This window comes from Orcinus orca, chromosome 1, assembly GCF_937001465.1.
Source record: "Orcinus orca chromosome 1, mOrcOrc1.1, whole genome shotgun sequence".
Taxonomy (NCBI): Eukaryota; Metazoa; Chordata; class Mammalia; order Artiodactyla; family Delphinidae; genus Orcinus; species Orcinus orca.
In genome coordinates, this window is record NC_064559.1 from 106,992,430 (window position 1) to 107,280,787 (window position 288,358).

The 288,358-nt window shown below is 40.9% G+C and overlaps 4 protein-coding genes and 1 pseudogene across 5 annotated transcripts in view; all 5 read left to right on the forward strand.

The window, feature by feature from the left end:
- Positions 1-19,909: 19,909 nt before the first annotated feature.
- On the forward strand, positions 19,910-197,967 carry NOTCH2 (notch receptor 2). Of its 2 annotated transcripts, XM_004263258.4 has the most exons (34): positions 19,910-20,233; positions 74,513-74,594; positions 103,623-103,882; positions 107,360-107,695; positions 118,046-118,168; positions 136,777-137,010; positions 138,345-138,500; positions 139,040-139,228; positions 140,170-140,283; positions 141,091-141,204; positions 142,891-143,124; positions 147,049-147,159; positions 153,704-153,896; positions 155,253-155,398; positions 156,969-157,082; positions 166,580-166,699; positions 167,098-167,250; positions 169,932-170,160; positions 171,180-171,381; positions 173,121-173,274; positions 173,656-173,840; positions 175,460-175,592; positions 179,824-180,060; positions 182,659-182,771; positions 183,726-184,231; positions 185,559-185,906; positions 186,752-186,894; positions 187,097-187,307; positions 187,754-187,850; positions 189,321-189,489; positions 190,087-190,388; positions 191,197-191,344; positions 192,346-192,443; positions 193,375-197,967. In XM_004263258.4, the coding sequence occupies exons 1-34, from the start codon at positions 20,161-20,163 to the stop codon at positions 194,761-194,763; spliced, it is 7,416 nt and encodes a 2,471-aa protein (XP_004263306.2). In that variant the 5' UTR covers positions 19,910-20,160; the 3' UTR covers positions 194,764-197,967. The 2 variants fall into 2 exon arrangements, with proteins under 2 accessions (XP_004263306.2, XP_033292589.1); XM_033436698.2 differs by lacking the exons at positions 190,087-190,388; positions 191,197-191,344; positions 192,346-192,443; positions 193,375-197,967 and adding an exon at positions 189,597-190,065 and having other exon boundaries at positions 20,019-20,233.
- Positions 197,968-226,342: 28,375 nt separating this feature from the next.
- ADAM30 (ADAM metallopeptidase domain 30) lies at positions 226,343-228,974 on the forward strand. The gene is given in 5 exon segments (XM_049711528.1): positions 226,343-227,438; positions 227,607-228,016; positions 228,018-228,558; positions 228,560-228,846; positions 228,848-228,974. Coding segments are annotated over 5 exon segments (2,334 nt in total). The 5' UTR covers positions 226,343-226,469.
- A 214-nt stretch (positions 228,975-229,188) lies between these two features.
- On the forward strand, positions 229,189-232,592 carry LOC125964865 (tigger transposable element-derived protein 1-like; annotated as a pseudogene).
- Positions 232,593-243,599: 11,007 nt separating this feature from the next.
- REG4 (regenerating family member 4) lies at positions 243,600-252,893 on the forward strand. Its single transcript, XM_049711597.1, is given in 5 exon segments — positions 243,600-243,657; positions 244,853-244,950; positions 248,643-248,780; positions 250,919-251,024; positions 252,838-252,893. Coding segments are annotated over 5 exon segments (456 nt in total).
- Positions 252,894-281,369: 28,476 nt separating this feature from the next.
- HMGCS2 (3-hydroxy-3-methylglutaryl-CoA synthase 2) overlaps positions 281,370-288,358 on the forward strand; it is a 19,497-nt gene continuing 12,508 nt past the window's right edge. The window contains 1 exon segment of the mRNA XM_049711658.1: positions 281,370-281,381. Coding sequence (XP_049567615.1) covers positions 281,370-281,381 — 12 coding nt within the window.

Sequence of the window (288,358 nt, forward strand, 5' to 3'; positions counted from 1 at the left end):
TGCTCTCCTCTGCCCGGAATGCCCTCTTTTCATCATCTGCTAGGAGGGTTATCTTTTTTTATAATATATTTCATTAGGTTTCTCTCCTCCAATCTCCAGTCTCACAGGTAGAAGTGAACACTCCCTCCTTCGTTTATTGTCCACCGCGTCCTGCCTATACTTCTCCTACAGCACCTGTAGTACTTTGTAATGTTGATTTCTTAAAAATAAATAAACATATTTGCTATTTACACTCATGTCTTTCTCTGTTAATTGAAGGTACGCTCCTTGATGGCAGTACCATCTTCTTTGTACCTTTAGAGTATAACTCAGCAACTTGCTCATAAAACTCCATTGAATGAACTGCCCACAGAGGCCCTTACAAAGTGCTATGGTAACACAACGGAAGGAGTAGTGATCAGTGCTTGGAGGAGTGCCCCAGAAGATAAAGCATATGCACTAAGTTTTAGACGATTAGTAACCCATCTAGATAGACGGCAGGCATTGGCTCATACTTGGTGGCAAGAATAGAATGCAGAGGTCTGAGAAATGGTAGCAAGTTTGATAAATGCTGGGGTTTTGTTGTCATTAAACTAGAAGAGTCTATAAAAGTCAGTCAAGGCCTATGTGTGAAAGTCCTGGTAATCCATTAAAAGAAAAAAAAATTTGATTGTATTATAAGAAGTTAAAGAAAGAAGAGTTGTGAAAGTCAGTATTCAAGAGTATGAATGATTGGATTTTCCTGTCAAAAGAAAGGGCAATGCAGCAACTGAGCAGAGGCTGCTCTAGAGATGGACGGGACTGGGAGCTCTGAGTCCTGGGAAGACCCACCCTCCAGCACTGAGGGTTGTGGAGAACTGAGGGTTCAGAGAACTGAGAATGGTCTTAGTTAGAAGTGATGAGAGCATGACGTCAGGCAGTGGAGGTGGAGAAAAAGAGAATGATTGAAGAAACACAGCAGTGGTGGCATGATGAGTGGTGACTGACTGAAGATGAGGAATGAGAAGAAGGGAAGAGTCGTGAGTGATTCCAACATTGATCTTGAATGTTTAAGTGGATAGCAGTGTCCTGATATGAAATGCAGGAAGGAGAGATTTTTGAGAAGTAACATTAAGTTGAGTTCGTGATGCTTATGAGATACTTAGATGAAGATGTTGAGAATGGTTGGAATTATGTGTATCATGCTCAGGAAAGAGTTTAGGTCATGAGAATATCTAGATGATAACTGAGTCCATAGGAGAGGATGAGAGCATCTGGAGAGTGAGAGCATCATGTGAGAGTGAGGGAAGAAGGTCTAGGATAAGGCCCCTGGCAAAGGAGGAGAGAAAGGAAGATGAGATCACAGAGACTAAATTGGATGAAACAAAAAAGTAGGAACAAATCCAATGTGGAGTCATGGAAGCCATCGAATAAGAGAGTTTATTCACCGAAAAGAAAGAGTTAATGGTGTCAAAAGCAAAGAAAGGACAAGGATGATGAGGATTGAAAAAAAGTTCTAGAAGAACTGTAATATAAGGCTGCAAACATACTCATTGGGGGCTGGAGGAAGTCCCGGATAAGCCAGCCCCAGCGTTGAGCCAATGAATCAGAGACAGAAGGCTCCTTTTATTTCCTAGACCCATCCAGTCCATAAGCCTGAGGTTGACTTAAACTATGGTTTATGCTAAATAGCTTCATCTATTTAGGGCTAGTGAAACTGAGGTTGTTGGATTATCGCTGGCAAGAACTTGATAAAGAATTGAGGGACTCTCACATTAATTTTCTTCTTCATTTGTGTGAATTGGGATTGGGTTAAGGAGGTAGCTGACTAAAGAAGTTTAAAAAACATGAAATAGAGGGGGAAATAGAAGTGTTTACACTTTAAAAAGGTGATCTGAGGGCTTCCCTGGTGGCGCAGTGGTTGAGAGTCTGCCTTTATTCTTCTGCCTCCACATAGTGTAGGGTCTATTTATAGAAAAACTCCACATAGTGTAGGGTCTATTTATAGAAAAACTATAAGCTAGCATGGCCGATATAGGCTTCAGTGGGCCAGAAAAAATGAAATCACCATATAATTTGTTTCAAATTCCTCAAAACTGTTTTACTAAGGGACTTGGTAAATGTGGGGATTCAACGTGTTCTGTGGACAGTGTTGAACTTGAGGGTACAGAAATTGAGAGGAAGCACTTAGAAAGTTTCAGAGCAAATCAAGAATTCTGTGACATACAAACAGGTCATCAGTGGACTTGTGTCACAGAGCAGGGCATGGATGAGTTTTGCTGTTGTGGAATTCACACAGTGAGTCACATGGGGCACGACCTGTGCACTAGTCTTGTGTAGGAGGACCAGGTAGCAGACAACAGTAGTTCGGAAATTTTTGAGAAACTAAAAACAACAACAACAAACCACCCATACAACTACCCCACCACCCCGCTCCCAGATAGTTTGAGAAGCACAGATTCAGATCACAACCCATTTGTAAGTTAAGATTTCTAATAGTTTGAGACAAGTTAGTTGACAGAGAGCTTCAGCACATCCCAAAAATGTAGCTATAAAATGAGAGGAAATTGGAATTCAGTGTAGAAGGTGTGAACTGGTGATGGATATGTCCAAAATTACCTTCTAAGAAGACCTTCTAGATTAAATGTAAACTAGCTTATTTTTTAAGTTATTTTGTTCATTACAATATGCCCAGGGTCTATAACAGTATCTGGCACATGGTAGGCACTAAGTAAGAATCTGTTAAATATGGAGTTAATTGTTCTAATTACAACATAGAGAATAGATTGAGGAGAGGAAAGGCTAGCAGGAGAATTTAAAGACGGTTTAAATGTAGGTTGCTGGGACTAATCAGCCTAGTGGACACAGGAATAAAGAAAATATGAATCTAAGAATTATTGGGAGTAACCTCCAGCTTTTCCCTTCTCATGGCAGCATGGCCATCCCCTAAGGTCCAGTTCAGAACTCTGGAGTCATCCTTGACTCTTCCCTTTGTTTTTGCCCCCAGTAGTCTGTCACTCTCTGAGTCCTAAATATCTCTTTATTCTGACTTGTCTTACACTCCTGTAGTTCAAGCTGCAGCGTCTCTCCCCAGGACATCTGCAATAGTTTCTTAAGTAGTCTCCCTGCTCCAGGCTCTTTCCCATTCAGCCTTCCTTGCAAATTGAAAATATGGTACTTAGACTTTTTTGTTTAAAACCGTTAAACCCCCTTGATTGACTTTCTAAGCTTAAACTACACCTAAGCTCCTTGGTAGGAGCTTACAAGGCCTTCTGTCATCTGGCACTTGCCTCACACTCCAGCCTTTTCTTCTGCTCCTTACCTGGTGATCCTTGAGCCTCAGCAACACTAAACTACTTGTAAGCCCTGCCCCAGGGTGTGCCATGTGGTTTGTGCCTCTGTGCCTTTGCTGATGCTACTCCTTTTGTCTGGAAGTCTCTCCATCCCACAGCCTGCCTACTGCTCCCTATGTATCAGTGTTCTTTCGCTGCTGTAACAATTACCACAAACTTAGTGGCTTAAAAATGACACAAATTTATTATCTTGCTTCTTTGCAAATCATAAGTCTGAAGTGAGTCTTGTGGGGTTAAAATCAAAGTGTCAGCAGAGTGGCATACCTTCTGGAGGTTCTAGGAGAGAATCTATTCTTTGTCTTTTCCAGCCTCTAGAGACTGCCCATGCTTTTTTGGCTGATGGCCACATCATTCCAACCGCTGCTTCCATTGCCACATCTCCTCCTCTGGCTTTGACACTCCCGTCCCCTTTTATATAAGGGCCCTCATGATTACAATGGGCCCATCTGGATAATCTATAATCTTTCTATCATCCCTGGATTTAGTCACATCTTCAAAGTCCCCATTGCTATGATACTTAACATATTCACGGGTTTAGGACATGGACGTCTTTGGGGAGCCATTATTCTGCCTACCACACCATCCAATTCCAGTTGATCTCTTAAAGCTCAGCTCACATATCACTTTTTCTCTGAAGCATCCTCTGCTAATCCTTCCACTCAAAGCCCCTCTGTATTTTGTGTCATGTACAAGCTACCATCACTGCATGGATTAGCTTGTATTGCATATATTAATATCTTAGACGTGTCTATCTCTCTACTAGGAGCTCCCAAGGGGACAGCTTATTTATCTTTGTACCACCAGCACCTAGCACAGTACACAGCATATAGTAAACATGAGCTAAATTTATTTATTTTTTTAAATATGCTGGGCAATGTGATGATCCATTTCATGTTACCTAGAAACGTACATTTAAATGGTGATTGAAGTGTGTCCCGGACCCTCCAGCCTCATCTCCTATCACTCCTCCCCCAACCCTGCCCACTTTCTCACCTACTTCCCCTCAAGTCACAAGGGCTTTCTAACCCTTCTTGATCATGCCAGTGCCTTTCCCATCCTCATCTCTATCTGTAATGCCCTTCCTCCACCTTTTCTATTTTATGAATCTCTATTCATTCTTCAAGGCACAAGTCAAAAATTTTCCCTCTGGGAAAATTCATGCCTGTTACAGTCTCTTCAATACATAATTCATCACTTCCTCATTGGGGTGCTAAGATATTTTGTACATATCTGTATTACATACCTCACATTGTGTTTTGCTTGGTTATGTACATATCTGTTACCCCCATAAGAGTGTGCAAGGACCATATCTTGTTTACACCCATGCTAGGCATATAGCAAGTGCTCAACCATGTTTATTAAATTAAATTGAACATATGAACAGATCAGCATGGTGGAGATGAGCATGGAGGGCAACGGGAAGGAACCAAAGGTAAAGGATGCCCTTGAGGAAGGTAAGGAGGAATAAGGAGACTGAGAAGGTGAGTGTTCAGGGGACCAAGGAAGTAGAGTGTGATGAAGACCCTAGGTAGAGTGCCTGACCATTAACTAAGGAGAGTGTGAGCTGCAGTACCAAACGTCACTGAGACCCTGACCTGGGAAATCAGCAAGAATGGCTGATGGAGTTGACCTTTAAGAGATTCTAATGGCTTTAGGAAGCACAGCTTTGGGTGTGCTCAGTCAGGGCCCTGGGTCCACTCCTGTTTTTAGGTCAGGAGAGGAAGGTTCTCCAGAAGGTAGATGACTTGAGGAAGAGGAAAGCCAGACTTCTTATCCGACCAACCTGTTTGAATGCCTGAGGACATGAACGCCACAGCAAAGCTCCAAGTCAGGTTAGAAGGCTTGGTTCTTTCATCTGATACAGAAGGTTCAAAGTACTGGGAGATGTTGGTTCTCAGGGAATGCGGGGACCAACTTGACGTGTTCCCCTATAATAACCAGAGATTTTCATCAATGGGGCACAGTCAGCCTGGTAGTCAAGGGGCTCTTTAGGATCAAAGGCAAATGTCTAATCTGGCTTCAGAGTTGGGAGCAATTTCTCTTCCATGGAGTTTTTCTGGATATTGGAATTTCTCTATATGAGGCATTATCTGACCCAACGGACCCGTATTCTCCACGCCTCTGCCTGCCTTAAACCTTGCTCTCCTGTCTTCCACCAAAGCTGCTTTCTCCAACCTACATCCTGCTTGGCTAACCATTATGGTCAGCTGTCTGTCTTGACCCATTTCAAGCCTGATTTAGACAAACTCTTATGCCTGCCACCTGCCTGGATTTTCTCCTAAATCGATTTCATCCAGCGTTTAGTTCTGTGATCTGTTTCTCTTATGTCCTAGATCAGTCTGCTCTGGCTTGGTAGGTCATGCATGCTCAACAGGAGTGCGAGAATAGTTCTTGGGGGATGAAAAATAATTTTTTACTGTATAGTACAGATATAAATACAGAACTTAAACTGATATAACAATATATCTGTGGTATGAAAATATTGTGGGGAGGGCTTCCGTGGTGGCGCAGCGGTTGAGAGTCTGCCTGCTGATGCAGGGGACACGGGTTCGTGCCCCGGTCTGGGAGGATCCCACATGCCGCAGAGCGGCTGGGCCCGTGAGCCATGGCCGCTGAGCCTGCGCGTCCGGAGCCTGTGCTCCGCAATGGGAGAGGCCACAACAGTGAGGCCCGCGTACCGCAAAAAAAAAAAAAAATTGTGGGGGGAGCAATTAAAAATGTCTAAAATGGCTCCTTAGGAGGGCAATCATGGAGAAATGTTGAGGAACAAATTCAAGCGCCAAGAGGAGTACAAGAAGAGTGGATGGTGAGGAAATGGAGGTGACCCTGGTTGGTTACTTGACTGAGAAGTAGATCATGGAGAAGATTCCAATCTAGCAAACACATTTTGAGCATTTAATATTATGAGCCATGAGCTGTGTGAAACACTTTCATTTGTTAGCAAAAAGCTTCTCTTTATTTTAGTCTCAATGGACATGTCCCTTGTGGGAACAATAGCAGTGTTTTCCACTGCGACAGTAGCCCACCTCTCTCTTCTCTGCTTGGGTAGCTTTTATGCTAATTACACACTTGGAGGTAACTCCTCGTTCACATTTTGCAACATAATAAAATGAAAAACACAGCCCAGCTTGTGTTTGTAGAAGCTCCTTTCATGGCAGCCTTTCAATGGGTTGGGCAATTTAAAAGATGCAATTGTAATCAAGACTAACTGATTAAGATGCTTGAGGGAAACCTGAACATCCTTAACCTACTTTTGAAAAGAGAGGCAAAGAAAATACAGGAGTGGGAATAATCCAAGGCAAACAATTTCAAGTCTTGGAACAACGGACAGACTCTGGAACCTCCTTGGCTGGGCTAGAGGAGGCTAGGACAAGAAAGCGGAAGGGTGCTTAAAGGAAGCCTAGTAATCACTGGTGTCTGCTTTGCTCTTCTAGAGCGTGACCTTTATTTGTTTGCTTTGACTTTTAACGTGCCCTTCTTTGTTCTCTTATGGCGTGCGTTAAGAATCTACCACTGAGTCTTCGCCTTTTATCCTAGTCAGATCATCTCTGCGATGTATTCATCTCATGTACTTGACTCCTGAGCTTTCCTCCTCTCCTGCTTGTCCTGAGTGCTGAAGCAGGGATGATGGTGGTGGTGGAAGGCTGAAGGGGGAAGATGAATGAGTCACAGTGTCCGCTGAGAACCCACGGCCAACTCCTGGCAGCTTATCGGGGGTAAATCTTGCCTTCGGCTTCTTGTTGACTTTATCACCCACTCTGTGTGCTTAACTCTGATGGATGTTATCATCAGTTCTGTTTATTCACAATGCCAAGAGCACCAGTTGAACAGGGAAATCTTCAGGAAAACCTACTCGTTAAGTGTCAAGTTGACCAGAAAAGAAGAAACATCATTGTTTTATTGAATTTGGCATTGTTGTAGAAATAAACAACCGTTTATATTTTGTCAAGCTACTTGTGCGTGCAGTCACAGTTTTATTCCTTCTTCCTGGTCAGACTTCGTACTTCAGAGGATGGAAAACAGGAGAAGGGAGATTTTTAAAACACTGCTTTGAGGGGGGGTGGGCGTTGAGCCACAGAAAAGGGTATCACTTTAGGGGATAGGGAAGCATCTCTGCACGGGTACACCCAACTGAGAGGGGCCATTGACCGCAGGAGAATAGAGACAAGGGACGCTGGTAAGTAATTAGACAGCTTTTCCCATTCTGGGTCATTTTCACATTGCAGCCTCAATACATTTTTTAAGTTTTGTAAATTCTTGGAACATCATATTTACCCATTCAAACAGTTCTTTCAATAGAGTGGGTATTTGTAGGCTGACCTAGAAATCAGGACACCTTGAATTTACGTTGGCTGACTAACTTTCAGCCTTTTTGGTTCTCCAAGATATATGACTAAAGGAAAACACACAGGTGTTGGAATTATTACAACATGTGTTCAAATCTTACCCTTACCACTTATTAGCTTGTTGGGTTTGGACAAGTTATAACTCTTTGAGCCTCAGTGTCTTTATCTGTTAAATGCAGATAAAGATATCTGCCTTGCAGGAATGTTGCAAGGATCTGATGAGATCATGTATATAAAACACCTAGTATATAGGAGTCACTAAATACATGGCTGCTCTCACAGGAATATCTGTGCAGAGATGAGAAGAGGCTAGGTGACAAAAAGCATGGGTGTTCTGAGCTCATTAGCTGCTCAGTGGTTTCCTAACCTTATGGTATCATTAGAGAATGAGGAGAATGCAGCCTGGCCCCATGGAAATCCAGGCCTGTTTTATTTCTGCAGGATCTGGTCACCCCACAATCAGAATGCGCAGGAGTAAGGGAGGGGGTGAGGAAGAGAGAGAGAGACAGAGAGAGAAAGTGGGGAATCTGTGCTTTGCAAAGGTAAAGAATCTCTAGCATTCCGTCAGCAGTGGGACAAGAAAGAAAAGAAACGGCTGCTTGCTGGTGCTGTGCTCACCAAGCCAAACAACCAAAGTGTTTCCTGCCCAGTCTCCACAGATGTTGTTCCTTAGTCTGGATAAGTCCCCTGGAGAGCATTTGGCTGAAAGCAAGAAAGGCAGCTGCATAACCGCCTGGCCCATGGAGCTGACAAACCAGTGTGTCATCAAAGAAAGAGAGAGTCATGGGAAACAAAAGCCTGTGGTTCAACCTCCCGGTCAGGGAGTCAGGTGGCTGTGAAGTGGCACATCTGACTCTTGCTCATTCACAGAGTTTCTCTGTATGTCCTCGTACTCCTCCTATTTGTCTGCCTGCCTACTGCTGGGTTCCACCAGGCAGGCAGTGGGTGTCTACCCCAGTCACTATTTATTCAGTGAGTACTACGTAACCAGCATTCACTCACACAACACAACACATCTACATCGAACACCTTCTATGGGAATGACAAAATAGTAAGATAGCCTCAGACTGTGCACTCAAGTAGGTCCCGATGTAGTAGTCATATAGTCAACTAACTGGTAAGTGGTATGTATAATATACGGAAAGCAACTGCAGAGGGGCTTGGGGAAAGGTGCAACAAAGCTGAAGAACACTTCACAGAGGAGATGACATTTGAGCTAGTCCTTGAGCTAGGATTCCACAGGTCAAGGGGAAGATGGGGTGGACGAGGGGAGGGAGGAAGGGCATGTCAGGCAAACGAAAGTGCAGGAGCAGATGTGAGGAGTACATGGGCCCACAGCATGTCTGGGAACTGGCTGGTAGGTTGATGTACCTGGAATATGGGCTGTACCATATGGGGTAACAGCAAGAGAGGAGGTAAGTATAGCCAGACCGCCAGGGTTTTCTGTTCCAGCCTGTGGAGTTTGGGCTCTAACCACAATGAATGGGGAGCCACTGGTGGGTTTTAAGTACAGAGTGATAAGATTTTTTTTTCGGTACGCGGGCCTCTCACTGTTGTGGCCTCTCCCGTTGCGGAGCACAGGCTCCGGACGCGCAGGCTCAGCGGCCATGGCTCACGGGCCCAGGCGCTCCACGGCATGTGGGATCTTCCCGGACCTGGGCACGAACCTGTGTCCCCTGCATTGGCAGGCGGACTCTCAACCACTGCGCCACCAGGGAAGCCCCAGAGTGATAAGATTTTACTTGTAGTTTGGATAGTCCTGTGGGCATCAGTGTAGTGAGTGGACGGAAAGAAGGTGAGACTGGAAGCTGGGAGACCAATTAATAAATCAATTGCGTCAAGTGCTGCAGAATGGTCAAGGAGAATGAGACTGAGGAGTTCACTGGATTTGGCAGCTGAAGGTCTCTGGTGACCTCTAAAAGTAATTGCACTGGAACAATTCAAGCAGAAGCCAGGTTACTAAGCCAGGGGTTTTCAAAGTGTGGTCTCCAGACCCACACGTCAACATCACCTTGGAACTTGCTGGACATGCAAATTGCCCAGCCCCACCCAGCCCCCACCCTAAAACTCTGGAGCTGGAGTTCAGAAATTTGTTTTCAAAGGCCCTCTGGGTGATTCTGAACACGCGAAAGCTTGAGAACTAGTGGCCTAAACAAATCTTTCTCCGTCTCTTCTCTAAGCATTCCTTACTAGGAACCCTATCCTTCCAATAACTGAGCTGTCTGCTATTCCCTAAAGAATTGTTAATCTTATGGTTTCTCCGCCCTCTGCATAAGCTGTTTCTTCTGTCAGTTGTGTGCTCTCCCCAATGCAATATATGTACATATATAGTGTCTACCTGGTGATATGGAATTCATTCTGCAAGGTTTAACTCAAGGGTCACCTCCCTCAGAAGTCTTTCCAATATTCCCCAGGCAGCCTTTCTACAGATACCTTTTTGCACATATTACTATTATGCGACTTGTTTTATTGTATTGTGTTGTTTGCTTTACTATCTGTCTTCCCCACTAGCTGGAAGCCCCTTAGGAGTAGGGACTGCCTTGTTCATCTCTATTTCCCCATTGTTTTCACATAGTAGATGCTCAACAAATGTAGGGAGAGGAAGTTGTCGTGGGTTGAAGAAGTAAGAACAAAAGGGACAAACTACTCTTTGAAGAGGTTGGAAAGTGCAAGGAAAGAGACATGTGCCTGAGCCTACCACAGAAAGTACTTGTGCAAGTGTGAGCTAAGGCTGAAGAAAATTGTTGGTTGAGAGGATTAAGCCAGCAGAGAGGGAGAGATGAATGAGAATGACAGTGGAGGCAGATGGATAACGAATGGCAACATGGTTTTGGAAAAAGCAGAAGGGGATGAAATCAATGGCTAGTGCAGAAGGATATTAGCATTGGAATGGAGGAAAGGCCTTTCTCTGAGATACAAGAAAAGGAAGTAAAGGTGGGTGCACAAGAGATAAGCTGTGAGGTTGAAGGGAGAGAGGTTGGGGAGTTTTTAGATGGCCTGCCAGTATAGAAATGGGGAGGACTAGGGAAGGTTACAGGGGAGGTGATGTTTGAGCTAGGAGATGTCTTTAAGTGAAGTGGGAAGTAAGGCCTTTTGCTGGGAAGGAAACAGGGAACAGAAAGAGGCTAGAGGACAGTGGGAAAGGTTTGTAAAAGCTATGGAGGTGTGGTAAGGGGCTAGGGGGGAAGGACTGAGGTTAGAGAGCAGCAGCAGGGGATTCTTTGGGGCTGATTCATTTCAGCTGCTGAAGGGCCCACCCATTCACCCTACTGGCTTTGGCAATGGAAGCAGTATAGGTGGGTTGTCTGCAGAGGCTGTTTCTGCAATAGGATGGACAACTCTGGCTACAGATCCCGACACCTACGTAGAAAGCATTCTAGCTCTCTATGTCATCAATGCTGTAATATACTGCAGACAATAACCATGTTACTTTACATATGATAACTATGTAGCAACACAGGACAAGATTTATGCTATGTGAATTAACTGAGAAAGCAGGATTGATTATAACTATTTGAAATGTGCATATGAAGGAACAACTGAATAAAATATACCAAAATGCTATCAGTGGTGGTATTATAGGTGATTTTCTTTAATTTTTAAATATATATATATTAAAAAATATATATATAAAATATATATACATATATATTGTTTATAATTTAAACAACGATATGGCAATAAATAGAATTGGTTCTTTCTCTACTGGCGTTTTCTTTCATTAGGTACACATAGAAGGCAGTATTTCAGAATAAAAAATTGTAGTGTAGAACCAACCGGCAGAATTGTCTGACCTTCTCTTATCTCAGGGGCAGAAGCAGGGAAATGAAGTCCTCAAGATGTCCCAGGGTTGGAGGCTGACAAGCCTGGTTTTGGGCGTCATGCTGTAGGAGAGCACGAAGGAAGTATGTGATCAAACCCTGTCTCACAAAAAGTTTGGGAGACCAGGCTTAAAACAAATGACAAGAGAACAGCTTATACGGTGCTCAAGTGGATGGTCTGAACAATGGATGGGATTGGATCTCTCAGGCAGAGGCCTGTGGGCAGGCATATATACCACGCAGAGGTCAACTGTGTGCCACTGGAGGTGATCACCTACCTGGGCTGTGCCACTGCTTAGCAGGTGTGTGATCCTGGGCAACTTCTCAGGCTTCACTTTCTCTGCAACGGTGGGAATACTAATAGCTACTCATAAACTGGCTGGAGCATTATAAACAATGAAGTGGGTAAAATGCTTAATACAGTGCCTGACACACAGTAAGCTGTCCATAAAAGTTCTGTCATTATCATTATTAATGATTGTGGTTATTATTACCCATAAATATTTATGATGGAGGGAACTGATTTAGAGTAGGGGCACTCTGAGTTATTTGGAGGGAATTCAGGGAGGTGTCCTGAGTGAGGTTCTCTTTTACCTCTACAATAGTGCTGTGGGTTCACCCCAAGCCTTCAGGAGGGAAGAAGGAGCTGTGCAAGGAGGAACTCCACATTGGTTCTTCTTTTGCTAGTGTTCATGCTACTTCCCCACTTCTAAACAGGTGCATATTACTCCAGAGCACCCTTTCACCTTCCTCTCCCACTCTTCTGTTTTTCTTGTCTTCAACTCTTCTTACTTCCCTTTTCTTCTCAAAACCCCAAGTGGTGGATGAGCAAGGAACTATACTATATTTTGCATGTTCCAAGTTGGCCTTTTCAAAACTTGAAGTTTGTCTACTGATCTCAGCACTTGGAGTTTACAGAAATCAGTCTGTGTTCACCCTACCCACTCCTTCACTTACCTACAAATATATCTATACCCCTAACCATTGTCTTGAGTAAATACTCTTAAATGACAGTCATCAGTAGACAGGCAGGTATTCCAGACCATAAGAGTTCAATTAAGGAAGGCTCTTTTGAGGTAACTGTTATCTTGCAAAAGAAACCAATGGAGATGTGAACTGTCCACAGGGCTCTTCTCAGCGATGAGGTGTACTTTTCTGGACTCAGATGTAGATCGTAACGGGGGGAACATTCTCTGTCTTGCTAGCATCTGTTCTTCTTTTCTCGCTTAGACTTTCAGGAAGTGTGATACGAGGGAGGGAGTCAACGGTTTGAAAGAAAAACGACCAGGTCTTTGGTCTGAGCAAGAGAACAAGTATTCATCTTATACTGTTCTCAACAGAAATCAGAATAATTAAAAACAAAAACAAGTTGGTATCCAGCAGATTCACCTGCTAAACTCCAAGTTCACATTCCTGTCCACATTGGCAAATAATAATGATATACTCTCAGCTTTGTTGGAAACTCTATTGGTATATTTACAAGGTCATTATCTTCAGCAACAGATACCTGCTCTGAGCCCAGCAATTACCACCTCTGTCTCTGTACACATTAGCATGCATACACACCACTGATTTGTACTTTCCTACAAAATTACTCTTTCCCTTTTTAATTAGAATGTCTTCAGAGCAAACCCCATTGTTAAGGCCATGTACACTTCCATTGTAAATACCTGTTGCCACCCATTAATTATCTCCTGATGAATTACTTTAGAAGTTTTATTTTTATTCTTACTTTTAAAAGTGGGATTTCTTTTGCTTACTCTCGATGCCCCCGTCCTCACACTTAGCTAACTATTTTGAATTCCACATAAGTGGACTTAGATGTGATCTGCACTCAGTTTAAACATTTTGCCAAACTTTAAGGTGGAAACTTTCTGTATGCCTGGACCTCACTGCTCAAGAATTTCTTGGCTAATTGTGAGGGAAGAAAATAAGAATGTTGGGTGGAAACAACTGAATACTTTCTGAGAACAAAAACCTTAACACTTGACAAATATCTGGAGTTACATAACCATTTTAGTGACTGAAATGCTGCAACTCATCCAATAATATCGTGGTTCGATAATTACACAGTTGTGGATTTATGCTGCTCTTGAGTTGGGGTGACATCCTGGTACATACAGGTCAATTCTCTTTTACATCATTATGTATAAAAAGTATACACCCACTTAGGAATTGAAGCATAAAATACTTAAAAGAAAATTTTAAGTCAGGTAGTACTAAAGTGAGCATTCCTATACTAACCTTCCTGCTTATCTCATGGATAGCAGAGAATTTTGGATTCCTAGTTAAGTTTCATAGGTGACATTGCCATATAGTACACAGAGCGCATGCATATGACGAAGATTTAATTATAAAAGGACAATCTTAAATTTCCCTCTCCTTGACATCAATTAAATTGAGATAATCACATTCCTAAAGGGGCAAACATATGCCAAGAAGCTCACATGAAGATTTCTTATATTACTCATCTGGGTCTATGTTCGGTTGAAGGGTCTGACTGGCTCCTAATTCTCAGAGCTAGTTTGAATCTTGAGATCAACTCCTGCCTTCTGGAACTTGTCCTCTGTTTGGCTGAACTTGCAGACCTCTCAGAATGTGTCTTTATTGGACACTTATTCCATGCAAGACATAGAACTAACTACTGTGGGATTATAAATATGAATAAGAAATAGTTCTTGTGTTTATACTGCTTACACTCCAGTTGTATAGGCCACCTCAGGTCATTTATATATTGCTGGCTGGAAACAGGGCGAAATGAAAGTGGCCTTAAAATTAATCACAGTGCTCTCTACTTTCCCATAGTCCTGTGCTTTATCACTGTTGTAGTTATGCTGTTTGTATGTTGGCCTCCCACACTGCACTGTGATCTCTGGAGAACAGAGGCTGGGTCTGATTCCTGTCTGTACTGCCACAGAGTCAAGGACATGCTTTGCAAAATGTAGGCTCTCAAAAAATGCTTTTAAATAAAAGAATCCATTCGCTTGCTTAGGTTTCCTAGTTACAAGTGGGTCAGCTTGTCCTGTACCGAAATGGAAGTGATGAGAATCTGTGCCCAGACCTCTGCCCAGAGGTCCCTGCACTAAATATCATCTTGGATATGCTTCACAGTTGTGCAGGAAGGGACAGTGGAATGTGACTGAATAAGAAATCAGAAATATTGGGGTTTTGTCTCAGCTCTGTCACCAATTACTTATTTAACCTTAGGCAAGACACATGCTCTATCTCAGTTTCTTCATCTGTGAAATGGGGATAATAATGACTGGCTTGGCTATTCCCCACAACTGCTTTGAGGATCAAATGAGATAATACACTTTAAAGTGTTTTGGAAAGCCTAAAGTACTGCGCAAATGCAAGGCATTATTTTGCAAAGAAATCTTTTTTTTTTTTTTTTTTGCTGTACGCGGGCCTCTCACTGTTGTGGCCTTGCAGAGCACAGGCTCCGGACGCACAGGCTCAGCGGCCATGGCTTACGGGCCCAGCCGCTCCGCGGCATGTGGGATCCTCCCGGACCGGGGCACGAACCTGTGTCCCCTTGCATCGGCAGGTGGACTCTCAACCACTGCGCCAAGAAATCTTCCTTTTAATTCCTGTTCCACAAACATTTCATTACACATCCCTGGGTTATATGGTGAGATGTATGGAGTAGCTTTATATGTCAAGCTATGAAGTGCCTTGATACATCAACCTATGCTTGATAAGAACTCCAGAATCTCTTCTTCAACATATATAGTGTTTAGCTGATTTAGCACTGGATTTTCCAAAACACCGAAACTTTCTGTTAATATTGCACCTCTCGCCAATTCATATAGATATATATGCTCCTCATTCCACATTTATTTAAAACATGTATTGTTGAGTACGTATGTGCACTAACTACTGTGCTACAACTGGGGCAAAATAGACAACACAGGATCTCTGCTGCTGAGGGTTTTTTCAGCTTATTGGGTTTGAGAGAATAGACATGAGAACAAGTAGATGCCTAATTCTGCATTTGTCTTGGGAGGCAATTTTATGTGTGAGTTATAATTAGTAAAGACATATATGTATATTTTTAGTTTTGACAAAACCAAAACTAGTGGTGGCTTTTTTTTTTTTTTAGATGTTTGGGGTAGGAGTTTATTAATTAATTAATTAATTTTTGCTGTGTTTGGTCTTCGTTTCTGTGTGAGGGCTTTCTCTAGTTGTGGCAAGCAGGGGCCGCTCTTCATCGCGGTGCGCGGGCCTCTCACTATCGCGGATTCTCTTGTTGCGGAGCACAGGCTCCAGACGCGCAGGCTCAGTAGTTGTGGCTCACGGGCCTAGTTGCTCCGCGGTATGTGGGATCCTCCCAGACCAGGGCTGGAACCCGTGTCCCCTGCATTAGCAGGCAGATTCTCAACCACTGCGCCACCAGGGAAGTCCTAGCGGTGGCTTTTATTCATGTTTTTCTACTACTAATGGTCTATAGATTTTAATTTGGTCTTGCAGACTGATTTTTTTCCCCCGGATGAAAGTTTGTGGGATCTCATTTTCCTTTGTATCAGTCAAGCTATAGAACTTTAAGGAATAGCAATAGCTCTGCTTAGTTATAGGATCACCTGAATGTTTTCCTGCCAATTTCTCCTATACCCTAGAATTTGCTTTGACTAGAAGTACTGTTCTTGGGGAAGGCCATCCCCCAATCTAGTTGAGTAATTAAACTGCTGAGTACATTTTGGGTTGACATCGCCAGGTACATCCTGGCATCTTATGTCCTCAGATGCTACTCATGTTTTGAGACACCACCACTAGACCCCCGGCTTCTGATAGGAATCAGGGAAACAGTCATCTAAATGCACGCAGTGGAATTTGGGTTTAGCTAAATTTCTACCTTCTACTATGGGAGAGACCCATAGTAGAAAGCATATTTCAGTGCAATTCCATCCTGCTAATCAGTTAGGCTCCGCCCAGCTCTCCTTAAAGCAGTCAACAGCCCAAGTTGCTACTGCTAAACACAGTTTTTCCACTTCAGCTACACTGCTCCTTTGCCTGCTTATCTATTCCACCAAACCTCCTTTTCCTTCTGTATTTCCTGTATACAGGAATAGCTCATAATACCTCAAGATACTGAGGTCATTGCTGACTCCTTGGTCTACCTTTCCTCTCTCACCTAAGCAATTACGAGTCTTAGGAGCCAATGCCTATCTTTTCTGCATGCCCACAGCCCCTGCCTAACTTCTTATCTTCCCACTGTAGGGAACAATCTCTCATCTCTATTGTCCACCTGCCTCTACACTCATTCCCTGTGCTTGAGACAGCTTAGACCTCTAACCATGCGAAATCACCTCTTCTTTACCTCATTAATCTTCTGGTCCTCCAATTCTTAGTCCAGCTGTTGAGGTCTTCCAGGAAGCCTTCCCTGACCACCCCTGGGCTGGGACATGACACACAGTCCCTCAGCTGTGAATGTTCAGCTGTGAACATTCTACTTGTCGCACTGGATATTAATTGTCTGTTACTTCTCTCTCTCTTTCTTTATCCCTCAACTCCTCACACAGGATCTGGACCATGGTAAATATTCACCAGAATGCCAGTTGATGGGTTGGACTTACTTGCTCTCATCTCTCAGTCTTTGCTGATTCCAATTTCTTCCCTTGATTTTCAGCTCCCTTTTTGTTTCATTTTTACCAATTTATATGCATAACTTCCTTCAAAACATGTCCCTTCAAATACCTCTTCCGTCATAGCCTTCCCTGACTTCCATTCATGACATTTATTCTTTATTACTTTTGTCCTTATGGGGATGTACGCCATAAATTTAACTTAATAACAAATCCAACAAAACTTACATGTGAACAAAGTAATTGCTTTCCTTGAGACAGTCACCTTGAGAAATCACATACATATTTTAATAATGTTGTCGTAGCTACAGTCATTTCTGGAGCTGCTCTTTGGGGGTGATTACTTTTACATTCTTCTGGATCTATTAATAATGACAAATCAAATCTTTGCAGGTGATTTCAAAAATTTGTATACAGCCAAGTCATTATGAACTCTATTTAGTGAGTAAGGTGAATGATCAAGCTGGTAACCCCACGGGTCAACACCTAAAAAGTAATTTAATCATCTTTTTACTGAACATATTTGTACAAGGGAAATTCCAAAACTATTTTGACTAATTATGTTATTTTTGAAAAGAGTTTTTAGCATCCCAAGCTGACTACTTTCAATAATAGTACTTGCTTCTCTATTATAAAGTGCTTATTAAAATCCAGTTTGGAAAATCATAGGCCTATGATCATACTGACTTGCACTTGTTTGGTGTTGTTTTACATTCTAGTTCTTATGTGATAGATACTGGGAATGAATAAGGCCATGGTCCTTGCCCATACGGCCCTCTTAATCTGGTTGAGAAGATAGAAATACAAACGGTCCTGTGTGAAAAAATAGATAACAGTGTAAGATAAAGAAGCAGTACAGTGGAGGGACTGTCCGTGAGGGATGGAAATTTGTTACAGTCTCCGTAGAGCCTTCTCAGGACTGAAGGATGAGTGATTAGAAGTTCACCAAGAGGAAGAGGGAAGGGGACTACAAGAGTCATTCCAAATCAGGGGACAGAAGGTGCAGAGACTGAAGCAAGACGATATGTTCAGGGGAGTCTCAAGTCATTCAATACTGTTATTGTGTAAAGTTCACAGTGCGGGCAGAGAGGACAAGATCTGGAGCCCAGTGAAGTAAAGGCCTTATGTTTACCATTTGTAGAAGTTTGGATTTTATCCTGCAGGAGCCAGGGAGAGGCTCTGTGGGTAGGATTCCTCTTCCCAATAGGATCATAAACTCCCACATCCAACTAGTCACATAGGTTTGCCTCCCCTCCCACCTCCCACCTCCCACCCCCCTTTCTTTTTCTTCAAGATTGTCTCAGATCCATTCCCTCCTTTCCATTCTGGAATTTACCTCATTACTGCAGGCCTTCATCGCCCCATGCCTGGACTGTCTCACAAGCTCCTGACTGGTCCTTGGACTCCGGTTCACCTTTTGCTCCTGACAATCAATTTTGCAGAGGATTATCAGAGCAACTTTCCTTTCCATCAAGTCTCACTCCTGTTCAAAAACCTTCAATGGTTTTCTATGACCTGAGAGATAACTGTACCCCCCATCCCCTGCTTGTCATTCAAGGTCCTGCATAATCTTCTGCCAACCTCCTTTCCCGCCTTGACTCTGGTGGGTCGTTGCTAATAGTGCCAGAACTCATCTACTGACTTCCTTATCTTATTTGCTTTTAATGATGCCTTTCCCCTGGAATGTTATGCTCACACAAACTTTTTGATTATTTCAGCTCTTTTCTTACAAATAGCAAGCCCACTTGTACCCATACCTGATCACATTCCCCACTCTCCTGCCGAGGAAGTAACCATTATTCTGGTTATAGTCTTCTACCATATACTGTGTATTATGTATTCATAAATAATATATAGTATTGTTTGGAAAACATTTAAATATACAGAAATGGTATACTTTATAGTTCCTTCTGAAATTAGTTTTTTACTATCTTTTTATTTTTAAGACTCATCTCTATTGACATATATGAATACAGTCTTTTCAATTGCTGTATTGTGTTTCATTTTACAAATATACCATACATTATTCATCCATTCCTCTATGGGTGGGCATTTAGGTTGTTTCTGATTTTTAGCTATTATCAACATCTTACAATGGGATATCCTTAGCTGATCTCCTTGTCCTATGCCAATTTTACTAACCTTTCAAGATCCTGCTCTCATCCCAGCTCCTTCACGAAAGCCTTCCCTGAATCCTGCAGCCCGCAGCAGCAATGTCTCAGCCCTCAAAGCTAGCTTGTGCATCATGCGTCTTTAGTAACAGTCCATTGTGCCGGGCACACCGCTACGCAAAATAAGGCGCCTAAGAAATATTTGCTAAACGACTGACTGACTGACTGACTGCATGAATGAATGAATGAAGGGTGCAACCCCAGTTTATGGCTCTGTTCATTTTAAATGGACTTTGGCGTCTTGGCCCGTTACCTTCTTTGACAGCACTGGTCCCTCTCTACCGCATTCCTCTTGCTGGCCCGGGAGTGTGTGGATGGATGTGTGGGGTGTGTGGGCGAAACCTATCTCACTGGATGATGTCTGTCTCTCCGGCAAGTTCAGGATCTCGACAACCCTAGTGATTCAAGTTCAGGGTCCTAACACCCACGCCGTCGGCTGAGGTCGGGCCCCGAGAGACGCTCCAGCGCCGATCGAGTTAAGGCGCGTCGGGAGCCGACGCGGGTTGGCGAGGCTGGAAGGGGTGTCTAAGACTCATAGTAGATCCCTCCGCGCGCAGCCCGGGCCGGCGCTTCTTCCTGCGGGAAACCCCTGGGTGCTGAAGGCGGCGGGGCCTGGCCGCGGCGACAGCGGGGCGGGGTTTGCGGTGGGAGGAGGAGGCCGAGGCGGAAGGACACACGAGGTTGCTTCGCTGCACACCCAAGAAAGTTTCAGCCAAACTTCGGGCGGCGGCTGAGGCGGCGGCCCAGGAGCGGCGGACTTGGGGTGCAGGGAGTGGAGGCACGGAAGCCCGAGCTTCGGGGCGCAGCGCTAGGCCGTGAGCGGCAGAAGCAGGAGGAGAGGAGGAAAAAGTGGGGGCTCCTCTGTCGGGACCCCCTCCCCATGTGGATCTGCCCAGGCGGCGGCGGCGGAGGAGGAGGCGACCGAGAAGATGCCCGCCCTGCGCCCCGCTCCGCTGTGGGCGCTGCTGGCACTGTGGCTGTGCCGCGCGACCCCCGCGCTTGGTGAGTATCGGGGCGTGGGGTGCTGTCCCCTGCGCCCCGTTCCATGCCCCTCCGGCCCGGCCCGGCCGGCCACCTGGGGCGACCCTTCCCACCCTTCAGTCCTCCACTCTGCGAGAAGGCCGGGCTCGCCGTCGGCGTGGAGTGAGGCCACTTAGTTCCTAAAGTTTGGACATCATCGCCCCCCCTCCCTGGGCGCGCCCCCTCCCCCGCGCTCCTCGCCGCCTCCTGCTCCCCTCTGCCGGTGGCCGCACGCACGCCTCCTCGGCCGGAGGCGGGCAGCAAGTCTCAGAAACTCCCTTTCTGGAGCACTTGAGTTCGGGGAGTTGGGCAGTTTTGCCCACTTTGCTCCGCGTTTCCTGGGGTCGAGGGAGAGCCAAGGGCGGGCTGCCCGGGACAGCCATCGCCGGCCGCGGAGCGCAGATGGGCTGAGCGGAGGAATGCCAGATCCTGGCGTGGAGGGAGCGGGGGCAGGGCCTCCAAGGCCAACGGCTTACACCTTCACAGCCAGACTTAGCTTTGCTAAGAGGAGGCCCACAGTCTGAGTGGGTGGGTTTGGTTTGGATGGGGACAGGGTTCTGCGGCGCGCCTGAGTTCTGACACTGAATCCACGGTCCCCATGAATCCGGTGTAAAGTTTTGCTCGAGTCTTTGAAAGGTGGAGGCAGGAGCAGTAGGAAAACTGGTGTGGCTGCTTGCTGAGCCACATGATTTAAAAATCTCCACTGCTGTTATTCTTACCGAGGCGCAGAGCTCGGGCGCTGTTTCAGAGTCTGTGTCCAGCCCCAGGAATGTGGTGTGACGATCACCAACTCCTCCAACCTGGCAGCAGCTTTTGCTGTTCTTTTGGCATGGTTGGAGGTGGGGCGGGGGCGGGTGAGGACCAGTGGATACGTTAATTCAAAGTGGTGCCTTCGAAAGCTTCTTTATGGTTGGATATTTGCAACAGTCTTTCTGAACACGGTTGGATCAAGGAAAGGAAATCGAATCATATCTTACCCATCCCACCCACACTCTTAGATTGCAGATTTCTTCAGACTGTTTAGTGGAAAGAGCTTGGGCTTTGGAGCTCTGCTCTTTAATCCTGGGTTCAAATCCAGCTCTGTTGTATGAACTCACCAATAAAATGGGAATGAAATTACCCAGCTAATAGGATTAATTAAGAGAATGTATATTAAACCCATGACAGTCAAAAGGTATTCAGAAAGTCCTTTCAGGGCAGGGCTGTGTTTTTTTTTTTTTTGAACTCTCTGATTCCAGTGGGATGGTGGCTTGTGCATGTTTGTTGAACCGAAAGGGGCCCCTTCTTTTCCTAGCCTAATCTGAAGGAAGATTTTTTACCCTTACCAAGAAGACTAGTACATGATCTATGTCTCTTTGCAAAGAGAAAGTTATGAAGATGAGCTTCAGAAAACTTTGCTTTTTGTTCATTGTTAACAGACAGTCGACATGCCAATCACAGATGTTTAAAAGACATCAAGGTTATTTATCACAGTGCTGGGTTGTTCAACACCAACCAGATCCTTCTTGGAAAGTTCAAATTCCATACACTTCTGGGTCCCTCAGAATTTCAGAAGTGGGCTAGGATGCTGTGTGATGATGAACCAAAGCTTTTGTTTCAGAAGCGTTTAACAAAACACATACGATAGTATTTTTGCCTTTCCTTTTTCTTTGAGTGAAAGTTCTAGTATAAGTGTAAATTTAGGATAGAGAGGAGTATAAACAATGGGCTAGTCCGGGGTTATAATCCTTGGTCTACCATTAGCTTGTTTTAGTAAATAATTTAATCTTCATGGTCTGTTGTCTCATCTATGGAAGAGAACCAAAGAGATCACTTACTTTAGAGAGTTGGAGGGAATAATATGTTTGCAAAGCGATTTGCTAAATTAAGTGTTTAATGATGAGACTGATGTCAGAAATAGGATTACTCTGACACACAAGGTTTCTCTCATTCTAGGACCTATACTTCTGCACTGATGAGGTATTGCTCTTACTAGCCAGCTTTTAGGTGGACAAGTCGAGTGTTAGTGTTAGCTCAAAGGATAGGATTTAGGTATTTTGATTTTTAGGTGTTCTTCAGATGCTAAACTACACAAAAATAGAAGAGATTAAAAAACCTGTTTATTGGTACAAATCTTGAATCTTTTCAGAGTCTAGCAGTGAAAGCTGCTTGAATCTTCTCAATTTATTATCATTGTGTTTTGCCAAGGTACCAATTATAACACACCCTTCCAAACTTTTGAGTGTTCCTGTATTTGGCTAGTGGCCAATTGTTAATTTAAACATCGCTGAGTTCCTAAGGCAAGGAGCTGTCAACCCATCTGTCTGATTGTCTAAACAGCTATCAAGACCACCCCTTGCTCCTTGTTTTCTTTTGCTTTGCAATGGGAAGTGACTCCCTGGTTTTGCTGCCTGCTAGATGATTTCTCAGTTGAATTCTTCGCTTGCTTTTAAAAAAATCACCAATTGTTTTTTCCTTCAGATGGAGATAAAACTTACCCTAAAACTGTTTTCCTTTTTCTTCTTGTTCTCTCTGTATTGTTATTATTTCTTGTTGGGGAGGAGGGATGAAGGAGAATGATTTTTCTTTTTTTTAGTCTCTCTTTTCCTTTTCCTGATTTTTTGATTCTAAAAAATATTTGCCACATCTTTTTGGCATCTCCCTGTGCCATTCCCACTCTACTGCCTCTTCTGTGGGCTTCTTATAGCATAGAGGAGTAACTTTCGGTTCACCTGAACTATAGTTGCTGACTTCAGGAGCCTTAGAAAATGTTTAAGTTTGGTGGGATATGCTTGGATGCTTCAGACCAGCCTTACAATACATTTTAAAAATATCACGCCCGCAGAAATTCTATTTTGCCCACAAAATTTGCATTGATCTAGTTCCCACTCTCCGATGCCATTCCTAGTGGTCTTCCTCCTTACCCTGTCCACGGCAGTAGAGCAAAGGTCCACATCCTGGCTGCTTCAAAATCAGCTGGGGTGCTTTTGGTGCAGTAGATCTGAGATTCTGTATTTTTCAAGGTTTACAGGTGATTCTGATACAGTAACTTGGTTGGAACTCAATGATATTTCATTATTCTGCCTTCAGGTGAGTATATGGGGTCTTTCCTTTTTAATTTTAATAATTTCCAGAATGGGCTGAACCTTAATCAGCCGTTCCAGTATTTAACCCTTCTGACTCCCAAAGGTTTTGAAAATTGCCAGCATAAAAGCTATAGAGTATAATACTATTTCTTCTTGTTCATCTGGGCACAATGGGTCCACATTGTCTCTTTAGAAGGGCTTCATATATTTGCGGGATATTATTATAAATGGCCTCCTCCCTTTCTTCTCTCTTTTTCTTCAAGCTTCATTCATATGTATCATTTTTGGACAGTTTGTCTGTTGGTCCTTAACGGTTTTAGAGCGAAAAATTCTAAGCAATGGTTTGCATGAGAATATACTCCGAGGTTTTACATTATACTGTGTGTACGGTGCTTATTTAAGTGCTTCTTTTCTTGACATCTCTGGATGCCGCAACTTGAACCTTTTATTTTACTTCCACCCTTTCCTTATTCTCCTTCTCTCTTCTTTCCTTTCTCTGCAAATGACTTGAAACCAAAGGGTTTTCTTTTCCTCTACTTTTCTTTCTTATCGGGCTACCATATGCATTGTATTTTGGGCAGATCACTGGACTAGAAGCCAGAAGATCAGAATTCTCCTCCAGGTCAGTTATTAATTAGTCTTGTGCTGTTGCTGGAGGGGCACTGCTTTGGTCCTCCGTTTGCTCGGGCACTTTGTTCATAATCACTGAGCCAAGACTAGAGTCGAGACTAGAATTTCTCTCTTCTGGTCCTCAGTCCAGTGCCTCGTCCATTCTCCACACCACTTCCATCTCTTGTACAAATGAGCTCATGTACACAAAAGTACTTAGCACTTCCTCAAGTGCTTATTGTTAATGTGTGCCTCTTGAGGAAAAGAACTGTGTCTTTTCAGTTGTGTTTATTCTAATGCCCCCCCCTTGTACCTAGTATGGTGCCTTGGCATCTAATTGGCACTCAATAAATATTTGTTTAATTGAACAATTACTTTTAGTCATTTTCTTATTCTGGACTACTGTGGTACTTCAAGTCAGTTTTTTAAAAGACAGTATTTGCAAGAGTTATTGTTTACCTTTCATTTGGGGGAAAAACCAAGTTTTTCCCTTCCCCAGATGTTTTATTTAAACTTGCCATTTTGAATTTCCCTCTGTGTGTGTGTGTGTGTGTGTGTGTGTGTGTGTGTGTGTAGTTTCTTCTCTCTTTCTTTTTTTCTTTCCTGATCACTTCTGACCTTCATAAAGGTCACTTTTACTTTGGAATTTAACCTCAGAGGTGCTGGCACCCACCCCCAGCCTCTCACTTGAGTTGCTCCTACTGCTTCCTGTATTTACCATATTACTATGGCAGCAATTTCTATTATTTTGTCCGGCGTTGCCACACCTGACTGTAATTTGGACATTTTGGGGACTCTCGGAATATAGTGTTTTTAAAATTAGAATTAAGAAAATTTTTTTTATTTTACATTGGAGTGTAGTTGATTAACAATGATGTGTTAGTTGCAGGTGTACAGCGAAGTGATTCAGTTATACCCATCCAAGTATCCTTTCTTTTTCAGATTCTTTTCCCATTTAGGTTATTACAGAATATTGAGCTGAGTTCCCTGTGCTGTACAGTAGGCCCTTGTGGGTTATCTGTTTTAAATATAGCAGTGTGTACGTGTCAATCCCAAACTTAGAATTAACTAAGTTTGTTTAGATGATTATTTTGAGTTTTTTTTCATCCTGAGCTGGATATTGCAAACTTGTACTAGACTGAGAGGATATTTACATTAAGTGTATTTGTTTTTTCCCACCAAGAGGGTTCCCTTGAAAACCACCACCACTGACAAGCAACTCTAACAGTGAGACATGATAAATAAATTTTTGAGAGAATCATAGAGTGTGAGCTATCTCCAAAATGAAATTTGTTCCTTGAGGGCAGGGACCATGTCACACACATCCCTTCTCTGACCTGTGCCCAGCATGCAGAGTCAGCTGGGCAGCAGGTCCTGGTTAGAGCACCTGTGACTCCTGCTCTGTCCTCCCCAGCTTTGGGACATTCTGAAAGAGAGCAATGGTGAGTCAGGGGTGTGTCCTTATACTCCTTTCTCCTTTGAAGAGAAAAAATCAGTTGAAGGCTGACCCCACCTACAGACTTGTATGCTGTCTCTTTTTATTAATTAACAGGTAGCTGAAATTTTCCTCTTTATTGACTTATGTATTGGGAGGAACTTTAAAAAGTTCACCTAGTCCTGTCTTTCCCGTGCTGATTCTGATCCTCTTACAACATCCTGGTTAAGATGTAGCCTGCCTTTTTTCTCCTTGAACACCTTTTGTGATAGACAGCTCCCTGCCTTCGGAGGCAGGTGAGTCTAGATTTGGACAGCTGTAATTCTTAGAAAGATCTTTTTATATTCAGCGGTAATCTGCCTCCTTATGACTTGCCCCCATTGACATTCTTCTCAGGCATTTGTCTCAAAGAGTCCTGAGCCCTTTGTGGGTGACAGGGATCCAAAGGTACCCTTTACTGAACTGACACCCACCCCTCCGTAGAAGGAGTTAAACTCAGTGAGGAGCATGAAGATGATCCCGTCTGGGGTGATTGTTTGGGTTAATCACCTCAGCCCTATGTGTTTTATACTTCCCTGCCCAGAGGGGCACTTGTGGGAGGGAAGCATTTGTTGAGCAGTGTTTCCCTAACCTCTCTTATGATAGGAATACCTGGGGTCTTCTCCTGGAGATTCTGATCCAGTGAGTATGGAATAGTGTCTGGGAATTTGTATATTTAAGAAATAGCCAGGTAATTCTTACACTAGGGAAGTTTTGGAATCACTGCAGAGTGAATCTAGGGAAGCCAAGGGCTTTTTGTTTTGTTTTTGTTTGTTTGTTTATTCTTTGATAGTGCTAGAGGTGGGTTGCTTTGACTGCGTTCTGTGGTCATTTTCTTCCCCTGCTTCTTACGGAATGCCTAGCTCACCAGGGAGAAGGAAGCTGCTCTGGTGTCCCCATAAGGCTAGTAAAGTTGTTTTGTTGTTAAAAAAAAAAAAAAAAAAAAGTTTTTTTTGTGATCTATCCAAAGTCTTAGGACTGCCATGTGTGTGTCATGTATGACTTTGGTGGAAGCCTCCTTATCCCTCCATCAGAATGTTACCTGAGATACCAGAATACTTAAAAGTTCCACAGACTTTTTGGTGTCCATTAAGGAATTCTGTCCTCAGCCCTTGTGAATGATGCTGTCTTTGAGGATGTCTGCTTTGTTAACCTGTGAACACATGTCTGGTGCAGGGATTTCCCTCAGATATGTTAGTGCAAAAAAATATAAAGGTCACTCATTTCAGGCAGTCCTGCTTTGGTGGGGTGTCTGGGCTGCTGCAGTGAATGGAAGAAGGAAGGGAGAATAAAGGAGCAATGGAGGACCTCGGACGCGCAGGCTCAGCGGACATGGCTCACGGGCCCAGCCGCTCTGCGGCACATGGGATCTTCCCGGACCGGGGCACGAACCCGTGTCCCCTGCATCGGCAGGCGGACTCTCAACCACTGCGCCACCAGGGAAGCCCTGGTCTTGCTGTTCTTGATAAGAAGAAGGAAGTGGCTTCAGATCTGAAAGGATATGCTCATGGCCTCTGGATGGGACAAACAGCAGTGTTCGTTGGCAGTGGTAGGAAGTTGGCTGTAGGTCTGTTCTTTCTTTTCTCCTCTCCTTTTTGAAGGGAGGACCAGCTTTGTGGCAGAAAATACATTGTGACTTTAAAAAGAATAGTAAAGCCAAGAAGGTGGGATGAAAAGCCATAGCTAGGAATGAGCAAAGCAAAACAATTATTGTATTAATTTACTTATATATGTAAAGATATGTTTCTATATAATACTCTAGTAGGAGCCCTAGCTATATTGGCTCTAAGATTTATTGCCTGTGTAGCTCTTCTCTCTTAGTGGTGTGTTAGGGAGGACTGTGGTGTGTTGTCATCCTTAATTTGTGTGTTTTCCTTAGTATCATGTGGTAGGGAGTACAGGGTATTTTACTTTTCTAGCTGTGTGGGAATCACTGACCAAATGGAAGATAGAGTCCTGCCCCCAAGGAGCTGACATCATCAGGGAGACAAGACAGATGAGCACACAAAATTAGGAACATGAAGTACAGTTATTTAGTAACTTATCTACGCTCTCTGAGAGCAGTTTCCTGTAGTCAGGGTGACTAAGAGCTGTAGGGTCTGAGGGAGGAAACTCTAGGACCACCAGGGAACGGCGACCCCCAGCCCACCCCTGCTGGGCTTGTCTGCTGTTCTCCTCTTTCTCTGTTGGAATTCAGAAGTATCAAAACTTGACTTGACTGGGAAAAGACAAAGACCCCTTGTTTGGTGGGGGTGTAAATATAAATTTGGCACCTGCTGTGGTGTCTTAGTGGGTTTGTGGCAAGAGAGAGGGCTGTGTTCTCAGTCCTGGATGCTGACTGAGCCTGATCTAGGACAAGTTAAGGTGGAAGGGGCTCCTTTGGAAGATCGAGTTCTCAGTGGCAGTAGCTGAAGGAACTTCTCATCACAGTCAGGCAATGACTGAGGTGTAGCGTGGACACACCCCGAGTTGCTGCCTCAGGTGGCATTGATTAATCATGCTGACACCTCCCTCACCCTCTTGTGCTTGTCTTGGCAAACCCCTGTCCTACTAGCCCCTCAAAGTTTGGGGTTTACTAGATGATTGGACAAACTCTTGGGAGGTCATTTTACTGTCCCTTGCCACTCTTGAACTGCAGGCGGGTTACCATGTTCCAGTTCCGGTGCCCTCGCTCTCCTAGTCAGGCGGTGAGGGGCCTGTGTCTCTCTTCCCAGTGGACTGGAGCACCTTCCCCAGAGGCCTCTAGGGCAGTTTCTGGTCTTCAAGTCATTTCCTTCTGCAGGATATTGGCAGTGACTCTGGTTCTTTGAATGCCTCAGCCAAATATCGTGCCAAGGTGGACTCATCATCTCGCAAAGACAGGTTGGATCTGTGGGTGTTGCAGAACCTGTTTCTGGGTTAAGGGTAGCGCTCCCACCCTCATATATTTATTCATATGAAGAAAGCGTGTGTGTATTTTGTGAGGTAAGGAAAACATGATGATAATATTTTGACTGGAGTCAGATATTGTCTCCCTAATAGTCTGTTGTCTTTTAACAAATAGTATCCCTTTAAAATACAGTTTTGCTTGCTGACTGAAGTGTTGTACAAGAAGCTGTGGTTACATTCTAAAGTATACTACCTTGTTCAGAGGCAGGTGCCTTTTTAAATTGTTGTTTGCTTCTTTTTCATCTCTTTTTACTCTCTCTCTTTTGTGAGGAGATTCTGGGAGCCTTTTAAACCTCAAAGATTAAATAGCCTATTTTAACTCGTACCTAACAGGGAGAGGTTGCTGTGTTGGCATACTTATCCAACATTCAAATAAGAAAAATTGAGAACTATTTATACACTAATATGTTCTGTTGAGTTTATGAATATGAATAATAAGAAAACTAGATAGTGCTAATTTGTTAACTTCTCTGAATGGTTAATGTGGTATGCTGCAAAGAAACTTGTTTAATTCTCTGCTTTCACATGCTTTTGTTTGTCTCTAAAGTGTGGAGAGTTATTGAAGTTTGAGGACATCTGTGTTTTGATTATTACTTTTTACTATGTTTTCTTTGCAGAGAATATGCCTTTACTTATTTGCTATATCTTTTTAAATTGGAAACATGAAGGGTATTTACGTTATTACAACATCTAAAGCACTTTCTAATCTTTATGAGGATTATTAGAGAAAAAAACATATTTGTAAATCATGCAAGTTTTGGATGTTACTATATAAAGTAAGTAACAATATGTCATGGCTCCTGTGACATAAACTTTCTAAGACATTTAAGGAAAATGGTTGTAACTGAAAACAAACATTGTTACATTTTAAGGTAGGGTTGCATCGCAACAGAATTATTCCTTATGTTTACATGTAATTAACTCATATTTATACTTTGTTGATTTTCTATGGCACCTTTATAAGATTTTTTTGGGGGAGGGGGTTTTAAAGTAATTACATTTAAAGATAGTTAAGGACCTTTGAAAAGTCTAGAAAAGTGTAAGAAAAATCCACAGTCTTAACCACTGTTAATATTTTGGTGTACATCATTTGGTCTTTTTATCTACTCTTAGTTTTAAAAATTGTATATAATGTATATACAATTTTCTGTTCTGCCTTTCTTTGGTGATTTCTCCTTTGCTTTGGTTGCATATTTGGCTCCATCTTTTTTTTTTTCTCTATATAAATGACACTGATCTTCTTTATACAAAAATTTCCCTCTTTAGGATTCTTCCATTAAGCTAGATTTCCAGAAGAGAAATTACTATCTCAAAGAGAGTGATTTTTAAAAATTGGGAAATAGAATTTTTTAAACAGAAAAACATAAGAGAAAATTAAAATCTCCAATAATCCTATCACCTCCAATCAAAACCCACACTTGCTATTTTGTTACATTTCATACAGTTTTGTTTCTGTGTCTCTTACTATAATTAGGACTTTAACATATTACAGTTTTACCATATACTTCTGCACCACTTAAAATATTGTGAACATTTTCCCATATATAAATATTTCTTTTATTTTATTTTTTTCTTTCTTCCTTTTCATTGAGTATAGTTGATTTACAATATTGTGTTAGTTTCTGGTGTATAGCAAAGTGATTCAAAAAGAATATATATATATATATATAAAATCTTTTTTCAGATTCTTTTCCATTATAGTTTATTACAAGATATTGAATATACTTCTTGTGTATAAATATTTTTTTAAGAACATGGTTTTAAAGGCTGCATATTGTTCTGTCTGAAGATTCTATTATATTTTATTTAAACTGAAATCTATTCTTAGTTCCCAATTTTCATAATTTGTAAATAATGCTGTGATGAACATTCTTACATATAAATCTTGATAGGAATATTTATTTTCTTAACATAAATTCCAAGAAGTCAAACTATTGTATTAAAGAGTGTGGATCTTTGTGTGGCTTTTGATATACACTGCCAAATTTCCTTCCATATAGTTTGACCAAGTTATACTTCTATCAGCAGAATATGAGACTCTCAGTGTTTCCAGCCATTGTCAACACTAGTTTTTATTTTTACAACTCTTTACCAGTTGCGTAAGTGGTAAATGCTACCTCATCTTAATTGGTCTCTCTGCTTACAGTGATGTTGAATGTTTTTCATACGGTCAGTAGCCATTTGTATTGCCTTTTCTTTTTATTTCTTTATTTTGGTATATTGTGTCTTTTATTCATCAAGGTATTTAGTTTTTGGTTACTGATTTAAAATATTTCTTTAAATATTAAAGGTATTATCTCTTTGTCTATCTTAAATGTGTCAAAACATGTATGGACACGTTAAACTACATAATATCAAATTGCTACCAATATTGATATCAAAAATTTATTTGATAGTTTTTTAAAAAATCCTTTGATTTCTAATGTGCTTGGTCAATTTTCTATGTATTTGTTAACTGGTATTTTCTGTAATTACTTTAAAATTCTAATCTGACTGTATCATAAATCAACAAGCTGTCAGTTTTATGTGCCCAGAAAATGCACATTTACTTTAATACCTTATAAAAAGATGCTGGAAAAAAAACAGTGTATTCTGGAGCCTGATAAGTGATTTTGGTGGGTAGAGGTTAATCTGCTTCTGTGTTGTCTTCTGAGATATCCAAGATCTTGGAAGTGTGTAACATCCCATTAGGCAGGGCTAATATGCACTATTAAATCTGATATTTTGGCCTAATTGATAATTGTGCAATGGTCTAGCCAGTCAGTTTGGTCGGCCAACAGGATGACTAAGATTCCTTCCCCTCTCCCTTCACCAAATTGATTAGTTGTGGGACAGAACTGACTGAATCAACCTGTTGTTTTGGCACCCCACGAACACCACCTGTTTCTTAGCTTTCTCCCTCCAGCCTCCCACTGCCCTAGTGCAGTGCTGTGTGCACAGTGGGTAGGAGATCAGTGTTGTTGCTGAAGAATGTTGCAATAAAGAAGAGTAGATTTGCTTTTTTTTTCAAGCTTGTATGTTCTTAAGGCATCCTGCTGCTTTTGGCATAAGAGTTCCAGCTGAACTGCTCTATGTGGCAGCCCTGTAGGTCTTAAGTATTTGATTCAGAGTAATTTCAGGCAATATTAATGCTTTCTTAAGTATCATTGGAATTTACTGGGCTGTTTGTTTGCCAGCTATTACCGTATTTAGCATGAGGAGACCTGGGGAACAACGTCATTTCTGACCAACCAAAGAAGGAGACCTCTCTGTAAGATTGCAACTTTTTTTTTTTTTTAAGGTGTGGTTAAGAGAAAGCCAGTTAGATTCCAGTTTGTGTCCCCTGGTCTTTGCCCCAGCCACAAAATTAACTTACGGATGGGAAAAGAGGCTTGATAGTGAAGCTCTTTCTCATCCTGAAGTCTAATGCTGTTTCTGGGAGGAAATTAGAGAATTCTTACGCCTGGACTGTGCACGGAGAGGCTTAATCAGCAGGTGAAGTTGCTGATTAAAAACATACGTTAATGGACGTTTATTCTCATCTTTCCTCTTGAAGGCTTATTACTTTTCTGCTTTGTCATGATCTGAATTTATTTTGGCCCAATCCTTTTCTCCATCCTACTTTTGGGATTAGCAGCCTTCCCTCTATGGCTTAAAATTTCTCTGCCTCAGTTTTTCCATTTTAAAGATGAAGATAGTATTTGAAAGGACCACTCGATACAATTAACATAAAACGTGAAACAACCCTAACATTTACATAGCAATGCAGAGTTTACAGAACACTCTTACACAATTGCCTCCTTTAATCTTTACAAAATCTCGGTTGAAACTGAGCCTCTGAGGGGTTAGTTGGCTTGTATACCATTGTTTAGCCCTAGATAATAAGTAACAGAGCTGGGACTTAAATTTGTGGTTTGACTTTTAAAACCTCAGCTTTTTAAAAAAAATTGCTTACTTCTTACTATGTGTCCGTCCTTCTCCTAGGGGCTTTACATATATCTCCTCATTTAATTCGCGTGGCTATCCTTTGGGGTAGACAGTAATTAGCTGTATTACAGGTAAGGAAATCGGAGCTTAGATTCGTAGCTTTGGGTGTTGGGGCCAATCATGTTGTTAGTGAGGGATGGAGCGAGGATTCAGACCTCTGGCTCTAGGGCCTCTGCAGTCAGCCATGGCACTTTCTGTACATTCACACGATTACCCTGCACAACAACCCTTTGAGATGGGGAGTAGGGGAAACTGAGACCTGTAACATGCTCAGGATAATGCAGTTAGTAAGTGGCAGGTTTGGAATTGACTGATTGATTGACTGATTGTTTTGGTCTATTTGTCTCCCTAACCTTTACTCATTCTAGTACACTGAAAATGCATGTTTTTCATCATAGGTTCTCTGAATGTAAGAGCCAGCTGTTAGGAATCATTTGTACCTTCTGAATAAATGGGTTGATTTTAGTTGACTAATGGCCCTGGGCTTCTCTCAGTTGATTTCTATCATCAGGACAAGCAGACTGAATTTGGGTTGAGAAGAGGGGAGTTTCCATTAAGGATGTCTTTAAGCCAGAATGGGCCACAGCTATGAGCTCCTCAGAAACCTGCTCTCAAGAGCAATGGCCCAACTCCTAAGGGCTCTGCTTGGGGACATTTCTCTTTGTGTTTTGAGAGACTTCTCTTTGAGAAGGAGTTGTCAGCTTAGAGGGAGAAAGGGCGGGGATACACAGGGCTCTTAACTGACTAGCCCTGTGTCCCTGATTCTTAAGCACTCTATGCTTAAATTTCATTATTTATAAAATGAAGGTAATAGCAGCATGTAATTGCTAGGGTTGTTATGAGGATTAAATAAGTTAATCAGTGTTATATTTGTAGTATGGTGCCTGGCACATAGTAAGAGTGCAGTGAATAGTAGTTATTGTTGGTGGTGTATTTTATGTTGCAGTTTAGACTGGCTTTTTGTTGCTTTCACTTTTCTTTAATCAAAAGTGGATGAGTGATTCAGATCCTTGGTGAGAAATAGGAGCTTCATGTTTGCAGCATGTAGACTGTTCACTGGTTTCCCATGAACCTGTAAATATTTAAGGGTATTATATTTGAGTCTGTTCCCTTAATGGGGTGTATCTTCAATTTGGAGAATTTGTCTACTATACAAATTGTATTGATACGTATTCAATCATTTCCCCCTTATTTATTCACCAGACATTTGTGGTTGGATTATGTTTAGTACAGAAACTATGATTTTTCTGAGGTGTAGCTTTGAGGACAATATCAGGTCCAACACTCTTGTTCCCCCCTTCCCTATGATATGATAAACATCGTCATGTGCCATCTGGTGTCACCATGCATTTGATGTTTTAATTAGCCTTATAGCACTTAATGGAATCTCTTTGGAATAATAGAAATACCTCATGATCTGTTATTACACCTTTAGGGGCTCCTGGAGATTTTGGGATCTCGGGCTGGGAACCACCCATCTAGTCCATTGTTGTTTTACAGATGAGGAAAGCAAAGCCCAAGTGACTGGCCAGAGGGCCCAGAGCTAGGTCAAGGTTGGGGCCAGAATCCAGGCTCTCGTTTTCTAGTCAAGTGATCTCTCCTCTATACTCCTTAGTCGAATGATGTATCAGTATGTTGACCCTCTGATTTTTGAAACCTGAAAAGGGAACAGTGAAGGAGTGAGAAGGGTGGGGGAGGAGAGAAGTGTGACTATATTGTAAATGTCAGTGACAGCAGAGAAAATATTTGCCTGTGAGACCCTGCCTGTCCCTTTGGACTTCTTTGTAGTTAAGACAACCCAGCAGGACTGGAGTCGTTAGTGATTCAGAATTGGATTAGCCAGGACTGGTGGAGTAACTTTCTCAGAAAAGGGTTTCATATTTTAACATTTGTTTCCCATGACAGTTTACTTATTCTCAAGTTTTGGCAGCCTTGAACAAATGGTTGTCAGGTTTTTTGTTTTGTTTTGTTTTAAGACAAAACTCCAAATTTTATTTTGCCAATTTAGTAAACTGTATTCTACCTACCACTCCCTTCTGCTCCCTCTGTAATTATTTCTAAGACTTTGTTTTTCAGTTGTGGGAGTATTATGAAAGGTTTTCTTTTATGGTCTGAGATATTTATAATTATGTGTAAGCACACTGAAAATGTAAGTGGTGCATATGTTAACTCAGATACCCTTAAAACACTTAAAATATTTCCCAGTAATTTAAATCATCCTGCAAAGGCAGCTGCAGCCACTTACAGTAAAAGAGAGGAGGTATATACTAAGGGTAGCAGCATTTGAATGTAATTAATGTAGATAAATGTGAATGTCACTTTGGAGGAAATGTATTTGCATGAAAGCTGACCGGGGCATGCTTCTTTATTAATAGAGTGAATGAAACAGACAAAAAACTCTATCCTCGTGGAGCTTATAAGAAGTAACAGGGAGGGTGGGAGGGAGGGAGACGCAAGAGGGAAGAGATATGGGAACATATGTATATGTATAACTGATTCACTTTGTTATAAAGCAGAAACTAACACACCATGGTAAAGTAATTATACCCCAATAAAGATGTTAAAAAAAAAAAAATAAAAAAAAAAAAAAAAAAAAAGAAGTAACAATAGCTTCCATATACTGAGGGTTTATTACGTGACAGATGCCTGGGGAAAAAGTGCTTTATGTGTTTGCTTTAGTCCTCACAGTCGGTGTTATAATTCTTACTTACTGAAAGATTAAGGCATGGTCATCCAGGTCACCCAGTTAGTGATAAAGACCAGGAGCTGGTATAGACCAGGAGCTGGAACCCCCCTTGCCCGACTCCAGAGCTCACACATTTACCCACTATTAAGTGATGCCTTTGTCATTTGGTAGAGTCCTGTAGCCCTACAGATAGTGTAACTTTGGATTTAGTAATATTTTCTGTATTAAATTGACTTAAGTTTTACTCTTCTTAACATCTTACTTCTGAATGAACATTTACATAATGTGAAAATTATTTAAATGTCAAAATTCCATTTTGACGAGTTGCAGTTCTTTCTAAATCGCTTTGAAAATGGGAGGGATGGATTTATATTTGTTGTAATCCAAGGAAAGTTGTCTAGCATTTCTCTATTACTTCTTGATCTTAAAAGAAATTCTTTAGTAGATTAAGACTAGGAATGAATGTGTAGCTTTTTTAAAAGAATAAAAAACATTTTGAAAGTCTGAAAATGGCAATCCAGAGTCCTATTTGTGCCAGCGTTTTAAATTGCAGATAGCTTTTCTTGACTGTGTGCTTGTATTCTTATTGTATCTTTCTGAAAGGGATATAAAAGACCATGTAAAATGATTGGAATGCATATGAAAGTGGACATGGCCAATACTAAAACTGCCCAGTACTAACCTATCTAGGCCTGGGAACTTTGAAATTAACTGTGTGTAGCATTTCTACACATAGTGTTACAGAAAAAGCATGAGGATAACCTTGTCTTTTCTTCTTTTCTGTGAACATTTTCCTTATTATCTCCTTTGTCACTGAAAATTGATGGTCATCAATACTAATAGATGAGAGAAGTATGTTTGACATCAACAGAATCCCAGATAATCCCTTCTGTTTTAAAATACAGTCTAAACATGCATGATCAGACATGTGGGTCCTTTCAGACATACTGGACTTTCTCCTTCAGGTTTAGTTGTATTCAGCTGCCAGTTGAATGGTGAAGGAGAGAATGCCCAGGGATATGAAGCATAGTGAGAGGTAAATGACGGTAAAGGCTGATTATTTATGACTTTTAGATACCCTTCCAAATACATTTTGATGTTTACTTTAGCGTAGCTGGTGAGTTTTGGAACCAGCTAGGCCTGGCTCCGATTCTTGGCTAAGGGTATTGGGCAAGCCACTTAGCTTCTCTAAGTCTCAATTCCCTGATTTATATAATTGTAATAATAGTAATACCTAACTTGCAGGATTGTTTGTAAATATTGGAAACTGCATACTTAACTGCATGGTTCTGGGCACAGAATAGGTGCTCAAGTGCAGGGGGCCCCAAAGTTTAAACTTCATTAGTCTCATGGCAATTCCTCCTTTGGAAGATGTAGTCTGGGAATACTTGTCTCTGGACTTCTTGTTTTAATATCTTTTAATGATTCCCTTTAGGCTCTGCTCCATTGCCAAGACAGGATTATGGATCACCTAAAGAACAGACTAAAGCACTGTCATTTTAGTAATTTAAAGTTTGCAGGATTAATTGTGTGTAAGTCAAAAGCCTTTCTGACACTTTTGTCTGCTCAGTTTGCAGCAACTTGCACCTATCACCTCAGAAGCAATTAGGTGCATAGAAAAAAATTATTTAGTATTTCAACTCAAAGCTGGAGAACTCTTTCAATAAGGAGGATCTACTTGGTTGGCTTATTTGTTTCCATCTTTCACCCCTGAGTCTTCATGGAAATCAGGTTTGAAATGTTAGAAGCAGTTGGCTTTCAGCATTGGGAAAGCTTATCTAATCAGGCATGTGAAGTGGCCTATGTCAGATTTCTGTGCCAGAGAAGGCGAGGGGAGGGTGAGGAGATTATCGCTCTTGCTTGTAATTCCTGAGCATTTTTGAGACACTAGGAGAGCAGTGGGGAAATATTTTAAAAAATGGTTGAAGTTGGTTACACCAGCCTAACACACATAATACCTCCCATCCCCATTTAGGCTGGTCTCATCATATAGATGTATGTGATCTAATTTGAGTCATGTAATAGTTTATCATTTGGGGGCTAGATGGTGAAGTTTTTCTGTTTCACAGAATTTTGGATTGGGAATTTTACATACAATAATATTTTACATTAAATAGTGCGTCCTGGTTTATAATCACTTTTATCAACATGATCTTACTTGAGCCACAAATGAAATCTGCTAAGGAAGGAGGGCTGGTGATATTTTAGTTTTACAGGTGAGAACAGTAAGTCTCAAATAGCTTAAGGGAATTCCTCTAGATTGCATGGTGAGTATATGGCAAAGCCATGATTAGAATCCAGGTCTAATTTCTGGGGCAGTTCTTGTTTCATTATATCACATTGCTTGCTCCATAATGTCCCTAAATCTGAGTTCTGTTCCTCATGATTTGAAAGGATTCTCTTTCCTTTTGTTTGATTAGTTGTGTCAGTTAGAGCATGACAGTAATGAAGCAGAGGTTGAGGAGTCTTTCTCTAGATGGGTAAGTTAGCTTTTCTTAAAGCTGTTCTGTGCCTGCAGTAACCAGTTGTCCCTGCTGCTGTTGATCCAAAGTGAAATAGGCTGGAGAGTGTGGCTGACTCACCTTAACCCATCACAGCTTCCACATGTTCTGCCAGTGGGTCCATAATGTTGTGTTCATTTACAAGCATTTTATGTGTTCTGGTGTCTGTTTCTTAGTATTTTTCCCCAGCTGTTTTTTACTGTCTCAAGCCTTAGTTCTTCCGGAGTGGCCTGAAGTGACTTTGCTATTCCTTAAAGTTTCTCTTAAGTCTCTCAAGAGCATGCAGCATGGGCTACCCCTTAATGTAATTTTATTTCATAGCTCTTGGCATGTCTCTCCTTAATCATCATAACCTCAAATTTAAACAGAATATAAATTGTTTATACAGATAGGCATGTCAGTTTTGCACTGTCACTTATGTAAGTGCACTTTAGCATTTCTTCTTTCCTTTTGATCAAAATGAGGAAATAGAAAATGTTTTGTTATGGTAGTTTACGCATACACCCACAAGGAAATGCATAGCTAGCTTCTGTGGGAACTGTAACTGATACATTTTAGGGAAGAAAATGCATGATAGCTAAAATTTTAACTCTGCCAAATGGTCATGGGGAAAGAAAGAAAAATGATGAAATTCACATATTGCACTTCAGTTTAGCTTACTAATTCTGAGGCTAAAAACATATGAGCTTGTGGCTTGTTACATCTATTTGTACGTGGAAGTATGCTGGCCTTTCCACAGAGTGCATTTCAAAAGTTGTGCTTCTCATTCAACGGAGCCATCTCAACAAGTGTTCTTTCAGGTGTACAGTGTAGGAAAGCTTACTGCAAAGAGTGGCCAATTAGTTAGTTGAAGGTTTGACACCTCAGTATCAACAGACTGCCAAATGGACCATTTTGTCTCCTCTAGCAGTCCAGTTGGACATTTGGCCATGCCCTGTGGTCAGCTGAGAGCTTCCTCGATAAAGGTCACTGTCATCTAGCCGCATCGGGGGTGGGGCTGCACCTCTCTCACTAGGAAGAATTCGGTGATTCTATGTCATGAGAGCTGGGATTCCCCGTGTTCCATCAACCTGAGGGGAGCTTTGATAGCAGGATTGTTATTGTTCCTGAGGCACATAGATTATCCAAAATGCATATCATTTGTCGATAGAAGATTGGGAATTGATTATATATTTTTTATTCATGCCAGGTGGAAATTAATAGACTTGTTATAGTCACTCTAGTAAAGAAGTATTTATGGTATTTAAATTTCAAATTTGATAATTTGGATTTTTGAATTAAACAGACATCCCAACTTTAAGAGTGTGCGTGTGTGCATGCGCGTGTTTGTGTCTTGGGAGGAGGACGGATAAACCTTGAAACTGTTTTAAAAAAAAATTTTATGATAGTGCCTATTCTCAGTTGGCACCAGAGAATAACTATCCAGAGTGTTGTTCACTTCTAGTGAAAAGATTTAGGGAAGTTGTAACTGGTTTAATAACCATCTGTGGAGTGACATAGATCGACACACCCAATTACACAAGACCTGAGTCTGAGAACAGTTGATGTGCAATCATCCCATCAGCATCTGCTCATCATTATCAACAACAATAATGGCTCAGCTATTTCTTTGGGGCCACATGAAAAGACAGTGCACCCATAGCTAAGGGCAAGTCAGACCTAACAAAAACATAGCCCTCCCTGACCCCTTGCTCTCAAACTACGGTTTTCTGAGGTTTTGAAATAGTTCACTTTATTTCTTGTTTGTCATTAGTTTTCCTTTTTAGATACCGTGTCTTTCCAGCTCAAATTTTTGCCGGAACCAGGAAGGGCAATGTACTATGGGTCATTTTTCTAACCCATTTCTTTGTCATAACTGTTCATGTCCATGGCTTCATGCTGCTTTATGTGTATGAAAGTGTTCAGTATCTTTTTTAGCTTACACCTTTGTTACACCTGCTGTCAAACCACTTATGAGCACTTTCTAAAATAAATCATTTTGGTCACTGTGAGTTGGAGGGAAGGAATCAGTTCACAGGAATAAATTGACATGTTGAGAAGATAATATCTAATAGATGGCAAAGCACTTTCATGTGCATTATATCTTTTACAAGATCATGTGTTCATTTGTGGAGACTGAGGCAGACACCCTGTGAGACCAAATCCAAAGTCACACTGTAGGTACCAGGATAGTTGGAGAACCGAAGCCAGGTCTTCTGTCTGTTCCTTGGTGTATAACTGGATCATCATTTTATTGACAGAAATTTGGGATCTTTCTGTTTTTAAAAGGTACCCTTTTGCCTTTGGAAGCTACGTTAGCAGTTCTTTCCAGAGTGGAAAGACAGCAGTTATATTTTTCTGCTTTTGATAAAAATCATTGTTTTTTCTCTAAATTTTTTTGTTTCTAACTAGAATCTTGTAGCACTGCAGGGCTTCTGACTAAGGTGCCTTTTGGAAAAGTAAGGTTTTACAGAAATTTTTAAAATTTTTATGTATTTATTTATTTATTTTCTTATTAGTCATCAATTTTATACACATCAGTGTATACATGTCAATCCCAATCTCCCAATTCATCACACCACCACCCCCAGCCCCCGCCGCTTTCCCCCACTTGGTGTCCATATGTTTGTTCTCTACTTCTGTGTCTCAATTTCTGCCCTGCAAACCGGTTCATCTGTACCATTTTCTAGGTTCCACATATATGCGTTAATATACGATATTTGTTTTTCTCTTTCTGACTTACTTCACTCTGTATGACAGTCTCTAGATGCATCCACGTCTCTACAAATGACCCAATTTCGTTCCTTTTTATGGCTGAGTAGTATTCCATTGTATATATGTACCACATCTTCTTTATCCATTCGTCTGTCAATGGGCATTTAGGTTGCTTCCATGACTTGGCTATTGTAAATAGTGTTGCAGTGAACACTGGGGTGCATGTATCTTTTTGAATTATGGTTTTCTCTGGGTATATGCCCAGTAGTGGGATTGCTGGGTCATATGGTAATTCTATTTTTAGTTCTTTAATGAACCTCCATACCGTTCTCCATAGTGGCTGTATCAATTTACATTCCCACCAATAGTGCAAGAGGGTTCCCTCTTGTCCACACCCTCTCCAATATTTGTTGTTTGTAGATTTTCTCACAATGCCCATTCTAACTGGTGTGAGGTGATACCTCATTGTAGTTTTGATTTGCATTTCTCTAATAATTAGTAATGTTGAGCAGCTTTTCATGTGCTTCTTGGCCATCTGTATGTCTTCTTTGGAGAAATGTCTATTTAGGTCTTCTGCCCATTTTTGGATTGGGTTGTTTGTTTTTTTAATATTGAGCTGCATGAGCTGCTTGTAAATTTTGGAGATTAATCCTTTGTCAGTTGCTTCATTTGCAAATATTTTCTCCCATTCTGAGGGTTGTCTTTTGGTCTTGTTTATGGCTTCCTTTGCTGTGCAAAAGCTTTTAAGTTTCATTAGGTCCCATTTGTTCATTTTTGTTTTTATTTCCATTACTCTAGGAGGTGGATCAAAAAAGATCTTGCTGTGATTTATGTCAAAGAGTGTTCTTCCTATGTTTTCCTCTAAGACTTTTATAGTGCCCGGTCTTACATTTAAGTCTCTAATCCGTTTTGAGTTTATTTTTGTGTATGGTGTTAGGGAGTGTTCTAATTTCTTTTGCATGTAGCTGTCCAGTTTTCCCAGCACCTCTTATTGAAAAGACTGTCTTTTCTCCATTATATATCCTTGCCTCCTTTGTCATAGATTTGTTGACCATAGTTGTGTGGGTTTATCTCTGGGCTTTCTATTCTGTTCCATTGATCTATATTTCTGTTTTTGTGCCAGTACCATATTGTCTTGATTACTGTAGCTTTGTAGTATAGTCTGAAGTCAGGGAATCGGATTCCTCCAGCTCCGTTTTTTTCCCTCAAGACTGCTTTGGCTATTTGGGGTCTTTTGTATCTCCATACAAATTTTAAGATTTTTTGTTCTAGTTCTGTAAAAAATGCCATTGGTAATTTGATAGGGATTGCATTGAATCTGTAGATTGCCTTGGGTAGTATAGTCATTTTCACAATATTGACTCTTCCAGTCCAAGGACATGGTATATCTCTCCATCTGTTTGTATCATCTTTAATTTCTTTCATCAGTGTCTTATAGTTTTCTGCATGCAGGTCTTTCTTTTGTCTCCCTAGGTAGGTTTATTCCTAGGTTTTTTATTCTTTTTGTTACAATCGTAAATGGGAGTGTTTCCTTACTTTCTCTTTTTCATCATTAGTGTATAGGAATGCAAGAGATTTCTGTTCATTAAATTTGTATCCTGCAACTTTACCAGACTCATTGATGAGCTCTAGTAGTTTTCTGGTGGCATCTTTAGGATTCTCTATGTATAGTATCACGTCATCTGCAAAGAGTGAAAGTTTTACTTCTTCTTTACCAATTTGTATTCCTTTTATTTCTTTTTCTTCTCTGATTGCTGTGGCTAGGACTTCCAAAACTATGATGAATAATAGTGGTGAGAGTGGACATCCTTGTCTTGTTCCTGATCTTAGAGGAAATGCTTTCAGTTTTTCACCATTGAGAATGGTGTTTGCTGTGGGTTTGTGGTATATGGTCTTTATTTTGTTGAAGTAGGTTCCCTCTATGCCCACTTTCTGGAGAGTTTTTATCATAAATGGGTGTTGAATTTTCTCAAAATATTTTTCTGCATCTATTGAGATGATCATATGGTTTTACTTTTTTTTTTAATTTATTTAATTTATTTATTTTTGGCTATGTTGGATCTTTGTTGCTGTGAGTGGGCTTTCTCTAGTTGCGGCAAGCGGGGGCTACTCTTCGTTGTGGTGTGCGGGTTTCTCATTGCAGTGGCTTCTCTTTTTGTGGAGCATGGGCTCTAGGTGCGTGGGCTTCAGTAGTTGTGGCTCGTGGGCATCAGTAGTTGTGGCTCATGGGCTCTAGAGTGCAGGCTCAGTAGTTGTGGTGCACAGGCTTAGTTGCTCTGCGGCATGTGGGATCTTCCTGGACCACGGCTCGAACCCGTGTCCCCTGCATTGGCAGGCGGATTCTTAACCACTGTGCCACCAGGGAAGTCCGATCATATGGTTTTTCTTATTCAGTTTGTTAATATGGTGTATCACATTGATTGATTTGCGTATATTGAAGAATCCTTGCATCTCTGGGATAAATCCCACTTGATAATGGTGTATGATCCGTTTAATGTGTTGTTGGATTCTGTTTGCTAGTATTTTGTTGAGGACTTTTTCATCTATATTCATCAGTTATGTTGGTCTGTAATTTTCTTTTTTTGTGATATCTTTGTCTGGTTTTGGTATCAGGGTGATGATGGCCTCATAGAATGAGTGTGGGTGTTTTCCTTTCTCTGCAACGTTTTGGAAGAGTTTGAGAAGGATGGGTGTTAGCTCTTCTCTAAATGTGTGATAGAATTTACCTGTGAAGCCATCTGGTCCTGGACTTTTGTTTGTTGGAAGATTTTTAATCACGGTTTCAATTTCATTACTTGTGATTGGTCTGTTCATATTTTCTATTTCTTCCTGGTCCAGTCTTGGGAGGTCATACCTTTCTAAGAATTTGTCCATTTCTTCCACGTTGTCCATTTTATTGGCATAGAGTTGCTTGTAGTAGTCTCTTAGGATGCTTTGTATTTCTGCGGTGTCTGTTGTAATTTCTCCTTTTTCATTTCTAATTTTATTGATTTGAGTCCTCTCCCTCTTCTTCTTGATGAGTCTGGCTAATGGTTTATCAATTTTGTTTATCTTCTCAAAGAACCAGCCTTTAGTTTCATTGATCTTTGCTATTATTTTCTTTGTTTCTATTTCATTTTTTTCTGCTCTGATCTTTATGATTTTTTCTTCTGCTAACTTTGGGTTTTGCTTGTTCTTCTTTCTCTAGTTCCTTTAGGTTTAACAGTAGATTGTTTATTTGAGATTTTTCTTGTTTCTTGAGGTAAGCTTGTATAGCTATAAACTTCTCTTTTAGAACTGCTTTTGCTGCATTCCATAGGTTTCGGATCATCGTGTTTTCATTTTCATTTGTCTCTAGGTAATTTTTGATATCCTCTTTGATTTCTTTAGTGATCTCTTGGTTATTTAGTAACGTATTGTTTAGCCTCCATGTGTTTGTGTTTTTTACATTTTTTTTCCCTGTAATTGATTTCTAATCTCATAGCGTTGTGGTCAGAAAAGATGCTTGATATGATTTCAGTTTTTTAAAATTTACTGAGGCTTGATATGTGACCCAAGATGTGATCTATCCTGGAGAATGTTCCATGCACACTTGAAAAGAAAGTGTAATCTGCTGTTTTGGGATGGAATGTCCTATAAATATCAATTAAATCTATCTGGTCTATTGTGTCATTTAAAACTTGTGTTTCCTTATTACTTTTCTGTTTGGATGATCTGTCCATTGGTGTAAGTGAGGTGTTAAAGTCCCCCACTATTATTGTGTTACTGTTGATTTCCTCTTTTATAGCTGTTAGCAGTTGCCTTATGTATTGAGGTGCTCCTATGTTGGGTGCATATATATTTATAATTGTTTTATCTTCTTCTTGGATTGATCCCTTTATCATTACATAGTGTCCTTCCTTGTCTCTTGTAACATTCTTTATTTTAACATCTATTTTATCTGTGTATTGCTACTCCGGCTTTCTTTTGATTTCCATTTGCATGGAATATCTTTTTCCATCCCCTCACTTTCAGTCTTTATGTGTCCCTAGGTCTGAAGTGGGTCTCTTGTACACAGCATATATATGGGTCTTGTTTTTGTATCCATTCAGCAAGCCTGTGCTTTTTGGTTGGTGCATTTAATCCATTCACATTTAAGGTAATTATTGATATGTATGTTCCCTTACGATTTTCTTAATTTTTGGGGGTTTGTGTTTCTAGGTCTTTTTCTTCTCTTGTGTTTCCCACTTAGAGAAGTTGCTTTAGCATTTGTTATAGAGCTGGTTTGGTGGTGCTGAATTCTCTTAGTTTTTGCTTGTCTGTAAAGCTTTTGATTTCTCCATCAAATCTGAATGAGATCCTTGCTGGGTAGAGTAATCTTGGTTGTAGATTCTTCCCTTTCATCACTTTAAGTATATCATGCCACTCCCTTCTGGCTTGTAGAGTTTCTGCTGAGAAATCAGCTGTTAACCTTATGGGAGTTCCCTTGTATGTTATTTGTCGTTTTTCCCTTGCTGCTTTCAATAACTTTTCTTTGTCTTTAATTTTTGCCAATTTGATTACTATCTCTCAGTGTATTTCTCCTTGGGTTTATCCTGTATGGGACTCTCTGCACTTCCTGGACTTGGGTGGCTATTTCCTTTCCCATGTTAGGGAAGTTTTCAACTATAATCTCTTCAAATATTTTCTTGGGTCCTTTCTCCATCTCTCCTCCTTCTGGGACCCCTATAATGCAAATGTTGTTGAGTTTAATGTTGTCCCAGAGGTCTCTCAGGCTGTCTTCATTTCTTTTCATTCTTTTTTCTGTATTTTTTCCACAGCAGTGAATTCCACCATTCTTTCTTCCAGGTCACTTATCCGTTCTTTTGCCTCAGTTATTCTTCTATTTATTCCTTCTAGTGTATTTTTCATTTCAGTTATTGTATTGTTCATCTCTATTTGTTTGTCCTTTAATTCTTCTAGATCTTTGTTAAATATTTTTGCATCTTATTGATCTTTGCCTCCATTCTTTTTCCAAGGTCCTGGATCATCTTCACTATCATTATTCTGAATTCTTTTTCTGGAAGGTTGCCTATCTCCATTTCATTTAGCTGTTTTTCTGGGGTTTTATCTTGTTTCTTCATCTGGTACATAGCCCTCTGCCTTTTCATCTTGTCTGTCTTTCTGTGAATGTGGTTTTTGTTCCGCAGGATGCAGGATTGTAGTTCTTCTTGCTTCTGCTGTCTGCCCTCTCTAGGTTTTATAGAAATTAACGAACTTTTCCATGACTTTCTAAAGGAGTAGACTAAATCTAGTGATACAAATGTATTCTTTGATTTAGGAACAGATTACAGACTTTGATTTTGGAGTTTTAATATTTGATTACCTTCTTTTTGGAGCATTTATATACCTGTACACACAATGGATGCTTAATAAGTTCTCATTAATTTGGCAAGCAGTAAAATGCAAGGTGAGTATGGGTAGAGCAGTGCTGTGTAACTTCAGTGCCAGGGTTGCTGTGTGCTTACTGGTTGTGAGACCCAGCTCGTTATTTGAGAGCTGATGCAGAGTTTCAGGAAGCACTCTGAGCTGTGGTACCGAAGTCCTGGTGTGGGACAGTTTGAGCCCAGGGAATGTGCTTAGATAAGAGACCATTAAGAAATAGGCTTTGCATTGCTTCTAAGAATGAGGCCTTGTGCTTCTTTGTCTAGTTTAGGCTTCTATTGGTGAGCTAAGGAGAAGAAGAAGAGGAGAAGCAATTCTTGAGAACTTCCTTAGAGGTTATACCTGGATCTAAAGAGTCTTGGTTGAGCTAGCCGAGTAACTAGTCCTAGGACAAGCAAACTTTGCAGGAGTCCCTTTGCTTGTATGTATAGCTCCCTGGGATTGCTATAGGGTTCCAAGTCATCACTGTTTGGAATAGTAGTATTCCAGCTTGAATGTGCATCAAGTTTTGGAGGGTTTGTTAGAACACAGATTGCTGAGCCCACCCCCAGAGTTTCTGATTCTGTAGGCCTGGCATGGGACCGTATCATTCACATTTCTGACAAGTTCTCAGGTGATGCTGCTAATGTTTGGGGAACAACACTTTAAGAACCATTGGCTTAGAGCATCCTCAGGTGTTTAAGTTTGGGGAGCTACGTAAGCTTAGTTGGTATCTTCTTATAGTTCCTGCAGTGTGTAGAGGTGAGTTTCCAGGTGTATTAATTCATTCAGCAAACACATGAGTGTTTCAGTTGTTAGGGGATACTGTGAAGAAAGCATGCAAAAATGCCTCTATTTGTGAAACTTCCATGAGCATAGGCCAGGATTAACCTGATTATCAGTCCTTCTTTTTTTTAAAAAATTTATGTATTTGTTTTTATATTTGGCTGCGTTGGGTCTTCGTTGCTGCACGTGAGCTTTCTCTAGTTGCGGTGATCGGGGCTATTCCTCACTGTGGTGTGCAGGCCTCTCACTGCGGTGGCTTCTCCTGTTGCGGAGCACAGGCTCTAGGCACGCAGGCTTCAGTAGTTGTGGCTCGCGGGCTCCAGAGCGCAGGCTCAGCAGTTGTGGCACATGGGCCTACTTGCTCCATGGCATGTGGGATCCTCCCGGACCAGGGCTCGAACCCGTGTTCCCCGCATTGGCAGGCGGACTCTTAACCACTGCGCCACCAGGGAGGCCCCCAGTCCTTCTGGTTATCAGTGCTTGCAAAGGTGAGCCTGTTTGTTTTCCTAGCTTCCTTCTACTTATTTTTACTTTCTTTTGGAATCTTTGGATTTAGTAATAATGACATTGATATTATTAATCATCACCATAACTTTTTATTGAGTGTTTGTTCTGTGTCACATACTGTGCAGTTAAGTGCTTTACAATCATTATCGCATTTAATCTTTAGAACAACCCTGGTGTTTTCATCTCCGTTTAAAAGATGAACTTTAAAAAGGTTGGTAACTTACCCAGGATGATGCAGCTAGTTGACAGTGGTGCTAGGTCTGTTTGACTGCAAGACCATACTCTTTACTACCATGCTTTTTAAACTGTGGATTGTGACCACTAGTGGGTCATGAAACCAATTTGGTAGGTCTCAAACTGCACTTTTTGGGGAAAAAAATCGAATCGAATAGAAAAGTCACAAGGTAGGGGTAAGCATTGTTTCTTGAAATGTTTGTTTTGGCTGTGTACATATATATGTGACTATTTGTTACCGTAGATCACAGTAAAAATGTTTGTAAGCTACTGCCTTCTTGATTATGGGACTTTAGGTCACCTAATCATTTTAAAAGACAGATTAGAAAATTTAGGCCTTAGGAAAGTAAGTAATTTTTCAAGAGCACAAAAATTAGTGGCAGTACAAAGACAAGACGTCTGACTTTTCAGCCCCTGGCCCACTGCTTTATCCCTCACACCATGCTGCTTCCTTAAAAGTGCACTGTATTGCCTGGGAATTGAGTCTTATCTTTTCATGTGATAGGAAATATGCCATGGAACCTTTACAGATGTTGACAAAACCTGAAAAGGGAAGTTGAATCAGCCTGCTCTGGGTAGGTGAAAATTCTGCCATGGAGCCCCCAAAGTCTACAGATAAAGCTGTAACATTTCTTCTGCTAATGCTGGTGTACTCGATGGAATGAGGATAATATTAACTAACAGTGCCAGGCTGTAAGCATGTTTCATATACGAACTCATTTAAGTACCAATTATTTTGACAGGGTGGCCATGGCTGGGTCGTGAACGGCTGTTTTGAGTGAGAGGGGGCGTCCTACCAGCATGCGCTAACACTCCTCTGTGCTGTCTCCAGTTCCTCATTTTGTTCCTGCTGAGTTCAGAGCTATTTTTTCTCATAGCCTGGCTTACCTGAACATGGTCTCAGCTTTATTTTCTTGTTTCAGAACATCCACCTTTGTTAGGTGGGTAATTTAGGTTCCTGTTACCTTTCCCCTTAAATTAGTACATTGCTGATCTGCGTCAGGGCCAGGGCTGTAGATCGTCAGCATGAATAGGTGATGGTGTACGTTGGTTCCCTCATGCAGAATGCTGCCCCAACCCTATACACGAAGGAGCTTACTACAGCCTGTCCAAGAGTACTGGGGGGACACTTGGAAATAACTTGAGAATACTTACAAACCCTTCCAGCAAGTGTCCTTTAGCATTATGCGAATAATGCACGGAAGCTGAGGGAATGAAAAGTCGAGGCCTCCCCTTGTGGGGAGGGGAGGCTTGCACGTTCCAGTTAGAAGAATACGTAGAAGCAAGTAAGGATGGGGTGAAAGCTTTCAATTGTGAATCATAAAATTTGAATTAGAAGGAGCCTAAAAGGCCTGAAAGAGTGAAGTGATTGGCCTTGGGTCAGGTGGCGGCTAGGTGCTAGAGAGCCAGGCATGGAACCTAGGTCATCATTCTGTGGCCCCTTTCATCCTAAGACATGTTTACTGGAGTTGTCTTCCAAAGCACCTGATTACAGAAAAGAGTGACTCTCCCTTACCCTAGCATGAATGAAACAGAGGCACCAGGAACATGTACCAGGTTTATTCAATTTCTTTGCATTTTCCCCCAAATGCTGTGACCCGCCCCCCGCCCCCCGGCTCCCCAGGGCTATGTGTGTCCTAGTTTGTGAAATGCCGGGGTAAAGGAACCTCCAAACTTTAAACAAATGTATGCCCCAAGAAAAACTTTTTTTTGAGCATGGACCCTCTTCTCCAAGTAAGTAAATAAATATTTATAAATTATGTACCTGTACAACTATTATACCATATGTGCATATGTTAACTCTTAGTAAAGTTCAATTATATGTTTTTTAGACTGTAAATATGTAGACATTCTAAAAGTTCTTCTGGCTCCCCAGTGGATGGCATTGCACCCCTCCACCTCTGGAATACACACATCTGATTTTGCAGACCACTGGTCCAGACTGAAAATTGAACAGTTTAATGTCAAAGCTATTGCTTCTTTCATTAGATAGATTACTTTTTAATCCCAGTAATTTGAATGTCCCTCTGCAAAGTAGTTTTTGAGGTTTTGAATTAAAAAGCTGTCTTTCCAGAGTGGAAGAGATAAGGATGGAGGATGTATATGAATTAGGTTGAATTTCTCCTAAAGAAAGAATGCTGTTTTTTTTTTTTTTTTGAGGTACGCGGGCCTCTCACTGTTGTGGCCTCTCCCGTTGCAGAGCACAGGCTCCAGACGCGCAGGCTCAGCGGCCATGGCTCACGGGCCCAGCCGCTCCGCCGCGTGTGGGATCTTCCCAGACCGGGGCACGAATCCCCGTCCCCTGCATTGGTAGGAGGACTCTCAACCACTGCGCCACCAGGGAAGCCCTGTTTTTGGTGTAAGGAGAATGAACAACTTTCCCTTTTATGGTCTGTGTTGGTGCAAAGCCCTTGTTTGATATCATTAAGTTTTCCCTAGCCCCTGCTATAGTGATTAACCTGCTTCATAATCCATATTAGGGCTTGGTAAATGTTTGCTGATTTTTAAAAAAAATACTTTCAGCCTTAACTAGAGAGCAAATTAGAGATGACAGAGAAGCAGGATGGAGAATATACCACGCTTTCCTATGGAATGCTGTTGAATGCTACTGGTAGTTTGAAAGGGTTGTTAATTTGTTTTAGGCCTTCTGCAATATTACCCAAAGTTGGGCAAGACTTGTAATCAGAAGTAATGAAAATAAATTCGTTCGTTTCATTTCAGGGTTTGGAAGCCCAGGACTTTGAGGATTAGCTAAGACAAAGATACACTGAGTAAATGCAATGAAAATTAATTTTGGTAATAATAAATTCCATTTTTGTAGTAAAATAAAAAGGAATAACACGGCCATCATTTGTGGAGAGACTCTGGAGGGCAAATTAAAGAGAGGGATAAAAGTCACTGGCTACGCAGCAGAGCCAGAGAAACTCAGGGACATGTATTATGTATATACATGTTTATTATATATGTGTGAAAAAGAGTATATAAATATACTCTATTTTAGTATATTTATAGAGTATATTATATATGTTATATATGTAGTGTATATCATAGAGTATATAAATATACTCTATGATATATATACATAATACATATATATTATGTATTATGAAATATATGAAATATACATAATAGAAATGTATATTATATATATACATGTATTATGTATATGTATTTCCCAATACTTTTGTCATTTGTGAGGATGCAAATCATTTCAATATTAGAGCAGCTCAGTTCACTACCGTTACTGGAAAAACGAGTTAAACCAAGCACATATCCTACTGAGGGTGAGTCAACAGTGTCATTTTAACGTAAGGAGGGACAGTATATTAAGTGATTTATTCCAAGTCCTGTGGTTTTCCTCCAGCTGAGCAAAGAGCTGTTGTTTCAGAAGTGGGGCTTAGATGCAAAAAAAAAAACAACGTTGCCCATTTCTTTTCTCAATTATAGCCATTTAGTTTTCTTTTTGCCTGAGCCTTTTCAAAAACCCATTTTCTCCCTACATTTCTGTCATCAGATTTCCTGAATTTTGATGGAATACTTATCTATAGAGAATATATTATTTGTTATAAACCAATTATAATTTGAAACTTTATTTTGAATTTCTCCACCAATTTGTGGACCCGGGTTGGTATATGGTGTCAGAGGTCCTTTAAAAAATGTTGTAAGGGAAACAGAACAGTAATCTATTTTAACAAGTCATTATTTTCTACAGTTCTTTAGTGGTGTGGACATGAAGTAAGGTAGTATTTTATGGAACAGTGTACCAAAATGTAGTAATGAAATTTATCCTTTTGACTTTGGAAGAAACGAGTCTTGTATTCTCAGCCTGTGGAAAAACAGTGTTCTGAGCTGTCTGAGGTTTTCTTGAGTGGCATCCAGTATCATTATGGGTATGTGTCTGGATAGTTTATTTCTAGGTTTGAGAAGGTGAGTTTTTGTCTTTTTTCGCTCTCGGTGGATTCCTTCAATTGGAGAGAAGCAGACCAGATGAGGAAAATATTCTTTTATGGATTCTCGGTTTACCACATTAGTTATTACCCACCTTCTCTGAGTAGCAGACCACACTTTTCCTGTTTTCCTGTTTAGTGGTTCAGTTTTCATTAACTTAACTGCAGATGTGTTCTTTGAAGGGATTTATTTCTAATCAGTTGAATTGTGGGTCGCTTAATCAAATGATGATAGATTGCCTGCTTTTAATAGGGTCATCATTTGTAAGAGTAAAATCTTGTCAAGATAAGGTGTAATCATTCTTATGATCTGGTTCCATAATTTCCTTTTGCTTCTGTGATGCTACTCTATTGTTGAGAAGAAATGGTATCTAGTTACAATTTCACAAAGGAAAAACTCTATACAATTTCACCTGGTCTTTTATCTCATAGAGCAGTTTGTTTTTGTCTTTTCCCTAAGAAATATTGATAATACATAGTAGTGTATTGAATCCTAGGGTTGGCAAGTTTTCAAAAGTGGGGTTCTTTTGTTGTAGAGGTAGGAGTGATATTAATGAATGGATGTCAGTCCTTGTTAGGGCATGTGCATGAAGAGTGGTTCTTATCCTGGGAACTCAGTATTACCTTTGTTTTTGAGAAGAGTGTGGTCATTAGCTGATCTTTGGCATAGGTGTTTTTTTTGTGTACACAGCTGGTATGTGGGTGCTTAGCTACATGAAAATGTTAAGAGTCACAAATGTATATTAAAGAGGTTTGCAGGTTTTGGTGGATATCAGATTGTTCTGACTGCATCGCAGCAGGTGTAGTGAGTGAAAGGACGCTGGACTAGTAGGTCAAAGAATTGTGTTTTAGGGCTTCCCTGGTGGCGCAGTGGTTGGGAGTCTGCCTGCTGATGCAGGGGACGCGGGTTCGTGCCCCGATCCGGTAGGATCCCACATGCCGCGGAGCGGCTGGGCCCGTGAGCCATGGCCGCTGAGCCTGCGCGTCCGGAGCCTGTGCTCCGCAACGGGAGAGGCCACAGCAGTGAGAGGCCCGCGTACCACAAAAAAAAAAAAAAAAGGAATTGTGTTTTAGTCCTAGTTTGGCCATCTTGACTTGAATAACTTTGGACAAGTCCTTATTTCTTTGAATTGCAGTTTCCTCTTCTGTAAAATGGTGCTAATACCAATTTGCACGCTTACAAGATTGTTGTGGGGATCAAATGAGATCGTTTGTATGAAAATGTTTTGTAAAGTACGGAGGTACTTTTATCATAGTGTTATGTTTGGCCAGTTGATCTGGGTATTTCAGCCTTCTCAGGGCTGAGAAATTGAAGGTGTGAACTGACTTTTCTGATTTGCTTGGCCACAGTGTTCACATTGGCCTTAGAATGCTTATAGGTTTGGGTGGGGGAACATAGGTAGAAATAAGCTGAAAATTCCTGCCCTTTAGAAGCTGGGATGTTAATCCTGGGTACATGTTGCCGAGTCAGTACCAACTCCATCTGTAGGTGCTTATTACTCTCATTTTACTGGGACGACACTGACCAGACAACTAACTTAGGATATGACTGGCCAATTTCTGAAATTCACATCTTTAGAGTTACCCCTTGAGGGGTAAGGTACTGTGTCTTTGGAAGGTTGATGCTTTGGGGTTATTTTCTGTGGAGATGGAAGCTCACTGTGCTTAAATTTATAAACATGTTCTACTTAGCTATTCTAAAACCAGATTACATTGAGGGAGAGAATACTTGATTCACTTGATGTTTTTAATATAAAACTTAGAGTATTTGAGACTTTCTATGGTAACTTATATTCAGGCTTAGTGCCAAAGTGATTACAATGCCTTGGTTTTAATGTTTTTGATGAGGTGATGTGTGCTTTGGTGGGGAGGAGGAGAGATGTTATTTAATCACCAGCAAACACTAATACACTAATAACCACATTCACTGAATCCTTTGTCCCTTTGCTTGAACTGCGGGTTACTTGCTTTAATACCAGTTTTCCAGAGGGCTTAATCCTGTTAATGTGATGAAGTGATGGTGAGAAGGACATTCCCACTGGGCCTGGAGTGGTATAACTGGTAAAACCCCCTTTGTAAATCCCTCTTGTTCAACATGAGTGTCACTCCCATTTCCCCAAAGTGGAATGAATTTTTATTGAGGAGAGTATTTTAAGAGTGATAAACAAAAGAGATTAAAATATCTCCTCTGTCAGGTCACTGTGACCTTAGAAAGCTAGAATAAACTATCATTTTGCAGATTTTATTTTTGTCTTCTTTTGTGGGAAATTAAGGACTTGTTTATGTTCTCTTCAAAAGAGATAGAAAACGACTGGCCTGCTCCTTCAACAGTTTGGCTTGGCAAACATTTTCCAAGCATTTCCCCTGTGCCTGGCCTCTTAGCTGGGTTGAAGCTAGGTAGAGCAGACATGGTGTAGGTGTTGCCCAGTCCAGAGTCTCTCTTTTGCTGGAACTCCCTTGGGCTGTCAGGCAGGAGGAGTGGCAGCAAAGCAGATGAAATGAGTGGTAGGCCAGGGCATCTGCTTAAAAAGTTTTTTCTAGGAATTTATGACTCATTTATGAGAGTAGGGGAAGCACTGAGCTCCAGAAAGTCAACACCCCTTACTGGATTTACCCCCCAAATTTTAGTCTAATATATTGGAGTTTAGATCATTGCTTTTGCTCTTTCTGAGAACTCTGGACTGAAACTGGGACAAGGGAAGTCTTTTGGCCTCTCTAGAACCAAAAAAACCTTTGTGAAAGGCAATGTAACTTTTGCCAGATCAGGTGTTGCTGCAAATAGAGAAACCTAGATTTCCTTCCCTTGTTTGAAGACACAAACATGGAAGACAAATTTCAATATGGTCACTTATTATTATTATTTTTAACATCTTTATTGGAGTATAATTGCTTTACAATGGTGTGCTAGTTTCTGCTTTACAACAAAGTGAATCAGTTATACATATACATATGTTCCCGATATGGTCACTTATTGATGTATAGGTGTACCTTGGAGATATTGTGGGTTCAGTACCAGACCACTGCAATAAAGTGAATGTCACAATAAAGCAAGTTACATGAATTTTTTGGTTTCCCAGTGCATATAAAAGTTATGTTTACACTGTATTGTAGTCTATTACATGTATAATAGCATTATATGTAAAAAAACAATGTACATATCTTAATTAAAAATACTTTGTTGCTAAAAATGCTGACGATCATTTGAGCCTTCATCAAATGGTAATGTTTTTGCTGGTGGAGGGTCTTGCCTCGTTATTGGTGGCTGCTGACTAATCAGGTGGTGGTTGCTGAAGATTGGGGGGGCTGTGGCACTTTCTTAAAATAAGACAACAGTGAAGTTTTCTGCATCGATTGACTCTTACTTTTCTGAATGATTTCTCTGTAGTGTGCAATGCTGTTTGATAGCATTTTACCCACAGTAGAACTTTTTTCAAAATTGGAGTCAGTCTTCTCAACCTCTGCTGCTGCTTTGTCAACTAAGTTTAATAAAATATTCTAAATCCTATGTTGTCATTTCAGCAGTCTTCACTAGGAGTAGATTCCATCTCAAGAAACCACTTTCTTTGCTCATCCATAAGAAGTGTATCCTTATCCGTTAAAGTTTTATCATGAGATTGAGCAATTCAGTGCCATCTTCAGGGTCTGCTTCTAATTAAAGTTCTCTTGCTATTTCCACCACATCTGCAGTTATTTTGTCCACTATGAGGTCTTTTTTTAAAAATTGAAATATAGTAGATGTACAATATTATGTTAGATTCAGGTGTACCACATAGAGATTTGACATTTGCATACATTATGAAATGTTCACCATGATAAGTCTAGTAACCATCTGCCCCATACAAAGTTATTACAGTATTATTGACCGTATTCCTTATATTACATTCCTGTGCCTTATTTATTCTATAACTGGATGTTCGTATGTCTTAATCCCCTTCACCTATTTTGCCTCACCCCACTCTCTCCCCTCTGGCAACCACCCATTAGTTCTCTGTATCTGTGAGTCTGTTTTCATTTTGGCTTTTTTTGTTTTGTGTTTTAGATTCCACATATAAAGTGAGATCATACGGTATTTGTCTCTCTCTGTCTGACTTATTTCACTTAGCATAATGCTCTCTGGATTCATCCATGTTGTTGCAAATGGAAAGATTTTTCTTTTTATGGCTGAGTAATATTCTGTTATATGTTTATATATACCACATCTTCTTTATCCATTCTTCTATTGATGGACACTTAGGTTGCTTCCATATCTTGGCTATTGTTAATAATGCTGCTATGAACATTGGGGTGCATGTATCTTTTCAAATTAGTGCTTTTGTTTTCTTTGGGTAAATACCCAGAAATTACTGAATCATGTGGCAATTCTATTTTTAGTCTTTTTGAGGAGCCACCATATTATTTTCCATAGTGGCTGCACCAATTTATATTCCCATCAACATTTTAAGAGGGTTCCCTTTTCTAAACATGCTCACCAGCACTTGTTATTTGTTGTCTTTTTGATGATAGCCATTCTGACAGGTGTGAGGAGACATCTCGTGGTTTAGATTTGCATTTCCCTAATGATTAGTGATGTTGGGCATTTTTTCATGTGTCTATTGGCCATATGTATGTCTTCTTCAGAAAAATGTCTATTCAGATTCTCGGCCCAATTTTTTTTTTTTTTTTTGCGGTACGCGGGCCTCTCACCGTTGTGGCCTCTCCCGTTGCGGAGCACAGGTTCCAGGCACGCAGGCTCAGCGGCCATGGCTCACGGGCCTAGCTGCTCCGCGGCATGTGGGATCTTCCCGGACCGGGGCACGAACCTGTGTCCCCTGCATCGGCAGGCGGACTCTTAACCACTGCGCCACCAGGGAAGCCCTCGAACCAGTTTTTGATAGGGTTGTTTGTTTTTTTGATGTTGATTTATATGAGTTCTTTGTACATTTTGGATATTTACTCCTTATCAGCTATATCATTTGCAAATATCTTCTCCCATTCAGTAGGCTGCCTTTTTGTTTTGTTGATAGTTTCCTTTGCTGTGCAAAAGCTTTTTAGTTTGATGTAGTCCCATTTGTTTATTTTTGCTTTTGTTTCCCTTGCCTGAAGAGATAGATCCAAAAAAAATATTGCTAAGATCAGTATCAAAGATCGTACTGCCTATGTTTTCTTCCAGGAGTTTCATGGTTTCAGGTCTTGCATTTAAGTCTTTAATCCGTTTTGAATTTATTTTTGTATATGGTGTGAGAAAGTGGCCCAGTTTGATTCTTTTGCCTGCAGCTGTCTAGTTTTTCCCAGCACCATTTATTGAAGAGGCTGTCTTTCCCCCCTTGTATATTCTTGCCTCCTTTGTTGTAGATTAATTGGCCATATAAACCTGGGTTTACTTCTGGGCTCTCTATTCTGTTCCGTTGATCAATGTCTCTGTTTTTGTGCCATGTCATACTGTTTTGATTACTATAGCTTTGTAGTATAGTTTCAGTTTGGGAGCATGATACCTCCCGCTTTGTTCTTTCTCAAGATTGCTTTGGCTGTTGAGGGTCTTTTGAGGTTTCATACAAATTTTAGGATTATTTGTTCTGGTTCTGTGAAAAATACCACTGATATTTTGATAGGGATTGTCTTGAATCTTAGACTGCTTTGTGTAGTTAGGACATTTAAACAGTATTGCTGCTTCTAATCCATGAGCATTGTATATCTGTTCATTTGTTTGTGTCATCTTTAGTTCCTTTCATTAATGTCATATAGTTTTCCCAGAAGAGGTCTTTTACCTTTTAGATTTATTCCTTGGTATTTTATTCTTTTTGATACAATTGTAAATGAGATAGTTTTCTTAATTTCTCTTTCTGATTATTATTAGTGTATAGAAATGCAACAGTTTTCTGTATTTTGCATCCTGCAACTTTACTGAATTTATTTATTCTAATAGTTTTTTTTAATAGCATCTTTAGATTTTCTACAGATAGTATCATGTCATCTGCAAACAGAGACAGTTTTACTTCTTCCTTTCCAATTTGAATTCCTTTTATTTCTTTTTCTTGTCCGATTGCTGTGGCTAGAACTGCTGCTACTATGTTGAATAAAAGTGGCAAGAGTGGGCATCCTTGTCTTGTCCTAGTCTTGGAGTAAATACTTTCAGCTTTTCACCATTAAGCTGAGGGTTTGTCATATATGGCCTTTATTATGTTGAGGTGTGTTCCTTCTGTACTCACTTATTGAGAGTTGTTATCATAAATGGATGTTGAATTTTGTCTAAAGCTTTTTCTGCATCTATTGAGATGATCATATGATTTCTATTCTTCAATTTTGTTTGTTGGGAGTTTTAAAATTACTGATTCAGTTTCAATTCTGATAATGAGTCTGTTCATATTTTCTACTTCTTTCTGATTCAATCTTGGGAAATTGTCCATTTCTAAGGATTTATCCATTTTTTTTCTAGGTTGTCCATTTTACTGACATAACTGTTTGTAGTACTCTCTTATGATTCTTTGTATTTCTGTGGTGTTTGTTGTAAGTTCTCTTTCTTTTCTGATTTTATTGATTTCAGTACTCTCTCTTTTTTTCTTGATAACTCTGGCTAAAGATTTATCCATTTTGTTTATCTTTTCAAAGAACCAGCTTTTAGTTTCATTGATCTTTTCTATTGTTTTAGTCTCTGTTTCATTTATTTCCACTCTGATCTTTTTTATTTCTTTCCTTCAGCTAACTTTGTGTTTTGTTTATTCTTCTTCTTCTAGTTCCTTTCAGTGTAAGGTTAGATTGTTTATTTGAGATTTTTCTTGTTTTCTGAGGTAGACTTGTATTGCTATAAACTTCCCTTTTAGAACTGCTTTTGCTGTATCCCATAGATTTTGGTCGTTGTGTTTCCATTTTCATTTGTCTCTAGGTTTTTTTTTTTTTTTTTTTTTTTGCGGTACGTGGGCCTCTCACTGCTGTGGCCTCTCCCATTGTGGAGCACAGGCTCCGGATGCGCAGGCTCAGCGGCCATGGCTCACGGGCCTAGCCGCTCCGCGGCATGTGGGATCTTCCCGGACCGGGACACGAACCTGTGTCCCCTGCATCGGCAGGCGGAGTCTCAACCACTGTGCCACCAGGGAAGCCCTCTAGGTATTTTTTGTTTTTTTCAATTGATTATTTAGTAGCTCGTTGTTTAGACTCCATGTGTGTATGGGGGTTTTTTTTGCAGTTTTTTTCTTGTAATTGATTTCTAGTCTCATACTGTTGTGGTCGGAAAAGATGCTTGATATGATTTCAGTCTTCTTAAATTTACTGAGACTTGTTTTGTGGCCTAGCATGTGATCTATCTTGGAGAATGTTCCATGGGCACTTGAAAAGAATGAGTAGTCTCCTGTTTTCTGGATGAAGTGTTCTGTATATATCTATTAAATCCATTTGATCTAATGTGTCATTTAAGGCCAGTGTTTCCTAATTGATTTTCTCTCTCAGTGATCTGTGCATTGATGTAAGTGGGATGTTCAAAGTCCCCTATTATTGTGTTACTGTCAATTTCTCCCTTTACATTTGTTACTATTTGCTTTATGTATTTAGGTGCTCCTATGCTGGGTGCATATAAATTTACAATTGTTATACCTTTTTCTTAGATCAATCCTTTTGTCATCATGTAATGTCCTTCTTTGTCTCATTACAGTCTTTGTTTTAAAGTCTATTTTGTCTGATATAAGTATTGCTACCCTAGCTTTCTTTTCATTTATATTTGTATGGAATACCTTTTTCCATTCTCTCACCTTCAGTTTCTGTATGTCTTTAGATCTGAAGTGAATCTCTTGTAGGCAGCATATATATGGGTCTTGTTTTTGGTCCATTCAGCCACTCTCTGTCTTTTGATTAGAATATTTAGTCTATTTACATTTAAAGTAATTATTGGTAGATATGTACTTATTGCCATTTTGTTAATTGTTTTCTGTTTTTTTTAATTTCTTTGTTGTTTTTTTTTCTTCTTTTGCTCTCTTCGCTTGTGATTTGATGGCTATCTCTTGTGTTGTATTTGGATTCCTTTCTCTTTTGTTTGTGTATCACAGATTTTTGGTTTGTGATTACCCTGAGTCTCATATATAACAGCATAAACATCTATATATTTCACTACTTTTGTCTTTTAAACTTTCCATTAGCTTTATAAGTGGTTGATCTACTACCTTTACTGTATTTTTACCTTTACCAGTGAGATTTTTTCTTACATAATTTTCATATTTCTAGTTGTGGCCTTTTTTTCTGCTTAAAGAAGTCCCTTTAACATTTCTTTTAAAGCCTGTTTAGTGGTGCTGAACTCTTTCAGCTTTTGCTTGTCTGTAAAACTCTTTTTATCTCTCCTTCAACTCTGAGTGATAAACTTTTTGGATAGACTGTTCTTTGTTGTAGGTTTTCCCCTTTTATCACTTTGAATATATTGTGCCACTCTCTTCTGGCCTGTAACGTTTCTGATGAAAAGTCAGCTGATAGTATTATGGGAGTTTCCTTGTACTTGTTGCTTTTTTCTTCCTGCTTTTAAGATTCTGTCTTTATTTTTAATTTTTGCCATTTTAATTATAGTGTCCCTTGGTGTGGACCTCTTTGGGTTCATTTTGTTTGGGACTCTCTTTGCTTCCTGGACTTGGATGTCTGTTTCCACCCCCAGTTTAGGGAAGTTTTCAGCTATTAATCTTCAAATAAGTTCTCTGCTCCTTTCTCTCCCTCTGTTTCTTCCGGGACCCCTGTCATGCAAAATCAGTATTCTTGATATTGTCCCAGAGGTCTCTTAAATGGTCCTCATTTTTAAAAGTTGTTTTCCTTTTTTTCTGTTTAGCTTCAGTGATTTCCACTACTCTGTCTTTCAGATTGTTGATCTGTTCTTCTGTATCATCTAATCCACTGTTGATTCCTTCTATTGTATTTTTTTATTTCAGTTATTGTATTCTTCAGCTCTGTTTGGTTCTTCTTTATATTTTGTAACTCTTTGGTAAAATTCTCGCTGTGTTCATCCATTCTTCTCCTGAGCTTGTTGAGCATCTTTATGATCATTACCTTGAACTCTTTATTGGGCAGGTTGCTTATCTCCACTTTGTTTAGTTCTTTTACTGAGATTTTGTCTTGTTCCATCCTTTGGAACATATCCTCCATCTCCTCATTTTGCCCAATTCTCCATGTTTATTTCTATGTGTTAAGTAAGTCAGTTATGTTTCCCGTTATTGGAGAAGTGGCCTTATGTAGGGGATGTGTGATAAGGCCCAGCAACATGCTCCACTCTGATTACCAGAGCTATATGTTCTGGGGGTGTCTCCTATGTGGGCTCTGTGCACCCTACTGTTGTGGCAGGGATAACTCCTGTGTGCATGCTGATAAGTGGGGCTGGTCCCTGGCCTGGTTGACTGCAAGGCCATGTCTCATGCAGTAGCTGTGGGCCAGCTGGAGGGAAGGGTAGGCTTCCCATGCAATTGACTGTTTGGCTTGAGGGGGCTTTGGGGCTGGTGCTAGCCTCCTGGAGTGCAGGACTTCCACTGAAGTCTTGAACCCCTCAAAGTCATCCAAGAGGGTTTGAATCAACTTCTTCCAAGCTCCTTTTAATGCTGATACTTTGACCTCTTACCACGAATCACAAATGAGCTCAATAATATTTAGAATGGTGAATCCTTTCTAGGAGGTTTTCAATTTCCGTGCCCAGATCCATCAGAGAAATCTCTATCTATGGCAGCTATAGCCTTACAAAATGTATTTTTTAAATAATAAGACTTGAAAGTCAAAATTACTTATTGATCCATGGGCTGCAGAAAGGATGTTGTGTTAGTAGCAATGAAAACAACATTAATCTCATAGCACATGTCCATCAGAGCTCTTGGGTAACTAGGTGCACTGTTATTGAGCAGTAATATTTTGAAAGGACTCTATTTTTCTGAGTAGTAGGTCTCAACAGCGGGCTTAGAACATTCCGTAAGCCATGTTGTAAATGGGTGTACTCTTACCTAGGCTGTGTCGGTCCATTTATGGAGCACAGGCAGAGTAGATTTAGCATAATTCTTAAGGGCTCTAGGATTTTTGGAGTAGTATTCAGTAAATAAGCATTGGTTTCAACTTAAAGTTACCAGCTATATTAACCCCTAACAAAAGAGCCTGTTTTTTGAAGCTCTGAAGCCAGGCATTGACTTCTCTCTAGCTGTGAAAGTCCTAGATGGCATCTTCTTCCAATACAGGGATGTTTCATCTATACTGAAAACCTGTTGTTTAGTGTAGCACCTTCATTAATTATCTTAGCTAAGTCTTCTGGATAAGTTGCTGCAACTTCTGCTCAGCACTTGCTGTTTCACCTTCTCCTTTTACGTTAAGGAGATGACTTCTTTCCTTAAACCTTTCCTTAAACCAGCCTCTGCTAGCTTCAAACTTTTCTTCTGCAGCTTCATCACTTCTCTCAGCCTTCATAGAAATGAAGAGAGTTGGAGCCTTGCTCTGGATTAGGTTTGACTTAAGGGAATATTGTGGCTGGTTTGTTCTTCTTTCCAGACCACTAAAACTTTCTCCATATCAGCAATAAGGCTGTTACACTTTCTTATTATTTGTGTGTTCACTGGAGAAGCACTTTTAATTTCCTTCAAGAACTTTTCTTTTGTATTCCCAACTTGGCTAAGTGTTTGGTGCAGGAGGCCCAGCTTTCAGCCTATCTTGGCTTTCAACATGCCTTCCTCACTAAGCTTAATCATTTTTAGCTTTTGATATAAAGTGAGAGACGTGTGACTCTTCCTTTCACTTGAACACTTAGAGGTCATTGCAGAGTTATTAACTGACCTAATTTCACTTTTGTTGTGTCTCAGGGACTATAGAAGCCTGAGGAGAGGGAGGAAGATAGGAGAATAGCTGGTTGGGGAAGTGGTCAGAACACACACATTTATTAAGTTCACTGTCTTACATGGACACAGTTCATGGCACCCCAAAACAATTAAAGTAGAAACATCAACAATCACTGATCACAGCTTATCATAACAATTACAATGATAATGAAAAAATTTGAAATTTTGTGGAAATTACCAAAATGTGACACAGAGACATGAAGTGAGGAATAGCCATTAGAAAAATGGCATGACAGATTGGTTCCATGCATGGTTACCACAAACCTTTAATTTGTAAAAATGCAATAAAGCAAAATGCAGTAAAATGAGATAAGCCTGTATACAAGATTTTCTGTTTGCTGTCTTTCTTGGCTCATCCAGCAACAGTTAGATGAGCAAGAATGGACATGAGCATTTGCAGGCCAAATTGTGACTATTAGTATGCTGGGCTGTTGTTATTCAAATGACTGGTGTTAACTCCACAGAAGTCTAAGTAGTCTTAGAGATAAATTCTTGCTTACATACACAGTAAAGAAAGAATGTGAGTAGTTGAAAGTTTTATGGAGTTAGAGGACTAGGGTTTTTCAGAGGGATTGATTGAACATTGAAATTATCAGCTCTTCATCAAATATTTTTAAACATGCATTATTATTATTCTTTTCTGTTGACCATGGGGCCAAAGTTTTGTTTGCATGAGTTGGCATAGATTTGTGTTTGAAGAAACAAAGGAAGGGAGGGATTGAAAACAAAACTACATAAAAATGGAAGTTTGGGGCTGTATTTCATGTTTTCTTTTACCCTTGATATTTAATAAAGATTATTTTCCTTCTGTTACCTTCTCCTGTTCCAAGGTTGTTGCCCCAGGCATGTTCTCTGGAAATGGGAACGATATGCATTTACCATCTCCAGATTTAGGTATTTTCCTCACAGTGCTGGTTTCTCTGCTTATCTGGGATATTCTGGGTATGAGCCTACAGTTTAGAACCTTTTGAGCTCTTGGGTTTAGACGGTTCTCGGTGATGTGTGAAGGAAGTTTGAATTGAATATTGTCCACAGGTGAATAGGGTTTACTTTTGGCTGAAGATATAGAACCTCAGTGACCCAGATAATAATATAGAAATGACCCAAATGTTAGGAACTGAGCCTGTGCAAACCCTGACTTCAGAACATTTAGTGCGACTTTGTATAAATATTCAGACTGGGCTTCCCTGGTGGCGCAGTGGTTGCGGGTCTGCCTGCTGATGCAGGGGACGCGGTTTCGTGACCCGGTCTGGGAGGATCCCGCATGCCTCAGAGCGGCTGGGCCCGTGAGCCATGGCCGCTGAGCCTGCGCGTCCAGAGCCTGTGCTCTGCAGCGGGAGAGGCCGCAACAGTGAGAGGCCCGTGTACTGCAAAAAAAAAAAAAAAAAAAAAAGATTCAGACCTTCTATCATCCATTAGCGTAATACACTGATTATGGTGTTCCAGTGACTTGATTCTTAGGAGTAACATTTACTGTTACCAGCCAACGATTTAAAAAAATCCTTCCTGTGGGGAAGGATGCCTATGGGGAAATCTGAAGTTGTTCCCTGGGTTTTCCCCATTTGGTTTTGGGAAGTTTCCATGATTTTATATAATAACATGTAACAATTTAGATTTTTCCATTTTCACTTTCGACATAATTTTGTCCCTTATTCTTTCTTTTTAGGGTCTACCTCTAAATTAACAAACAGTAGAAATTGTCTACTCCATTTACAAAGCATTCTGAACAATTTAAGCTAAAGGAACACTTTGTTTTTTTTGGGTGGGTATCAAGAAAATTATATATATTTATAAAATTCTTTTCCGGCAAGGGTACTTAAAAGCATGTATTTGAAATTAAGGGTTTTTTGAAAAATGAAGCTGTGCTTAACAAAATAGTCTTTTAAAAATTTTACAAAGGGAGTGTTTACTAAAAGCACAGGAAATTGGTGACAGGCAGAGTTTGTCTCTGATAATAGAACAGATAGAGACCATAGAACAGAACAGATAATAGAAGATATAAGACAATGGAATAATACTTCAGACTGGCCTTTTATGACCACTAAGTAGTACAGAAATATATAGTCCTTTGTGTGGAGAATAATTCAACTCCAAATATGATATAACTTCTTACCCTCTGTTGGGTTTTATTACACTAAGATCCTGACCCTTTTGGACATGAAAACCTTGTAACTATTTTGGTCAGTGTCATTTTACAAAGGGTTAGATACTTACAGTGAAGAAATACATTGGAGCTATTTTGGACCATATTGGTGCTTATTGTTTTGTGGATGTGTGTCAGTGTATCTACCCATGGGGAAAATGGTACTGTAGAATAAAAGCATACTATCACTCTAAGACACTGATGAAAGAAATTAAAGATGATACAAACAGATGGAGAGATATACCATGTTCTTGGATTGGAAGAATCAACATTGTGAAAATGACTATACTATCCAAAGCAATCTACAGATTCAGTGCAATCCCTATCAAACTACCAAGGGCATTTTTCCCAGAACTAGAACAAAAAATTTCACAATTTGTATGGAAACAAAGACCCTGAATAGCCAAAGCAATCTTGAGAAAGAAAAACAGAGCTGGAGGAATCAGGCTCCCTGACTTCAGACTATACTACAAAGCTACAGTAATCAAGACAGTATGGTACTGGCACAAAAAACAGAAATATAGATCAATGGAACAGGATAGAAAGCCCAGAGATAAACCCATGCACATATGGTCACCTTATTTTTGATGAAGGAGGCAAGAATATACAATGGAGAAAAGACAGCCTCTTCAATAAGTGGTGCTGGGAAAACTGGACAGCTACATGTAAAAGAATGAAATGAGAACACTCCCTAACACCATACACAAAAATAAACTCAAAATGGATTAAAGACCTAAATATTAGGCCAGTCACTATCAAACTCTTAGAAGAAAACATAGGCAGAACACTCTATGACATAAATCACAGCAAGATCCTTTTTGACCCACCTCCTAGAGTAATGGAAATAAAAACAAAAATGAACAAATGGGACTAATGAAACTTAAAAGCTTTTGCACAGCAAAGGAAACCATAAACAAGACCAAAAGACAACCCTCAGAATGGGAGAAAATATTTGCAAATGAAGCAACTGACAAAGGATTAATCTCCAAAAGTTACAACCAGCTCATGCAGCTCAATAACAAAAAATCAAACAACCCAATCCAAAAATGGGCAGAAGACCTAAATAGACATTTCTCCAAAGAAGATATACAGATTGCCAACAAACACAAAGAATGCTCAACATCATTCATCATTAGAGAAACACAAATCAAAACTTCAATGAAGTATCACCTCACACCAGTCAGAATAACCATCATCAAAAAATCTACAAACAATAAATGCTGGAGAGGGTGTGGAGAAAAGGGAACCCTGTTGAGCACTGTTGATGGGAATGTAAATTGTTACAGCCACTATGGAGAACAGTACAAAAAATCTACAAACAATAAATGCTGGAGAGGGTGTGGAGAAAAGGGAACCCTGTTGAGCACTGTTGATGGGAATGTAAATTGTTACAGCCACTATGGAGAACAGTATGGAGGTTGCTTAAAAAACTAAAAATAGGGCTTCCCTGGTGGCGCAGTGGTTGAGAGTCTGCCTGCCGATGCAGGGGACAAGTGTTCGTGCCCCAGTCAGGGAAGATCCCACATGCCGCGGAGCGGCTGGGCCCGTGAGCCATGGCCGCTGAGCCTGCGCGTCTGGAGCCTGTGCTCCGCAACGAGAGAGGCCACAACAGTGAGAGGCCCACGTTCCGCAAAAAAAAAAAAAAAAAACTAAAAATAGAACTACCAGATTACCCAGCAATCCCACTACTGAGCATATACCCAGAGAAAACCATAATTGAAAAAGAGTCATGTACCACAAAGTTCATTGAGGCTCTATTTACAATAGCCAGGACATGGAACCAACCTAAGTGTCCATCAACAGATGAATGGATAAAGAAGATGTGGCACATATATATAATGGAATATTACTCAGCCATAAAAAGAAATGAAATTGCGTTATGTGTAGTGAGGTGGTTGGACCTAGAGTCTGTCATACAGAGTGAAGTAAAGTCAGAAAGAGAAAAACAAATACTGTATGCTAACACATATATATGGAATCTAAAAAAAATAAGAAAAAAAAGGTCATGAAGAACCTAGGGGCAGGATGGGAATAATTTGCAGGCGTAGAGAATGGACTTGAGGACACGGGGAGGGGGAAGGGTAAGCTGGGACAAAGTGAGAGAGTGGCATGGACATATGTACACTACCAAATGTAAAATAGATAGCTAGTGGGAAGCAGCCACATAGCACAGGGAGATCAGCTCGGTGCTTTGTGACCACCTAGAGGGGTGGGATAGGGAGGGTGAGAGGGAGGGAGACGCAAGAGGGAAGAGATATGGGGATATATGTATGTGTATAGCTGATTCACTTTGTTATAAAGCAGAAACTAACACACCGTTGTAAAGCAATTATACTCCAATAAAGATGTTTAAAAAAAAAAAAGCATACTATCTTAGCTTAGCATTCACTTGGAATTTTTATGCCTGTTTTCTGCATTTGCCGTTTAGATGTAAATTATTTGGCTTCCGTTCAAACCATTTAAATCAATTCTTACCATAATACACATGGCTTAAGATTCACGGGGGAGGGTGTTTCTCTATTCATGCAAATTTTAAGATAGGAACTTCCAAAGATGTTTTAGGTTTGTGAATATTAAAAAGTATGGTTCCACTTTCTCAACTTTTCATCCCTGTTAAAGGCCAGGAAATTTGCACCATTTTTTCCTCCATATTTTACTTTTCTACTCCTTACACAGTATGATACCAGAATTATTAGGCACAGTCACATTTGAGTATCCCCATGCTTATTAAAATTGGAGCCTTGGAATATTTTAAACACATAAACCGATTGTTGAGTTTGTTAAAGGGTTTTGTCAAAATTAGAGATAGTTAGTTCATTGAATATTTTATGAATATTGAGTATACCTGCTGCGTTCCAGGCACTGTTCTAGGTCCTGGTTATACAAAGATGAGCCAATCATGGTCACTGCCTTTAGGGAATTTGCTCAGAGGTAGAGAGAAATTGGTGAGCCTGTATTTATAATGCATCTGCTCAAGATGTAAGGGGAGTACAAGGAGGGACATGTAAATCAGACTGGAGGGTCTCTGAGGGCTTCTTAAGGAAGGTAATGCTTTATTCGTGAATTGAAATATAAGTAGGAGTTAGCAAGATGGAGAAGGAAGAAAGGGAGGGGAAGTATTTTCCAGGTGGAAGAATGTGTGTGTAGAGATGATTATTAACAAATTGGTCACGTGATTTATAAGTATATGTGTATTTTTCATATCTTGCATTTCATATGGAAGAGGAAGTCCATTTTCATCCCCAAAACTAAGAAATTAAAATTTAACTCATAAGTAAATTTTTTCTGCAGTCTTTAAAAATACAGCAAAATAAAAGAAAAAGAAAAAAACACAGTGCATAATATATGTTAACATAGTACAGCAAATGTGCCAAATTTTGTTTTTTGCAATAAATCCAACATTATAAAATAGGACAAAAATTGGAATTTTTAAAATGAAAGATTACTATGGATTCACCAACTCACTGGGATGAATATCTTTATAAAACTAAAAATGCTATTAATAATTAAAAAAATACCCTTATGTTATTTGTAAATTCAGTTTTTTGTTGGTTATATTTTCTTAAATCAAGGCATTCCTGCTTTTGAAAAGTAGTAATATTTTGCTATGAATCTTATAGCTTAAGCCTTAATTTCTGTGGATCTGGTATTATCATCTCTTAAGTAGAAAACAAATGTTCTATTAGATGATACCTTTAAGGGGCATAGAAATCCTCCGAACGCTATCAGGAAAATAAAATTAATATCTCCCTTGTTTCATTTATGTGCCTTTTAATCAAGGCAGATTTCAAGGAGGAAGACAGATGTTTCTCCATTTTGTTTTTCTTTAAATGTACTACTTGGGATTTGAAGCTTCTGCACTTCTTCTGTTTGTTTGGATTTTTTTTTTTTTTCCATGGCTTAATCCCAAAAAATGGAATAAAAAATTTAGCGAAAGCTTTGTTGTTTGAAATTGCAGGGTGCTGCGAGACTTATTGCAAATCCCTGATGTCTCCCTGTCTGCCCTCAATTCTCCTATTTTTGGTAATAATGCAAGCAGTCATTTTAGAAAACTTTGCTTTGTTCATTTTACTGAGCCTCTTCCAGCACCATGTGCCTGAAGCAATAGCAGCCGGCCACAGCCAAGGTCCTAGGGCATAAACTCAGACTTCATCTTTCTCAAATGCTGCTACTTGAAATTTGCATAAACGTTGAAAAGAAGATTAAAGGGGCCCTCTATGCCTCCTCTTCACATATTTTAGGAACCCCAGCCATTCAAGGCATTAAAATGTCTTTTGAGTCATCAGGGGACGTAAAAGCGCAAACAGATGCCATCCTGCAGACAGAGGGAGCAGGATATGAAAAAAATCATGTGAGACAGACAACAGAGGCTTATTTGAAGAGGCTGCAAAGCAACAAGTAATGCCAATTTAAAACGATTACATGTTAATGCAACAAGTGAAACACGTTTGAAGGCTGCTCAGATTACACCGGCTGGGGTGCAGACTTAATTACTCATGTTAGAGATTCCTAAAACAAAGGGAGGTTTTTAAACCAGTGATATGTAGCTGGCATGATACTGAAAAGCCCTGGAAAACCTAGGTAAATGCCTAGAGGAAGTTTTAAGGACAATTCCATTAAGTCTGGAGATCTTGGGCCTGTCCCTAAATGGGCAAATTCCTTAGGCACTGGAACTGGTAAAAATCAATGACAGTTTATTCTGTTGTTTGCAGTATTTATATACAAATGAGGCTGATAAACTTTACTAGAACCTTGTCTGGACTGAGTTATACTCACTGCTCAACAACAAAGGTTTGTGTTGTATTTCTTAAAGGTTCTTTCTGGAGTGATTCTGAAATTGATATGGAGAGAGTCTGCTAAAGGTATACAGTAAAAACAATTTTTATTTTACTCCTATTTATCTTAGAGTCATTTGGGTTGGTCATTTTCTGTCTGTCCCTGTTCCTAACTTCCCTAGATTGTGTGTACCATGAGAATAGGAATTGTTCGTTTTGTCCCTGTTTGCTTTTCATGCAGTGCTAGGTGAGGGCCATGCTCAGAGTAGTCGTTCAACAAGTAGCAAAAGCACCATGTTAACACTGAATGACATTTTTGCTCATATATAGTGTTACTTTACCTTTCATGAATCACTTCTCCCTATGCTTGCAGTGCTATACCTTTTTTTTTTTTGAGCAGTGAGTGACTTTTTTTGTAGTAGTTCAGGATATCTTTTACTAGACCTTTATTGGTGGCAACTGGGAAGAATTTATTCCATTTATTGATATGTCCTAAATTGCTTAGGGCTCTTCTATTTTTCCAGATTTCTCAGTTTGTTAAACTGGGGTTTGATTGATATAACAAGTTCCTCTAAAGCCACCATTTATCATGGAATCAATTACAAAGAATTTAAGTACCTACTATGTGAGCAGTCCTTTTTTGAGCTCTTACTATGTGTCAGGCATTGTTCTAGGCTCTTTAAATGTATTAATTTGGTTCATTCTTGCCAGGGCTCTGAGAGAGATTATTTTGTACATGAAGAAGTGAAAGTACAAAGAGGATACAGAGATAGACAGTAAACGGTGGGGCTGGAATTCCAACTGAGATCCTGATTTCAGCGTTTATGCTTTCAATCACTAAACTATATTGCCTCAAATATACAGAAGAGAAGAAATGGTTTCTATCATCTAGGAACTTAAAAGTGTAAAAGCAGAGAGAGTTAGGAGACAGTACAGAATTAAATGCTAAATTGTGAGTTATGAGTGTTACAAGGGTAGGGGTTGGCCTGTGAGGACAGAACCGTTCAGGGGAAGCTTTGTGGGCCAGGCAGAAGGTGAGCTGGGCCTGGGAGGAAGGAGCAGAATGTAGATAGTAAAGGGGAAGTGGCAATCAGAGGAAGCTGAGATACTAGTGGAGGCAAGGAACTGAGTTCACAATGGTCTGTTCAAGCAAGAGGCTGCATTCAAAGCGGTTCGAGGTGAAATGCTGGGTGCATAATGTAGGCTGCGATCTTGAAGGCCAGGGTGAGGGCTTCGACTGGAAGAAGGAAGGAATGACTCGTCCCTGGAAGAAAAAGTGCCAAGCTTGGCTCTGTACCTACCGAAGGTACTGCATCCACCTCTCAACTGGTTCTTCTGAAGCCAAGCTGAGAATAAGTTCTGAAAACTGAGTAAGAACTGAAAGCCACTGCAGATTAGCGAGTGGTGGACTGACCCTTGTAACATTGTCATTCTGGGAGGTTAGATGGGATTAGAATAAAGTCCTTACCATTTGCGGGGGAGCTGAGAAAATGAGTGGCTTTGGCCTAGTCTAAAATGGGGTGACTTTCATAAGCTTATATAAGAAAGGAAGAAAAGCCTTCACACACTGGAACATTTAACAGTCTTGACTTTTCTCAAACACAGATCTGGTTGTGTTGCCTTCCTTGCTTAGAGCAGCCCAGTAGTTCATGCTCACCCTTAGAGTAGAAGCCGTAATCTAACCCCTGTCTGCCTTCCTTGCTGTTTCCTATTACCCTCCCTGTTGTTTAATAATTTCTAGCCATACAGACATGGAATACCAGTCTCATTCCCTCTCCAGGCCTTTACGCTTGCTGTTTGCTCTGCTTGGGATCACTGTTTCCCTATATCTTCATGATTCTTGTTCATTTAAGTCTTAGCTCAAAGGAAACCACCTGAGAGAGGCCTTTCCTAGTCACTTTATCTAAAGTAGGTCCCTACACCTCCAGCCTTCCTGATTACATTGTATCCCATAACTGGGTTCTGTTTCCAATAGAATCTATCACTTAACCGCTGTGAGATAATAAATAAATTTACTTATTCATTATCTGTCTTTCCCTAGTAGAAATAAGGTTCATGAGGACAGGGACTTTATTATGTTAACCATGGTTTCCCTGACATCAGGGCCTGCACCTCACATAGTAGATGCTCTGTAAGTACTTTTTTTTTTTTAATGAATTTGGCTGCTCCCTGAGGCTTGTGGGATCTTAGTTCCCCGACCAGGGATTGAACCCGTGCCCTCGGCAGTGAAAGTGTGGAGTGCTAACCCCTGGACCTCTGGGGAATTCCATCTGTAAGTATATTTCTGAGTATTGGAAGACTAGTCCCCAAATATGCAGTAGAGAAAATGTGTGAAAATTGGAAATATTCTAGATATTGTGTCACATTGCCAAGTGATGGAGTGATGAAATTGGAATCCACTGCTTCTTTTCGTTTTTGCCCTTTTTGGGGGCAGGGGGCACGTACATATATGAGACTGATATTCGTCAGCCAGCATTTATTGAGTAACCTCTGTAGCTTAAGATGAAAATTCGGGAAAAAGTCACTCCTTTTGTGAGTGACCGGTTTCTCTGAGTCTATTAGAACATCAGTTTAATGTCTAACTGATATGATGGAACTTTTTTTACTTTACAAATATAAAGCTGCTTTTAATTTTATTGTTAAATTGAAGTGTTTTACGTTGGGAAAAAAGTAAATTGAATTTTGAAATGAGATCTTTCCCAGCCTCGCTGTCATGGTTTTTAGTCATCAAAGTTTTAACTTCTATATTTATGACAAATAATTACAGTATTCATTTAGAAATAGCCTCTGAGCAAAGTTGTGAGTCTCAAATTTTACTTGGTTGTCGTTGCTGTTATTCTTCCAGGCAATACATTGTCGTCTACATCATCCAGGGCTTCTGGTGGATTATGTAGTCTCAGGGGATTCCTTAAAGTGGACCACCGTGCCTTGGTACAGGAGTTGTGTCCAAGTGTGGCTCCTCAGAGTCACAGCATCAGCATCACCTGGGAACTTGTTAGGCATGCACATTCCCAGGCCCCCTTTAGACTGACTCACTCAGAAACCGGGGTGGCGGGGGGTGGAGTCCAGCAATCTGTGTTTTAACAAGCCCTCCAGATGATTCTGACACACACTAAAGTTTGAGAACCGTGGCTTAGTAAATGTTAAAGGTTCAAGGTAGCATGATCCTACGGATTAGCCAAACGGCATTAATAATTAGCCTTGTGAGCCTACCTCCTTTTTGGTCCCTGAATTTGATTGGTTCACTAGGGCTAGGCTGTGAAGTTATTTTCTAGATTGATTGCCACATATTGACTTTAGGTTGTTTGTATTTCTCTGCACTTGTCACTGTAATGATTTTCCGAGATGCTTAATAGGAACAGACTGTGATTTTTTTTTTTTTTTGCACCCATGGCTTTCTGAGTCATGGGTGGCTGGCTTCTTTTGTCCTTCTGGATAGATTTCTCTAGGTACCAGGCATGCCATTCATCTACTTTTAATGAGGGAGTTGTCACTGTTGGATCACAGGGGATCCTTCAGCAGCATTTAGTTTACCCCAGTTTGGTTTACAGGTTGGGAAATTGAGCCCCCATGAGGTTGTGCTTTTCTTGCAGTAGTGCAGCTAGTTTGTGGTAGATCCAGGGTTTCAGGACTCCTGACTCCCTCCACTGCCCCAGGATTCCTGCAGGGGGAGGCCAGAGCTGTGGCTTGCTCTGGGCCTGCGGGACATTCCTTTCCTATTTAAAGAAAAAAGCAAATAGAAAAAAAGTCAGGAAGTTCTCATTGAAACTAATAAAAGTGTCTAAAGAATAAAAAAATCAGTTTGAGAACTTTGGTATGGAGGAAATAACCTGACATTAACTGTTTTAATTATAGTTGTTGCATTGGGCTTATCAGTGTGGGAAGAGGGAGCATTTGAGCCCTACAGGGAAGTGGGATATGGACAACAAGATGACCCTCTTCCTGAATATGCCTGCGCAGGCTGCAGCCTAGTGACTGCTTGTGTGATACCAATAGCTGTCATGGAGACGGGGCTGGACTCAGTAAGGCCCAGCAGTGTCACAGCTAGTGCTATGGAGGAATGCCCCATGAGGAGGCCTCTTAACCTCCTTGGCCTTCACTTTCTAATATGTGGGTATAATAATACCTGTTTTGCCCATCTTGAGAAGAAAAATGTCAGATGGTGGGAAGCAGTGTATTACTGTAGTTAAGAGCACAGACTCTCTCATGAGATCCAGACTCCCTAGGTTCAAATTCTGGTTCTTTCACTCACTGTTGTGACAATAGGCGGGTCACTTATCCTTTCTGTAGGATGGGTTTAATGAAATTAACTACTTCATAGGGTTGTTGGGAAGACTGAATTAGTCTGTGTAAAGGGCTTAGAACAATACCTGGTATTTAGTAAGTGCTATGTGTTAGCTGCTTTTGTTATCACTAGTTTTTAAAAATATTATCTTAAGAGCTGAGATTTTTGTAAACATTCTCAAAGGGTTTCATCACTTGATAACAGTACTGGGCAAATAGAAGGCTCTTATGCAGTAGTTGTTAATGGAGGAGCTGTTCTAACATCCAGCTTGTGCCTGGGCCCTGCTGTGAGAAGAAGCTGGTTTTAATGCCCCGGAAGGGCAGACCTAGAGCCTCTGATATTGCAGTTTATTCATAGAGTGGTACTCACAGAGGAAACTCAAAAGTGGAGACTTCTCGGTTTTGCTTTCAGGTATTTATACACGAACCATCCTAGGAGATGAAGATCTTAATAATCTTCCAGAAAAAGTTCATGGACTTCAATTTTGATTTTTATTGTTTGACAAGTTTTCTTTCTGTCTTGCCCTTCCACTTGTTATTAGTATTCTTGATAAGCATTTTGGTGATGAAAATGCCAACTCTAAAAGCTAAACAATCAAGGTACTGTAATTATCCAGCAAACGAGGCTTTGGGTGGCCTTCCTCCTCTTCTGGCTGAAATCAATGAAAGTTTCTACTATTGCTGTTTATTTCTGGGTAGTCTGCTTTTGGGAGGGATTAAGATGATGAAGTACCTTTTTATTAAAGGGACTAGGGTTCAAGAATTTGAGAATTATTGTTTTATTTATAGATATAAAATTAACTTCTCATTTTTTTGCTTTAATCCCCCCTCCTCTACAATCTCAATTTATAGTCTACTCCCCATCTTTGTGTGAGCCCCTTAAAGTTAGAGATTATGTTTTATTCATTTCTCTATGAATTCCATTTCCCCTTTTTCCTCTGGATCCTAATGTAGTGTCTGGTACACACTAGGCTCTCAAATACAGTTTGTTGAATGAATATTATTGATGTTTCTGATTATTTCTTGAAGTGGCCTGTTTTGAAACTTCACCTGAGGCTTAAGTAATTCATTAATATCATGGTGACCTAGTATCTACCCAGGTCTTCCTAAATATTCATTGATGAATCCTTACATTGCTCATCTGAAGTATCCAAATCCCAAGATGCTCATGGCATATCATGGATAGTATAGCTTTAATTTTCTTAGTATCATTGGGAAATAGGGATGTAACAGCCAGAGAGATAGAGGCACAGAGAATTAAGAGTATCATTCCGGACCACAGAACAGTTATCATGGGAAGAGACTCTTGGGATGAGCTTCTGTACTTCTATGACTGCAGGAGCCAAAAGATAAAAAGATGATTAAAACTCTAAAGGGAAACCTAAATCAAGTTGGATATGGGAATGAATGTTGACCCAGATTGGATGCTGTTTCTCTGATGTCTGAGGGTTATGACTAGTGACTTATTTCTAACGTGTATTTGTTTTTGTTTTTAGCATTGCAATGTCGGGACGGCTATGAGCCCTGTGTAAATGAAGGAATATGTGTTACCTACCACAATGGTACAGGGTACTGCAAGTAAGTTTTTCTCTGTTTTTTTCCTTCTTTATGTATTTTATTTTTCCTCAATAGGAAATTGGACAAGATTTGGTAATACTGCTCTATTTTTAATACTTCTGTGAAATGTTACTGGTTCTCTAACTTTTCTGATGTAGTTTTTGTGGGGGATGAGGATGTGGATGTCAGGTAAATGGTTAATAAGAACTTACTGTCTTATCTTTTTCATCATGAAAAAGACTTTCAGTGAGTAGCTAGTTAAATATAGTGAGTACATTCTTTTACATTTTCAGTTTAAGGCAAAGCCTCAGAATTGCTTCTCAACGTGTTAGCTGTGATCTTGTTTTAAAGTCAAACCAAATAGATGTTAACTTTAATTCTGCCTACTGTAAGTAAATACTATGTGAAATACTAAGTAAAGCCATGTGAAACTTTTATCTAATATAAAAAATCAATTCTGAAAGAGAGACTGTGAGAGAAGATGCACACATGCTTGTAGGGATGGGGTGGGGAGCAGGGGCTGTGGCTGAACGTCATTATATAGGTTTAAAAGAATAAGGATGAGGAGTAGATAGGACTGGGGGTTTAGACTAGTCCTCAGGAGCATTTCTTTTCTTTCTCTCTGATCATCCTCTAGTGTAGCCATACTTTTTGTTTGAGGAAACCTGTGAGGTAATCTCATAAATTGCTTCTCTAGGTTGCCTATGGATAATTTTTTTCCCTCTTCAACCTCAATTGAAAATTTTTGATAGGAACATGTTTCCATTCTATTTCTTTAATGGAAAATAAGATTTGGCAATATAACATTTATCTTCTTTAACACTTTTATGGGATATATTTGTTCTTTGCTTTGGTAGAAGTATTTGCTTGCTAAGCATTTTTTAAAAAATTAATTAATTTATTTTGGGCTGCATTGGGTCTTCGTTGCTGTGCACAGGCTTTCTCTAGTTGCGGCGAGCGGGGGCTACTCTTCGTTGCGGTGTGGGGGCTTCTCTTGTGGAGCACAGGCTCTAGGCACGTGGGCTTCAGTAGTTGTAGCACGTGGGCTTCAGTAGTTGTAGCATGTAGGCTCAGTAGTTGTGGCTCGCGGGCTCTAGAGCGCAGGCTCAGTAGTTGTGGCGCACGGGCTTAGTTGCTCCGCGGAATGTGTGATCTTCCCGGACACAGGGCTCAAACCTGTGTCCCCTGCATTGGCAGGCAGATTCTTAACCACTGTGCCACCAGGGAAGCCCTTGATAAGCATTTGAAGTGAGTTTATCCAACATGGGTTTGTTTCTTTTCTGGATATTTAACTGAAAACCATAACTATGATAATGACATTTTTCCAATCAAGTCTATTCTGACAACAGGATCTAAGTTCTTTAATGTTATGAACGAGAATTTTCCAAGTCAGAAAAAATTTTCTTCACCAAAGTGAAAATATTTTAAGCTGTGATGACAGTAAAGCTTAACAATAGGTTGTTTGGATTGGAATAAATATAACACTGGAAGTGAAATTTTTTATGTAACTGATTATGGGCTGTTCACTTAGTTTTTCTAGCTGGGAAAAAAAATCCAACCAAAAACATGTGATGTAGTCTCCTCTAAGAATGGAAACACAACTGGAGATAATAAGGAAAGGAACTTGGTACCTTAGAATTGGCCACTGAAATCTTGTTAATCTCTTTGGCATCTGGTTTGGCATCTTAGTTACCTGCTTTATTCTATTATTTATCTCTCTCGTGGTAGTTAACCCATTATACTATGATCATTTGTTGATGTGTTGGTTTCTCCCACTAGAGTGTGAAGTCCTGGTCTTGTGTGCTTTTGCACAGTTAATGCCTAGTACAGTGCCTGGTATGTAACTAGCGCTCAACGATATGTTTCTTGAACCAAAAGTGCTCAGTAGATATCACTCACATGTCTTTAAATCTGTTTGTCTTAAATAAGTAGAAACTGTCCTTTCCTCTGAGAATTTTGTTGGCTTCATGTAGCATTCAGGATGGTAGTACTACACAGAGAGGCAATTTAGTTCTATTTAGAGATAATTCAACTTGGTGACTTATGCAGGGAGAATTTCAAATACGTTCTAAGTGTTGGCCTACATATTTGTGGTCTGACATGGGGAACGAGGGCTGTAGAGGAGACCAATCTCTGAGCACTTACCAGGAATGGACACTAAGGGACATTGCGGGGAGAAAACAGATTTGTGAGCTGTTAGTCTCAGACTCTGCAACCAAGGTGAGAGAGACAAAGTGGACCCTAGTTTTTGGAAGAAGCATTGCTGGGAAACAGGGAACTCACTTTGTGATTGACAGAAATGGAGCTGCCTGAATTCTGTCCCTGGATACTTGTTAATTATTGATGGGGTGGGTTGCTTATGGATATAGTTCTGGATTTAGTCCTGGACATCCCTCAGATGTCTTCCAACCCTGTTGTGAGGGAAACAAGCTTCTAGAGAAAAGGAGAGTAAGGGAATAAAATGGGCAAGGCCATCTTTTCGGGAGACCGATGTGAACAACAAACCTTGTAAAAAGAGAATGTTTCTCTCCTTCAATAAAAGTAATGTTAGCATCTTCAGGAGTATCAGTGTCTACATAAGTGGACACAGGAAAAGCAAGAACAATATCAGGGAAGCCAAATCAGTCGTCCTACAGTGCCATGCCAGCCAACCTCCACAGAACATTAAGAAAAATTTAAGTAAAAGTACCATTTATTTAGCAGACCTTTCAGTATATCTTCACCAGCTTTGCTTTTTTTCCCTGGGGAAAGAAGTTACTCCAGCTTGCTCAGTAAATACTGTTTTCACAAAATGGTAAGAAATATTAGAACACTTAGAAGGTTTATAAAAATTACATCAGGTATGCAGGACATATGATTGTCTTTTTATCCGTGAGATTGCTTAGTGGATTAGGAAAAGAAAGCTGAGGCCAAATTTTTTTTACTGGGGTGGATGGGTAGGAGTTAATGAAAAATGTTTTAAAGTAGAAGGTATCTGACTGTCTCTTTAAAGAGCATAATGTTATTGATTCAGCTAAATTATAATGGTTGTTTATGGAAGTTATAGAAATCCTTGATAAGATCACATTGACAGATGAGGATAAGTACTTTTAAAGGTTAGTTTTGTACACAGCTCAACTGTTTTTTCTAACTGTTAAGAGTCTAAGGACTCTATCAGTCTGTGATTAGATTGGGAGCCAGACAAGGAGAAACGGTGTAATCTTGCATAAAACTCAATTATTGCTCCTAAATAGTTGTTGTCATATCTTAATAAAGCCCTCTCACTACAGAGAGATAAGGTATTTCATTCTCTCGCTTGTCCTACTGGGAGGTGTAAATATATAATTAAATTTGGCTGTCATTAATCACTTTCAAGTTGTTTTCTCAGGCTTTCAAATATAAACCATTCCAAATCCCACTTTGATTAAAAATCGTGGGCAACTCAAGTTCACTAGAATGTTGGGGGTGGGTGAGGTTATGATTTGTAAAATTCACAAAATGTGTATTTTTAAGGACGCATTTATCATAGTTATTTAAAGTCCTTGTTTGCCAGTTCTTTAACATCTGGGTTGTCTTTGGACATGTTTCCATAAACAGCTCTTTAACTCGACTGTGGGTACAGTTTCCCTTTACTTCATGTTTATGGTAGTTTTTATTGTTTTCTGGACATTGTGAGTGATGCATTTTAAACTTTATCTTCTACTAAAGAATGTTACTGGCAGAGCACCTTGATGCTATTTGGGCTGTGCTATGGGGGGGTCTGTTTTGCTCTTAGTCTGGTGGTGCGTCTTGGTCTAGACTTGGGCTTTAGATATAATCCTTACTCCCAAGGTATGACCCCTCAGTGGGTTCAGTGAAAAGCGTGAGGTTTTTACCATATTCTGGGGTGTATCCCAAGCCCCTCTAATTTGGTAGGATTTAAAGTAAAACCTCTGACTCCCTGGAACCATGCTCAGCTTTTCAGCCTTCCAGCTCTTGCTTTCCATTGTGTTCCTAAATATCATCTTGTTGTGGAGTTATATTACATATTTTCAGGCTACCTCCTCTGTGGTTCTGTTTTTTCCAGGATTTCTCCTCCTCAAATTTCAGCTACTTTGACAATTCTAGACACCTTTGACTCTTTAGCTCAGTAAGACTTGCATTCTCTGCTTGCTTTCTGTTTCTCTTGTGCTTCACGAACTGGGGAATACTCTTCAGGGAAAAAGGTGTATAAGTGCATGTTTCATATACGTAGTTTGTTTTTTCCTTCGAGGCTCATATCCCTTCTAATTTCTGCCCGCTTTGATTGCTCTCTGGTACCTTTAATATTTTGTCTGGAGTTTATAATTATTATGAACGGGTGAGTTGATCTAAGTTACTCTGCCATTACTTTTAATGGTAAGAATTATAATCTTAAAGGAGTCTTTCAAAGTTTTCTACATACCACTTAGGAGGTAACTAGCACAATATTTGTTAAACAGTGGAAAGTCAGCATGAGCTATATAGGCTCCTGTGGATAGGTGATTGCATTTGAGAATCTGTACTTTTTGCCAAAGTATCTAACTAGAAACTACATTTTTTTTTTTTTTTTTTTCGGTACGCGGGCCTCTCACTGTTGTGGCCTCTCCCGTTGCGGAGCACAGGCTCCGGACGCGCAGGCCCAACGGCCATGGCTCACGGGCCCAGCCGCTCCGCGGCATGTGGGATCCTCCCGGACAGGGGCACGAACCCGTGTCCCCTGCATTGGCAGGCGGACTCTCAACCAGTGTGCCACCAGGGAAGCCTTTAAAGTAAATTATTATAAATAGAAAATTTTATAACATATAACTGTGTCACATTTTACCTAAAATTTATCTATTAGGTGTAAGAAACGTTAAACTTTAACAACTAACAATTTTCCTTGCCAGGATTAGAGAGTAGTGTTGGTGGTCCAGGCCTCCAAAAGCCATCCAAGAAAACTGAAGCCATCGCCTTCTTTGTCCTCTTGATAAGTTTCTGTATAGTTGCGAGAGAACAGAGATACTCAGAATCTTCCAGAGCCTTGCTTATAGTAGAGGATGCGTTATTAATGTTTGTGTTGTGGCCATACTGCCCTAGAAAGGCATTTTCAAAAGTCATGACTGACTCAGCATTTTCCCCTTTCACTCACCTTGTTGGTGAGTGCTGTTCAGGGGCAGTATCAGATCAAAGAAATGCACTGGGAAAAATATCAACTGTTAAACCACTTTCTCTTTTTCTGCTGAAACTGGTTCTGCCAGCAAGGTTCCTTCAGCTGAGATAAATAATACTTTAAGGCAATAGTTCAAAAATCAAAATGAATGCAAAAATTATGATTAAAAATATCCAAATTTTTAAAAAAGATAAAATCAGTCCTGCTGATTTTTTTTTTTTTTTGTGCCACACTCCTGTATGGTTCAGTCTGGCACTGGTGAGTGGATTAAGGCATCTGGAAGAGCCCTGCTTGGTGACATGGAGAGGACAGGTTTCTATGCCAGATAGACTTGAATTTGAGCCCTAAATCCTGTCAGTAATTGGATCTTTGGCAAGCTGAAGAATGTTATGCTAGCTAATATTTATTAATCACTTAATTACATACTAGGCTGTGTGCTCAATTAAGCTCTTTACGGGTATTATTTTAGTCCTCATGTAAGGTAGAGAGTCTTGATATCCCTGTTTTACCAATGAGTGTATGGAAACTCAGAAGGGTTAAGTTATTTGCCCAAGATCACGTAACTCTTAAGTATCTGACCTGAGATGTGCTCTTTGAAAATCTGCTTTTGCTCTGAGTCTCAGTTTGCTTATTAGTAAAATGGGACAAAATTACCTATTTTAAAGTGGTATTTCAAACAGGACCTTCTGAAAAGGAAGTGTGGAACATTAGAAAGTATATAAAAGGTAGATTTTCAGATCAGGGTTATGATTAAAACTCTATATATAGTTCCTGATTTTAAAGTAGAGACATAGGTAGGCCTGGGCAGCTCATAATACTACATAATACTAGAGTATTGAACTTGCTTGTAGCTACATGAGTGTACGTGGGCCAGGCTTGGCTAATGCTGCAATTCTGAGAAGTGGCCTTGCACTTGAAAGTTCAGTGTAATTAATGCAGATGAAATATAAGAAGAGAGCAGTGAAGGTGGGGGTAGAGGATATTGTGTACTAAAATGCTTTTTAGTAGAGAAAACTAAACTTAAAAACTTGAAACATCTCCCTTCTTTTTCCTAATGGAAGATGAGCAAGTCCAGGCAGATTTTATGCACCTGTGAAACTGAGACAGGTTAAATTCTACAACTTCTGATACACGGTGCTGTCAGTACAGAAGTCACAGGTTGTTAAACATAGTGCCTTATACTTGCATTGCGAGTTATAGATGTATAGATAGATGTATGTCCTGTGAGGCTTTCCTTGTTTAGGACTTGGGGTCTGGACCCTTTAACAGTACTAAGCTATTCTTCTTATTAACACTTATGTCCTTGAAAGCTCCTTTAACAAATATGTTGTGTCCCTGAGGAATTTTTCATAAAAGAAGTCTTGATGAATAGCTTCTTATCAATATATAACAACAGAATTCTCATGTTCTTTTCAGCTGATTTTTATTCTTAGGTTGGAAGCTTTATAAACTTCAGTGTTAGGTAGAGAAGTAGGAGGAGGTGGTTCTTAGGCTCTGCCTGTATCCTTTTGCCTGTCTTGGGTCACTGCCAGTAAGTTAAAGCAACTAATTTTGGCCCGCAAACCTGGCATGAATAGATAGGAGTTTAGCGAGGCTTCTTTCAACACCATCCCCAGGTTAACCATAATCCTAAGTGAAGTTTCTTTCTCATTGTTCCATTGTGGCATGTCAGCACCATTAATTTCGTATAGTAATTCCTTTATCCCCTTTTTTCTTGTGACTAAGCAGGATGAGAAACATTTCTCTTTCTCGATCTGGAGTAATTAATTAAATCCTTCATTTAAAATTTGGCTATCTGTCTTTCATCAGGGCTAGCAAGATTGAATACAAAGGGGTTGAATAAGTCAGAATGTGATAAAAATGTAATTATCTAAAAATTTCCAAGTGCTTTTTTCTCTGTTAAGCTAGCATAAATGTGTGGGCGTGATGGGGGTTTTCATTAAGTCCTCTTCTCAGCACCCTGTTGCTAGGAATTTTGTAGGTAGAAATGAAGTTTAGTGTTTCTTCCACCCCATCATGTGAGAGTGTGTGTGTGTGTGTGTGTGTGTGTGTGTGTTTTGTTTGTGTGTGTTTGTGTTATGTGAGTGTTTTGTTTTCATATTTGTCTTAGTTGTGTTTTATTTTACATCTCGATGTAAGGTAATTTACAATTTGTCTGGGGCTTCCCAAAGTTTTCTATATCCTATTTATCCATCATCAATAATCTTCACTAGCACTTCATCCTCTGTGTCCAAAAATATATTACTGACTCTTATACTGATGCCTTCAGCCTTCCCTTATTAATGCAGTTATCTTCTGTTTAAAATGTTCTTCTCCTAAACAGTCTCCTACTTGGATGTTTATGAAAAGGTCTTTACGAAAAGAAAGTGAAAGCAAAGACTAATAAAGGCATTATTTAAGTAACAGGTGTATTACTCAGGAAACACATCCAAATGGAACATTATATCCATTTCTTTTCTGCATATAAGTATGAGGAGAAGGTAGGGTGTTAATAAGAAAAGAGCTTGATTAGACCTTATGTAGAATAGTAGCATTTAGGGCACTTGAGTCTGTATAGATTCAGTAAATTTCCTGCAGTTACTATATGTATAGTCCTGAACTCTGAAAGTAAGACTCTGAGGCACTTTAGGATCCTCACTCTTTGTCTCAGTCTGCACAGACCAGGTGGCTTAACCAACAGACATTTATTTTCACAGTTCTGGAGGTTGGGAAGTCCAAGATCAAGGAGCTGGCTTACTTGGTTCCCTGTGAGGACCTGCTTCCTGCTTTGTAGATGGCCACCTTCTCACTATATCCTCACATGGTAGGGAAAGAAAGCTCTGGTCCCTTGTCTCCTTTTAAGGGCACTAATCCCATCATGAGGACCCCACCCTCATGATTTCATCTACCTAATTATTTCCCAAAGGCCTCAGCTCCAAATGTCATCACATTGGGGATGTTGGTTTCAACGTAAGAATTTTGAGAGGGCACACTCAGTCCATAGCACTCTTCAAAGGAAAGTTTAATATTCATCAAACTGCTGTTTATTGAGCTGACTACTATGATTGAGCACTGTGCTGGGTGTTGTGAACAGACATAAAGGCCGAGAGGAGGCCTGTGCTGTCTGACTTTCTTATTCACAAGTACCTGTACTGGGAGTGTCTGCTAATGAATGTTGTGTTTTTCCTGCGTAAGACATGGTGGCAGTCCTCTGATGTCTTGCCATCTTGTTGGGGAGATGAGGCATATATATGTGTGGGTGTGTATGTATATGTGTGTGTATATATATATATATATATATATATATATATATATATATACACACACACATATACACACACACATAGTCTATAACTGCCCAATGGAGCAGCACAGGTGATAAGAACTATGGAGATTCAGACAAGGGGACGACTACTATGGGACAGAAGACTACAGTCAGGGGATTTTTTTGTGTTTCACTTAGAATCTGAGAATATTGACTGTGTCTTAGGAGATGGATAGGTGGAAGGCCGGAAGTAGAGAGACTGAGGGGACTAGAGAGCTATTATTAACTAGAATAATTGTTACCAATATCTTCATCATTTTTTTCCTTAATGACATAGTTTTAAAACTTTTCTACATCTTGGGTGTTCCCTTCTGTCTATACTTCAGTTTGTGTGAGGTTTTACTAAACTGGTATGTGGATTAATCTGTTTCACAGTGATAGCTGATTAAAAAAGTCATTCCTTTAGCACATGCTGGCTTGAACGCTTGAAGATAGACTGTCTAGAGTTAGGGGTGAGTGGGGAGACCGGGGACAAGAAGAGAGGGCAGCTGGGAGCAGTCATCTGTCCTCCCCTCCCTTTTTTGGCCTTGACTGTTGAGTCTTGTGCTGCTTCCAGAGCAGAGTGACCAGGCAGGCTTGTGGACACCATTTGCAGGGAAACTCAGAATTCAAGAATCTCTGAGGCAGCAGAAACAATGGGTTGGGATAGGAGGAGTGATGGAAAAACAGAGACACCAGGAACAGGATCCGTCTTCATATAAGGCATAGTGCATTCTCGTAGCTGAGAATTTAGGTGTTCCCACCTCAGATCTCTTCTGTCCAGCATATCATTGGCCTGATCCAGTTCAGTTCAGGCATCCAGAGTAAGCAAGCATCTGTTCGCCACATCTCTGGTTACCCCAAATTAGCTCATGGCCTTTACTGCTTGTTTCCTCTGATTATATAGTACATATCCAAACCCTCAATTATCCAGAATAAACCAGGGATGCCTATTCTATGTGGAAAACATTTGACAGTGGTTACGATTTTTTACCTTGACCATGGTAGTGCCTTGGCCATGTAACCACCTGTCCCTTTAAAGTTTTGAAATGCTGGGGTTCTTATTGTGTAAGCCAGAGACATCTCCTTGGGTAGTTATTTTACTGGGTAACTTGCCCCTTCTGAAACCTCACTCAGCCTGAAAAGTACCTCAGGAGCCTCTTTGACTTTAATTTTTCTGTCTTAGTCCCATTTGTATATAATATTTGTGGTGTCTGATTTTCTGTCTCATGTTAAAATTCATGGCCTTGAATTTCTGGGTCACTCTTAAAAAAGTGGACAGAGCTTGATTACTAATGAAAAGTTGACTCATTTCCTTCCAGGCAAAGGTTGACACTGACAGTCAGAGTTTATAATTAGTCTTCAGAGAAGCATACCCTCTAATTATGGCATATTACCCATTCTTTCCTAAATTTTATAAGAATTAATGAGAGCATCTTGAGCTGGGGAAATGAGTAAGACAGGTACTTACGCTGTGTTGAGAGGATATATAAAAATTGTATCTGGAAAAAGGTCCTACATGAATTTAATTAAGTGATTGATTCCCTGCAAGTTGGTTCATCTCTTCCCAGACACACACATCAGTCATTTTTAGTCTTGTGAAATTTTTCAGTAGATCAGATTCCATAAAGGGACTGCAATGTCTACCACCATTCTGTGCTGAAGAAAACAGGCTCTCATGTTGGCCAGATGTCTTGGGGAAGATGGTAAGGACTTTCCCTTTTAGGCTCAGGGTTCCTCGTTATTCTCCATATCTTGTTTAAATACATCACTCTTTCTCTTTTGCTTATTCTTTGCTTCCTTATGCTTCCTGTGAGGGATTAGCTGAAAGTGTGAGTTGTACAACAGTTCATTTACACAAGTATGTATTGAACTCTCTGTGTACTTAGAAGGTTGATAGTTGGGCAGTGTGAAGGATATGAAAGAAGAAACACAGGCACAATTCTTTCCCCAGGGAGCCCCTGCTTGGAGTGGGTTGATGGTTGAGACATACTTAACCACTGACCCCAAGCATTACCGTCAGCAAGCATCATTACATTCTCGGGCAGTATTGCTGAGGGAATTCAACAGCCAAAATTGTAGAGTCATCATACTTAGGAGGTGGAAGGGATTTTGTCGAGCACCTTTCCCACTGATCTTGTTTTATATGTGAGGAACCCAAGGCTTAATATAGCCAAGTGACTTATCCTGTATTACATAAGTGATTAGAATGTAGAGTGGGACTAAAAGCTGTTTCTCAGTCCCCATTAGGTGACCTAAAGATTCAGTGCTATTTCTTTTCATTTTTGGTACCAACCCTCAAGGAACAGGGTGAATATATAGGGAGAAGGGGAGGAGAGAAGGAGAGAGAAAAGCAGAATTAAAAACAAACAATTTAGGGATTTTATGAGGCAGTTTGAAAGACCAAGAATTTTAACTCTAGCTGTACATTTTATTTTTTAACATTCCATGAAACAAAAACAATGTGGAAATTCTTTTGCATTCCTTCTAAAGGAGGTCTTTAATCCTCCTAAAGGATATTAGTATCCAAGGGGGCTATAGAACATACCTAATGGAATCATACAATTTTAGAGTTAAAGGGAATATTAGAGATTATTTGGCCTAGCATCTTGTTTTAATACATGAGGAGGCTGAGGCTCAGAGAAGTAAAGTGGCCAATTCAAGGTTCACATCTGTTGGAAGAGCCAGGGCTGATCTAGAGGAAAGGTCTGTGGGGAACCACTCAATCAAAAGCTCTGAGAACATGCTAAAGTCTTGGGTGAGAGTTTTTGTAAAACAATATGCTAGTTATATTTTTATTCTTTTTTTAAAAATAAATTTATTTACTTATTTATTTATTTATGGCTGCGTTGGGTCTTTGTTGCTGCACGCGGGCTTCTCATGGCAGTGGCTTCTCTTGTTGCGGAGCACGGGCTTCAGGCGCGCAGGCTTGGCTCCGTAGTTGTGGCTCGCGGGCTCTAGAGTGCAGGCTCAGTAGTTGTGGCACATGGGCTTAGTTATTCCGTGGCACGTGGGATCTTCCCAGACCAGGGCTCAAACCTGTGTCCCCTGCATTGGCAGGCGGATTCCCAACCACTGTACCACCAGAGAAGCCCAATATATTTTTATTCTTATTCAGATAAAAAACAAACTCATAACTACATATCTATCTATCTATCTATCTATCTATCTATCCATCCATCCATCCATCCTTATGTATGCCGTAAGTACATCTCACTTACCAGTAGACATGGGTTTTTTAAGCAGAATGGTGCAGGAGAATGTAGCCACATCAGGCATGGCTTTGCCTTGACTCAGTTTAGTAAGTGAAGTGCCTCTCAGGATGAATTTATCTTCACTTTGTATGAACTTGAGTGCATACTTTCAGGATTCTTGCTTGATATTCAGTTTCTTTGGTTTGGAAGGCCACAAATCATTGTAATATCTTAGATTTTTTTGGGCCATGGTCCCATCTTTTAAAGGAAGTAGCGGCCCATCTTTTAAAGGAAGTAGTGGTTTTTGTCTTGAGTCACCACATGAAGGTTATACACCATAATGTTTTTCCTTGATGTTTGTTATTTTTATTATCTTTGCTTCTAATTATGCAGAGGTACGACAATTGACAATGATGATTCTTTGACCATTGGATTGCCTTTCTGAAATTAAACGCAGTTCATAACAAGTGCTCCTAAAGTGCCCTGACTTCTAGTAAACAAAAAAAGTTACCTAAATTGTAAGCACATGTTTTGAAGGTGTTTTTAGCCTATGTGTACTTTAATGCTGTCCTGGCCTTAGAGCAGGGATCAGCAGACTTTTTTCTTAAAGTGCCAGATGGTAAAGGTTTTAAGCTTTGCTGGCTAAGAAGCAAATTGAGGATATAATGTAGGTACTTATATACCTCTTTAAAGCATAACCATTAAAAAAATGTAAAAGCCAGCTTTAGCTCCTGGACTGGAGGTATAAAAACAGGTGGCCCATGGATTTTGCCCAGGGCAATATTTGTTGACCTTTACCTTAGAGCATAATAACCACTTGAAATGCTTCATGTCCTTGGAGAGCATGCAGTATAGACTGGAAGAGCCATTTTTGGGCTAAGCTTTTTTTTTTTTTTTTTTTAATATACAAAAAGAAATTCTTAAAGCAGATGTTGCTGAAATTAGAACCAAGAATTATATCTGAATCTTCCTGTATCAGTTTTTGGTTGATGCCACTTTTCTAGTTGAGATGACCTATGCTGGAGGTCTGCACTAAAGCCGAGATCCTGTTAAATTAATGAGTGTTTTCAATAAAATGAATAAAAACATTACATTTTTTTCTTTGATGGTAACTGTTCCCTTATTGTCATAAAAGTAATGAATGTTGTGAGATGTCATTAACTTCATCAAAGTTATGCTTTGTGTGGAAAAGTTTTTTGGGTGATTATTGTGATGGTGATGATTTTAATAATTATGTTTGTTCTCAAAAGCTTATAATCTAGAGGGAAACAGATAAACAAACCAAATCCAGTCCCAGCCGTGTAGTTGATGATAGAGCATGCTTCCAAGTATAGATACCAGTAGGCTAAGACTTTCACGTGCGCTGCAAGCATTGTCCATGCAGTGAGGGTTTGAAGGTTTTGCTGTTTTTGTTATAAGAATGCAAGAGTACATAAAATAATGATAGCATTGTATTTTTAAAAGAAATAATCTGTATGGTATCTGCATGTATGTTAGATAAATTTTCTCGTTAGACCACTGTTTAGCTTTGCAAGATTTTCACTTTGACCCTACGGAGGCATAGAATTTGATTTCATACAGCAGATCGGGCATAGGTAAAGGAATTTCCAAAGCTGAGGAACACTTTTTTGAAGACATGTGAGTTTGAATATATACGAATATAGGCAACATTTGTAGGAAACTTTTCTGTTTAATTCAGCTAACATTTATGAGTGTTATGAGTGCCAGATACTAAGCTAAAAATTACCTTATTTGGATATGCAATATCATTGTTTCTCAACCTTTTTATCATTATCACCCCTTGCCCCAAAGGAGCCTTTTTAGAGTTTTTTCCTAATCTCTCCACCCCTGCCCCATGCAATTTTAATACCATAGATATATTGTATATCAGTTTATCTACTGTGGCCCTTTGGAAGTTCACAAACCATTGTAATATCTAAGATCTTTTTTTACCCTCAAGAACCATTTTTTTAACCCTTTGGGCCATTGTCCTATCTTTTATGGGAAGTAGTGGTTTTTGTCTTGAAATAGGGTTCAAGGCACTGTTATTTATTTTTCCCATGATGCCCACTATTTTTATTATCTCTGATTCTAATTAAGGCCATTTAAATGGGATTTTGTAGTGTTTCAGGGCATTTTGAAATTGTATTTTCCAATTATTCATTGAATGGTTTTGCATACCTATATGTGTGATTATTACTTTTTCAAGAAAGATGTATTCAGAATCTACAAAGAAATATTTTTTACCCTCTTAAAGTTTGGAGAAATGCAGGTTTTTCTCCAAGCCTACTCTCACATTCAGGTTTGGTTTGATATGATTTGAGTACAATTATTTTTGAACTAGGAATCCTTTCAGACCAAACCATAAGCTTTTGGAACTTTCAGTTTTCATATATTTTTTAGACTTCAGAATTTTACAGGTGGTCACCTACTCATGTTGGCGAACAGAAAGTAAGCACCCACACTCAATTTTTTTCTCTGAAATTTTGTTTAATTTTTACTGCTAAGTTTCTAAAAAGAGTGTAGCAGTTTATGTTACTGAGGCCACTTTGCAGGATGTTCTGTCACTCAGGATCCTGGTGCTTCATGTAGTCAGTGTTTTATCAAAGATTAATGAAAGTATAAAAGAAAATGCAGACTCTGTGTGTGTGTGTGTGTGTGTGTGTGTGTGTGTTCATATTTTGGGGGAATATGTGATTTAAAAAATCTACTCCATATAGATTTGGCTTGCCCACTTTAAATGATTTAGGGGTAAGTGAAGGTTAAGAAGTCCTCTATATATGAGGAATCTTAATTAGTATTGATAATCCTTTGGGTAAATAGCTCAACCTAGTGGTTCCCAAACTTTGAGTATAATTAAAGTTTTTTGAAGGTGTAAAGACTCCATGGACCCTTGCATTTTGCCTTTTGGCTTCTGTTAAGAATATAAGCACTGAATAGTTGAATGCCTTCTATATACCAGTTACTGTATTATGCACTGGGAGTATGGTGATGAATAATTCTTAGTCTGTTGGGCAGACAAATAATCATAATACAGGGTAATGAGTGATATATGTTAGGGTTATGGGAATATACAGCAGGGGGCATCAAGCCTGTTTCTCAAAAGAAATAAAATTTGAGCTGAAGCTTAAAGGAATTTTAGGGCTTAAGAAGAGGGAGGGGAAAAGTGTTTTGGGCTGAGTCAACAGCATGTACAGAGGTCTGGAGGCACACTGTAACATGTTCTAGGAGCTAAAGAAGCTGAGCCTTGCGAGAGTGTGAGGCATAGAGGAGAGATGATCTTGAGTTGAAGCCACTTCATGGTCTCTTGTTTGAATACGATGCATAATGTCAAAATCTACTCAGAATTCAGTAACCCTTCATAATACCTCAAAATTTTAATAATTGTAACAGCATTTACAGTCCATTTAATATGGATAGGACATTATCTAGTAGTCTAGAGAGTGTTTTATAAGCGTTTATAGACTCCTTGCAGCAACTGTACAGTGCATAGCTTGGGAACAACTGGCTTAACTCATTCGTTTTTGCCTATTACTGTGAAGGGTGCTTTTTGTGTTTAAACACAAAAAGTTTAAACACATAAAAAGAAGGGTGCTTTTTGTGTTTAACCACAAAAAGTTTAAACACATAAACTTATGTGTTTAGAGTATGTTTGCCATGTTTTAATCACAAATAGATATTTTCTCAGGGTCCAGTGCAGTGAAATATGGTAAGGTACTGATTGTGTGCTAGAAGACAGAGGAAAGACCATCTTCTGTTATAGCAGCAACAGAGCTCTTTCAGTGCTGTTTGTATGCCCTTGCCCAATCTTTCAAGTGATGATTGAAGAGGCTAGGCACTCAGTTCAGCTTTTGAGTTCTGATAAATGAGCCCAGACTATAAACTGGAAGATAAGGGTGTTTGCAAATTCTTACGTAAATAAAGCATGGTTTCTCATTGCAGTGGTTAACCATGATTTCATAGTCTCTGATGAAGATGAACAATGCTATGAACTAAGTTTTAAAGCATATACCACGGCAGCTTCTGGTTGGTTTGGATTTATTAAAATCAGTGTGTGTTTATTGCTTTATTCAAATGGGTGGGGGGTGGTTGAAAAAGCTGAACACGTGGAAACCCAGCGAGGTGGAGTTTCAGAAGACAATTCCCAGCCTCACAACTCCCCATGAAATCCTTTTCCTGTGGGAAACTTTTAATTTGGAAGCGTTCAGCCTAATGTGGGAACCAAGATTAACATTTTCTGAACTACTTCTACAAGAAAAGCAGAAATGTTCTGTTCAGGAAGCTGAATTTACATAGTAGAAAAATGGGCTGTCCTGCAGTATTTGGTAGTCTTTGTTTATTAGTTGTGGTAAAAGAAAAAGGTGTGTGTGTGTTTGTGAGAGAGAGAGAGAGAGAGAGAGAGAAATTGATTGTATATTTGTCTTTGTTTCCTTTACATCAAACCAGCAAAGCCCTAGAAAATGTGTTTTACCACAAACAGCCCAGCACTGGGCCCTAACTCTATACATGAATACTTTTTTAAAAAATTTTTTTGAATTTTATTTTATTTTTTATACAGCAGGTTCTTATTAGTTATCTATTTTATACATATCAGTGTATACATGTCAATCCCAATCTCCCAATTCATCCCCCCCCCACCCCCCTGCCACTTTCCCCCTTGGTGTCCATACGTTTGTTCTGTACATCTGTGTCTCTATTTCTGCCCTGCAAACTGGTTCATCTGTACCATTTCATGATTGCTTTTTTTAGTTCTTTTTATTTTTCCTTCTTGCTAAGTAAGCTATAGTATTTCCTTTTTTTTTTTTTCCTTTCTTTTTTGTGGGGAGGGGAGGTGACAGTGGGAGTGGGAATGGCAAGAAGAAGTTAGCCTCACAGAGTTCTTCCCTTTTCCCCTCTTTACCAGGAAGTTAACAAGAAGTCTTCATGTACTATTTTGTTTTGTTTTGTTCTTTTGTTGTTGTTTTTTTTAAAACAAAGTCAGTAATTAGCATAACCCAGTTGGTTACCTTTATGCAGAGTTATAGAATTAAAAAGTTGACAGTCTGATGAGATGTCAAACTGGTGGTACTGAGAGGAGGGGGACGGTGAGGTTGGATTAGTAGGTTGGGCCTCTTGAATGCCAACCAAGAGTTTAGACTTGATTCTGTAGACTCTGGGGCATCTAGGAGTTTGGAAGCCAGAGCCTTGGGAATTAAGTGTTATATAGGAACTTTAACTGGTTACAGTTAGCCTTGGCTGTTAGCAATTATTTTTTATCTACTTTAACGGGGGCCTGGGGGAGGGGGCAGGAAACTAAGCTGGCATTATGGTCACAGGAAAGAACAGACTGATTTGGGGCCTTTTCAAACTGCAGACCTTTGTTACTGACCAATGCTTAATTTGGTTTCTTATTTTTTCCCTCTGCCCTTACCTCATTTCCCTTAACGACAGCTCCCCCTCTAGAGCTCAGCTAGGGCAGGCTGCCACTGTGGATTGGGGGGCCGAGAGGCCCAGAGCAAGAAGAAAGTGGGTTGAAAGCGGAGTTCTGTTTAAAGAATTTTCTGCTGGAAACCAGCCCAGAGGGAGTAAAGAGGAGCTTTAATGAGGAGCAGCTGCAGGGCCGACACAACCCACATGAGACATTTTTTTCCCCCCTCCATTCCACATTCTGTATAGTTTTTTAAAAATCATGATTTTGAAATAGCTGTTTCGTAAAGCACGCCTCTTTTTTTCCTTCTTCTTGTATGTGGTGGGGTTTTGCGTTGTTGTTTTATTTTTTTAATGACCAAATCCTCGCTAAAAAAAGCTAAAGGCAGAGCTGCAGCGAAGCCCTGCATGCCATTTGGGCTCACCCTGCTGATACAGAACATTCGGTGGAGAAAACAAGGAGAGAGAACACTGGCTTTTATTTGGAAAAGGGGCTTATTTCCTGCTCAAACTACAGTCATCTTGGAGCTGACACAAGCTGCTGCAGTGTTTTAAGCTTTTCTCTAGACGAGTGGCTATTCACTTAGGAAACTTGAAAGAACAAATTTTTCTGTCCTGTATTACTAGGGAGACTGATCCTGAACTGCAGCCATTGCCAGATAGATTGGAATTGCTATTCAAATACCAGCTTCGTTGAAGTCTGTAAAGTGGCTACATGTAAACCAATCCAGGCTGCTGGTGACATGTGAGAGTTGGGGTCTGGTTTTCATCTGTTTTATTGAGGGGGGACTGTATGGGCATCCATTCAGTTGGAATGTTTTCTAGTTCCATTTGGAGGAATCCCTTGTTTTCCTCTCTCTTTTCTTTCCTCCATCCCTCCCCTTCACCTCATTCGCCATGTGTGTGTTTGAACAGTAACAATGAAAGAGTGGACCTCTTTGTGTCAGAAATGGCAGACTTTTTCCGAAAAAGGCATGAATATATCTGTATGGAGCTGATAAGTATTCAGATTAGTTTGTGAAATTATTTTACAGGGAAAAAGCCCCCCAAAACTTTTCCTGTACTCACAGCCTCCTCTGTGAACTATATTCTTTCAGAGACTATAGTTCCAGAGAGAGGAAGAGATTAGGAGGAAGTCACTGAGAATACTACTTAAATAAGTGATAAATTCCCTGTTGAGAGGCGGGCGTTCATATTGTTTTGGGAACAAAAGGCAGCTGTTAGAGTTTTTTGGTTATCTTTTAGAAATTTTTTATATACACCTTTAGTTCAAGATTTAGGCTATTTTCCAAAAATTGTACTTAATAGAACTTAATAGAAGTTCTAATAACCTAATAGAACTAAAGATTTATAAGGGAACTTGGATAATAAACTCAACTTGAGCCATCTCAAGAAAAGGGCTATTTAAGCTCCTGTTTTCAGTGGAGAGCCTTAATTCCCACTCAGACTAACAGGGTATATGGTGTACTTGTATTACAGTTGAACAGAGATTTGCAAAGTTGAAAGGTCTCCTGCTTTAGGAAACAGGGGCCCTTTATTTCTGGCTGTCTCACCCGTTTCTCCCCTTTCTTCCCATGTTCATAATTCTGCTTAGCCTCCTGGGGTGTGAGAGATAATCTTATACCTCAGGATGATTCTTAAGGTGGCCTTGGCCTGTGTTCTACCAGGCAGAGCATAGTGTGAGGTTGGGAGGGGTTTTTGCAACACAGGTGTTCATGGTATTCAAGGCACCTGGGCCAAGGTCTGAAGATATGCCCTTTCTCACAAAAAAAATATCAAATAGGAGTTTGAGAGAGGCACAGGAAAGACCTAATTATGGCATAAATGAAGAAGAGCCACACTGTTAGAAATTATGTAGCATGTAACATAGAATGCAACTACTGTTAGATCAGAGATGATCTGATCAGTGAGATGGTGAGATGGTGTGGAGAAAGCTTAATAATTGGACATAGGTTTTGAGCAGGTCTCTGAAGCAAGGATCGACGAAAGGAAAATTAATTAGAGACATTATCAGATGGGAAAATGTGATGATGAAAATGGAGATTAGAAAGAAGATATTTATATAGGGAAGAGTAGACACGAATGTGGAAATAATCTGGAGTGCTTAAGTTATGGATCTCTGAGGAGTAAGACGGGTGGTAGGAGTGGGGCAGACAAGTAGGTCATAGATTCTAAGGATTTGAGGGGCTGGGCCCTAAAGCTAGTTTCTGAGCAGAAGAGTGACATGATCAAAATTATACTTGAGAAGGATCATTCTTTCAGTGAGCAATTTTCTGGCTACCCTTAATGGAGAGGTGTGGACAGGATGCTGGGGTAATTGAGATGATAGAGCTGACTGACTGGCTACCGGTCTTGGGGCAAGACTTCGTAGAATACTTTCAGTTAAGTGATAGTCTATGTTTTGATAAAGGATCTAGGTAAAGATAGAAATACAGTTGTAGATGATGCAAAACTCGGGGAAATTTCTATATTTGCAGACAAACTTGGGGCAGGTCAGTTAGCTTTGGTGTCCTTATCAGTGCAATAGGGGTTCAGACCAGTTGACTTCTGAGGTTTGGTGCAGTGCTGAAATTCTGTAATTATATGAATAAAGTGTAAAAGTTATCTCCGTCAAGGAAACTTGGGGTAAAGATTCAACATGGTGAATTTAAAAGAAAGAAATTACAGGGGGCTTCCCTGGTGGCGCAGTGGTTGAGAGTCCGCCTGCCGATGCAGGGGACACGGGTTCGTGCCCCGGTCCGGGAAGATCCCACATGCCGCAGAGCGGCTGGGCCCGTGAGCCATGGCCGCTGAGCCTGCGCATCCGGAGCCTGTGCTCCGCAACGGGAGATGCCACAACAGCGAGAGGCCCGCGTAACGCGAAAAAAAAAAAAAAAAAAAAAAAAAAAAGAAAGAAATTACAGGTCCAATTATTGGGTTCAAAAAACAAGTTGTACTAACATAGGATGGGAGGAATATGGCATAAAAATAGTTCATGTGAAAAAAATATGGACTTTTTAACTGACTGGATTTTGTGACCTCTAAAAAAGTGAACACCACTTTAGGCTGCAATATTAGAAACAACGGTGTCCAGATCACAGGAGGTGATGGTCCAGCTCTATGCCATAGTGGTAAGAACATATGTATCAGGTGTTTTTTTTCCATTTGGGGCCCTACCTTTTAAAGAGGTTTTTGATGAACTAGAATCATCTAGTTGGGGCTAGGCAGGATAGCCCAGTTTTGAAGTAGGTGGGCTCTGGAGTCATACCTGGATTTGAATCCTGCTTCTGATATATTGTAGCTCTGAAATCTTAATCTTTCTAAGCTTCAAGGTCCTCGTATACAGAATGGAGATCATAATATAACATAACTGTTATAGGGAGTAATAAAAATAAAATGCTTAGCAAATACATAATACATAGTAAGTGCTTCAAAAATGTTGGTCACTGTTATTATTATTACTATTGTTATCTTAAGCATCAGAAAGCTACTAAAATGGTGAGGAAGTCTGGAATAGTCCAAAGCATTGAATCCTGGAAAAAAGAAAACGAAGAGTCAACATAGCTATCTTTAAATTCTTTTTTTTTTTTAATATATAAAAATTTATTTATTTTTGGCTGCATTGGGTCTTTGTTGCTGTGCACGGGCTTTCTCTAGTTGCGGCGAGCGGGGGCTACTCTTCGTTGTGGTGCATGGGCTTCTCATTGTGGTGGCTTCTCTTGTTGCGGAGCACGGGCTCTAGGTGCGCGGGATTCAGTAGTTGTGGCACGTGGCCTCAGTAGTTGTGGCTCACGGCCTCTAGAGCACAGTCTCAGTAGTTGTGGCTCACGGGCTTAGTTGCCCCGTAGCATGTGGGATCTTCCCAGACCAGGGCTCGAACCCGTGTCCCCTGCATTGGCAGGCGGATTCTTAACCACTGCGCCACCAGGGAAGTCCAATCTTTAAATTCTTGAAGGGCCACGTGTAATAGAAGCGGAAGGCTTGTTCCGTTTTGTTCTAGAAGACAGGCATAGCCAGCAGGTGGAAATTATAGGGAGGCAGAATTATTTTTTTTAAATAAGATATAACTCACATACTATTTAAAAATTTTTTAATTAAAAAATTTTTATTGAAGTATAGTTGACTTGCAATGTTGTGTTAGTTTCTGGTGTACAGCAAAGTGATTCAGTTTTTTATACACACACACACACACACACACACACACACATATATATATACTTTTACATTATGGTTTATTACAGGATATTGAATATAGTTCCCTGTGCTACACAGTAGGACCTTACTGTTTATCTATTTTATATACAGTAGTTTGTATCTGTTAATCCTATACTCCTAATTTGTCCTTTGCCCATTCTCTTTCCCCTTTGATAACCATAAGTTTGTTTTCTATGTCTGTGAGTCTGTTTCTGTTTTGTAAATAAGTTCATTTGTGTCATATTTTAGATTCCACATATAAGTGATATCTTATGGTATTTGTCTTTCTCTTTCTGACTTACTTCACTTAGTAGGATAATATCTAGGTCCTTCCATGTTGCTGCAAAATGGCATTATTTCATTCTTTTTTATGGCTGAGTAATATTCCAGTGTGTGTGTGTGTGTGTGTGTGTGTGTGTGTGTGTGTGTGTGTGTGTGTGTGTGTGTGTATGGGTATATACATATATATCACATCTTCTTTATCCATTCATCTGTTGATGGGCATGGACAGGTTGCTTCCATGTCTTGGTTGTTGTAAACAGTGCTGCTGTGAACATTGGGGTGTATGTATCTTTTCAAATTAAAGAGTTTTGTCTAGATATTGATATATGCCCAGGAGTGGGATTGCTGTATCATATGGTAACTCTATTTTTAGTTTTTTTAGGGAACTTCCATACTGTTTTCCATAGTGGCTGCACCCATTTACATTCCCACCAACAGTAATTCACATACTATTAAATTCACCCTTTTGAAGTGTACAATTCAGTGGTTTTTAGTATATTCACAGTTAAGTGTAACCATCAGCATTATCTAATTTTCAAACATTTTCATTACCTTCCAAAGGAACTCTCTACTCCTTAGTAGTCCCTCTTCAGTTCCCCCTCCTCCCAGCCCCTGGCAACACTAATCTACTTTCTATCTGTATAGATTTGCCTATTCTTGACATTTCACAAAAATGAAATCACACAATACGTGGCCTTTTGTGTCTAGCCTCTTTCACTTAGCATGGTATTTTCAAGGTTCATCTGTGTCACAGCATGTATCAAATCTTCATTCCTTTTTATGGCAAATGATATTTCATTGTATGGATATACCACATGTTATTTATCCATTCATCAGCTATGGACATTTGGGTTGTTTCTACTTTTCGTTATTATGAATAATACTGCTCTGAACATTCTTTACAGATTTTTGGTGGACTTATGTTTTATCCCTCTTGGTATATACATACCTAGGAAGGAAGGTAGAATTTGAAGACATCAGAAAGAAAGAGCTTCCTGACATGGGGATCCACCCACACTGAAGAGAGTTCTATTGTTAAAGTAGTGAGCCAGTAATTTTATTTTACTTAACAAATACATGGCATTTACTATGTGCTACCTACTGTTCTAAGTGCTTTACAATTATTTAAAACGCTACAAGGTAGGCACTGTTATGAAATTTATTTTACAACAAGGAGGCTTAGTAGCTTGCTCAGGATCACTCATAGAGTACATGGGATTGAAATCCAGGTAATCTGGTTCTAGTATCTGTACTTTTAATAATAGGAACAAAATAACTTCAAGTATTTATTAAATTCTATTTCTCAGACACCATGCTTAACTACTTTTATTCAAGTAGAGGCTGTGGTCGTCTTTTAGGGATATTTTAGAAAGAATTATCTCTTTGGGTAGAAATTACCTTAGGGTATCTTTAATCCCAAGGTTCTGTTATTACAAGGATGGATGGAAGTGGGGAAAAAGACAGCAACAAGATGTCTGGCCTGAGGCTTTTAAGATGATCAGAATTTTTTATCAGAAAGGGAACAGTGCGTGGGAATGATGAGTACTGTAGGAATTCAGTTAACAAGACATGAGAACATGTTCATAAGTTGTATATAATGTAAAAGGATTAACCGAAAATGACTTTTGAGATTGTAAATGGAAGCCTTAGGAAAATGGAGGCATTAAAGTTTCATGGAAATATAATCCTACTTTTGAAATGTTTAGTGTCAAGTATTGGCAGGATATATTAGGGTAAGTAGATGACTTTTAGTAAACTGAACATGTGGAACTGGAGCTGTATACATGAAGGTAGTTGCTTAAAACAAAATGAACAATAACAAAAATAACAAATGCCTAAGAGAGAAAAGGGTAGTCCAGCCCAGACTTAAGCCTCAAGTGGCCATAAATTGATGGGGAAGAAGGAGAAGAGGATTCAGCAATCTAGACTAAGAATTTACCAAGCTTTGAGATACAGAGGGAGTCGTAAAAGTCAAATGTAAAACAAGTGGGGTGATGGAGGCATGGTCAGCAGTACCTCCTATAAGAGGGAGAATTTCCTTATGAAGAAATCTCAGATGAGACCATTGAACTTGACAAGGGGAAAGTCATTGCTCTTAGGACAGAGTTTCTACATAAGTAGAATGAAGGTTTTACTGCAAAGGAACAAATAAATGGAAAAGAAAGGGAAAATAGCTGTAAAATTAGGCTACAGTTATAGAAGTTTATTTGTGAAGGAAGAATTTGGAAAGGGAAATGAGGCTTAGTGAAAAATGTAGGTTAAAAGAGACTTGTAGGACTTCCCTGGTGGTGCAGTGGTTGAGAGTCCGCCTGCCGATGCAGGGGGACACGGGTTCGTGCCTCGGTCTGGGAAGATCCCACATGCCGCAGAGCGGCTGGGCCCGTGAGCCTTGGCTGCTGAGCCTGTGCATCCGGAGCCTGTGCTCCGCAACGGGAGAGGCCACAACAGTGAGAGGCCCGCATACCGCCAAAAAAAAAAAAAAAGAGACTTGTACATGTTTTAAGGTAAAGGAATAGGCTGATGTCTAACCCTCTAGAACATTTTAAATAAGAAAGTCTTTATTATTATACCAACAATGGGTCTAGTTTCCCATAAAAATAAGACGTGTTTTCTGTACATGGACTTCAGAAGAATAAATCAGTTGTACATCATATCTAAGTATTATCTCATTTAGAGTAAAACCCTAAATCCTTCTTTGCAGTGGCCTGACGACCCCTCATGATCTGCCTCCCAGTTATAGCTGTAATCTATTTTCTGCTACTTTTTTTTCTTAATCCCTTTGGTGGAGCCACAGAGGTCTCCTGGCTATTCCTCAAACATGCCAGGACTGTTTCCTATTTAAGGGCCTGTGCGTTTGCTGTTCTCTCTGCCTTGAACGTGCTTTCCCTAGATACCTGTATGGCTAGTCCCTCACCTTATTCACGTTCTGACTCAAATGTGCCTTTCAGTGAGGCCTTTTCTGCTTTTCCTATTTGTAACTGAAATACCTCACTTATCCACCTCCATTATCCCCAGTTCATTCCCTTCCTTTGCCCCTTTCTTGTTTTATTGTTTTACATAGCACTTAATGTCACATAACAAATTATGTATTTTACTTATTAATTTTGCTTTTTGTCTTCTCCTACTAGAATTTAAACTCCACGAGTTCAAGGATTTTCTAGCATTAGAACAATGCCTGGCACTTAGTAAATGCTTGTTGCATGAATGAATGAATGTGACATTCTTTGTGGAAACTGATATGAGAATGTTCTTCTTCATCATCAACATCATTATTAATAAGCATGTTGGATGCTATACATAGAATTAGGCTTCAGATATTCTGTCAGTCAGGAGTTGGCAAACTTTTTCTGTAAAGCACCGGATAGTAAACACTTTTTCGAGCCATATCGTTTCATCACAACTACTCAACCCTGTTACTGTAGTGCGAATGTAGCCATAGACAATCCCTCCATGCACGAGTATGGTTGCGTTCCAATAAGACTTTATGTATGGACCCTGAAATTTGAATTTTACATAATTTTCAAATGTCGTAAAATATTATTGTTTTTTTTAAAATTTTTTTCCCTCAACCATTTAAAAATGTAAGAACCGTTCTTAGCTCTCCAGCCATAAAAAATAAGCAGTGGGTCAGAGTAGACCCACAAGCTGTAGTTACCACCTCTATTTTTACTGGTTTCTTAAACATACCTTAGTTGAAACTTATTTTTTCATACTGGTAGGAAGCAACAATGTAGATTAAACCTTAGTAATAGATAATTCAGGAATACGTTTGTTTGGCTTCAGAATCTTGCATATTATTTTCATCTTTGTTTTCCTGGGAACCTTACGTTTTCATTACATGTTTATGAAGCTCATTTTTGAATGAGTTTGCATTCTCTGAGCAGATGCCATATGATAGTGTTGGGGAGGTGGTGGAAGCAAAGCTGGGCAAAGCCCACCCAGGTTTAAAAGTTTGCCATTATTTACAAGGCAAAGAATTCCCGTGTGGGAGAATCGAGAGGTCTTAGCCAGGCTTAATGCCCAGAGGACTGTCACTGTGAATGAGAATTGTGTCGCAGTTTCTAACGTCATCCATAACAGATATCTTGAATAAGTTGCAAATGCTTTTAATAATATAGCTCAGGGTTAATTTTACCTATGCTACGTTGGCAATTTTTGCTCCTTTACTTAAAAAATAATCAGCAAATAACCTATTCTGTTATAAAATCAAGCTGTGATTTGAATAAAGCATTATATTTTTCCTCAATAAGTACAAAGAGAGAAAAAATGTTTTTCATCTGCAAAACTTTTACATATTTATAAAGTTTTTCACATACTTGATTTTGTTCAGTTCTTAAAACAGCTTCACGATGCAGGTAGCTTTATTAACTATTTAAAATGTGAGAGAGCTGATAGTGAAGTTAAGTATTGGATTGGTCAGAAAGTTCCTTCGGTTTTTGAAGTAAAAATAAAAGACACATTTTTTATTTTCACCGAAAACTTTATTGAACAGCATATTCGCCCTTTTGTTCCACTACCTTCTGTCATTTTTCAGGCAATTTCATAATTCCATCGTCCCAAAACTTTTTATCTTTTTGAGCAAAGAACTGTGCCAGGTGCCTTTTACAGTCTTCCAGGGAATTGAAATTTTTTCAATTAAGAGAATTTTGTAAAGACGGAAATAATTGGAAATCCAAAGGTGCAAAGTCTGGTGAACACAGCGGATGAATCAGAACTTCCCAGCCAAGCTGTAACAGTTTTTGCCTGGTCATCAAAGAAGCAGGCAGTGTTGTGTTATCCTGATGGAAGATTATGCATTTTCTGTTGACTAATTCGGGATACTTTTTTTCCCCCCCGGTATGCGGGCCTCTCACTGTTATGGCCTCTCTCGTTGCGGAGCACAGGCTCCGGACGCGCAGGCTCAGCGGCCATGGCTAACGGGCCCAGCCGCACCGCGGCATGTGGGATCTTCCCGGACCGGGGCACGAACCCGTGTCCCTTGCATCGGCAGGTGGACTCTCAACCACTGCGCCACCAGGGAAGCCCCTCGGGACGCTTTTTGTTGAGTGCTGCTTTCAGTTGGTCTGATTGAGAGCAGTACTTGCAATTAATCATTTGGTTTTCTGGAAGGAGCTCATAATAGAGGACTTCCTTCCAATCCCACCATATACACAACATCACCTTCTTTGGATGAAGACCGGCCTTTGGTGTGGTTGGTGGTGGTTCCTTTCACTTGCCCCGTGATCTCTCCCATCCCACATTATTGTACAGTATCCACTTTTATCGCCCATCACAATTTGTTTTAAAAATGGAATGTTTTCATTACGTTTAAGTAGAGAATCACATGTGGAAATACTGTCAAGAAGGTTTTTTTTCACTTAACTTACGTGGAACCCAAACATCAAAGCGATTCACGTAACCAAGCTGGTGCAAATGATTTTCAGTGCTTGATTTGGATACTTTGAGTATGTCGGCTGTCTCCTGCGTGGTAGAACGTTGATTGTTCTCAGTTAATGTCTCTGTTTGATCACTATCAACTTCAACTAGTCTACCTGACCATGGGGCATCGTCTAGCGAGAAATCTCCAATACGAAACTTTGCAAACCACTTTTGACATGTTCAATCAGTCACAGCACCTTCTCCATACACTGCACAAATCTTCTTTTTCTTTTGCGTTTCTGTTGTGTTTTTACCTTTCTTGAAATAATAAAGCATAATATGCCAAAAATGTTGCCTTTTTCTTCCATCTTCAGTATTAAAATGGCTACACAAAAATTCACCAATTTTGATAAGTTTTTTAAAAAATGTACACTGATATGACAGCTGTCACAATATAGTCTAACAAAATTGTTTTGAATGAAGTTAAAGACAACTAAGTGCTACTAGAGCCATCTTATGGAAAAAAACTGAATGAACCTTTTGGCCAACCCAATAACTTGTCCAAGGTCATGGCACCAGGACTCCAAATGGGCCTTCTCACCGTATGAGGTGCAGACTCCTCACTGGAAACTTCAGCCAGTCTTTGCTTTCACTGCTGTGCCCTCTCCTCACTGCCTCTTATTCTCTAGCTTCATCTGTTCATGAGGATGCTCAGAGCTCCAGCTGCTCCTGGCTCTGCCACTCTTACTGTTTAGAGCTCTGGGAAAAGGTGAGGAGGCTGGGGTCAGTTACATCACTGCCACTGTAGCTACTGCTACAGTGGCAGTGCTCTGCTTCCTCCTCCAGCCATTTTAGTTACTGTGTAATTCATCTGGGCATGTACTGTCTTAGTTCCCAAATACCTGGTTCTCCTTTTCTCAAAACTGTGACCTCTAAAGACCTCACCTGGTCAACCAGTGGCTAATAAAACATCATGGATATTGTTGGCAAAGACGAGAAGGAGTGAGACGGGACCCCAGTGCTTCAAGTCTGGGTGATTGGGAGGGTCAGAACATAGTGACTGAGCATCGGAAGATGTGCTAGGATTTAAACACATTGGTTTAAATGTGTTATCTTCGAGGTAACGGTGGAACAGCCTTGCAGTTAGTTTTCTATCCTCCAAAAAGTTAAATGGAGAAAGAGGTTGAACCAGAATATCTGGGTTACAGCCAAATGGCAAGATGTATAGTTAGAATCAAAGACTTTGTGTTCCATTTAAGTGCTTCTTAGAGGTCCCATTTGAACAACCTCTTCATTATGAAAATGGAGACTTTCCATGCCTTTTTATGGTGTTTAGAGAAAACTGTCGTAAATATTACACACAATTTGGGATGGTTGTGTATCTTAGGAATCAATGGATGGCATATAAAAAGATTCCTCAACACAGTGTGTGGAAAATGTTATAGAATGTTATTCTTGAATTGTTTTCCCTTCTTCACTTTGGTGTTTGTATGGTACCTTAGATATTTTAAATGTTATTTTAATTATATTCTGTGCTTTTTTTTTTTGGTTAGGAAAGCTGCCTGCTACTAATATCTTAACAGATTTAAGTTTCTGTAAAGCCCCTTTGAACCCTTCCCCATTCCCGTACCTCCTTTTTCTTTATCACAGTCTCAACCCCTTGAACATAACCCAGAAGTCTAGGTATAGGCCAACTGATGTCTCAGTGGAAACAACAAAAGTAGAACTTACTATTTCTCAATGCTTGAGAGAGATTTTATATATTTTAAATTGGAGAGGATAAGAGGCTCAGTCCATACATTATCATGTGAATGTCTTAATTCTATCAATTGACTTAGTCAAAACGAGAAAGTTAATGAATTTAAAGACAAGTATCAACAATGCTGCACAAAAAGGTGCTGTTACAGCATACCAGCCTGCATCTACATGAAAAAAGCTATGGCTGTATTTTGCCTCTGAATAAGGGTCATGTTGACTGGCCATGGCAGACCATGCTGGGTCACCCACCTGATATTCTGTCACCTGCCAAAACTCAAAAAGACATGAGAGTATGCAGTTAAGTACTCTAAACACTTCTTCTCCCAAAGTGAGTCAGTTTTACAGTTGTACCTTTGGGTTTCTCCATTTACAGTCTCGTGTTTTCTTGAATGGACTGCGTTATCTTGTAAGTTTGGGGACTTATAAGAAGTCAGGAGTTTTCATGGACTCCTCTCTTTTCCATACAGATGCCCAGAGGGATTCTTGGGAGAATATTGTCAACATCGAGACCCCTGTGAGAAGAACCGCTGCCAGAATGGTGGGACGTGTGTGGCCCAGGCTATGTTGGGGAAAGCCACATGCCGATGTGCCCCGGGCTTCATAGGCGAGGACTGCCAGTACTCGACCACTCACCCCTGCTTTGGGTCTCACCCTTGCCTGAATGGAGGCAAGTGCCACGTGCTTAGCCGGGATACCTATGAGTGCACCTGCCAAGTCGGTTTTACAGGTAACAAATGCGACTCACGGCCATACTTTCCCATTCTCAGCAGGTACTTTTATTTAGCATCATTTAGATAACTGTCATCTGGTTCTTTAGGGTCCCCCCAACTCTGGTACATGTTTAACATTATGGTAAGGACTGGAATGTTCCAATCAACTATCCTTCAGTTCCTTTTGAAAGGGGAGAAAGAGAAAGAAAAAGGGTCAGATACTCAGAAGTAGTTGACTGCCTGAAGAATATATATCAGGATTGGGGATCAGAATTACTTCACTATCACCAGAAGAAAAGTGGTTCGTGTTACCGATAACTTATTCCTTGAAATCTCCTCTCCCCAGACATTCAGGGCATTGGCTTTTCGGGCTTTCTAAACTGATTGTTCCATTTGCTTCTACATTGCCTTATCCTTGTCCTCATGCATTTAATTTTTGTGTTCTTTGGAATTCTGTTTTGAGCCCCGTTTTGAGTCATAGCACAGCTTTCCCCAGGGAATCTCGCTATCTCCAGTTTCTTCAACTCTCAGCATCTTCATCCCTTGCTGATGCCTCTCGTGGTCATCCTTTTAGCTCCACCCCAACCCTGACATTCAGGCTCATATTTCTAACTATCCGTTGCATATTATCCTTAGAAATTCGACAGGTACCTCAAACTCAACATGTTGATATCATAGTGGCACCAATGTGCACTCCAAATACTCCAAACTAGAAACTCCCTCTCACTTCTCTGTACCCCACTTAGACTCAGTCACCCCGTCTAATCTCTGAGATACGTCTCACCTGTCTACTCCTCTCCATTTTCTCTTCTGCTCTGTGACCTCTAAAGACCTCTGTAGGTGAGGTCCAGGTCATCTCTCACCTGGACTCCTGCAGTTGTTTCCTACCTGGTTTCCTTGCCTTTACTTTCTCCCCCTCTTGTCCACCTGTCACATTACCATGGATCTTTAACATGAATGCAGATCTTCTCACAAACTCACCTGCTTACCACCCTAGTGACTTTTCATCGTCTGCAGAGTACAAACTCTTTTACATGGCTCGCGTAGCCCTTACAGTCTAGGCCTTACATCTTCTTATAGCCTCAGTTCCTCACACGCATCTAGCTCTAGTGACGCCAGCGTTCTCATCATTTCCTGAAAATGTCATGCTTCCTGTTGCCTCCATGCTTTTGCACACCCCTTTGCCTGGAACGCCCTTTCCTACAGTTGGGGATTGCCCAATGTTATTGTAAACTCTTAGCGACCCTTTCATGATTCCTTTACACAGTTAGTCTCTATGTTCTGTTAGTTTATGTGTCACATTTTATTGTAATTAATTTTTACATGTCTCTCATCTGACTATATTGTGGGTTCTTCAAAGCTGGGTCTGAGCTTTATTCAGAATGAACCACACGTGTTTATGAAGGTAGACGAGAAAAGGAGAACAAGCCATCATTTTGTCCCCCACTATATCAACAATTCCGTAAATCTAATAAAAAATGAAAGACATATTCAGAAAACTAGACTGGACCATTTAGTTTGGAATACTTGTTCTACTGGTTTTTCATTAAAAGGTGTTGTTACGGGTAGAAGATATATAGGATGATCCGTTATCTCCATCATGACTATGACAGCATTGATACTGTGAGTCACTGAAGAGATTTGGTGGTTAAGAGAATAATTTTTTCCTGATTGTCAGTTTCGAGTTGTTTGGCTCCACAAGGCAAAGGGAAGGCATATCTATTTAACACATTTTAATCCTGACTGGTGGAAATGACAGTAGTGCCTTCTTCAGAACTAAAATGTTACTCTGAAATAACCCTCAAATTAAAATGTGTTCCTTTGCCATTAAAACAAACTCTTCTTGGTGGTCTGCAGGGTTCTGATCATCCTTACACATCTGCCACTCTTGTCTGTCACTTTAGGAACTACCACAGGTCAAGCTCACCCTTTTGGTTTTGGGATAGCTCACTATACCACCTCGTCAGACCGTATGAGCTCACCTCACTCATAGATAAAGAAACAGAGGCAGGAAGTTAGTGCTTGTACAAAACATATATGGGAAACCAAGGTCAGAGACCTTCTTGTTTCAGTTGTAGGCAAATACTCTGATATACACAGTTGTCAGAAGTAACCATTTTTATCTGTTCTCCATTGTAGGTAAGTACCTCTCAGAAGAAAAAATAGGAAGAAAGATTGAGGTTCCTTCATTTTCTCTAGGCTTAGCACTGTGAGATATACATGCTGTACCCAGATTTTTATTGCACCCTTTCCCTTTGATTTGATATTCTTGATAGGCAGAGAGCGCTTCTGTGTGCTCAAATGTCACCTCTCTCTCCCTTTTAGAGAAGCTGTCATGACTGTTATTTGCTTTTCTCTGGGGTCAAAGATTTGGGTATTTATCTAGACAACCAATTGGAGTACTAACAAATTCAGGGGGTTCTCATATCTTTAGTTTTGAAAAAAGGTTACACTAATGAAAACAAAAAACCACGTGAATACCAAATTTACTAGTAGCATGGGAGTATTTTTTTTCTCTCTCTTTCTACCTCAAAGAATCTGCTTTGATTCCTTTGAGTTATGCCTTGAGATTCAGTACTTTCTTCCTGCTGCTTTCTAGTACTTTCCTACCTGAGAGAGTCCACAAGATTTACCTTTCTAGACCTTTATTCTCATGACAGCTTCTAGTTATTTCCATATATAAGAAGCCAGAGAGTCTGTATCTCCTTCAAACACACCCAGCAATATTTTTGTCAAGACCGCAATCAACAAAATGTTTCCCAGAATACGTGTGCATGTGTGTTGTGTTTAAGGGAAATAGAAGTCATATTGACTTGTTTCTATCATCTAAGAGGTCTATTTAGTCATAATTTATTTTGGAAAATATCGATACATTTTGTTCATTCAAAAGACATGATTTGAGAGCCTACTATAGGGATCTGACCCCTGCCAGTGTGACAGGTGATATAAAAGGAAACAACAAACTTGGGGTATATGTTTGCATGTGCAGGGGTGTGTGTGTGTGTGAGGGAGAGGGTGTGGGGATTTGGGGAGCTGAGGGGAGCATTAAGGATGACTTTACAGCAGTGGTGACTTATGAGTAGAGCTGTCAAGATAAGTTGAAGCCCATTAGGTAACCACAAAGGAAGATGGCCTTCCAAACAGAGGAGCAGCTTATGCAAAGACAAGGAGGTGTGAGACAGTAGGTGGATCCAGACCCTTCTGGATCCTGTGCTGCAGGGACTGATGTAGGCTTCCTGCGACTAACCTACAGTCCCTCCCCCTCCCATGTGACCCACTGAGTGTTTGTGTGTCAGCTGAGGGCCCTGGAGAGTGCCCTGTCAGGTGAACTTGAGGAAGCTCTGATATGGGCTTCCTGTAAAATTCAAAGAGCTTAGGGATTCTCCATGCAGTGGCTCCCTTATGTCACCCTTTGGGTGGGAGATGTGGGGTGGTGGGATGGGGCTGACCCTCATTTCTGTGGGCAGTACTGAGTTCTGTTACCTTTCCTCTAGGTAAACTGTGCCAATGGACTGATACCTGTCTGTCTCAGCCCTGTGCAAATGGAAGTACCTGTACCACTGTGGCCAACCAGTTCTCCTGCACATGCCTCGCAGGCTTCACAGGGCAGAAGTGTGCAAGTGATGTCAATGAGTGTGATGTTCCAGGACAATGCCAGCACGGTGGCACCTGCCTCAACCTCCCGGGTTCCTATCAGTGCCAGTGCCCCCAGGGCTTCACAGGCCAGCACTGTGACAGTCCCTACGTGCCCTGTGCACCCTCCCCCTGTGTCAACGGAGGCACCTGCCGGCAGACTGGTGACTTCGCCTTTGAGTGCAACTGCCTTCCAGGTAAGGAGTCCCCCTAGTGTCCTGGGTTGGGGGATGCACCTCCAGCAGGAAGGAAGGGGATGGGTGTGGTTCAATTGTTCCTTTAAGAAGTATCCCTCCCAGGAGGGAAAAGGGGAAGTGAGAATTTTGTGTGGGGTGGTTTGTTGGTGAGAGAGGAGTTTTATGGGCCCATGTGGTCCGTAAACTGAGCAGGGGGTAATTTAACATGTCAGGGTTTATGATGATGAGTGGCTTGGAAATTGTTTATTGTCCTTTTTGGAGGAACAGTGAGAAATAAGGGACACAGAGCTCTGGGAAAACGATAGACAAGTCTATGGAATGGAAAGGAACACAATGAGAATTACACATTGAAAAATGTGTATGTATGATTAATAAAATGCTTTAAACTGAATTGACAATAATAATAGATGATCAACTTTCCTCTATGTTTCTACCTCTGATAGAATAATGGATTATTTTACTATAGCTGCCTAATTGTACCCACCTACCCTTCTGCGACGTTCACTGAGCTTCTGATCTTTAGAACCCTCTCCACGTAGTCTCTCTGACTTTGGGGTAGCCCTGCCCAGACTTGAAGTTGGAGAATTTGGGCACTGGGGTGGCAGCGGTGCTCTGCTAATCAGTGGACACTTTTTGATGAGTGCTGATAGATTATGTGTGGCACAGCCATAAATAACCCCAAGGTAGAAGCAGAAAGAGGAGCAGTGTATGGGAGCTTGGGGCCCAGTGTTCTGTAGGACGGAAAAAGGAGCCAGGCTGGCGGATTCACGGAACTCCTTATAAAAATGATGAGGAGGCTGAAAACCGAGAATTTTGATTGGGAACAGAACACAAGCAGCTGGAGCAGATGAATTACTAGGCAACAAAGATTCTGCTTTTTATACAAATAACCTTAGTGCAAAAACAAAAGAAGGAAAACTGTAGGGGGGAATAATGTGCTAAGTAAGCAGAATTGCCTCAAAAAGAAGTTGTTTTAGCCACTCTTTTGGAGTAGGAATCTTAGATTCTGGTGTTGTGGATGTGGTTCACATATAATGGGCTCGTTTGTTTTATCTTTTGGGGATTAAAGGTCATATGTTGGTCCTCGGGATAAAAGCAAATGGTAATTTATTCATTTCATTCAGTTAAAATTTACTGGCCGCCAGCTACGGTCTAGGCACGGTGCTATGCTTGAGATACAGCAATACAAGACTGCCACATAATAGAAACGGATACCATTTAACTCTTAGCCACAAGAACAAGCTATTTAATTGCATTGCTTTCAGTTTCTCTTTCAATGAAGAATAGATAATGCTGTCATTTTAGACACTAAATATTTATTTACCTAATATTACTGTCACCCACATTCTCTTGTAGAAGGAATAACTAAAAGATATCTTTCTTCACTCCTGTTTTTGTTTGCATTTTAAGGGTTAAAAGAAGGAAGTAGAAATGTAAACAATTTAATTTTGCAAATTTTCTAATAGTTTAATATTCTAATAGCCTAAGTGGCTAGTAATTGAGGTTAGTGCAATTAATTGTTGAAGACTAAATGTGTTTTTTAGTTTCAAGAAAATTACTTTTAATAGTTGCCTAGAACAAGAGGTTGATTTGGCAGCAAAGTACTAACGGGAAGTTAGAGAAGTCAATAAAGGAAGTTTTTAGCAGGGAGAGAGTGATTATTCACTCCCATAGCCTCTGCATTGTTATCCATTAGCCACGATAACAACCTTAGGGAATTCTGAGAGTGTGTCCAGGAAAGGATCTGTCAAACCAGAATAGTATCTCCTCCTTGAGAAAGGAAATAACCAAGGATTCCACAGCTGAGAGGTTGCCAGGGCTAGTGGGATGGAGTAAGGAGATCCTGGCTGTCTCTTACACTCTCCTTATAGTTTAAAGCAAGACATTTTTTTACACACTGACGAAGTGTGTGCATGTATGTGTGTGTTTGGGATCAGGATGGGGGGTGCAGCGTTGGGGGCAGAAGATTTGGCAAAGAGGTTACTAACATGTATTTAATACCTTTTATGAGTCAGGCACTGTGTCAGGTACTTCTGCTTCCATTAGCTCCATTACACAAAAACCTTGGGGTTAGGTATTGTTTTTCTGGTTTCCCAGGTGAAGCAACTCAAGTTTGGAGATGTTAAGTGATTTACTCAAAGTTGCACAGCTGACATGTGGTTAGGCTGAGTCCTGAAATCCAAGCAGGTTATTTCCAAAGCCTGTGCTTTGTACACCTTGTTCCGTGACACTGTACTACTTGTCTTCCCCTGAAGGTGCTTTGAAATGTGTAAGACTTTTTGTTAAATGCTTAGAGGTGTTTGGGTTAAAAAAATGTAGGTTCATGTTAAAAGAAAAAGGAGATACTTCTAATTATGTTCAGTCAGTATTTGTTACATACATACATATCATGCAGATATTTAAAAACAGTTAAGTAGGCTAGTTCTTGCCTTTCAGGGTTGCATGATCTAAAACAGATGACGTCAGCTTGGACCATGTATAGAAGGAAATTAAAAAAGAATTCAAAACAATAGATAATGCAATAACACTGTGAATAAATATATATATTTATACATTGTAAAAGATTTTATGCTCATTGGTTTTTATGTACCAGGTGGAGTTTGCAAAGTATTAACTTTATTTCCACATGGGGAAATAATGCCTGGAGATGATTTTCTTTTACAGAGTCGTTTTCATGATGCAGTACTATTGTCCTTGTCCCTCCCCCATTGCCCTCCACACTGTCCAAGAGACTAAAATGTTACTTAAAATAATAATTACTCTCTAGGGCTTCCCTGGTGGCGCAGTGGTTGAGAGTCCGCCTGCCGATGCGGGGGACACGGGTTCGTGCATTATTATTATTTTTTTTTTTTGCTGTATGTGGGCCTCTCACTGTTGTGGCCTCTCCCGTTGCGGAGCACAGGCTCCGGACGCGCAGGCTCAGCGGCCATGGCTCACGGGCCCAGCCGCTCCGCGGCATGTGGGATCCTCCCGGACCGGGGCACGAAGCCGTGTCCCCCGCATTGGCAGGCGGACTCTCAACCACTGCACCACCAGGGAAGCCCACAACACCATTATTTGAAGAGAATCATTATTTCAGTTCTAAAGGTGGGGAAACCAAGTCAGCAAGAGGCAAAGTAGCTTTTGTCCAGGTTCTGCAATTCTCAGATGGCTGCTTCCCACCACGTTTCAAGTCTTTGCAGTTTTAACTGAGGCCTACCCTGATCACCCTATTTCAGGTTGTAACCATTCCCTTCCCCCTTCATTACTGACCCTAGTCTACTTTTTTCTTTTCTTTTCTTCTCTTTTTTTGTAACACTTGTCATCGTCTTACTATATAATTTGTGCTGTATAATTTACCTCATTATGTCTATTGTTTATTGTCTGTCTTTTCTAAATTCTGCTGCCTCTTCGCCTCTCCAGAGTGAATGCTAGGATCTTTGTTTTTATTTAGTGATACGTCCCAAGCACCTAGAAACCATGCCAGGTATATAATAGGCACATACCTATCGATTGACAGATTGAGTTTAGTATAATATGGTAGTATTGAGAACATAACTTTGGTCTTTTCATCTTCTTCCTGGTAACATGCACCCTAGACTTAGTCTAGCTTCTCCTTCTGTACTTGTTTATACTAGTACTGCGTAAAAAGAATTGGAGTTCTTTTCAACTCTGAAAGTCAGTGAACCCCACATAAGTTAGTGATTATTTTTGAATGGTTAAAATATAGTTCTTTTCCTGCAAAGGGCACTGTAGTAACTGAGTTGATTTTAGAATTATTTTAAGACTGATGGGGAGGGAATTAAAACTGCAAGAATGACTCATCCTGTGTAATAAAGAAAGAAGAGTTTCTCCATAGAGGGAAGAAAAAAAGGAATATATTCAAGAGGGAACTGATAGAGTCAAACCAAGGAACTGTATTTCATCTTCTTGGAGCAGCAACTGTAAATAATCCAGATCCTTATGAACTACCATTAGGTAAAGTTTTTAGCAGAAGCCCCGAGGAGGAGCACTCAACCAGAGTAATTTTAACAAAAGAACAAAATAGAAAATAAATTCTTGAATCACTGATTCCCAGTTTTGGGGGGTTAGTGGGGGGGAGAATGAGTTAAACTGGTTTTATGTTTGTGATATTTTAAGAAGTAGCACAGGTCATCAGAAAGCAGTGGGTTGTTTGTATCTCCTGGCTGTACCTGTGAGTCCACAGTTGGATAGGGCAGTCCCTGATGGACTTTCCCTTTTTCTTTCTCTCCTGTACCTCCTTATTCCTTTATGATTTTTAAACTTCATAAAAAGCTGTCTGATCCATCCTGTCCAAACAAGGAAGGTTTATCCTTTGTAAGTCACCTCTGTACACTACAGGCTGATGATATGTTATATCCCTATATCATTAAAATAAAGCTTAACCACATTTTGTGGCTTTTGTGTCTGCTCTGCAGTTGCTGAGCTTAAAAACTGTTAGAAAGAGTTCCCTCTTGCATTCTTATATGCACGGGCATGTGATGTTCTCTTGGGTATTATACTAATCATATTCTGGCAGGTTTCACTGGAGCAGACGCAGAAATTGTCGTACCATTTTGCAGGGTGCATTATTTTAGCTCCTCTAACCTGGGCTCTGCGTCTAGTTGTACTTGATGTTCCTGGAAGTTTTTCCTGTTCTGTCATGCTTGGCAGTTTTGCCCGTGCTACCTCCTCAGCCTTCTGTCACTTACCTCCCCCACCCACCCTGCCTTTTTATATAGAACTTATTCCTTATGATGTGTCAAAGGCACCTCCTTCACTGAAATGCCTTCCATATTCCCTACCCCGCGGGGACTAGAGACCTGAGGTCTTTCGCAACCTGTATACATCTAGCGCAGCACTTATCAAACTGACTGTTCATCCTTGCCAGTAGACACCCTCATTTAAATTCCCCAGTATCCAGCTTACTGTCTGGAACAAAATTGAGACTTAATGAATATTTGACAAATGAATGAATTGAATGTGATAGAGAAGAGAATTCCTATATTCTATAATTTTAAAAAATGCTCTGAATTTATTTCTTTTGAACCCCTTTATTCATTTCTCTGACTTCTTTGGAGGTAAAGTTAGAAAGGGAAGTGGAGATGATTTGGGAGCTACAGAGGGAGGCAGGTAGGAGCAGCCACCTGGGTGGGTGGTGGGGCAGGCATCCAGGGGCCAGTCATGGGGTCGGTGAGCTCACTGGGGCCCATTCAGAGGACGGATGCAGTGTGCCGAGGAAACCAGTGGGGCAGAGGTGGGGCCCGCTTGCTCTTGTGACAGGTTTCTTCCCAGAGGCGGGGGAGAAGGTAGCACGTAGCTGTTTACTTTTGTGCCTTTGTCCAGTTCCAGGCATCCCTGGGTTTTCCTCACTCTTTCATCCCTGCGCACAGAAGCTCTTCCTGAGGACCTTCAGCCTGGCCTGGGAGAATCCTGGTTGTGTCATCTCAGCTTCCCCTTTCTGCTGTCTTCTTTGTGCCTCTGTACCAAGCCTTTCCACCCTCACACCTCCCGGGGGCTGAAAATGGAAAGATGTGGATGCTCTCTTGAGAGATGCTGTTCTCTGTGTGGGATGACAAGTTCGAAAGACACTTTTCTGCTCCCCACCCTCACTGTCATCATTTATCAGTTACGTGGCCCATGGTTTTATAACAGCACAGTCTTAAAATGTTCCTTCTGAGTTTAATTTCTTTCTTTTTGGCCTTTTAAGGATGTGAATTGGCTTTAAGCAGTGGACTCCTTTTAGTACAGTCATGTGAGCCTTTCTGTAAGTCTTTTACACCCATCCCACCCACAGGTCTGGAGACTTGTCTGTTTCCCTTTCCCTTAAAACCTTAAAACATTTTTAAGAAGTGATTCCACTATAACTTATTCATTTAAGCCTTACCCTCCCTCCCTACTCCCCTCGCCCTTAGGTAGACTTTCTTATAAGAATTTGCTAGCTCTTTCCACAAAGAGTACTGTAACTCTATTTTTTTTTCTTTTTTTTTTTTTTCTTTTTTTTTTTTGCATTACGTGGGCCTCTCACTGCTGTGGCCTCTCCCGTTGTGGAGCACAGGCTCCGGACGCGCAGGCTCAGTGGCCATGGCTCACGGGCCCAGCCGCTCCGCGGCATGTGGGATCTTCCCGGACTGGGGCACGAACCGGTGTCTCCTGCATCGGCAGGCAGACTCTCAACCACTGCGCCACCAGGGAAGCCCTCTGTAACTCTATTTTTAAAGCATAAATCCTGTCTTAACTTTGGAGGAGAACTGATTTGGTTAGGGTTTTCTCAGACATGGGAACTTTTGACCCAAGGTCAGTTTTTCAGATTAATGAAAGGGAACTCTGGGGTCCCAGAGATCATACTGATTGAAATTGAATAAAATTTCTGGTTGAGAGCTTTCCTGGTGGCGCAGTGGTTGAGAGTCCGCCTGCCGATGCAGGGGACACGGGTTCGTGCCCCGGTCCGGGAGGATCCCACATGCTGCGGAGCGGCTGGGCCCGTGAGCCGTGGCCGCTGAGCCTGCACGTCCGGAGCCTGTGCTCCCCAACGGGAGAGGCCACAGCAGTGAGAGGCTCACGTAATGCAAAAAAAAAAAAAAAAAAAAAAAAAAATTTCTGGTTGAGTACTGACTACTAGGCATTTAAACTTGGGTAGGTCAGCCACGTGGCCTTTACCTTCTTCATCTGTAACTTAGAAGGATCAGAGTAGATAATCTCTCAGGGTTGCTTTGATCCCATTGATATATAACATTGGGTTGGCCAGAAAGTTCGTTTGGGTTTTTCTGTAACATCTTATGGCAAAACCCAAGCAAAGTTTTTGGCCAAGCCAATAGTATTAGCTAATATGTGTAAAACACTTCCCGTGCATCAGGCATTGTTTTAAGTGCTTTTCCTTCTAATATAACAGCTTTATTGAGATATAATTTGCATACCATGTAATTTTCTCTTTTAAAGTGTACAATTCAGTGGTTTTTAGTATATTTACAAATATATGTAACCATCACCACAATAAATCTTAGCTCATTTTTATCACTTCAGAAGAAGCTTAGTATTCATTAGCAGTCATTCCCTAACCTCCCCCTAACTCCCTCCCAGCACTAGGCAACTCCTAATCTACTTTCTTATAGAGCTGCCTATTCTGGACATTTCATATAAATGGGAACACACAGTATGTGGTCATTCGTGATTGGCTTCTTTCACTTAATGTTTTCAAAATTCATCTGTGTTGCAGGAGGTATCAGTACTTCATTCCTTTTTATGGCTGAATCATATTCCATTGTATGGATTTACCACTTTGTATCAATATTGATCCACTCACCAGGGAATTGACATTTGGGCTGCTTCCACTCTTTTTGCTATTTTGAATAATGCTGCTGTGAACATTCTTGTACAAGTTTTTGAGTGGACATACGTTTTCATTTTTTGGGGTATATACTTATGAGAGGAATTGCTGGGTGATATGGTAACTCTAATCTCTTCGTGACTGCCACACTATATCCCATAGTGGCTGCACTATCTTACATTACAACCAGCAGTGTATGAGGATTCCCAATTTCTCCATATCCTTGCCAACACTTGTTGTTATCTGTCTTTTTAATTATAACCATCTTAGTGGGTGTGAAGTGATAGCTTATCATGGTTGTGGTTTGCATTTCCTTCATGGCTGGCGTTGAGCATCGTTTCATGTGCTTATTGGCCATTTATATATCTTCTTTGGAGAAATGTCTATTTAGATTTTTTATCCATTTTATAACTGGGCTATTTGTATTATTATATTATATATATTGTATTTTAATTTTTGTTGTAAGAATTCTTTCTATAACCTAGATATAAGTCTCCTAACAGATACATGATTTGCAAGTATTTTCTCCCATTCTGTGGGCTGTCTTTTTACTTTCTTTATGGTATCCTTTGAAGCCCAAATGTTTTTAATTTTGAGGAACTCCAAACTATCAATTTTTTCTTTTGTTGCTTGTGCTTTTGGTCATATTTAAGAAATCTCTGCTTAGCCCACATCACAGAGATTTACTCCTATGTTTTATTCTAAGGGTCTTGTAATTTTAACTCTTACATTTTGAGTTCATTTTTGTGTATGGGATGAGGAAAGGGTCCAACTTTATTCTTTTGCATCTAGATATTCAGTTGTTCCAACACAACTTACTGAATTAAGTGTTTTTTATATCTGACTCATTTAATCCTTAAAACAACCTTTCAGGTAGGTCCTGTTAATTACCCCAGAGAGGAAAGAAAGTTTAAGTATCTTGCCCGTGTTCACTCAGCTACTGCATGGCAAGGGTGAGAATTGAATCTAGGCAGTTTGGCCCCAGAGGCCATGCTTCAACCATGAATTAACTCTTTCACCTACTTGTCTTCTTACCTACTTACATAGTGACAGGTAAGAACTAAAACAGTCATAAAAAGAAGGCATTTTATTTCTTATATATTGTGGTTATGTTGAAATGCTTCTGCTTTCTTAATTTGTCTGTGGTTGGTGAATTCAGTTAGTTGTAGCACTGGCAAATATAAATTCAAGGTCACAGTTTCAGGTCCTTATAGTTTGGCTACAAAGTCTTCATCACCTCCTTGACACCCTAGTCAACCATATTTAGTCACCAGGGAGATCAAGTTAGGGGGAGGATGACCAATAGCAGTTCTGGAACACCACCAGACCACACAGGTTCTAACAGCAGTGGATCAGGACCCCGTATTTCCCTCCTACACTCTAAAACTATCTTTAACTTTTCTGAAGAATGTTTCCATTTAAGAGCACTAGGCTAGAAATGAGACCTCAATTATTGTTCAGGGACTGTACTTTCTGGATCTGTAGATTTGCCCTCACCTTAGCATAATTATGGGTGGGCTTAAACAGTTCAACATTTACTGACTCATTAGTCCATTTGTAAGACTTACATGTGATTAAACATATATAGGAGTAATATTAATTTTTTAAAAAATCTGAGTCTATAAAATTTTTCATAGTCTTTCTCAAGCTTACTTAATGACTCATCTGCTTGAATGGACTGAGTACCAAACACCTAGAGAAACAGAATTCTCTTCAGTCAAGCTCTCAATTATCTCTGTCTTCTACAGAATGATTTCCTTTGCTCTCTGGGTAATTTTTTTGGTTGCTTGGTTCATACTCATTTACATGACTGCTACTGTATTCAGAGAAACCAGCCTTGTTCCAGTGTAACAGAGCAGATGTAGAATACTGCAGTAGCTTGTGGTAAGGAATGAATAAAGCAAGGTGTGATTGATGTCTGTCCCACTCACCAGACTGTAATGCCCCCAAAGCAGGGACTCTTTCTTTTACTCACCTATACCAGTGCCTCGTATAAGACCCAATAAGTGTTTTGAGTAAGAGAGAGAAACTTAAGGGACATTTTGAAGAGGGCAAATACTTAGTCACATGTATTTCAAATAAGAGGATGATCAGTGAACTTTCTCTCTTGTTTTAAAGCTGGTAGTCTTCTATTTTAATAGCTAAGAGATTTGGTAGCAAGGAGAGAGAAAGAAGAAGCCCAATGTATAAATTATAGAGGAACATTCTATGGGCAGTTAGGGTGAAGTTTGGTGTGCTAGTTTCATTTTTCATGGAAGGGAGAAATCAAGTGGAAGGAAGCAATGCTGTTAATGTGAAGAGGAGGATGAAGAATTTGAAGGGTTGGTTAGTTAGTAATAATAGTTAGCAAGTTTAGTTAGTAATAATGCCACCCGATATTCAGATAGCTTTTTATATTTATTTCTACCTTACTCATGATGTGGCACTTATAACAACCTAGAAAGGCAGGCTGGGCAGGTGCAGTCAGCCTCATTTTACAGATGAGGAAGCTACTTCAGAGTTTGTAATTTACCATGTATTAAATAGCTTATAAGCAGTGAGGTTGGAACTTGACCCGTATCTTCAGACTTTTAAGTTCAATATTTTTTCTTATGTCCCCCCCACCACGCTGATATTCCCAAGGGGAAAAAAAAAGGAATTTAAATTTAATTAGGTAGTCTTTTATCTGTTCTTCCCATTAATCTAGCATGGAGCTGGGGAAAATCTAATACCCTTTTTGTTTTAGAACGAGTAAATAGCTGTTCTGAGTAGACATTTATCTTCACTGGGATTTTATTTCATGAAAACACTTTGAAATACTTGTGAGGTAACTATGAAGGCATGTCATTGGCATAATGAGTCATTTAAAGTGTCTAACTATGCTTGAGGCAAGAGAAGACAGAAGATTGGGGGATTTTTATATGGTGAGTCTTGGGTTGACCAGCTGCTGCCTATTGAATTGAAATAATGAAGTCAGTCTGTTCTGATGACCATGCCCTGTGGAGAAGAGCAGATCACAGCATCTGTGTGAGCATTTATCATTTTCTCTGTTCTTGTCTTACTAGGTTTTGAAGGGGTCACCTGTGAGCGGAATATTGATGACTGTCCTAATCACAAGTGTCAGAATGGAGGGGTTTGTGTGGATGGGGTCAACACTTACAACTGCCGCTGCCCCCCTCAGTGGACAGGTATGTACGGTGTGACAGATCAGTCAGAATGGGGCATAGGTTGGTAACCAGTGGCAGTCTGTTATTGAAGTGGGCGTCTTTTACAAGGGTCTCTGTGCTACATCATTGGGTATAGTGCTAACCCCATATGTTCCCCCATGTTCACTTAAAGGAAGAAATATTTTCATGGGTATTTATTGGGCAGCTGATGTGAACTCAGCACCACGCCAGGTGCTGTGGGAGATACGAGAAAGGACATTATTGAAAGACTCCGACGTTATTATCTGGTAGAACAGCACATTGCCTGGAACATAGTAGATGCTTATTAAATATTTGAGAGGAAAGGAACATACTTAAATGCAAAAATATAAATGTTCTTACCATATACACACAAAAAATGGTAACTGTGTGAAGTAATGGATGTGTTAACTGATCTTATCGTGGTAATCATTCCACAATACATATGTATATCAAATCATCATGTTGTACTCCTTAAACTTACACAAATGTTATGTTAAATATAGCTCAATAAAGCTGGAAAAGAAGAAGCTACAACTTGTCAAGTTTTGGTGTAGTATCAAAGAATATTCATAATTACATGAAAAGGTTATTAAAATGCTCTTCCTTCTTCCAACTAAAAAAAAAATGAAAATAAATTATGCAGGCTGTGAGAGTTCAGAGCTTATTGTTTGTTCACAGACAGAAATCTATCTCATCTTATTGTCACGTCCTATAATTATGCAAAGGGTTGGGCAGGTCCTCTTGATGACATTATTTTTACGACACCCATCTCCATTGCTATTTTTTCCTTTTTTGTATCCCTTTGTGCACACAGATTTTTCTGCCTCTGACATTAGAAGAGTAGTCTTGCTTAAATTTACAACCTCTTGGAAGCTTCTAATGTTGTCTTAAGCAGATTTTCCTCTTATTTTTGAAATTGAGTTTATGCAGACATTTGGTTCCAATTTCTGTTTATATCTATTTATCTAACTGAAAGTGGAGACAAGTAAGAACTGATTAAGTGATTAAAACTGAGCCTTTTTGAGAGAAGTTGATTGATTTAATGTGGAAACCCAAGAATAAGTTAACGTTATAAGGAAGAAACTCCAGTACCAGTGAAGGATTGTGCCCAGCAAAGGAGTCTTGAAATTGGATTGCTGTTGTTACTACCTGGTATTCCTCAGAGTCTCCGAATTGCCTTCCCTCATCTGCAGCAGCTAATTATTTAGAGTACTCTTTAGAGCCGTAGACTTAGGAATAGAAAAAGATTAAAAGGGTTTAAAACTTCAATAATACGATTTCCTGGAAGGGCACACATTTCTGCTTTTAATCCCCAAACTGTCTTTTTTTTTTTTTTTTTTTTAAGATACTTTCCCACTGGGTTTCCCTAAAATTGGACTTCCCCTAGAATTTCTTCTTGATTTCTTGATCCTAGGACTTTACTCCCAACCCTCTGCTCTTTCTGTCATAGTCTCTCTTCTCTTTAGCTTTTGCCATTTCTCTGGTGATTTTTTTCATAGGCCATTTTTTTTTCCAACTTAAAAAGATTACTGTAAAGTTAATTATGTGACAAATAGTAACTGGAAAGATTTGAATTTTTCTCTTTTTAATGATCCTCACAGTGGTATTGGGCAGGATGAGATACTTGTTAGGAACTTGACCCCATTCTAATCTCTCCCTTGCCCTGTGGGAGAGAGTGGCTCTGTGTGGTACCAAGGCTCCTGATGCCAATGAAGATTAAATGATAATTGTGATTTCACTGCTGACTTTCCTTTGATAGCACAGTTTCCTGCTTTGATATTAATTAGGAAGGTCCAATCTTGGGGGAAAGTTTCCCAGTGAAATGATATTTTACCAAAATTTCTTGCCCCAGGGTGTTTAGTAAATACCTTTTTCCTATGAAAGCCCTTTGAAGATGTTTCTTTTTCCATGTGCTTTTGTATTTTTTCTAGAGGGGATGGCAGAATTGATAATTCAATGTGTCAATGTGTCAGTATTTATTTCTTTTGATCTGCTGTCATTGAAAATACCCTCAGTCTTTGGTTTCCCACCACAGGTTTCCTTCTTCTTTTTCACTGATGCCAATCTTTGACTTCCAGTGACAGCCTTGTTTTTTTTTTAACTGTCCCGATGACCAACAGGGTAAAGTCCAAGGTCCTTCCTTCATTATGTGAAGTCCTCCCTGGCCTCAGCCCCATCTGCTTCTTCGGCGATAAGAACAGCGTCCTATATCAGCCACGCCCTATGTCCTTGTTCACACTGTTTCTTTTCTCTGGATTTCCCTTCTCCTCTCCTCTCCCTATAGTCCTCACCATTTTTGCCTGCCTGGCTCAGATCAAGTGGGTACCTCCTTCAGGAAGCACCCCCCCCATGCCCTCTCTCTAGGCTGAGCTAAGTGTTACCCTCTGGGCTCCCTTACTACCCCATACATTCCTCTGTGATAATGCTCACCACATTAATATTAGCATTATTATGTGCTTGAGGTGAGGGAATGGGGTCACTGAACTGTTGATGACGTCAGTTACCAGAGCGCTTTACAGACCTTTGTTGTCAGTAGCATATAGCTGAGCTGTTCCTGATCCCAGCCCCAGCCTCATTCTGAGAAGAATAGAAAGAAAATTTTGGGTTGTGGTGTTCCTATTGATATTGACATTAGAGCTGTAAATAAAGTCACATTAGTATTTTCTGCCTTATACAAATTAAGGAAATGAATGGGGCTGGGAGCTGAGAGTTAACCAATGTTTATTAGCACCCAAATAATGAGCTAATTACAGTGTTTTATTTTATGTAATCTTCACAATAACTGTATGAGGGGTAGAGTTTTGTTTGTTTGTTTGTTTGTTTTGCGGTACGCGGGCCTCTCACTGTTGTGGCCTCTCCTGTTGCGGAGCACAGGCTCCGGACGCGCAGGCTCAGCGGCCATGGCTCATGGGCCCAGCCGCTCCGCGGCATGTGGGATCCTCCCGGACCGGGGCACAAACCCGTGTCCCCTGTATCGGCAGGCAGACTCTCAACCACTGCGCCACCAGGGAAGCCCTGATTACTGTTTTTGACATCATATTTTACATCTTTCTGTGTTTCCATTAACTACTTATTGTGGCTCTAGATGATTTTACTACTTTTGTCTTTTAACCTTCCTACTAGGCTTTATAAGTAGTTGATCTACTACCTAGCCCAGTGCAGAGTGGTTTTACCTGACATGGTTGTCTAGAATAGTACTAATTTGTGCCTTCAAAGGCTACCACTCTTCTGGACAAACTAAAGCCCAGGGGGAAGAAAGAAATTGGTGTTGGGAGTTGGGCAAATGGTTTACTTTTTTTTTTTTTAATAGGAATCGTGTTATAGAGATAAGTCGGTAGTTGGATGTTCCTTTAGGATATGTATGTATACCTAAGGATTTGAGGAAGCCTGAGCACAAATGTCTTGACTATTACTGTCTTTGGCTCCAAGCCATCTTATGAGAGAAGGTCTGCTCTGGCAGATATCCACTTAAGAAAAAAAGTTACAAAAGGTCCCCAAATTAATTGAAGCCGTGTAGATTAATGTTTTGTCTACATAGGTTGTTATTTGAATTTTCCTTTTAAAGGTTCATTTCCTTCAGAATTAAAGTTGACTCTAAACTCAACTCACAAATTCCTCTCTGGCTGCTTTTGGTTTTAGGTTCACTCGTAGGGCAGACATGATTTATTTTCCTGTGCAGAACCCAGAAATGTAATTTCAGCTTGGACTTGGAATAGTGCTTTGGGACACTAAGCAGAAGTGAACAATGGAAGTTAGGTGGACATGAGTCAAATGAAACCGATCACATTTTCTCTCAGCTCTCCTTTATAGCATGATGAACCTAACGTGTTAGTTAAGATTTCCTTTGCTGTCAATTGCTCCAACTTCAGCAAAAATTTTTGGCACAAATCACCAAGTACATACTGCCAGAGGTGCTCTCTGGGAATGGAGTCTTTTCATGGTGGTATTTTGATTTTGAACTCAGTGCTCCTATTTCAGACTTGCCTCTAGTTGGTGCAAGTTGTTCTCTAGAATGAGGCTTTTCTCAAAATCACTTTTCTGTATTTTTAATACTATAGAAATGGAGCGTTTTGGTGAGAGTGGAAACTAAGTATATCTGGGACTGCAAAAGTTTTTTCATCTGTAGTCTGCATGGAGGAATGGAAAAATGCATCTCCCGTTTCAATTTCTCTGCTGTCAACTTGATTGTGGGGATTTGAAAATAAGCCTGTTTTTTTGAATTCTGCTCCATCCCCCCAACCCAACCTCAGTTTGCTATCATTTGAGCAGACTGCCGGAGTGCTAACCTAAAGCACTGTCATCCCAGAGGTCTCAGAGCTAATTAGTGGTTGTGTTGGTGGGAACAGGGGTGAGTGGTTAGTGTGGCCCAATAAATGCAGGAGGTGAGACTGAGGGATCTTTTCTGCCCTCGTGGTCCATGACTCAATGTCTGGCTTTTGCTGCATCCCAGGAAAGATCCAGTTTCATTTCATGACTTTTCAAGCCCTCAGAGAATGGTTGTAAGGTAGCTTCAATAACAGATATTTACTGATTAACTTACAGTTACATCCTATGCTAGATGCTATAAGAGACACAGAAAAGAAATATATCAATTCCTCATCTTTGAAGAATGGTCAAATTCACTGGGAAGAAATAAGGAAGTCAACACATAACCACAATAGGAGTTAAAAAGTAGGAATGATCATGAGTTTGAAAGAAGCATGGATAGGAATTGGGGACCATCTAAGTCAGGGGTACCCAACCCCCAGGCCATGGCCTGTTAGGAACTGGGCCGCACAGCAGGAGGTGAGTGTCGGGTGAGCGAGCGAAGCTTCATCTGTATTTACAGCCGCTCCCCATCACTCTCGTTACCGCCTGAGTTCCGCCTCCTGTCACATCAGCAGCGGCATTAGATTTTCATAGGAGCGCGAACCCTACTGTGAACCGCGCATGCGAGGGGTCTAGGTTGCGCCTCCTTATGAGAATCTAATGCCTGATGATCGGAGCTGGAGCCGAGGTGGTGATACTAACGCTGGGGAGCGGCTGCAAATACAGATTATCATTAGCAGAGAGGTGTGACTGCACAGAGCCCATAATAAATCAATTGCTTGTAGACTCATATCAAAACCCTATCAGTGAGTGGCAAGTGACAATGAAGCGGCATCTTATGGAGTAGACTGGACATAAGCAACACACTTTAGGTGTCACTGTCTCCCATCATCCCCAGATGGGACCATCTAGTTTCAGGAAAACAAGTCCAGGACTCCCACTGATTCTGCATTATGGTGAGTTGTATAATTATTTCATTATATATTGCAATGCAATAATAATAGAAATAAAGTGCACAATAAATGTAATGTGCTTGAAACATCCCAAAACCATTCCCCCGCCCTCTGGTCGTTGGAAAATTTGTATTTCAAGAAACTGGTCCCTGGTGCCAAGAAGTTTGGGGACCACTGATCTAAGCACTCGTTTGGGTGAGGGGGGAGATTGAGAAGAGTTAACTTCTATTTTAAAATCTGAGTAGTGGGAGAATGTGGGGACTGTTGACAGAGATAAAGAAATAGGCTAGAGATGGTGGTGAGTTTGAGGTGAGTTTTCCAAGTGAAAACATTCAGCAGTAAGACCTAGGAGGTCAAAATGGAGGTAGGGGCTAGAGACTCAGATTTTGAGTCTTATTTTTGGGTTCCTTGGAAATGTTCAAGTCTGTAAGGAAAGTGTGCGAACTGAGAAGGCCAGAGGGTCTGGATCTTAAGTCTACACTTAAGAAAATTGATGAGGAAAGGGATCCAAAGAATGAAGGTGAGAGAAGGGGATGTGTAAGAGTTCGGAAGAAGCTCTGCCATTATAGCATCACTGAGTCGGGGTGCATTTTAAGATTGTACCTTTGACTCAACTCTACATGCCTCTGTTGTAGCGCCTGCAATATTATACTGCTCTTACTGTTTTATATGCTTATTACCTCACCTAATACACTCTCAGCCTCTGGGGAATTGGGAACTGGCCTTACTTATTTTGGCATTCCCAGGACCAATTTTAACAAATGATGGTTATTGAATGAATGACAACCTGGAGACTCAAATCCAAATGATAATTGCAGAGAGTTAGTCAGAATTTTTGAGGTCACTGGAAATCTTCTAAAATGGAGTTTCTCTATAAAGGAGAGAAGAAAGCCAGATTGCAAGAGGTTAAAGAGAAAAGTGGATATTGAGGGAGGAGTAGAAGGAAGAGTGGGAATAAATCACTTATTCAAGATTTTGTACAGGTAAAAAATGGGGGGACATAAAGAGAGAGACGGGGCAGCAGGGCAGTAGCTTTAGGGACAGAAACTTCATTCATGTGACTAACCATAGAACCTTGGCTAGACAAAGAGTTAAGGCAGCTGGAAAGGGGTTGGTTAGTGAACTGGGTTATTTAGGAGTGGTTTACTCTTTCAAGTTGTAGTGGGGAAAAATTAAGTGAAATGGTTGTTGGGAATGGGAGAGAAGGGAGATTGGAAGTTATATTCAGAGAGTGGAAGTACCAGTTTGAGATCTTGGAGTTGGAACAATGAGTGTCTTATAATGAGATCCAGAATGTGAGTCTGTTTGTGATAATGAGTAGATGTGGAGGTCTGTTGAGTTGAGAAATGTAAGAACTCTTGGCTCAGATGACCTTATTGGTCCTCAACCCAGATGTTGATTTCATGGGAGATGGGAGAGCAAAGAATGAGAGGAACATAAACCATGTGCTTAAGTAATTCAAGGAAGTGGAAGTTGGTCCACGAGGACAATAGAGGTGAAATGATTTAAATTATATTTAGTGTTTTTTTAATTTTAAAAGATATACATGTTTAGAATAATTTTGATTTGCATTCATCTCTCTACTTTTTTCTGTCAAAAATGAAAGTATATCCTTTTCTGTAAGGTAAGGAATGAACTTATTTCTCTTAATCTTTTCCTCACTCTCAAGGTTTTGTTCATGTGATCTGGGATTTTAAAATTTATATTATAGTAGTATTATTACTGAAATTTAAAGTCTTACCCATGTTCTTTAAAAATTATTGCTATGTATACTGTTTTAAAATCCAATTTATAACACTTTAGGCTTAGTTCTCTGTATAAGTTGTTCTATGCTAACTGCCAGTACATTTATATCACAACCTTCTCATTCCTGAGTTTTTTATTTTCATTTACTTTTTCAGTAAAATGAGTATATCTTTGAGAATTTTTTACAGAAAAGTGACATGTTGGCATATCCTCAGAGCTCTTGTATATTTGAAAAATAGTTTTTTAATTTAGTTGCCTTCATACACAAATGGCATTTTGTATAGATACTGAATTCTTGGATCACAAATTACATTGTTATGAAGTTCCTAGATATTGTTCCTTTGCTTCTTGTAATGAGTATTATAGGGAAGTCCAGTGTCTGCTCAGTCATTCTCTCTCTCCCTCTCTGTCTTTCTGTCTCTCCTTTCACCTCTCTCCTCCCTCTTTAAAATCAGAACTTTAACCAATATTGGTATAGGTATATTTCCTATTATTTTTTCCTAGTCTTTTCAAGCCCTTTGGATCTGCAGACTTAGTTCTATTCTCACCTCAGAAAAGATTATGTTTCTCATTTGTTTTTGTGTCTTCAGAAACACCTATTACCTTTACACTAGGTCTTCATGCTTCCTCATAGCTAAAATCTTTTCTCTCTATATTTTAATCTGCTTGTTTTTTTTCTTTGCATTTCACAAGAGCTTCCTAAGTTTTTCCTTCATAAATGATTTTTCTTCATTGTCAGTTCTGTCCTTTATCATTTTCAATTCTGATTTGTATTTGAACGGCATTCTTATATTTGAAAAAAAAATTTTTTATTGGAGTATAGTTGATTTACATTCTTATATTCTTATAGTATTTACTCATTGCATCTAGGTCCTCTCTATTTCTGCCTTTGTCTCAGCCCACCCCATTTCATCAGAGTATGATGCCCTATATTTTCATTTCTTCTGAAAACCTACATGTGTATAAAATTCTTTAGAATACAGAACCAATTCTTTCTATAATGTACTAGTTTCTGGACGTGCACATTTTTCACAAGTAGGCTTTTCATCTACATCTTAAGTGGTACCTCTACATCTTTTATATTGAAAAATGTTCTAATGGACTCCAGGTTGTTTTTTGTTTTACTCATTCTGCTCATTAGTAATGACTTGCCCATAAATAGAGTAGATTGATTGTCTTTGGAACCCCTGCTACAGTTAGTTTCTTCTTCCAGGGAAGTGAGGGGCTCTTTATGTAAACTGTTTAACAGCCCGGCAGCCCAAGGAAGTGCGAGAGCCAGAGTGTGGACCTCCTGGCAGGGAGACAGAAGTGTGGTACCATTTTCTTCTCTGTGTGGAGAAGCCTCTGTGCCAGCATCAGCTGTCTGAATACCCGGCATTGACACGACCTCCATCACTCCCCTCTAGTGGCTGAGGCTGGATGCTCTTTAGTGCTGTTGCATCCGGAATTTGCCCCAGAAGCACCACAGACTTTCTTGTTGCTCTAGCGGCCACAGGAGCCCTGGGACTCCTCAGTGCTTTAAATTGCTGTTGACCTGGAAGGACGGGGTGGAGTTCAGTCCATTCTCCCCGTAGCAGCATGGTGGGCTTTCTGAAACACAAATTGGGTTGTGTTGTTTCTTTGCCTAGAGTGATTCAGTAGGTCCCCCTTGTCTTTGGATAGAATTCCAAGGCTCTGAGTATAACTCCCTCTCCAGCCTTATCTCCACGGATGCATGCCTTGTAATTGAAACGCAGTGTTTTTTTTCATTGCCTCAAATAAGTCACATTTTGCCTTCTGTTCAAACCTGTACACATACACCTCCTTCTGCCTGAAGTACCCTCCCCACCATCCCCCTTTGTACACATCCTCTCACATACGTACACGTTCTTACACAACCTGGTTAACATATAAAGTCTCTCTCTCTCTCTCTCCTCTCTCTCTCTCTCTCTCTCTCTTTCTTAACAGTAACTTACAATTTATTCAGCTGTAATGCACTTATTCTGACTTTAAAGTAGCATCACGTGGCATACTTTGGAGTCCGTTCATGAGATTTCCGTTGTACTTATCTCCGTCTGTTTTATAGATTTGTGCACTGTCTGGCACGAGGGCATCCTTCTGGGTTTGGAACACACAGCAGTGAACAAATGGATAAAAGAACCTCAGAAATAGTTAAAGCAAGAGACGATTGTGATCTTAGAATATCAAGACATATGCTGCCATTACTGTTAATATTTGTATGATAAATTTTTGTTGTAAATGCAACCTTAGGTGGTTTGAAGGTGTAGTCTGTAGGAAAGTGAATTGTCAAAAAAACCCACACTGCCTTGCTACAGGCTGCCTTTAGGCCATAATCTTGGCTTGCCAGTGAAACATAGCATCCCCCACTGGACCTGCAGAACATAGTTCTTCTCTGTTCTGCTCTGTGTTCCTAAGGCAATACGTATCTATTAGAGCACTTCTTACCCCCTATTATAACTATTTATTTGGTTGTAAAACCCTTACTTGTCTGTACATTCTGGGTACAATCCACAACTCTTTTGTTTACCATTTTAGTCTCAGGTCAAGCCTGGCATGTACTATATACATATTTGTTGAATGAATGAATGAATGAATGGAGTATTAAATTTTCCAGTTTGTTCCTGGCCCAATTTCATGCCTCCAAATTCAGGGCTATTATTGGGTGCTGTCAGGGTCTCTTCTCCTTATTTCCCTGAGACACTTTAGTATCTTTCTTCAGTGTGGACCGGGTCTGTACTATGTCTGTAAATCTGGACTAATTTTGTATGATAGTATTACGTTTGACTATCAGTGTAAGCACTCATCACAGTGTCTAGTACCTAGAAATAGCTGAATAAGTCTATTTTTACTATCTGAAGTCAGTAGCACCATTAGGAAATAAAGGAAAGAGTGATTCTTTGCCTATTTACCTTCATGCAGATGGAGGCAACTGGAAGAGGAGGACCTCTACTGAGGAGGGCTGCCCGCTGATGGGATGTAGTCTTTAGGGCAATCTTGGGTTTCAGTTGAAGAAGTAAGGTACCCCACAATATAGAGTCACCCTTGAGACACAGTTGAAGGATTCAGGTCAAAAGGCAGGGTGAATTTGGTGTGGAATCAATGAGATGGAGTTCAGCAGCTAAGGAAGAGGGTGGAATGAGAGGCATGTGTATTGATGGGGGGATGTAAATAAGGGGGTGATGGGAAGTTTGGGAGTATGAATAGGATAGAGACACCCTAAAGGTGTGAGGGAGATGAGTTGAAAGATGATTATTATTTTGAGGTTAGAATGACTTAAGTGAGAGAAGACAAGAGCAGATCAAATTTGTTTAACAAATATTTTTGATTACTTCTCAAGAAATATTATTAGCTGGGCATGTGCTAAGTGCTAGGGATTCACTGATGAAGTAAATGGTACCACCCATTTCTCCATGGAACTTACAGTCTAGTAACACAGACATAAAGCATATTATCTGTAAGATTTTGAACTATAATAAATACCTAGTGGGAAAAGTAGAGGTTATTAGCATATTAACAGGTAGAACTAGTTGAGTTTGGGGTAGGTATGTACCGTCTCTTTCAGCTGTGGACGGTGGGTATGAATTACTAGGGGATGGTTGAGCCTAAGAGTGCTCCAGGTACAGGGAACAGCTTGTGCAAAGACCTGTAGGGGGGAAAGATTGTGATCATGTTGAGAAGGGATAAAAATAAAAAGCCAGAGTGCCTGGCACGAGTGGTATTTCAAGGGGAGAGACTGGAGAGGTAGGCAGAAAATGTAGATAGGACTTAGAATTTTATCCTAAGTGTAATGGAAGGCATCAAAGGGCTTGAACAGGCAAATGGCAGAATCCACTGTACACGATGAGATTAAGTTGGTGACTCTTTAGAAAAAAATAATTGATCAGGATGCAGGGAAACCAGGCTTTTGAGGAGGCCTGAAAAAGGTGATGGTGTCTAGGATTCATGGGAACGTTCACTGAGATTCTTGCGTTCATCTGCATGTGTATCCCGCACACCTACAGGATCCCCTTAGCCACTTGTAACCCTAGCCTCATATATACATGTGTGTGCTTGTACGTTAGTGCATGCACACAGCCCCTCATTAGGCAGACCCTGTAGACTCCAGTGTTTGTGCAAAATGTTTCAGCCATCTTTCGTCCTGGGAAGTTGTAGAATAGTCAAGCTTGTCCTCTGCCCTTTCACTTCAGGAGCGGAATGGAAACTCTCCTGTGTGTAGAGGAGAAGGTTTGTAGGACAGAGGTTACAAGAATGCCCTGCTATGATATGAAAAGGTGAAACTCCCCAACTCAGGAGCCCGTGTGACTGCTGGCTGGAAGCGTATATTGGAGACCGAATTCTCTTGACTTAACCAAAGAAGAGGAGGTAGCAGGGTCAGGGCAGGGGTCAGCCAAGCTCTTTTTACATGTTCCTCACGTGGTGATTGTTGTTGCTAATGAGAGCTGCCCCTTAGCAGGGCCGTTGATGTGGTGAAAGGTTCTCCCCGCCCAAGTTGAGAGGTGACTAGGAGGGGAGGGCTTCTTCCAGAAGTGCTAAGGCTCAGCGACCATTTCTTTTCTTTCCTTTTTTCCCCTTCCTCCTCTTGTTTCCCAGTCACTTGTAACTCCAAGTCAGATTGGTGATTTGTTTGTGGTGTGCTGAGAAAACCATAATGAACTGTTTGTATCCCGATGTCTTGCAGCTCATAAAATGGTGTCTGTTTAGTGGTCCTAAGCTCACATGGCTAGAACTTGATGCTCGTGAGGCCCAGGTCATAGTTCCCATTTCAGTACAGTCCTGTTGGGTTCACTCTGTTATATTTTCTGACACAGGCACTGCCCATAGTCTTACTCATTCATCCTTTGCTTTTAAGACCATAGGACGGTGCAATAAGAAAAGATCATTATGAAAGTGACCCCACTCCTACAAAACCAATACCACGTACTTATTTTTCTTTTTTTAGTAAATTTATTTTTTTATTGAAGTATAGTAGATTTAGTGTTGTGTTAATTTCTGCTGTACAGCAAAGTGATTCAGTTATACATATGTATACATTCTTTTTAACTTTTTTTTTTTTCCTCTGCGGCACGCGGGCCTCTCACCGCCGTGGCTTCCCCCGCCACAGACCACAGCCTCCGGACGCGCAGGCCCAGCGGTCATGGCCCACGGGCCCAGCCGCTCCGCGGCACGCGGGATCTTCCCAGACCGGGGCACGAACCCGCGTCCCCTGCATCGGCAGGCGGACCCCCAACCACTGCGCCACCAGGGAAGCCCTGTATACATTCTTTTTAAAATTCTTTTCCATTATGGTTTATCATAGGATAATTGAGTATAGTTCCCTGTGCTATACAGTAGGACCTTGTTGTTTATCCATCCTGTATATAATAGTTTGCATCTGCTAACCGCAGACTCCCTTTCCCACCCCCATCCCCCTTGGCAACCACAAGTCTGTTCTCTGTGTGTGAGTGTGTTTCTGTTTTGTAGATAGGTTCATTTGTGTCATATTTTATTTATTTATTTTTAATCAAAGTATAGTTGATTTGCAATATTGTTTTAGTTTCAGGCGTACAGCACAGATTCAGTTTTTTATATATATATATATATATATTCTTCTTCAGATTCTCTTCCCTTATCGGTTATTACAAAATATTGAGTACAGTTCTTTGTGCCATACAGTAGGTCCTTGACATCACTAATCATTAGAGGAATGCAAGTCAAAACAACAGTGAGCTACCACCTCACACCAGTCAGAATGGCTGTCATCAAAAACTCTACATATAATAAATGCTGGGGAGAGTATGGAGAAAAGGGAACCCTCCTACACTGTTGGTGGGAACGTAAATTGGTACAGCCACTGTGGAGAACAGTATGAAGGTTCCTTAAAAAACTAAAAATAGAGCTACCATATGATCGTGTAATCCCACTCCTAGCCATATATCCAGAGAAAACCGTAATTCGAAAAGACACATGCACCCCAATGTTCATTGCAGCACTACTTACAATAGCCGAGACATGGAAGCAACCTAAGTGTCCATCGACAGATGAATGGATAAAGAAGATGTGGTACATATATACAATGGGATATTACTCAACCATAGGAAAGAATGAAATAATGCCATTTGCAGCAACATGGATGGAACTAGAGATTATCATACTAAGTGAAGTAAGTCAGACAGAGAAGGACAAATATCATATGATATCAATTATATGTAGGATCTAAAAAAACATAGAAATGAACTTATTTACAAAACAGACATAGAAAACAAACTTAAGGTTACCAAAGGGAAAGGGGGGTGGGGGGAGGGATAAACTAGGAGGCTGGATTAACATATATACACTACTATATATAAAATAGCATACTTGTTCTTAGTTGTATTATCTTCATTTGTAGCACTGCTTAGGCATCTTGCTCTTCCCATACGTTTCTCAACCCTGCCCTTTCCCTCAACAGTCATTTTGAAGACTAACTTGAAGTGTTGTGATCTCACACCCCAATGTCCTTTTCAGCACTTGATTTCCGTTTTTAATTTTGTCTATTTCTAATTCTTCTTCCAACTAGCTGTGTAAATGTGGACAAGTCACTGTACCTCTCTGGTCCTAGTTTTGTCTGTAAAATGAACACATTAGGTTGAATCTAAGGTCTGTTTCACCACGGACGCTAAGTGTCTGGTACAGTGCCTGACATGTAAACCGAGGTGAATGGCCAACAAAGTCCTTGCTGTCATGGAGCTTATAGTCTAACAGAGACAGAGACTGCAAAACACGAATATAAAATGACACCATTTGATAAATGATAAGACAGACTGAATGGAGTAGGTGTAATGAAGGAGAAAAATGAGGAGTGTGAGCTTGGAGGTCTACTTACATTATAAGGAAGGTCAAGGTATGAAATATTAATTAGCCATATGAATAAGAGGAAGAAGGATATTTGAGGTGAAGAGAACAGGTTATGCAGAGGCTCTGAGGTAGGAAAGGAGCCAACAGGAAGCCATTGTGGCTATAGAGTAAAATATATGAAGGAAAGAGAGAGATTTGAGATAGATTTATGAAACAAAAGCTATCAGAGAATTATCAGTACATACAGGTGGCTCTGAGTGTTTAAGGGGTCAGCCAAAGGTTTGGTAGTGTAGCATTTCGTACCAAGTTAGTACAGACTCATAGTGGCAATAGAGAAAGTAGTTTCTAGAAACAAGTGGTTTCCTTTCTAATAGGAGATGGGAAAAGCCTACTAGCCCCCTGCTTTAGTCCCAATGTCAGATGCCAGTAGCCTGCAATACCTGGCAGGTGAAATTAGTAAGAGGGATCATTGATGCCCTCAAAAACTTGCCTCACCGAGCTTTGTGCAACATATTTTGGGAGTCCACCAGCAGGGTTTGTGTGCCGACACAGGCTGAGACTTGTTTGGGTTGGAGGTGTAGTAGCTAGGCAGGGCATGGAAAGAACGCAGCTCTCGCTTTTCACCAGAGGCTTTTATATGCTAGGTAGCTCCTAACTTAGTGCTTTCTCCTTCCCTCCCTACTAAAAGAAAGTCATTTGCTTTTAGTCCCTCCTGTATTCTACTGGGAGACTAATGTTCACATGCAACTTTGATCATACCTTCCCCCACCTGAGAGCCTGCAATAACTTCCCTTTGCTTGCTGTATCAAGTTCAGAATTCATATTAGAATTCAAAGCCTCACATGGTCTCCAGCCTTTTCTCATTTCAAACCCCAACTAAGAATAGACTCCAGTCATTTTGACGTCTTCAAGGCCTAACCCTACCAACCTGAGTAAGCCTTCTTCCTCCAGCCGAGGCTGACGCTTCCTTGCCGTGGAGTAGTGGGGAAAGCTGAATGACCTCAGGCAATGGACTCAGCCCTTCTAGTAGATCTCCAAGAAACTTTCCTATTTCAATACTTAGTGACTTTTTGTCTTTATTCATTTCTACCAAGGGTCTTCTTTTATTGTCTCATGCTTCCATGCCTTCTCTGTGTGCTTTAAGAGCCTAGGATCAGGGACTTAGTCTGTAGATCTTGTGGACCAAACCCAGGGCTGGATAGTTAACTGTGCTGCAGTAGAAAGAACAGTAGTTTTGGAGTCAAATTGATCTGAGTTTGAATGATAGTGCTCTGACTTACCAGTGTATGACTCTGGGTGGGGATGGTGGGGTTGGTGGTTACCTAACCTTTCTGAGCCTCACGTTTCTTATTTTTAGGCTTCTGCATTGGTTTCCTCCTTTGCCAAGAGGGGTGGTGACATGAAGGAAGTACAGTATGTTGGCAGACTTTCCACTGGGAATTTTGGAACAAGCAATTTAGTGGCACCCTGGTTACTGTTTTTATATTCTGAATGTAATGACTGGTTGCTAGAATTGGAATGAGGAAAAAATTCTGGCATAAATATGCCTGGGAAGGGTTTTGTTCTGGAGAAATGGGCCTGAACCTTAGAGAAAAATGATCCATTCTAGAAAAGATTATTTATAAGCCAGTATTCTCTTGACTCTGTAGATTTGATTTCTCTAACAGTATCTAACACCAAACACCTAAGGTATTTGATGAAGGTATCTAACCTTCAAAAATCAACCTCATTAGAAAAACAGTCAACTGTACTCAAAAAATACATTTGATTTTTTGGACAGTAATTTGAAGTCATAATTTTCCCCAGTAATTTGATGGTGCGAGTCATGATTTTAATCTTCACCTTTCCTGTCCTGTCTCCTTCCCCATGCCTTTTTGTGCTTGGGAAGACTGAGATGCACAGAGATTGTTTTGATATGGTGAGATTCACACCTCAAGTCTTTGTTACGAATTTAAGAGTCAGCAGCTCTAGTTTAAATCCCAGCTCTCCCTGCCTCACAACGGGCAAGTTATTTTACTTCTCTGAGCCCGTTTCCTTAACTATAAATGAGATAATGATTGTGACAACTCAAGCACAATGCCTGGTTCATAGTACGCAATCAGTGACTCTTGGTTTCCTTTCCCAAGAGAACAAAACTTTCATTCCAAGCATTGTTTCATTAACCTAGTCTGTCTTACTACAATATTTAAGTGTCTGGGTATTATAATGCATACGAAATACATATGAGATGTTTTAAAATCACAGTGTCTCATACTCAGAATTATCACAGAACCAATAAGAAAGAAAAATAACATCCAGATTTCTCACATTCAGCAAGTCAGTTTGGTTTGACGATAGCACGGTACTTGAGTCATAGGTGTAAGAGACAAGACTCTCAGTAATTTCCAGGTTACAGAAACTCTTCACCTGCTTCTTGGTTATGTTTTCATTTCTAAATCCCACCTGCATCTTAAGTACACACCTATCTTTAATCTGAGGTAGCATTTCTGCCAGTAAAGTAGGGGAGCAAAGCTTTCTATACTAAATGACATCGTCTCCCCTGGGGAAGTGATTGCTCCTGCACTCACTCACTCGCTCACTCACTTTGTATTAGTTAATACTGCAGGTTGCAATTGACAGATCCCCATCTGAAATTAGGGAAACCTGTTGGAAGGGACATCTCTCAGAATGGCTGTGCTCTTGAATGGACTTATGAAGAGTCGGTCTTTGGGAACAATTGGAACCAGTAACTTGAATGCCCCCAGATTCTATTTTTCTTTTCTTGTGTACTTCTGATTCACTGTTATCATTTTGTGTGTAGACTGGTCATGTTATTCTTTTGGTCCATGTGGTAGAGGGTCTCTAGTCCAAAAGTTTGGAAAAGAGACACAGTGACAGTTTGTATAAGATGCCCACCCTGGATCAGTCAGCTGTGACCAGGAAGGCATATGCATGATCATGTAAAGACATGGCGGCTCCTTCAAGAATTATGTGGCTGAATTGGGGTGAGGAGAGCAGCACAGAAGAGGGTCCTAAGCGCAGAGTTCCAGAGATGCCCACACACCCATTCTGCCATCTTAGGTAGAGGGATCTTAGCTGGGAATACAAAAAATATCCCTGAACTGAGGTTGCCTGCAGCCAAGTGATGGGAGATTGCTGTGCGATCAAAGAAGTGCAATAGAATGATGTTGGTTCTGTAATAATGGATGTATAGGTTAGATAGGAGTAAAGAATAGGTTGTCAGTTAGGTTGGATCAGACACAGCTAGCTTCTGTTAGCAGTGATGGCTACACAGTTGGGCACTTTGCAGACTCTGGAAATACTTGAGCCAAGTTGAATTGTTATCTGGGGACTAGGTATAGCCTTGGCATTTTCTGAGTATAAAAGTCCTGTGCTTTGTCATTAAGAGGCCTCTTCATCAGAGTGCCTTTTTGAGTTATCCAGTGAGTTTTTTACAGAGAAAGAATTAAGGACACCTTGAGGTTTTTTGGGTTTTAGCCACTTGTCATGTTCTGTTTTAGAGAATTCATATGACCTGAATAGTCATTCCCTTTGGTAGCTCCCTAAACTGGTATTAAAAGACCTCTGATAAGAAAGATTCATCAGTTTGTTTTACAACTCAGGTGGCCTGGCACTAAATGCTTGCTAATCACAACTTCCTTGCTTATAAGTCGATTGTCACTGGGCCTAAGAGCCTTTGCCATAGTCCCCCATCCTTGCTCTCATAGTGACCTGCAGTCCATTCAGAAGTGGTCTTATTATCATCCTTCAGTTTGCTTTTTTAGGCAGAACAAACTGATCCTTTTCCATCTTCTAGTACATTAGGTCGGCTTCCCACATCTTATTCCACTAATCCAGTATTTGCTCCAGTCTCATCATCTTGGCTTTGCCTTTCACATTCATATTTTACCATGGCTCTTATTGTCCTTAGTTCCTTAATTTCTTCTCTCTACCCTTGCTTGCCCTTACCATTATTATTATTTTTTTTTAATTATTATTTCTTTCTTTTTTTTTTTTTGCGGTACGCGGGCCTCTCACTGTTGTGGCCTCTCCCGTTGTGGAGCACAGGCTCCGGACGCGCAGGCTCAGCGGCCATGGCTCATGGGCCCAGCCGCTCTGCGGCATGTGGGATCCTCCCGGACCGGGGCACGAACCCGTGTCCCCTGCATCGGCAGGTGGACTCCCAACCACTGCGCCACCAGGGAAGCCCTACCATTATTTTTAATTAAACCTTTTATTTTGAGATAATTATAGTTTCACACAAAGTTATAAGAATTAACAGAGAGATACTGTTTACCCTTAACCAAGTCTTCCCCAATGGTAACATCGCCCTGCAGAACTACTATCCAGCATCATAAACAGGATGTTGACATTGATACGGTCAAGATATAGAACAGTAGCCCTAAAGCTTTGATTTTTAGGTTGCTTCTCATTATTCTTGTCCTTACTCATCTCTTAGACTCTTCTCTCCTTGCTCTTCTCACTTATGTATTCATTGTCCCAGGGATTTAACCAAATCAGATTTAAGGATCTTAGAAGACTCAATTTTCTCTTTGATAGGTTGGCTAGATTTCATGGTGTCAGAGTTTCTAGGGATGGCAACTTGCATTCTGTAAATTATTTGCCTGGAATAACTATATGGATGTCTCAAGGTGGCCTTAAAATTCATGTGAGGACCTGGTCTGCTGTGAGTTAATTTTGCCTCAATTTCAGGCAGGTCACATGAGGGTGAAGAGTGTGTGGGGGCTGGTATGGTACTAATCCTCTGAGACTTAAGAACCCTAATCAAAGGCGCTTTTCCCCCCAAAGGACAGTTCTGCACAGAGGATGTGGATGAGTGCCTGCTGCAACCCAATGCCTGTCAGAACGGGGGCACCTGTACCAACCGCAATGGGGGCTATGGCTGTGTGTGTGTTAATGGCTGGAGTGGAGATGACTGCAGTGAGAACATTGATGACTGCGCCTTCGCCTCCTGCACTCCAGGCTCCACCTGCATTGATCGTGTAGCCTCCTTCTCTTGCATGTGCCCAGAAGGAAAGGCAGGTAAGGCCAGCGGAAGAACAGAGCTGGAAATGAGGGAAAGGGCTGGTGAGCAGTCGGGATTTCTGCCTCCTTCTCTTTCATCCCTTTTGGGGTATGTCCTTTTAATTTCCATCTGTAGGAACATGCCTCTCAAAGCTGTTCTTCTGGAAATGTAATTAGCCAAAGTGCTGTGAAATTAGTTTTCTTCCTTAGGACTTTTGGCTCTCAACTCTGTGTACCTCAGTTTTTCATCCCTCCAAAATGAAAGTTAGCAACTATTGCCTTGGGAACATCTATAGCCCTCCTTAAGATTTTAAGCTGAAAGGCAACTCCGAAATTAAGATGAATTTCTCAGAAATTAAGACAAAATTACTCACAAATGGATGTAGGCAGTTAATTTTGAGAAGAAATAATCCATTTACTCAGAAAAAGCTGGCAAGAGGGAAACAAGTGCATTCCAGCTCTCCATATTGTCCTCTAAGGGAAGGTTTTTACCGACTGCAAAGTTAACCTTGCTCTAGCCTTTCAGTTTAACAGCTTCTGGTTCTAGGAATAGAGCAGTGAAGGGAGGAATGTGATGGAAGGAGATTGCTTAGTGAGAGAACTTGGTGCCTAGCAGTTTTGAAATGTTCTTATATCTATGCCTTTCCAAAAGCCCCACCTCCAGCTTTGTAGAAGAAGCCTTAGTCACCTCTTCTTAAGCTAATTTCAGACTGGAAAATCCAGTTCCCATGTGAACTCTGCAGAACATGGGGCCTAGTAATATCTTCAGAGTCCTGAGGGCACTTGAGCCAGGAATGTTGACACTATTAAAAAGCTGCCCGAGTATAGGCTGATAGGTTTTTTCTTCTGAAGCTCGTGAAATGCAGGTGGCCCCAAGATGATCAGGTAGCATGATCTCGGGAAAGAAAGTAGGTTGCCTAATAAAATATAGGATGTATGTATTGTTTGGGACATATAGTAAATAATTATTTGTTGTTTCTCTGAAATTCAAATTGAACTGGGAGTCCTCTATTTTTATTTGTTAACTAAACATGACAGCACAATGGGAAGTATATCTCCCTTTTCCTGTCTCCATCATCTAACCATCTCACTTTATGGCCTTACTTTATCTACCCTTGGGGAGGGGTCCAGCTAAGGGCTCAGGGTCAGGCTATCAGGGTTGTCTGCAGAAGCTCCTTGCTTTGCTGCTGCCTGCAGCATGTCCCTAAGATTGGGTCAGGAAATTGCCTCTAAATCTTCATATTGGATTTTGATGTGCCAGTCATAAGGTTTTCCCTCCTCCATGAAAGAGAAAACTGTTCCCCAAGTAAGGGACATTTTCTCTGTCTTCTCCTTACCCCACCCTGTGATAGGTCTCTTATGTCATCTGGACGATGCATGCATCAGCAACCCCTGCCACAAGGGGGCACTGTGTGACACCAACCCTCTGAACGGGCAGTATATTTGCACCTGTCCACAAGGCTACAAAGGGGGTGACTGTACAGAAGATGTGGATGAGTGTGCCATGGGTGAGTACACAGAACCTTTCCGATTCCTCATGGTGTCTGTCGAGCTCAGCAAGCATTTAAGCTGAAGCGCATTTTACTCTACGAGCATGTTTCACCCAAACCTCGGATCTCACCTGTTACATGCCCACTGTTCACAGCTAACCTTTCAGTGTAACCATATATTCTATTCTGGGAACTGAAATATATAGAAGGTTTGTACTTGACTCTTAACATAAAGCCCTACCTTAGTGACAGTTTGGGCATAAGAACAGTAGAGACTCACAAGAGTTGAGGTTGTCCTGATTTGTCTTTCTTTCCTTATTTCCTCCCTTCCTCCCTTCCTTCCCTCCCTCCCTCCCTCCCTCCTTCCTTCCTTCATCTTGTTTATTTATTTACTTACTTGCTTATTGATTGATTGATTAGAAGAAAATAGGAAATTGAGAACCCGATTATTAAAGACCTGGCCCTAATGCTAATAATCTGACCCACTTCTGTAGTCCACGTTTGTGGAAGCCCCATCAAGTGCTCTGATCCTGGTGATTGGTGCTTGTGTCTTCCAGCCAATAGCAATCCTTGTGAGCATGCGGGAAAATGTGTGAACACAGATGGTGCCTTCCACTGTGAGTGTCTGAAGGGCTATGCAGGGCCTCGTTGCGAGATGGACATCAACGAGTGCCATTCAGACCCCTGCAAGAATGATGCCACCTGTCTGGATAAGATTGGAGGCTTCACATGTCTGTGCATGCCAGGTACATGGGCCATCAGTGTGTGGGATCTAGACAGGAGGCACTGCCCTGTGCTTCTCTTAGGCAGAGCACTCAGTATAGCGTGGCAATTCCATAAGCTCTGTTACCATTTAATCCCCCGCCAAGGGGACCCTTAAGGAGTAAGGCCATCTTAGAATTCTTAGAGCTATGAAAAGCAATCCCATTATGTCAAAACCCAGATACATGTGAGAGAAAAATTCAGAAGATTTTTAAAATGCAAGTATACTTTGATTTAATAAAGGATTTATCATAAAAATTCTTTAAATAGCAAGCTTTCCTTACCCCCTGATATGTTACAAATAGCATACCATTCCATTTATAGAAAATAATTTTACCCATAATTGTATAGGCTCTTGCCATTTACCTCATAGTGAGATACACATGCTTTGTTATACTCTGGAACTCTTCTGCAGAGACCATTGCTTGAATCCTCAGACAGCACCGCTAAACCCAGCTTAAAAATGACGGCTGTCAGTGGCTGCTTTGCCTGATTGAGGGTGCTGGCCTCTCTACCCTTGGCAGGCCTTCCTGACCTTTACTTGCACCCTGAGAGCAACAGCGTCTCTGACTCAGCTGGTCTTTAGGAACTTGGACTGGGGACCCTGTGGGCCTGGCACTGTCCTGAAAGCAAAGCCTGGACTGATCAGAGAATGTGGTTCGGTCTTTGTTGGCATGCTAGGTCTTAGCAAGGTCTTTGGAGGTGACCTCTTCCCCCTCTCCACAGAGGCATGGATATCCCAGAATATTCCCCTGTCTGGCTGTTGCTTACAGTGACTGTTTCCAATCATAGCAGAGTCCTCTTTTCCCTCTGCAGAAATGTTCATACTCATAGAGGATATAGTCATCTTTGCAACTTTGTGCTTTCTTGGCTAGAACATGCCTTTGTCTTTTTCTAAGCCACTTGTGTGGTCCATTTTGTCCAGGTTTCAAAGGTGTGCATTGTGAATTGGAGATAAATGAATGTCAGAGCAACCCTTGCGTGAACAATGGACAGTGTGTGGATAAAGTCAATCGCTTCCAGTGTCTGTGTCCGCCTGGTAAATGCCCACCACCTGCCCCCGTTTTCTTTGAAAGCATAAAGCTGGCTGACCACAGGGACGGGAGGAGGGAGAGAACGTGTGTGGGCTGTACATGAGGAAGTCATTAAAGTGAGTGCTTCAGGATAGGAGTGTGTGTGTACAGAAATGGGGGATTTGTTTCAGCCAGTGTATCTTCCAAATCCTTTGTGGCCAGAAGTCCAAGTCTATTCTGAATGACCCATGACCTCTCTGTCTGTGTGTACATTTGGGAAAGTTCATACCTCACGGAAGCCTTAGTTCTAGGTTATTCAGGATTTTATTTTTTCCTGTGGGTCATATTCTTGAAACCTTTCTGTGAGATGATTATTTTTAGACATTTCACCCATGGGTACAGAAACAGCACAAGGCGATTCTTTGCAGAGAATGCTGTGTCTCTCCTTTGGCTCCCCAAAGCTGTTGTTGAAGACGTGCTAAATTTTCTGCCAGAGTCTATAGCCTCTCTTGTTTCTTTAGAGAGGAGGTCCCAGTTCTTCTGAAGCTACATTCACTTGTTAGGGGGCTCTGCCTATAACCATTCAGTCCCTACTTTAACTAGAAGTGAACTCTGTGGTGGGAAGAAAAAGGTAGAGAGACACACAGGTACCTCTGATGCCCTGAGCCTAACCCAGTTATCCTAGTTACCTGTTGGGTAGAATAATTCTACATTTGCTGACCCATGGGTATAAACCCTGCCAATAACAACCCAGTTCTCTTTGGGCATCATTCTCATAGTAAGGAAGGCATAGGATAACCCTTTGACTTGTGTCATCGCTGTACCCTTTTCAGGTTTCACTGGGCCAGTTTGCCAGATCGATATTGACGACTGTTCCAGTACTCCATGTCTGAATGGGGCAAAGTGTATAGATCACCCAAATGGTTATGAATGCCAGTGCGCCACAGGTAAGAATTTTTCACTTCTTATTCCCCTGGTAGGTCTGCCTGAACAAAACAGGAGACCGTCCTCTTCTAGCTGCCCTGCCAGGCCAGTCCACTAACATGGGCTGCTCTGGGTTTAGAAAGAGCTTCTTCCAAGCCTCTTTCTTGCTGCTCTCTCACTGTTTCCTCTACAACACCTGCCTCCTTCACCACAGTCGTGGCCTGGCCTGGACATTTCCATTTGGTGCCCCTGTCTTTCTTGGGCAGATTTTGGCAACGGTGAGTTTCCAGCTGGCTTGACCTACTCCTTTGGAAAAGGGAAGAGTTCCAGGTGAAAGCTATTTTTCACTGGGGCTTCTCAGCAGGAGACCTGTCTCTGTGTTTCTTGAGGCAAGTGATCGAACAAAGGCCCAGAAATCTGGGGGCAGTGGTGTGCAAGTGCAGAGGTTTTCTGCATAAAAGATGACTGATGCTTTGAGAGTTGGATGTGTATTTGAACGGGGGAGGGAGCCCTGTCTGGGAAAGTTTGGGTCCTCTTTCCTGACTTCTGCTACTAGGGTCAAAAAGAATGTTTACAAATATTCTACATTTCTGATCTGTGGCGACATTTCTAATTTGGGAGTAGATTTGAATAAGCCAAATGTCCCTTATTACACATTTGCTTCTGCACAGACCATCATTGTGTAGAAAAGGACTAGAAATTAGTAGCAAACATGAATTCCCAGTTTCTTTTTTCATCTGACTGTTTAAGAAAGGAGTTATGAATATAATTCAAGATATTTTTTCTTCTTTTAGAAGATGGAGTCTTAAAGGATTTTAAGCATCATGTGCATGATTTTTTTTGTGATCACAGAAAAGCAAACTAAGTCATAACAATAAACACAGAGAATTACTATTTCAGTAGTATTGGAACATTACCACTTGTTAGGCCTACTTAGAGAGGGCCCTGTCAGATGGTCCACTTAATTTTCTTCTCTTTTCACAAACGTTTGTTTCTGGTTGGAGAGGTTTCAGGTTTTGTCTTCCTCTGGCCAGATTATGCTTGTGGAGAATAACCTTCACTGGAGAGAATTTACAAAGCTTGAACTCATGTTTAAACGGGAGGAGAGCCCTCCTAGAGTCTTTTAAAAGGATTTAATGTTGAATAAAGGAACTTTTATTTGTCCCTTTTCTTTTAACTGTCATAACTTGTTCATTCATTTTATTTAACAAGTATTTATTAAAAGCTTACTGTATATGCATAGATCCCTGGGAGGTTGAGAGGAACAGAGAAAAGTTCTCTGTCCTCTCAGGTCAGAATTGGGAAGATAAGGTACATGAAACCATTAATATAGTACCTGTATATGCAGTTGGGTTTGGGAGGAAAGGAATATAGAGGTAAATATATTAAGGAAAAATATTGAGAGCTATTCCCCACTGAAGTCCAATATTAAATGAAGATGCAGTTAAAGCGTCTCTGCAATGAAATTATTATTTAGAAAAAGCTATTTGAATTCTACAAATTTGACTTGAAAAACTTTATTTTAAGCAAAACTCTCTAGGCTTGCCTTATAAATCAATGCAAATAGTCAGTTCCAACTGCTCATTGCCTGCAGTATGAATTGTTTAAGACTTGGGATGTGTAGGATAAGTGGATGCCGGCTACATTTATGTTCAGGTATGCAATGTCTGCCTTGGTTTTTAAGCATCTTTGGTACAATTTCTTCCAAGGATTCACTGGTGTGTTGTGTGAGGAGAACGTTGACAACTGTGACCCTGATCCTTGCCACCATGGCCAGTGTCAGGATGGGATTGATTCCTACACCTGCGTCTGCAATCCAGGGTACATGGGCGCCATCTGCAGCGACCAGATAGATGAATGTTACAGCAGCCCTTGCTTGAATGAGGGTCGCTGCATCGACCTGGTAAATGGTTACCAGTGCAACTGCCAGCCAGGCACATCAGGTAAGCCCATGCCGTATTTCCTTTGGAGTTTTCACTGTTTTTCAGAAACAATTTATGCAGATGTCTCAGACGTTCTTGGCACATGCTTAGATACCTAAAAAACAGTCTTGATTCTGAGAAGCTCGGCCAAAGCCATGGCCAGAAGTGTCTCAGAGGCAGATGGCTCTAGCCAGCAGAGGAATGAGAGACAATAGCTTTGCAAAGCTGATGGCTTTATGTATATGTTTTTCATTAAAAGGAGGCACACCACTTCAAAAAATTGAAATTATTATTTAAAATTGAAAGCCATCTTGCCTTTGTGGCTTGATTTGATCGTCTTTGTTTCTTTAACCTCCACCTCAATCAGATTAATGAAGTTGGTCCTCCCTCCCTGCCTCCAGTTCTTCCAATAGTTTTTCCTCTGTTTCAGAGTCCAGTATTTTTTTTTTTTTTTTTGCGGTACGCGGGCCTCTCACTGCCGCGGCCTCTCCCGTTGCGGAGCACAGGCTCCAGACGCGTAGGCCCAGCGGACAGGGCTCACGGGCCCAGCCACTTTGCGGCATATGGGATCTTCCCGGACCAGGGCACGAACCCGCGTCCCCTGCATCGGCAGGCGGACTCTCAACCACTGCGCCACCAGGGAAGCCCAGAGTCCAGTATTTTTAATGTGACACTTTTCTCCTGGTATTTTTCTCTGGTGGGCCTTGGCCATCTGGGGGGCGGGGAATCTAAAGGAGAGGAGAGACTTTGCAACACGTTCCATTGTCAGTTAGAATGCAGAGCTGCCATTTCCCATCCCAAGTTCCTTGCTGTTTCCTGACTCCAGTTGAATGACTGTTCGTTAGTCGTGAGGGCATGCTGCTCCTTGCTGGGGAAATGTTGAATTGTTTTCTCAGGCAGCAGCATTTCACAGGTTTCAGTAGATCCTGTTTTATTTATTCGAGGAATAATTATGGTCACAACTGTGGTTAATGGACAGAGAAGTTCTGTGTCTCCGATCAAAGGAAAATGTATTAGTGGAAGATTAACTAGTGTGTGCCTTTGTTAGAAGGGAACCTGCCAATACGAGGAGTGATTTATTGAGAACTCATTTTCCATTTAAGGAAAATGGCCTATGTAGGGGGCAGAGGTGGGGGAGGAGGTTAGCTGCCCTCATTTCATCTTGTTATTTCCAAATCCATTTCTTCAAACTTGTCAAAGGCCTGGTCTTCATCCAGGAACCCGTACATGCCAAGTTTGAAAACAAAGTCCTTTTTGAGTTGCTCAAGCATACGAGAAACATCCCATGCCTTCCCAGTTGAAAATGCCTTCCCCCTCCCCACGTTTAGATAACTCAGTAAAAGAGCTGAATAGATCTTTGTGAAACCTTCCAAAAGCAATTTGCTTCCGGGCTGGTCCCCCGACATGAGAAATTGCAGTACGGAAAGAAATTTGAGAGATTTACAAGCGATTGAATGGATGCCTTTAGAATGGTCGGGCTGTTTTAGGCTTTGCTGTTGTTCCCGTTACAACAAATGTACTGGACACCTGGGTGAGTGGTGGGCTGGCAAGCACTTTGTTTTCTCCGGGATTATATAATAATGCCAGGTTGGGTCAGGTGTGTTCCCTGGGGAGGAGAGAGAAGTCAAGGTGAAAGTAGCTGTCAGTGAGAAAGGCAAGCAGTGAATAACAGTGGTGTGCAGGCAGCATAGAGAGGGAAGGCCCTGGTTCTCTCAGAAAACTGCCAGATCCATTCCTGTGGCTGTTTGGAGTATTAAAGCAAAGAGATGCAGGCAACATAAAGAGGTCTTGGCCTGTAATGGGTGGAGAAAGACCTGGCATGTACCAGGAGCCTGGGTGAAAGGATTCATTCAATCAGTCATTATGAATAGACTCTCGAGTTCTAGAATAAGAATCCACAACTCATTCATAATATAGTCTGGGTTGGTAGGTTGGAGTTTGGATGAGTGTGTGGATAGAGGGATGCTTTACAACTTGCTGGTTATAATTGTGGTTTCTCACTCACTAAGTACTTAAAGTGCAATACACTACCCAGAATCACTTTTGATGCTTTTGATACCTGTGATCTTCAGTGAGTTTTTTTGGGTTTCAAGTCACAGAAACCACCTTGACTAGCTAAAAGAATCATCAACAAACAAGCAAACAACAACTACAAAACAGACAAGCAGAAAGAATTTTGTGAAAGCACACAGAAGTATCTTACAGATGCCAAGTGAGAATTGAACAATGTGGCTTTGGGGGGATGAGCAGGAAGTAAGGGCAACATGCAGACCATAGGTCACGCAGTTCATGTTCCAACGTCTCAGTGAGATAATCTCATTGGCCCAGCTTGAGCTGGGTGTCTCTTCCTGCTAGAATGAAACATGGATTTGGGGGCAGAGTCACATTGGACCTCCATGGCTGTTTGGGGCCTGCCTTGGTCCATTGCGAGTAAACGGGGGTTGTCAAACAAGGGCTAGACACATCTCCTAAAGGTATCCATTTGTAATCAAAGAATATTGAAGCCTTGCCTCATCTGTAGCCAGTAGGGCAGTATAGCCTCATCAGTCACAGAATGACCAGTATGGTGTGGTGAAGTGTATGGAATCCAGAGAGCTGGGTTCACGTCCTAACTGTGCTGACGCAATTGTGCAAGTTCATGATAAAATGGGTGTAACACAGCTTGATTTGCCGGTGGAGTGAGGAGAATAAAGTTATGGAATGTAGGAGGCAGAGTACTTGGCTCATGATAATGGCTCAACAGATTGTTAATATAGTAATTATTATCAATAAATATTAATATAAAGTGTGAGTGAATAAAAACTATGGCATTTTGTTGTGGAAGTTTCGTTTATTAGTTTATATCCTAATTATCAGGCTTTATTTTTAGACTTTTTAAACTACCAAGATATTCTTCTACTATGATACCCAACCACATCACTAAATTCATGTTAAATAAATAATGAAATATCATGAGTAGTTTTAGAGAATAATGGTAACAATAATGATTGGTGTATCTCTACCATTTAGTTACCCATATCTACAATTAAACCTTCCTAAATAGAGCCAAACTCTTACCATTCATCTGAGGAACAGACCAGGAGGAAGGCGGCATACCCCAGAACGAAGTTACCAGACTCTTTATCCTGAACTTTAGCCCATCATAGGGACAGTCAGTATCAAGCTTGTAGTAGTAGATACAAGTTCCAAAATTCTAATTTTCATGTGAAAGCTTAAATTTTATCTTTGGAGCACAGTACTGTCACAGTTGTTTTCCTTGAAATGGCAGGTTTATTTCTCTCACTTAATGTTTGCTACATACTTAAGTCTGAATAGCCCTGGTTTGTCCGTCAGTTGTTCTTTCAATTAAAATGGGATTCTTTGAACAAAGCAACTGTTTCAGTTCAGTACTCAAACAATCACACAACTGCTTTTCCTGGAGACAGCTCTGAAGGTTGGCATGCCACAGAATTGCTTTATGTATATTTTCCATTTCATCACACAGAACAGTAGAGGTATACTCAAGGGTCAAGGTATAATCAAATTATAAAGTTAAGAATTTTGACAGCTTGACCAAAGTCATTCTTAAGTGAAGCTATCTTTTTGTTTTGTGTTAACCGAGTACATGGAGGTGAAGAATAAAAAGACCACTAGTACAATTTGGTGCCACTGCCTTGATTCCCGTTAAGATGCCGGCAGTCCTGCCCCCATTGCTTTTGCATCATTAGTGCAAATTCCAACACAATGAAAACAACAAATAGTGGCTTAGTATGGTTAATATAATCCTTTTGACCTCATGATGCCCCGATGGGGCCTGGAGGACTGCACTTTGAGAACTGCTCCTTTCCTGCATTCAGGGTTGGCTGGATACTCCTTAGATTTCTTAACACCTAGCGTCACAAGCAGAGATCATTGGTATTTTCTGGGCTGATATTGCATGGCTTCTCTTTGCTTTCATCTCTGCAGGTGTTAACTGTGAGATCAATTTTGATGACTGTGCAAGTAGCCCTTGTGTCCATGGGGTCTGTATGGACGGTGTTAATCGTTACAGCTGCGTCTGCTCGCCGGGATTCACAGGTAACGCTCCTTTTTGTTGGGTGACTCCTCCTTCAGCCCCATCACTTTGGGAAAAGGGCATCTAAAGAAAAAGTACTTTTCAAATATTTCCTATTTCTTTGTCTCTTGGAAAGTTAGAAGTTTGATTCTGTGCTTCTCTGGCCCAGTTTTCTACTTACAGGGCTTCCCTAAACTGTAACATGAAACTTTTCACTAGTTAGGGTTTTTAGGCCATGTGTTTATAACTACCTGAAAAGAATTTCTTTTCAGACTTGAATTATATAGCTTTCAAAGCCACCCTTATTTTTCTACACTTAGTAGTGAATACCTTCTGTAAAGGCATGGCCAAGGTAAAATTCTATGAAATTACTAAATGCTTTCTTCTGAGTACTTCCTCTTATGGGGGATTGTTGGGTAAGGCCAAAACTTGGGAGGATCAAACTATTTTTGGCTAGCACAGAGAGGTTTTTTTTCTCTCTAGGAGGAAGAAGGTAAGTGACTAAGATAAAATTGGTTATACTTCTTCCTAAATTATAAGCAGCTAGAACATTTATACACACACCATGTGTGCACACACACAAACTCACATGCATCTTCTCTTTGACCTCTTTCGTTGCTAATAAGATTACGCTCCTGATGAAAACGTGCTAGAGGTTACTGAGCCTCTACTGAAGGCTTTTACTGACACATCCGTTTGTTAATGGCACCATCAGAGAGCATATAATGTGCCTGTCGCATTCTCTCTAGACAGTGCCACATAGAAGCAGGCACTTACGTAATGATGTTACCATTTAATAAATACCATGTGCTCATTTGCAACCAATGTGAGAAACTTCCCATGGAGTTCTTTAAACTATGATGTCAAAAGGCCATCAGAGCCAAGTGAAGAGATACCTCTTCCTTGCCGGAAACTTACCTCTCTCTGTACTTCACAAGCCTTTGCACTGCTTGGTGTGATTGTGGACATGAGAGAGGAATGTTTATGGCCCACATGGGTCACCGTAATATCTGCTCAATGGAAGATAACTCAGAAGACAGGTGTGATGAAACCTCTTATATCTAGTGCCCAGCACTGCTGGTATAGCCAGACGTACTTCTGTGTCCTGAAACGTGTTACTCCAACATTAAGTGACAGCCAACTGAATACACAAAAATTCCTGCTAGGTAGAATGACATATGCATTTTTCAAGGCCTTATTTTGAGCTAGGCATTAAATTAAGTGCCTAACCTCATTGAATTGTCACTGCTATTATTATTTCTGCAGTATTGATGAGAAACCCAGAGCTCAAGAGAGCTTAAGTAACAGAACTAGTGCACTGGGGCCAGCATTCCACCCCAGGGGGTCCTACTCTAGAGTCCATACTCATTCCCACTTCACTGGACAGCCTAAGTAGGTCCCTGCTGTGGTTTCTTTTTACATATGTAAGCCTCAGACTCGTCTTAAATTTTTTGGAAATGTCAGTGAATCATATGTTCTCTCTTTTTAACATTTAGCAAATCAGGAAGGTCAAAGAGGGAGGACATAGGCTAAAAATATTCTAAAATAAACTTAAGGTGTAGCATGAAACTGCATAACCAAGAAATGGAATGTTTTGGTTACTGGGTGGTACCCTGTTCTTGGAACAGTTTTCTACAGCTGTTTTTCCTATTTGTTTTTTTAAGTCAGTTGCTGAAAATATCAGAGACAACTGTGATATATACTCATGACTTGTAAATATGAGGTGTTTTAGTCTTGCCTTTGTTTTATTTTAATACTACTATTTTTTAATTACAATTTTAATAACAGCTTGAGCAGATTTAAGGGAGGTTTTTTTTTCTAAGACTAAATTCTCTGTTCTCTGCAGACCTCTTTATACTAAATGAATCAATAGGAAAAGTAAGAAATCATGTGGTACTTCTATAGAATACTTCCCAGTTTTATAAACTACTTTTCAGTTTCACCTTGATGTCCATTATTTTGCTGACTTCTTATAACAGTCCATGAAAGTACATAGGTTGGATATGAAACCAAAAGCACAGGTAACAAAAACTAAAATAAACAAGTGGGACTACATTAAGCTAATGAGCTTCTGCACAGCAAAGGAAACAATAAGTTGAAAAGGCAACCTACAGAGTGGGAGAAAATATATGCAAACAATATATCTGATAAGGGGTTAATATCCAAAATGTACAAAGAACTCATACAACTCAATAGTAAAGAAGCAAATAATCCAATTAAAAATTGGGCAAATAACAAGAAAAAGAATTCTGTAACTATGTATGGTGACAGATGTTAACTAGACTAATTGTGATGATCATTTTTCAATATATGCAAATATCCAATCATGTTGTACACCTGAAACTAATATAATGTTCTATGTCAATTATACCTCAATTAAAAATGAAAACACATTAGTCAGGGGTAGCTATACCCAGTTTTGGAAAATATTATTGGAAAATACCCAGTAATTTCCAGATAGAGGATATTGGCAATGTTCACTCTAATTCTCAGAGTTACATGATTTAGCCACAGACTGATTGTATTTTTAACTTGTAAATCATGATTTGTATTTTGAAATCCAGTATCATCTGAAACAGGTGAGGTTCTGAAAGCTTTACAATCTACCAAACCCTAGTGTTTTTCAAATAGCATTTGAAAGACTAATCATGAGTAGCTACCAATAGAGCTAATCCTCATTACAATGTCATTATACAACTATATAAAATCACCAAAATACAATTTAAAAAATAGATACGAGGTTTACAGTCTTGTCTCTCTCTAAATCTCTTACAGTATTTTCTAATCAGGAGTAAGGTGTATAAATGTTTATAAATTATAAATTTATAAATGTTGAACATGCAGTTGCTTTTGGTTCTCCAGCCCGTAGTCAAGCAAATAATGACATATCCTGAACAGGCACGCTGCTAAGCACAAGGGGAGTGAGGAGCACTGAGTGTGGCAAAGGTGGTAGAAAATGAGATCGTGCCTTTAAAAAGATTTAGAGTGTGATCCGGAACCCAGACTGCATTCATCAGAAACATTCAAAAAATGTATAAATGATGAAGGAAAACAAATGTTTAGAATCAGGGGGAAGAAAGGGGAAAGGACCTTCTGTTTCCAAAGAAGACATACAGATGGCCAACAGGTACATGAAAAGATGCTCAACATCACTAATCATCAGGGAAATGAAAAAACCATAGTGAGATAATCACCTCACACCTGAAAGAATGGCTGTTCTCAAAAAGATAAGAGAGAACAAGTGTTGGCAAGGATGTGGAAAAAAGGGAATTCTTATACACTGTTGATGGAAATGTAAAATGGTACAGTTATTATGGAAAAACAATATGGCAGTTATCAAAAAATTAAAAATTGAATTATCCTATGATCCAGGAATCCCACACTTGCGTATATATCTGAAGGAACTTATTTCGAAGCGGTATCTGCACACTCGTGTTCATAGCAACATTATTCACAGTAGCCAAGATAGCGAAACAACTTAAGTGTAAATCAATGGATGAACGAATAAAGAAGATATGTTGTGTATATACAATGCGATATCTTTCAGCCGTGAGAGAGAAGGAAATCCTGACATTTGCGACATGAATGGAATTTGAGGACATTATGTCAAGTGAGATAAGTCAGACAGAGAAAGACAAATACTATATGATATCTCTTATGTGCAGAATATAAAAAAGCCAAACTCATAAAACCAGAGAGTAGACTGGTGTTTACCAGGGTCTGGACTGGGGGGTTGGGGGTTGGGGAGATATTGTTTAAGGGTACAAATTTGCAACTAGTAGATAAATAAGTTATAGAGATAGAATGCATAGCATAGTGATTATAGTCAACAATACTGCATTATAAACTTCAAAATTGCTAAGAGAGTAGATATTGTTTTCACCCCAAAAAGAAATGATAGTTCTGTGAAGTGATAGAGGTGTTAGCTAACTCTGTGGTGGTAATCATATTGCAATATATAAAATATATCAAACTAGCACATTGTATACCTTAAACTTACACAATGTTATATGTCAGTTATGTCTTAATTTAAAAATTAACAAAACAAAAAAAGCAGATAGGGAAGTTTTATTATTCTCATTTAACAAATAAGGCAACTGAAAGATAGAGCTTGATGTGTCCATGGTCTTAGCTAGTGAGTCACACTGCTAGGACTGTGAGTTCCCAGAAGGCAGGGACCTCCCTAATTATCTTTTTAGCCAGCATTTTGTAAAACAGTGTCTAGCACAGAGGGAACACTTAGAAAATATTGCTGAATGAATGACCAGAATCACACATGGAACTTCTGACATCCAACACCAGACTCTCGAGTCTGGACTATACCATGCTTTCATTCATTAAATACTAATTTTTTGGGCACCTACCTACAAGATAAGAAACATTGGTTAATTTCTCATTCAGTAGTTACGGAGCCCAACAAGGCACATAGCCTTGTGCTGGGTGTTTCTGATGCTGGGGTTTCTAATGCTACTTTAAGCGTGGGACCTTGCTAGTGAAGCAGCTGTCAGTCCATCAAGTAGACTGCACAAAGAGGCACTCAACCCTCTCAGCTAAAGATGACTTGAAAATTGATTCTGCAAAGAGCTTTTAAAAGCAAATGAAGGAAATGTGAGAGGAGTGGCTTCTGAGAAGATTCTTCCCAAAAAAAGGACAGAAAATGAAAAGGCTTTTTCCTCTCATTCTCCACTGGATTGCAGGCTGAGGATAGTGCTACAGTTGAAGAGTTCTGTCTCTTATCTTGGTGCCAGTGGCAAACACCAAAAAACAAATCAGAGGTTGAAGCTAAGAAAGTAGTATTTTAAAATAAGTTATTAATAAAACACTTAAGAGGAAAATAGCAACTACTACCAGATTATGGGTTTTTACCTCAAGAACCACCAATAATGGTTTAGAGAGCAGTGGAGGGTGAAAAAATGTTAATACCCATACTTTAAAGGGGTGTGTATCTATTTCATTTGGAATTTCCTGTTCTAAATGCAGGGTTGCTCTTTCTTAAATGAAAATGCCTGTTTATCTAAATCAGAAAATTGTCTTCTTAGAAATTTATAAATTCCTTCATAGCAGTTGCTTGTTGCCACTCATTTACAGAATTATGGGTTATTTTAAAATTTTATATCATTTTGGAATATACAGTTAAATCTCATTTATTCAAAACTTAACAAAGCAAAACTCTTACGTAACTGGCATACTTTATTCCACTTAAAGAAATAAATGTGAAGGTTATAGCAGACATCTTTTCAAAGTGCAGTCTTGGATACGTTTTAGAGGAAGAACATATTCAGTTCAGTTTCATATATTCTGAACATTTACATTATTATTTGATGATAAACTACTAATAATTGTCTACATCAGAGTTTCTCAAAATGTAGTATTTGAATCACCTACATTATTTATTTATTTATTCTTTATTTATTTTTTTTAACATCTTTATTGGGGTATAATTGCTTTACAATGGTGCGTTAGTTTCTGCTTTATAACAAAGTGAATCAGTTGTACATATACATATGTTCCCATATCTCTTCCCTCTTAGGTCTCCCTCCCTCCCACCGTCCCTATCCCACCCCTCTAGGTGGTCACAAAGCACCGAGCTGATCTCCCTGTGCTATGCGGCTGCTTCCCACTAGCTATCTACCTTACGTTTGGTAGTGTATATATGTCCATGCCTCCCTCTCGCTTTGTCACAGCTCACCCTTCCCCCTCCCCATATCCTCAAGTCCGTTCTCCAGTAGGTCTGTGTCTTTATTCCTGTCTTACCCCTAGGTGCTTCATGACTTTTTTTTTCTTAAATTCCATATATATGTGTTAGCATACGGTATTTGTCTTTCTGTTTCACCTACATTATTTAAAATGTGGTTTTGGGGCTCTAAGGATCTCCTTTTAAACAAGTACTTTTAGCAACTCTTTCTGCACATTAAAGTTTGAGAACCACTGGTCTAGATTGAGAGACCCTGGATGGTTTTCTCAGTGATCAGAGAACAATAAAATTATGCTTAGAATACTCTTCTTCCTGTGGCAGAAGATGGATTAATACAACTCTAAAAGTGAAAGTAAAATAGCTTTTCTTTTCAATCAGTTTAATCATTAAATTAATAGTCTACTCACGAAACATTCCTGTTAATTGAGATTTACCATATATGGAAATGTAAGAGATTGACTAACTGAAAAAATGAATGCAGTAAACCAGCTGAAAGCAGTGATAAGGAGAGCTTCTTGGAGAGTACTCCAAACAGCAACAAGAGCAGCCAGCTTTGGTAACATTTGATGTTCTCTTTTTGAATCCTTGTAAAGTTTCCCCATCTCTAAGATGGAGTGAAGAAATACATGTCAAAACACTACAACACTGTTCCAGCCTTTTGTTAACTTTATTATCAAAGCACAGTGCCCTTTGCCCCTTCCTTGCATGGCACTAAGGGCCGTTGGATGTCTTATTCCTTAAGTCTTGACATGCGGTGCCCAAGGCATCTTATAGCCTATGAAGATGAAGGTATCAACACAATAGATCTCATAGTTCTGTGTCTATTCCCTAAGCATTTTGTATTTGACAAAAACTGTCTCCCTTCTCTACAGGGCAGAGATGTAACATTGACATTGATGAGTGTGCCTCCAATCCCTGTCGCAAGGGTGCGACATGTATCAACGATGTGAACGGTTTCCGCTGTATATGCCCTGAGGGGCCCCATCATCCCAGCTGCTACTCACAGGTGAACGAGTGCCTGAGCAATCCCTGTGTCCACGGAAACTGTACTGGGGGCCTCAGTGGGTGAGTAGCTGTCATGTATTAATAGTTTCTTATTGACTTGTGTCAAGCCAGTTGAGTTTTAGTATTGGCCATACCCTGTAGAAGTCAGTCAGGACTTGAGCTGAGACCTCGCTGAAGATTTCGGTAGTCTGCGGCATAGTCTACCAAATCGCTGCTTCTTCTCTACCTTCTGTGACTGAGTAGGTGGAAAATAAGGAGGAATGTCTCTTTCCTCATGTGGGTAGTCAGCACATGGGAGGAATCCAGGGTAATTTTATGAGTCTTTGGCAATTGCACTTTTAGTACTTATTGCAAGATTGAGTTCTGAGGGATGCTCTATTTGATTTTCCCCCCTGCTTAAAAAAAAAGCCCAACTCTGTTCTATCATGGTACCAGTGGGTGCCACTGAAGTAGATCTGGTCTCAGCTAACTTTAGACATGGCCCTGATGAAATGTTCACAGTTTGCAAGCCCCTGAGAGTTGTGTAATATGTTGGTAAGTAATTTTCTAGAATCACAGAGTGTGATGTTAGGTTCCATGAGATAGTCGTGTACTCTTGCTGTGCTTGCCAGAGGACAGGACTCTGGGCATTACCATTTGCCATGCTTACGACAGGTGAAAGAACGAAGAGTGTATTAAGAGGCAAATAGGAAATCAAGTTATTTCCAAGATGAATTAACTCAGTATTCCTGTTTCAGAGTATAGCAGCCTGCAAAGAATCCCAACCCACCTACTTTTTTTTAAAGGATCTCCAGACTAGGAGGCTATTATCTCCTGATAACCACATTCTAAGTGCTAATGATGTTCGGATTGTGAACAATGTGCATATATTTCAAATACCTTCATTTTTGTTCCTTTTCCTGCTCAGTACCCTCAGTGCTTTCTGGGGGCAGGGATTCAGGTCAGAGCAAAGCATGTCTCAGAAGTCAGACATCCCAGGAGCTCTTCAGAGTGGCTTAGTGTCTCTGATAACTACACTACTTCCTGGGTGTCTGTTTTACACCAGAAACAAGTGATCCTAAGGCTTGCGTTACTTTTAGTTTATATAGAAGAAAAGAAAGTGCAGATTTATCTGTGTTAACGTGTCTTTCAGATTGTCCTGATTTGTTGTACCAACCACTGTTTACATATGAAAACTCACTATACTTACTTAGTTTCTCTAGCATCTTTGTGGGCCAGGAAGGTGTGTTTACTGAATACTCCAGATGGGCCCACGTGATTCACATGGTGACCCAAGTATAGGTCCATAGGGGATCAGAAATGAGATTAGCTTACCCAAGAGTTCCTTGGTCCTTCAGTTTTTCAGAATGGTGTATTTCAACTATGACTCAATTGTACATTCATCCCCCAACAGTAAATAACTCTGTCTTCTTTCAGATACAAGTGCCTCTGTGATGCAGGCTGGGTTGGCATCAACTGTGAAGTGGACAGAAATGAATGTCTTTCTAATCCATGCCAGAACGGAGGAACTTGTGACAATCTGGTGAATGGATACAGGTGCACTTGCAAGAAGGGCTTTAAAGGTGAAAGCAAAAGTGCCTATTTTCATCTCCCTTCTCTCTCTGCCTTTCTGTTGGTGCATATGGCTTGACTCACTTCTTCCTTTCCCTTTTTTCCTTCTCATTCATATAGCAAATATAATTTGAGTACTTAATATTTATAGGGCATTTGGGGAATGAAAACATAAATAGATTTATACATGGATTCTATTTTCAGACTAGCAGAGAGGTGAGTTATTGAAACAGTACCATTTAAGGTGAGCAACTAGAACTCCACTTATACAACTTTGGACAGGTGTTCTAATTATAAGCTCCAGTGTAGGCTTGATTCTATGTTAATTCGAAAGAGATATTGGTAGTAGAATGAAAATTTTGTTTTACTGTAACTGTAGCAATAATATCATGGAAGAATCCATGTATTTAAAACCTTTCCAACAAATTCTCTTACACATTAAGATATTCTTAGTTGATACCTAGTCACCTATGGCCTTCTGGAAAAACGCGTAATAGTGGGTATTGTGTAAAATCACGTTTTGAGTTGTCTCTGTTGTATTTCTCCCATTGCTTTTGTCTTAGATACTCAAGAGAGAGAACCCTGTGGGTAAATCATTCACATTTGTACTTCGCTATCCATATAGTCGCTGATTTCACCACTCAGAATTGTGCCAGGCTACTGTAATACATCAGTATGTTTCAGTGTCACTTGGATTGCTTGAAAATTTTCTGAGACCACATTTTAGTCAGTAATTTTCTGACATTCAGATATATTACATCTGCAAAGAAACTTATAGATTTAAAAACACTTTTATTTCTTTGTCTCATTGAGACTTGCTGATCAACACAATCAAAATCAAAACGTAAAGTCCAGAGTTGTACGGCTGTCGAGTAGCAGAGTACAGTTTGAACCCAGACCTCTATACTCCTAGACCATCATTTTCTTTTGTACAGTGCTGTAGTTCCTCAGTTTTAAGGCTCTGTGTCAGGCCCTACTGAAGGGACAAAGGCGTGTGGCATTTAGTACAGTCCTGTCCCCATGGATGCTTCCTTCCTTTTCTCTTTTTCATAGTGGGAGTAGATTTCGTGTCTTGGATCAGGGGAAACAGCTTTGTGACTTCCAGAAGCCCTACCACATCGATGGTAGAGACTGTACATTTGAAAGAGTGGGCATAAATCACAGGCTTTGATTAAGTATTCAAATATTTTATCCCTTGATAACTTACAGGCTGTTTTTAAGCCCTGACCAGATACTCTGTATAGAAAGAGCTTCTATTTAGATATAGCAGTAGGTCTTCACCCTAATGAACTTCATGGTCCATAATGGAGAAATTACTTATGTTTGGAGGTGCATTAGACTTTCAAGCTATTAGAATATACTGTTCTTCCATTCATTTTTTGATGGATTAAGCACTTTTGACTGGCTGTGTCAGGGACTTGACACTGAAATGAATGAACAGGTGTTCCAGTGGCCTGAAGAAGTTAATGCAGTTCCTGAGGTGTTTAACGTTTACCACTGAGAGGATTGCTTAGTAAATGAGATAATGAGGAGGCTAACGAAGTTTCACTGTCTTTGGTTTTTCCCCTTTTCTGTCTACAGGCTATAACTGTCTGGTGAATATTGATGAATGTGCTTCGAATCCATGTCTGAACCAAGGAACCTGTTTTGATGATATAAGTGGTTATACCTGCCACTGTGTGCTGCCATACACAGGTGAGTCCTGCAAGTGCAAGGACCAGAAGGGTTGCTTGGTCTTGCCTTGTCATTCCAAACCTCTGAGTCTCAGAGACGGGATCTGTGGGGCATTGATGCCGCTCTGAGGAATCACTCCCTCGTCACCCTTCCTGCCCTCACTGACTGGGTCTTCAGCTCTGAGAAAACACTGTGGCCTCTCTAGTTGCAAGTGGTGGGGAAACTCATTTGCTGCCTTTATTTTTTAGGGTTTGAAAATTTTAAAAAATTATATATGGCTGGAATTGACACATAGCTGATGGTTTAGTCATTATTTGAATGGACCCAGAGTCTCTATGGCCTGTGCTCTTAGTCTGAGTTTTGCTAACACAACAACTACCACTTATTGGTCATTTACTATGTGCCGGACACTTGACATACTTGGGATGATTTGATCTAGTGCTCACAATAATTCTACAAAGTATTTAGAAGTTCCTATCACCATTTTATACATGTGGAAGCTGAGGCAAAGAGAGGTTACTTGCTGAAGGTCACATAGGTAAGTGGTAGATCTAGGATTTGTCCCTAAGTCTCTCTGAATCCAAAGCTTGTCCTCTTGTCATTCTTCTCCTCACGTTCATTGCCACTGCATCTTATTCAGAAAGGTACGACCCCTGGGATGGCGATCACACACACGCAAGACGTGGGTGTGACTTCATTGCACATCAGGTGTTCTTTGTTTCGGGTGGTATTACAGGAGTGTGCTTGGACGTTTCTTTGTAGTCTCCTGCCTCATTACTGCCATCTTGTGATTGGTTGTATTTGTGTAGCTCGTTTACCTCTTCATCAGCCATTTTCTTCATCTGTGGGGAACAAAACAGAAACGTGAACAATGACTTTGCATGTTTCTCCCGTGCCTAGCATGCAGGCAGGAGCATGGCTGAGTTCTTACTCCCCTGGAGCCGTAGGCTGTTCATTATAGCTGTTGCTAGTGACTCTAGGCTGTTTGGAGTGGCAGAGTGGCCAGAAGCATGCCTCTGTTACCTGAAAGACTTGATACTACATCGTTATCTTTGCCACCTCTTTAGAAGAAACATTCATGCAGGGAAAGTGCATTTAGCCAGCCTGACTGATAAAATCAGTTATCGGAGATCCCTAGCTATCCCCAGACGGACAGACTATTTTTTTTTTTTTTTTTTTACGGTACACGGGCCTCTCAGTGTTGTGGCCTCTCCCGTTGCGGAGCACAGGCTCCGGACGCGCAGGCTCAGCTGCCATGGCTCACGGGCCCAGCCGCTCCGCGGCATGTGGGATCTTTCCTGACCGGGGCACGAACCCGTGTCCCCTGCATCGGCAGGCGGACTCTCAACCACTGTGCCACCAGGGAAGCCCACAGACAGACAGTCTAAATAACGCCATTTCACAGTGATAGTGCTGATCACATTTGTTGGTACTGAGCAGATGATCTCACTCACAACCATAAAGACTGAGAATTGATGGCTGTAGGGAGATATAAGCAGGTGTCACTATGCTCAGGCACATTAGAGACTTACCTGAATATGACTAAGGTGCACAGGTCATCTTGAAAATATTTGTCTTCTTGCTATTCAGATACTATAAGAATATTTGACTAAATGCTGGCTGTTGGTTTTTCTGCGTATTAGGATCTTATTAAAAGTACTACTTGTGAATTTTGAGAAATTATATGAGACTGGAAATCTATGCAGATTAAAATTTCAGTGCTGAGTGTCACTAAGTGTTTTAAGTGTCATTGAATTTGGCCAGCATGAAGGGAACTAGGAAACGTTGCCTTTCCTTGTGAGCCATTATTCTGACCAGACACATTAAAAACTTGTTAGGGATATTGATGAAAATTTGTGGTAATATTGTTTTCTTTCTGAATACAAAATTTTAGGATATAATTTTAAATTGAGTTAGTTGTAATTTGACTTTATTTTGTTGAAGTATAATTGATTTACATTATATTCATTTCAGGTGTACACTATAGTGATTCAGTATATTTAAAGATTATACTCCATTTAAAGTTACTGCAAAATAATGGCTATATTCCTTGTGCTGTACCTTATATATATGTAGCTTATCTATTTTATACGTAGTAGTATGTATCTCTTAATCCCCTACCCCTATCTTGCCCTACTCCCCTTCCCTCTCCCCACTAGTAACCATTAGTTTGTTCTCTATATCTGTGAGTCTGTTTCGATTTTGTTATATTCATTTGTTTGTCTTGTTTTTTAGATTCCACATATAAGTGATAACATACAATATTTGTCTTTCTCTGTCTGACTCATTTCACTAAGCATAATATCTTCTAAATCCATCCATGTTGTTGCAAATGGTAGAATTTAATTCTTTTTTATGGCTGAGTAATATTCCTCTGTGTGTGTGTGTGTGTGTGTGTGTGTGTGTGTGTGTGTGTGTGTGTGTATCACATATCACATCTTCTTTATCCATTCATCTATTGATGGATACCTAGGTTGCTTCCATATCTTGGCTATTATAAATAAGGCTGCTTTGAACATTGAGGTGCATGTACCTTTTTGAATTAGTGTATTTATTTTCTTCAGATATATGCCCAGGAGTGGGATTACTGGGTCATATGGTAGTTCTATTTTTAGTTTTTTAAGGAACCTACATACTGTTCTCCATAGTGGTTGTATCAATTTACATTCCCACCAAGAGTGTAGGAGGGTTCCATTTTCTCCACACCCTCTCCAGCATTTATTGTTTGTCGAGTTTTTGATGATGGCCCTTCTGATGGGTGTGAGGTGATATCTCATTGTAGTTTTGACTTGCATTTCTCTAATAATTAGTGATGTTGTGCATCTTTTCACGTGCTTTTTTTAGCCATCTGTATGTCTTCTTTGGAGAAATGTCTATTTAGATCTTCAGCCCATTTTTTGATTGGATTGTTTTTGGTTTTCTTTTAATTGAGCTGCATGAGCTATTTGTATATTTTGGAGGTTAATCCCTTGTCAGTTGCTTCATTTGCAAATATTCTCTCCCATTCTGAGGATTGTTTTTTTATCTTGTTTATGGTTTCTTTTGCTGTGCAAAAGCTTTTAAGTTTCATTAGGTCCCATTTGTTTATTTTTGTTTTTATTTCCATTACTCTAGGAGGTTGATTGAAAAAGATCTTGCTATGATTTATGTCAAAGAGCATTTTGCCCAGGTTTTCCTCTAAGAGTTTTATAGTATCCAGCCTTACACTTAGGGCTTTAACCCATTTAGAGTTTATTTTTGTGTATGGTATTAGAGAGTGTTCTGATTTCACTCTTTTACATGTAGCTGTCCAGTTTTCCCAGTACCACTTATTGCAGAGACTGTCTTTTTCTCCGTTGTATATTCTTGCCTCCTTTGTCATAGATTAGGTAACCATAGGTGCGTGGGTTTGTCTCTGGGCTTTCTATCCTGTTCCATTGATCTATATTTCTGGTTTTGTGCCAATACCATACTGTCTTGATTACTGTAGCTTTGTAGTATAGTCTAAAGTCAGGGGGCCTGATTCCTCCAGCTGTGTTTTTCTTTTTCAAGATTTCTTTGGCTTTTTAGGGTCTCTTGTGTTTCCATACAAATTGTAAACTTTTTTGTTCTAATTCGTGAAAAATGCCATTGGTAATTTGATAGTATTTCCTTGAATCTGTAGATTGTTTTGGGTAGTATAGTCATTTTCACAATATTGATTCTTCCAATCCAAGAACATGGTATCACCTCTCCATCTGTTTGTGTCATCTTTGATTTCTTTCATCAGTATCTTATAGTTTTCTGAGTACAGGTCTTTTGCCTCCTTAGGTAGGTTTATTCCTAGGTATTTTATTCTTTTCAATGTGATGGTAAATAAGATTGTTTCCTCGATTTCTCTGATCTTTCGTTGTTAGTGTATAGAAATGCAAGAGATTTCTGTGTATTAATTTTGTGTCCTGCAACTTTACCAAATTCATTGATAAGCTCTAGTAGTTTTTCAGTAGCGTTTTTAGGGTTTTCTCTGTATAGTATCATGTCATCTGCAAACAGTGACAGTTTTACTTTTTCTTTTCCAATTTGGATTCCTTTAATTTCTTTTTCTTCTCTGATTGCCATGGCTAGGACTTCCAAAACCATGTCGAATAATAGTGGCGAGAGTTGACATCCTTTTCTTGTTCCTGATCTTAGAGGAAATGCTTTCAGTTTTTCACCATTAAAATGATGTTTTCTGTGGGTTTGTCATATATAGCTTTTATTATGTTGAGGTGGGTTCCCTGTGTGCCCACTTTCTGGAGAGTTTTTATCATACAAGGGTGTTGAATTTTGTCAAAAGCTTTTTATGTATCTATTGAGATGATCATATGGTTTTTATTCTTCAATTTGTTGATGTGGTGTATCACATTGATTGATTTGCGGATCCTGAAAAATCCTTGCATCCCTGGAATATATCCCACTTGGTCATGGTGTATGAGCTTTTTAATGTGTTGTTGAATTTGGTTTGCTAGTATTTTGTTGAGGATTTTTACATCTATGTTCATCAGTGATATTGGCCTGTAATTTTCTTTTTTTGTGATATCTTTGCCTGGGTTTGGTATCAGGGGGATGGTGGCCTCGTAGAACGTGCTTGGGAGTGTTCCACCCTCTGCAATTTTTTGGAAGAGTTTCAGAAGTGCAGGTGTTAACTCTTCTCTAAATGTTTGATAGAATTTGCCTGTGAAGCCATCTGGTCCTGGACTTCCGTTTGTTGGAAGAATTTTAATCCCAGTTTCGATTTCAGTACTTGTGATTGGTCTGTTCATATTCTCTATTTCTTCCTGGTTCAGTCTTGGGAGATTGTACCTTTCTAAGAATTTGTCCACTTCTTCCAGGTTGTCCGTTTTATTGGCATACAGCTGCTTGTAGTAGTCTCTTATAATCCTTTGTATTTCTGTGGTGTTCATTGCAACTGCTTTTTCATTTCAATTTTATTGATTTGAGTCCTCTCCCTCTTTTTCTTGAGGAGTCTGGCTAAAGGTTTATCAATTTTGTTTATCTTCTCAAAGAACGAGCTTTTAGTTTCATTGATCTTTGCTATTGTTTTCTTTGTCTCTATTTCATTTATTTCTGCTCTGATCTATATGATTTCTTTCCTTCTACTAACTTTGGGTTTTGTTTGTTCTTCTTTCTCTAGTTGCTTTAGGTATAAGGTTAGATTGTTTATTTGATATTTTTCTTGTTTCTTGAGGTAGGATTGTATTGCTATAAAATTCCCTCTTAGAACTGCTTTTGCTGCATCCCATAGGTTTTAGATGATCATGTTTTCGTGGTCTCTAGGTATTTTTTGATTTTCTCTTTGATTTCTTCAGTGATCTCTTGGTTATTTAGTAACATATTGTTTAGCCTCCATGTGTTTGTGTTTTTTACAGGTTTTTTCCTGTAATTGATTTCTAATCTCATAATGTTGTGGTCAAAAAAATGCTTGATATGATTTCAGTTTTCTTAAATTTACCGAGGCTTGATTTGTGACCCAAGATGTGATCTATCCTGGAGAATGTTCCATGTGCACTTGAGAAGAAAGTGTATTCTGCTGCTTTCGGATGGAATGTGCTATAAGTGTCAATTAAGTCTATCTAAGTCTAATGTGTCATTTAAGGCTTATGTTTTCTTATTAATTTTCTGTCTGGATGATCTGTCCATTGGTGTAAGTGAGGTGTTAAAGTCCCCCACTATTACTGTGTTAACTGTCAATTTCCCCTTTTATGATTGTTAGCATTTGCCTTGTATATTGAGGTGCTCCTATGTTGGGTGCATATATATTTACAATTGTTGTATCTTTTTCTTGCACTGATCCCTTGATCATTATGTAGTGTCCTTCCTTGTCTCTTGTAACAGTCTTTATTTTAAAGTCTATTTTGTCTGATATGAGTATTGCTACTCCAGCTTTCTTTTGATTTCCATTTGCATGGATTATCTTTCTCCATCCCCTCACTTTCAGTCTGTATGTGTACCTAGGTCTGAAGTGGGTCTCTTGTAGGCAGCATATATATAGATCTTATTTTTGTATCCATTTGGCCAGTCTGTGTCTTTTGGTTGAAACATTTAATCCATTTATATTTAAGGTAAGTATTGATACGTGTGTGCCTATTGGCATTTTCTTAATTGTTTTGGGTTTGTTTTTGTAGATCCTTTTTTCTTCCTTTCCTCTTTTGTTCTTTTCTCTTGTGTTTCCCGCCTAGAGAAGTTCCTTTAGCGTTTGTTGTAAAGCTGGTTTGGTGGTGCTGAATTCTCTTAGCTTTTGCTTCTCTGTAAAGCTTTTACTTCTCTGTAAAGCTTTTGATTTCTCCATCAACTCTGAATGAGAGCTTTGCTGGGTAGAGTATTCTTGGTTGTAGGTTTTTTCCTTTCATCACTTAAAATATATCATGCCACTCCCTTCTGGCCTGCAGAGCTTCTGCTGAAAAATCAGCTGATTACCTTATGGGGGATTCCCTTGTATGTTATTTCTTGCTTTTCCCTTGTTGCTTTTAATATTTTTTCTTTGTATTTAATTTTTGTTAGTTTGATTATTGTGTGTCTGGGCATGTTCCTCCTTGGGTTTATCCTGTATGGGACTCTCTGTACTTCCTGGACTTGGGTGACTATTTCCTTTCCCATGTTAGGGAAGTTTTTGACTGTAATCTCTTCAAATATTTTCTCAGGCCCTTTCTTTTTTTTTTCTGGGACTCCTATAATTTGAATGTTGGTGCATTTGATGTTATCCCAGAGGTTTCTGAGACGGTCTGCATTTCTTTTCATTATTTTTTCTTTATTCTGTTCCACCACAGAGATTTCTACCATTCTGTCTTCCAGGTCACTTATCTGTTCTTCTGCCTCAGTTATTCTGCCATTGATTCCTTCTAGTGTATTTTTAATTTCAGTTACTGTATTGTTCATCTCTGTTTGTTTGTTTTTTAGTTCTTCTAGGTCTTTGTTAAACGTTTCCTATATCTTCTCGAGCCGTGCCTCCATTCTTTTTCCGAGATCTTGGATCATCTTTACTATTATTACTCTGAATTCTTTTTCAGATAGATTGCCTATCTCCTCTTCATTTAGTTGTTCTTATAGGTTTCTATCTCGCTCCTTCGTCTGCAGTATATTTCTTTTACTTCTCATTTTGTCACTCTTACTGTGTTTATGTTCTCCTTTCCACAGGCTGCAGGATTGTAGTTCCTCTTGCTTCTTGTGTCTGCCCCCTGGTGGGTGAGGTTGGTCCAGAGGCTTGTACCATTATCCCCTTGATAGGGAGTTCGATTGGTGTTGTGGTGACTAGAGCCTGGTCCTGGATATTGAGCAGGGCCTCCTTTTTGCTCTGTGGTTGTCACTGTCCTGTCAGGGGCAGGGCCTGATCCCTAGTTGTTGGAGTAGAGGCCCCTAGATCTGTTTCTTAACTGTGTTTCTGATCTGCAGTGCAAGGAAGGTGGGATTGGAGTGCTCCCACTGGGAGAGGAGTCCCTGAGTTTTCCTCCTTTGCAGCTGTTCACCCGTGAATGTGCTCTATTGTGTCCCCTTTTGCCCATTGTGCAGGCTCACAAAGTACACTGTTGTTGGCACTGCTCTTGGTCCCACTGTAACTGTGGGTATGCTGGCAGTTGGCCCTGGTGACTCTCGGGCATTGTTTTCACCAGGCCACTGGCGCAGATCCACTGAAGTCAGGTCCCGGGACTGCAGTAGTAATGAACCTGGACCCGCTGTGGGAGCTGTGGTGGCAGCTAAGATTCTGACCTGGCCCAGCCTCTGTGTATGTGCCCACAAAGCCTACAGCTGCTAAAGCCAGACCCATCCCAGCTGCAAGAGCACTTGTCCTTTGGGATGTCTCGCAGGCGCTGAATTTAGGAAGCCATCAGAGGAGGTGTAACTCTGGGTTCGTGTAGCTGTGAGGAGAGGCTTAAGGTCTTCTTCCTTAGTCACACGGGCCCTGGGGCTCAGCTGTGGTTTCAGCCCCACCTCTGAGTGTGTTCCTCTCACCGGAGTCTGCTCCAGAGGTGGCCGGAGCACACGAGCTCGTCAGGCTGGAAGGAGCCCAGGTGGCGACGGGGGCTAGCGTGCTGTCCAGGCTGGGGTGGGGGGGATGGGGGCAGAGGAAGAGATGGAAGGGGGTGCACAAACGGCCTCCAACCAGAGCCCTCCCTCGTGCCCGTGGAGGCAGGGCCGCCTCACGAAGAGAGAGGCTGCACAATGGCGACCCTGCCCTTTGCACGTGGCGCTTCACTTCTGTGGCGGTCCGGGCTTCCTCCACAAGCGTTCCTGGTTGCAGAGCTCCTCACTCCCGTCCCTTCAGGCTGTCTCCTCACAGCCAACAGCAGTCCCCTCCCCAGGTCTGCTCTCCAAACCCCACGTTCTGGCACCCAGCCCCCATGTGCACCTGCAGGCACCCGTCTCAGGCTAGGTGGCACAGGGCTGTGGCACGGACCATCTGCATAGGTCTCACCGTGTCCTGCCTGCCACAGACCAGTTGCCGGGCTCTCCTCTGAGTCTCCAAGTCTCCCCTTCTGTCCCAGCTGATCTCCCTGCCGGTGAGGAAGCTTCCCCAGATGTGGCAACCTCTCCTCACCTTCATCTCCCTGCCAGGGGTACAGGTCCCATCCTGCTTCCTCTCCTCTTCCTTTTCCCTTCTTCTTTCTTTCATGCTACTTGGTTATGTGGGGATCTTTCTTGTCCTTTTAGGTGTCCAAGGTCCTCTGCTAGTGTTCAGCAGGTGCTCTGGGAGAATTGTTCCACTTGTAGATATATTCCCAGTGCATTTGTGGGGAGAGGGCAACTCCACGTCCTCCTACTCCTCTGCCGTCTTGGAAAAAGCCTATCTCCCCTTTAATAAAAGCATTCTTTTAATTTTTTTCTGGAGTCTTATATTCAGTATACTAAGATAGGAAATGTTGATGGGCAACTATCAATGTCATGTTGTTGATATAAGGAGAGATGTTACTAGGCATTCAGAATTACTTCACTGTTTTCCACCTCTGGTGGCCTTCTCATCAACCCCATTGCCTTCTGGAACAGGCCGGCAGAGGTTTTGAGGAGTAGGTGGCTGTGTTACTTCTTCCCTGCTCATGTGAAGGTAGATCTGTGTGGCTAAGCATCTGAGTAGCTGAATCTTAGCTATGAAGATGCAGAAACTGTCACCCCTGATTGATGCAGGATTCCAAATCCATGTAACCCCTCGTGTTAATAATATGAAGATGACAGCAGCCCAGCAGTTGTTGAGTACTTACTCTAGGTACTGGGCCCTATGCTAATAAGGACTTTGTAAGCATTTTATCATTTAATCCACAAAAAGCCTCTATGAGTTATATACCATCCTAATTCCCATCTTATTTATGTGGAAGCTCAGAGAAGATAACTTGCCTGAGATCACACTGTTAGTAATCACATCAGAGCCAAGACACGAAAGTCCATAAGTCTCTCAGATTCCAAAGCTCTTATCCATTACGTTAGACCTGAATTCAGAGATCATCCTTCAGTATAGAATTTGGTGGGGTGGGGGGGAGTTTCAGTTTCCTTGGAATTTTTCTCTATAATGAACTCTGTCATTTGATTTACAGGAAAGAACTGTCAGACTGTATTAGCTCCCTGTTCCCCAAACCCTTGTGAGAATGCTGGTGTTTGCAAAGAGGCACCAAATTTTGAGAGTTACACCTGCCTGTGTGCTCCTGGCTGGCAAGGTAACAACATGGGAATGGGGAAACCAAGAGCCTTAAACAAAGTGGTCAGGTTATCTGATGACACGGAGGACCTGGTCTTTTGAGGCTTGCCCTCTTTTGTTAAGAACGGAGGCCATGTATAGAAGCTGCTAACTGGAATGTTTTAGAAAGCCTTTCCATTTTGAATGTCTCTGGGGCTAGAGGACTCCCACCAGAGTCTGAAACCATGATGTTCTACCGGGGATTGTAGCATCAACTGCTAGGGGCACAGAAGCCTTAAGGGACTTCCAAAAGCAGGAGACCAACCGGAATATCCTTGGAGTAGCCCCACCTACCCCAGCTGAAGCTCAGGCCCCACATAAATTTCTGTGGGAATCGACTTCCAAAGACTGGACCATTCATTGCCCCTATGTTTCCAGGTCAGCGGTGTACAGTTGACATTGACGAGTGTGTCTCCAAGCCCTGCATGAACCACGGTCTCTGCCATAACACCCAGGGCAGCTACATGTGCGAGTGTCCTCCAGGCTTCAGTGGTATGGACTGTGAGGAGGACATCGATGACTGCCTTGCCAGTGAGTATGCCAGCCTGCTCCTAAGCCCCCGAGGGAGAGGAGAGCATAGGGAGCAGAGCAGAACTCAGCGGAGGCACTCGCCTCTCAGTGCCGAGATGGGCCATCCAATAGTTTACCACGTGTCTTTAGTCTTTGTACTTTAAAAATCTTCATTTTGAAGCCAGTGGCTTTAGGAGTTAAGGCAGGGTAGTCCCTTCTAAGTATTGCCTTACTGATTTTTGTACATTGACGAAGTGGGAACAATGCTATGAAAGCTTTTTTAGAAAAGCACATCTCTTGAAGTATCATTAACATACAGCACACTGCCAGTATTTAAATGTACCAGTCAATAAGTCTTGCTGTACGACAACTGAAACCAATACTCAAGATACTGAACATGTCCACCCCCCTGAAAGTATTCTCATCTCTTTTGTAACTTAACTCTCCTTTCCACTTTCCTGTCCCAGGCAACCAGGGATCTATCTCTGTCACTATGGATTTGTGTGAATTTTTTTACAGTTTTATATAAATAGAATCATATAATGAAAACTCTTTTCTGAAGAGAGGGAATATGAGTTCTAAAGGTTTTAATGAGTAATTCTGTTTTGTAATCTTGCTAAACTCACTTATCATTAATTCCAGATTAGTATAGCTTCTGGTTTAGTTTAGATTCCTAGGATTTTTTTATAGAGATAATACACTATGTTATTTCTGAATAAATACAACTGTTATACCTTTTATTTCTTTTCTGTATTCTTTTATTTCTAAATCTGTACGCATTTTATTTAGTTTTCTTGCATTATTGCACTGACTTCAGTAAATGCAGAATAGAAGTGGTGAGAGAAGCCGGTCCTGCCTTGTTCTTGATTCTAAGGGAGAAGCATCAAATTGGGGAATTTACCTCAGTTTACCTCAATTTGGTGAGAATTTTGCAATTTACCTTCAGTTGGCTGAGAATTTTCTTCCTTTTAATAATGAATGAGGGTTACTTTTCTTTCAGATGATTTTTCAGTATCTCTTGAGGTGGTAATACTGTTTTTTAAGGTCTTTTAATGTAAATGAATTATGTTAATTGACTTTCAAATGTTGAACTGACCTTAAATTTCTGGGATAAATTCTACTTGGTCATGATGTGTTATCTCTCTCATATATTGTTGGATATTATTTACTCAAATTTTGCTAAGGATTTTTGTATCTGTGTTCATGGGGCATGTTGTTCTCTAATTTTCTTATACTGTATTTGTATAGTTTTGATAAGAGGGTGATGCTGGCCTCATAGAACAAATCAGAAAGTGTTCCCTTTCTATTTTCTGGAAGACTTTGAGTAGAATTAGTATCATTTCTTCTAAACATCTAGGCCTAGAATTTTCTTTCTGGGAAGCTTTTTAATTATAAATTTAATTCCTTTAATAGGTGTTCAGGGTATCTATTTCTTTTTCATTGAGCTTTGGTGATTTGTATCTTTCAAGGAATGAGTTTTACTTTATCTAAGTTGTCAGAATTGTTGGCATTGAGTCTTTCATGATATTCCTTTATTGTACTTTTAATGTTTATTTTAAAATGGGGTTATTTCCCTTATTTCAGATATTGGTTATTTATGTCTTCTCTCTTTTTTCATCTGGTTGCTCTTGGTAGAGCATTATTGGTTTTAGTAATCTATCTGTTTATGTATTATGTGTACTTACGTATGTAGGTATGTATTTATTTATAATCTTTTTAATGAACCCAGTTTTAGTTTCATGATTTTTCTCAGTTGTTTTACTGTTTCCTATTTCATTGATTTCTGCTCTTTAGTCTTTTCATTGCCTACTTTAGTTTTAGTTTGCCCTTCTTTTTCTAGTTTCTTAAGATGGAAGTTTAGATTTTGTTTCATTCTACTACTCCTAAAATAAGCATTTAATGCTATACATTTTCCCTCAAAACACTGCCTTAGCTGTATTTCACAAATTTTGATGTGTCATGTTCTTTTCGTTCAGCTCAAAATACTTTCAGGTTTCCATTTGGATTTGTTCTGTGACTCAAAAGTTTTTTAGAAGTGTGTTCTTTAGTTTCCAAATATCTTTTGTTGCTGATTCCTTCCAGGTAGGTTTTGTTACTGATTTCTAGTTTAATTCCATTGTGATCAGTGAACATTCTTCACATGATTTGAATTACTTTAAATTTATTAAAGCATGTCATATGGCCCAGTGTATGGTCTGTCTTGGTAAATGTTCTGTGTGCATTTGAAAAATGAAATGAGGGAAGAAAGGAAGAGAGTGAGGGAAAAGAAAGCAAAGGTAGATTAGTGCAGGGGGCTGATTAATATCTATTCCAGCCTACCCAACCCACTCCACCACCACATACACCTTTTGAAAATCTTTATTGATATTTCTGAGAGTCTGTGTATTGGGGCATATATTTGATTTACAAATGCAAGTTTGTGGGACAAATACAAGTTTTATGACTATTAAGTTTGCAAAACTGTTAGTGGTATATGGAGAGTTCATTCCAGGTATTAAACAGATTCTTATTATTAAGAATCTCAGGGAAGTGTTACTGCATTCATTTTCATAAATGCAGGAGTCAGGGCAAAACAGATGCAAAGAAAAGTCAGAATTGTTTCTGTTCTTTGTGTGACTCAGTGCAGGGTACTCACCTTTATGAGTCTAAGGTTAACTTGATGCTGCTGTTCAGAGTTCTAATTCTTGTGTGCAATGGCTTAGATCCTTGCCAGAATGGAGGTTCCTGTGTAGACGGAGTGAATACTTTCTCCTGCCTATGCCTTCCGGGCTTCACTGGGGACAGGTGTCAGACAGACATGGATGAGTGTCTGAGTGAACCCTGTAAGAACGGAGGGACCTGCTCTGACTATGTCAACAGCTACACCTGCAAGTGCCAGGCGGGATTTGATGGAGTCCACTGTGAGGACAACATTGACGAGTGCACTGAGAGGTGAGCAGCCCGTGTCCTCAGGCACCAGTGTCTTAGGGGCAAAGGGAGAAACAAGAGGAAACTACAGAGCACAGTACTGGGATCAAGGGACAGGCATAAGGCATCCACTTGGATCCCACCCCATAATCACCTCTTATTTCCTAGTTCCTGAGTCCTTGTAGACATGTAGTTACAAGCTCAAAGGTTAGAGGTTGAAAAACTTAGTGAGAGGGCTTCCCTGGTGGCACAGTGGTTGAGAGTCCGCCTGCTGATGCAGGGGACATGGGTTCGTGCCCCGGTCCGGGAGGATCCCACATGCCACGGAGTGGCTGGGCCCGTGAGCCATGGCCGCTGAGCCTGCGTGTCCGGAGCCTGTGCTCCACAACGGGAGAGGCCACAGCAGTGAGAGGCCCGCGTACCACAAAAAAAAAAAAAAAAAAACTTAGTGAGATGGATCATCATTTGTTGCTTGCATAGGGAACAGAAAGAGCTATAATTCTATTCCATATCCTTTTGGTCTCTTGTTCATTTTAGTTGACAATTAAGAAATTCCTATTTCTTTGCAGATTTGTCATCCCTCTTTAAGTAATTTCTGGGAGGTTTGTTTCTTTTTAATTATCAACAAATTTGTTCTGTTTCTCTTCCATAAAGAAATCTAGAGTCAAGAGCTATTTATTTAACACTTCCCTTATAAATTAAATTGACTTAGGGATAAAATGAAATCTGAGACATGGAAAGCTACAGAAGCACGGGGTAAAACTTGGAAACCTTCACTTTCCTTAGGAGCCTCAGCCTCTAATAAGCTCAGACTTTTAAATACTCCTCTAACCTTTTTGGCTGTGCAAAGGAAGCTGAGATTCAGGCTGACTGGCGCCCATTCTAGTCTGGAAAAAGGTAACGTTTACTGGATATAGGAGTTTTGGGTGCTCAGGAGTATTTGCCTCTGTAATATCTTAGATTCCAGGAACCTTAGTTTTTAAATAGCAGGTCAGAGGAACCAGATTACATAGCTAATGTTGTTCTCCCTGTTTGCTTCTTAGCTCCTGTTTCAACGGTGGCACATGTATCGATGGGATTAACTCCTTCTCTTGCTTGTGCCCTGTGGGCTTCACTGGCCCCTTCTGCCTCCATGAGATCAATGAATGCAACTCTCATCCATGCCTGAATGAAGGAGTATGTGTTGATGGCCTGGGTACCTACCGCTGCATCTGCCCATTGGGCTACACTGGGAAAAACTGTCAGGTAATTAGACTCCATCCCATTCATTCAGCTCCCTCAGAATAGTTGAATATTACACCTATTCCTTTTCTAGGCAGAATAAGCCCCACCCAAAAGAGAAAGTTCTGGGTATTAGGGATGTCCCTGAGATAAATCTGGAGAGCTTCTTAATAGCTGGTAGATTCCAAAATGGTGACACTGGCAAGATTATATGGATTAACAAATATAAAATTGTTATAACAGGCTAACCAAGAACTGCAGAAAATGCATGTGGGAAATAAGCACATAGATATCATTTAGGAAATACAAAAAGGGAAATAAAGAACAATCAAAATACGATTTTAAAAATTCAGGTACAACATCTAAGGGGATAATGAGAATTATCATGTCTTGCAATATTGTAACAGTCTCAAAACCAAGCTATTCACATGTCTTTTAAATTTAACTATTTATAATAATATACGTTTTCATAGACTCTTATAAGGGAAAGATCCCTCAGAGCTGACTGGTCTAGCCTTTCATTTCATGGAAGAAGAAACTGAGCCCCAGAGGGGCAAAGTAACTTTTCCAAGGTTGCGTACCAAACAGCATTGTGTTTAATTTTATGTAGCTTTACCTCTCAAACAATGGTACATGATAGAATAACAGCAGTCCAAAGAACTTAGGAATAAATGGCCATGTTTAACTAGACTTACAGAGTACACTTCAATAAGGCTTTGCTGTAAGCAAAGGTGCTATAAGCACCTCTGCCTGTTAAACAGCTTGTTGCTGATTCTGTGGATCAGGAGGGTATTTTTTTTTTTTTTTTACATCTTTATTGGAGTATAATTGCTTTACAATGGTGTGTTCGTTTCTGCTTTATAACAAAGTGAATCAGTTATACATATACATATGTTCCCCTCTCTCTTCCCTCTTGCGTCTCCCTCCCTCCGACCCTCCTTATCCTACCCCTCCAGGCGGTCACAAAGCACGAGCTGATCTCCCTGTGCCATGCGCCTGCTTCCCACTAGCTATCTACCTTACGTTTGGTGGTGTATATATGTCCATGCCACTCTCTCGCTTAGTCCCAGCTCACCCTTCAGGAGGGTGTTCTTCACAGGGCTCCTGCTTGTTCTCACAGTGCAGACTACAGGTGCTCGTGGAGCGCTCTGCCCTTCCCCCTTTCTTTCACAAAAGGTCTGTACTGTTGAGTATGGCCTTCCTCTCCCCGGGGGCCAGGCCACCCCATGTGAGTTTTGGAGAAGGTGCTAGTTCACTTACAGTCTTTGTCTCATGCTTTTCATAAGCCTGAGTTTCTCCCATCAAATAAGCTCTTTGACAGTTTTTAGGTTTATTAACAGGCTTTAAGTCCTTTCACTCTATTCACCGCAGACAGACTTGATCAAGCCCCAGGTGGATTTCTCACTCAGGAGCAGCACGTAGGAGCTGTCTGACAGCTTTAACTCTCTCTTTCTTTCTAGCCCCATAGGGTGGCCATGTTTCTAGACGTAAGTGTGGCGTAGGGGATAACTTAACCTATTGGGCTTCCTCAAATTCTTAAACTTGTGTGGTAAGAATTTTTAAATAGCAGAGCTAAAAGGAATTAGACTGTATAAAATGATTGGATTATCTGGGGACAGTGGATCTAAGTTTAAGGCTTGGGTGAGGGCTCTTTTTTTAAATTATTAATTAGTATGCTTTCCTTTGATTTCTTAAAATGCAGTGTAACTTTTTTTTCGTTTCTGGTGTCTGAATGTTGATGTATGTGTATGCCCCTGTTTCAGACCCTGGTGAACCTCTGCAGTCGGTCTCCATGTAAAAACAAAGGTACTTGCATTCAGGAAAAAGCACAGTCCCGGTGCCTGTGTCCGTCTGGATGGGCTGGTGCTTACTGTGACGTGCCCAATGTCTCCTGTGAGGTTGCGGCCTCCCACAGAGGTGAGCTGTGCCCCTCAGACTCAAGGGTCCGTCCACAAAGTATTGACTGACCAGCAGCGTTTTAGGGCAAGTATTGTTATCATGGGAGGAGAGGGAAGGGAAGACAGGAGTGGATGGAGAAGACTCTGGAGAAAGGGTCTGAAACAGAAGGTGAAAGGGCAGAGGAACAGCTCTAGAGATTCCAAAAAGAAAGGTATTTGAAGTGAAAGGAAGGCATATTCCACTTTCAGAGCTTGTTTATTTTTAATATAAAGCTGGTACCGGGGATTGTGAACTAGACAATAATAAAATTTGATGTGTCAACCGGCTTAGATTAGTTGGTCTGAACCTGACGTGTTGTATGCCCTTCCGTGATGTTTCTTCCTCCACTGGGTTTCCCAGGGGTGCCCGTTGACCGCCTGTGCCAGCACTCAGGCATCTGTATCAGTGCTGGCAACTCGCATCACTGCCAGTGCCCCCTGGGCTACACCGGGAGCTACTGTGAGGATCAGCTGGATGAGTGCTCGTCCAATCCTTGCCAGCACGGAGCCACCTGCAGGGACTTCATTGGTGGATACAGATGTGAGGTGAGTAAGATGAGCAGGGAGAGGTCAGAGACCTCCCAGAAGACGGCACAACTCCTACGAACATTAGCATGTTGAGTTTAGCTGCTTATGTCTTATTTTCACAATTTATAGATTTTTTTTCCAGTTACAATTACAGTGTTGACTAATCACTGGTTTTTTTCCAGTCCCCCTGTGCAATAAGTTAAAATAGCTCTGGTAAGATAATTTCACAGAGGTCTGGAACCATCTTCCACAGGGCTGCCTCCAGGATTCAAAGCCACCCTTCGCCTGCTGTGCATTTCACAGTCCCACCCAGCCCTGCGGCTCCTGGTATTTCCCTGAATAGCAGTTGAGATAGGAGAAGCCACTTTGAGGCGTGTCCCTTTGACCCATGTCATCTTTGTATACAGTCATTGATCAACCAACTAATAATTCTCTCAAAACAATGTTGCTTAGCCTGTTCTGTGTAGTGTCATACTGTTACATGTGTACACTTGAGGATGTGTGTGTCTTTTAAGGGACATGTCATGTCTTCTTAATGTCTGGGCTGATAATGGTTAGATCCAGATTTTAACAAAAGACCAGAGACATGGATTTGATCCCAATTTAGACCACCAAGCAACACTGAGAAAAGCTTTGCTTGTCTACTTATCATAAATGAGCCAAAGATGGCATCTGTATATTGGTCCCTAAGTTGTTTATTTCTTCACAGCAGGCTGAGACCTGGTAGCTCAAAAACCACTGGAACCAAACTCAAATTTTGACACATCCAGTTGTTTTAAACATAGCCTGAATAAGTAGAATTTAGCCACTTAGAGCCTGCCTGCTTTGTATATTCTGCAAACCTGCAGCAGACACTGCTAGCCATAGGTAAGATAAGCCCCAGGACATGAAGATACCAAGCCACAGCTGCCCTTCAGAGCTCTCTGATCCACAGACCTTGGCCTGGCTGCTGAGTGATATCACCAAACACGTCAGCCCCATCTCTGCAACCCCCTTCCCTCCAAGTTCATCTGCCCTCCTCTCCTTACCCTCTTTCTCCCTCTGGATGATCTTATGCTGTGAGGGACTCAAAGCATTTCCCAAATAGAGCCACTTTGTGGTCAGTATCTTCTTTCTTGATCAGTCCTAAAAGCCGTGGAACCCCTACCTCTAGCCCAGCTAGCTAGCCCACCTCTCTGGGCCCTCACCCCATACCAGTCAGTTTCTCACACTTAAACATGTAGTTTCCTGAACCTGGAGATCAATACATGTGATATCTTTACTACCATCCACACATACCGTTAGAGTGAGTCACCGGGTCCTCATCACATACAAAGGAATGCATATTTTAGGGGAAGCCTGCACACAGCAGGGACGAAAGTTTTGCACAGGCATCCTCTGAAATATCGCTCAGAATATTCAGTCCTTGCCTTCCCCTTCAAGTGGCTTTTTGTCACTTTCGGCTGGAAGTGATAAATGCCAGTAAGATGTGAGCTAACTCTGCACGAGATTGTTAGTAGAGAGTGTGATGATGCCAGAGAAGCGTACAAGGGCTGGGGGAAGAGGGTCACAGGTAACTTACCAGATCTCATTTGCTCTCAAGGTCTGTGTCCTACAATGGGCCAATATTTCTTGTTCGTTTTGCTTGCTCTTGGCAGTGTGTCCCAGGATATCAGGGTGTCAACTGCGAGTATGAAGTGGATGAGTGCCAGAACCAGCCATGCCAGAACGGAGGCACCTGTATCGACCTTGTGAACCATTTCAAGTGCTCCTGCCCACCAGGCACTCGGGGTATGAAATCAGCCTTACCTGTCTTCCATCCAGGGCATTCTCTAAGTTATAAATGCATTTTTAGTGTTGAGTTGGTTTTTAAAAATCAAGCATTATCTGAATCCTGGTAATTCAAGCCATTTCATTCATCTCTTGCCTAGCTCTGATGTTCTGACTCCAATTCTGTCTGGTTGTTGTTGAGATCCGTGAAACACAGAACGTGAAAATGACATAAGGTTGCAACAAAGTTAATCTGGTTAGCAAGATTTCTTGGTGCTTCTCGGGAAGACAACTAGTGGCCTCTTGAAAAAATAATTCATATTTACCAGCTCATGTTATTTTTTTAAACTTGCCAAGTTTTGCCTCCATAAAGTGGGGAAATGAATGACATGAAAACATTTGCCTATTTTCATAAGGCCAGGGGAGAACACTGATGGCCCAAGACTGTAGCTAAGAATTGCAGTAAGACCTAATGAGATACAACCCTAGATGGTGGGTGATGGAGCCATCATTTTGCCAGGGGCATTCCCCTGCCTCCAAACAATCTCTTGGAAAGAGCTTAGAGTATTGTTTTTTGGAAGAGATGTAGTTATAATGGTACCTGCTCTGAGCAGCTTGTGGAAAAAAGAAAAAGTAAGAGGCCATCCACAATGGTGGGAAATCTATTCTCATTGTCAAAGAGAATAGAATGTTAGAGAAATATTTATACTGTCTTAGACCTTTGTGTCAGTGAATTTTGGTAATTTACCCTTCTTGAGTTCAGACTTTGGCTAAATTAAAATGGAAGAGTACCCCACTAGTAGGCTAGTTATTGAGCAATGAGGTTAACGGGGAAGAAAAAATTAGGGAGAAACAGCCTTTGAATATTTGAAGATTTGTCCTGTAAAAGTACTGAGTTCTCTGCTCAGTGCCTGAAAGAGAAGTAGAAGTTAATTTTGACTTGCTGTTAGCTTGGTCCTTTGAATACTTGTACTGTATGGGACAAGCTGTGATTCTGGTAGTAGCAAATTAAACCTCAAATCTCAGTGGCTTAACACAACAATTTTTTTTTTTTTTTGTCACTCAGATCAAGTCTGAGTGTGTTGGGCTACCTCTCTTTATATTTTAGAAATGTGGCTTGCAGCACGGGGCCTCCAAGACCTCCACAGCAGGGGAAGAGGGACAGACTTACAGGATCATGCAGCAGCTTTCAATACCTCAGTCTGGAAGTGACACCCATCACTACTGCTCACAGTATACTGGCCAGAAGTAGTAAAATGGTCTCAACCTGGCTTCAAGGGAGACTGGGAAATGTAGGCAAGCACATGGATATTCATCTACACTAAAATCTCTGCTATACCATTAACTTTTTTTTTTTTTTACCGTTAACTTTTTATTAATTAGAGGTATCAGTCCTAGAATGGATCGTTTCATAAGGCAACGAAATTTCTCTCTTCTAACCATTTGTTAAGGATGGCTGAAATGATAGTTTTGCTATTATTATTAACAGTCTTTTTCTTCTGGTACTTTGAATGTGTCATCCCATCCCATGTGATTTGACCTCCATTTTTTTAATGAGAAATTAGCTGCTAACCTTATTGAGGATCCCTGTACATGATGAGTCTCTTCTCTCTTGATGCTTTCAAAATTCTCTGTCTTTTGTGATGTGTGTAGGTGTGGATCTCTTTGAGTTTGTCATACTTAGAACTCGTTGAGTTATTATACTGTTGTGTTTGGTTAGATATGTGGAGTGGTATTTATTTCTCTCTGGCCCTTGGTGAACATTCCAGAGGACTCTCAAGTCCCACAGCCTCATTGCTAGAGTTACCACTGTTGCTTTTCTTTCTATACTCCTGAGCTTTGGATCTTGGCCTGGGTTGCCTCCAGTCCCCCACGTCAAGAACTAACTGTAATAGTTCTTCTGCCTCAGGCTGAGGTTGACCTCTCTTTTACTTGATAGGTCTGTTCATGACTGCTGGTTCTATTCTGGTGGGAGGATAAGCATCTGTATTCATTTTACTAGCAGTCCATAGAATACCAAATATTCTATGAGAGTGGGAGCACATACCGGTTTGCTTTTACTTTGCAATTTTTGATTTTGTTTGTTAATAGGTAATGTATGCACATGGTCCACAATTTTATACAACTCCCCGCCCCAACACACACACACACACACACACACACACACACACACACACGTAGAAAGAGCATACAGTGAAAAATCTCTTTCCCATATACCTAGTTCTCCTTCTCTCACAAACAAGTAAACACCACTTTTCTTTAGTTTTCTGTGTATCTTTCTTGAGTTTTTTTTTTAATGTATCCTTCAGAGTTTCTTTATGTATATAGAAGCCAAGGACAAAGATATTTTTAATACCCACTTCTTACTCTGAAGATAGATTAGACACAGTATTTTGCACTTGTTTTTTTTTTTAACTTAATTGGAGATGTTTCTATATCAAAATATAGAACCTCCTTAATCTTTTTTATTCTGCAGAAATCCCTTTTATGGGCATACCATATTTTACTTAACCAGTGCCCTAATGATAGAAATGTGAATTGTCTGGCATGTGTGTAAGTGTATTTGTAGAATAAATTTTCAGAAATGGAATTGCTGGATTAGAGAATATGTGCATTTGTAATTTTGGTTGATATTACTGAATTGCAATGTATGAGCAAACCTATGGGCTTCTCCTCAATGTGAATGGACATACTCTCATTTAAGAGTCATTTGGTTTTCTTTTTTCTATGGTTTCTCTGTTCATATCTGTATCCTTTTTTCCTGTTATGTTGTTTATCTTAGTATTTTACAGAGAACAGATGTCTATGAAACAAAATATAAGTATATTCCCGATGTATTGCTTTTTGTTTTTTAATTTTCTTTATGGGGATTTTTCATGCAGAGATTTTTATTTTTAATCAGGTTGAATTTATCAGGATTTTTTTATGGTTTCTGTGTTTTGAATCCTAGTCAGCAACACTGTTCACATTCTAAGATTATAAAGGAATTCTCACATATTTTCTTCAAGTACTAGAATACTGGAGAACTTTTCCCAAATGGCTACTGATTTGTCCCAACACAATTTACTGAACATTTGATCTTTCATACAGTGATTTGAGATGGCACGTTTATCAAATTCTAAATTCCCATGTGTATTTGGGTGTTTTTCTGGGCTTTCCTTTTTGTTCTATTATTCTATTAATTTATCAATGCCTCTCTGCTTTAAATATTAAGGGTCTTCTTTTTCACAGTTTTCCAGGCTGTGGTTATAGTTTGTTTTTCTATATAATTTTAGAATCAGATTGTCTATTAAAAATCCTGTTAGTATTTTTATCGGAGTCACATTAAATTTATGAATTTGTGTAAAGAAGACTGACATCTTTATGAGGAGGAGTCTTCCTAACCAAACCATAATGTCTTTCCATTTATTCAAGTTTCCTTTTGAGCCTTTCAGGTCTGTTTTAAAGCCTTCACGTAGGTGTAGCACATTTCTTGTTAAGATTATTCTTAGGTATTTTATCTTTTGCTACTGCTATTGAAAATGAGGGCTTTTCTTACATTTTTCTTTTCTTTCCAATAGTCTTGCTATTACAAGTGGTAGGAATACAGAACTGCTTTCCTTTCTTTTGCAATTTTTTGAATTAATCATGAAATCATTTCTAGAATAGTCATTGATTTCTTTTGTTTCTTTCTCAAAAATATTTACAGATACTCATGCTTGATGGCTCATTTACAGCTACAGCACATTGAATGAGTCCTGTTTTAAATGGAATGACCTTTGAGCTCTCAACAGGATACTTCCCCTCTGTTTTTTCAATATAAGATATTAGTGCACTTATACTATTTTACAGGAAAAGTCAATTATGTCACTCAAAATTTACTTCCAATTCTTACCAAGAATTCTTCCAATTCTTACTTGTAATCTATTTATTTATTTATTGCTATTTTTTAAACTGTTTTTATATTTTGAATCAAAATGAATAAATTAATGAAAATAATGCTAGCTACTACCTAGTGAGCTGCTTCTTTCGGTTGTACGGGAGAGTACGTGTGAAGCCCTGAGTACATTCTTTCCTTACTGCTGACCAAGAGGATAGCAGCTGTCCTTGATCAAGAGTGTGTTTTGCCCTGCCTGACCTAAAAGTTCCCACCGCAGACTGAGGAATGTAGCCTGACTAATTGCGAAAGTGCCAACAAGGGTGGTTCTCCCTTGCTGGAAAGCAGCGTTCCAAGGATTGTCATGATTTTCTCTCTCTCCTCTCTTTCGTCCAGGCCTGCTTTGTGAAGAGAACATTGATGACTGTGCCAGGGGTCCCCACTGCCTTAATGGCGGTCAGTGTGTGGATAGGATTGGGGGCTACAGCTGTCGCTGCTTGCCTGGCTTTGCTGGAGAGCGGTGTGAGGGGGACATCAACGAGTGCCTCTCCAACCCCTGCAGCTCTGAGGGCAGCCTAGACTGCATACAGCTTACCAACGACTACCTGTGTGTCTGCCGCAGTGCCTTTACCGGTGAGCGACTTTCCAGCCTCCCCAGCCACTCTGCCTCGGAGGGGGATTTTAGTGAGGAAATTGGGCCCTGTATGACACATCCCAGACCCGAGTGAAGCTTTTCTCATATGTGAAAAACTAGACCAGCTTAATTCAAGGGCCCAATTTTTTCTTAGGTCTGTGCTCCATCGATGTTTGCTATTCCTGAGAGATGCTGTCTCTTTTGTTATACATTCATTATATCATATTGTAGCAGAAATATAAAAAAAAAGAAATAGAATGTTGGGAGTAGTTGAGCAAAATAACATTTTTAAATGGAGGTAAAATACACATAACTTAGTTTACCATCTTTACCATTTTTAAGTATACAGTTCAGTGGTGTTTAGGACATTCACACTGTTAACGCTACCATCACCACCATCCATCTCCAGAACTCTTCATCTGAGCAAAATAACATCTTGTTTTCAGGAACCTTACATCTAACTCTGGTTTCATCACCCTGCCTCCTTTGGCATGTAGTGACTTGAGTTACTGGGTAGTTGCTGCCACTGTGACCTTTCCACCTCTGTGAGAATCCAGAGAGGCTTAGGGTCTTCTAGGACACTTAAAGGGAGTAGATCCAAATTGGGGTGTGTTTAACCAGAATTGGTTGATGAGGGTTTGAAAAGGAAAACTTCAGAAGTCACAAGTATGACCTGCCGTCTTAAGACTTGGCTGTGTTCATCACAGATTATAAAGATGACCAAGTCCTGCCTCAGCATAGGGACTTTATCATAGACACTTGCTAATTATTTCTGGAGGAGGCCAACTTGGTGACTTTGGGGAGCTAAAATAGTTGTTTACGTCTAAATATGACAGTATCATCAGATACTCAGAAATCTGTTTTGCACTTCTGGGGTCCATCCGAATCTTATGCTGTAGAAGTATTCCTTGGTAGTCAGATGAGAGTCTGCAGTAGTCTACTTACTAATAGTTTGGCAAGTTGGACTCTGCTATTATATCCAGACATTCTTCCTTCCAATGTTGAAGATGTGCTACCTTTAAGAACTTGGGAATTTTATTAAAAATGGGATGGATTTTGAAATACAGAAGATGCCTAGGTACATTATCAAAAGAGAAACAATCCATCATGAACATCATGCCTTCGAGGCGACACTGGACAGAAAGAATATGAACAATCTGTCTGTAGTCTCATATCGGTCATGATGTGCTTGAGAAGCCAGAAGAGCAGAACTGACTCCTGTTCCTTTCATTAGCTCTGAGGCTTCCTTTATTTGGAAACGATGATAAGCTCTTACAAAGAAAGAAGGAACTAGATGAAGGAAGGAACGGAGGCCACCTTGAATTGGGGTCCCCTAGTCAGGAAGTGGTGTTTCTACATCTTCTACACTTGTGAATAAAAAACCCTTTGACTCATTGATGGCGATTATGGTGGGGTGCTGATGCTGAGATGAACATCAAGGGACCATCAGTCCCTGAGCCCCGTGCAAACGGGGTGGCTGCTCTTGCTTATTGTCTGCTGCTGTGATTTGAAGAAACAAACATCTGTAACTCCTGCCTCATTATTCTGGTTGGCCAAAATTACTGCTATTTTAGTTGCATTTTAATTTTTAAAGCCATCTCTTCCCTTCCAAGTGCCTGAAGGCCAGATGGGGCCTGAATCCTTGCCCCATGTCCCCCCCACCCCATGATTTCATTTGCTTAGTTCAGTTTGTCATGGAACAGTGGGCTCAGGATACCTTCTGTTTTAGAACTGAACTGTGCCTGGAGATCATTAACTCTGGGAATATTAAGCTGTGTTTTGAAACAGTGCCAATCAGGTTACAGAAGGGCTAGAAAATGATTGAAAAGAGACGTCACTGATGAAAATTCGCTATAAACTGCAAATCACCCTTTTTCTTAGTTTTTTTCTTTTAATTTTTATCGTAGTATAGTTGATTTACAACGTTGTGTTACTTTCTGCTGTACAGCAAAGTGAATCAGTTATACATGTATACACTCTTTTTTAGATTCTTTTCCCATATAGGTCATTACAGAGTATTGAGTAGAGAGTGTCCTGTGCTATACAGTAGGGTCCTTATTAGTTATCTATTTTATATATAGTAGTGTGTATATGTTAATCACCATTTAGATGTATTGGTCTGGTGTAGCCTCTCTTATGGAATAGACGGTGTTAAAATGCAGTGAACACTTTTGCTGAATGTTTCTTTTGACTCATGAAAGCTAAAGTGCCTTCAGAAAAAGCTTAGATGTCATTTTCCTTTTTGTTTTTGGAGGGATTAGTCATTTTTTTTGTAAAAAATCTTGTTTTGTGAATCTTGTTTTGTGAGTTGATTCTTGTTTTGAGTCGGTTCAGGCACGTATGTGTGCCATTTGTGCTTATTACTGTAGATAAGACAGATGAGGGAACTGCCCTGAGTCGGTGATGGGCCATGCATGTTGAGATCCAATGAGTGCCTTCCTCATCCTCTTTTGTTCCCTTAGGATTAGAACTTAATTCTCATACCTCTCCCTTCTTCTCTAATCCTTTGACTGGCCCACATCCCAGGAGTGTTCTGTTCTGTAACTTGCAGTTACTACTTCTGCCTTTTAAAACACCCTTTCATTTTCTACTCTGAGGTCGTCACTGTGAAACGTTCGTCGATGTGTGTCCCCAGATGCCTTGCCTGAACGGAGGGACTTGTGCTGTGGCCAGCAACATGCCTGATGGTTTCATTTGTCGTTGTCCCCCGGTGAGTGCCGTGTTGCCTGTTGAAGGAGGATGCTCTCTTCCACACAGTCTGTGACGAAGCTGAGATTAAACCTGGTGTTTCCGAACTCTGTGGGGAACTATCTTGGTGGGGACGTTTCTTGATTTTAGCCTGTTTAGGAGAAAGTGCTTCAGTTTTCCATTTAGAACTGTTAAAAGACTTCCAGAAACAGTGAGCTCCCTGATCTGTGACTGTCAATCTTCAGAAGCACCAAGGGCAATAGAATGTTCCCTTGAAATCAGGGCTGGCGTCTCTGGCTTCTGGGTCTTGTGCTGGAGGGTAGTCTTACTGCCCAGATGGGGAGAGAGTTGGTTGGAAATGCCACCCTGCTCGCATTCCTTGGCGGGGACTATTTGAGAGCAGGCTGCTTCTTCAACTAGAAGGAAGCCTAACGTTAGCCATTTGCTGTGCAAACACTTTTGTTACTGCCAGAGGCTAACACCTCTCTAACACAGATCACTATGTGTGGAGAGGTACCAAAAGGAAACCTGTCCAGTAACCTTGGCCTGGACTGAGCGAGAAGGCCAGGAACAAAATGGCATAGGAAAGTTTTTTAGATACCTAATCCTCTGAAGTGAGGTTTTTCCCCTATAAAGTCACTGTATGAGTGATCTAATGACGCTTAGGAAAGGTGCTAATAGATACGGTGTCACCTGACTCTTATCCTACCATGAACTGTTGACTTCATTTCTAGAACTGAGCTCTTAGAGTGGGAAAATTCTATATTCATCCTATGGAACCGCCAGCCCTAACCTATAGGTTGACTTGAAGAGGTCTCTTCCTAGAACTTGGTCCAGGAGGCTACACGGAGGGATCTTAGCCAAGGGTCTAGTCTTTACCTCCCTAGAGGTGTGGCAGAGAGGGGGTTGGGAGGGAAAATGGGGCATGCCCTCAAGAGTCAGCCTGCCATTCTCATTTGTTCACTGATTTCCACAGGGATTCTCTGGGGCGAGATGCCAGAGCAGCTGTGGACAAGTGAAGTGTAGGAGAGGGGAGCAGTGTGTGCACACAGCCTCAGGACCCCGCTGCTTCTGCCCCAACCCCCAGGACTGCGACTCAGGCTGTGCCAGTAGCCCCTGCCAGCACGGGGGCAGCTGCTACCCTCAGCGCCAGCCTCCTTATTACTCTTGCAAGTGTTCTCCGCCGTTCTGGGGCAGCCACTGTGAATTCTACACAGCTCCCACCAGCACCCCTCCTGCCACCTGTCTGAGCCAGTATTGTGCCGACAAAGCTCGGGATGGCGTCTGCGATGAGGCCTGCAACAGCCACGCCTGCCAGTGGGATGGGGGTGACTGTTCCCTCACCATGGAGAACCCCTGGGCCAACTGCTCCTCCCCGCTTCCCTGCTGGGATTACATCAACAACCAGTGTGATGAGCTGTGCAACACGGCTGAGTGCCTGTTTGACAACTTTGAATGCCAGAGGAATAGCAAGACTTGCAAGTAAGCATCCAGGGTCCCCAGAACTGAGGGACACTGTCACTAACATACCTCGGTTTCTTGTTGTTGCTCCTAACCACTCCAGTGCTTCAGCCCAAGCTGCCTCTGCTTTTCGGACTGGTGCCCTGGGGCCCTCTCCTTCCTGGTGTCAGCCTTGTCCCAGCGCACGCTGCCCTGTGCTCTCCCTTGCTGACAGAGGGGCAGGAATGCTCACTGCACAGCCGCCCTCTCTCTGCCTGTCTCTGCTTCCTCGCCTGCTGCTCTCACAACCTCCTGGGGGAAATAACTTTTGGAAGTGTTGTTCCCCACTCTCAGGCAGCCTCTCACATAACCTGCCTGCAGGATGGATGGAAAGGTCTGTACCTCTCTCTCTTTGCCCCATTCCTTTCCCTAAGACAGGGTTTCCCCATCAGGTTTATCAGGAAGCACAAGCTAGCTTAGGCAGCTTAACCCTCCAGGTCTTCATTGTTGCAGTTATAGGGGGCTTTGTGGGTTACATAATGACTTTCCATTTAGTCATCCCATTTAGTTTAACTCTGATTAATTTTCACCAACCTTGTGAGGCATAGGTATTGTTAATGGCCTTTCACAGGTGAGGGAACTGAGACCTAGGAGGTTCAAGAACTTGCCAAAGCACATACAGCTACTCCTGACCTGAGCTAGAGTGGCACAAGTTGTACTAGGTGGTGGAACCATCAATGGATGGGAGTGGGGGAGGAGAGGAGAGTGGAAATAAAATGATTTTTGCATCACCGGGCTTTGGGATTCAATTTCCTTTTCCCAGTGTTTGAAAGATACTGTACAAATTAGATCTGGTATCCTGTGTGGGACACACTGCTCCCCATCTATACCTTCCAGAGCTGGGATTCAATCTTGATTAGAAAAGAATTGGGCCGTATCAACATGGTCCACTGTACAGCATCTCTTGATGGTACAGGGCTACTATCCAGTTTCTGGAAGCACTCTCTAGAGTCATGTTGTACTTCTGAAAGCCTAGAGGCAATGGATAAAAAAAAAAAAAAAAGGAAGCGTGAACCAAGTAGATTTAACAAGATTATGAGTTGTCTGGGGACCCATGAGTGTAGTGAGTACAGTTTTGTTTCTCATTCAGAGAGCACTCACTGACACTAAGGGGTGTAGACTATATATACTCTAAGAAGACAGGGATAGGAGAGTCGCAGAAGGCTTCATGGGACATTCGGGATCTAATCTGAGCCATAGAAAATGGGTAGGAAAATCCACATTAGTTCCAAGGGGTAATCAAATAGAGCTCCGGTCTGGTCTGAGACCCTTACCTTGTTCTCTTCCTCCTCTGACTCCCCCTACCTAGATATGACAAATACTGTGCAGACCACTTCAAAGACAACCATTGTGACCAGGGATGCAACAGTGAGGAGTGTGGCTGGGATGGGCTGGACTGTGCTGCTGACCGGCCAGAAAACCTGGCAGAGGGTACCCTGGTCATTGTGGTGCTGATGCCACCTGAACAGCTGCTCCAGGATGCTCGCAGCTTCTTGCGTGCACTGGGCACCCTGCTCCACACCAACCTACGCATCAAACGGGATGCCCAGGGGGACCTCATGGTCTACCCCTATTATGGTGAAAAGTCAGCTGCCATGAAGAAGCAGAGATTGGCGCGCAGGTCCCTTCCAGGCGATCAAGAACAGGAAGTGGCTGGGTAAGTTTGTAATTTCTGAACTTCTTAAAGCTTAATTTTATCAAGCTGAGCACTTTGATACACAGAAGTCGTAACTGCAGCTATAAAAATGAAAGGTCAGAAAAAGAACAGCCAGACCAAGTAACACAAGCCCATGATCCCAGTATTTACCGTTAGTGCTAAAGGTTTGCCTTGATTTGGGGATCCTGAAAAGTGGGCTGGAGCAAGTGGGGGGCAGGATGTCAGGATGGCCCCTCAAGTGCTAGAATCTCTAACCGTTTGCCAGAGTTACCTTAAATCCCTCTAGTAATGACTCCTCTTTGTATTAATCCTGGCCGCCTTTTCAAGGCCCTTCATTTATGTCTCTTTGACAGTGGTGATGTTCTGCAGATGTTCTGTCATTCACACACCACATTGTTAGTGTATCTCACAGTGTTCAATTCAATAGCTAGCTGAAGTACAGATGCACAGACAAAGGAGAGTAAGGAACAAAAACAAGGGGCAGGGGTGTATTTTTAGAGTGGCTCTATGTACCTTTGAGTACGTTGGAACGGGTAGGAGAAGCCCACCAAAGACAGCTTCACCCCATTTTCTCACTTTGTCTTATGTTGCCTAAGTCGGAACGCTCAGACTGAGCCAAACCAAGGGTAGCGAGACATCTCCCAAGTGAGACTTAGTGTTTGGGATCTAGATGGACAACATCTTAATTTCTGAGATCTTTCTGGAGGCAGCGTCCAGAGGTGGAGAGCCTGAGGCTGAGGGTGAGGAAGAAGGCATGTCACCCTCTCCAACTCAGATTCCTGGACTGACACCCTTCCGTTTTCTCCCCATTTCCCTTCTGCCTCTTTCCCCTCGGCTTCCCACAGCTCTCAGGTATTCCTGGAAATCGACAACCGCCAGTGTGTCCAAGACTCAGACCAGTGCTTCAAGAATACGGACGCAGCAGCAGCTCTTCTGGCGTCTCACGCCATCCAGGGAACCCTGTCGTACCCTCTTGTGTCTGTTGTCAGTGAGTAGCACTGGAATTAAGGGGAAAGTATGGGGAGGAAGGTGTCACTTGCGGGCAGAAAGAACAAGGCATAGTTTACAATGTGCGGCTCTCTATCTCTCAGGGCTGGTGAGGTCAGAGTTGTTCTCTGAAGGAATGTAGGGGGAATACTGAGAGTTGGATGTTTCATTCATCACTTTTCCCTGTCTCTCTGCACTTTCAGGTGAATCCCTGACCCCAAAACGCACCCAGCTTATCTATCTACTTGCTGTTGCTGTTGTGATTGTCTTGTTTATTATCCTGCTGGGGGTGATCATGGCAAAACGAAAGCGTAAGCATGGCTCCCTCTGGCTGCCTGAAGGCTTCACCCTTCGCCGTGACTCCAGCAATCACAAACGTCGTGAGCCAGTGGGACAGGATGCCGTGGGGCTGAAGTAAGGGAGTCTGCCAACAAGCTACCCTTCACAGTAATAATGAGCATGGATAAGAGGAAAATCAGATCTTGTTGAATCATGATTTTATATTCTGAGCTCTGGCCATGCTGTGTTATTACGCTTGACCATGATTCGCGATGCCTACTGAGTGGCTATAAAATACGTGTGTGGATGCTTCAATTCTGTGCATATAATCACAGCGGTCCTCAGCTTCTGTGATGAGGCAGGCACACTTTTGTTGTCAGCTCTTGATTAGTGGGAAAGGAAAGGATATTTCCTCAGGCGATGGGATGTAATATTACCCATTTTTCCTGGGCCAAAGGCCCTGAAAGTCTGACTATAGCCATGAGAGTGTGTGATGGTAGAAAAAGTATTGAAAACTTCTATGTTCGTTTATGATATAACATCTGCCCTTATTTTACACCTTCATAATTCCGTCACATCAGAAATCTCTCAGTGCAAGTCTCAGAGGCTAACCTAATTGGTTCTGGAACGAGTGAACATTGGGTCGACGATGAAGGGCCCCAGCCAAAGAAAGCCAAGGTAAGCTAGCCATGGTAGAACCACCATTGTTATCCATTATCTGCTCACTTTCCGTATTTCTGTCCTTTGCTATCTAGAGTGTCATGAATGGGAGAAAAGGGTGATATTCTTTACATGTTGCCCAGGCAGAGGCCATCCTAGGTTGTCTGAAAAAGCAGGAATCTCTAGGTCACTGATGGCCTTGGGTTACCTGTGTAAGTTTTTCAAAAAGAACTCTTTAAAAATAATAAAACAAACCTGCTTCCTTCCTCGAGTGTCATGCTGATGGTACTTGAATAAGGACTACTGTGTGTAAATAGCAGTTTCCTTCATGGCTAGATCTCTCCCTTATCCTCTCTGGGTACTTCTCCTTCTGGAAGGGAAGGTGGAACTAATCAGTGGAAGAGAGCCAATGACCCCTGAGTTCAGAGGCTTCAGAGCTTGAGCCCTGGAACTAAAGCCATATAGAAGTAAGAGGTAAACACTGGGCTGAGTCTGACATGAAAAAGGAGACCATTCACCCATAGACATACATGGCTGGGATGTGCATGTATCCAAGGATGGTCTAAATCAGCTTGAGGAGATAAATGCTTGAGGAGTACAGGCGTGAAGTACACCATGATGGTTAAGAACATTGCTTTAGCTCTAGTCAGAACTGGATTCAAGTCCAAAACTCTGGCACGTTACTTAACCTCTTTGTATTTAATTACCTTAATCCGTAAGATAGGGAAAATAATAATAATTCTTTCCTCCATGAGTTGTGTGGATTAAATACAGCAAATACGTGTAAATTGCCTTCCCTATTTTCTGTCACATACTAAATACTTCATAAAGGGCAGCTGGTTTTAAAATTATAATAATATTATTCAATATATACTTCCTGAATGCTTGCTCTGTGCTGGGCGCTGGGTTAAATACAGGGTACAAGGAGACAGCCTTGAGCAAGGCTTGTTCCCTGTTGTGAGGAACCTTTCAGGTAGCGGTAGAAACTGCCGTGTAGTGCCATGTAAATACTTAACACATGCTCAGTTAAGAAGAGTGAGCAGAGGGTGCTCTGGAGGACCAACAAGAGGAATTAGAGTCTACTTTCTACTTGAAGGGTAGACAGGAGTTAGTCAGACAAAGAATTGGGAGAGACCATGGCAGGCTGAAGGAACAACATAGGCAAAAGCCCAGAAGCAGGAAAATGGTGCTTTGGGGATCTGTAGATAGCATGTTAGGTAGGTAATATAGGTGACGCAGTAAGGCTGAAGCCTAGAGTATGGGATTGGGGAGGTTAGGAGAGTGGTACAGATGATGCAGGAGAGGTAAACAGGAACCACATCGTGAGAGCAGTGGGAAGCCAATGTGGATAATAATCTGGAAGGTTCGATAGGAGGACAGAGAATACTGGGTGGGAGATTAGAAGTGATGGGAGACTCTGGACTAGCTCCTTGTCTGCAGCTCCTGGCATGGGCCGGATTGATAGGGAGAGTTGTCTTCTCCTTTCAGGCTGAAGATGAGGCTTTACTCTCAGAAGAAGACGATCCCATCGATCGACGGCCATGGACACAGCAGCACCTTGAAGCTGCAGATATCCGTAGGACACCATCGTTGGCTCTCACTCCTCCGCAGGCAGAGCAGGAGGTGGATGTGCTGGATGTGAACGTCCGCGGCCCAGGTCAGCACCTGCAAGCCTCCCCTTTCTCGTTGCGCATGCCTGCCCTGGCTTCCACCTTATCCCTGTGTTTGTCCCACTTGGTGATATGCTCCCTTCTGACTTCACAGATTGGAAATCGGCTTGAGGAAATGAATGTTTAAGGAACACAGGCTTGCAGAAATTATGAATTTATATGAGAAAAGAGGGAAGGATTTCTCATTGCTTCACATACAGCATGCTCGACAGCAAACAGACTGATTATTTGGGATAGATTTTAGTAGGACAAAAAAATAATATTCCAAAGCAGAGGGATAGAGAATTTGTTTAGTTCGTACCTTCGTGCACATCGTTTATTAATACTGGCTATTTTTAAAAGTTGTCCAGTTTAAAATAACATAGCACTTAGGAACTTGAACAGGAAAGCTTGTTTAACGTAGAGAATAGCTGCTCTTTACAGAAAGGATGTTATCCAGGAAAAGTCAATTGCCAATTACCACAAGAATCACAGAGTTTTTTCACAAAAGAATAATTTTCTTCACATTGAACAACAATAGGGTTAATGGACCATTAATGTCCTTCCCCTCCTCGAATACTTTCTGGAATTTTCCCTTCCTCTAGATGGGTGCACCCCACTGATGCTGGCTTCTCTCCGAGGAGGCAGCTCAGATATGAGTGATGAAGATGAAGATGCAGAGGACTCTTCCGCCAACATCATCACAGACTTGGTCTACCAGGGTGCCAGCCTCCAAGCCCAGACAGACCGGACTGGTGAGATGGCCCTGCATCTTGCAGCCCGCTACTCGAGGGCCGATGCCGCCAAGCGCCTCCTGGATGCAGGTGCAGATGCCAACGCCCAGGACAACATGGGCCGCTGCCCTCTCCATGCTGCCGTGGCAGCTGATGCCCAGGGTGTCTTCCAGGTAAAGAACATGTAAAGAGCTGGTTCCTTATGGATCTAGTATAGTTTCCCTTTATTAAGGCGCTTAATATCCCATTACATTTGTTCGATGATTCTTTGAGAGAATAAGGCAGATGATAGAGTCCTGCTTGCTGGAAAGGAAAAGGGAAGGCAGGAAAAGGGAGGCAGGCAAACAGACTTGACCATTTACAGCCAGGAAACAATAGAGCCAACAGCAGATAACACCAGTCTTCTGATTGTTAATCACTGCTTCGCGTTGTTTTGTTTCTGACGTGGCAAAATGCCTCCCATATGAAAAGATCAGATGGGAGTGATACCTGTTATGAAGCCTCTGACTAGTGTCAGCTTCTCCCTCTAGATATATCTGACCATATGGGCTTCCAGCTGCTCCTTGGCGGGTTTCTTGACATGAGTTCATAATGTATACCTGATGCCCTATTATTCTACCCTGATGGGGAAATTGGAGGCATGCTGTATCATCTTAACCTAGACACCATAACTGAGGTTGTGGTATTTTCCCACATCCCTCTTTTTGCTTTAGAAAGTAGAAGTACATGAGTTTACATAGCCATTGTAAAGCTTGAGCACCTACTTGTATTTTCGTTCATCCGTTTACTCCTTCATTCATGCATTCAACAAATATTTATTGACTGACCATGGTAGAACTGTGGGCACAAAGATAACAAGACATTCCCTGTACTCCAGGGACTTACAGTGTAGCCTCAGCTCTGATGCTGTTATTTCTTATCTTAGCTTCATTATTTTTTGTATCCAGGTGACTCTCTTTTCTGTGCTTTCTCGTGTTCTAGATACTGATCCGCAACCGAGTAACTGATCTAGATGCCAGGATGCATGATGGCACGACACCCCTGATCCTGGCTGCCCGCCTAGCTGTGGAGGGAATGGTGGCAGAGTTGATCAACTGCCAAGCCGATGTGAATGCAGTGGACGACCACGGTAGGGATGAGAAGCAGGGGTTCAGATTCCTACCTGCAAAGCAAGCCTCTGAGGAGGAAGATTGTTGCACGATCCTTAATGAGCTGTCCCAGATCCGAATCCACTGAAGATTCATTCAGTCATTCATTCTTCCTTTTACCATATTGAGTTCAGAGATCTGAGACAGTGGGAGGTCCGTAGATGAAGCTGGGAAGGGATTTTTGGTGAGGGTTCTCAGATCTCAAAGAAGGTCTATGGAAGGTTTCCCTGTGTACGTTCCCAGGCATACCACTCTTGATATGAGGATGTGAGCGCCAACTTCATTGTGGAGGTGAGGGTTATGAGATATTCTAACAATGCATTCTGGCCTGTAATAAATAAGTAGGTTATTGCCTTCAGTGTGTGACAGGGTAGATTCTGCCGTGTGAGGGATGTGGTACCATAGACAGATGATCCTTTTACTTAGAGGTCTTCTGGAGGCAAGGCAGCCTGTACTGAAGTATTTCTAGAATAGGGGAAAATTAATAGAATACTTGGGTTTTTCCTATGGGCCCCCACAGAGAACTGGCTTCCTACTGCTGTCTGAGAAGTTCAAGGTTTCCTTGTACAAATCCTGATGCTTCCCGATAGTAGGAGTAGGCCATGTCCTTCTGCTCTGTCTGCTTATAAAAATGTTTTGTTTGTTTTGTTTTGTTTTTAATTTATTTTGTTTTTAATTTTGGCTGCGTTGGGTCTTTGTTGATGCACGCGGGCTTTCTCTAGTTGCAGCGAGCGGGTGCACAGGCTTCTCATTGCGGTGGCTTCTCTTGTTGCGGAGCACGGGCTCTAGACGTGCGGGCTTCAGTAGTTGTGGCTCGCGAGCTCTAGAGCGCAGGCTCAGTAGTTGTGGCGCACGGACTTAGTTGCTCTGCGGCGTGTGGGATCTTCCCGGACCAGGGCTCGAACCCGTGTCTCCTGTGTTGGCAGGCAGATTCTTAACCACTGCGCCACCAGGGAAGCCCTAAAAATGTTTTTTCCTGCAGGAAAATCTGCTCTTCACTGGGCAGCTGCTGTGAATAACGTGGAGGCGACCCTTTTGCTGTTGAAAAATGGGGCCAACCGAGACATGCAGGACAACAAGGTACAGTCTGGGCTCTGAGCTGGAGGGCAGGCACAGCAGTGCCTCAGATTATAAGGCCTTCGCTTTTCTCCTGTAGCTCCTCTTGTGATAAGGATAGACAAAGATGGAAGCAGATTGGAACTTGGTCCAGAGAGCTGGAGTGCTTGTATTGGGCTTAACCAGGGAAGTGTCAGGATTGACCCTCTGCCTACTCAGTACTCAGTCTGCATCAGGCTCTCCTGTCAATAACTTTGGTGTAGCCCTTTCTGCCTTTCTCTTCTTTGACATTTCCCTTTCTCCTGGTCTTCATTCTGTTCACACTCACTTCCTTTTCACTTGTTTGTTCTTATTTGTTTTCTTGATACTTTTTCCCCCCTGTTCTTGGGCACCATGATGCTTTCCTGTTTGCTTTTCTTCCTCTGAGTTTTATGTCATGTTTCCCCTCTCTTGCTCATCTTATCTTCTCTCATTCATTTCCTCTTTTCCCTTCTGTTAGTTCTTTCTCTCAGATGTTTTGTCTCTTCTTTCTTTTACTTTCCCTTATTTTTCCCAGTTCTATAAATGCTTTAGGTTCTTCCCCTCATACCTTTCTTATTTCTACCTGTTATTCCTTTTAGAACCCTATTTTGATAAGCTCAGTGCTCTTTTAAGTGAATTTCTGGCTTGGGGACATGCTTTATCTCACATGTTCCCCACTAAGGAGATGTAGCACTCAATGGGGCAAAATTGCTTCTTGGGGAGGGGTAAAATAATCTTAACTTTCTTTATGTATAAAGTCCAGATACCCCTTCAGTACGTAGGTAGTTATACACTTTATCTGTGATATTAAAATTTCATGCGGGAAGGAAGTTAGGAAAAAATGTCTAAAGGGATGATGACAAACAGATTGAGAGACACTGCTGTATTCTCAAGAGTGTTATTAAAATGTGCTCTGTGTGGGCCCTTTCTGTAGGAAGAGACCCCTCTGTTTCTCGCTGCCCGGGAGGGGAGCTATGAAGCAGCCAAGATCCTGTTAGACCATTTTGCCAATCGGGACATCACAGACCACATGGATCGTCTTCCCCGGGACGTGGCTCGGGACCGCATGCACCATGACATTGTGCGCCTGCTGGATGAGTACAACGTGACCCCGAGCCCTCCAGGCACTGTGCTGACTTCTGCTCTCTCACCTGTCATCTGTGGACCCAACAGATCTTTTCTCAGTCTGAAGCACACCCCGATGGGCAAGAAGTCCAGACGGCCCAATGCCAAGAGTGTTGTGCCCTGTAGCCTCCCTAACCTTGCCAAGGAGGCCAAGGATGCCAAGGGGAGTAGGAGGAAGAAGTCTCTGAGTGACAAGGGCCAGTTGTCTGAGAGCTCAGTGACTCTGTCCCCCGTTGATTCCCTAGAATCTCCTCACACATATGTTTCTGATACCACATCCTCTCCGATGATTACATCCCCCGGAATCTTACAGGCCTCACCCAACCCTGTGTTGGCCACTGCTGCCCCCCCTGCCCCAGTCCATGCACAGCATGCACTGTCTTTCTCTAACCTTCATGAGATGCAGCCCTTGGCTCACGGGGCCAACACTGTGCTTCCCTCAGTGAGCCAGCTGCTGTCACACCACCACATTGTTCCCCCAGGCAGTGGCAGTGCGGGGAGCTTGGGTAGGCTACATCCAGTCACTGTCCCAGCGGACTGGATGAACCGTGTGGAGGTGAATGAGAGCCAGTACAACGAGATGTTTGGTATGGTCCTGGCTCCAGCTGAGGGCACTCACCCTGGCATAACTCCCCAGAGCAGGCCGCCTGAAGGGAAGCATTTACCTGCCCCTCGAGAGCCCTTGCCCCCCATCGTGACTTTCCAGCTAATCCCCAAAGGCAGCATTGCCCAACCAGCCGGGGCTGCCCAGCCTCCATCCAGCTGCCCTCCAGCTGTTGCAGGCACCCTGCCCACCATGTATCAGATTCCAGAAATGGCTCGTTTGCCCAGTATGGCTTTTCCCACTGCCATGATGCCCCAGCAGGAAGGGCAGGTTGCTCAGACCATTCTCCCAGCCTACCATCCCTTTCCAGCCTCTGTGGGCAAGTATCCCACACCCCCTTCACAGCATAGCTATGCTTCCTCCAATGCTGCTGAGAGAACGCCCAGTCACAGTGGTCACCTCCAGGGTGAGCATCCCTACCTGACACCATCCCCAGAGTCTCCTGACCAGTGGTCAAGTTCATCCCCCCACTCTGCTTCTGACTGGTCAGATGTGACCACCAGCCCCACTCCTGGGGGTGCTGGAGGAGCTCAGCGGGGACCTGGGGCACACATGTCTGAGCCACCACGCAGCAACATGCAGGTCTATGCATGAAACACTCTGCCTCCAGCGTAGGGACAGAACTCCTATCGTAAATGCTGCTGAGGAGCAAATGAAGGTCGTCCGGGAGAGAAATGAAGAAATCTCTGGAACCAGCTTCCGGAGGCAGGGGAGAGGAGATGCTCTTATCTTGTAGATGATGCAAAGGAAGCAATTTTATTAGCTTCACTGTGTATCTGCAGGGTTTTGGGAGCCGGGAAAGGACAAGGCTCCTTGTAATCTCTTGCCCATCAAGCCCAGGTTCATGGAATTGCAAGATGAATACAAGACTTGGGACCGTGTTTCCTCTCTTCAGTGTGGGCAGCAAGATTGATGCCTGCTGTAGACATTCTTGCAGCTTGGACTGTATTTTCAGCCTTGGGGGCTATTGCTATATCCATGAGAAGATTCTATAGTAGAGTCCTATTGGGAATTGTGCCCTGGAATTCTGCCGGAGTTGACCTATCTTCTATTCTCATCCTTGGAAAGTCTTTTGACTTTACTTGGTGCTGTAATTGTTGCACCTCTCTGTGGCTGGAACCCCACCTGCATGTTATAGGGCAGGACCTTTGTGCTTTTAATCATTCCTGCTCTGGAAAGCACCTGCAGCCTCCTTTTCCCAGTGTCCCTAGGAGTCTCACGGGGTTTACTTTTATGGTTCTCAGCAGAAAACTTTCAAGTTTCTTTAGAAAATGGACATAGTGCATTCTCCTACATAATATCATTCCTAAAATAAGGGGAGCAAAATATTTTTCTTTGAACCCATTTAGGGGACTAGGACCCCCTTCAAGAGGCTGCCTCTGAATTCTCTTGCCTGCCTACAGGATTCCTACAAACCTTACCAGGAAGAAGAGTAAGAATCTGTTGTTTTTTCCATTTGTGGGCCTAGTAAGTGTGAAGGTTTATCCTTGGCAGTGTAGGTAATATGAGCCCTTCAAAAACCCAAACAGACAAAGGTTTGGAATGTTGGAATGACCAAGAGATAAGGTAACTCATGCAAGGAGTGGTTACCCACTGACCCGTCCCTGCCAAGCATTCCATTGACTGCCAGTGTGAAACACATTTGTTCCCTGATATTAGAACGCTCGGCCTGCTTCACTCACACATCCAGCAGATGAAGATCATCTTAGCTGTTGAGCCTTCCCCTCCACATATCTCCAAGAAGAAAATGTCTCAAACAATATTCCCTCGCTGTTTAGAAGTGAAATTTCGTCCGCTCAAGGGCCCCCTGTGACAGTCGTCTTCCGCTAGTCAGATGGCTGTAGTCTCTACTTCCTGACATTCCTTCTGATCCCAGGCCCCTTCACCCAGCTTCCCTCCATACTGTGGGGTCTGATTACTGGTGCACCCAGTAGGTTCTCACTGAACACGTGGGTTTTCTGTGTTTCTCACTGAACACGTGGGTTTTCTGAGTGTGGGAAATAGAATGTCGGCTTACAAGAAGGTTGGAAGGGGAGGAACTATGAGGTAGCCTTTGCTACCATTTCTTTTCCTTTCAAGCAATCATGAGATTCTCTGTTAGGCAACTAATGTGGACACTTATCAGGGACCTTTTCCTTTCATAGAGTCACCTTCTAGATGATAATGGACAATTACAGACTCACTGTCTTGTCATCCTCCTGTTCAGATTGTGGCTGTATCTCACCTGAGTCTGCTTCCTGTATTTGTGGTGTTGGCAACTTTTTTGACCCTCTGTCAAGGACGAAGCATTCTAGCCAATGCTAGAAAGAGGAAAAAATACTTTTCTTCCTCTTCTCCCTGAGTCAGCTAACAACTGGTCCTGTCTCCACAGTTACTTCCGCCGGGTGCTATGATGTCATGACACGTGGAAAATTAGTTCTTCTGGGGACGTTTTGTAGATATTAATAGGTGGTCTGCCTACTCCGTGTTGGTTTCGATAGTTTTCATTCCTGCCTTGCCTGGGAGTATTCATCAGTTCTTCCCATTTACCTGATTAATCTGTCTGTGACTTCGTATGGAAACCCTGTGTGTCTGTTCGCGTGGAATTGTACAAAGGATTTTGCCAGTCCTGCCCCAGTTCATTGAATTAAAAAAAAATTTTGTTTTTCCCTGATATAAGCAGATTGTTTGTTCATTTGTATTTTATTCTCTCACACGGCAACTCTACCAGCCCCTTTCATAGTATGTAGTATTGTATCATTCTAAATGGTGACTCTTTATCCTTGGACGCATTTGTTGATTCACAGGTGGGGAGAACCTATCTACATGGATCACTGTGGACCCCACACATCTGCACTTCTCCGTCATCCCGTTCCAGCCCCTCTTCCTCAGAGTGTCAGCCTCTGATCCAGTAGCTTGATCCCTTGTAGCCTTCTCCATCTGCAAGCACACTGTAGGCCTAACTTCCTATTTGGGTTTGGGGGAAATGAATGTGAAAGCTGCCATTACAGACAACAGGCTTCAGTGATGAGGAGGAAGACACTGCCTTTCCAGAATTTATCAATTGCTTAGATTGTGAGAACACTTGAGTTGTATAGTACCTAGTAAAAGAGAAGGTAAGATGGAGAATCAGTTTCTCACATGGGTGCTGAATTGGAGACTAAGTTTGTATGGGATACAACTTTCATGCCAGGTATAGGTCACCCTCTGTGCCCCGCACATTCTTGTTTTATCTTTATGAATTCTTCCTTTGATTCCTCTTCTGTCTGCCTTTGGGGATATGTTTTTTATTTGTTTGTTTCTTTTGTATTAAGTGTCATTTTCTGACTTACATATTGGTAAGGGAGGGAGAGGTTTGAGGGAAAGAAAGACTGAGAGCTAAAGATTTTATGTAAGCAGTCAGCTATGATGCACAATTCCATTATATCATCTTATTAAATTTGCTAGTTCATAATTCTTGCATAAAAAAGAACCAAAGGTGTAATGTTCTGTTGGCAGGTGGTTTTGGGATTTTGGCCTTAACTAATATACTGAATGTATAATGACTGTTTGAGAGGACAAGTTTATATGCCCTGAGGCTCCCATTCATAACTGCTTCGTACTGTGGCTTCTTCCTTGTGTACATTTCTCATAAAAGTGATATGATATCTGTTTGTATGAGAAACCCATAACCAGTAAAATGACTGCATATTCCTGACTATACATAGTAAGGAAAATGCACAATTTGTTTTTAATTTTCAAAGTTTCGTTCTAAAAGTAGTTAAGACGAAATTTATATGGAAGCATTTTTATCACAAAATAAAAAATGTTACATGTCAAGCTCAACGGGCACTGCAGTTTTTATTTTCCATTCTTGCATCGCTGATCTTGCAGTGATTTACCTTATGATGTCATAATTGCTGAGAGAGAAAACATGTTCTTTTCATTCTGAATCCCACGGAGCCTAGCACTAGTCTTTTTTCCTTTCACCAGGCAGAGGATAAATAAATGCTTTTGAGGAGAAAGCTGCTGCCAGATAGGAAGCATCACAAGATTGAGGTACTTCTCTGTGCACTAACTGGTGACAAATGGACAGTGTCTCAGGACAAAGTGCCTCCAGTGGAAATGTAGAATATGTGCTAAAGCCAGAATTGGGATTTGGGATATAACTAATAAAACCAATGGCGCTAAACTAAACCATTAGTTTCCAATATTATTCCTCTTTAAATTTTGTATAGAGTTAAAATATACAGCTATATCATATTATTTTGCATAATAAATGTTACCAAGTTCATTCATACATTTACTTGTCATCAGTAAGATGTTTGAACACAAATACTTGACATTGATGGTATATATGGCATTTTAAACACAATTGATATCATACACTGGTTATCCTGAGTGTTATAATTTTATATAAAACACATTTGAGTCCTCATGTTGGGTTTTGAAATGGTGTAAAGAGAAAATGAATTTGAGAGCTAAGGAATGTCTCGCCCAAGTCTGGTTCTCTACAGGCTGGCTTCTCAGAGCCTTTCAGATTCTGTGGCAACGAAAATTTGCTCCATGGAAACCTACTTCAGTGGATCTGGGCTGTCCATCACATCCTATTCCTGCAACTGCAAGCGTAGAAACCTAGTGCTTGATCGTGCAGGGACTATGCAGGGCTTTCCTAGGCATGAAATGCAAGAAGGGAGAGCAGGGCTGGAGGCCAAGGGCTGCCATATCACACAGCTGGAACAATAGACTTGGACCCCAGGCCATGATCACACCAGGGGAGGGACTGGGCTTCCCTGTCATGCAACTAAAAGGCCTCACAGCTCAAGGAGAGGGGGTGAATTCTTTTCTCAGAACATGATAATAGACCAACCGTCTTTAATGTCTGCACACTGTGATGGTGTGATGGGCAATAGGCAAACTACAAGCCTGCTACTGCCTCTGCTTCCAAGTTCTCACAATAAACACTGCCTCAGGCTTGCTGCACGATATTGAGGTCATTCACCTCATTTGGTGACAGTATTGTTTTTCTCTTTACACTGTGCCACGCGGCTTGTGGGATCTTAGTTCCCCGACAAGGGATCAAACCTGGGCCTGCGGCAGTGAACGCGTGGAGTCCTAACACTGGACTGCCAGGGAATTCCCTGGTGATAGTATTTCTAAAATGAAATATGAATCAGGTGCTTGCAAAAGCCCCGAAGAGAGAGATGGTGCGTGTGAAGTGTGTGTGTGTGTGTGTTTGTAGGTGTGTGAATGTGTGTGAAACAGAGTGAATACAACTTTTCCTCCTTTTGAAACGGACCTTAAGAAAACACATTTAAAACCCCTGCACCAGTCAAGTCCTGACTGCAAAGTGTGGGCAAATATCAAAACTAATTATGAAATGCGTGTGGGGTGTAGGGGAAACCTAAGGGGTAGTGCAGAAAGTCCTCATTAGCATCAGCATCTATTACCACTTCCCGGTCCAAAGGCGTGAAGGCTGGGAGAGGTTACTGGAAACTGAAAGGAGGAAGTCCTATAGAACAAGTTAACTCAAGGAGAGCTGTGACTTCTGCCAGGGGCATGGTGAGCCCCAGGCCCTCTCACTGCAAGGAAGCCAAGAAATGAACACCCTTATCTCATTTCCCACCACACTTCCACCCTGGACTTTGTATTTGCTGAATCCAAGTCGAAGTCTGAAAATAAAGGAGTCTGTTGGAATTGAACCATTGATACAGGTCAGCTTCCTGGAGGAGAAATCTTGGTGGAGAAAGGAAGAGAGTGGATCTGGAAGGTGCAAACACAACATTATCCAAAACATTTTCCCTCCAATGATAATATTTCTAAAAAACTTCTGTTGACAGCCTTCCATTGATATGTGAAGGCAGGGAAATTATGTACTGATAATCCTGACTTAACTTCTTTTCCTGATCAACTAGTGTGTTTCTTCACCACCTTGTCTTTGAGCACCCAGACTGAAAATAATCATCAGCAGGAGGATGGATAAATTATGGTGCTGTCACTCTATGGAATACTACCCAGAAATGAAAAAGAATAACATGCAGCGATATAAAGAGGTGTCATTGACATAATGTTGAGCAAAATAAGCTGGACACTAAAAAATACATTCTGTATGATTCCATTATATAAGTCAGAAAAGCAAACAGCTGATAAATAAAGATCTGAATAGTGGGTACTTTGGGGGGAGAGGGGTCTTGACTGAGAAGGCTGCAAGAAAAATCTGTTTGGAGACAGAAAATACCTTGACTTTGATGGTGATTTCATGAATGTATACATAAAATTTCATGTAAAATTTACTTGTGAATTTTACTAATTTGTGAATTTAGTAATTTTACTAATTTGTGATTTGTGAATTTTACTAATGTGAGTTATACTTCAATAAAATGTATGTATAATACTGACAGAAATGTATAAACACCTAATATAAATACTGTAGTATATAACTGTATAATTTTATATTTTAAAATTATAATACATTAATATTTTTTCATATTTGTTTCAGATGTTCAAAAATGAGGTAATATAGGTGAGACTCCTATATCCTCCATTCCCCTCCCTTCCTTCCTCCCTCCTTCCTTTTCCAGTTATTTGCTTTCATAAATTTAATTGGTGGAGATTATTTTATGCTTAACAACATTGCTATTTGCAATAGGTGATCCATGAAGCAAATATATTTTCAAATTCAGTTGTATAAATTGTGAGACCACAGAATTGCCAAATTACTTAAAAGAGCAAGGCAAGCCCGCTATTGGCTAGCTGGGTAGGAGTTCTGGAGTCCAGCAGGAGCATCCCTACCTGTCTGGGGGCTGCTATTTGGTACTACCTGGTGGCACTTAGCTGCTTCAGCATAAACATATTAGAATTGAGTCTGGGTTCTGTAATGAGACAGGGATCGGCAAGCTCTTCATTGTAAACATCACCTCCTTCTTATGCCTATTTCAGACCATTTAGGCCAGCAAATACTGGGATGTAAGAACCCAGCTTGTGTCTTTCTGTAGTGGAATTGTCTCATTTTTCTCTCTCCCTCTCCTCAGTCACCCCTTTCCCTTCACTCCGGGAAAAGATTTAAGAATAAGGATCTGGCAGACGAGGGTCACCAACCAGTAATCATGTTACATCAGAATCTTGTTACTATGGTTATTGCAGGATTTTACATATAAGAATTGGAAAGGAGGAAGAGAAGATATCTTCATCTGAGATTAATAAGACTATATACCTGGACAACCCAAGAAAATATACTAAAAACCTACCCTAGGTTTCAGTAAATAAAACAATGTAAAATTACTTTATAGAAAAACTTTGTTATAAACAAAATCCAGTTTGGGGATGTAATGAAAGAGAAGAGCACATTTCATCTGATCATGCCTGCAACTTTGATAATATTCATTAAGATACTCAATTTTTTAAACCTCTCTCAGTATCAACTAACACAAGTACAATCCCATAATAAGCCCTTCCTAACACTCACTTACTGAGATACCACATTTCCCCTTAGTGTGTAATTTTCCCTGCAGCAAAAAGCATCAGTGACTCCATTTTTGTTTGACTCACCAGGGTGCTCCTTGTGGTTTGACTAAAGGACATCAAGAGGCCTCCAAGACAGGAAGAATACCTTCTCAACACCCCGTTATATACAGAGCACTGACTTCACAATAACAGTTAATGAATTTTCCAAGAATATCTGGAACATTCATAAAAATTATACCTAGGTAAGGCCATCTTAAAATCTTAGTGTAGTTTCAAAGAATCAGTATCATATAGACAGTAATCTCTGAACATGGCACTATCAAATTAGAAACAAAAAATCTAACCAACACCCCTATATCTATGAAAAAATTTAATGTATAAATGTCAGTTATTAATAAAATATGTTAGAAGATATTTAGTAACTATACAAAAATTCTTATCAAATATTACCACTATTTTTGAAATAGTAATTATTAGAACTATGGAAAGCAACCAAAGTTTTTAAGTAGAAAAATTCTCATCTAAATATTTATGCCACAGCAGACTGAATCAATAACATAAGCATTTTAAAATTTTTAATTGACATATAGTTAATTTACAATGTGTTAGTTTCAGGTATACAGCAAAGTGATTCAGTTATACATATATATATTCTTTTTCAGATTCTTTCCAATTATAGGTTATTATAAGGTATTGAATATAGTTCCCTGTGCTATACAGTAGGTCCTTGTTGTTTATCTATTTTATATTTAGTAGTGTGTATATGTTAATCCCACACTCCTAATTTATCCTCCCCCACCCCTCTATCCTCCTTGGTAACCGTAAGTTTGTTTTCTATGTCTGTGAGTCTATTTCTACTTTGTAAATAAGTTCATCTGTATCATTTTCTTAGATTCCACATATAAGCCATATCATACGAGATTTGTCTTTCTCTGGCCTACTTCACTTAGTATGATAACCTCTAGGTCCATCCATGATGCTGCAAGTGGCATTATTTCATTCTTTCTTACGGCTGAGTAAAATTCCATTGTGTATATATACCACATCTTCTGTATCCATTCAACAGTCAATGGGCATTTAGGTTGCTTCCATGTCTTGGGTATTATAAATAATGCTGCTATGAACATTTCAGTGCATTATCTTTTAGAGTTTTCTCCAGCTATATACCCAGGAGTGGGATTGCAGGATCATATGGTAACTACTTTTTAGTTTTTTAAGGAACCTCCATACTGTTCTCAATAGTCGCTGTAACAATTTACATTCCCACCATCAGTGTAGGAGGGTTCCTATTTCTCAACACCCTATCCAGCATTTATTATTATTATTTTTTAAACATCTTTATTGGAGTATAATTGCTTTACAATGGTGTGTTAGTTTCTGCTTTATGACAAAGTGAATCAGTTATACATATATATATGTCCCCATATCTCTTCCCTCTTGCGTCTCCCTCCTTCCCACCCTCCCTATCCCACCCCTCTAGGTGGTCACAAAGCACCGAGCTGATCTCCCTGTGCTATGCAGCTGCTTCCCACTAGCTATCTATTTTACATTTGGTAGTGTATATATGTCCATGCCACTCTCTCACTTTGTCACAGCTTACCCTTCCCCCTCCCCGTATCATCAAGTCCATTCTGTAGTAGGTCTGCATCCTTATTCCCGTCTTGCCCCTAGGTTCTTTATGATCATTTTTTGTTTTTTAGATTCCATATTTATGTGTTACCACACAGTATTTCTTTTTCTCTTTCTGACTTACTTCACTCTGTATGACAGTCTCTAGGTCCACGCACCTCACTACAAATAACTCAGTTTTGTTCCTTTTTATGGCTGAGTAATATTCCATTATATATATGTGCCACATCTTCTTTATTCATTCATCTGTTGATGGACACTGAGGTTGCTTCCAAGTACTGGCTATTGTAAATTGAGCTGCAATGAATATATTGGTACATGACTCTTTTTGAATTATGGTTTTCTCAGGGTATATGCCCAGTAGTATTGGTGGGTCATATGGTAGTTCTAGTTTTAGTTTTTTAAGGAACCTCCATACTGTTCTCCATAGTGGCTGTATCAATTTACACTCCCACCAACAATGCAAGACGGTTCCCTTTTCTCCACACCCTCTGCAGCATTTATTGTTTGTAGATTTTTTGATGCTGGCCATTCTGACTGGTGTGAGGTAATTGTAGTTTTGATTTGCATTGCAGTTTTGATTTTCATTTCTCTAATGATTAACGATGTTGAACATTCTTTCATGTGTTTGTTGGCAATCTGTATATGTTCTTTGGAGAAATGTCTATTTAGGTCTTCTGCCCATTTTTGGATTGTGTTGTTTGTTTTTTTGATATTGAGCTGCATGAGTTGCTTGTAATTTTGGAGATTAATCCTTTGTCAGTTGCTTCATTTGCAAATATTTTCTCCCATTCTGAGGGCTGTCTTTTCGTCTTGTTTATGGTTTCCTTTGCCATGCAAAAGATTTTAAGTTTCATTAGGTCCCATTTGTTTATTTTTGTTTTTATTTCCATTTCTCTAGGAGGTGGGTCAAAAAGGATCTTGCTGTGATTTATGTCATAGAGTGTTCTGCCTGTGTTTTCCTCTAAGAGTTTGATGGTGTCTGGCCTTACATTTAGGTCTTTAATCCACTTTGAGTTTATTTTGGTGTATGGTGTTAGGGAGTGTTCTAATTTCAGTCTTTTACATTTAGCTCTCCAGTTTTCCCAGCACCACTTAATGAAGAGGCTGTCTTTTCTCCACTGTATATTCTTGCCTACTTTACCAAAGATAAGGTGACCATATGTGCGTGGGTTTATCTCTGGGCTTTCTATCCTGTTGCATTGATCTATATTTCTGTTTTTGTGCCAGTACCATACTGTCTTGATAACTGTAGCTTTGTAGTATAGTCTGAAGTCAGGGAGCCTGATTCCTCCAGCTCCGTTTTTCTTTCTCAAGATTGCTTTGGCTATTCGGGGTCTTTTGTGTTTCCATACAAATTGTGAAATTTTTTGTTCTAGTTCTGGGAAAAATGCCAGTGGTAGTTTGATAGGGATTGCATTGAATCTGTAGATTGATTTGGGTAGTAGAGTCATTTTCACAATGTTGATTCTTCCAATCCAAGAACATGGTATATCTCTCCATCTATTTGTATCATCTTTAATTTCTTTCATCAGTGTCTTATAATTTTCTGCATACAGGTCTTTTGTCTCCTTAGGTAGGTTTATTCCTAGGTATTTTATTCTTTTTGTTGCAATGGTAAATGGGAGTGTTTTATTAATTTCACTTTCAGATTTTTCATCATTAGTGCATAGGAATGCCAGAGATTTCTGTGCATTAATTTTGTATCCTGCTACTTTACCAAATTCATTGATTAGCTCTAGTAGTTTTCTGGTAGTATCTTTAGGATTCTCTATGTATAGTATCATGTCATCTGCAAACAGTGACAGCTTTACTTCTTTTCCAATGTGGATTCCTTTTATTTCTTTTTCTTCTCTGATTGCTGTGGCTAAAACTTCCACAACTATGTTGAATAAGAGTGGTGAGAGTGGGCAACCTTGTCTTGTTCCTGATCTTAGTGGAAATGCTTTCAGTTTTTCACAATTGAGGACGACGTTGGCTGTGGGTTTGTCATATATGGCCTTTATTATGTTGAGGAAAGTTTCCTCTATGCCTACTTTCTGGTGGGTTTTTATCATAAATGGGTGTTGAATTTTTTCGAAAACTTTCTCTGCATCTTTTGAGATGATCATATGGTTTTTCTCCTTCAGTTTGTTAATATGGTTTATCACATTGATTGATTTGCATATATTAAAGAATCCTTGCATTCCTGGAATAAACCCCACTTGATCATGGTGTATGATCCTTTTAATGTGCTGTTGGATTCTGTTTGCTAGTATTTTGTTGAGGATTTTTGCATCTATGTTCATCAGTGATATTGGCCTGTAGTTTTCTTTCTTTGTGACATCCTTGTCTGGTTTTGGTATCAAGGTGATGGTGGCCTCGTAGAATGAATTTGGGAGTGTTCCTCCCTCTGCTATATTTTGGAAGAGTTTGAGAAGGATAGGTCTTAGCCCTTCTCTAAATGTTTGATGGAATTCACCTGTGAAGCCATCTGTTCCTGGGCTTTTGTTTGTTGGAAGATTTTTAATCACAGTTTCAATTTCAGTGCTTGTGATTGTTATGTTCATATTTTCTATTTCTTCCTGGTTCAGTCTCGGAAAGTTGTGCATTTCTAAGAATTTGTCCATTTCTTCCAGGTTGTCCATTTCATTGGCATACAGTTGCCTGTAGTAATCTCTTATGATCCTTTGTATTTCTGCAGTGTCAGTTGTTACTTCTTCTTTTTCATTTCTAATTCTATTGATTTGAGTCTTCTCCCATTTTTTCATGATGATTCTGGCTAATAGTTTATCAATTTTGTTTATCTTCTCAAAGAATCAGCTTTTAGTTTTATTGATCCTTACTATCGTTTCCTTCATTTCTTTTTCATTTATTTCTGATCTAATCTTTATGATTCCTTTCCATCTGCTAACTTTGGGGTTTTTTTGTTCTTCTTTCTCTAATTGCTTTAGGTGTAAGGTTATGTTTTTTACTTGAGATGTTTCTTGCTTCTTAAGGTAGGATTGTATTGCTATAAAATTCCCTCTTAGAACTGCTTCTTCTGCATCCCATAGGTTTTGCGTCGTTGTGTTTTCATTGTCATTTGTTTATAGTTTTTTTTTTTTTTTTGCAGTACGTGAGCCTCTCACTGTTGTGGCCTCCCCCATTGCAGAGCACAGGCTCCAGACGTGCAGGCTCAGTGGCCATGGCTCACGGGCCTAGCCGCTCTGCGGCATGTGGGATCTTCCTGGACCGGGGCATGACCCCGTGTCCCCTGCACTCAACCACTGTGCCACTAGGGAAGCCCATGTTTCTAGGTATTTTTTAATTTCCTCTTTGATTTCTTCAGTGATCTCTTGGTTATTAAGTAGTGTGTTGTTCAGCCTCCATATGTTTGTATTTCTTACAGATTTTTTCCTGTAATTGATATCTAGTCTCATAGCGTTGTGGTCGGAAAAGATACTTGATATGATTTCGATTTTCTTACATTTACCAAGGCTTGATGTGTGACCCAAGATATGATCTATCCTGGAGAATGTTCCATGAGCACTTGAGAAGAATGTGTATTTTGTGTTTTTTTGGCTGGAAAGTCCTATAAATATCAATTAAGTCCATCATGTTTAATGTATCATTTAAAGTTTGTGTTTCCTTATTTATTTTCATTTTGGATGATCTGTCCTTTGGTGAAAGTGGGGTGTTAAAGTCTCCTACTATGATTGTGTTACTGTCGATTTCCCCTTTTATGGCTGTTAGTATTTTCCTTATGTATTGAGGTGCTCCTATGTTGGGTGCATAAATATTTACAATTGTTACATCTTCTTCTTGGATTGATCCCTTGATCATTATGTAGTGTCCTTCTTTGTCTCTTGTAATAGTCTTTATTTTAAAGTCTATTCTGTCTGATATGAGAATTGCTACTCCAGCTTTCTTTTGATTTCCATTTGTGTGGAATATATTTTTCTATCCCCTCACTTTCAGTCTGTATGTGTCTCTAGGTCTGAAGTGGGTCTCTTGTAGACAGCATACATACGGGTCTTGTTTTTGTATCCATCCAGCCAGTCTATGTCTTTTGGTTGGAGCATTTAATTCATTTACATTTAAGGTAATTATTGATATGTATGTTCCTATTACCATTTTCTTAATTGTTTTGGGTTTATTATAGTAGGTCTTTTCTTTCTCTTGTGTTTCCTGCCTAGAGAAGTTCCTGTAGCATTTGTTGTAAAGCTGGTTTTGTGGTGCTGAATTCTCTTTGCTTTTGCTTATCTGTAGAGCTTTTAATTTCTCCATCAAATCTGAATGAGATCCTTGCTGGGTAGAGTAATCTTGGTTGCAGGTTTTTCTCCTTCATCACTTTAAATATGTCCTGTCACTCCCTTCTGGCTTGCAGAGTTTCTGCTGAAAGATCAGCTGTTAACCTTATGGGGAATCCCTTATGTGTTATCTGTTGTCTTTCCCTTGCTGATTTTAATATTTGTTCTTTGTATTTAATTTTTGATAGTTTGAGTAATATGTGTCTTGGCGTATTTCTCCTTGGATTTATCCTGTATGGGACTCTCTGTGCTTCCTGTACTTGATTAACTATTTCCTTTTCCATATTAAGGAAGTTTTCAACTATAATCTCTTCAAATATTTTCTCAATCCCTTTCTTTTTCTCTTCTTCCTCTGGGACCTCTATAATTTGAATGTTGGTGCATTTAATGTTGTCCCAGAAGTCTCTGAGACGGTCCTCAGTTCTTTTCATTCTTTTTTCTTTATTCTGCTCTGCAATAGTTATTTCCACTATTATCTTACAGGTCACTTATCCATTCTTCTGCCTCAGTTATTCTGCTATTGATCCCTTCTAGAGAATTTTATATTTCATTTATTATGTTGTTCATCACTGTTTGTTTCCTCTTTAGTTCTTCTAGGTCCTTGTTAAACGTTTCTTGTATTTTGTCCATTCTATTTCCAAGATTTTGGATCATCTTTAGTATCGTTATTCTGAATTCTTTTGCAGGTAGACTGCTTATTTCCTCTTCATTTGTTAGGTCTGGTGGGTTTTTGCCTTGCTCCTTCATCTGCTGTGTGTTTCTCTGTCTTCTCATTTTGCTTAACTTACTGTGTTTGGGGTCTCCTTTTCACAGGCTGCAGGTTCGTAGTTCCCGTTGTTTTTGGTGTCTGTCCCCAGTGGCTAAGATTTGTTCAGTGGGTTGTATAGGCTTCCTGGTGGAGGGGACTAGTGCCTGTGTTCTGGTGGATGAGGCTGGATCTTGTCTTTCTGTTGGGCAGGTCCACGTCAGGTGGTGTTTTGGGGTGTCTGTGGCCTTATTATGATTTTAGGCAGCCTCTGTGCTCATGGATGGGGTTGTGTTCCTGTTTTGCTAGTTGTTTGGCATAGGGTGTCCAGCACTGTAGCTTGCTGGTCGTTGAGTGGAGCTGGGTCTTGGCGTTGAGGTGGAGATCTTTGGGAGATTTTCGCCGTTTGATATTACGTGGAGCTGGGAGGTTTCTTGTGGACCAGTGTCCTGAACTTGGCTCTCCCACCTCAGTGGCACAGCCCTGACGCCTGGCTGGAGCACAAAGAGCCTGTCCTCCACACGGCTCAGAATAAAAGGGAGAAAGAAAAGAAAGAGGGAAAGAGAGAAAGAAAGAAAGAAAGAAGAAAAAAAGAAAGAAAGAAAGAAAAGAAAAGAAAAAATAAAACAAAGTAAAAATAATTATTAAGAAAAAAAAATTTTTTAAGTAATGAAAAAAGAAAATGGACTGACAGAACCCTAGGACAAATGGTAAAAGCAAAGCTATACAGACAAAATCACACACAGAAGCATACACATACACACTCACAAAAAGAGGAAAAGGGAAAAAATATATATATATATCATTGCTCCCAAAGTCCACCTCCTCAATTTGGGATGATTCGTTGTCTATTCAGGTATTCCACAGATGCAGGGTACATCAAGTTGATTGTGGAGGTTTAATCCACTGCTTCTGAGGCTGCTGGGAGAAATTTCCCTTTCTCTTCTTTGTTCGCACAGTTCCCGGGGTTCAGCTTTGGATTTGGCCACGCCTCTGCGTCTAGGTCGCCTGAGGGCGTCTGTTCTTTGCTCAGACAGGATGGGGTTAAAGGAGCCGCTGATTCGGGGGCTGTGGCTCACTCAGGCCGTGGGGAGGGAGGGGTACGGAGTGCGGGGCGGGCCTGAGGCTGCAGAGGCCGGCGTGACGTTGCACCAGCTTGAGGCATGCCGTGCGTTCTCCCGGGAAGTTGTCCCTGGATCCCGGGACCCTGGCAGTGGCGGGCTGTACAGGCTCCCGGGTGGGGAGGTGTGGATAGTGACCTGTGCTTGCACACAGGCTTCTTGGTGGCGGCAGCAGCAGCCTTAGCGTCTCATGCCCGTCTCTGGGGTCCACACTGATAGCTGCGGCTCACGCCCGTCTCTGGAGCTCCTTTAAGCGGCATTCTTAATCCCCTCTCCTCGTGCACCAGGAAACAAAGAGGCAAGAAAAAGTCTCTTGTCTCTTCGGCAGCTCCAGACTTTTTCCCGGACTCCCTCCCGGCTAATCGTGGTGCACTAACCCCTTCAGGCTGTGTTCACGCAGCCAACCCCAGTCCTCTCTCTGGGGTCTGACCTCCGAAGCCCGAGCCTCAGCTCCCAGCCCCCGCCCGTCCCGGCAAGTGAGCAGACAAGCCTCTTGGGCTGGTGAGCGCTGGTCAGCACCGATCCTCTGTGCGGGAATCTCTCTGCTTTGCCCTCCGCACCCCTGTGGCTGCGCTCTCCTCCGTGGCTCCGAAGCTTCCGCCCGCCGCAGTTTCCGCCTGAGAAGGGGCTTCCTAGTGTGTGAAAACCTTTCCTCCTTCACAGCTCCCTCCCACTGGTGCAGGTCCCGTCCCTATTCTTTTGTCTCTGTTTTTTCTTTTTTTTTTGCCCTACCCAGGTATGTGGGAAGTTTCTTGCCTTTTGGGAGGTCTGAGGTCTTCTGCCAGCGTTCAGTAGGTGTTCTGTAGGAGTAGTTCCACATGTAGATGTATTTCTGATGTATTTGTGGGGAGGAAGGTGATCTCCATGTCTTACTCTTCTGCCATCTTGAAGCTCCTCCCAGCATTTATTATTTGTAGACTTTTTAATGATGGCCATTCTGACTGGTGTGAAGTGAACCTCATTGCAGTTTTGATTTTCATTTCTCTAATAATTAGCGATATTGAGCATCTTTTCATGTGCCTGTTGGCCATCTGAATGCCTTCTCTGGAGAAATGTATCCTGCCCATTTTTTTATTGGATTGCTTGTTTTTATATATATATTAAGCTGTATGAGCTGTCTGTATATTTTGAAGTTTAATCCCTTGTCCATAGCATCGTTTGTAAATATTTTGTCCCATCCCACAGGTTTTCTTTGGTTTATGTTTTTCTTTGCTGTGCAAGAGCTTTTAAGTTTAATCAGGTCCCATTTGTGTATTTTTGTTTTTATTTCCATTACTCTAGGAGATGGATCCAAAAGCATACTGCCGTGATTTATGTCACAGTGTTCTGCCTATGTTTTCCTCTAGGAGTTTTATAGTATCTGGTCTTACATTTAGGTCTTTAATCCATTTTGAGTTTATTTTTGTATATGGTGTTAGAGAATGTTCTAATTTCACTCTTTCACATGTAACTGTCCAGTTTTCCCAGCACCACTTATTGAAGAGACTGTCTTTTCTCCATTGAACTTTCTTGCCTCCTTTGTCATAGATTAATTGACCATAAGTGCATGGGTATACTCCTGGGTTTTCTATCCTGTTCCATTGGTCTATATGTCTGTTTTTGTGCCAGTACCACACTGTTTTGATTACTGTAGCTTCACGGTATAGTCTGAAGTCAGGGAGCGTGATTCCTCCAGCTCCCTTCTTCTTTCTCAAGATTGTTTTGGCATAGCATTTTGTTTAAGAAATTAGACAAAGAACCACAGAATAAATCCAAAGAAATAGAAAGTAGGAAATAACCAAGACAAGCATAAATTAATGAAATAACTAAAAGAAGGTAATAAATATAGTTAAATTAAATAAAAATATAAAGAAGGCACAACTAACAAGTATTAGGGAAATAAAAGTAGGATGTTTTGGCAGATACAGTAGATAAAAAATTATGAATGTAAACGAATTTATTCTAATATGTTTGGGAAAAATCAGGCCTAGCTGCTATAATAATACACTGAAATTTAAAAGAGCAGCCTATCATAAACCTTCCAGAGAATGAAAAATAAAACACTCCTCAACTCAATATATGCATCTAATTTGACTCTGATAGAAAAACCCTACAAGGATAATACAAGTAAGGAAAATTATAGATCTAACTTACCTAGAAACATAGAGGCAAAAATTGTAAATCAATTATTACCAAACTGAAACTAGAAGCAAGTTCATAATGATGAATACAAATACACTATGACTAATAATTTTCTTCTCATAAAAGAAAAGATGGTTAACACTTAGTAAATCAATTACTAGATATCACACCTTAAGAAGACTCATACAATCATTTCAGTAGAATCAACAAAGTATTTGGGAAAATTACATCTTCATGATAAAAATTATGAACTATAACAGCAGTTAGAAATAGAAAATTCCTAAAACTAATAAAGGGTATCTAATCTATAGAAAACATCATACTTAATAATAAACATATAAATTTGTTTCCTTTAAAGTTAGGAATAATGCAGATGCCAGCTCTCATATATTCTCAATCTGAAGTTGATCTGGAAGTCCTAGTTCTAGCAAGGAAAGAAAAAAAAAAATAGAAACACACAGTCATTGCTTGTAGACCAACTAATTATATGCATAAAATGTCCAAAGGCTAATATAAACTTTTAGAGCTTGTTGCAATTAAAGAGGACAAGAGAACATTTTAAAGAAATTGGAAACTTTTCTATTAGTGATTAGTTGAATTCAACCAAACTGTGAAGGAAATTATATGTATTCTGGTCATAGGGTTCAGAAGTGTAGCTACCCAAATCAATTGAGAAAAACTGGATAATTGAGGGGTATGGGTTGGAAGACCTCTGTTGACCAAATGGAGAACATTGTTGGGGGAAATAAAATGGGTTTGCCTATTCCATCTGTGCCTCAGGAAGAATCATCCTTTAAGGGTGCCATCCTCACACCTTGTTCCAGCCTCAAACATCTGGGTGAGAGAAAATAGAGCTCTAACTAGAATTCTTTGATCTTGCCTGTCCTGACTGGCAAATCTAGTCCCTCATAGCGGACTTAGTAGATTATCAATTTATGACCAGTTAGCCCTAAAATCACCCTTTGTGCCTGTGCAAATGGGTCTGGGCGCTTAAGCATCTTAGCTTTGTTAGCTGGCACTAAGTTAAACTTTTATCAGTAGAGGGTGCTGGAGAGAAATTTTAGGAGTAAGAGATTTGCTTTTCTTGTTCCAGTGACTCCCTAGACAGGCTTCTCCTGCAGTTGAAGTAGCTTTCCCAGGCCAAACTTCTGAAGTGCAGGCAGCCTCTCTAGGGCCCCACATCTGCAGTGTAGGCAGCCAGAGGCACCTAGCAACCAGTAGCAATCCCAGGCACCCACTTTTCCCCAGGTGGTTCTGTAGTAGAGTGCCCCGGTGACATACCTCCCCATGAACAACTTTCTCCAGTGCCCTGCAGTGCCTCAGTGAGACACATTCCTGTGAACAGTTTTCCCCAGGACATGAGAGGTTGGATTTCTGGCAAGACCTACCAGAGTGTACTTCAGTGATTTCTCTGCCATTCAGTGATCTAAGGCTGTGCCCTCCAACGAGATCTGGATCTCAGCCCTAGGAGGAGGTTAACTCTTCCTGCCACAGATGCTCTAATTCACCCCTGGGAGTGGTGGCTATATCATATCATATTGTATCATATATATCATGTCATGTATCATATCATATCTGCTTTATTATATATCCACTGTTTCAATATTCTTTAGAGTTCTCTTTATACATGTTAATAGCCAATCTCTAGTTATTCCATTCTCTGTTACAGTTAATATTTTTTTATATTACATTTTCCTGTTTCAATTACTGTAGGGTTTCTTTCTACTGACTGAACCCAAATGGATAGATTCAGAAGGTAACTTTAAAGAGAAATAAATGCTGTTCTTTGTTGTGCTTAGCTTTATCTTCATATGAATAATGCAGAGGCATTTTAGAATCCATATAATAACCATTTCATTAATTCACTAGCAAAAGGGATGTAATGAATCATAATGGCCATCTCAAAAAATTGGAACTATTTTTTTATCTTTTAGGAGAAAAAAAAAGGGAGGGACACAGTGCACCCGTGATAGTTTTTTCAATGTAAGTAAAAATACCAGCCATATTTAATCTACCAGCACTATCCCTTCAATGATATCTTTATGAGTCTATGCTAATCTGTCAACCTAAAGATTAATGATTAAAAAGCATATGTAATTGTCACATCTCAGAAAGAGACAAAAAATTTACAAAAACTTTTTTTTCACCATGAAATATAATATATACACAAAAGAGCTTGAAATCTCAGGAATGTTTTAACAAATATGTACAGCAAATAGTAGTACTGAAGAAATGTATTACCAACACCAGAGCTCCCTGGAAGCTACATGAACCATACCCTGCCCCATCCCATTATTTCCTGATTAGAGCCCTTTCCCTTCACCCCAGAAGTAACAACTTTCCTGACAGTTCTGCTCATAATGTCCTTGATTTATTTTTATCAATTATGCATGTACACTAAAATTAAAGTTCAGTTTTGCCTGATTTTGACTTATATGTTCATTTGTGTTTTGTTTGTAATATCCATGTTGTTGCATATAACTCAGATTCATTAGCTCCATTGCTGCAGTCACCACTGATGGAAATTAGCCTTCTTTTCAGTTTTGGGGAGTACTGTTACATCCATATATCCTAGTGTACATATGTACACATTTCTGTAGGGTAGAGATGGAATTTCTGGATCATAGAGACTATTTTCAACTATATGAGATAATGTCAAACAGGTACCTAAAGTTGTTTTATTGATTTATTGCCACTGAAGTGTAAGAGAGGTCTTATCATTCTATATCCTCACCAAAGCTTCATATTATTAATTTCTTGAATCATTGCTAAACCTGATGGGTGTAGCATCAGATAGCAGCTTTAATTTGCAGTATTCTGTTTAATAATATGATTGAAACCTTTCCATCTGTTTATTGGCTACCTGAATTTTCTCTTATGTGATGTGCTTGCAGAAACCTTTTGCTCATTTTTCTATTAGATTATCTGTCTTTTTCTAATTGATGTGTTAAAAACATTTAGAGTGCCCTTTGTCAGTTATAGGATTATTCAGTACTTGATCCAATAATAAGACAGAACAGAATCATACCACACCTGGAAGACAGTATTAGGTTCCATACCAAAAAAAAAAATCAGAGATGTACTAAAAGAAATTTGTTAAAGCACATATTAGACAGACATTTTTACAATCATAGGATGAGGAAGAACAAAAGAATGGCATGAAACCCAGAAGGCAGAAGACCTTTAAATATTTCGTATGGTGAAAGACACTGTATAGGTTAATGACAACAGATTGGCCAAATTAATTTGCAATATATTAGCAGCGCCCACAAATCAAAAAGCAGAACAAAGCATGTAAGAGAAGAATGGGCAAAGGATACAAAGAGGCAAATGTAAGAATAATTTAATCGTGTATTGTACATTTGAAAGTGGCTAAGACAGTAAATCTTATAAGTTTTCATCATAGGAAAAAAAGTATAATTATGTGTAGTCATGAATGTTAGTTTGACTTATTGTGGTGATCATTTAGCAATACATAAATACAGTAGTCTTCCATAATTCACAGTTTCACTTCCCATATTATTAGTTGCCTGCAGCCTACTGTAGTCCAAAAATATTACAGTTGTCCCTTGGTATCCACGGGGGGTTGTTTCCAGGATCCACCACAGACACCCAAAGCCTTGGATGGTCAAGTCCGTTAGTCTGCTCTCTGGATCCTCAGTTCTGCACCTGTGGATTCAACCAACCACAGATCATGTAGTACTGTATTTATTTTGCAGAAATCTTGTATTAGCCAATAGTTCAAACACGTGCTGTTCAAGGGTCAACTGTGAAGGAGAATTCCCTTCAGAGTGCCTACATCATTCACCTCACTTCATCTCATTGCATTGGTATTGCATCAACTCGAAGGTTCACGAGATGAAGTAGGGTGAGAACAGGACAGTAAGTTATTTTTATTTATTTATTTATGTTTTGCGGTACGCGGGCCTTTCACTGTTGTGGCCTCTCCCGTTGCGGAGCACAGGCTCCAGACGCGCAGGCTCAGCGGCCATGGCTCACGGGCCCAGCCGCTCCGCGGCATGTGGGATCTTCCCGGACCGGGGCACGAACCCGCGTCCCCTGCATCTGCAGGCGGACTCTCAACCACTGCGCCACCAGGGAAGCCCGACAGTAAGATATTTTGAAAGAGAGAGAGGACCACATTCACATAACTTTCATAACAGTATATTCTTGTAATTATTGCATTTTAATATTAGTTGTTTTGGTTAATCTTTTATTGTGCCTAATTCATGACTTAAAATTTATCATAGGTATGTTTGTATAGGGAAAAGCATAGTATATATAGGGCTTGGTACTATCTCTGGTTTCAGGCATCCACTGCTAGTCTTGGAATCTATCCCCCACAGGTAAGGGGAGACTACTGCATAGAGAATCATCAGGTGGTGCACCTACAACTTATATAACGTTATAGGTCAATTTATCTCAGTTTAGAAATAATTTAAAGAGTAGATTGGCATTAAGCTGCTATAAAGTTCAGTCTTATTAATAATCAGAGAAGGCCGTTTTAAATAATGAGCTATGTCTTCTTTTTCTAATAAGCCTATATTAAAGAGTTGAATATTAAATACTTCTAGAAACATAGGAAATTGGGCCTTCTATAGCTGTGCTGGCTAATATGGCAGCTAGTAGCAACACGTGGCTACTTAAATTTAAATTAACTGTAATTAAAATAAGTTTGAGAATCAGTTGCCTTGTCACAATAGCCACATTTAATAGGTCAATAACTGCAGAAGATTAGTGGCTATAGTATTGGGCTGTATTAACATCTCTACCATTGCAAAACGTTCCACTGAACAGACTAAAGACGTCAGTGAAATGGTGGAGTAGGAAGCCCTGACATTCCTCTACTATTACAAACCAACAAAATACCTTTGTGAGAAATCCAGAAACCAGTAAAAAGACGACCACACCCCACAGGAGCGTGAAGCCATCTTCATGAAAGTTGGCTACAGAATTTGCAGCTCTATCCACTTTCTCTCACCAGAGAGCCTCTCCATCATCCCCTGATCCACAAACACACGTATGCAGCACGTTTGGGAGGAAACACTCAACTCCCGTCTTCTCCTTGGGAAGGGAAAGGAGTAGAATGTAAGTACAAATGAACTTCAGGGGACAGTCCAAGGGACAAGTGACTGTCTTGCCTGTACTCCAGTACTGACAGGAACAAAGGTGCCATGTTGAGGCATTTCAGAGCAAAGATATAAACCATGTACCAGGGTGTGCAGCACTACAGACAGAAACTAGGTGGAGCCCCAGGACGGTGATTTACAACAACACCAGATAAGCTTCAACGTTGCAGTGGGAGCTTCTGAATAGAAACAGGCAAATCACTTCAAAAGAAATTGCATAAACAAGCCCAGAAAGGACACATAGACATTATACATTAAACACACACACACAGAGAAAAGACTTGAGAGGTCTCCAGACTGTCTTGCCTGGCTGTGTGGAGAAAAACCGCCCTGTATGACACCAGACTGGGAGAGCTGACTGATGCTTTAGATGCCAAAATCCGAAATAGAACAACAACGACAGCAACAAAACAAGACATACAAACCGACAGGCAACCATGACATGTTTAAGGAAACAATTTCATCTCTAGATAATAAACCTAAAGAAAGGGAGTTATATGAATTGCTAGACAAAAATTCAAACTTACAGATCAACGAATTAACCGAGATCACAGATAGACAACTATACAAAATCAGGGAAATGATGCATGAACAAATGAGAATATCAACAAAGAGATAGAAACCACGAGGAAGAACCAAACGGAAATTCTGGAAATGAGGAATACAATACTTTATTTGAAAAGTTTACTGGAGGGACTCACCCAGGCAGAAGAAAAAATCAGAAAATTAAAAGATAGGGCTTTCATCATTAGTGAAACAGAGGAAGAAAAAGTCAAAAGAGTGAAGAAAAATGAAGAGAGTCTAAGGGACTTAGGGGATACGATCCACTGAAACAACATATACAAATGGGAATCCCAGAAAGTGAGGAACAGAGGAAGGATCAGAGAAAGTGTTTGAAGAAAAAATGGGCAAATGTGTCCCAAATCTGAGGAGAGAAATAGACATACAAATTTAAGAAGCTCAATAAACTCTAATGTGGGTATATCTAAAGAGACCTACATTAAGATATATGATCATCAAACTGTCAAAAGTCACGAATCAAGAGGGACTCTTGAAAGCAGAGGGAGAAAAGTGAGTGTTACATACAAGGGAGCTCCCACTAGATTGGTCAGCAGATCTCTCAGCAGAAATCTCTCAGATATAGAGAGTGGGATGATATCTTAAAGTTATTGAAAGAAAAAAGTGTCACCATGAATATTACACCTGCCCAAACTATCCTTAAAAACAGAGGAGAACTTAACACTTTCCCAGATAAGAAAAACCTGAGGGAGTTCATCACCACTAGACATATCTTTTTTTTGTTTGTTTTGTTTTGTTTTGTTTGTTTGTTTTTTGCGGTACGTGGGCCTCTCACTGTTGTGGTCTCTCCCATTGCGAAGCACAGGCTCTGGATGCACAGGCTCAGCGGCCATGACTCACAGGCCCAGCTGCTCCACGGCATGTGGGATCTTCCCGGACTGGGGCACGAACCCATGTCCCCTGCATCGGCAGGCGGACTCTCAACCACTGCGCCACCAGGGAAGCCCTAGACATATCTTAAAAAAAATTCTGAAAGGCGTTCCACAAGTTGAAGTGAAAGGATGACAAATAGCAATACAAAAACATACAACAATATATAATTCCCTGACAAAGGTAAATATTTAGACAAATAAAGAGTGCCATAGTATTGTGATGTAGGTGAGTTAACAACTTGTAAGTCTGGTATAGACTTTTCTTAAAAACAATTATAAATTTTTGTTAAGGATAAGCAATATAAAAAGAGGTAATTTGTGTCATAAATAAGATAAAGTGAGAGGGGGTAGGGATGTAAAAGAGTAGAGTGCTTACATATGATTTTTTCTTCCATTTGTATTTAGTAACATGGGGACAGGAGAAGTGGCTTAGCTGCTCACACCAAGGTTCCTTTTACAGAGACAGACTATATGAGCAGAGCTCTGAGATGAAAGGGAACCTGAGCTTCACCACTTCAGCTACTCCATACAGCAAAGGAGAGAGAGAGAGAACACCCGAATTACATTTAAGCCTGTCAAACTTACCTCCTTGATTAATTTACAAAGTATTTTTCCTCTAAGATTGTATATAATTTTATTACATACGATTGAATTTAAGTTGTTATCGGTTTAAAATAGGTTGTTACAGAGTGGGGGAATGAAGATGGCAGAGTAAGAGGACATGGAGCTCGCCTTCCCCAACCAACACACCAAAAATATATATACATGTGGAACAATTCTAATGGAAAACTAACTGGAAACTGGCAGAACTGGTCCTATATGACCAAGACTGCAGGAAAAATTCCCATGTAATCAGGTGGAAGAAAAGCATCGCATTGGGTTGAGACCTGTGCCCTTGGGAGGGGACTAAGAGGAAAAGGGAGATCACAGCGGCAGGCATTTGCCCTGGGGAGTGAGTGGGTTGAGCCATAGACTGGGCATCTCAGTCCTGGGGTACTCCAGGGAGGAGACAAGCCCCCTTGGCTACTTGGAGAACTGCTGGGACAGGTAGAAAGTCTGGAGGAGCCTAGACTCCACTCGAGAGGAGTGTGCAGGTGTTGGCTTGCCACCAGACTGGGCGGAGAGAGGTCTGCCCTAGGGACTGCCTCCTCTCTGGGCCCCCCCAGTCTGAGCTGAGGGAACACGCTGGACCCACTCACCCCAAGCCACAGCTTGGCACTGGATCTGGGACAACAAGGTCCTGGGAAAAGATTCCATCTAAAAGACACAGAGGAGACTCACAGGCCCAGGGAGAGGTCCAGTTGTGATGGCAGCAGCCATTGTTGGTGCTTTCTCAAACAGTGCCATAAAAGCAGCCCCGACTTCTGACAGCAACCCAGCTGCTTCCATTACCACAGCCACAACACTGGGATCCCAGGCCCGGGTGAAGAAATGCTCCAACCCTTCCCACTTCTTGCCACAACCTTGCACTAAATCTGGGAAGACCACAACAGGGGAAAAGACTCGATCTTGGGTTTTGTCTGAACAGAGCTGTAGAAACCTGCACAGACAGCACATCAGACCTTGGTTAAGTGCACAGGCGCATGGAAAGAGACTCAATGTTGCTAATTATTATAGAAATGCAATTCAAAACAACGAGATATCACCTCACACCTATCAGAATGGCTATTATCAAAATGTCTACAAATAACAAGTGTTGGTGAAGATGTGAAGAAAAGGGAAATTTTATACACTGTTGGTGGGAATGTAATTTAGTGCAGCCACTATGGAAAGCAGTATGGAGGTTCCTCAATAAACTAAAAATAGAACTACCATATGATCCAGCAATTCCACTCCTGGGTGTATATCTGGAATAAATGAAAATACTAATTCAAAAAGATACATGCACCTCAATGTTCATAGCTTCACTATATACAATAGCCAAGGCATGGAAGCAACCCAAGTGCCCATAAATGGACGGTTGGCTTAAGAAGATGTGGGATATGCAATGGAATATTACTTGGCTGTTAAGAGGAATGAAATCCTGCCATTTGCAACAATGTGAACGGACATAGAAAATATTATTCTTTGTGAAATAAGTTAAACACAGAAAGACAAATACTGTATTCTATCACTTATATGTGGAATCTAAAATATAATACAAATGAATGTATGCTTAAAACAGAAACAGACTCATAGATATAGAAAACAAACTAGTGCTTACTGAAGAGGAGCGGGAAGGGAGGCAGGGTAAATTAGGGGTACAGGGTTAAGAGATACAAATTACTATGTATAAAAGAGATAAGCAACAAAGATATATTGTACAGCACATGGAATTATAGCTCTTATCTTGTAATAAATTTCAATGGAATACATTGTATAAAAACACTGAATCACCCACCATGCTGTACACCTGGAAATAATATAATATTGTAAATCAACTATACTTTTCAATTAAAAAAACTTTTTAAACTAGCTGAAGGAAAACAGAAAAAATCCACAAAAATGTGGAATGAAACCATGCACTCTTTAAAAGCCAGTGTGTTAAAGAAAAAATTATAAGAGAATTTGGAAAATATCTTGAGATAAATGAAAATGAAGCCACAACATCCCATCTCATGGGATGTAGCAAAAGGAGCACAAAGAGAGAAATTTATAGAAGTGAACACTTACGTTAAAAAGGAAGCAAAATCTCAAATAAATAACTTTACCTTACATTTCAAGGAATTACAATAAGAGGAAAAATACTAAACCCAAATTCAGCAGACAGAAGGGAAAAATAAAGATTAGAACAGAAATAAATGAAATAGAGAATCGAAAAATAGTAAAATAAAAAATCAATGAAACTGAGTTGGTTTTTTGAAAATATCAACAAAATTGACAAACCTTTAATGAGATATAGTAAGAAAAAAGAGAAGACTCAAATATCTAAAATAGAAATGAATGAGGAAACATTACAACTAATGTCATATAAATAAAAAGAATTACAAGAGACTACTATGAATAATTATATGCTAGCAAATTGGATGACCTAAGAAATGGATACATTTCTAGAAACAAACAACCTACCAAGGATGAATCACAAAGAAATAAAAGATATAAATGGGCCTATAACTAGTGGGGAGATTGAAAATTAATCAAAAGCCTGTCAACAAAGGAAAGTTCAGGATTAGATGGTTTCACTGGAGAATTCTACCAAATATTTAAAGAATAATTAACATCAAGACTTCTTAGACTCTTTCAAAGAATTAAAGAGGCAGGGACACTCTCAAACTCATTCTATGAGGCCAGCATTACCATAGTACCAAAACCAGATAAAAGATAACAAGGAAAGAAGACCACAGAGCAATATCTCTCATAAATATTGATACAAAAATCCTAAAGAAAATACTAGCAAACTGAATTCAACAGCACATGAAAGGGATCATATTCCATGACCAAATGGGATTTATACTGAATGTAAGGATGGTCCAAAACGTGAAAAATCAATCCATGTACTAAACCTCATTAAGAGAACAAAGGACAAAAGCCATATGAGTATCTCAATTGATGCAAACAAAGCATTTGAAAATATTCAACACACTTTCATGACAAAAATGCCCCACAGACGAGGGAGGGAAGAAAACTACTTCAACATAATAAAATCCATGAATAAAAAGCTAACAGTTAACATCATACTCAATGGGAAAGCTTTTCCTTTAAGATCAAGAACAAGTGGGCAAAGATGTTCACTCTTGTCATTACTATTCAACATAGTACAGAACCTTTAGCCAGAGCAATCAGACATGAAAAAGAAATAAAACACATATAAAATGGAAAAGAAGAATTAAAATAATCTGTTTGCAGAAGATATGGTCTTATATACAGAAAATCCTAAGAATTCCACCCACGTACAAAAAAAACACCAAACCCTGTAGAACTAATAATGAATTCATCAAAGTTACAGGATACAAAATCAACACTCAAAAATCAGGGGCATTCCTATATGTTAACAATGAGCAAACTGAGATGGAAATTTGGGAAATATTCCCACTATACTACAATACTATAGCCTTAAAAAGTATAAAATTCTTAGGAATATACTTAACAAAGGAGGTGAAAGACTTAAACGTGGAAAACTGCAAAACATTGCTTAAAAAATTCCAAAGATGCTTCAGATTAATGGAATGACATCCCAGGGTCATGGAATGGAAGACTTAATATTGGTAAAATATAATAATTGATAGTCATTATGATGGTTTAGTACTGGCATAAAGATAGATATATAGACCAATGGTATAGAATTGAGAACCCAGAGATAAACCTTTCTATATATGGCCAAATGATATTCAAAAAGAATGTCAAGACTACACAATAAGAAGAATACAGTCTCTTTAACAAATGTTATATGTTAAAAAATATGTTAACATATGTTATGATATGTTAACAAATGTTATGATACCCATATGCAAAAGAATAAAGCAGGACACTTACCTTACACATGTACAAAAATTAACTCAAAATGGATTAAACAGCTAATTGTAAAAACAAAAACTATTAAATTCCTAGGGGTAAAGCTTCAGGACACTGGATTTGGGAATGATTTCTTGGATATGACACTAAAACCACAGGTAACAAAGTAAAAAATTGATTAAAAAGATGACAACAACAGGGCTTCCATGGTGGCGCAGTGGTTAAGAATCCTCCTGCCAATGCAGGGGACACGGGTTCGAGCCCTGGTCTGGGAAGATCCCACATGCCGCGGAGCAACTAAGCCCGTGTGCCACAACTATTGAGCCTGCGCTCTAGAGCCCGCGAGCCACAACTGCTGAAGCCCGCATGCCTAGAGTCCGTGCTCCGCAACAAGAGAAGCCACCTCAATGAAAAGCCCGTGCACCGCAACGAAGAGAAGCCCCCGCTTGCCGCAACTAGAGAAAGCCCGCGTGCAGCAACGAAGACCCAACGCAGCCAAAAATAAATAAATAAATAAAATTAATTAATTAACTAATTAAAAAACTCTAAAGGAGGAAAAAGTACTACATATTACGCGATGCATTTAAAAAAAAAAGATGACAACAACAAATTTTAAATCTGCACACCAAAAGATACACTCAAGAGAGTGAAAAGGCAATCTGCAGAATGGGAGAAAAATAATTGCAAATCATACATCTGAGACAGGGTAATATTCAGAATATCTAAGAAACTTCTTCAACTCAGCAATAAAAGTTAAATAATCTGGTTTAAAAATGGGCCAAGAGGTTGAATAGGTATTTCTCTAAAGAAGATATACAAATGGCCAATAAGCATATAAAAGCGTCTCAGTATAATCAGCAAGGAAATGCAGATCAAGCCACAATGATATACCACCTCACACCCATCAGGATGGCCACTATTAAAAGTTCAGAAAATAAGTGTTGGTAAGTATGCAGAGAAGTTGGAACCCTGTGAACAGTTAGTAGGAATGTAAAATCGTGCAGCTATTAAGGAAAGGAATATGGAGTTCCTCAGAAAGTTAAAAATAGAATTACCATATATCTAGCAATTGAGTTTCTGGATGTGTGTCCTAAAGAACTCAAAGCAGGATCTTCAGGAGATATTTGCGCACCCATTTTCATTGCAGGATTATTCACAATAGTCAAGAGGTTGAAGCAACCCAAATGTCCACCAACAGATGAATGACTAAGGAAGTGTGGTATATACATATATGGAAGAGCATGCGTGCTTAAGAAAGGAAAATCCTGTCACAGGCTACAACATGAAGAAACTTTAAGGATATTATGCTAAGTGAAATAAGCCAGTTACACAAAGACAAACACTGTATGATTCTACTCATACTCAATATTTTAAGTAATCAAAATCATAGAAATAGAAAGATAGTTTCTATGTGTAGGGGACAGGGGGTAGAATTAGCGATTTTTAGGTATAGTTTTAGTTGCAAGATGGAAAAGTTCTAGAGATCTGTTGCACAAAAATGTGAATATAGTTAACACTATGGAAATGCACATTTTAAAATGGTTAAAACGGTAAAGTTAATGTTATGTTTTTTTAACCACAGTGTTTAAAACGTGTTATTGAACAAACTGCTTTACAAGATAATTTGTAAACCAATACAGGATTTTTAGAGTTCTGTCTGATTTTCAGAGGGCTCAATCAATTTGAGCACTTGCATTTTCTTTGATCTAACACAATTCTAAGAAGCCACCAGAAGTGGCAAAAAGGTGTGTATGTGCATCTATATATTTACATATAAATAAATAATATTTAATGTGTACATATATTTATCTTAATCACCATAATAGAACATATTTATCAACAAGAAAAATGTAAAAATTTGAAACAATGGTTATATCATGAATACATAAAGGAAATGGTTAAATAAAGAATTATATGAATACTATAGAATATTACGTATCCGTTAGTAAGCAATGATCTACATCTGTTATTATCAATGGCCTAGAAAATTATTTACAATATATTGTGTACTGAAAAACGGCAGTGTCAAAAATATATGAATAGTACGTACTATTTTTAAATATGACATACTTTCTATATTTTAATGGCATGTCCTAAGATGGAAAAAGCATCATACCTAAGAATTCTGTCTAAGTGTTGGGAAGAGTTTATTGGAGACATATGCAGATTGAGGATAAAGGAAAGGCTTGCATTTTCTACTCTATGTAATTCAGGGTTATTTCCACCTTTTAAAATATATGTGCATAATTTTTGTAAATAAGGGGAAATAGGTCAAAGCAGGCTATTTCCACAAAGCTTTGTGTTAACAAACAGATGCTGTAGAGTTTAGCCCAAAGACAATTTTGTTGCAACAGGAGTTGCAGAATTAGTGTTTTAATCAAGAAATACTCCAGGGGCCTAAAGGAAAATGGTATTGATGTGAAAATGATGATAAAATAGAATGAATACAGGAGATAGATCCCAACTGCCCTCCCCAGTTTAGGCTGCTGGGGGCTTGAGAAAATCACGGACGGAGGAAACTGTAATTTCTGATTTCCAATCTGAACTAGGAGCTCAACACATTTGGTGATACCTTCATTTGTCCCTAGTCAGCTCTCTGCTGAGTTCTTCTCTTCTTCATCTCCTTTCCTCCACTGTCCCTCACCTCAGCAGCTGACTTTACTGGGACTCTGAACCTTCAGACTGGCCCTGCCTTACTGTCTGCTAACTACACTCACTGCTTCTCCTGCCTGCCAACCAGGTCATCTCCACTGTACACAGGCTCCCTGAGTGGGCCCCCTTTGAAGGGACCCCCCATCCTCTCCTGGAGGCTGAGCCAGGCTGTATATGGGGGTTTTCCTAACAGCGCTTGAGAATGGCCAGGACCCTTCCATCTAACAATCCTTTTTTATTTAATTTTATTTATTTAATTTTTTTAAACTTTTTATGTTATATTGGAGTATAGTTGATTAACAATGTTGTGTTAGTTTCAGGTGTACAGGAAAGTGATTCAGTTATACCTATTCATGTATCTATTATTTTTCAAATTCTTTTCCCATTTAGATTGTTACATAATATTGAGCAGAGTTCCTGGTGCTATACAGCACGTTATCTATTTTATATATAGCAGTGTGTTCATGACAATCCGAAACTCCCTAGAACCCTCCAGCCACTGTTGTGTTTCTTCCCTCTCTTTCACATCCAACTTCTTGAACGTGTGGTCTGGATTTGTGATCTCCCTTCTGAATCCCCCTTTCACATCACAACCTTCTGGCATGTGGCTCCTCAGCAGTTCCCCTAACTGTTCACACTAAAGTGACCAAGACCTCCTTTTGTTAAATTCAGCATTTATTGAACTCTGCTCGGTATTTCACCTGTTGACCACAGGAGCTGCCCGGGGTGGGGGTGGGGAGGTGGAGTCTCCTCCGATTTTCTCAGGCTCTGGTGATACTCTTGCTGGCTCCGGTGATCTTTCCGTTTGCCTCAAGCGAGCCCAGCAGAAAAGTGGAAATGATGTTAACTATGAAATGGACACAGCGGGCTTTAAAATATCCCACTCAACCCATGGAAAAAGCAGGTGTGTCCTAAGGCCTATAGAAACAGAAGAAATGGCCCAAGATACAGTGAGCCTTTAACAAGTGCTCCGTAGTTCCTCTTATTCTTTATTCCTTCTCCTTTCCCCAACCGGTTCTCTGCCCTTCTCCACCCCTCGTGCAAATAGCCTCGCTTTTCATTTTATTCTCCCGAACCTTCCCTGGATTCTTGCACGTGCGCCCAACGGCACCGCCCAGAAAAAGAACTAGATGCGTTGGACAGGGCGTGCACCTGCTGTGGAAATCCGCTGGACTGAGCCTGACCCAGCTTGGACCGAGGCTGCGCTCCCACACGGGGGCTCAGGGAGCTCGGCACTCACTAGTCCCGCGCCTCTACGGCGGTCCCTGGAAGTCTGAGTGGCAAGGCCCCAGTGGCAGAGACTGACTCACTTGGGAACAGGCTCTGCCATGAGGTCAGTGAGGACGCTCCTCTCCCCAGGCCGTTCGCTCCCCTTGCTAGTCCTGCCCGTGCTCCTGGTTGACTCTCTTGGCAAGGATTTAATTTTTCACCCCGAGTGGGGCTTTGACTCCTATGAAATCACCATCCCCAAGAAGCTGAGCTTCCGTGGAGGGGAGCAGGGTGTGGCCAAGCACGTGTCCTACCTCCTGCAGGTAAAAGGCAAGAACCACGTCCTCCACCTGTGGCCCAAGAGGTTTCTATTGCCCCGGAATCTGCAGGTTTTCTCCTTCACAGAACAGGAGAGGCTCTTGGAGGATCACCCTTATATACCCAGCGACTGCAACTATATGGGCTTGGTTGAAGGAAATCAGGATTCTAAAGCTACTTTAAGTACATGCATGGGGGGTCTCCGAGGCATACTGAAAGTCAATGCCAACCATTACCAAATCGAGCCCCTCAGAGCCTCTTCCAAGTTTGAACATGTCATATATCTCCTAAAGAAAGAGGAGGAATTTCCCAATCAGATCTGTGGCTTAACTCATGATGAAACAGTAAAGCAGTTGGCTGAGCATGAGAACAGGGCTAGGATACATGACTTTAGTGAGGCATATATGCACCAGAAGTACTTGGAATTAGCCCTGGTCTTTGATAACAGTAGGTATTTATATTTGAACTCCAAACTTACTCAAGTCATAAATGATGCCATTCTTCTGACTGCAACTGCAGACTCTTACTTTCAAGATGTCCGTACGAGAATACAACTATTAGCTATGGAAGTATGGACAGACAGAGACAAAATAGCACTTAATGCCCCAGTGATATCACAAGTTTTAGGCCAGTTTGTGCAATACAGATCACGTGACCGTCGTCGGATTCCAGCAGATCGGGCACACCTATACCTTAAAAAACAGTTTAGTGGGGCTTCCCTGGTGGCGCAGTGGTTGAGAGTCCGCCTGCCAATGCAGGAGGCATGGGTTCGTGCCCTGGTCTAGGAGGATCCCACATGCCGCGGAGCGGCTGGGCCCGTGAGCCATGGCCGCTGAACCTGTGCGTCCGGAGCCTGTGCCCCGCAACGGGAGAGGCCACAGCAGTGAGAGGCCCGCGTACGGCAAAAAAAACCCAAAAAACAAACAAACAAAAAACAGTTTAGTGATGCGCTTTCACAGCACTGGGGAAGTGTATGTAGTACATTGCCTTCTGGATCTACACGTTCTATTCTAGATAAAAATATCCTTGGACCTGCCACTTGGACGACTCATGCTCTGGGCCATAGTGTGGGAATGATCCACAATTACAAATACTGCCAATGTAAGGGTAGGCATAGTTGCATCATGGGCACTGGGCGAACTGGGTTTAGTAATTGTAGTTATGCCGAATTTTATTCGCATGTAAGTTCAGGATTAAACTGTCTAACGGATATCCCAGGATTAGGTTATGTGGTAAAGAGATGTGGAAACAAAATTGTGGAAGAGAATGAGGAATGTGATTGTGGTTCAAGAGAGGACTGTAAAGAAGACCCATGTTGTCAGTCAGATTGTAAATTCAAAGAAGGTGCACTGTAGCACTGGACGTTGCTCTCATAACTGTCAATTTCGTCCATCTAGATATACGTGTCGGGGGGAGGAAAATGAATGTGACCTTGCAGAGTACTGCAGTGGGACCTCAGCATTCTGCCCAAGTGACACATATAAGCAGGATGGAACTCCTTGCAAGTACAGAGCCCATTGTGTCAGAAAGGGCTGCCAATCCAGAACTGTGCAGTGTCCAGATATTTTTGGAGCTGATACCATGGGGGCTCCTCTTCAATGCGACGATGCAGTTAATGTAATAGGTGACCAATATGGGAACTGTGGTATTTTAGGAGTTCGTCAGTATGAGAAGTGTCCCAGAGAAAAGGCATTATGTGGCAGGCTACAGTGTATAAATGTCGAAACCATCCCTGATATGCAAGATCATACTATTCTAATTTCCACTCACCTGCATGAAGAAAATATCATGTGCTGGGGCATTGGCTATCATCTAACCATGGTACCTATGGGGTTACCTGACCTGGGTGTGATAAGTGATGGTACCTCCTGTGGTAAGGAGTGGATATGTTTTTAATAGAAATTGTGTGAATAGCTCAGTCCTGAATTTTGACTGTTTGCCTGAGAATTGCAACGGCCGAGGCGTTTGCAACAGTAACAAAAACTGCCACTGCATGTATGGCTGGGCCCCTCCATTCTGTGAGGAGGTGGGGTATGGAGGGAGCATTGACAGTGGGCCTCCAGGACCCCTAAAGAGGGAGGTGCCCGCCTCACTTCAGGTCGTGTCCATTATGTTAATGCGCCTGATTTTCTTAATTATCTCAGTGATTGTTGTGCTTTTCAGGAAAATCATAGGAAGCTTATAAATCCAAAGAGAAAGAAACACCACCAATTAACACTGGAGCAGAACAATTCAAGGCCAAAATGATCAAGAAACCAAAAAAGCAATCAGGCAATCCACTGTCACTCTATTACACAGGGTCATAAATTGAACAAGCTTCTCATTTATCCAAACACTTCTTCCTTCTTCCTTCAGTTTATTTTACCTAATGTTCTTTGAGGTTTTGATCAGTAAATAAAAGGTATTCTTGGTTTGGAAACAAATCAGTGCATTTTTCTTTCCTGCTTCACTTTCCCCTTGGTTTGTGATCAAGTTTTGGATATCCTTAAAAGAATGCCCTAACAGCTTTTCGAACACAGAATGCTGTGCGTTTCATAGAATTACAGTGGATTTCAGAGTAGAGTCCTGTCTCTCAGTTCCCAGCAAACAAAACCATTGTCTGTCTTTCCCTCTGCCTCCCTCATGAAATCCTCTGTGTCTCTGCCCCGTGCTGAACCATAAATGGTAACTATCACATTTTATATATAGAATGCGATAGTTTGCAAGGGGTGTGTGTCCCTCAGTTAAGTATCTTCTGCTGTTATAGTCACTGTATGGTTCACTGTAGCTCCGTAGAAGTGTGGTCTCTGACTCAGTGTTTGGGTTGACCTCAGCTGGGTTGAGGACTCTAATCTACCGTAATTCTTGCATTGCACCACAGTCTACAAATGATGACAAGGTCTGGCAGTGTCCTGAGGACAAGGCTCTTAACAGAATTCTGTGCTTTGGGTTTCTGCTTGCAGGGGAAAGTCTTTGGTGAATGTGTGCTGGGGGACATCTGGCCCCAGGTTTGCCACACCCCTAAGGAGATCAGAGGGGAGTGAGGAATACCTTCCATCCCAAGTACACCCAGGTCTGCCTCCAAGTGTTCTCCCCCACCCTTTTGCCTGGGAGGAGAGGAGGACTGAGTGGCCCCTTCAGAGGAGTCAGTGGCCACTTCTTGCTCAGCGAGGGTCTCGTCACCCCAGACCTGTGTGAGCCCAAGTGTTTTGGTCTTGTTCTGGGCTGAGTCCTCCTGCTGTTCCCTCACCTTCCCCAGGCAGCACTGCAGGTCCACTGTACCCCACCCCAATCTCCTCTTTTCTTAGCCACATAGTTCTTCTAACTAAAGAAGGTGTGGGAGGCTCACAATAAAGAGTGGTCCCCTTGGACTATCTGGGGACTCTTATTACTCAGAGGAGTAACACTGAAATAACCCCATCTTTGTGGTGATCATAATTTTAACATTTTTCAAGCTTGGCCATCATCAGAAAATATCCTAAAAAAAAAGGACATGTGCTTATAGCCTCAATACTGTTAATAGATTTGTCACTTCTCTTTTATGCTCCCCTCCACTAAATTTCACGTTTATTGCTCAGAAGCAGAAATATTTAGATACAAGGTATACCTTGTTTTATTGAGCTTTGCAGTTATGGTTTTTGTTTTTTTTTTTTTTTTTTTTACAGATTGGATGTAAAACCCTGTAAAACCCTGCCTCGAGCTAATCTATTGGTGCAATTTTTCCAACAGCTATTGCTCACTTCATGTCTCTGCCACATTTTGGTAATTCTCGCAATATTTCAAACTTTTAAATTATTATTATATTTTTACGATTATCTGTGATCAGTGATCTTTGATGTTACTATTGTAATCGTTTTGTGGCACCACAAACTGTACCCGTATAAGACAGTGAACTTAATAAATACTGTGTATGTCTGGCTACTCCACAGACCCACTGTTACCCCATCTCTCTCCCTCTCCTCAGGGTTCCTTATTCCCTGAGACATAACAATATTGAAATTAGGCCAATTAATAACCCTACAACGACCTCTAAATATTCAAGTGAAAGGAAGAGTCACACATCTCTCGCTTTATATCAAAAGCTAGAAGTGATTAAGTTTAATGAGGAAGGCATGTCGAAAGCTGAGACACACTGAAAGCTGGGCCTCCTGCACCAAACAGTTAGTCAAATTATGAATGCAAAGGAAAAGTTCTTAAAGAAAATTAAAATTGCATCTCCAGTGAACACATAAATGATGAGAAAGAGAAACTACCTTATCGCAGATATGGAGAAAATTTTAGTAATTTGGGTAGAAGATTAAACCAGTCACAACATTTCCCTAAGTCAAAGCCTAATCCAGAGCAAGGCCCTAATCTCTTCAATTCTCCAAAGGCTGAGAGAGGTGAGGACACTGCAGAAGAAAAGTTTGAAGCTAGCAGAGGTTGGTTCATGAAGTTTAAGGAAAGAAGCTGTCTTCATAACATTAAAGTGCAAGGTGAAGCAACAAGTACTGATGTAGAAGTTGCAGCAAGTTATCCAGAAGATCTAGCTAAGATAGGTAATAAAGGTGGCTACACCAAACAACAGATTTTCAATGTAGACAAAACAGCCTTCTGTTGGAAGAAGATGCCACCTAGGACTTTCATAGCTACAGAGGAGAAGTCAATGCCTGCCTTCAAAGCTTCAACGGACAGGCTGAATTTTGTTAGGGGTTAATGTAGCTGGTGACTTTAAGTTGAAGCTAATACTCATTTACCATTCAAAAAGTCCTAGGGCCCTTAAGAATTATATTAAATCTACACTGCCTCTCCTCTATAAATGAAACAACAAAGCCTGGATGACAGCATATCTATTTACAGTGTGGTTTACTGAATATTTAAGCCCACTGTTGAAAACTACTGCTCAGAAAAAAAGATTCCTTTCAAAATATTACTGCTTATTGACAATGCACCTTGTCACCCAAGAGCTTTGCTGGAGATGTACAATGAGATAGATGATGTTTTCATGCCTGCTAACACAAAATCCATTCTGTAGCCCATTGAGCACAGGGGACTCTGCTCAATATTATGTAACAACCTAAATGGGAAAACAATTTGAAAAAGAATAGATACATGTATACATATAACTGAATCACTTTGCGGTACAACTGAAACTAACATGACATTGTTAATCAGCTATACTCCAATATAAAATAAAAAGTTAAAAAAGAAGTAATTTTAACATTCAAGTCTTATTACTTATGAAATGCATTTCATAAGGCTATAGCTGCCATATATATGGATCTGGGCAAAGTAAGTTGAAAATCTTCTGGAAAGGATTCACCATTCTAGATGCCATTTAAGAACGTTTGTGATCCATGGGAAGAGGTCAAAATATCAATATTAACAGAAGTTTGAAAGAAGTTGATTCCAACCTTTATGGATGACTTTGAGAAGTTCAAGACTTCAGTGAAGGAAGTAACTGCATATGTGGTGAAAATAGCACGAGAACTAGAATTAGAAGTGGAGCCTGAAGATGTGACTGAATTGTTGCAATTTCATGATAAAACTTAAATGGATGAGGAGTTGCTTCTTATGGATGAGCAAAGAAAGTAGTTTCTTAACATGGAATCTACTCTTGGAGATGATGCTATGAAGATTGTTGAAATGACAACAGAAGATTCAGAATATTACATAAACTTAGTTGACAAAGCAGTGGCAGAGTTTAAGACAATTGATTCCAATTTTGAAAGATTTACTGTGGGTAAGATACTATCAAGCAGCATTACATGCTACAGACAAATGATTGATGAAAGGAAGAGTCAATCAGTGTGGCAAAATTCATTCTTTCTTATTTTAAGAAATTGCCACAGCAGCCCCAGCCTTCAGCAGCCACTACCCTGATTGGTCAACTACCATCAGTATTGAGGCAAGACCCTCCACCAGCAAAAAGATTATGACTCGCTAAATGCTCAGATGCTGGTTAGCATTTCTTAGCAATAAAGTATTTTCTAATTAGGTTTGTACATAATAGACATAATGCTATTGCATACTTAATAGTGTAGTGTAAACATAACTTTTATATTCACTGGGAAACAAAAAAATTCATGTGACTTGCTTTATTGTGACATTTGCTTTATTGCGGTGGTCTGGAACCGAACCCACAATATCTCCAAGGTATGCCTGTATATGTTTTATGCTTCCATCCTACTAATAAATGTTCTTAGGGTCTTACTTTTCACTCCAATTTGCTTATCAAGGTAATGTTTTTGAAGACAACCCCCTTAAAAATAAATTATAGTACTTGCTATTATTACAATCTTTTCACACCTCTACAGATGCGTATTATTCAGAAAATATAGAAAATGGAAGCTAACATATATTGTGTATCTTCTATGTGACAAGCACTGTCCTAGTGATTTTAATATATTGAGTTTGGTCCAGCAAACACATTTTGAGCACCACCCAAGTGCCAAGTGCCCAAGATAGAGATTAAGTCACATCCCGGTTCTTGAGAGTGGCATCTGGCCCACGAACAAATCATTTCCATACAATGAGGGGAATGCTATTACAAAGGAGGGGCTGGTTTAGGGCAGGGTTCACGGATGAGATAAAGTCTGGGATGAATGCACTGAAGGATGAAGAAGAGAGCTAATCATGTACAGACTTTTCAATTTAAAATTCTGTGACATAACTTCCATTGTGCTTCTTAAGCAAATCACCTGAGGCTTTGTAGCTGGCAGAGCTTGTCACAAATATAGAGAATAGATTGCCCAGGAAATGTGGAGAAGGGGAGATTCCTCTATACCACCTGTCTCCTACATTGGGGATGAGTGGGTGGCCATAAACTCTATTGTCGTCAAGATAAGGGTTTCTCCAGACTGGTTGTAAAAGATAATGAACACCTCCTCGGTGACTCATTTCTTCTCTCACACTGATAGGATTTGTTCCAGTATCGTGGGATATTACAGGGCTTGCTTGCAACAGTACTCATGGTCAATATCTCCGTCAAATATAATACGACAATGTCCAAGGCTGTAAAAATTTGCACCCTAGGGGGGCAAGGAGGAACTCTTCAATAGTTTCTTAAAATAATGAGGGGTTTAGGCTGTTTTCTCAGGATTTAGGACTGGAAAACATTTCAAGACTCTCCTCATTATATAATCACTTCAGATTTTTCCACATATCTCTACCAGACTTTATTTTTCACATTCTCTTAAAGCACCTTTTTAAAAAATCTCTTTCTCTGATTATTCCGTTAGGTACTCCCCACTCCCCTGCCCCTGCCTGATTGAGGTTCTTTTTCCATGCCAGTATAACAGTACTAAAATGTTTAGCTGTGAAAAAGTAATTGACTTTTTTTTTTGAATTTCTGAATTTTATTTTATTTTTACACATCAGGTTCTTATTAGTTATCAATTTTATACATATATAAAATATACATATATATGTATGTATATATGTATATGTCAGTCCCAATCTCCCAAATCATCACACCACCACCTCCCCTGCCACTTTCCCCCCTTGGTGTCCATACGTTTGTTCTCTACATCTGTGTCTCTATTTCTGCCCTGCAAACTGGTTCATCTGTACCATTTTTGTAGGTTCCACATATATGCGTTAATACACGATACTTGTTTTTCTCTTTCTGGCTTACTTCACTCTGTATGACAGTCTATAGATCCATTCACGTCTATACAAATGACCCAATTTCGATCCTTTTTATGGCTGAGTAATATTCCCTTATATATATGTACCACATCTTCTTTATCCGTTCATCTGTCGATGGGCATTTAGGTTGCTTCCATGACCTGGCTATTGTAAATAGTGCTGCAATGAACATTGTGGTACATGACTCTTTTTGAATTATGGTTTTCTCTGGGTATATGCCCAGTAGTGGGATTGCTGGGTCATATGGTAATTCTACATTTAGTTTTTTAAGGAACCTCCATACTGTTCTCCATAGTGGCTGTATCAATTTACATTCCCACCAACAGTGCAAGAGGGTTCCCTTTTCTGCACACCCTCTCTAGCATTTGTTGTTTGTAGATTTTCTAATGATGCCCATTCTAACTGGTGTGAGGTGATAGCTCATTGTAGTTTTGATTTGCATTTCTCTAATAATTAGTGATGTTGAGCAGCTTTTCATGTGCTTATTGGCCATCTGCATGTCTACTTTGGTGAAATGTCTATTTAGGTCTTCTGACTATTTTTGGATCGGGTTGTTTGTTTTTAAAATATTGAACAGCATGAGTTATTTATATATTTTGGAGATTAATCTTTTGTCTGCTGATTTGTTTGCAAATATTTTCTCCCATTCTGAGGGTTGTCTTTTTGTCTTGTTTACGGTTTCCCTTGCTGTGCAAAAGCTTTTAAGTTTCATTAGGTCCCATTTGTTTATTTTTGTTTTTATTTCCATTTCTCTAGGAGGTAGATCAAAAAAAATCTTGCTGTGATTTATGTCAAAGAGTGTTCTTCCTATGTTTTCCTCTAAGAGTTTTACAGTGTCCAGTCTTACATTTAGGTCTCTAATCCATTTTGACTTTATTTTTGTGTATGGTGTTAGGGAGTGTTCTAATTTCATTCTTTTACATGTAGCTGTCCAGTTTTCCCAACACCACTTATTGAACAGGCTGTCTTTTCTCCACTGTATATTCTTGCCTCCTTTATCAAAGACAAGGTGACCATATGTGCATGGGTTTATCTCTGGACTTTCTATCCTATTCCATTTATCTATATTTCTGTTTTTGTGCCAATACCATACTGTCTTGATTACTGTAGCTTTGTAGTATAGTCTGAAGTCAGGGAGCCTGATTCCTCCAACTCCATTTTTCATTCTCAAGATTGCTTTGGCTATTCGGGGTCTTTTGTGTCTCCATAAAAATTTTAAGATTTTTTGTTATAGTTCCGCAAAAGATGCCATTGGTAATTTGATAGGGATTCCACTGAATCTGTAGATTGCTTTGGGTAGTATAGTCATTTTCAAAATATTGATTCTTCCAATCCAAGAACATGTAAATCTCTCCATCTGTTTGTATCACCTTTAATTTCTTTCATCAGTGTCTTATAGTTTTCTGCATACAGGTCTTTTGTCTCCCTAGGTAGGTTTATTCCTAGGTATTTTATTCTTTTTGTTGGTAAGTGGGAGTGTTTCCTTAATTTCTCTTTTGGATTTTTCATCATTAGTGTATAGGAATGCAGGAGATTTCTGTGCACTAATTTTATATCCTGCTACTTTACCAAATTCATTGATTAGCTCTAGTAGTTTTCTGGTGGCATCTTTAGGATTCTCTATGTATACTATCATGTCATCTGCAAACAGTGACAGTTTTACTTCTACTTTTCCATTTTGTATTCCTGTTATTTCTTTTTCTTCTCTGATTGCCATGGCTAGGAATTTCAAAACTATGCTGAATAATAGTGACAAGAGTGGACATCCTTGTCTTGTTCCTGATCTTAGAGGAAATGCTTTCAGATTTTCACCATTGAGAATGATGTTTGCTGTGGGTTTGTCATATATGGCCTTTATTATGTTGAGGTAGTTTCCCTCTATGCCCACTTTCTGGAGAGTTTTTATGGTAAATGGGTGTTGAATTTTGTCAGAAGCTTTTTCTGCATCTATTGAGATGATCATATGGTTTTTATTCAATTTTGTTAATATGGTGTATCACATTGATTGATTTGCATATATTGAAGAATCCTTGCATCCCTGGGATAAATCTCACTTGATTATGGTGTATGATCCTTTTAGTGTGTTGTTGGATTCTGTTTTGTAGTATTTTGTTGAGGATTTTTGCATATATATTCATCAGTGATATTGGTCTGTAATTTTGTTTTTTTGTAGTATCTTTGTCTGGTTTTGGTATCAGGGTGATGGTGACCTCATAGAATGAGTTTGGGAGTTTTCCTTCCTCTGAAATTTTTTTGAAGAGTTTGAGAAGGATGGGTGTTAGCTCTTCTCTAAATGTTTGATAGAATTTACCTGTGAAGCCGTCTGGTCCTGGACTTTTGTTTGTTGTAAGATTTTTAATCACAGTTTCAATTTCATTATTTGTGATTGGTCTGTTCATATTTTCTGTTTCTTCCTGGTTCAGTCTTGGAAGGTTATACCTTTCTACGAATTTGTCCATTTCTTCCAGGTTGTCCATTTTATTGGCATAGAGTTGCTTGTAGTAGTCTCTTAGGATGTTTTGTATTTCTGCGGTGTCTGTTGTAACTTCTCCTACGTGAATTCATTCTCCTAAATGAATTTCTAATTCATTAGAAATTCATTTCTAATTTTATTGATTTGAGTCCTCTCCCTCTTTTTCTTGATGAGTCTGGATAATGGTTTATCAATTTTGTTTACCTTCTCAACGAACCAGCTTTTAGTTTTATTGACCTTTGCTATTGTTTTCTTTGTTTCTATTTCATTTATTACAGTCTGATCTTTATAATTTCTTTCCTTCTACTAACTTTGGGTTTTGTTTATTCTTCTTTCTCTAGTTCCTTTAGGTGTAAAGTTAGATTGTTTATTTGAGATTTTTCTTGTTTCTTGAGGCAGGCTTGTATTGCTATAAACTTCCCTCTTAGAACTGCTTTTGCTGCATCCCATAGGTTTTGTATCATCGTGTTTTTGTTGTAATTTGTCTCTAGGTATTTTTTGATTTCCTCTTTGATTTCTTCAGTGATCTCTTGGTTATTTAATAATGTAGTGTTTAGCCTCCATGTGTTTGTGTTTTTACATTTTTTCCCCTGTAATTCATTTCTAATCTCATAGTGTTGTGGTCAGAAAAGATGCTTGATATGATTTCAATTTTCTTAAATTTACTGAGGCTTGATTTGTGACCCAAGATGTGATCTATCCTGGAGAATGTTCCGTGCGCACTTGAGAAGAAAGTGTAATCTGCTGTTTTTGGATGGAATGTCCTATGAATATCAACCAAATTTAGCTGGTCTATTGTGTCATTTAAAGCTTGTGTTTCCTTATTAATTTTCTGTTTGGATGATCTGTCCATTGGTGTAAGTGAGGTGTTAAAGTCCCCCACTATTATTGTGTTACTGTCAATTTCCTCTTTTAGAGCTGTTAGCAGTTGCCTTATGTATTGAGGTGCTCCAATGTTGGGTGCATATATATTTATAATTGTTATATATTCTTCTAGGATTGATCCCTTGGTCATTATGTAGTGTCCTTCCTTGTCTCTGTAATGTTTTTTATTTTAAATTTTATTTTCTCTTGTATGAGTATTGCTATTCCAGCTTTCTTTTGATTTCCATTTGCATAGAATATCTCTTTCCATCCCCTCACTTTCAGTCTGTATGTGTCCCTAGGCCTGAAGTGGGTCTCTTGTAGACAGCATATATATGGGTCTTGTTTTTGTATCCATTCAGTGAGCCTGCGTCTTTTGGTTGGAGCATTTAATCCATTCACGTTTAAGGTAATTATTGATATGTATGTTCCTATTACCATTTTCTTAATTGTTAAGGGTATGTTTTTGTAGGTTCTTTTCTTCTCTTGTGTTGTAGAGCTGGTGTGCTGGTGCTGAATTCTCTTAGCTTTTGCTTGTCTGTAAAGCTTTTGATTTCTCCGTTAATGTGAATGAGATCCTTGCTGGGTAGAGTAATCTTGGTTGTAGGTTCTTCCCTTTCATCACTTTAAATATATTGTGCCATTCTCTTCTGGCTTGTAGAGTTTCCACTGAGTAATCAGCTGCTAACCTTATGGGGGTTCCCTTGTAGGGTATTTATCGTTTTTCCCCTATTGCTTTCAATACTTTTTCTTTGTCTTTAGTTTTTGCCTGTTTGATTACTATGTGTCTTGGCATGTTTCTCCTTGGGTTCATCCTGCCTGGGAATCTCTGTGCTTCCTGAACTTGGGTGGCTATTTCCTTTCCCATGTTAGGGAAGTTTTTGACTATAATGTCTTCAAATATTTTCTCATGTCCTTCCTCTCTCTCTTCTCCTTCTGGAACCCCTATAATGTGAATGTTGTTGTGTTTAATGTTGTCCCAGAGGTCTCTTAGGCTGTCTTCATTTCTTTCCATTCTTTTTTCTTTATTCTGTCCCATGGCAGTGAATTCTACCATTCTGTCTTCCAGGTCACTTATTCATTCTTCTTTTATTTTTTAATTTTAGAATTTTATTTATTTTTTTATACAGCAGGTTCTTATTAGGTATCCATTTTATATATATTAGTGCATATATGTCAATCCCAATCTCCCAATTCATCACACCACCACGACCCCACCCCTGCCACTTTCTCCCCTTGGTGTCCATACATTTGTTCTCTATATCTGTGTCTCCATTCTTATGCCTCAGTTATTCTGCTACTGATTCCTTCTAGTGTATTTGTCATTTCAGTTATTGCATTGTTCATCTCTGTTTGTTTGTTCTTTAATTCTTCTAGGTATTTGTTCTTTAATTCTTCTAGGTCTTTGTTAAACATTTCTTGCATATTCTCGATCTTTGCCTCCATTCTTTTTCTGAGGTCCTGGATCATCCTCACCAACATTATTCTGAATTCTTTTTCTGGAAGGTTGCCTATCTCTGCTTCATTTAGTTGTTTTTTCTGGGGTTTTATCTTGTTTCTTCATCTGGTACATAGCCCTCTGCCTTTTCATCTTGTCTATCTTTCTGTGAATGTGGTTTTTGTTCCCCAGGCTGCAAGATTGTAGTTCTTCTTGCTTCTGCTGTCTGCCCTCTCACAAAGTAACTGACTTTTTCAATAAACTTCCAGTAGGCACCAAGGGTAAAGTATGAAACTCCTTATTAGTTAAAATGGGTAGTAGGTGAGTTCTTGTCATCCTAAAGCTGGAGACAATTTTTGCTTGACCTCAAATGATGAAGCAGTGAAAAGCTCTACTATTCAACTCAAAATGGAGTTCATTGGTCATTTGAAGAAGAAGGCAAAGGATCATTGCCATCCAAGGTTCAATCAGGGAAACTGGAGTCAGAAAACATCCTGCAGATATAATGAAGATTTCTAACTGAAGTGTAACCTAGGTGTCAGCTTGGTGATCTAATTAAATTTGACTCAAATCCAAGTTCTATAGCTTTCCTCCAAAACTTCTCACATTTCCTTCAAGTTCTCAGGACTTACTTCTACAAAGTTGCACTCCGTTTCTAAGCTCCCTCAAAAATAAGAACAAATTCTCTTTTGTTTCATATCAATCTGCTTCTGTAAGAAATCCACTCCAATCCTCTTGATCTTTCCTGTCCAGTGTGGCAGCTACTAACCACATGTAGCTGTTTAAATTTAAATTTAATTGACAAAATTAAATAAAATTTAAAATTCAACTCTTCATTTTCACTAGCCATATTCCAAGTGCTCAATGGCCATATGTGGTTAGTGGCTGCTGCATTGATAGCACACTTTAGGACATATCAATCATCGCAGAAAATCTTATGGGGCATTTGTACTAGTGTGTCATGAATTGATGTGTGCTTACTGAATATTTGTGGATATATGTCAAGAGGTCATATTTCTACTTTCCATCAGAAAATTCACTTTGATCTAAACATTTTTAACCACTTTCTCTCTTCAGCAATGTACCATCTGTCTATAGAGATATATCAGTGTACATGCTTCCACTTGAAGGAGTTTCTTAGGAAGCAAAGTAGAATCATCACATAGATGACAATAAGATGTTTTCAAGTGGGTTTAGAGCATGAATTTTTCCAAGAGAAGAAGTAAAACATTTCTCCCTGAGAAAGTGGTAAATGTCAAAAAACCAACAAAAAACAAGCAACAAAAAAAAGTTAAGTGGGGCTTCCCTGGTGGCGCAGTGGTTGAGAGTCCGCCTGCCGATGCAGGGGACACGGGTTCATGCCCCGGTCTGGGAGGATCCCACATGCCGCAGAGTGGCTGGGCCCGTGAGCCATGGCCGCTGAGCCTGCATGTCCGGAGCCTGTGCTCTGCAACGGGAGAGGCCACAACAGTGAGAGGCCCGTGTACCGCAAAAAAAAAAAAAAAAAAAGTTAAGTGAAGCTTTTGTCTGGGAAAAAGAAAGATATGAGTGAGCTTGTTTGTTCTCTAGAAGAAAACATCTAAGAAGAAAAGGGGCAGGTTTGGAAGCAACTACTCTTTCTTAGGTCACTGGTCAGATTAGCACTAAAACCTCCTCAGCATAAGGTTATAGAGATGAGGTAGGCATGATCCCAGACCTGAAGTAGCTAAAAGATTTATTATGAATCAGGCAGAAAACAGAATTTAAATATAGGTATGTGCTCTTCACTAAGTGATGCTGGGAAAACTGGGCAGCTACATGTAAAAGAATGAAATTAGAACACTCCCTAATACCATACACACAAAAAAACTCAAAATGGATTAAAGACCTAAATGTAAGGCCAGACACTATAAAATTCTTAGAGGAAAACATAGGCAGAACACTCTATGACATAAATCACAGCAAGATCCTTTATGACTCACCTCCTAGAGATAATGGAAATAAAAACAAAAATAAACAAATGGGACCTAATGAAACTTAAAAGCTTTTGCACAGCAAGGGAAACCATAAACAAGACAAAAAGACAACCCTCAGAATGGGAGAAAATACTTGCAAATGAAGCAACTGACAGAGGATTAATCTCCAAAATATACAAGCAGCTCATGCAGCTCAATATCAAAAAACCAAACAACCCAATCCAAAAATGGGCAGAAGACCTAAATAGATATTTCACCAAAGTAGACATGCAGATGGCCAATAAGCACATGAAAGGATGCTCAACATCGCTAATCATTAGAGAAATGCAAATCAAAACTGCAATGAGGTATCACCTCACATCAGTCAGAATGGCCATCACCAAGAAATCTACAAACAATAAATTCTGGAGAGGTTGTGGAGAAAAGGGAACCCTCTTGCACTGTTGGTGGGAATGTAAATTGATACAGCCACTATGGAGAACAGTATGGAGGTTCCTTAAAAAACTAAAAATAGAACTATCATACAACCCAGCAATCCCACTACTGGGCATATACCCTGAGAAAACCATAATTCAAAAAGAGTCATGTACCACAATGTTCATTGCAGCTCTATTTATAATAGCCAGGACATGGAAGCAACCTGAGTGTCCATTGACAGATGAATGGATAAAGAAGATGTGGCACATATATACAATAGAATATTACTCAGCCATAAAAAGAAATGAAATTGAGTTATTTGTAGTGAGGTGGATGGACCTAGGGTCTGTCATACAGAGTGAAGTAAGTCAGAAGGAGAAAAACAAATATTGTATGCTAACACATATACATGGAATCTTAAAAAAAATGGTTCTGAAGAACCTAGGGGCAGGACAGGAATAAAGACACAGACGTAGAGAGTGGACTTGAGGACATGGGGAGGGGGAAGGGTAAGCTGGGACGAAGTGAGAGAGTGGTACTGACATATATACACTACCAAATGTAAAATAGGTAGCTAGTGGGAAGCAGCCGCATAGCACAGGGAGATCAGTTCGGTGCTTTGTGACCACCTAGAGGGGTGGGATAGGGAGGGTGGGAGGGAGACGCAAGAGGGAGGACATATAGTGATATATGTATATGTATAGCTGATTCACTTTGTTATAAAGCAGAAACACAGCATTGTAAAACAATTATACTCCAATAAAGATGTTTTAAAGAAAAGATAAATACGTAGTATGAATAAACTGCTTATCATAGTGCCTGACAGCAAGAAAGCACTTTGTACATGGAAGCTGGTGATAGTGGTAGCAGAAGTACCAACAGTGGCATTGTTACTGACCAGGGTTCTTGGCTTCCTTAATCAATAGAAGTTCATCAGAGGCCAGACAAGAAATTCAGGCAAGGCTTTATTAGGGACCCTGCTGCAGCAGGGGGTAGCGGAGAACAAACAACAGGTCCCCTTTCTTGCTCGCTCCCTGAGTGGGGGCGAGCTTGTTCCTTATATGCGGTGAGGGTAGGGGTGTGTCCAGGGGTTGGGCTAGAGGGGTGGCTTAGGTGTTTTGCTCACCCCTTAGGTGGTGTTGTGTACAGGAGGCATGTGCAGTAACCTACTTTTGCTCCTGACCCCCTGCTTTTGCTCCAGGCTCTTCAAAAGTGGCAGTTGGGTTTTTTGGTCTCTTTGTATCTTTTGTCCAGAATTTGCACCAGCTGAGTATGCACGCAGTTATGTTTAGTCCCATACAGCATTTTTGTATTTTGTTGCTTGAGGAGAGGTGCGTCCAGGTGCAAGCATTGCAGCACCGCAGCAAAGGGTCCCAGATCCCAGCCTGTCTCAGCATAAAGGCGTTCTTTTTATTTAACATCAAATGATGTTTGTATTTCTAAAGGTGGTAGAAGATGAGGTATTTAAGCACATGAGTGTCTATGTTGTTTGTTCCTAGTACATTTGATGTACCGCTTTGTTACCAAACCCAGGTTCGGTTGCTTCTTGCACAAGAGCCAATAATTCGAGAGGCAAGTGTCAGTAGAAAGGAAAGGTGCTTTAATCAGAAAAGCCAGTAATCTAGGGAGAAGGTGGGCTTGTGTCCAGAGACCAACTCTGAAGATTCTGCTCAGCCATGACAGTTTTGAGAGGAGAAAAAGGAGGAAGAATCTCAATGAATCATCGACAGAGGAAGTTGGATCCTGCATCATTCCCCATCGCTTGCAGACTGGCTGACTCTTCAGATGTTACCTGGCCTGCGTGGTCAGACTGCAGGATTGCTAAGGGGACTGTTGAGAATAGAAAGCTTGTCGTTTATTAACTGCTTCATTCTTGCTTCTTACTTCTTTTTATCTAGGAAAAGAATCAGCAAGTTAGACAAGACACGGTGTGCATTCAAGAGAGCATAAGTCAGGAGTTAGGTTAAATTGCCTAGTGAGCTCTTTCCTCTAATTAAGTTCTTTTAAGGTTAAAGGGGAACAGAAATGGGCAAACAGGAAAGGGGCAAAAGAGCTGTTTTCACCTTGAAACCTTGCCTGCTGTGCCTCAGCTGGGTTAGTCAATGTCCACCATTCACAGGTACAAAGCATAGCACAAGCAAAGGATCTATGTCAATAATGAGCGTCGTGTTCCAAGATGGAGCTGGGGCTTCTGCACCGGAAGCTGTGTCTCAATAGGGCCACAAGACCAGGTTGTGAGCGCTTTTAAATGTCAAACTGAGCGGAGAGCTTATCTGAAAGCAACAGGAAGCCCCTGGAGATTTATAGGCAAGAAATGAAGTAGAACAGAAGAGTGGGGCAAGCAAGTGACAACAGTGTCATCTCAGTAGGGAGAGAGGAAATGCTATGTGACCACAAAAATGTCTGTGAACATGCACTGGGGGTGGAAAGACCCCTGTACCCACCAAGAGCATTGGAGTGCAGTCACACTGGCACAAAGTCCAAATTTCCTAGCTTGGCATCCCCTTCATCATCTGGGCCCTCTGTGTTTCCAGACATCTCCACTTCTTCAGAAACCTCAGTTTCAGTGATGTGGCCCGTTCACCAGCCCACTAGCCAGAGGAGCTTGTGCCTTTCTTGATCATAGCTTCCCTGGCTTCTGGGCCCTGAATGTCTCCTTCTCTTCTACAGTGCTTGCTTGCCAGATGCCCTACAGTTAAGGCAAACGTAAGTGCTTGCTCTTGCTGCCACGATTCCTCTGCTCAACCGCCCCCTTTGCCTAAAATGTCCCCCTCCCCTTGCTACTGACTTTCAGCCCCCCTATTCTCAAGTTCCAGCCAAGTTGCCATCTAACCTGTCCTGCGTCCCCCTAGCCAAAACACCACTCCCTCCTTGTAATACCTAAAACTACCAATTTATGCCCCTCATCCACTCTTGTGAGGTCTTGAATTATAGCTGTTTGATCGTGCTACCAGTGTGGGAATTCTGCTAGTTTCTGAGGATGTCTGTTCCAATTATATATTCCATAACCGGGGAGATTACCGCAGGATGGGCTTGGGAACCCACTGGGTCCACTGTGAAGTAGTCCTGAGCTAAAACACCATTGATCACCCGACCTCCATAAACCCCTACTCTGACTGGCAGACCACAGTGATGTTTGGGGTCTCCTGGAATTAGTGTCAGTTCAGAGCCAGTGTCCAGTAGTCCTCAAAGAGCTGATTACCTCCTTTCCCCCAATGCACAGTTACTCTGGTAAAAGCCCATAGTCCCCTTTGGAGAAGGCTACGAGAGAGATTAACAGTATAAAGATTCGGCAGCAGGGAGGGATCCTTCCTCCAGGGCACTTAGCCTTCCCTCCGTTCAAGGGGAGCCAGGTCTTAAACTGGCTCAAGTGTGGGAATTGCTTCCTTTTGCCATCATAACTTGTAATTGCCTTTTGTTTGTGCGCAGCCATCATCCCGAGACCTAGCTGTGCTACTGGATGGTTTTACTACAAGTCCTGTTGCTAGGGATACTTCCAGAAGCTGAAGAACTGGTCTGATGCTAAGGTAAGAAATCTGGCCCTTGCTTGGAGAGGCTTCAGCAAGGGGTCACCCAAAGCTCCAGGTATCATTCAACTCAGAGCCAAGGGTCCTTCCTTGGCATCCTGAGAAGTAACCTGGCTGGTGCAATGGAGAGTAGAGGGTTATGTGCTCAACTCCTTTAATTGTGTAAGCATTGATGGAGCATGTGCTATAGGTCCAGACCCTGGATGGGCTGCAAAGACATGAGGATGAGCAAGGAACAGCCTGCCCTCAAGGAGTTCACTGTCAGGGAGAAAGACAGAAATACATAAATCCAAAGACGATGAGATGAGGAACTTACAGAAAGAACAACTGAATTGCTATACAAGATGTACCAGCAAGAGAGCCGTGTGTAGACAGCCTCAGAGCCACCTGACGGAGAGCGAAGCATTCCAGACAAATGCAAGGCCTCACTGTCTCCATAACCCAACGAATGTATTGGTTCTATTTCACTGAGGCTTTTCTAAGAGATACCCACATAGCCAGTCAGACTGAGTTACCTCAGAGTGTTGGGAGTCGTGCTGCTGTGTCTCTGAATTGTGGTTGTTAAACTGAAGTGACTGACCGGGAAGTTATGTGGGGAAATGAGGTGTGATCTGGGCCCAGAATGGCCTCAGAATCCCTGTAAATCAATAACTCAGAATGAGGAAGCACCTATCATGTGATAGCTACTGAGGATGCAAAGATCTTTTCTGGCCTTAAAAAGTGCAGAACTGGGCTTCCCTGGTGGCACAGTGGTTGAGAATCTGCCTGCCAATGCAGGGGACACAAGTTCGAGCCCTGGTCTGGGAAGATCCCACGTGCCGCGGAGCAACTAGGCCCGTGAGCCACAACTACTGAGCCTGCGCATCTGGAGCTTGTGCTCCATAACAAGAGAGGCCGCGACAGTGAGAGGCCCGCGCACCGTGATGAAGAGTGGCCCCCGCTCGCCGCAACTGGACAAAGCCCACGCACAGAAACGAAGACCCAACACGGCCAAAAATAACTAACTAAATAAAATAAAATAAAAAAAGTGCAGAACTGATGCAAGATTGTGACATTTAAACAAAAAATTGCAATGCAGTATGAGCATAAGCGACTTTCCCAAGATTACACCGAGAATAACCAGCAGAGCAAACCCAGGGAAGTTGGCCCCAATGCAATGCTTTCCTAAGCAGATGTGAATGATAGCAAAAAATAAAAAAAGAGCCAAACACAGAAAGGGCCTCCCGGATTCTGTCCACTGGAAGAAGAAAAAGCTCAGGGACAGCAGTGGACTTCTCCTCAGTTCTTGGGAAGCACCTTGGAGAAATCCTGGACAGATGTTTGTACTGCCTGTCCCTGGAGAGTCCAACACTAATCCTACCAAAACAAAGAAGAAGACATCTGGGGCGCTTTGGAATAATATAGACCTGAGTTTAAATCACGCTCTGCCACGCATTAGTTGCAGCTATACCTCGCTTTACCAGTTTTCTTCTGTAAAATGGGGATAACACTTTTATCCCATGGGGTTGTTGGGAGGATTCATGAAAAGAACTTGCAAAAAGCCTGTGGCACATGGTGGATGCTCAATTCAGGTTTTCAAGGCAAAAACGATCCACATGATTGATACCAAGCCTTAGCACAGTTAACCACTCCTGAACCAGAGTGCAGAGAAGGTGCCAGGAAGAACCAGAGAAATTGACACCATGGCTGCTGTGCTCCTTGGTTCCTAGCTGGCATCTTAGTTCACAAGATTCCTGGAGGTGATGGAGGTGGCAATTAAAACGACAGGAAGACCCAATCTTGGACCGAAGAGGCAGCGCTCTGAGTTCTAGCTGTGTGAACTGACAGGAAAGGGAAACATCATTTAAACAGATGGAGCCTGTTGCCTCTTCTGTCCCAGGAATCTTTTGTAACTGGTGCACTCACTACACATTGATTGGTAATCCAGCTTCCGTGCATCACAAATTTAAAAGTCAAATGAAATTACAGGTATATGGATGGACCTAGAGTCTGTCATACAGAGTGAAGTAAGTCAGAAGGAGAAAAACAAATACCGTATGCTAACACATATATATGGAATCTTAAAAAAAAAAAGAAAGGTTCTGAAGAACCTAGGGGCAGGACAGGAATAAAGACGCAGACGTAGAGAGTGGACTTGAGGACACAGGGAAGGGGAAGGGTAAGCTGGGACGAAGTGAGAGAGTGGCATTGATATATATACACTACCAAATGTAAAATAGATAGCTAGTGGGAAGCGGCCGCATAGCACAGGGAGATCAGCTCGGTGCTTTGTGACCACCTAGAGGCCTGGGATAGGGAGGGTGGGAGGGAGACTCAAGAGGGAGGAGATATGGTGATATATGTACATGTATAGCTGATTCACTTTGCTATACAGCAGAAACTAACACAACACTGTAAAGCAATTATACTCCAATAAAGATGTTAAAAAATAAAATTGAAATTAAAATTAAAAAAAGAAATTACGGGTGTAAAAACATTCTGGTATTATCAACTGGTTGGTAAATTATCATTAAGCAGCCACCACATCTAATCCTGAGCAAGTTCAAAGGCAAACATGAGAGTGGCAACCACAGCCAAAACCATGTTTTTATTAAATTAATTTGTGTTATTATGTAGGCAGATCCTGTAACACAACCCCAAAAGAGCATAAAGTATATATCTCTGTCTAGCTATAAAATGTGCATATATAAAATGATTTCTTTATTTGGGCAGTAAGTGTCTTGTTAGAGAACAGCACATTTTACAGTCAGTGGTTTCTTAGGTTTGTTGAAGTGCAGTATTATAATACATAATTATAATAATTCTATCCTCTTAACAACTCCCTTGTGTAGCCCTAATTATTTCCTCCATTTACAGATAAGGAAGAGAGGTGAAGTGACTTGTCAAGGTCACATACACTAAAAACAGGCAAGACCAGGACCCCAGGCACTTCCACTGACCCTAAAGCTCGTGCCCTTGCCTCGAGCTGCCTCCCCCTCTGAGGCCTGACACCTGTGACAGTTGTGTTTTCTCCCAAGGTGACAGGAAGTCTTCTGTGGGGCTTAGATCCTAAGGGGAGGTGGGGGCTGTGTGTGCCCATGCTGCCTGGTGCTCTAGGGTTCTGAAGTGAGGGCCGTGCTTTTATTTTTTTTCTAATCTTTATTGAAATACAGTTGATTTACAATGTTGTGTTAGTTTCAGGTGTACAGCAAAGTGATTCAGTTATACATATATATACATATATATATTCTTTTTTAGATTATTTTTTCTCATAAGTTATTACAAGATATTGAGCTCCCTGTGCTATACAGTAGGTCCTTGTTGGTTATCTATTTTACATATAGTAGTGTGTATATATTAATCCCAAGCTCCTAACTTATCCCTCCCCCACCCTTTCCCCTTTGGTAACCATAAGTATGTTTTCTAACTCTGTGAGTCTATCTCTGTTTTGTAAATAAGTTCATTTGTATCATTTTTTTAGATTCCACATACAAGAGATATCATATGATATTTGTCTTTGTCTGACTTACTTCGGTTAGTATGATAATCTCTAGGTCCACCTATGTTGCTGCAAATGGCACTATTTCATTTTTTACGGCTGAGTAATATTCCATTGTGTATACATACCACATCTTCTTTATCCATTCCTCTGTCGATGGATATTTAGGTTGTGGGCTGTGCTTTTAAACTTCACATCTCCTCCTTGCCCTCAGCTCGAGTGTCAGTCGTATGGAAACGGAGCCCACCTGGCATCTATCCTGAATTTAAAGGAAGCCAACACCATAGCAACGTACATAGGTGGCTGTCAAAGAAACAAGCCCATATGGATCTACCTGCATGACCTGCAGAAGGTAACCTCAGACTTGGCCCACAAATGGCCCCTTGGGAAAGCCAGATAGATAGCCCCTCTCTGGGAAACAGCCCCAGGCCTACTGACACACAACAGGTTTTCTTCAGTCACCTGCCTCCGATTGATAGAGGCCAAAGCTTCAAGGTTAGGGAGGAAACAATTTCCTCCACTTACAGACCTATCTAATTAAAGTTCTCCCACATCTTTGAACACAAAATTACCAGCTCTTCAGAGCCTTTACAAAGAAGTTTGTGGGGCTTCCCTGGTGGCGCAGTGGTTGAGAGTCTGCCTGCCGTTGCAGGGGACGCAGGTTCGTGCCCCGGTCCGGGAAGATCCCACATGCCACGGGGCGGCTGGGCCCGTGAGCCACGGCCGCTGAGCCTGTGCGTCCAGAGCCTGTGCTCCGCAACGGGAGAGGCCGCAACAGCGAGAGGCCCGCGTATTGCAAAAAAAAAAAAAAAAAAAAGTTTGTGTAAGTATGTATGGGTATATACAAATAAACACACACACACAGACCCATTAGGAGACCAAGCTTAGTTAAACCCCCATTAGATCTTGAGTTAAAGTTGGAAACTTTCAGCTAAGCTTTTTGCTAGATGCTATCATGTTTTTTATGTTATCCTAAACTTTCTTCACTGGTCCCTCATTTTACCCGCCTCAATACCTCATAGTAAGAAATGACATGTGAGGTTGCTGAGGTCTCTATGTGGGATCTGCAGTTTACAGATTCTTTGTGGGGCTTCTATGTTAACCCAAAAAAACACAAAGAATACAAGGAGAAAAACCCCAGACTTTCCGTTTCTTTCTTTTCTTCTTTTTTTTTTTTTTTTTGCGGTACGTGGGCCTCTCACTGTTGTGGCCTCTCCCGTTGCGGAGCACAGGCTCCGGACGCGCAGGCTCAGCAGCCATGGCTCACGGGCCCAGCAGCTCGGCGGCATGTGGGATCTTCCCGGACCGGGGCACGAACCCGTGTCTGCTGCATTGTCAGGCAGACTCTCAACCACTGCGCCACCAGGGAAGCTCGACTTTCTGTTTCTTGGTAAACTTTGCCATAGATGTTACATATATTTTATACAATGAATTTTACATTTTTATATATTCACATTACTATCAATCAGAGCTCTCTCATTCAGAGATAGGATAAATAGTTACATCAATTTCTACCAGATTTTTTTTGTAATTTAATTTTTTTACCTTCATGACTGAGGCTAATAAACAGTCTAACAAATTGTGCGATGTCTCTAGTTATCAAAGAAATGCAAATTAGAATAACAATATAATTTGACATCAGATTATTAGACTTTTGCTTTGTCTTAATGAGTAATATTTTTAAGGATAAGGAGAAATTTCCCAGTAAATGAGGATGTAAATTCCTACAACTGAACTGTTTTTGGAAAGCAGTTTGGCAATAAATATCAATAACCTCAAAATATTCATGCCCTTTGGCCATTAATTCTACTTCTGGGATGCTAGCTTTAAAGAATAATTTTAAGTACAGAAACAGCTTTGCAAATAAAGTGGTTCATAGCAGTATTCTTAGCAATAATTATAAATTGGAAACAATGTAAACATCAATCAATAAGAGAATTAATAAGGTAAATTATGGTGCATTCTTACCATTAAAAAATGTTTGGGGGCTTCCCTGGTGGCGCAGTGGTTGAGAGTCCGCCTGCCGATGCAGGGGACATGGGTTCGTGCCCCGGTCCGGGAAGATCCCACATGCCGCGGAGCGGCTGGGCCTGTGAGCCATGGCCGCTGAGCCTGCGCGTCCGGAGCCTGTGCTCCGCAACGGGAGAGGCCACAACAGTGAGAGGCCCGCGTACCGCAAAAAAAAAAAAAAAAAATGTTTGGAATGCAAGATGCTACAAAATTGAATATATATTTTAAAGGCCACCACATTTTTCAGTATATAAAACTATTGTCATAGACAAAAATGGTTGCACCAAAAGTAAATATAGTAAAAGATTAGTAATGTTTTCCTCCTAGAGATTAAACAGAGTGACTTTCTTATTTTCCCGTCTTTACACATTTCTGTGCTTTCCCAGTTTTTACAATGAGAACCATGTTTTACATGGGTCTGGGCTGTGAGCAGGTGGGCAGGCTGATGTGTACATGTCTCCCGTCTCCTGTCATTTGCAGGGGCAACAGTGGACGTGGCTCGATGGGGCCACGTATATTTACAGAGCTCTGTCTGGCAAGTCCGTGGGTGGGAACAAGTACTATGCTGAGATGAACGCCATGAACAGTAAGTTCTATTGCATCTCTTGCCAAATCGCAGCTCCTTCCCTTTCCCATTAAGAGCAAAGATGCACATTGACGCCTCTTTGCTCCATTTCACACCAGCAACTCTTTTTTCCTACAAGGCAATGGCCTTGTCGCAGACATTATTTACCGACCATTTTACAATCTTTGCCATATCACCGTACCAGCGGTTCAGTTATCAATATATTCTTTAAATCCACTCACTTTTTTCTTTCTTTTCTTTTGATTTTTAATAACTCATTTTTAAATTGAAGCATAGTTGATTTACAATGCTGTGTTAATTACTCCTGTGCAGCAAAGTAATTACATTCACTTTTCTTCTTAAATATGTTTATCTTAAAATTCTGTTACATACCATGAGGGGGAAATATGTCACATTTGGGGAAAACCAGGCTACAGGGAGCAAATATATGTGACTCCTTTCTGGCTTCTTTATAGTTAGGGTTCCGCATGAGCCCTGGAAACCTCGCCTTTGCCTGGGTTATTTCCTCATTTGTTTCTCTGAGGATGCAGTGCCTGGAACCTCAGCTGCAGGCTGCACACAATCTCTGCAGCCTCATTTCTCTTGCCTGCCTTCATTCTTTGCTTTTGTTTTGTTTTTTTTTAAGTCTTTGCTTTTTTAATGCTAATAAGCTAGGGTTTTCAGCCTTGGTACAAATGACATTTGGGGGTGGACAATGCTTTGTCTTGGGGCCTGTCTTCTGCATTGTAGGTTGAGCATACCCTAGTCACTAACCAGCAGATGCCAGTAGCATCCACACAGACACAGGTTGTTACAACAAAAAGTGTCTTCAGACTTTGCTAAATGTCCCCTAGGGGGACAAAATCACTCCTATTTGAGAACCACAGCTAATAAGTGATATGAAAAGAAAACAGAATGTCAAAGATCAAAAGCACACTTGATATGAAAGAGAATATCCCAGTGGATTTAAAAAGTCATCACAGTGTCACTAAGACTCCCCCACTAGCCAGGGGGTGGGTCAGGGACACAGCCCGGACTGAGGACTCAGATACTGGGGATCAGGTGGAAAGGGAAGTGGAACAGGGTTTACTGTTGTCTGAGGAATAAAGCTTATATGCACAAAAGAGTGAGAAAACTTTCTGACAGCAAAGGATGAATGATGGCCATGTGGAGACAACCTCTGAGGCAGAGCTCTAGATAAACCCTCAGGGGTAAGTGGGTCATATCACAGACCAAGGAAGGACTTTCCACAGTCTTTCAGAGACTACAGCTGCTGCTGTTAAAGTAATAATTCATCTCAGATGGAAGGAACACACCAAGACCAATAGGTAGAAGCTACCAAAATGTGGATTTCTATCCAAACTAAGGAAAAATATTTTGAACAATCAGCCCTGTCCAAAAACATAATGGGCTACCCCAGGAAGTAGTGAGAAACCCATCACTAGAGTGAACCAAGCAAAAGTGGACATTGTAGTTGTTGTTGTAGTTGCAGCATTAAAAGTGTTAAAAGAGGTTCACAGCACATGAGAGTCAACTGAGCAACATTTTAAAAATATGAATTCCAGGGATTGCTTCAGACCGACAACATGAGAATCTCTAGGGCTGGATGCCCGACCGAGCTTCAGGGAAGCAATGGACCAGATGCCTCCCAAAGTCCCTCCCATGATCCTAAGATTTCACTTGGACAAAGTTCTCAGACAAACATCTTTCCCCTGTCAGTCCGTGTTTACATCAGCAAATTTCCCAACGACGAAGTTTCCTGTGTGGGGCTCAGAAGACAGACGTCCACCTGAGAATGCCAGGCCATTGGACGCTACCCTTCCCTTTCGCCCAGCGCAGCTCTCCACTCTCAGAATACAGGCTCTCATGGCAGAAAAGTACAAGGAATGAAGCAAGGATTAGAAACTGGTGAAGGTAGAATGCAAAAGGACATTCCCTCAGCCTCGTCAATGTCACTTTGTATTTGTATAACAGATTTAGCCTCACCAACTCAGTGGCTAAATTGTTTTTCTAAGATTCACAAGGTTCTTTTAGGCCTCACACTCACATCCTGTGTGTGTGCCTGTCTGTGTGACTGCCCTTGTTCCTTTTTTCTATCTATTTAGAAAGACTCTGACCCTCTGGAAAATTGTATTTCATGGTGCCTCCTGACTTATCTACTGGTCCACCTTGAGATATTAAATAATGATAACTAGGGTTCTATAACTGAAAAATAAATTTCATATTCAATATAGTTTAGGTCAAAACCCTGGGCTTGGGGCTTCGCTGGTGGCGCAGTGGTTGAGAGTCCGCCTGCCGATGCAGGGGACACGGGTTCGTGCCCCGGTCCGGGAAGATCCCACATACCATGGAGCGGCTGGGCCCGTGAGCCATGGCCGCTGAGCCTGCGCATCCGGAGCCTGTGCTCTGCAACGGGAGAGGCCACAACAGTGAGAGGCCTGCGTACTGCAAAAGAAAAGAAAACAAAAACAACGCTGGGCTCTGCATTCTGAATGCCTGGGGTTAGGAGTCCAGCTCCTGCTCTCAGCTGTGTGACCTTGACCAGATTTTTTAATTCTCTGTGCCTCAGATGCCACTCTGTAAAGGGGAAAAAATACTACTACTAATCATCGTAATATATGTCAAGCGCTTATCACGGTGCAAACTTGGCTCGTGGTTCTCGTGGCCTGGAGGGGACAGTGCATCCCTGCACTTGCCCCTCTGGTGTTGAGGAATGGAAGAAGAGAGTGAAAAGAGACATGTCCCTAAATTAGTGCCCACAGGGGAGCTTGCTAACCCTTGGTTGTGTGATGCCTCATGCCGTGTTCTCTTTGCCCCGCACCATGACAGTGCCCAGGATGCTTGTCTCTCCATCTCATTTACACTCTGTGGCCCCGCTGTGGGGCCCATGGCTGCAATAATGAGCGGGACCCATCCTCTATACCTCTTGAGAACCAGGCACATGAGGGGGCGTGCCTCACCCCGCCTTGTCTGGCTGTGCCCCCATGCCCTCTCTCTCAGGGCTCTCATCCCAGCGACCTGACACACACTGGTACTGGTGTCAGGGCCAGATCTGCAAGTCAGAGCCAGGCAGACATCCAGCTGGGGAACAACTCATCATTCTATGGCAGACGCCCCAGAATGACAAGTGATTCTGTGGAGCTTGGTTTCTGGAAGGGAAATAATTGGACCTCTCTTCAAAAATACTTCAGTCCTTCAAAAGTCCTTCCTCTCAGTCCTTCTTTATATATCAGTGGCCAGATGGGACATGGCTGGCTTCAGCAGCTTCCAATTCTTTGAACTTCAGATGGGATCTTTGTAGCTCCTCCGCTGTGGACGTCAGGAAAGATCACCGTCTGTTCCTTACAGCATCCTGTTTCAAACATGAAAGAGCCTCTTGTTTTCAGTTGGTTTATGTCAAGCCCTGCCTTCCCTCAAAAGCAGTGCTGGTGTAGAGTGTCTGCAATTGTGTGACATTTAAATTATTTTTCTTTCTTTCTTTCCATTAGTACCTGTTTTAGTCAGGACTCTCCGGAGAAATGGAAGAAATAGAAGGGAGAGAGAGAGAAAGATTGATTTATCTTAAGGAATTGGTTCATGTGATGGTGGGGCTGGCAAATCTGAGGTGCACAGAGCAGGTCAGCAGGCTGGACGTTCCTGTGAGTTGATACTGCAGTCTTGAGGCTGAGGGTAGCCTGAAGGCAGAATTCCTCCCTCTTTTCCGTGGACCTCAGTCTTTTCTCTTAAGGCCTTCACTGATTGGATGGTTACTACATTATGGAGGGTAATCCGCTTTACACAAAGTCTGCTGATTTAAATGCTCATCACATCTAAAAAGAAAAATACCTTCACAGCAAAACGTAGACCGGTGTTTGACCAAAAACTGGGCACCACATCCTAGCCAAGCTGACCAGTAAAAGTATGTACCTTATCCATGGGTCCAAGCAAAACACCCCGAGGTCACTGATAAGCTCAATACACAATCAGACAGATTTAAAGGTCTGTTTATTTTCTTATAGATTTTTTGACTTTCCAACACTTCCTATGCAAGTACCAACCATAAAGAAAGAATCAAGATCCTGCCAGCCCTTGCTCAAGCCCCTTTCCTCTTCCTTCTCTGCCATGCTGGCGATCTGATCGCTGTCTCGGAGAGTATACAGAGCAGCTAAGACTGATAAGGGCCTTACTGCACTGACATTTTTAAGCTCAGGGACAGGGACATCAACATTGGTATGACAGTATCTTCTAGCTCTAAATGTTCACCCCATAACCCCTTTCCATGGTACTCTCTTCCCCACCTCTAGCTGCCCTCAGCAGACGAGGGGTATGCATCTCCCACCGATGAAAGAGCCAGGTCTTTGGCCATCCGGGAGAAAGAAACTCAGGAAAGAGTCTCTAGCCCTCTTCTGCTTCTGCATCCCTCTGCCCTCTCTCTATTGCCCTCATTCTCCTCAGCCACCTGCTTATTGTTCCATTTGCCATGGGGAACACTTACCAGCAGAGTCTCTACTAGGGTGATGTGGACCGTAAATTCCAGGGCCACCTTTTAACAGGTGGCTGTGTGCATAGAAGGCTGCTCTGTTGCACTTCAGTAGCGATGAGAGTGAAAAGGTGAAATACGACTCAGAAAACACACCCAAGTGTTTCTCCATTTCCTTCCTTCCAGTCTCTGCCTCCCCCCCTCCCCCCAACCTCAGAAGAGCTCCTCCCTGGCTGCAGCCCTGGTGTGATAAAGGAGAGATGGAGGTGACATGCCTGGCCAACCTCGAAGCAGGCTTGAGTGGGTGGCAGTTTATTTCATTGTAAGCTCTGCAGCTCCTGAGGGGAGAGGACAGGCACAGCACGTGCAGTGGAGCTGGCCTGGCCTTGGGTGCTCTTCCCTCTCCTGCTGCTGACAGCTCACGTGGTCTTGCTCGAGTCTCTTTGCTTTCAGAGGTTTGTGATTCTTTATGAGAATACCGAGGAGGTCATTTTTTTCCTCCCTAGGTCAGGAATCTACTTGGCAATGTAAGACAAAACAATATGGACTTGACAATTACAGAAAACATGGCTTTGGTGTGATCCCATGCCCGTTTCTTAGCAGGAAACGTCGCCAGAGAGGAGAGGACACGTGCCTTGGCCGTGCAGACCAGGCTATGCAGGTGGCCACTCACTTCACCCACATGGCACTGCTGACTAGTAAACACAAAATCTTATACCCCAACCTGAAGATGATCCCCTATCGCCTAGGCAGCCTAAGACTAACTACCGAGCACCGGCTGAAAGAAGAGAGGGGAAATGAAACAGAGCATTGGCCCTACCCACCTCCCCCTTCTTCTGTCCTTCCTTTCTTCTTCCTTCCTCACATCACAACCTTGTCACCATTTTGGTTGTCAAAGAAAAACATCAGAAATAATGTATTGCTCCCCCGAAGTGTTAAATAGCTTGTTAACCTGAAGGATAAATCTCTTAACAGTGAGAGTTCAGATAAGGTGACAGGCAGATGGAAAAGGGTCATTCTTACAAGCATACAGTTAGGTTTGCAAAAAGCAGCCACCAACTCCCAGGAGGGCTCTGGGGCAAATCACTGTCAGAGAATCAAACAAAAGTATCAGATTCTATGATGGAGATGGTAAATAAATGGGGATTACCAGACTGACAGGAGCCATGTAAACCTTATTAGATTAAGTGACAGATTCTGTGGTATTACCTGTAAGAAGTGAAAGGATGTAAATGAATGTGGATGACAATCCCCCAAAAAGGTAGAGGTTCTCAGTCTTTTTCTGACTGTGACACATATGAGAGATAAAAGACACCATGGTTCACCTATCTCCCCTAATTCAGTTACACTTTCCAAAGGAAAAATAATACATCATGATAGTAAAGAAGTAGAGATGAACAAAATAAAAATCCAAAAATTAAAAAACAGCAGATACACCAACACGAAACAAAAAGTAAAACCTAACAGTCATTCTATAAATATATTAAAAGTATTTTAAATGTACTTAGAAAGAGTTCCAATCGAAAAGCCTCACCAACTGAAAACAATCTTGGTGATGTAACAATAACTAAGCCCCCTCCCTGAACTTGCTGAAATGCCAACAATCTGCATGTACACGTGCACAGGGCAAGCTTTATTACCTTCCCATTGTCTTATTAGAAGGCTGATATGGTCCTTGGTCAACTCTAGAACTGTGCTGATTTTCATTTATACATCTGGAATTTTAGTAATCCTTAATAATTCACTGAGTAGGGGTATATCCTTCAACAGAATATTATTGAATGTATGCTATGTGCTAAGAACTCATTTCAGGAACTGGGAATCCATCAGTGAACAAAGAAGATAAAATTCCTTGCCATTTAGAGCATACACTTCAGCAGGGGTGAGGAGTGGGTGTAGGAAAACAATTAACTAAATACGTAAATAAAGTACTATGAGATAGCGACAGAGGCTGTGATGAAAATATAAAGCCAGGACGTGGTATAGGGAGCAGGCATGTGTGCAGGTGTGTATGGAATAGTTAGTGTGCTCCTGGTCACAACTGACAGCCAGACTGTCTCAAGCAAAAAAGAGAATTTATTGGTTTATGTTATTCCACAGTCCATAAGTAGATTTGGGCTTCAGGCATAACTTGACCAAAGGTTCAACAATGTCACCAGGATAAGGTTTTCTCTCTCTTGATATTTTTTGACCTTTTCTGGGAATTAACTTCATTATCAAGACCCACCTGGTTGCAAGATGGCTGCAGCAGCTCTAGTCCTCACCTTATCAGGCGAGAACCACAGCCCTCAAACAAAAGCCTCCAAATCAAGCCTCACTGGCCAAGAGTCTCCTGCATGAGTTATGTGCTCATTCCTCAACCAATCACTATGGTCAGGAGGATAGAATGTGATGATTAACTTAGCTAAGTTATATTACATGTAACTTCTCTAGAGCCCAGGGGTTTAGTCAGCTTCACCTAAAGGACAGGGCCACTGCTAGCAGATATGGTGCCTTTGTAGGGATTATAAAAGGATGATGCCCCTCTGGGAAGACACTGCCCCATAGACCCACAGGACAAAAGCAGGCTGGATTCTAACCCCCACTTGCCCCCTTAGCCATATACCTTTGTGCAGTGCACAAGCTACACTGCCCTCATCTATGTGACCCTGCTGACACATGTGGGCTGAGCGCGGGAAAGGTGGTTCTCTACCTGGGGGCTAAGGGCCACCCTGTGGAAAACTCTGTCCTTAGACCCCACGGCAGGACCTCAGAATCAGATGTCTGAACTTCAATGCATCTGGACATGCATCTGATGTAAGAAGAAGAAAAATCAGGTCTATGTTGTTTCCCAAAATGTGCTCACTTATATAAGACTCCAGCCACAGCCTATGGTAGTTTTCATAGTGGGAAGAGCAAAGGCTTTGGAATTAAGCCTCTCTGGATCTGACTGACTGCCTCAAACTGGCTGTATGAGATGGAGCCTGGAGTCTCTGAGCCGTCGTTTACTTTCTGTGAGGTTTGAGGATCAAACTAGTTAAAATGTGTAAAGAGTTTAGGATGGGGCCTGGCATAAGCATTAACAAATATAGTTGTCCTCTATGCAAGTCACGTGAGCTATCATAATTAGCTGCTTGACTACCATGACAGAAACTAACATCCTCTGCTGGAACATGGGAGGACAGCCATCTGGGAGAAACCTTGGGTCCCAGAAAACTCTGTGTTATGGGTCTGCCTGGCATGTGCATGACCACATAGGAGGCAGTACAGTTGGCCTTCAGTATCTGCGGGTTCCACATCCATAGATTCAAACAACCACGGATTAAAAATATTTGGAAAAAAATCCAGAAATTTCCAAAAAGCAAAACTCAAATTTGCCGTGCACCACCAACTATTTACATAGCATTTACATTGTATTAAGTGTTATAAATAATCTAGAGAGGATTTAAAGTATACGGGGAGGATGTGCGTAGGTTATATGCAAATAATACACCATTTTATATAAAGGACTTGAGCATCCACAGATTTTGGTATCTGGGGGTAGGGGTGGGGATCCTGGAACCAATACCCATGGATACTGAGGGATGACTGTGCAGACACAGGATAGTGAAGAAGGCACATACCAAGTATTAATTTTTAAATGCAATACACATTTCCATCAGACTTACTATATGTGAAGTCTGTAGTCACTGCATGAATAAAAACAGAGGAGAGTAATCTGAGAACATGAAGACTAAGCCAGAAGCCATTTATTTTAAGATTGAATATAGGTGAAAATCTCTGTGATCTTGGGTAAGATGTCTTAGGACACAAAAAACAAGAACAATAAAAGAAAAAAATTATACATTGTACTTCAAATGTTCAAATTTTGTCCTTAAAAAATACTATTAAAAAGATAAAAAAAAGCCACAGACTGGAATAAAATATTTGTTTAACATATATCTGAGAAAAGACTTGCAAATCAATAAGACAAACAACTCAGCATTTTTAAATGAGCAAAAGATGTGAACAGATCCTTCACCAAAGAAGATATACAGATGGCTGAAAACACATAGATATTCAACATTACTAGTCATTAGAGCTCTGCAAATTAAAACCAAATGTGATTATCCCAGGAATATAAATGTGATTCAACACAAGAAAATCAATGTAATACATCACTCTGACAGAATGAAGGAAAAAACCCAAATGGTGATCTCAATTGATGAAGGAAAAACATTTGACAAAGTCCATTGCCCTTTCATAATAAAAAAATCTCAGGAACTAGGATGAAAAAGAAACTTCTGAAACACGATAAAAGGCTTTTTTGAAAAACCCACAGCTAACATCATACTCAATGGTGAAGGACTAAACACTTTCCTCGAAAATCAGGCATGAGACAAGAATTCCTGCTTTCGCAATATTCAACGTTGTAAGAAGTTCTATCTGGATGAGTTAGACAAGAAAAAGAAATATAAAGGATCCAAATTGGAAAGGAAGAAGTAAAACTATCTCTGTTCATGATTCTATATATGGAAAGCTATTAGAAAGTTATTAGAGCGAATAAGCAAATTCAGAAAAGCTTCACGGTACCAAATCAACATGCAAAAATCACATGTGTTTTCATACACAATCCAAATAAACAATGAACAATCCAAAAGGGAGATTAAGAAAGCAATTCCATCTTAAATAACAGCTAAAAGAATAAAATACTTGGGAATACATTTCACTAAGGAGTTGAAGAATATGTACACTGAGAACTAAAAACTATTGCTGAAAGAAGTGAAAAAAAGATCTAAATGAATGGAAAGGCATCCCGTGTTCATGGATATGAAGATTTAATATTGTTAAGATGTCAATACTACCCAAAGCGATGTATAGATTCAATGTAATTCCTATCAAAATTCCAACAGTGTTTTTTGCAGAAAGAGAAAAGCCAACGCTCAAATTCACATGAAATTGCAAGGGGTCCTGAATAGCCAAAACAATCTTGAAAAAGAAGAGCAAAGTTAGAGTATTCACACTCTCCAATTTCAAAACTTCTGCAAAGCTACAGTAATCAAAACAGTATGGCATTGGCATAGAGATAAACATTCAAACCAGTAGAATAGAATTGAGAATCCAGAGATAAACCCATACATCTATGGTCAATTAATTTTAACAAGAGTGCCAAGACCATTCAATAGAGAAAAGACAGTATCTTCAATAGATGATGTTGGGACAAGTGGATTTCCACATGGAAAAGAATTCAGTTGGACCCCTACCTCACACCAAACAAAAATGAACTCAAAATGTGTGAATGACCTAAATATAAAAGCGAAACCATAAAACTCTTAGAAGAAAATATGGCATAAATCCTCATGTCCTTGGATTTGACAGTGGATTCTTAGATACGACATCAAAAGCACAAGCAACAAAAGAAAAAAATGATTAATTAGACTTCATCAAAATTAAGAACCTTTGTGCATCAAACATTTCAAGAAAGTGAAAAAAAATCCTACATAATACGAGACGATATTTACACATCGTATATATGATAAGGGTTTAATTTCCAGAATATACAAAAGAACTCCTACAACTCAGCAACAAAAAGACAAACAACCCAACTGAAAAAATGGGCAAAGGACTCAAATAGACATTTCCCCAAAGTGATACACAATGGTCAGTAAGTACATGAGAATATATTCAATACAATTAATCATTAAATAAGTGCAAATCAAACCACAACAAGATACTACCTCACACCTACTAGACTGGCTATGATCTAAAAAAACACAAAAAAGTGTTGGTGAGGATGTGGAAAATTGTACATTACTGGTTAGAATGTAAAATGGTGCAACTGCTATGGAAAACAATTTGGCAATTCCTCAAAAAGCTGAGCATAGAATTATCAAATGACCCAAAAATTCTGCTCCTAGGTATAAACCCAAAAGAACAAAAAACAGGGACTTGAACAGATGCTCGTACACTGACGTTTATTGCAGCATTATTCACTATAGCCAAAATGTGGAAACAACCAAAGTGTCCATCAACAGATGAATGGGTAAAAAAATATTTTATATACATATAGTGGAATATTATTCAGCCATAAAAAGTGATGAAGTTTTGGTACATGCTACAACATGGATGAAACTTGAAAACTAAGCAAAGTAAGTCAGCCACAAAAGGACAAATATTATATGATTCCACTTACATGAAATATCAGAATAAGGAATTTCTTAAAGATAGAAAGTAGGTTAGAGGTTACCAGAGCCTAGGGAGTCAAGGGAACAGGGATTTATTGCCTAATGGTTACATAGGCTCTGTTTGGGATAATGAAAAAGTTTTGGAAACAGTGGTGATAATTGTACAACACAGTAGATATAATAATGCCACTGAATTGTACATTTTTGAATTATTAAAATGGCCAATTTTATGCTATATGTATTTTGCCAAAAAATGTAGTGATGTGATATGCTCAGACCACTGAATTGTACACTTTAAATGTATGAACTACAAGGTATGTGAATTATATCTCAGGAGAGCTGTTTTAAAAAATCCAAAACAGGGCTTCCCTGGTGGCGCAGTGGTTGAGGGTCTGCCTGCCGATGCAGGGGACACGGGTTCGTGCCCCGGTCTGGGAAGATCCCACATGCCGCGGAGCAGCTGGGCCCGTGAGCCATGGCCGCTGAGCCTGTGCGTCTGGAGCTTGTGCTCCGCAACGGGAGAGGCCACAACAGAGAGAGGCCCGCGTACCACACACACACACAAAATATCCAAAACAACAGCAATGACAAAACCAAACGTGATACCACTACACATCTACTAGAATGGTTACAATGTAAAAGACTGTTAATACCAAGTGTTGGTGAGGAGGCACAGCAACCCTAGCCCTCAGAGATTGTTGTGGGAATGCAAAATGGTGCTGCCACTTCGGAAAAAACGTGTGGAGGTTTCTTATAACATACTAACAAAATGATTCAAAGATACTTTCCTGGCTATTCACATATAGCTCATTGAATCCTCAAAACAAAAACATACCACCTTACAGAAATAGTCTCTGAGATGGCAAGCTAGCTGCCCTTGATAATAAGTGGTAGAGCCAGGATTCAAACACAGGAGTGTCTGACTCCAAAGTCCATGCTTTCAAACACTATGCTGCAGATTAAACACATTCAATACTTCTTTCTCTGGCCCAGCCTGAGGAACATAGTCTACAGTCAGGTCTGCAGAGGCTGACCGCTGAGCCAAGAACAGCACCGCACTGAAGGTACAGCATTGTTTGCTCAGGGTGGCTGGGATCTATTCCCAGCGATGCTACTGCTGGCATGGAGCTGCGTGTGTGGTCACAAACAGCAGAGACAGCAGGACTGGTCAGCACAGCTTCCCGTGATACAGTCACAAACAGGGATCAAGATGTCATATGCGGGCATGTCTGGCAGAGTTACTTTCAACAAACAGAATTCAGAGTGACACATGAGGCAGAATATGGGACCCAAGTCTCAACAGCATCGGGGACGATTCCTATGAGAGGCTAAGGCTTAAACAGGACAGCGTAAAACACTGCTGGTCATTTTTTTAAAGATTTTTTTTGATGGGGACCATTTTTTAAACTCTTTATTGAATTTGTTACAATATTGCTTCTTAGGACAAAACTAATCTTTTCCTTAGCAAACTAATATGTGCAGAGTTGTATTTCCCTGAAATTATTGTTCCTAAATAGTTTCATTCACATATACTAATCATAACTTTTAACTGAAGTAATTTCTATTTCACAGAAAAAACTTGGGGTAGACAACTGGGGTTACACACCAGCATCTTCGCTGTCCTGCAGAGCTCATAAATACAATACAACTTTCTATAGCCATACTTTATACAACTTCTCAAATGGCAAAAATGAACACATTCTTTAATAGACCCAAAGATAGTCTATTAAAGTCTCTATATAGTCTCTCTGTGGCATATAAGAAGCAGCAAAAACATAGAAAGTTAAAATAATGCTTAGTAATTAATGTTTCAGTGCTCTGTCTTACTTAGAAATTATGCAGTTATCCAATGAAATTTCATTTATTAATTCAACTTAATCCTAGTCTAAGGTTTTAACTTACCTAAACATTTTGGAAATTATCCTCAAGTTGACGTACTACAAAACATAATTGTTAAAAAAAAATTTTGTCAGAATAATGAGTCAATTTGGTGAAACACATTTTTCATATTTTTACATTTTTCATAACTGTAAGTATTAAGTAGAAATAATGACAGCTTATTTGATCAGTAAATCTGCCTAAGTCTGGGAACAATGTACCTACAACAGAATAAAATCTACATTTATACTCATCTGTGATAAATCAGTGAAGACTTAGCTATTTTTAGTAACTAAAATTATTAAACTAGCTTCACTTGCCAAATATTTACCTAAATTGTGTGAACTTGAATTCTTAAAACATTTCTGAGTTATTCTGTGTAAGGATACTTTTTAAGTCTAAAACATTGAAAACATTAAAAGTTCAATTTCCTTATTTTCTTGGAATTTCAGAAATATTCAATTTATGTAAGTGCTTATTTATCTCATTAGCTAATCAGAATAGAGATCCTTTAACTTAAGATAATTTATAATCTAATTTGTTAACACCAACCGGCAAGTAGGATAATATTACACCCTCACACAACTAGACGTAAAGATCTCTTGAATCAGACACATAGACATCCAGACTGAAACAAAGGGAGTTTACAACTTCAATTCTGGAATTTCAGCTATGAGTCAGAATAAACACATAATTACAAAACTCACGGGTCCATTTCAAAGAGCTGTTCTCTTCTGCAAAATTCTTAATTACTTTGAGCTCCAGAGAGTCAACAGACAAACAGAAAAGACAAACAAACCAGATTCTCTGTCACCTCTCACCCAGTGAAATAAGATCTATCAACTATTAATCCATTTATAGAGATCATCAAATGAACAGACCATAAAACCAAACTCCTGATGGAAAAGGCCAATAAACTAGATTCTCTGTGAAGAAATGACCTGGGATACCCAACAGAAACAAAAATCTCTTTAAACCGTTAATTTATTTACAGAGATCATTAAATAGTCAGACCATAAATCCAAATTCCCAATAAGGAATAATTCACCCCATCCCTCAAATATTGGTGACCTGTGCTCTGATTGCTGACCGCTGCTTCTCACCACAAAGGTGCAAACACAGAGGCCATTGTCCTTGTACCTCACTCCGTTTTTGCAACACCTCCCCTTTCAGCTGCAGTGACTTCCCAAACATTTAAAGAGCAGGAACCCTTTCCCCCATCCCCCTTCATTTTTCTCTTTTTCCACTCTTGGGAGCCAGACATCAAAGACTAGGACATTCAAAAGCAGCCATGTATGCGGGGAAAATTATTCATAGAAAGTGACTGTGCATGCCCAGGCAAAGTCTCAGAAGACACCTGAGAAAACCTTAAGTTTACACCTCAGGCTGGTCTTTAGCACAGAGATAGCCTACAACAGTCAAAAAAAAAAAAAGCAAAAACAATAACAAAAAAAAACACAGCAAACCCTGGAGAAGGGACAGAATCCAATTTCCAGAGCCACTGCATCGTCCAGTTTCAACCAAACAATCACAAGGCTTACAAAAGGAGCCTGGTATGTTTTGCTATGGTTCAGATTCTTTTGGCATTCCACAGTTACTCTGTGACTCAAATATCACTGTAGCTTTTCTCCTTCCAAACTAGAACAAGGCCTTCATTCTTTGACAGCCCTGCAACACTCAGCCTCAACTCCACACCATGTTACATAGAAAGTCAGCCTGTGTTCTCTCCCATTCACTCATAATTAACGAAGTACTACTTGGTGCCAATGACTTTTACCATAAATGCAAATGCAGCATGCAAATCTCAAGGCATTACTCAGAAAGTAATTAAGCATATTATACAGAAAATTATCTTTTTCCCCAGATTATCAGCAAAATGAAAATACACTTTTAGAAGTTTTTTCAGAGAACGAGCAAACTCCCTAAATTTGTCCTATAAGGTACCAGGGGTACATGACTCTAGCTTAAGAAACACCTTTCAGTGTTTAGGTTCATAAGGCAAGTCTTTATATTCCCCCATCAGCCCAGAAGTTCTCTTCCTTCTTGTCAGAAGACAAGAACAAAGCATTTATTTTGTTGTCAAACGCACTTGAGTTCTAATCCCAGGTATGTCAATTAATAGCTGTGTGACCTTGAACAGCTCATTCAACCTCTCTGAGGTTGTTTTTCTATCTGTAAAATAGAAAAAAAAAAGACTTTTTTTAGGATCATTGAGTAGATTTAATGAAATTGTTTGTCAAGGAAGGTATTAAATTGGGAGCACAGTCACATGAGTCCTATACTCCTGTAGCAAATCGTCTAAAGAAATAACACACTTGAATTGCTACTCTCAGTAATATTATAATGATATCGCCTAAGGCAGTCATTGTCCTGGGATAAGAATCTAACAAAAAGTTTTGGCACTTGATTAAAGTTCCTGAGATTCATGGTGAGCAAAGTTGTCACAGGGGAAGAGGTGGATCTCCTGCATGAGCAGTTCTAGAACGAGGGAGACACGCTGTGCTCTGGAGAATGAGGGGATGGCCCAGCCTGTGGCTGACTCTATAAACTCCTGGAAGCAGCTCTCCCAACACAGTGGTTGTTCTTTGGGGAACACTGGCTGAGCATAAGAGGGGGACATGAGGCAGTGGTGAGCTGATCACCAATCATGGGCCAACACCTGGACCAGAAGTGCTTTTCCTGTAGCAGTAGTCAAATACATCAACTGAACATACCTGACCACTCTCTAACAATCAGAACAGTAGGGAGACCAAGAGCTGTAGCAGTAGACCAGTATCAGAGAGAGCTGTCTGCTCCTGTGAAGGATCCATGGACACCGGTGGCCTGGATGTTCAGAACCTCTGCTGATTTTTGAAATAGACTGAGTTTGAAAGGATCCTACTTGAAGAATTTTTTTTAATGGGAGCAAATATAAAGTGGCTTGCAAAATTTTTCACAGGAGAAGAGAGAGTAAATACAGCTTTATTAGGATTACATTTTTCTGACTTCCAGTGTGATAACAGAGCAGGGAAATACCTTTAATGTGATTTTTTTAAGATTCTGCCTTTGTCTCAATGTCTCAAAAGGCTAATCCTCTTCTTAGGACACAAGTGAACACAGTAGAGCTTGGGTTACAAAAACATGCCTATTGCCCACACTGGGGCCAAGCAATAGAGATGAAGGCTGACATGTGGAGCAGTCAGTGGGAAGCTCCATTTGACCGGACTGAAATGTGAGATGCTACAGACATAGAGGATAGACATGGGGGTGCGGGGTGGGGGTGGCGCGGTTGGGTTGGGATTTGTGGATTAACAGATGCAAACTATTATATAGAGAATGGTTAAACAACAAGGTCTTACTGTGTAGCACAGGGAACTACATTCAATATTATGTGATAAACCATAATGAAAAAGTATATATATATATATATATATATATATACACACACAACTGAATCACTTTGTTGTACAACAGAAATTAACACAACATTGTAAATCAACTATACTTCAATAAAATAAAATAATGTGCAATGCTGAAAGAATCTTCCCCATAACTCCCACTTGCACCCCATCTCCAGGGAAGAAATATTTAAATGTTGAGTGGAAATAGTACTGAAATGCTAGATAGAGCGGATATCAGAAAGCAAGAACAGAGGAGGCTAAGCTGGCTCTGCTCCAAAGCTGTAGGGAAATTCTTGGAAGCCCGTCAAACAATACTTGAAAATATAGACAGCTGCCCAATAATGTTGTAAAATTTCTCATAACTTCTCAGAGAACAGAAGGGAGAGCCTCAGCCTTATAGCAGTTTAGAGGATTGCCCTAATTCATAAGTCAAGTTGCTGACATACACAGGAAGAAGAAAAGAACTTTACGTATCCTGTTACAACCCAGCAGACTTTTGAAATGAGCCATGGAACAAGGTCCTGCGAGCCTGGACCTGGTCCTGACCTTGGAAAGATCAGGCTCTTCTGGATCAAGTTCTCCAGAAGGAATTCAGAGAGAGCCATTATTGAAGAAATGTGCATTTACCGGAGAATTGATGGACCAACCAAATAGTCACTTTTAGTGAAAACTCAGGAGGAACAAGAAAAAGTGTCAATCCTGACTGTTCTTAGATAACAAATCAAAGAGCAAAGTTGGACCCGGAGGCACTTGAGGTTGAATTCCTGCCAACAAGGTCCTAAGGAATGGGAGAAACACGTCCCCACCTCAGGTCAATAATTTCCACAGAGAATGCAGTCATTTTCTACTGCTTAACAATTTATCACAAACTTAGTGGCTTAAAACAACACATTTGTTATCTCAGAATATCCATGGGTCAAGGGCTTCCACATAGCTTAGCTGAGTCCTCTTGCTTGTCCAGAGGCAACACCCAGATCATAGGGGCCACCACAGCTCTCTGTCTTCTGACCCCCACAGACACCTCAAACATGGTGGTCTGCTTCTTTGAAACTGACTAGAGAATCTCTCTCTTATAATGTAATATAAGCCCTGGAGTGACTATTCCATCACTATTCATCCTATTTGGTTGGTAGAAGTAAGTCCCAGGTTCCATTTACATTCAAGGGGAAGGGATTACACAAGGGGTGTGACTCATTAGAGGTCACCTTAGGGCGTGTCTGCCATACACTAATACCATTCATTGTTGTGTATGTTTGTGTACATGTGCACATGGGCATGTCCACCTTGGTCTGTGTTGCCCCAGACTCAGACACTGAGACAAGGGTTCACATGGAATTGGGAGAAGATCCTAGGAAACCTGCAGGGGAGTGAGGAACTGAGATAGGGAAGGGAGGCAGCTAATAACAGGTGTGTGAATAAATTACAAACTATGGGCAATTTGAACCTTAATCCCTCTAAGGAACTCTGGAAGCCCGCCTGCTACACTTGCCTCAAACTTATCACACATTGGGGCAAGGGAATTGAGGTATTTATACACCAATAGCAGGCACTGAAAATGGTGAAGCCTGAGAGGATACAGGCAGAGCCAGACTGCAACTTTACAATCCCTAACGTCACAAGTGTGATCACTAGACTTCCACCCTTGGTACTTAGCATCTAATTACCCTAAGAAAAAGCAAACAGAGAGGAGAGGAAGATGGAGGAATATGTCTGAACTAGTAAGTTAGTGGAATACCAGGTCTCTTCTTCTTATCTATCCCTTGGGGGCAGAATTCGTCAATCCAAAATTGTAAATATTTGTGTTACCGACCAGGGTTCTTGGCCTTCCCCAGTCAATAGAAATTGACTAGAGGCCAGACTAGAAATTCAGGCAAGTCTTTAAATTGGGGCCCCTGCTGCAGCAGGGGGAGCGGAGAACAAACAACAGGTTCCTTGCTTGCTCGCTCCCTGAGGGGGGGCAAGCTTGCTCCTTATATGGGGTGAGGGTAGGGGTGTGTCCAGGGGTTGGGCCGGAGAGGTGGCTGAGGTGTTTTGCCCACTGCTTAGGTGGTGTTGTATGCAGGGGGCATGTGCAGTACCCTGCTTTTGCTCCTAACACCCTGTTTTTGCTCCAGGCTCTTAAAAAGTGGCAGTTGGGTTTTTTGGTCTCTTTGTATCTTTTGGGTACAGAATTTGCCTCAACTGCGGCATGCACGCAGTTATTTTTAGTCCCATACAGTTTCTTTGTATCTCGTTGCTTGAGGAGAGGTGTGTCCAGATGCAAGCATTGCAGCACTGCAGCAAGGTGTTCCAGGTCCCAACAAAGGGTCCCAGGTCCCAGCCTGTCTCATTTGCAAATATTTTCTCAGGTGAAAATACAATGGGATGAGAACATTTTATTCACTATTCACAAGAACTTCTGGAAGAACTATTGAAGGCCAGAAATTCAGGCAGGACCATTCTCTGAGAGGGAAGCAGATAGAGCAAAAAACTATCCCTTCCAGGGAGCCATGCCAAACAGGGAAGGGAACTTGTTTGGAGCAGGAGCTGAAAAGATCCCTGGGCTTCCCTGGTGGCGCAGTGGTTGAGAGTCCGCCTGCCGATGCAGGGGACACAGGTTCGTGCTCCGGGCCGGGAAGATCCCACATGCCGCGGAGCGGCTGGGCCCGTGAGTCATGGCCGCTGAACCTGCGCGTCCGGAGCCTGTGCTCCGCAACGGGAGAGGCCACAACAGTGAGAGGCCCGCGTACCGCAAAAAAAAAAAAAAAAAAAAAAAGAAGATCCCTGAGCGTGAGGGGTAGAGCAGGGACACAGCTGAGAGGGGAGACAGAGAGGACCCCTGGTTGGCCAGGCAGGCAAGGAGGGCCTTCGGGAAGAACAAGAATATCTAATAAGATTTCTTTAACTTATTTTTGAGGTATATAATATACACAAAAAAGTCTGCTTATCAAAAGTGCACACCTCAATGACTTTTCACAAACAGAACACACCTATGAAACCAACACCCAGACCAAGAAACAAAGCATGACCAGCACCCTAGAAGCTGCCCTTGCACTCTGAGTCGTGGTCCGAACGCGGGTTGGAAAAGAATTTCCAGACACCATGCGGAATGTAAAGAAGACAATTTATTAGAGGGAAGGGTCGCTGCCGGAGCAGCAGGCCAACTTCTTGATAGGGAGAGTCGACCCTCAGCAAAGGTTTCTGGTCTGTTTTTAAAGCCAGGGAACCTGCGAGTCATCTGCTGACTGGGAGGAGTATGCATACTTTCAGTATGCTGAGCTGGAGAACAGCGGAGCATGCGCTAGGAGGGCTCTGGGACATTGCAATGGTCGCAGTGTGACAGAGTGACAGGAGTCCTGTAACTCTTGGTTCCAGCAATGTTGGCCCTTTGAGTTTATCTTGTTCTTTGTCCTTGGAGCACCACACTCTGTTCCAGTCATGACCCCTCCCCCAAAAGGTAACCGCCAGCCTGACCTTGAACAATATGACCAGCTTTGCCTGTTTCATAGTTTAAATGGAATTGTGCCATCTGTACTCATTTTTGTCTGGCTTCTTTCATTCAGCATTGTGTATGTGAGGCCGTTCATGTCATGCATAGTTGTATATCGCTCATTCTCATGCTGTGTAGTAGCGCATTCTGCAAATATGCCACGTTTTATGTGTCCATTCTACTGATGATGGGCACTTGGGTAGTTTCTTGAAATGATTTAGTTCATGTTTTTGTGGGGTACAATGCAACCTTCTTCTCTGTCTCAGCACAAAATCTTTAATCAATGATGTGTGATGTAAGAGGATTCTTTAAAGTGAATGCAAAGAAATGCCAGGTGCAGTGTTAGGGACAGTGTGGGGTAGAACAGAAGCCACAGGAGAACCAGCCACATCAGGTTGACTTTTTTATTTTTTTTTATCTTGAATGACTCATTTAGAATTCATTCAACAAAAGTACATTCAAGTCACCTAGTCAGGCCGACTAGAACCAGGCAGATCTAGAGAGAGGTCTCTAGTGGAAATCTGTTGTATTTTTTCTTCTTTCTTTCCTTCTTGAGAAATTCCATATAGTTTGGAGCTGTTGATTATACAACTCCACTTACGTATCAAGGGAATGGGTATGTGACCCAATAAAAACAGTTTAAAGTTTCTTTCTCTGGAATTTGAATGTTGAGAATTGAAATGTGTTTGGAATTGAGTTACCTAATGTACACCCTAACAGAAGGTTTGTGAATTCATGCTTCTGTGATTCCCAGAAGGTCCCCAGTTCCTCTCCTTCCCAAGGCTATAAATATTCCTTCTTTCTAGTGTGCTTAGGATTCTTTTGTTTGCCACCAAAGAACCTGAACTGTTGAAGCTCTTGTGACCTAAAATCTCTCCCCCATATGCCTACCTAAATTGTTTTGGAAATTTTCACATTAGTGATTCCTTGAGGGTCTACAGTGAAAAGAGATGCAATACTACAGCTATTGTATGAAAGTATTGGGGAGGGAATCTCTAGTAAGCTAAAATTAATTACTGAAACATTAGTTGTCATAGATTTATCAGTTCTCATTTATCATTCCTTCATGAAGGGATAGAATATAGAATGGATAGTTTTGGGTTAGAATGAGGCAGTTTTGCACATGACAGCCCTCCAGATGAAAATCTCTGGGCAACTGGGAGAAGGGTACAAGGGCGTAGGTAGTTGTCGGCTCAGTGGAAGGAGGCTGTTGGAGACAACTACCAATGGTCCTCTGTATCCACAGGCTCCACATCCACACATTCAACCAAGCTTGGACCAAAAATATTCAGAAAAAAAAAATCCAGAAAGTTCCAAAAAGCAAAACTTGAATTTCCCAGGCTCTGGCAAATTTATACATAGTGTTTACATTGTATTTATAGCTATTGACATAGCATTTACATTTTATTGGGTATTACAATAATCTAGAGATGATTTAAAGTATATAAGGGGATTGCATAAGTTATATACAAACACTATGCCATTTTATGTAAGGGACTCAAGCGTCTGCAGATTTAGGTATTCATGGGGTTCCTGGAATCAGTCCCTTGAGGATATCAAGGGACCACTGCATTGTCAACATACTGGTTAGGCCAGTTTAACTTACTGTATGTAGCCAGTAGTATGGCCTCCTATCCAGAACAAATGGCTCAGAAAGAATGTCTTCTGATTTTGTTTTTGTTTTATTTCCCCCCCAGTGATTCTCATGTCCAGCAGATTTGGGAACCACAGAGTTAAATGACTTCTTATAATAACTTTGCATTAGATTTTACCTTGATATGTTTTTATTGCTCATTTTTAAGTGACATTAGTTTCCTGAGCTTTTAAAAGGTAGTGTGGTTCGGGGTAGATTTTCTAACTTTACTGAGCTCTCTCTTTTGTTTTTGTGCAGTGTTCAGAAATATGGCAGCTAGCGGTCTGAGATTTCCTGGCTCTGTTCCACTCCCCCGTGTTTACCTCGACCTTCTCTTTCCTTTGTAGCTGTTGTTCTTGTCCTACTCAGTTTTAATTCCACTCCCAGCAGTTTCTATTCAGTGTCCCTCCAATCCTGGAAAAGAGCTCTTGTTCTTACTAGAGTTCACATCCGGCTCCCACTTTGTAAGAATCAACTGTGCATATCTCTTCCCAACTTTGTACTCATGTTAGTAGCTTGCAGTTGGCCATGGCAGGAGTATTTATACCATGGAAATCAGCAAGCACCACAAATTGGACTGTTAAACAATGACCAGCGCACCACTGGCTATGCCGCTCTGGCTCTTGAGATCTTCCTGGGGAGTTGGGAATTGGAGCTTGTACTCACTGGCACTGGGGTGGACAAAACTACTCCCATTTTGAGCTGATGCCCTGAATTAGTCTGTCTGCTCTCTGGCAGTTTCTCATTGGCTGTTTAGAGGTTCTCTGGTTCTCCAGGTCCTCAGACACACCACTGCTGCCCACTGCTTTCTCCCTCACAGATGCCACAGCAAGTTTTATGACTGTTGGTTTATCCTCACCCACTTGTATTTTGGGGGTCACAGGGATTCGCTATCACTTAGTTTTATTGCAAATGTGTATGAGATGTTGGTTTTCCTCTACCTGTTTTTATGTGAGGATTCAGAAATTCAAAGACAATGCCACCACTGTATTCCCAGAATCTGCAAGTTGGATGACTTCCAAGATTCGTTCTAGCTTTGAAATTGTCTGGGCTCAAATCACTGAAAACTCTTTTGTGAAACAGTGAATTGGACCCAGATCTGTCACTGGCCTCCCATGAACCCCCCAAAGGCCTCCTGGGGCAAGAGCTGGAGGGCTGTTGATCAGTCTCAGCAAAAGCTTTCATAGAAGATCCTTCTTAGCTACCAAGCCAAGCTTCCCCCTTTGAGCTTGATGACCTTTTACCTGCTTCACACAGACTCTGAATTTCCACCAGCTTCCTGGTCACCATTTAACTCATCAGATACTAAAGTAACACAATAAAACAAAACAGGGACTTCCCTGGTGGTGCAGTGGTTAAGAATCCGTCTGCCAGTGCAGGGACACGGGTTCCATCCCTGGTCCGGGAAGATCCCACATGCCGAGGAGTAACTAAGCCCGTGTGCCACAACTACTGAAGCCTGCTCTCTAGAGCCCGTGAGCCACAACTACTGAGCCCGTGTGCCACAACCACTGAAGCCTGAACACTCTAGAGCCCATGCTCCACAACAAGAGAAGCCACCACAATGAGAAGCCCACACACCACAACGAAGAGTAATCCCTGCTCGCCGCCACTAGAGAAAGCCTGCGCGCAGCAATAAAGACCCAACGCAGCCAAAAAAAACAAACAAACAAAAAAAACTAAGTTTGAAATCTTTACTGGAACTGCCTTCTCCAGAAAAGAAGATTCCAGGACTCAAGGTCAGGAAATATCTTCTCAGACTTAATGTCAGTTCCTCATTTGGCAAATAACATAATTTTCCACAGAACTGGACTGGAGAAAGGAGTAAATTTACCTTGAACATTGTGGAAAGGTATGTGAGATATAACTTTCAAATAATAATATTACTTACTCTATTAGTCAGAGTTCTCCAGAAAAACAGAACCAACAGGATATACATATACATATATATATATATATATATATATATATATATATATATATATGGAGAGAAACAGAGAGAGAGAGATTTACTATAAGAAATTGGCTCATGTGACTATGGAGACTGACAAATAAGATCTGCAGTCAGCAAGCTGGAGACCCAGTAGAGCTGATGGTGTAGTTCCAATCTAGTCCGAGGAGTAGCAGGCTTAAGACCCAGGAAGAGATGATGTTTCATTTTAACCCTGAAGGTAGGGAAAGAAACAATGTCCTGGCTGGAGGGTAGTCAGGCAGGAGGAATTCCCTCTTATTCAGGGGTGGATTGGCCTTTTTGTTCTATTCAGACCTTCAGCTGATTGAATGAGTTTCATCCACATCAGGGAGAACCATCTGCTTTATTCAGTTTATTGATGTAAATGTTAAACTCACTTAAAAATACCCTCACAAAAACACTCAGAATAATGTTTATCCAGCATCCTGTGGGTCAGTCAAGTTGACACATAAAATCAGCCTCAAAATTACTAACATTTATTGAGCAACATTTATTGATTGAGTACTTTCCAAGTATTAATTCCTTACAAATGATCTCATTTAATCCTCACAAGCTGTAAAATACTTTAAATTATTCTTCCGATTTTACAAATGAGGAGATTAAAGGTTGAGGTGTTAAATATATTGACTGAGGTCTCATAGTGAGGAAATAGCACACTATAAATAGCACATTATAAAATCTAGGATTTTATACTTTATGTTTTCCTTTCCTTCCTTCCCGCCCTCCCTTCCTTCCTTCTTTCCTTCCTTTCTTCTTTTCCTTTTTCTCTGTTTTCTTTCTTCCTTCCATCACAAATGATGGCCTCAAGAAATTAGCAGATCTTACTTCACATTAGTGAATAGCTCTTTATGTGTTGATTTCTACATAGCAGCATTCCATTTGTAGCTGTTGACCCAATAAAGGATGAATGAAAGCGTCTCATGTGGTAAGAAGTGAGAGCGTTTCTAATCATTCTCCCATTCCATACTGTGCCAGCATCTCCACAAGAGGCATGAGCAAGATGGTGCTGTTTGAAAAGCTGTCACGTGGAGTCTGGAATGGATCTGCTGGGACTAAGGGCCACTGAGGGCTATGGTTCTGCCTAAATTAGTCAATTCTAGAAGTGGAGAGAGACCAACATTAGCTGTGGTGAATGGTCTGGGAAGTGTCTAGTGGGGGTGAGTCAGGCTCTGGAGAATGGGTGACCTTGCACAGATGAGAGGTATGGGAAGAAAGATATGAGAAGAACATTTCTTTGGGGAGTACACCATACAACATAATAGTGTATAAATAGAAAGTGAAGGGGGAAAGTGACTTTTTTTTTTTTTTTTTTTGCGGTACGCGGGCCTCTCACTGTTGTGGCCTCTCCCGTCGCGGAGCACAGCCTCCGGACATGCAGGCTCAGCGGCCATGGCTCACGGGCCCAGCCGCTCCGCGGCATGTGGGATCTTCCCGGACCGGGGCACGAACCTGTGACCCCTGCATCGGCAGGCGGACTCTCAACCACTGTGCCACCAGGGAAGCTCAGAAAGTGACTTTTAAATTAGAATAAAAGAAAACCAGTGTGGGGATGGGGGGATATTTGAAGTGAATTCGCTCACCCACTACCAGTTGGAGGTGCTTAGAGTTTTCTCTATTGATGTTATATCTTTTTCACCTTTAATATATCTGTTCAGAAACCATCCATAAGGATACACATGAAGGTGTTAACCATGCTTGTGATGGAATCATGGTATGTTTTCTGTTTGCTTACCAGAATTTTTCAGAAATGAGTTTTGTCTTCATATTAAGAAGAGAACAATCAAGGAAACTTCCTTTGTGGGAAAAAAAATCACATTTGCTGTCCAGATGTTTTGACTAAGAATACCAGATATTTAACAACAATTTTCAGGCATCAGAGTTTTCACCAGAGAAGGAGTCCTAAGTCCTTGGCACCATCACTTGAGCAAAGCATTTCGTTTTTCTGTGCCTGTTTACTCCATTGAATGGCTTTAGTACTTGACTTTTTGTCTAGATCCTATATCCTCATAAACAAACATGAACTGATTTCAAAATGAAGGGGGAGAAGTTTCCGATGGGCACAAGAGGAAATGTATTCTGCCCTCTCATCCTGGGCTTACAGGTCAGCCAAAAGCCAGACTAACCCAATTGTTATACAGAGAAAATCCTTTATCTCAAGTTACAATAAAAAATGACCTGCAGGTATAATGATTGTAGTTTGATTTCCTAGATTTTTAGACCCAGCAAAGTTGCAGGCTGCCAAGTTCCTTCTTTAAACTTCTTCGCCAAGTTCCTTCCAATGATTCTTCCTCTCATCTCTTGAAAGGTTAACAACATCACACAACAGAATTTCCCTTGATTTTCCCAGGTCTAGCTAGCATGCATCAAATAAGATGCACAGGTTCTTTGGCAGGAAGAAATGTGGTAGTGGGCAGTGAGAGGAAGCTTCAGATAAGGCCCAGTGATATCTACAGATATCATCTACAGATCCTTTTCAGCCTGTAGATAGTGGTTCATTTTCTCATCCTTTCCCAACACATAAGGGTAATAATAATATTCATTTATTAAACTCTTACTGTGTTCAGCACCTTGCAGGCATTATCCCATTTAACCATCACCACAACCCAATGATACAGAACTATTATTCTCCACCCCTAGCAACTGAAGAAACTAATAGGAAACTGATTCTAAGAAATTTTAAACGACAATTTCAGGTTATTCAAGTAGGGTACGGAAAAGTTAAGATTCAAATCCAGATCTGCCTGGTTCCAAAGTCTATGTTAATACCTCTGTACTATAAGATCATGTAGCCATGGATATGGAATTTGTGGTTTTACCAGTATTTATTCTCCCCCTCTCAGCTCCCTCCCGACCCCACCTTGACAACCACTTCTATTTGTATCTGTTTTTATAAAATAGGTATTTTTGTTTTGTGAGTAAACTTGAGTAAATATTACTTTACATTACATTAGCATTACCTTTAAGACACATCCACGTTGCTATTTGTGTGTTTAACGTGCTGTTTCTAACCATTTCATAGCACTCTGGGTTGTACTTCCAACCACATTTTACCCATTCTGCCTGCAGTGATGGACACCCAAATTACCTCCAACTCTCTGAAGAGTTCAGTTTTATTTTTCTCCACAGAGTACATTAACCATTAAATAATCTATCCTCTCCCAATTTAGCAGATATTAATATTGCTACCTCAGCTTTCTCTTGATTCATATTTGTATAGTATACTTTATTCTAACCATTCATTTTCAATTTTTATGTAATAGTTGTGGTGCACGGGCTTAGTTGCTCCGTGGCAAGTGGAATCTTCCCGGACCGGGGATCGAACCCATGTCCCCTGCATTGGCAGGTGGATTCTTAACCACTGCGCCACAAGGGAAGTCCATTTCCTTAATTCTTTAAAAATATTACTTCATTATCTTAGTGAGTCCAGTGTTGTTATTGAGAAGTGCAATGTCACTTGACTTTTGTTCCTTTTCAGGTGATCTTCCTTACTAGAAATTTTAAGAATTTCCTCTTTTTCTGTATGTGCTCTAGATCCACTTTCTCCTTAATTCTCTTGCTTGTTCCCTGATAAGTTTTTTTCCAGACTGAGATGTGTCATCTTCCTTTAACTATGGAAAATGTATCTTTATTATTTCTTCCAATGTTTCTCCTTTGGGGATTCCCATTATTCAAATATTGATACTTCTACATTTATTCTTCCAATCTCTTAGATTTTTAAAACAATATTTTCTCATTTTGTTCTTTCTTGTTGGCCTTTTTTGAGAGTTCCCCAGTTGAATATTCCTACTCACTAATTTTTTTAAGCTATGTTCCCATCCTGTAGTATTTCTCATCTACATAGTCTTTATTCCAGCATTATATAGAATTAGTTATATACGTAATTCTTTGTTGTGATTCTTATTAGTTCCCTGTAGTACAAAATATTCCTTTCCCTTCTTAAGGACACATAGGATGATTATTTTAAATTCTTGATCTGTCTGTTTCAAAAATTCTGTTCAGTGCGCTGTCTTCCTTTTATAGACCTCAATGTATCCTTATTTTGGCATATGAGTTCATGTCCCCTGGGGGTAATGGATACTCTCTAGTGCTGTGTGTTGTGGAAGCACTGAAGATCTGGCCCCAGTCTGTGTTCCTCAAGGCACATTTCAAATGAGTGGTGGGGATAAGCCCCAGACATTGCAGAACCACTGATGACCATCCTGCTTGCTGCCGCTTCACCAGGAGACTCTCCTGGCCAAGACTGCACAATTAAACTGCTGGGAAAACAACAGCACCTGGAGAAAATATTGCTGGGCCACCAGTTTGGGGTTTGAGAATGGAGGTTTGTTAGAATAATTGTCAGTGTATGATTGGTCAATCTGCAACTCTTTTCGTGAACAACGCACCGGGGTAGGGCTTTTGCAGTGTCTCTCCTCCCACTACCCCCTGCAACCATCCTTCCCTTGCAGGCTTCAGCCCTCATCCAACCTCATCCCTGCCTCTATCCCACATCCCTTGGTCCAGGGCATCCTTCAGACTCTCAGGGATTTCTCATAGCTTTTTTTTTCTGAATTGTTCTTCAAATTTATGCTTTAGTCATTTTTCTAGTGTTTTTTGATTTAAGAAGAGGAATTCAACAACCTATGACAGTTTGCCATGTTGCCAAGCCGAAAAAAATTGGACTTGTTAAAATGCTATGCAAATATAAATTATGATAATAAGACAAATACATGATAATTATCTAACAACGAAATTCTGAGAGCTCAAAAAAAGAAAAGGAGATTACTTACGCAAATTGGTTATTTTGTGACATATTATTTGTTATTGACCTAAAATGACTGTGGGAAGTTAGTTTTTTTTTTTTTTTCCAAACAGTTTAAATGTCTGAGAAGAAGAAGGCTGGACAATAAATGCTAGAGAAGCAGTGACAGGTGATCAGATGATGCCAAGGTTTTCTGTTTGAGACTCATGGGCAACTCCACCATCATTACACTGTCTTCCCTGTGCAAATATTGAATCTTTCCCTCTTGAGACTGGACATCATCTTGCTGGGTTTGCTCCCTAGATGATATAACAAATGCAAGGTAACTCCTGGAATGATGTAACTCAAACAAAACAATGAACACCAGTGCTCAATGTTTCTCTTCTGAGAAATCTCATCAGACTCCAGGCCCTTTCCCCTACTTTTCTCAGTACCTCTCAGCTAATTAGATAGGAATCTATGCACACTTCCTGCGGGCCTCAGTAGTCCTCCCTCACAAAACCCTGGAAGCTTTAGAATCAAAGGTCTGCATGTTAGCCCAGATAATCACAAAAGGCAAGACCTGGCAAAGGAGAGATTGGTTAACCAGTAACAAAATCATAAGCAGCTCTGACTCCTCCCCTCCCATAGCAGAATCCACACGTAGATGTGATGAGAGTCCTCGATCTGGAGATATAGCAGAGATATCTACTCCCAGCCATTGCCATGAACTAGTCACACACCCACAAGCCAGGTCACTTCACCTCTGGAAGCTTCAATGTCCAAATCAACTTAGAACTGTTGTGAGTACAGATTGCGTGTGAAAGCATTTCAAAACTGATGAAGTACCAGATATGCTTGTATTGAATTAGTATTATTATTAAATAAACAGGGTTCGTCTCCCCAAACATAAAGACTTATCCCTAGGTCTACACGTTCTGTAGAAATAACTTTCCTACACACTTCCCGATGCCTAGAAATCTGAAAACTCCTTTCCTTTACATTGAGATCTAAAGTATAAATCTGCATGAGTGGGGATCTACCTCAATTGATCAGTCATAGAAACCTTGGCTAAATGCATCTTCAGGGCATTTGTTGAAATGAGGACTGTGAGTCTCTGAGGTAGAAGAGGCAGATGTAGCTAAAAATGGTAAATCTAGGTGCCTGGGAACGTTGTTTATTATAATTTTGCTCTCCTAAATCAGCTTTTTTGACAGAAATGCTTAAAAAACAAACATTGTTTTTGCAAGATTCACCCTAGATGTCTAAACTTTTTAAACCATAATAATAAATTTTTCTGATTCCTAATGTTTATCTAGCACCTGACGCATTTTTTTAACATCTTTATTGGAGTATAATTGCTTCACAACGATGTGTTAGTTTCTGCTTTATAACAAAGTGAATCAGCTATACATATACATCCTGACACATTTTTGATTAATCAACACTCTATCTTTCATCAGCAGTTCAGCTAAAGAGCTGCAGTCCAGGAGTTGAAGGACCCCAAAATCTCAAAGCAAGAATAAAAACGTCTGTCCTCATTTAGGAAGTATCAAAATGTGAGTTTATGTAAGTGTTTGAGGGGGTGTCTTCTTTACTATATTTCCTTCAACACTTTGGACAATTCATAGAAAAACCAATTACTTTATTGTGCTTGACTATAATTACTTGACTAAGTCAACTAAATTCTGTCCACTATGAAAAACTATCACCTGATGTTGTTATGCTATTATTTTCCCCAATTTATACTTCAAATAACATATTCCTGGTACTTCCTCAACCTACAAGGTTCCCTTATTCCAAAGAAACAACTTAATATTAGATTTAACCACATGACATTGGCATTTTTTCAGGTCAAAAATGGTTGAAGATTGGTGCAGATCATGCATAGATCCAGACAGCCTAGATTCAAAGCCCATTTAAGTCACTTGCAAGTTCTCAAACCACAGATGATTATACAATTTTTCTAAACCTCAGTTTCCTCATCTGTAAAATGGGTGTAATAATAGTAGCCATCTCAGTTATGAGAATTAAATGAGATAATGTGTAAAAAGTGCTTAGCACAGTACCTGGCACACAGTAGTTTCTTAGTACATGCCAACTTAAAAGAGAGAAAGAAATGAAGCTGAACCATCCCATGTTTCCCCAATGCTTAGCACAGTGCTTAATCTGTTATCTATACTTAATAAAGTTTTTACCGGATTGGCTGGTTTTGGCCTTCAATTTTATCAAAATCATCTATTACATATCCATAATTCTGTGTGAATATTGGGTGTTTTGGTCTAAGAGCCTAATGTTCCTATTCAGTTCCATCTATTTTCTCAGTGAATTGAGTGTTTGGGATGACCTGGAGCTCCAAATTTTAGAGGTCAGAGGGAGGAGGAGCAGTTGTGAGGAGTGGCCAGTGATTTGGAGGAAAATCCTGCGGTTGTCAGGTTCTGTAAGCCAAATGAAAAACGTGTCTCAAGAAAGAGGGAGTGAGAATATGAGCCGTGTGCTCCTGAGAGGTCGAGTAAGCAGAAGGTTCAGAACCAAACGTTGGGTTTGGCAAAAAGGAAGTTACTGATGACCTTGACAAAAGGAATTTCAATGGAATGCAGGAGACAAAAGCCAAAATGGGGCAATTAAAGACAGAGTGAGAAGAAAAGATGTGAAACACTGAGAACAGAAAATACTTTAGTGGCTTTCAGTATAGAGGGGAGCAGAGAGGCGATGGCACACTCGGTAGGACATATAGGGTCAAAAGGGCATTTTTGTAAACATTTTTATTGGTGTATAATTGCTTTACAATGGTGTGTTAGTTTCCGCTTTATAACAAAGTGAATCAGTTAGACATATACATATATCCCCATATCTCTTCCCTCTTGTGTCTCCCTCCCTCCCACCCTCCCTGTCCCACCCTTCTAGCTAGTCACAAAGCACCGAGCTGATCTCCCTGTGCTATGCGGCTGCTTCCCACTAGCTATCTATTTTACATTTGGTACTGTATATATGTCCATATATACACTACCACTCTCTCACTTTGTCCCAGCTTACCCTTCCCTCTCCCCACGTCCTCAAGTCCATTCTCTAGTAGGCCTGTGTCTTTATTCCTGTCTTGATCCTAGGTTCTTCATGACCATTTTATTTTATTTTATTTTTTTAGATTCCATATATATGTGTTAGCATACGGTATTTGTTTTTCTCTTTCTGACTTACTTCACTCTGTATGACAGACTCTAGGTCCATCCACCTCACTACAAATAACTCAGAGAAAACTATAATTCAAAATGAGTCATGTACCACAATGTTCATTGCAGCTCTATTTACAACAGCCAGGACATGGAAGAAACCTAAGTGTCCATCGACAGATGAGTAGATAAAGAAGATGTGGCAAAAGGGTAAAGATGGGATTGAACGCTGATAAGAGCAACCTAGTAGAAAGGGGAAAAATCAGGAAGAAGAGAAGAGACAATTGCAGAACCACAGTCTTCACACAGAGCAGAGGCAGTACAATCAGTGCACAAGTGGTGACATCAGATTTAAAACAGAGCAGGGATTGTTCCTCTAGATAAGAACTATAGGAAAGTAGAGTATGGGGTATAAAGGCAGGCAATTTGCTGAATTTGCTAATAAGAGATGGAGTACTTCTCTTCTGATGGTTTCTATTTTCTCAGTGAAAGAGGAGTCGAAGTAATCAGTTGAGAATGAGTAGAGGAGATGGGCTGAAGACAGAAGAGGAAGTGTGACTAGTCATTTGGGAGTGGGAGAGCAAATGAACTAGGAAAATGTAGTAGAATTGCCAGACTATGCTGAGGGTCCATTTGAGATATGCGGTTGTAAATGTAAAGCTAACCAGTTAATACCATACTGTGTTTTCCTTCAGCCTTGTTTAGCTGCTCAGATACAGGCACAGGGTAGACCAAGAGTGGGTTTAGGGCTTCCTTGGTGGCGCAGTGATTGAGAGTCCGCCTGCCGATGCAGGGGACACGGGTTCGTGCCCTGGTCCGGGAAGATCCCACATGCCACGGAGCGGCTGGGCCCGTGAGCCACGGCCGCTGCGCCTGCGCGTCCGGAGCCTGTGCTCTGCAACGGGAGAGGCCACAACAGTGAGAGGCCCATGTACCGCAAAAAAAAAAAAAAAGAAGAAAAAAAAAGATGCAGATGTAGAGAGTGGACTTGAGGACACTGGGAGGGGGAAGGGTAAGCTGAGACAAAGTGAGAGAGTGGTATTGACATATATCCATTACCAAATGTATTGTAGATAGCTAGTGGGAAGCAGCCGCATAGCACAGGGAGATCAGCTCGGTGCTTTGTGACCGCCTAGAGGCCTGGGATAGGGAGAGTGGGAGGGAGATGCAAGAGGGAGGGGATATGGGGATATATGTATACGTATAGCTGATTCACTTTGTTATACAGCAGCAACTAACACAACAATGTAAAGCAATTATACTCCAATAAAGACATTAAACACACACACACACACACACACAAAGTAAGCAGGGAAGATAGAGGTTATTAGAATTGCGCTGCATGAAATTAAAACTTTGGAGGTTGTATAGCGAGAAGGTCAAGAGTATGAGAATGGAAACTCATACTAGAGATTATCATACTAAGTGACTAAGCAGGACAGAGAAAGACAAATATCATATGATATTGCTTATATGTGGAATCCAAAAATAATAATAATAATAATACAAATGAACTTATATACAAAACAGAAATAGACCCACAGACGTAGAAAACCAATTTATGGTTGCCGAAGGGGAAGGGGGGGGATAAATTAGGAGTTTGGGACTAATACATACACACTACTATATTTAAAATATATAACCAGCAAGGACCTACTGTATAGCACAGGAACTATACTCAATATTTTGTAATAACCTATAAGGGAAAAGAAACTGAAAAATAATATATATATATATATATATATATATATATATAACTGAATCACTTTGCTGTACACCTGAAACTCACACAACATTGTAAATCAACTATACTTAAAAAAAAAAAAAGAGTATGAGTGTGGGATGGGAGGCTGAGGTCAAGTGGAGGACAAAAATCATGGAAGTGGGAACTTACGTGAGAGGGCAGCGTGGATGAATTACCTATGTGGAGATTCACATCTCCAAGAATGCTGAGGATTGAGGGTGGAAAGGAAGCCAGTGATCCCTGTGCTTCCATGTTCATGAACAAGGGTAGTGGAGCAGGACTGAATGTTGACTGCAAGAATGAAAGGCACTGGTTGGTCCAGACGGATGGCATGTGCTTGCAGAGAATGGGGCTTTTGAGAGGAGGGAGAAGAAAAATACTCTGGGGATATCAGCGAAGAGCGAAGAGGACATATGCCTTATTCCAAGCACTGCAGTACATTGGGTTCCTTTGGCCAGGGGTCCCATATTATGGAAAGCAAAGAGCGCAACCACCATGTGAGAGTTGCAGTCTGAGACAGAGAAAGAAGCAAAGGGCGTATTCAGAAAAAGGATTGGAAATAAGGAATTTTCAGTTGATGACAGAGCTTTGCCAGTGGCTCAGTGGAAGGGCATGGGGTGACAGAGCAAGGTGGGAGATTGGGTTAGAGCAGTAAGCACCAAGATGTATGGAGGCAAGAATCTAAAGATGATGGAAGACCTGGGAGACTTGGACTTCTAGGGGCAGCTGGAAGTTCTCTATCTTCAGGAAAATGAAGTTGCCTCTGTTTCCCCTAAATCAGGAACCACTCTGACTGTTCTCCGTGCCCTGCACAGAGTCATAGTAGACAGAGGGGTTAATTGAATGAACTAATGAGTGAATGCATGACTCTTGTAAAAGATAGAGGAAGATTGGTGCAATGAGAGTGGGATGGAGGGAGAGATTCATTAGAAGATCAGAGGGCAGGAGCATTTTATTGTGAAGTAGAAGACCAAAGTGGAAAGAGCAGAATCTGGAGTCGAAAGACATGGTTGAGTGCCCAACCTGCCATTTACCAGCTGTAGATCTTTGGGAAAGCTGGATCACCTGTCCACATATCACTAGCCTCATCAGTAAAGCAGACCTTTCCTCTTCAGGAGACCTTGAGCTGCAAATGATGATCACCTCTTTAGGGCTTCTGTACTTTTATTGTAGCACTTATTGCATTGCACTTGGAAATTGTATAGCGCTATACAAACACAAGAACGACAATAAAAACAGAAGAAATGGAGCAGGCTCTTTATCCTCTCTAATTCCAGCCCTTTGCCTGTATGCCCGTACCACTCCCAACTACTTAAAGGGCTACTATGAATAGATTCATTCCCTTTGGTTTTGAGAGATTTTCCTTATCATCACAATACATTAATAACAGCTAACTCGACAGAGAGCTTTCTCGACAACCAAGTGAGAGTAACTCAGACAAGGGTCCAAGACCAGGTTGGATTACCTTAGGATGTATTATAAGGAACACCATAGCCTCCTGAGGTGGCTGAACATAAACAAGGCTGCCACAAGAGCCCAAGAAAGGAGGGATCAGTGCCATGCTTTCCCATACATGCCCAGGAGCAGCGCAGGTATGTACATGTTGGAGAGATGATGTTTTTCTTTGATTTGCCCATGTTCTAAGTGAGAAGTTGTGCCCAGTTTTAGAAGCCACAGAGCCTCGATAAGCAGGGGCAGGGTTTCCGGAGGCAGAAGTCACTAGAATCCCAGTCAAAAGTTGGCAAGGCTTGGGAACAGCCTTAGAGAAGCAAGTTAACCTCTCAAGGTCTCAGTCACCTCATCTCTAAAGAGACAGCCCAGGTCTGTTTACAGAATTCCAGGATCCCAAACCTCTGGCACCTGCCGATGTCAGCAAGACACGTTTTACACCCCTAGCAGCACGAAGCAATGGAAATATCGGTACCAGGGCCCATGACATTCTCTCCACCACCGTTTGCACCTCTACCCCCAGCCCCTGCTGAGACCTTCAGGACTCTGTGTCACCTGCAGTGTCAGTAAAACCAGCTGCTTCAAGTCACTGTAGTCAGATTCAAAATGGACGGAGGATAAGAAGCGTGTTTCTCTGCTCTCTGATTTCATGAAAGGGGGACATGAGATGTACAGATAAGAGTGTATGTGTGTGCGTGTGTGTGTACCATGTGCTCGTGCACAGAAGCACACACGCACTCCTTTTTTTTTTTGCAAACACTCCCCAAGTCCAGCCCAAGGGCTCACAGTCTCCCAGCATTGATGGTAACACAGCTACCGCTAGCACCCGGACACCCCTAAACCATCCAGTGTACTTTAGGACTAGCCCTTTCTTCCTTCCCATTTCTACACTGCGTTCCAAGAATATTTAGAGAAACACTTTTCGCCCAGTGTCTTCCCTTGCCTGGTGCCCAGGGAACCTGTGTGCGTGGATGTATCGGGTGGGAGGAGATGCCTTGAGCCTTCTTATTTTCTTCATGACTCCCCACCATCATCAACACTCTTCCCCACCCCCTGAGTACAGGCCTAATGTCCCAGCTCGGAATTTAACATGTTTTTCCATTTATGAGGAAGGGATTGAAGTGGATTTGCTTGTCTCAATGAGCAACAGTTGGCTGTCCTCCAAGAGATAAACCCCAGTCCCCCTGACCTGCCCCCTCCTTCTGATGTCCTTGGTTCCAACACTTGGAATTATCATTCACATCTCCCTTTTGGTGTACTCACAGCTAATCCCATTTTCCATGGCCTGAATGGGTATTAAGAGTCCTCTTTATGGCTCTCCTTTTCTCTGTATGTCTATCCCCTCTAATCCAACTTGCATTCACTCTAAATCCACCATAAAGACGGCTCCCACCCCATGTGCTTCAACTGCCTTTAAAATAAGGAAGACCTTTGCCCTCCACTTCATGGTCCCCACCTGCTTTTCTCATTTGTTGTCCTCCTTCTCCCCTTCACTCTCTGCTCCAGGTGCCCTTACCTGTTCAATCACTGCCTGCTGTAGCACTGTCCCTGCAGCCACCCTCCAATTCTTCATCAGAAGACGCTCCACTTATCCATCAAGGTTGACCTCAAATTTAGCCCCTTCCATGAGGCCAGTCCTAATTCTCCCACACACAGGAAATCTCTGCTTCCTTTGAATTCCCGTGGGGTTTTGCCCATCTCCCTCTTGTGGCCTTTATCATATTCTGACTCTTGGTTGGGTTATATAGTATGTATGTGCTTATCTCATTCCTCCTACTGGTGGAGGAGGCCCCCAAGAACCTTGATCTCCGCCTTTCTCCGACCGTCCCCTTCACCCCACAGCCCTCCATAGCACAGTGCCTGGCATATAATAGCTAATTTTGTTTTTTTGTTGTTGTTGTTTGTTTGTTTTTTGGCTGTGTTGGGTCTTCGTTTCTGCGTGCGGGCTCTCTCTAGTTGTGGTGAGCAGAGGCTACTCTTTGTTGCAGTGCATGGGTTTCTCATTGTCGTGGCTTCTCTTGTTGCAGAGCACGGGATCTAGGTGTGTGGGCTTCAGTAGTTGTGGCACGCAGGCTCAGTAGTTGTGGCTCGTGGGCTCTAGAGCACAGGCTCAGTAGTTGTGGCGCACCAGCTTAGTTGCTCCACGGCATGTGGGATCTTCCCAGGCCAGGGCTCGAACCTGTGTCCCTTGCAATGGCAGGTGGATTCTTAACCACTGTACCACCAGGGAAGCCCTAATAGCTAATTTTGAAACACAAGAGAAGGAGGCGAGATGGAGTAAAGAAATAAAAGTCTGATGCATGTTCTTGAACCAAGCAACACCAGAACGAAACCAGTTCTAAATTAAATAAAGTGATTATTTTTTAGAGAAAGTACAAGATTAGATGGATACTCTTAACTCCAGTGGCCTGATGTTTCTGGAAACCTCTACATGTTAACTTTTCTTCAAGGCTCTGGAATCCATTTCCAAGTAATAACCCCCTACCAAGACATTTACAAAAGTTACAATGTGACTAATTCTTGGAAACTTTCCTTATGACTTGAGATTTCTAACTGGGAAGAGAGGGATGGAGTGAGCTTAGAGACGACAGAGGGAGAATGAGAATGAGAGAAAACCCAGCCAAGCACAGGACTGAGCTCTGGGTAGCCATTAGCTCTAGGTACTGGGAAGCTCTTCCACGAACATTTGAGAGTATAAACTCTAATTATCTGAGTGTCACCAAATAGGGCAGAGAACTAAACTTCAATTCTCTTTTGTCAGATACGAATAAACATTTATCACTTTGCCTCACTATCTTGTAATCACATGATCCATTTTGCCTCACAGCAGTCCTTTAAAGTGACCTCTGTGATGGGAAAACGGGGGTTACAAGAAGCCCAGAATCCTGCGGATGACTGATGGATACATTCCATCCGGGCTACAATTCCTGTGGCATAGAGCTAAATGCATAAGCCTGCAGAGCCACCCTGTCACTCTTCCACGATCAGGAATCCTGTAGCCAGATGCAAGTCAAAGGAATTTGGTGGTACTCATGAGTGAAAAGACAGAATATTTCTAACAGATGAGAAACTGAGAAGTTACCCTGAGCACATCGCTTCACCAATGTGTGCCTTGCTTTCACCATCTGGAAAATGAAGAATACCTCTAAAGTAACCAGCTTTCAGGTGCTTTTTATGTGGAACAAATAGAAGGTGGGCTTGGTGAGTTCTTTACTTGTAGCTAGAAGGAGAAACTCCAGATCTTCTCCAGAGGGATTAGGAGTCAGGGTTGAAGAGAGGTGGTGGGTCCAGGAAAGAAACCGTTTTCTTCCCTCTTTACTGAATCTTTCTCCACTTTT

Coding starts and splice junctions, on each gene's coding strand:
- NOTCH2 (XM_004263258.4), top strand. CDS start 20,161: ATGCCCGCCCTGCGCCCCGCTCCGCTGTGGGCGCTGCTGGCACTGTGG. Junction 147,160..153,703: donor CTGCTCGCCGGGATTCACAG/GTAACGCTCCTT, acceptor CCTTCTCTACAG/GGCAGAGATGTAACATTGAC. Junction 185,907..186,751: donor CAAGAACAGGAAGTGGCTGG/GTAAGTTTGTAA, acceptor GGCTTCCCACAG/CTCTCAGGTATTCCTGGAAA.